Source organism: Zonotrichia leucophrys, chromosome 1 (genome assembly GCF_028769735.1).
Source record: "Zonotrichia leucophrys gambelii isolate GWCS_2022_RI chromosome 1, RI_Zleu_2.0, whole genome shotgun sequence".
Lineage (NCBI taxonomy): Eukaryota > Metazoa > Chordata > Aves > Passeriformes > Passerellidae > Zonotrichia > Zonotrichia leucophrys.
Genome location: NC_088169.1, coordinates 74,590,205 through 74,878,562, shown reverse-complemented (window position 1 = coordinate 74,878,562; position 288,358 = coordinate 74,590,205). Strand labels below are relative to the sequence as shown.

General features: G+C 40.3%; 3 protein-coding genes across 12 annotated transcripts; 1 reads left to right on the top strand and 2 right to left on the bottom strand.

Moving 5' to 3' along the window:
* Nucleotides 1-53,354: 53,354 nt before the first annotated feature.
* Nucleotides 53,355-206,774, bottom strand: GUCY1A2 (guanylate cyclase 1 soluble subunit alpha 2). 6 transcript variants are annotated; one of them, XM_064718252.1, is made up of 8 exons: nt 206,483-206,774; nt 192,204-192,265; nt 191,593-191,714; nt 179,641-180,359; nt 129,804-130,289; nt 112,727-112,870; nt 82,060-82,214; nt 53,355-71,396 (listed from the first exon to the last, which is right to left on the bottom strand). In XM_064718252.1, exons 1-8 carry the CDS (start codon nt 206,735-206,737, stop codon nt 71,189-71,191), a joined length of 2,151 nt encoding a protein of 716 aa, XP_064574322.1. In that variant the 5' UTR covers nt 206,738-206,774; the 3' UTR covers nt 53,355-71,188. The 6 variants fall into 6 exon arrangements, with proteins under 6 accessions (XP_064574322.1, XP_064574329.1, XP_064574351.1 ...); XM_064718259.1 differs by lacking the exon at nt 53,355-71,396 and adding an exon at nt 81,510-81,896; XM_064718281.1 differs by lacking the exons at nt 53,355-71,396; nt 82,060-82,214 and adding an exon at nt 89,087-89,206.
* Nucleotides 206,775-258,230: 51,456 nt separating this feature from the next.
* On the bottom strand, nt 258,231-273,243 carry LOC135457304 (vitelline membrane outer layer protein 1-like). 5 transcript variants are annotated; one of them, XM_064732011.1, is made up of 4 exons: nt 273,177-273,243; nt 271,746-271,827; nt 259,450-259,547; nt 258,231-258,778 (listed from the first exon to the last, which is right to left on the bottom strand). In XM_064732011.1, exons 1-4 carry the CDS (start codon nt 273,179-273,181, stop codon nt 258,493-258,495), a joined length of 471 nt encoding a protein of 156 aa, XP_064588081.1. In that variant the 5' UTR covers nt 273,182-273,243; the 3' UTR covers nt 258,231-258,492. The 5 variants fall into 5 exon arrangements, 4 of the variants coding, with proteins under 4 accessions (XP_064588081.1, XP_064587993.1, XP_064588160.1 ...); XM_064731923.1 differs by lacking the exon at nt 273,177-273,243 and adding an exon at nt 272,517-272,616; XM_064732090.1 differs by lacking the exons at nt 271,746-271,827; nt 273,177-273,243 and adding an exon at nt 260,306-260,420.
* A 6,343-nt stretch (nt 273,244-279,586) lies between these two features.
* On the top strand, nt 279,587-281,247 carry LOC135457244 (vitelline membrane outer layer protein 1-like). Its single transcript, XM_064731732.1, has 3 exons — nt 279,587-279,757; nt 280,303-280,406; nt 280,953-281,247. The coding sequence occupies exons 1-3, from the start codon at nt 279,587-279,589 to the stop codon at nt 281,245-281,247; spliced, it is 570 nt and encodes a 189-aa protein (XP_064587802.1).
* The last annotated feature ends 7,111 nt before the right edge of the window (nt 281,248-288,358 follow it).

Below are 288,358 nucleotides of genomic sequence, written 5' to 3'. Positions count from 1 at the left end.
GCTTAGGAAAGCAAGTGGCTGCTGAGCAACAGGGAACATAGTCCAGTTCATAAACTGGATAAACTATCTCTGGAGAATCAGGGATCTTCAGAGGGAGGATATGGCCACCCAAGACTTGGGCCATAGGGAGTGTCTGGTGCTTCTGAGACTGGGAGTAAGGGTGTCCTACCTGCTAGGAACACACTGTGGTTGAGGAGCTGACTTGCCACCTGCAGCAGCTGCCAGAGGAGGTGAGCAGGTTTAGCTGCATCCAGGAGGATTAACAGGATCTGTACAGAGACCCCAGAGAGGCAAGAGGCTGAACCTGCATTGCACCACAGGAGGGATGGCCAGAAGCTGTAAAGGTTCAGGAGTGGATGACAGAGATGGAGGAGGGTGGAGATATGAGACTTGGAAAGAGAGGAAGGCTTCTACTCCGTGTGCAGACTGGCAAGGACAGATTCAGTGTCCTGGGAAGTGACAGAGAGCCCCTTCAGCATGAGGGCCTCAGATTTGGCCGAACTTGAACCAAGCATTTGCACTAGGAAGAAGCAACAGGTGAGAGTGGTTGGAGATTTCCTTTCAAGGAGGACAGAAATATTCATCTACCATCCACATATATGTGATCTATGGGTGATCATAGATCAACCCAACACAACAAAACCTCTGATCAGCAGAGAAGCTAGAAGTTTGCATGGAAGAATTTTAGAGGAAACAGGCAGCAGTGATGTCTTAGGCACCTAAGCAGGCTAGGGGCTGTGTCTGTAGACTGTCCTGTTGGAATAAGGAATCTGTGTTTTACTGAGGTGAGTTTCATGCAGCTGGTATCCATTTAAACACCCAGCAGCACAGGTCACAGTATGCTGTCCTTCAGATGCCTCTTTCCCATGTGTCATCAAAGTGGTCATGCCTGTGGTGTGGGCTGTGCAGCCACGCTTCCTGGAAGGAGCTGTGGGCTTCTCCAACACACAAATGTAAAGATGTTCTCAGAATCAGAAGGCTATACGCTAAAAGTCGTGTCATGCCCTCTTTCTTGGCTCTCCAATGAACACCAGACAAATCTCACAAAACAGCACAATGTATTTCTTGGATTTTTAGAGCTGAGGAATGTGACTTGGTTATCAGTGCAGCCACAAGCAGAATGTACAAAAGCCCTGGGAACATCTCAGAGAAATTAATTTATCAAGGGAATATTGAAGTCATAACAGCTCCCAAGGGACCACCAGTCAACATTTAAGACTTTATACTGTGATAAGCTGGTAGTGAGGATGGAGTTTAGGCTTTTGCTCTTCCATCCAAAGTGCACAGCCCTTTTAAGCAAAATTGGTCTTCATATATGTCACAGGAGTATTTTCTTTAACTTTCTTTTATAACTTTCCATTCTTTCTTGGAATGGTGCACGTTGCATAGTTTCTCTGTAACCATATTAGCTTTGTTTACTTGAAATTGATAAGGAATATTGCTCAGATGGTTTATCCCTTCCTGGCAAATACCTTTCACAGGATGACACTAAATAGTAAAATCTGATTGATTCCTCTTCTACCCTATCTGGGTAGGGCATTCCTCTCCTAACCTATCCACATTTCTGTGAAGTGACTGGAAAGATCCCCATCATTTTTCCAGGAACCTGGGCTCCTAAAGAGCTGTAAGGAAGGTGAACCACTTTCAGACTTCTCATGTTCTCATAGCTAATGCAGGGACAGATTTCTACAGCTGCTGAACACACTGTGCAGAGTCTGTGAGCCTCGTTGAGTCCATTGCTATTTATAATAGTTGTTGATTATACTCCATTTTTCTCCCTGAAGGTCCCAGAGGACATTGCAAACATCTGGTTGAACAACAATCCCTAGATCAGTGACTGTTTCAATCCAGCTGCAAACAAACTGAGGCATGACAACTGCTTAGTGCTTGGAGGCAGGGAAAAATGGCATCTTTAATGCTCAGACCTGCTGCTGTCTCCTGTGCATTTTGAAAAATCTGCAATATATTTTCCAGGATTCCATATAGCAGATACTTCAGTTGGAAGACCATTTCTTAAAATCAAAGTGTTCATAAATCATAGAAGAATGACTGAAGTCTATCAAGAACCTGAAATAAGGCACCTACACTACGCATGGGCAGTGAATTCATGATTGATTATCTGTTCACCTGTGACATTCTAGTGAGAAAGCACTGACCCTGAAGTATGCACTCAGATGAACCTGCCTCTCCTTGTTGGGGTGGCCTTGTATACACCACTAAAATTCTCATCTTTTACATGGCTCAGGATTCTATCCAGTAACTCCTATATTCATCTTAGAGTCCTTGGTTAAGATCTTACTTTTTGAAAGCTCTCTTGTGCTGCTTTCAAGTTTTCCAGTAACAAAAACCACCCCACCGCAGCTGATGCATTGTCCCAATAATCTATTGCACTGCCTTTACAAGGCATAGTTCATTCTTGCTCTAAATTTGGTTAATGTCTTCCTCCAGCCATGAGTGCACTGAGTATGCAGTTCTGAGACACTGCATTTATGTGCATAAATCTGCTCCAATAATAAACTTTTTTTATCTGGCTTGCTTTATCTAGGGAAGATATTACAAATCTGCTCTTTTTTGTTCTAATTTATAATATGTTCTTGGAGTCCTGGTGTTAAATGAATGTGACACTTTGAAATAAAATCTTTCTTAGATGATGTGATTTTTCTAGATTAACTTGTGTCCATGACTAAAGCTCCTTCCTTTCCTAACATATTTGAACAGATTTATGGCAAGTTTGCTATGTCTTTATAAGTAAACTGAGAAGAGTCTGGCCTTTGTCTCAAGCACATTGCATGACCATGTGTGCTGTTAAATATTTAGCACTCTCCATGGCATGAGTTTGGCTTGAGCAAATTGATCCCCTGCCACCACCCCTCAAAAAAAAAAAAAATCAGGGAATATCGATATTTCAGAAATCTGAGGGTGGGCAGGAGTGGGACGTCCACATTGCATATTTGTTTTCAAAGTTCCTGAGGTGCACTCAGTGAGGCCTCCCTAGCTGGGTGTGCAGTGTCAGCTGTGTGAGGACAGGCAATGCCTTGTTCTTTCATTCGCAGACTGTAAACACAGCTTCAATGGAAGCCTAAGTAGGCATTATGGAAGAAGTCATTAGGAAGAAATTCTTCACTGTGAAGGCACTGGAGGAGGTTGCCCAGAGAAGCCATGGATGGCCCATCCCTGGAAGTGTCCAAGGCCAGGCTGGGTGGGGCTTTGAGCAGCTTGGTCAAGTGGAAGCTGTCCATGCCCATGGTGGGAAGGGTTGAACTAGTGACAGCTAGGGTCCCTTCCAACCCAAATCCTTCTACAGTTCTATGATTATGGCAGATGACAGACGTGTATTAATAAAACTATTAGGTTTGTTCAGAAGGAGGGGGAAGGTCCTGACATCCTCAAGGGGCTGAGTACCTGCAGGCCATCCAGAAGAGCTGGAGAACACTGGCTGGAGCTATTGGATGGCTGGTACAGAGCTGTAGATGCATGGATTATTTGTCCACTGAATGAGCATTTGTCATATGCCTAGAGGACAGCTCCAGCTCCCTCCTGTGTGCTCAGAGTGCCTCACATGCTCTCCGTGGCTGGGGAATCCCAGCTGTGTACGCAGCAGCCACAGGGACGTGTGCGATTCTTGCCGTCTACAATGCGTGTTGACAGGATGAGTCAAAACTCCCATTCTGCTTCAGCACTGTGCTTTACATATAATACCCCATCAGCTGTGTGCAGGAGACATATCCACAGAGGTATGTTGGTGCCTCACCATTTTTAGAAGCCAGACTCCCCCAGTTTCACAGGGAATAGATATCTAAATGCCTTTGTAGTATGAGTAAAAAGGTCTGGAGAGAAAGTGGCTAATATTTTAAAATTCTTCCTACTCTCTCTTTGTTCTTTCTCTCCTTATTTATATTGCATTCTTCTTACATTACACAACATTATTTTTTTCTGAATTTGAATGAGTATATATATTATGTTACTGTTTTATAATATTATTGCTATAGAGATTATTTTGGCAAATGAAATTGTCCCCTACATACCAAGATGAAAATATAGCACATTTTAGAATTCATCTGAGTCAGATCTAATTTCTTGACAAGTTGTATGTTTAAAAAAAAGTTATTTCATAAAAATTAAACATAGTGCTTATTCAATCATCTGCTGCAACCATCTGCTGCTGATATATTATTTTGATTTATCATCCCAAGCCTGGTAGGACCCCATCCTGTCCCCAGGGAAGTCAACTGCAATTTTATTATTCCCTTCACTCAAAGCAGGATAGAATCTTCATTTAACTTACTACCCAAGGTGAATTATAATGTAATCTTCTTTCACTACTCCGTGGTTAAGAGATTATAGATTCTGCAGCAGTGGCATTGTTATACTGGAATTTTTCACAAGTTCTCTTCAAACATAGCATCCCTGTCACAAGCATTTTTGCAATTGCCTGTAGGTTAATCATATCTAAAAATTTACAAGAAAATGTAGCATTTAAGTACAAAGATTTTTGAAGTGTACTGAGTTAAAGCCACTGATCTCCATAAGAGGCTACTTATTTGTCACATCAGCCACCAGATTAATTAGTGTTTCTTGAATAGGTATAGTTGGTTTGCATTACATTCAGTTTCCCTGAAGTATATTATCTTTCCTCTTCTTATATCAAATAAACCAACTACATATAACAGAGTAATAGGAGTTTCTAGCTTCTGCCTTAAAAATTTATCTCTAATGTCCATACAAACTGAAATATTTTCCTTAAATCCTATTATTGCTGGCTGCACTCTAAAATTAGAAATGAAAACCTTGTGCTTGCAAGTGCAACCTGTTCAGATATTTCAGATAAGACACTTCAAGACTAGCTGCTGATTTTCCTGATAAAACAGCAGCAGGATGTTTTCTATTTATAAATTTTTTCAAAAACTCTTATTCTTATGTAGGGATGGTCTTTCTATACAAAGAAGGCTTCTTTTTGAAATAAATGAAGCAACACTTCAACTATCCTTTGTATGTATGAAATACAACCATGTTACACACACACTCCTGCCTGAACAGATGTGATAATTTGATGTCCATATAAACATTTTTATTTTGACAGCTGTACAACATACTTTTCCATGAAGCACAAATATTTGGCATTTCCTGCATTGTGAGACAGCTTTTTTAGGAAACAAGGCACTTTTAATTGCAAATATAGTTTCAGCCATGAATTCTTAACAGCTAGAGGAGCTTGACTATTCACAGAAATATTTATGGAAGTGACCAAGGTTAACTGTGAAGAGGCAACTTTTAAAGCACTGGACCTAGATAAAATCAAAGATAAGTATATTAAAAAATGAACACATTAAAGCATTACTATGCCCCTTAAGATATTAAAAATTACTCAGACATCAGTACTTCGTACCTTCCTACAGCTGGAAAAATGAAGTTGACAGCTCTGTATAAATTAATGGCTATTCAAAAAGTTATTGCAAAGTACACACAGACACTGGTTGTGGTTAATGCTCTGAAGTCTAAGGGTATGTGGCTAAAGCTGATGTGGTGTCAAGTGAAATTCTGTGTATCAACCCTAGGGCAGATAACACTAATAATTGTCATCAGGTGGTTGTGACCAAATTATGGATCTCATCTTGAATGACAGGAGCTGAATTCAGCAGGTTGCATATAGTATTTGTAAAATCCTCAGAAAGAAGATAGCCTAAAACAAAGCAGATGCATCCCAGTTAGGAGAAAGAGAGTCATTATCTACCAGTGTGGTTTGGGGATCCCATGGAACCAGCTCAGTAGCTGCATTTATCATGCTTAATCAGATATTCCATCTGCATTTCCAACTCCCTGACCTCTCCCTGGGCAAACTGTATCTATAAGTGAAGTAATTGAAAATTAAATGAAAAAGAACTCAGATGAAAGTAAAAATCATTATGATTTCTGAGATTGTTGACAAATCCAGACAAAGGTCACTCAGCAAAGGAAGGAGCAACTTTTTCATTCTATACAAGTCTTTGATCCTATGTGGCCTCTGTCTGAAAAAGAGAGTTTTATTTACTTTTCCAAGCAAGCATATTTGTTTTCAAAGTCCCTGAGATGCACTCAGTAAGGCCTCCCTAGATGGGTATGCAGACTTATTAAAAATAAATAAGTCTTTTGAAAACAAACCCAACAAAATCAAAGCAAACCAGCTTGTTCCTCCTACTTAGGAGCCTGCTTCTCATCACTGAATGTAAAGAGAAGACTGATGATTGGAAGTCTCTGGACCCTAAAAGTGAGGCATCTGCATCTTCACAGAGCACAAAATTAAAGTGTGACACTTTCATAGGTTGTTGGAGATGCTACTGTTTAATTAGGTTGGAATTAGAGGTATTATTGGGAGATAATGTATTTTAATGTTCCCTAATACAAAGATACCAATTTCGATTCAGTAAGCCTCTACCCTGAAGTGTCCTGGAAATAGGGAATGCATGCAAGGGTAGTTATGACTCCCTGCATTCCCAAATCTGCATGCTTCCCTGAGCACAAGTTTCTATCCCCTTGAAGCACATTTCTGACAACAGAGGGGAAAGGAAAGTGACTGAGAGAGCATGCGTTTGCCAAGATAAATCATGTTAGACCAACCTGGTTGTCTTCTACAGTAACATGGCTGAGTTTGTGAGCAAGGAGAGAGCAGGGATACCAATCACATCAACCTTGGCAAGAGTTTCAGAAACATCTCCCCCAGTGTTCCAGTATTCATGTTTGGACACCACAGCCAAGATACGTGGGTAACTATATGGGTAAGAAACTGGATAGGCAAGCTAATCAAAAGAAACATAAATACACACTGCAACAAAAGCTAGGGCTGTTTTTATCTAAGAAATAGTGGTTTTTTTCTTCAGGTCTTCCTTTTTTTTTTTCTACTGGGACATGAAGGTGTGTCTGAAGCAGTGTTTTTCTGAGGAGAGGTTGAGGGAGCTGGACTTCTACAGCTTGGAGCTATGGATTTGGGGAGAATTTAACATCAGGCACAGCACCTATGTGGAGACCATGAAGGATATGTAGCTGGGCTCATCCCAGCCGTGCAGGGTGGGAGGAAAAGGGACAGCAGCAGTAACTGAAGCAGGAAAGGCCTGCCCTCAATATAAGGCGAAACTTTTCCCATGAGAGGGCAGTCAGGCAAAGGCACAGGTGTTGCAGCCTTTGTCCTTGGAGGTGAGCAAGCACTGGCTAGGAGGGGCTCTGAGCAGCTTGGACTGGCCCCAGTGCTGAACCAGCTGCAAGCAGGACCAGGGACCTCCTGAGGTCCCTCCCTGCCGGAATTATCCAGTGATCCCATCATCCTCCACTGTTTGACATACAGAGCAAGGCTAAAAGGACTTTTTCTCTGATGTGGCATCACCATTCCACTATTCTTCACTAACAAATTATGAAGAAATACAAGGATAAAGGTATTTTTTTTAAGTATCTTCTTCTCCTCCTTGGTTACCCAATCCATGTATCTTATTCCACATCATTCTACCAAAATGCAGAAAAATATAGCAATGAAATGTATTTTTCATCAATCACTTTTCTAGGCAATCCCAAAACAAAAGTTAGTTGTTGTAATGCGGTTTTCTTACACATCCTGCCAGATGCTTGCTATTTACCCTAAGAAACTGCGTTAATAAGAATATCTATAGAATATTGAGATTTTTTTTATTTCTATCAAGAAAATAATTATATGTATCACTTCCAAACTATTTGAATAGCAACAGGTACACATAAAAGGCCAGAAAAAAGTGTCTGATGGTACCATGCTACCAATGGCTGAGAATTAGATACAAGAAACTCACTCTTCTTCTGATACCTTTACTCAGAAGTTTTAAGCTTTTTGAGATCTCCTTACTCCGTCTTCAAAAAAAACCTAACCAAACAAACAAAAAACCACCAAAAAACAACAACACAGAAAACAAAACAAACAAAAAGCTGAAAGGAAAAATTCTTCAGGCAAGACTGTCACTGACCTGCTGCTTGCTTTAAAAAAACGTAATTAGGATTTAGCAACTGTGAATGAAGAAGGACAGAAAGAATTGAAGCCTCAAATTGCTATTCAAATGTCAAGAAAGGCTGGGTGAATCTGAACTTTGGGCACATTAGGTAAATGAGACCTGGGGGTTGTTTAATTTAGAACGGTGGGAGCTATAATCATTTCTGTGTAAGTGGATGCAACTTCATTTCCATAAATGAAACCAGAGCTGTAGTCTTCCAAATCACCCTCTACATTACAGCCTATGTTATATTAATGTGCTGCTTTTTATTTCCTGTTTTCTCTATGGTCTTGGAGAAATATTTCATTTTTATGGGTGACACACATTTCACCTTATTTTGGCTTTTAAAAGTTGGGCATCTGTCATAAAATGCATTCATTTTATACACAATAGAGATTATAAATTGAGCAACTGTTTTTTTCCTCCTGCAGTGGAATGTAATTGTGGGACTGTTGGGGAGCGACAAGGACTCAAGCAAGATGCTGTGGACACTCCAATCTGACCTCCTTCCACCAGACACTCCCACTACAGCTCTTGGGTGACCTGGCCTCACTGTCAGTTGCTCCCTACATTGATTTTCCAGTTCTCAGCAAGAAAGCTGAGCACTAAAAATTATTTTTTTTTCCAGCTTCTTCTGTGTCTCTGCCCACAGAAGATGTTTGAACAGACTTCTCATCTGTTAAATCCCTTTCCAGATGGATTCTCTTGCTCTTAGTGCCCAAACTCCAGATTTTCCTTTCCAAAAGGGTTATCTTACTCCAGATAGATAGATATCTTACTCACTTTTAGAGATAGGTTTAAATTTCAAAACATCATGGCAATCAGAAGCTTTCACTTCAGCAAAAATCATAGAATTAAAAAATAGTTTGGGTTAGAAGGGAACTTTAAGGTTGTTTAGTCCAACCTTCCTGCCATGAGCACATCTTCAACTAGATCAGGCTATCCTGAGCCCTAGCCAACCTAACCTGGACTATTTCCAGGGATGGGCATCTTAACTGCTCTCTTGGCAACTTTTTCAGGGTTTCATCACCCTCATTGTAAAAAATCTTCTCTCATATGCAAACTAAATCAACTTTCCTTCAGTTTAAAGCCATTGCCCTTTGTCCTGTAGCAACAGGCCCTGCTAAAAGGTCTGTCCCCATCTTTCTTGTAAGTCCCCTTTATATCTATGCTACTCCTAATTTAATGGGAAAACGTTTCTGAAGTGCATCAAAACTGTCACAGAATATAAATATTTACCAGGCCTGATCACTGATCCTTCAGATTTCTCTCCCTTCCCCTGTATCAGATGTTAACAAAGGAGAAAAATTTATGTCCTCCTTTGCCTGCTGAGAACCTGACAGTCCTCAACAGAAGGCAAAGAAACACTGGGGACAATCTGTTGGGAGTCTATTACAGAGTCCCTCATATAAAGAATGAAGTGGATGAAGCTTTTCCATGAGCCACTTGGAGAAGTTTCCCAGTGCCAGGCTCTGTTCCTCAGGGTGGAGTTCAACAACACGGACATCTTCAAGTCAGAAAATGCAGGACTGTGCAAGCAGCACAGGAGGCATCTATTATTTCATTATGCAAATCCCAGAGGGAAGAGTCAGGATAATGGTCTACCTGACCCCTGCTCCTAAGGCAGGGATAGCTGCTGAGCCTCGTGGTAGCCAATGGCACAGCATGAAACTGAACTGGAGAAATGCACTAACATGGCTGAAGACTGGCTTGGAAAAGACACAGAGTTGGTTCCTACCAGCCACTTCAAAGTGGAACCACTTTACCAGGATTCATCAGTGCATGAGATACTCCAAGGCAGTCATGTCACTGGAAATCACTGCATGTTTTCCACCAGCAGGCATTTATCCAGGCTAAGAGGCAGCGGCCTGTCTCTGAGTTAGGTGCAATATTTTTCTCCTTGCTGTGTGAGGCAGCCATGCAGGGGTGCAGTTATTAATGTCACAAACATTTCTCTGAGGCACAGACTGCCTTTCTCTCCATGATTGTACCATCACTAGCCAGATAAGAATATTGTCAGGCACCAGCTTGTTTGCACCTAAGGAACATCAGAGATTTGTGCTACGTATATGTACCATGCCATGTCAAACAGTTATCCCTCTAAAGCCTTTTTAAAAAACATTTTCAAGCATTTTTTTCTTTCATGATATTTTTATAAATCTATATCTAGATAGATATCTAGATATATTTAAAAGCAGTGTACCATTAGGCTATTACCCTTTGTGCATCACAATTTTCTCCTCTTAAGTGTACTTTCACAGTGATTGAAGTTAATGATTGAATCTTCTGCTTTAATTACATGTGTCAGAAGTAATTTATCAACAGAGAAGTAATTAATCTGTGCTTTAATAAGCAATAGCTCATATGATCTGTAAAGGAATTTTTAATCTGCTTTTCTGGCCCTTGGAATTCCCAAGGATATTTTAGAGGAGATTGAGTGAGAACCATATTTTCTTAAGTTATTCATTACAAGTTGGTTTTTTTTAATGTAGCTTATTAAAAGTGGTAATAAATTAAGATATTTGGATAAAACTCAGATATAGATACTTTTTCTCAAAACACACATACACACAAACACAAAAAGTGTTTTAGACTGCTGAACCCCCATCAACTGACAAACTTTTCAGCAGAACAATTTTACCTGCAAAAAAACAAACAATACTGCTTAGTGTTATAGTAATTTTTGTTTGCAGAAGTGAAATAAGAAAGTCATCCCTTCAAATCTGAGATAGCTGTTCCAAGCTATAGGGGAATCTGATTCACTAATAAGGTTAATGATAACATTGCAATGAAGACACAAGGCATTCAAAGAAAGCCAATAAAATGACAAAGTTTAGCAGGATTACAGCTTTGTTTCACCAAAAATAAATAGGGCTTTTGGATTGTAAAATACTAATAAATCAAGTGTCGCTATAACTCACATATGCCTTTAAAATAAATGCCATCCTGCTAGGAAATTCAATAAATTTCTAATAAATTTATTGAATTTTCTAAATTCAATAAATAAATAAGTGCAATGAATATATGAGGGAAAAGTAGTAATCCTCTGCCAGTGAGTAGATGCATTTCTTAGAACAGTGGCCTACTTGTTTGCTTAAACATTTCAGTGTCACCTTAAAATAAAACCTTAGATTTGGCTGAAGGAGTATTTTGACAAAGAATTTCTAACACTCAGCCAAACTATAGAACATACTTTTATATTGGTTGTTTGCTAAAAGCACTTATAAAACATGCCTTCCTTGAAACTGCTTGTCAAAATATGATATTGAAATTAAAAGGACACCCACTCTATGGAAATATATGAAAGAAAGATGATGATGGAAAACAATTTTGGAAACATGCTCTTCAAATTTATGGAATACCCATTTAGATGAAATCAGACATTACAAATGTAGTTGTTCTAATGTCCTCTTAAGTGGGACATTAGCGCATAGAATTCAGCATACTGAGTTCTGGACATAGTTTTTCATGGTATAATAATATCTTTTTTTCTGCGTGATCAGATGACAACGAACTAGTTGATAATTGCTTGCATAACTACTAAACATTTAATGAAGCTTAAGATTAACAGTTATTTACACTGAGATACGGCTGGAAGTAATTCACTGTTTTCCATGCACTAGTCTCATCTTTTAAAAGTGCCAGTCACCAAGCATAAGCAGACATTCCATGCAATTCAGAAAGCAAAACACAGTGAGTAGACAGCAAGTAGTCACTATTTCTACAGAAGTGGAAAAAACCAAAAAATTAAAGGAAATACATCTGTGAATAAGAAAATTAAATATAAAGGAATGACCAGATCGTCCCTCAGAGAAAATTACCGCAGGTGAGAAAGGGGTAAAATCAGATTGCAGTGCAGAAAATGCTGGGGTGCAAATCCAGGCTCAGCAGGGTGGTGAGTTCTGCTGTGAGAGCAGGGTTGACAGCTGTAGGATTTGTCCCATGCATTCCAGCCTATCCTCCTGTTGTGGCAGATCACACCACATTGTGCCTCCTTGTCAAAATATCACCCGATGTTTATAGCAGACACTGTTGTGGCAAACTCCTGTGCACAGTTTGCTGCATAGGCACTCTTGCCTTTTTATTGCGTGCTGCCATGTGTTGTGGCATGCATGGCCCAGGCTGTTCCCTCGTCATGGAGACCACTCTAACCAAGACTGAAGAGTCATGGAAAGCACTTTCACCACATGTGGGGTTTTAAACAGTATTCAGAGATCCACAGCATGCTCAGTTTGGCTTCTAGAACAAGGTGCTTCTTGGGAAAGGACAGAATAAAAATTGTTTCCCTCTGAGGAATCTAACATTGGGATTGTTACTCTCTTCTGCTTTTGCCGGCCAGGCTGTGCCACATGCAGCCACCAAATTTTAGAATAAACAAGTTGATTGTCCTCCACAGCAGAGTTGAAACTGTGTTTTGCACAGACACATCAGTCGTTCCTATTGCTTAAACACTGAGTCTGACTGCCTTCAAAATAAAAGATGGATGTCCAGAGGAAGCATGGTCTGTCAGAAACTTCAATTGATTCCTTCATGATGCAAGGCAGCCTTTGTCTAGCCTGCCCCAGCCCTGTCTGTGCACGCCCTCACACAGATAACAAGGCAGCATTTGACTCTGCGTTTCTCCCAGTTTGTAGACACTGAGGCTGTATGTCTCAAATCCTACCCAACACCCTCATTTGCTCCAGGATTTTCCTTTTCTTGTCACACAGAAGCACTGAAATCAACGACTTCTTGAAGCATTGACAAATATCACCCATTATGAAACCTTGCTGAGAGATCCAAGGATTTCAATGTCCTTTTAAGGTTGTCTTGAAACAACCTTATCTTAATCTAAGGACAGTCCTGGCCAGGGGGGTGAACCACACAATAGCCAGGTTCCTTTGGACACAGATTTTCCTATGATCCTGTCATGACCAGTTTTCCTAGCAGTCCTCAATATCATTTTCATGTGTATTTCTCTGCTGTTTTAGCTTCTTCTCCTCCATGATATTTCACTAGGATTTTCAAAAACATGCACAATATATTTGCCTTCATGGCCTTTTATTGTACCTGGATGGGGTGGAAAGGGAAAGCTCAGAACTCATTTCACTTAAAAATTCAAGCCAAGAGAAATGGCAAAATACCGTGGAAGGCACTGAAACAGAGGATATTTTCTGCTCAAGTTTACACATTTCTAATATTTAATGCTATTCTTCAGTAGTTTAGCTGGACATTTTAATGTGTTCACTGCCTAAATTGGGGAATTATTTAGATGCATGAAGAATGTTGCTGTTCAGCTTGGTGACAGGTGGCAAAAGTACTCTATTATTACACTACCAATAGTATGCTTCAGTTTTTCACACTTATGCACTGAAAAGGAAAGAACACGTAAGATGAAAAACAATATAAAACTTCACATATATTTAAGATAAAACCAACAGTGCTTGGTTAAACTGCCTTTTCCCACTTACTGCCTATGACTTTAGTACCACAAGATTGCAAATTGCTGCTTTGGGAAAAGATGACAAGTCATACTGTCCAGAGATAGACATGGTTAGTTGTTTGCCAGACTTTTTCACATCATCAAGTTATAAACTTTGTTCTCTTTTATGACACATTTTGCTTTTTCACAGAAATGTCATTCAGATCTGTATAAATATATATATATATATATATATACACAAACGGACCATCTTTCAAAAATTTTGTTGATTTTTTCCCTTTATCTCTTTTTCTTTCCACCATATTTTGATGGAGTGCACATCTTCAGCCATCCCCTCTTGATGAAACTATCTGAGATGCTGGAAGGAGGAAAGAGATTGTACTGTCACAGGCAGAGTAAGGATAATGAAAATGGAAAGGGAAGTAGAGGACAAGGGGTGCTGGGATCGTGAATGGAAAGAGAGATTAAGAAGAAATGAAATTTTAAAAATGTCAGGAAAATTGGATTTTAATTGTCAGTTCAGATAAAAATAGGCTTTGGGGCAAAGGCAACTCAAGCAAATAAGTTAGATGGAAAAGGGGTAAAAGTTAAATTTTCTGCCCTGGGAAGAAAGGAAGGAATAGGGCAAGGGAGAAGATTTACCATGTTGAAAATGGGGAGGACAAGTAGAAAAGAATTAGACGAGTAGCTGGAACTTGAGTAAGAATCCTGAGATGGTGGAGGGACCAGGAAACACCTTGGACAGGGGGAAAGGGTAGGGGTGCAGTGGTAGGGGAGCTGCATAGCAAAAGTGATGAGCTGGGAAGAGGTATGGAGGTGAAAAGAGCAATATACTGACAATGTCAGCCAGAAGGGGGGGGATCAAGACTGGCTGACAAGGCAGCAGTAGACATCTGTTTAATTAATGCACATTGCAGTCCTGTCCCTTACACACAGGGTATGTTTGGATATTCTGGATGCTGCTTTTTTTGGTGCCAATGGTCTCACTTGGCTATTTTTTTTTTCATGGTAGTTAAAATTAATTTATAATTTCACATAATTAATGAGAGAAAAAAGATCTGTGGTTTACAAGACACAATGTTTTCTAAAAATAGAAAGAATATAAATAAAGACTATCCCTCTTGCCTAGACATTGTTCTGTAATTCAGAGCTGGTTGCTCTGGTAACTTCCAAATATACTTTTTCCTCCTGAGCTGAGAAATGAGCTGACTTGTAAAGCCACACAGCCAAATAGTTCAAACAGATGGTGAGTGACCTCAGAAAACAGGGAAAGAGAAGGGATTACCAAAATTGTCCCATATTAGGGTAACAGCATCTGTCTTTCAAGGGAAATTTCTGAAATACTTCTTTTACACAATCCACTTAACACTTTTCCTCCTAAGTCTCTTATTTATGTCGGGGAAAAAGGGATCCTTCAACATCTTCAAATGGTCTGATCTCGAACATCTGACACAGTCATATTGCAATTTCTTTGCACAGTACAAACTATGGTTATTTTCACATTTGTGAATAGAAAGTTCTTGGAGAGGAGAGGAGAGGAGAGGAGAGGAGAGGAGAGGAGAGGAGAGGAGAGGAGAGGAGAGGAGAGGAGAGGAGAGGAGAGGAGAGGAGAGGAGAGGAGAGGAGAGGAGAGGAGAGGAGAATTATTTATAAAAATATTTTTGTTTACTGTAATGGAATTGGAAAATTACAAAAAATTACACAATATTTATATGGTACTTACCTATTAAAACTGCAGAAAATGAGAAAAGTATGCATATTCAGCTTTGGAAGACTGTCATGTTTCCCTCATAATTTTGTATTTGGGGTAGAAGTAATTACAGTTAAGTCTAAGACTTCTCCCTTCTATAAAGATTTTATAGGAATAAGAAAAAGTAACAAGATGCTAAATCAAAATTAAGACTTATCTTTGGGTAGGGCAACCACATCATGAAAACTGCAGAGAACTCTGATGGATAGGAAGTTAATTTATACCAGTGTGTGTATGCATATATAGGTACTTGCATATAAATACATACATATTTATAGCTACAACTTATCAGTTCATCCAGAGCCTTGTAATGTGCATGAACTTCTCAGTTTGCACAATCCAAGGATGTGTCCTTTGCCAAGGTTGAATTTTTTCTGTTCTCAGTCACCAGTCTTGGTGATTTTCCTTCTCTTTCTATTCTTCTCTGTCCCCACAGACAGAGTTCAATCTGTGACTGAACACTACTACCCCATGACTATTCAATGTCCTTAGGAGTCTCTTTCAGGGCTTCTGATTTTTCTCTTTTCTGTGTTTAAATAAAGTGTGAGCTTAAACAACTTACAGTGGTCCACTCCAGACATTGGGCAGAATAAATTGGCTGAGTAATTCCATGGACGATCTTACTGTTCTAGAAGTCATTCTGACTTGTCTCCATCCCCAAAAGATCTAAGAGTCTTCCATCCTTGTGTTTAATGTAATCTAAGATTCCATTAACAAGGCTGAAGAACCGTTATAATTGATTGGTACAATTGCCAGTCTGGCAACTGATTCCATTTAATGTTGGAGGAAGTCAGAGATCTCACACCTTGTTAGGTCCCAGCTGTTCCAGTCCTTAGGAAAGCCATGCTTAAACTTCACAAAAGCATCTCTTCTCCTTTCCATTTGGTGACCTGGAGAAGGGCTGAGTTTCTACAGAAAATCCCATCTGTCCCTGTCCAGTGAGATACAGAAAAATATCCTGCTCAAACTGAAAGCCATTTGTTCTTAAAAAACATATGAAGGCATGCTTTTGGCAACTCTGTGATTGTTGTTTCATTTTTCATAAAATTCCATCTTTTGGAGCTTTCTAATTATTTCTGAATAATTAATTTCTGAACATTTAATACCTGGTTCATGATAACAAGCATTTTTAGAATCTTGCATTATGTCAACACAAACTCCAGTGATTTTGCTATATTTGCTGAGGTTTTAGTGACTGAAACTGAAAATACAGAAAAAAAATAGATGAACAGTTTGCTCAACAGGACTTATTTTCTGTAATTCCATGCCTTATTTTCCCCATACAGAAGGTGCAGTTTATTGAAAACCTTATCACAGTTTTTCATTACTTCCATTACTTTGGCAGTAGCTCCAGCTAGCAGAAGAATCAGAGAGTATTTCAGGCTTGTGACTGTGGATGTGAAAGAAATAGCATTGCCCACATCAGACGATTGCAATGGATTAAGCATATTAGATTTAATTTCTCCCATAGTTAATGGCTCAACTGCAATGGAAGCACTATCACAAGCCCTTGTATGAAAATGGACTACACAGCAAGGACTGTGTCAAGTCAAATGAATCTGTTAAATTATTATGAGTTTTTAAGGCCATGGAGAACAAGAGACCACCTGAAATGGCAATTTTACATGAATTGCTCTTGAAACCTGAGAGTAGATGGAAACTGGAAAGATGATAAAGGCTAATTCAGAAAAGCTGGGCACTGATCAATCTTGCTGTACCCATTTACGGTTGTACTGGGTCTGGCTGATATGGACTGTATTTTCCCCAGAGCAGGCCCCCACAGTGCTGTGCACTGGTGCTAGAAAGGTGCTGATAACACACCAAAGTTCTGGCTGCTGCTGAGCAGTGCTGGCACAGCATCAGGGCTGTCTCTGCATCATCCCCCCTCACCAGCACACCTGGGAGGGTCAAGATCTTAGGAGGGGACTGGGAATGCTGACCAGAATGGATTGAAGGGAAATTCTATATCATATGACATCTGTTCAGCAATAACAGCAAGGATAACGGGAGGGTTTGTTATTATATTTCTCTCCTGGAGCAAGCCCTATGTGTACTGAAGCCCCACTTCCAGGGAAGTGGCTGGACATCACAAGCTAATGGGGAGTAGAGGATAAACCTTTTGTTTTCCTCTTTTTCTGCACGCAGCCTTAGCTTTTGCTTTATTAGACTGCCTTTATCTTGACCCATGAAGTAGTTTTTCATTTTATTTTCTCCCTCACCATCCCGCTGAGGAGGTGAGTGATAGAGCAGTGTGGTGAGTACCTGGCATCCTCCAGCCTGGGTCAACCTACCACAACAGCCAAAAGATCAGTAAAGCAGAAAAGAGGAAATTCTTTTTTATAATTTTTCCCAGCCTGTCACTGGATCCTTTTCTTCCTCACCACCAAACCAACACCTCTTCTGTCCCAAGCACTCAAAAGCACACCAGGTATATCCCTACAAGTGGGGGATAGTTATGGCACCTTGATAACCACAAGAATAAAAAGGATGTTCCTTTTAGGAGCATCTGAGGCCCCCTGGATCAGGAGCAGCCTACCAACCTCCAGAAATGTGCAGTACTTTATTTGACCTAGTAAATACTTCCCTGCAGGGAATGACCATTTTATTAATTCTTCCTCACTATAGGGAGTTGCAGTATTTTTCTGGTGTTTACTTAAACCTCAGGCAGCTTATTAACATTCAGCTTTCTGGTATCTGACTTATTATAGCTTTTGAGTTTATTTGCAGGATTTCATTTATGTCTCAAGTATGCATTGGCTATAAAAGTTGAAAAATTGAAAAAATATAATATTGAAAGCACACTCTGTTTTCTTGAAGAATATTACTCTGCCTAGATAGCTGCACAGATTATTGATGGTAAGTAATATTTCCCTTGAAAAGAAGGGAAAAAAGAAGCTTAAAAGAGGAGTGCCTGTTTCTCACCATTGTCTAAATTTCTCCTAGCTTGCAGTCACAGCTGGCATATGTATCTGATGATATTAGATACTATTCACATTTAACTGTCTCACCAGAAATGCTTCAAAGTGATCTGATGGTCTCAGAATGGTAGTTAGTTTACTTCTAGGTTACCCCAGTGGACTCTGAAATACTATGTAACTTTAAGTGTCTGTAGTTTGGATCAAAAGTGTGGTTTGGAGGCAAATAGCTCCATGTGGTGACCTCACGGAACATAAAGGGGTTGTTCTAGATGAAGGTAAACCTGAAGAGGACCCCACTGTGGTGCTCTGGCCAGTGGTGTGCCCTGAACTCAAAGGGTTCTAACTAACAAGATCCAATTAGTCCAGCTGAAACTGCCTTGGGAGTAGAGACTTTGGGTCCTCAAATCTGTTTGTTTCTCCAAATGGTTGCCATTATGCTACACCACTTTATAGCCTCAGTTTGGCATTTGACAACTTCCAGATCCTTAAAAAGCTTGAAGGAATACTCTTCTTGGAAGGGAGGGGAGGAAAAGTTTAAAACCAAGGGGAATAGATTGCCGAGAGAGACTTATTTTAGTTTTGTCGCTTAGGCATTGTCAGGCTCAGTTCTCTAATGGCTAACTCAGTTCTGAGAGGGCACGGAGCAACTCCCATCTCTCTGTGACTGTGTGCTTTGGTGACAGCCATCACTCCTGTCACTGGGAGGCCTAGATGTGCCCTGCCAGGCAGAAGGGTGTCAGCAGTGCACTCGCGCACACCACCCTGTTTGTTTGACTGGGTGCACCACCACAGTGGGACACACAGAGCCTTCAGACACACTGTCAGAAAAACACAGCCTCTAGAGGACATGTGTACATTTCCCACTGACACCAGCATATTAACATTTCACTACAGTCAGCTTGATGGGACACCCAAGTGTGAATGTGCTGTCAGTGGTGATTAACCACATTTTGCAAGTAGGCATTTGGCTTCTTGCTAAATACCAGCAGCAGTTCCACTGAAGAGACTCAAGCACTGCCAATGTTATTGGTGCTGCTCTGATGTCAGTGAGAACAGGTAGCTCACCCTTAAATGGGTTGTATACCCCCAAGGAGTCCTGGAAGGTTTTTGTAGTGTAGTGCAATTTCAGCCCAATGTGACCTAACCATTGCTGTGGGATGTGTGACTCCTCCACAGACAGGGCCAACCTGCTGCACACCTATCCTAGGGAATTATCTTCTCCTTGAAGAGGTTTGTGCTCTTCTCTGGATATTCCTGTTCAGTCTTTGTTGGCAAGAAAAATAATGGTTGTTATGTTGTAAACTGAAAGGTCAATATTCATAAGTGCTGTAAATTATACTGCTGTAAATCAGTCCAAAAGAGTGTCAGATGTGTTTTGATAGAAATTGCATGTTAGAGAAGCAAAATGGCAGGACTGAAGAAAAGGAATTGAGCCAAGTAAGATAAGGGGCTGTTATCCTAGAGAAGATCAGGGTGTAAAGACTACCACATGTATTCAGTGAATTATATGTGTCCTATCCAATCACTTGATTATTAAGAAAAAAATAGGTGATCTTTATTAAGTTAGATCTTTCTCCCATCCAACTTTTCATTGTCTTCTCCTTCAAGGAACAACTTTCAACTAATTAACATACTCCACATAAAATTCCTTATTTACCTCAACTGACCTCACTTTATTCCATATTAATTTTCTAATGTCCTTATAAAGCACATACTGGCTCATATCTACATTGCAATTTAGCATTTTCCTTTACAGAAGAGAATAATAAAATAATTTTTTTACAAAGTGTATTCAAACAGAAGTGTCTGGTATAGGCAGTTTTCCTCTGAAGAGTTTGTTCTGAGATAATATTTATCCCACCCCATCAATAGCATCAAATTAACAGAGACTGTGAGAGCTATTTGTATGTATCTTCCTCATTGCATAGAATAAAGAAAAGAGAACTTGGGGTGTCACGTTAGACTGAAGAGTCAAATCCAAATATTCATCACAGCCTTGCCTTTTTTTCTCTGAATCTTCTGAGTGAGAACAAGTGTACTTTGGAGTGGCTAATTAAAATCTCAGAGCCACATGTGTGCACATTTGGATGTGTCACAGAGAAACTCAGGTGTTGGCACACAGTACCCAGGGTTTCCAGCAACGTTTTTTGGTACTTTGAAGGGAAAAAAATATTCCTCTCTTTAGCACCTCACAACACATATTTAGCTTAGCTCAGTACCCCAGACCTGGCAGCACTGCTTGCCGGTTTCCTCCAATGCAATTCTGTCAAATTCTGGTTAACAGAAAAAGTGAAATCCTGACAAAAAAGCACCAAAAACCTCTGAGTTAATATTTTACAGAATTCATAAATATTATTTCCAACAGTGAGAGCTCATCACAAGATTATTTTATGCACAGGGACAAAGCAGATCTTAATCTATGAGCTTCATTTCCTATGCTAGATGATACAGACTATTTCTCTCTTCAATGTAAACAGGAAAGCTGGACACTACACAGGTTTACAGTTTTTAATAAAGTAAAAATGGAAGGAATATATCTTATTTAAATATTATTACATTTGTTGCATAAATTATATTATACATAGTTAATTCTTGTTAATTAACATTTTTAACTAAAATAGATGTCTATGATTATGTTTAGCTGTACACTTTTAAGAAGGAAAGTTGTTAGTCGTTTGCAAATGCCTTTCCTAAGGATTTCCTGGCTTCAGAAGGCATTTTATCAATGCCAAATGCAACACTGTGCAGGGAATTTCCATACAAAGATTTCTTTGTTGATCTCATTTATATTGGCAAGGGTGTCTTATGTATACAGGGTGTCTTATTTATTGACCTTATCAAGAATCATGACAAGAATTTTATGCTATTGTACTATCCATGTCTGAGAAGTTGGGTTTGCTAATATGCCCACAGGCACGTCAATTTAAACTCATGTAGCGGTTATGCTTCCAAAATTTTCCTGCAAACAAACAAAAAAAGACACAGCATATTTTGTCTCCAGACTGTACAGGCACTTTTGAATCCCAGGCTTCATTAAAGCTGCCCAAAGTCCAGATGATTCTTTCATTTTACCTGTGAAGGGGCAGATAAATGTTTGATCACCTATCTTGACTTGGTATCTTTCCTGTAATTCTGTTAGACAAGCTTACTTTAATGTTTTAACCATGACATATGGACAGAAGGGGATGAATCTTATACTGCCTTTCAATTCCTTTTGACTTTCAGAAACTAGATGAACAAACACAAATGCCTGGTCAGAAAATTCTTCCATGTGAGATGTGACCGAGGACATGGCAGAGGAGTTTGTCATTCCTTTAGTCTGGCAACTGCTTCATCAGGGAGCACCAGAAACCCGGAGATGAGCTGAGCTTTGGGGTTATGTCTGGGATACTTCTGTGCATGAGACTGTGGGCTGTTTGGGTCACCTTTATTTTCATTTCTCGTCATACCTAGCCAGTTCAAGTGGCCACAAATAAAGTTTTCGACCCAGCAGGTGATGAGTGTTATACTGCAGTGTACCAGAGTGGGGAGAAATTGCTCTAAAATTTGCTCTGAAGTTGCCATGGAAACCATCTGCCTCCTATAATCTAGGTTCAGTGTAGCTTTAAAGTACAGCTTTAATTGCCAGATGTCTATATGAGAAACTTCTCAGTGTCAAGAGAAGAACAGAAGAGAAAGAAGAAAAGGCTTATCTACCAGCACCATCTAAATGATAACAGTTCCTGGGTGACTTAAAAGTTTAAGTTGGTGTGTAAACTACCAGGCTCTACTCTTGGATTAGACACTTATCTATTGTTTGACCCGTGCTTTTATCTCCAGCTCACCCGAAAACATTCATGAGCTGGAAGCCTGGAAGGTTCTTTGGCTGCTTTTTAGTCCCTTCCAGGCCAGCAAGGAGCTTTCTGTTTCAAAACACAATAAATGTTCATCGGTTTAGAGTTTCACTTCTGTGAGTTTCACTTCTGCAAGTTTCTGCCTGAATTTGGCAACTGGAGATGACAGGGTAATTTCCACAGTCCCTTCAGTTTCTCTACAGGACAAGTGCAGGGAAATGGAAAAGGACAATCAAAGGAGAGTCATCTCAGGCTCTTCTAATAATCTACAGACTTATTCTAGCTGAAGGGCTGGATCCTTTCAGAAGTACCTATGTTAGCTGTAAAAAAAGCAGGCTTTTAGGAACTCACCAGAAAAGCTGAGAACTGGAAAAGTCAGATTTCTTTTTAGATGGGAGTAAAAGAGAATGCAAAGCCAAAGGCCTGCTTGCTGTTAAAAAACATTTCTTCTGGATGTCTGACCTCGATACCAGTGAATGTGTGAAATAATTTCATGACCCATAAAAGACAGGAGAAAATCCAGACCTAGAATGAGATACAGAAAGCTAGGGCCATGGCTCTGAGCAGAGCCCTAGGGCCGCACTGCACCCTCAGAGAAGCATAGGTCCTGCAATGTTCACTTTCCAGGTATTACATGCCATCTCCTAGCTGTCACATGCTGACCCCTCTGCCCTGGTAATACTGATCAGAATAAGGAAATTGTAATCCGCTCTTTAGCAGACCTGCCTGGCACATTCATAACACTGCGATCCAGGAGGGAAGAAGAATCCATGTGACGAATTTGTCCTATGAAAAACATATCTCTATATGTCAACAGCAGTGAAAAAAAAACCTCACCATATTTAGACTTGTTGTTTATGTATTGGCCCAACAAATATTCAGAGCCTTTTTTTTCCCCTCACCCTTGAATACCTCTATCTCCACATTGTACCTTGTCAGGGCATGAAGTGACTGGCCAAAATGAAATACTACTACTATTCAAGATTCCAACCTTTTATAAATAATGCATTACTCTTTCTATTTTTAGTGGTAGCTAGGAATTTTTAACAACGGCTACTGTACTAGACAAACAAGAGCTACTGTGCTAGACGCCAGGGGAAAAAGGCCACAGTGAGTCCTGCTGTCTATGCTGCTGGAAGGTGGTAAGGTCAGGCAGCAAGAAATAGATATATGCTGGACAGAAGGTGGGAAGACTTGCATGTATCAGTTCCAACACAGAGTACAGAAGACACGTTCTACAAATGTCACACTGCTTTCCTCTAGGAAATCCTGCTCCTTCGCACTGGTGAGTCCCCTCTTTTGGTGGTACCATTTTGCCTGTAGAGTCAAGGAAATGCTAGAAGAAACTGCTTCTTATTTCACAAAATGTGTAGTTGTGATACATCTTCATTCATTAGAAATATGCTGGCTTTCCTCCCTACTTCTATTCCACTCTCCTACACAAATTATTTTCATTTCTGCAGTGTGAAAGTACAAAGTTGACTCCATGCAAGGAAAGGTGCAAGCATTTTGCCACGGCCATTTTTCTGCAAAACTGACAAAAGAAAACAAAGAAATGTAAATGAGCGAGTATATACAGAAATGTCCCCCAAGGCTTCTGATCTCCTTTCCTGAAATCAAAGCAAAAAAGCTTTGCTGATTATTAGAAAAATTGCAGTTTTGATTAAATGAAAACAAAGCCCTAGGCTGGCCAAAAAACTTTAAACAAACCTTGCCAAATCAGTACACACCCTCTGACCTATTATTAGTAATAGCAGTACTATATTAGTAAGCCATGGGAGAAGAGATGAGAAAATTATGCTGTGACTTCAGGGTGGGTCTCTGGGCCTTTATTAATTTGGCATTTCAAATAATTCCACTGTTCTCTATTTCACCTGTTAATTCTCCAGCTGTTTTTTTCCATTGATCCAATTGTTTGGGGTTTTTACTTTCATGGCACTGAACATATGTACAGATATAAAAGGAATACCTGAATAATGGAAGAGTTTTTGAAGTGGGAACAAATTAATCCATTGCCAATGAAAGAGCTGCAAGGGGAAAGAATTCTTCTGCAGAGGTTTAAATTTTAGAATAATTTCTTTCATATTAGGTCCCACTGAAAACAATATTAAATTGAAAACAGAGTAATGGATCTTGTAGAAAGATCTAAGGGGAAAATATAATAGAATTAAGGACAAATTGGTTGGTCCAGTTTTGATGAACACACAGACTTAATGTGATCAGCAAAGATCAGGGGCTTAATTCAGTGCTTTCATTTGAGAATTAGAGAAAAGCTTCAAGCTGCTTTACACACAAGTCAATCCAATCTGCTTATAGGAAAAAGAAGCTATTCCACTATGACCATCTCCCTGAAGGAATGGAAAATGTTTAGAGTATGTGTACATCTCAATCATAAGACTCAAGGAATGGAAAATGAAGATAAGCAATTTACCTGGGTTTAGGTTAGATATGTTAGTTATTTGAGGTGGAAGAAGAGAGGATGAGTAGAAAAGTCTTGTTTCTGCTTCCAAGCCTCTGCTGGAGAGATGAGAGCTCAGTCTCTTGTGGGTGTGTGAGGAGAAGCCACAAAGAGAAGCAGATCTACTGGGCATAGACAATGGCAATTTGCTCCTCAGCTGCTGTTCCTAGCACTGACTGATCATCAAGTCAGGTTTCAATGCTTTCTACTACCAAAAAACCAAGCAAAAAACCAAAAACAAAACAAACAAACAAACCAAAACACAAAAAAACCCCAAAAAACAAAACAAAACAAGTTGTATTCAAGCTATATCACCATACTTAGAATTCAGCACAAACAAACCCAAGCGCTTTCTATTATTAAAAAAAACCAAAACAACCAAAGCAAAAAAAAAAAAAAATCAAAACCCAGCAAACAAAACATAGATGTGCTCCAACAAGTGTTTCCTAATAGACAAGCTCTTCATTAGCTTCCTCCTTATTTCAGTTGCCATTTGTCCAAAATAATCAGCAGAATCTCAGTTTTATTATCACTGACAGAGCAGGCTTTCCTGCCATCTTGTCAGATCACAGGACCATTTTATTGTGGCAACCCTTGAATGGTTTGGGTTGGAAAGGACCTCCAAGACCATTTCGTTCCAATCCCCACTACCATGTGCAAGGGCACCTTCCACTAGACCAAGTTGCTCAGGGCTCCATCCAAACTGGTTTTGGACACTTCCAAGGATGAAGCATCCACAGCTGGTTCAAGACCTGTTCCAGTGTCTTGCCATCCTCACAGTCAGACTGGTTATCCTTGGCAAATCAATGCTGACTGTTCCCAGTATCTCCTTGTCCTCCATGTGCCCAACAGTGCCTTCCAGGAGGAATCACTGTGATTTTCCCACAGACTGAAACAAGGCAGAACAACCTGTAGTTCCTGAGGGTGATCTGTTGGCCATTCCGAATAGGAGTGCAATGTACACTTTCCTCTGGTCATTGCAAACCCTTCTGTAGGTATGATTTTTAGGGATGATAGAGAGCAGACTTGCAAGGATTTTATTCACTCTCTAAGTGTGGAGAGCCTGGTTTAAGCATGGCTTAAAGAAAGAGGCCATGAAGCTATTCAGCAAAGGGAAAAAGCAGCCTTTCCCAGGCTTGATCCTGTAAATAATTAGGTTCTCAGCCACCTTTTATATAAACAACAAGATTCTCAGACCGTTCTGTCCTTGGCTGCTACTGGGAATAGACGGCCAGTCTGAGAATAGATATGAAGGTTTTGAGAACTCTTCATATTATGGTGTGAACACTGATCTTGGTTTCAGTAAACTAACTTCAGGTATTGTAAACAAAAGGAGGACCTGAAGTTTTCTCTACAGCCTATCAGGAGCTCAGATTTTGCAATATGCATGAACTTAATTAACACGGTTATAAAAAGTGATTGAGTGAATAAACGGAGTCAGATGCGAAAAATCAACAACGGTGGTCGCTCCCTCACTTCGATATCTAAGCACCCTTGGATGCAGCCAGAGTCAAATTAACCCATGCAGGCCAAGTCCTTGCAAGCACTCCCAGTGTTCACTTACTGCTGGTCATACCCGTCCTCCCTGAACCCCTTCACAGGAGAACTCAGACAAGCTAAGGGAAAGAAAACAATGAGTGCTTCAGACTTAAAATGTTGGTTAAACATCTCCTGAAAGGATGCCGTGTGCTCCACTCCTGATAGTTGTGAAAACACTCAGGAAATCTTCAGTAAACATCATCTTTTCAAGACAAACAACTTTGCATGACATTAGTTCAGCATACAAATCATATAGATCTCTCAGTGCCTAAGCAGTGAGACTGGCAGGAGAATAAATAATGAATTCGAAAGAAGCATTGCAAGGTGCAGGCACATCTGTCCATATAATCTATTTTCTTAGGCATGCATTTTGTAGCACAACAAAGCAGCGTCAGGGAATCACAGAACAGTTGAAATTGAGAAGTGCTTCTGCAGATGACCCAGTCTAGTCACCCTGGTCAACCTAAGGTCACTTAGAGTAGGATGCTCAGGGCTATGAATGTCCTATGCATTTTGAATGTGTCCAAAGATGGAGACTCCACACCTCTCTGGAAAGCCTGTTCCGCTGTTTGATCACTCAGAGTAAAACAAGGGGGTTTTCTTATGTTTAAATTAAAAGAGATTGAACTATTTTTAGTCTTACTTGATGGGATTCCTGTTAGTTAATTCTAGTCTATGAGAGGTGAATATTGATTAAGATTCATTTGACCTGTGATTGAATAAAGTTAATCTTTCAAAATCCACCTTTTCACCTATTATGAAATGACATAGACAAGTAAATTTAAGCATATAAGACATGAATCCTATCAAAGGTAAATTTTCTTCCATAGCACCAAAGTCAAAAATGAAACAGAAAACAGACTTCTCTGCTTTGAAAAAATGAAACAGACTTCTCTGCTTTGAAAAGAATTATTTCTAGTATTCTTCTTTGCTTTGCTATGCTTTGCTTATCCTGTCTGCTGACAAAAACTGTATTAACGGGATCCATTCCACATAGGAATACAATATCTTATCCCACTCCACTTGTAACCTCTAAACCTGTTAGTTAACTACAGCTACTGTTAAACTGGGAAAGAACCACATGAGATCCCAGAGCCAACAAGCCTTGTGAAAATCAACAAAGAGTTAAAAATTATGAAAAGGAAAGTAGAATTGAATGCTTATCTATTTTGAGAGTTGATATGACCTGACACGAGTACCAGATGGCCAGTCAGTGCACTTGTAATTTCTCTAGCTACAAGAATTGTTTTTTTCTTGCCTTGAAAACATAAAACATACAGGGAACACAGTAGCAAGGGAATGGTTTGGGAGTAGGGGAAGCAAGAGAGATATTGGACATGAGATAATCTAGATAGTTTCATGGGAATTCAGGGAGCACAGAGAACCTGGGGATGCTGCAGAGGGAGCAAATGGGGGATGGATATAAAATATAATCTATTAGAAGTGAGTTTCAGTAGCTCTTAATCCACACAGTACCTCATACAGTCAGGAACTGGAATGCAATTGGACAGCAAATGCCCTAACAGCCAGTTTCTGCCCTCAGTTATAGAGCTATAAAACTAGGATGACACCCCCATTTATTTTGTTCCTAGTTATCACAAGGTGACCCATCTGTTTATATTTTCCAATGCAATGCATAGTGATGGCAAATTGAAATTCCCATTAAATGACAATATTTTGCATATACTTAGCAGCATCTAAGAAACCAAGAGCTTCGCAATGTCATATCCTGACTTGTCAAATAGAAAACTACCATCTGACTAACATTTTAAGTGTCAGAGTTTCTTGGATGACACATTTACCAAGACATAAAATAACTTCAGCCATATGCTTTAAAATACGATAAAAGAGTAAAGAGAACTAAGCATAAGCCAAATCCATGGCTAAAATGATGACAGCCTACCTTTAGGCTCTGAAAAGTCTAACTAATCATTTTCTCAAATGGGTCAGTTTTCAAAAGAGCTGGCAAATCCAAACTACTCCAGATCCTCATGTCTGCAAACTTAATGCAAGGAAAGCAATCTGATTTGGGACCAGAAACCTTTCTTGAGATAATTTGGCAGGTGTTGACACATTCAACCAGAGTGTCACCCCTTTGCTGTTCATCAGGTGAGAAAGAAATTCTTGGATCTTCTACTAGCCCGTGAAGAAAGTGGGAACACATCCAGTGAGAAGTGCATAAGGCAAATTCTGTTCCCTAAATGCCAAAAACTATCTGTTCCATATATACCACAGACTCAGTTGGTCTGTGAGGACGTTATGGAAAAGAGCAAAAGCCTTGCTATTGTCAAAGCCATGTCCACTTTTTTCCCCTCTTGTACTAAGGTGGTAATTTCATTGTAGGAGATGATGGTGTTCCAAGGGGCCAATCTATCCTGTGTCTCCATGATGACTACTCCCTTCCTGTCTTTCATAAGCCTGGAAAGAGTTTCCAGGAATGTTCCAGGATTGAGGAGTGGGTGGACAGTCTGCAGTTCCCAGGATAGTCTTTCTTGCCCTTCTTGAATGTCAGAGTGGTATTCGCTTTCTGCCCATTCCAAAAACCCTCCTGTGATTGCTACAATCTTTCAAAGGTAATTGAGAGCAGCCTCACACTGGCCAGCTCCCACAGCATTTTTTGGTGTATCCCACCAGATCCCAGTAATTCACATATGTTGGATTTGGTTTAAATCTTCCCCAACATAATTTCTTGCTTCAGACTTCCCCACTGATTTCAGGGGTCTGGGATTCCTGAAGGCAAATACTACCTATAAAGGCCAAAGCAAACAAGGCATTGAGTGTCTTGGCATTTTCCATGTGCTGTGGCATCAGGCCTTCTGCTCCTTTCAGCATGAGGCTCACATTTTCCCTCATCTTCCTTTTGCTACTGAGGTACCTGTAGAAACTTGTCTCATAGATCTTCACAGTTTCATTGTCCCTTACAGTTTCACTTCCAGGTGGGCTTGGGCTTTCCTAACTCTGCACTCTTGAACAGTGCCTCTATATCCCTTTTGGGTCAACTCTTCCTGCTTCCAAATCTTTTAAACTTTTTTTTTTGTGTTTGAGTTTTGCCAAGAGACCCCTGCTCATGAGGGCAGAGCTGCTACTGTCTTTGCTTGACTTTGTACACATTGGGATGGAGAGGCTGCATCCAAGTTTCCCAAGACAGACTTGTCTAGCTTGATGCCCACTGTAACATCATTCCCCTCCACCTCTATTTCTTCTGCTAGAGAAGGGCACAGTGATACAATCATTCTTCCCTGTGTTACATGCAGCTGAGCAAAAACCTGAATGCAGGGAGCCACAGTTTCCTAGGCTTTTTGCAACCCAGTCATGTACGATCAGGTTTACTGAGCTCTTTGAAAAACAAATACATAAATCTCACCATGTACTTGTGTAATACCTAGGAAAATGTCCTGGTGTTTCAGGGTAAATCAAATAGCATACTTTAGAATGTTATTTCTGCAGATGTGTAATACAATGTGCTTCTCAGGCATTGGAGCAATAATATCCTTTACAGAGTTCTTCAGATTTTTAAAAGATTGCAATTTTTCTTTTTGTTGTCATGTATTTAAGCATCCTTAAATATCATAGACATGTTGTATCATATTACCAACATTTCACAGTAATACTTGATAAGAAGTCAAAAGAGAAATGTCAGCAGGATGATTATACTTCCATTTTTCACTGTACCAGTGAGGAACAATTACACAGCAACCCAATAGAAAAGAGGTGCTACAATGTGGAGTTGAAAATAAAAGGTGACAGCCTAGGGAAAAAAAACCCAGTACTGTCTTTATGCAGATAGCACCATGAAAATTTCTAGTTCTCTTTAAAAAAAATAAATTAGATATATCATAAATCTGAAAGAGAAAGTTAGATTGATGAGCAAAGTTGGAATTCAAACTGATGGGCTTCTGCTTTTTGGAGAATCAAAGTGAGTCTTGTGGGTAGATGGGGAAAAAAAAGAGACCAAGTGACAGACTAGCAAGGATTAGATTAAAAAGGAAGCAAAAAATGTGACTGAATGCTCTACAACTGGAAAGGAGAACGGATGAAAATAAGAAATGAGCAAGTAAAGACATAATTTATTCACATGTGGAAGAAGAATTCCAGGGGAAGAACAGATGCAAAGCAGGATATTGCTACAAATATACATGGTCCCAGCTTTTAAAAGTATCAAGACAGCAGACTGTTCACATAAATGCAAGTGTAAAGAATTAATAAAATCTTGCAAGTGTGAAAAAATATTTAATATTTGTTCCACTCATCCACTCCCTTTTTTTGTTTGCTTTTGTTCCTTCCTTGGCTTTTCATATATAAATATCTACTTACATCTCAGGTTTATGTAAGTGATAGCTGCTTGAGGCTGGGACTCTTCTCTAAGTTTACAAACAATTCTGAGTACAATAGCCATTCTCTGCCTAGGACTTTCCTCTGCTACTACCTCCTTAGCTTTTGCTCAGAAAAAAATGGTGCACACTGCAGGGAAAAGTGATTTTTAGAGTGATTTATGTCAGCATTGTGTAAATAAATGTCAGACACACTGCAGGTTACCAGATTCAGACAGTGTATCTGAAGATTTAGGCACTTAAATGTAGGTGTCTCTATGAGCTGGAAATTTAACCTTTGCTGGCAGCCAGTGGGGATCTGGCTGGTGCAGATATGAACTCTGGAGAGCCATTTGTCTCCTCTAAAAGCAAACACCTACATTTGCACAGGTAAATAGCTCTCTACACTCCATTGGCTGACTAAATCTCCCTTGATTTTAATGGCAGCTTAAATGCCTGGCTCAGAGGTTAAAGGTGTTAATCAGAGTCTTTGCATTATAATTAGAGGGCAGCAATCATATGTGGCAGAACTGGAAAATCCTCAATTGCTTTGATGGCTTTTCTAAAATAGTCTGGCATTGTGTTATATACCTGTAGATGTCAGAACTTTTATCTAAATCCTACCCTTAAATCCAGAATGCTCAGTACTCTGTTAAAAAAGAATTATTTAAGACTTTCAAAAATAAATCAAAACCACATCTCCAATTCATTGTGGCCAAAACTAGCAGTTTAGACTTCTGGAGAAAGGAATAGAGGAAAGGGAAAATGAACTGTGAAAAAGAAAGACCTTCCTAGATCCAAAGTTATTTTCAGTACTGGTGAGGCAAAAGCATTCTTCTGTGTGGATTTTGGGGGAAGAAGGTGTGTTGATTCTCCAGTTTCATCCATCTTTGTATGTCTCTATTGACTACCTGATATGATGCTGTCAATACTACAAGATTCTAGTACCTGGCACCATTTTGTTGATTAGCCACGGGTTTGATACTCACACAGTTCAAATAGTGCTCAAGAAAATCATGCTTTAGTTAGACACAAAAATCACACACTCTTTAGCTCAGCCACAGATCACTTCAGAAGAATGAATAAAGAAATTCAGAACAGTCCATTTTTACCTTGCTGTAGTGCTTCCTTCCCTCATTGTCATGCAAAGACTGCAGTGAATTTCTTTCAAGTTACTCTGAGTCAACTGGAAGACTTTTTGAAAGCAATCTATGCTTTAAAGAACCTTCAATAAATTGCTGTAATTATTTTTCTAGCTGAAACAATTAGTAAATAATTTCTTTTTTTGTTGTTGGTGCCTTTCATAATTTAAATTATAAACTCATAAGTGCATTGTTAGTTCTTGCAGCTCGTGATTTTTTTTGCCCTGAAAGGGTTAGCGCTCCAGTAGGCACTGCATGTTAACTAGGTGTGAGCAATCGAGAATATGAATTTGTCAAAAAAGAGAATATATGAGAGTGGTGAGCTACAAGTGTTTATGAGTGGTGTAGAAACACAAGGATCTGAGTGTCAGTCTCCCCCCTGGCCCATCACAAACTGGGTGCTGTTTGAGCCAAGCCCAGTCTCACCAGAAGACCTGCTGGTCACTGGGGCATTGTCACAGAGAGCAAAGTGACCAGGCATGAGAATGAAACCCCATGAAGGGATACCACAGCAAGGTGACACGTGGTACATCACAGCTGTGGCACACTGACAGAGGAAATGTTATCTGAGGGAAAGGACCTCTTGGTATGTCAAGTTGAATAGTGTCAAGTTATTTTCACTAACCAGAATGCTTTTCTTCTTTGCAATTCAATACATATCCTAAGAAGATTCAGAAACTATTGCTAATATTTTTTTGAGATACATGATAGGTAGGTAGATGAGGCAGCCACTCATCTCAGAAGCAAGTTTTCATTGAAAGTTAAAGAACCCCAAAAAGTTATCCCTTTACACTCTGAAAAAGCATTTTAAACTCAGTCTTGAAACAAAACTGTAGTGACTCAGCAAATTATTTATTTATTTAAGGTATTTGTTTTAATAAGAAGACAGTGAGATCAAGGTCCAGCTTGCACATCAAAGGTTTGAAAGTCAGTACTTTGGCAGAACTATCTCTGCTCAGAAATAAATCTGCCTACTGTATTTTATGGTTTATTCCATAATAGCCAGTACCAATAAATTAGTCCCTGAAAGGGGTTTCTTTCCTGGTTTCATGAAGCACACTAGAATCATAGAGAATTTCAGAAATATTTAGCCTTGCTGATAGATACTTCTGGATATAAGGATATCCTATATTGAAATTCAAAGGAAATACTTCAGAGAAAATCCCCATTAAGAATTGAATTGCAAGCATAACTGTTATAATGAAAACTCAGTTCAAAGGGTATTTTACTGTTTTACTTTATATGTCTGTCTTCTGTGCTCTTTCAATTGTGGAAGAACTCTCATAAATCAAGAAAAAGCTTTCATGTCATTTGCAAGTAAGACAGAAAAGAATATACTTAGAAACAAAGGGAAAAAAGGCCTCCCAGTTCAACAGATCCATGAGTTTCAAACCACTGGAGTAGTCACTGAGAAGACATCAACATCCAAACCCAAATGGATAAGGTTCCTCACCTCCATGTTACTGAGCCATTGGCATATTTATTTATTTCATTTTCACAGCCTCCTTATCCAGCCTAAGTAAGGCCAATGTCAACACCCAACTTAGCTTGAAGTAACACTTTCAGAGAAAAATCAGGTAAATTAATTAAAAATGCTTCGTTATTAAAGAAAAATTGATTTCTCAGCTGGTGTAGGTGGACCTCTGTCTCCCAATGTCCTTTCCACAGCAGAGGTTTTGCCACTTTCCAAACAATCCAGTCATGTTATTCTGGGGTAACCTCAGTGTCTGGTCAGCTGGAGTTTCCCTCTCAGTAAACCCTCAGCCAAGCAGCCTCACAAGTGTGCAGCTCATGTCTCCAGTGGGTGAGGTACAGCGACAGCAGCTCTGTCTGGTAGCCAACTCAAAAGATTCCAAAAGTATGACTCATTAGTTCCTCCCTCCAATTTTTAGGGGAAAAAAAAATTCCAACTTTTTTGGTTACCTTTCCATATGTAAAAACAAGTATCTTCCAATCCATGCTGGGAACATTTCCACAGGTTTCTTGTTTGGTAGGGAGTCTTAGGAGGAACTCGGAAGTATCTGAAGAGCAAAGAATTACAACAAAATGGGCTGCAACTTCCTTAATACCTATAAAAGAGGTTTTCACTGATTCTCTGCTGTTTACAAGGTTTCCAAGAGAAAATAGGGCATAGTGGGGCACCAGAGAGAGACCAGTTCAGAAGGCATTGGAGGGAGGTGCCCACTGGTACCTGCAGTAACTTCTGACAGGCTCTACCCCTGACCCAAGGAAAAGAGTCTTGAGGGACCACAGAGGGAGCCCCTTGCAGAGCAGTACAGCGCTGATGGACACAGCTTGTTGTGAGGGCCATGCCTCTGGTGGGAAGGCTATCCTTGTCAGCTCCACTCTGGCTGGTGCCTGCTCCTCCGTGGAACTTCTGCCTCATTGTGGAGAACAGGCACGGTGCCACCCAACAGATGGACATGTGTGGTAGGCATGTTGGAAACCTGGTAGGTACAGATCTAAAGCCAGATTTCTCCTCCAAACAGGAAAAACTTGTAGAGCTTCTGCGTGCTTTGTTGCCTGAAGTTGTCTCTACTTTTAGTTCTCCCAGATACTTTCCAGCATGGTGAGAGTGGCTTTTGGTTTCTAGTACAGAAAGATAAATTATGCCTGAGGGTGAGGAAAGAGATTGCGAGGGACGTCTCTGTGCAACAAAATCGATCTCTACAAAATGTAGGGTGTTGAGTTGAAAATGAATGGGTTTAAAGCCCCTCCAGAGGATAAGTATACCTAGAGTGGATAAAAAGATATATTCTTCACATGTGGGAAACGTCTCAATTATCTCCAGATTTCATCCCTGCTGTTATTATACATTCCACAAGTCTCCTTCTTGCTATACAATATGGCAGGAGGCTTGCTCCTCTCAGATTGAATATGATATTAAACAGGATTTTGCTTCTCATGGCTCAGTAGCTGGAATCTAATTTATGCAGTGCACGCAAAAGAGAAAAAATAATGTTATTTTCCAGAGACAACCCAATAAAATCTACACACCAGGTTTTTTTCAATACAAACAGCCATTGCAGGGCAATTCATGTATCTGTTCCACTGTTTAACATTTCACTTAGAAAGATATATTTTTTAGGAAACTAAACTAAACTAAACTAAACTAAACTAAACTAAACTCTTTCCTTCTTTCCTTGTCCTTGCTTTCAGTTTTTCCTCAGCAACTCATAGCAGAGAAAGTGATTTTCCTGTTCATTGCTTACTGCCATCAGCCTTAGCTGTTTTGTTGCTTTTTTACCTCCTTATCTCAGTACCAGTATAACATAGCTGCTTCAAAAGCAATCCCAGTCCTACATGCCTGTTTTGTGTTCAGCTGGAATTCCCTTTTTGTTCTGTTAGCTCTCTGTTCTTCACAGTACATATTGCCTCTTCCTCACAGGATCTCTGTGATTTTATTTCCTCTGCTTTACTCCTCTTCTTTGAAACTGGTCTAATCTAATGTCAGGTTCTCTTGGTGCTGAATAAATTCCGTCAGGCTGCTTTCAAGAGGTTTTGAGGAAACTGATATGAGCAAAAATTGCGGTAGGGAAAGTCAGGACCTCCAAATATTTGGATCCTAAATTGCTGTTTCATATCATTTTAAGGCAAAAGAAATGGAGCCTCTACTTCTAATAAGAGAATCAAGACTCCATGCTCTAATTTTAATATTTGTTACTGAAAGTATGCTTTCAGCTTGGTCAGCTTATCTACATAAATGACAGCAAAACAAAGGCACTCTGCTGTATTCTTTGATCAGCATTTCCAGTTCCCTGACCTGTTCAGTACCTGGAGCTTCTAAACAGTTTGAACATGGTGAGAAAAGCAAAAACAAAACGAACACAAAAAAACCGACAAAAGAAAACCAAACCAACCAAAAACAAACAAACAAAACCCAAACAAACATACAAATACATTAAACCAACCCAAAAACTCAAATAAACAAACACACAAAAACTGTTTTAAAAGGGTACTTACAGAAGGTATTAAAAATCCAAAACTGAGTAGCTGCAAGTGAGTCCAGGAGCAGCCAATTTCAGTGGTGTTTCATCTGCCTGAACAACTAAAGAAAATTTCTTCCATCATTTTTATATTAAAAGAGTCATATCCAGGGTCCTTGGAAGTTAAGTTTCTTTCAGAGTGACTAATGGGCCCAATCATCCAGTCCCTCTGCTTCTCTCATTTGGGTTGGCAATTTCTGGTACAGATGCAACTTCAAAATAGAAATGGCAGCACAGCTGCACATGACACATCAGTGGTGTCAGAAGACAAAGTCCTTTTCCCTCCTGCAGTGTACCCATGATGGAAACATTTCAGAATATCTCTACAGAAAGACCTGTGCTAGCTAACACCAAGCATAGGCATGAAGATGCAAAGTAAAATATAGGGAAGATTATTCCTTTAGTTGTAGAAGAGTGATGATTTTGCATTTGAATATAATAAGTGAACATGTTGAGGGTGAAAAATATTTTCTGTTGGCAAATATGTGTTTGACTGAGGTTACAGAGAGGGCTCTGTGGTGGCCTTGACATTTTTTGGCTACCAGAGCCCCACTCAGTTTCTCCCTTTCCTCATCAGGACATGAAGAGAAAATAGATGAAAAAAAGCTTATGATTAGAGATTACATGAAGAGAAGAAATTCCCTTACTGATTACTGTCATATACAAACAGAATCAGTTTGAGGAAAATAATTTATTTCTATTTAATAACAGGTTATTAGTCCTCCTAGCAGACCTGCTTTAGCATGGGCTCCCTCTCTCCTCGGGGCCACAGGTTCTGCCAGGAGCCTGCTCCAGCACGGCATCCTCCGTGGGAGGATATGGCAGGTGGATATGTGCTCCACAGTTAACCTCCAAGGGGTTAATATCAAAACATTTGCATGATTTCTTCTATAATATATAAAACTGGAGCTTTATGTTCCTAAAATACTGCATAGTACTACTACAAAGCCCCCATAACCGTTTCTATGGAATACTTTATTCTTTTTTTCTTTCGCTCCTTCTTTTAAGGTCTAAATGCAAGACCCTTTGAATGGAGCTACTTTTTGTATGTTGATTGTATGTTTCTCAGAATTTTTGTTTACACTACAGGTGAAGTTTCAAATTTTGAAAAGCTTTACAAATTAAACATGATATTTTCTGGTCTTCTGTATAGTGGGATGGGAGATGGAATGGAGACCAGATACTTTTATAAAAAACTCTTAAATTAATATTTTCTACACGATAATCTGAAAGTGCAGGAGACTGAGATGGAAACCCATTTAACTCCTTTCCCTTTATTCCTTTCTCCATCTGTGAGTTGTATTACTTGTGGGTGAACCCTGTGGGATCTCAGCACCTCAGGACTGAGGTGCCGAGCCACCGAGACCACCCTTGGGGGGCTCGGGAGTCCTGGAATGTTGCCAGAAGTGTCTGGTGGCTGGACTTTGATCCTACACGGGAGACGACACCTGTATGAGGATAGGAGGATTTCACCGGGGTGAATGGTGAAGGGATTAGTTAATTAGAGGGTGAGACACAGGGTTTAAGATTGCTGTACAGGGGGGTTTAGAGAAGTAAGATGGAGGAATTGGGGCGTGTCCTGTCCTTCTTCTTCTTCTTCTTCTCCTCCATCTTCTGTGGTGATGGTGGCACTTTGGGATTGGTCATTACTGAAAGTGCACCGGACAATAAGAATAAAAAGGATTGGGGAAAAATGATAAATATTGTACACGTAACTATGGGTATAAAGATAGGTGACTGTCCGGAGGGCAGGACAGAGTGTGCTCATGGCTGGCTGCTGAGCAGACCTCTGTCGGGCCGAAAGAAAATCTTTTAGATAAACAATTAATAAACATAGAGATCGAAAGAAGAACTGAAGCCTCTTCTCGTCCTTTGATACGCGGGCTGCCCCAAGGCCACTCCAGGCCTTTCCAGGCCCTTCAAACAGCCGAAAACCGGACAGAACCCCAGTGGAAAATAGGAAATTGATGAAGTTGATAGGTCTGCTTACTTGGGAGAAAAAGAATATCCCCAACAAAAGAAAACCAAAAATTGAAATTTCACATTGTGCAAGAAAAAAGCATAATGACAGAACAAGAAGAATGGTCAGAACTCTACCTACAAAATCTGTCCACAAAATATGAAACCTGATAAAGTTATTTATTCTATTCAGAACATGACAATAGGACAAAGAACTTTAGAATGCAAGACAGACTATATAGGCAAGTGAAATGTGAAGCTGGTAAGTACAAAATTCCCCTAAACTATTTGTTCTTCAACAGTTGAATTATACATCTGTTGATTTTGCCACTTGAGGAAATAAATATGTATACCATTACAGGTAAATCACTGGAACGCCTACTTAATGCATCACTGCGACAGAAAAAAGCAAATCATATGTCAGAATGCACACAAAAATGGGCTGAGGAGAATAGTGCAAAACTAATGCAATTATGTTGCTAGTTATACAACCCCAGCCACCATTTCCTGAGAAAAATTGGACAGAATTATGGAGGGCTTGAGAGAAGGGCATAATTATTAAGGATACAGAAAAACACTTAAGGGGAGATTGAAAAGAGTGTAATTGTTTCCTTTAGAAATGAGATTAATAAGAGGAGATGAGAAATAACTATACTAAATAAAAGAATGTGATAGAAAAGATAGATGGAGAATTTCTGTTTCCTCTGTCTTGTGATGCAAGAATATGAAGATATGCTAGCAAATGTGAAAGCTGGCAGAATGAAAACTGATAAAATCCATTTCCTACAGGAGATAATTCTGAGTGTGGTATGAATGCATTGATAGAGGTGCAATTGAGGTCAAAGATTCTGCAAGGTTGAATGAAATTTGAATGGTTACATGAAATAATGCCAGAAAGAATATCAGAAAGAAGATAAAGCCTCAGTTTTCAGACCTAACCAAGTGTCTAACTTCTAGGAACAGGTAGAAGGCTGTCAGTACCAGGCTTCTTTCTGTTTAATATAAACTGCTTTTCTCACTGCTATTAGTAAAATTCCCACAGTATGGCCAATGGAATTTCTCACATCAGTCTATTTTACAGTGTTGTTCCGATTGCATTTTGGGTCTGTTCACAGTAACATGACAGCATTGCAGATGGTGTAAAAGCCTGTCTTCAGAAAACAATTCAGTCATCACATCCATTTTCAAAATCCAGAGATGAGTCATTTCCCTCCCACAGGTAAATGTATTTGTATGAACATCAAGCTCTAAAAACTTGTATGTATGTCCTCACAGTGGGTAAAAAAAATTACAGCAGAGTCCTTCTCTGTATTGATAAAAGGCAGGTTTCAGCCCACCCTTAAACACTCTCCAATTTAGCAAGTGCTCTTCAAGCAAATGTAATTCAAAGTACCCAAATGGATACAGCAGTGACACACAGGACTGTGGCAAAGGCAGTGTAAAAAGTACAGGTTGTTAAGTGGAGGAGTGTGAAAAGTGTTCTTGGAGAGAGCAGGAATGCAGTGGTCAGCCACAGTTCTTAGAAGACCACAGAATCAGAAGATGATTCAATAACTTCCGTAATGATGGAGCAAAATGTGCCACCAGCAAGTTTCTGGTGACACAAAGGTGGGAGAATTTGCTGATATGCCAGAGGGTTTTGCTGTCTTGGAGAGAGACCGCAACAGGCTGGAGGAATGGGGGATCCTTCCCCTTTTATTCAGCACAGGTGAGGCTGTATGTGTAGAACTGGACTTATTGGTGCAAGAGAGATGTGGATGTACTGGAGAGAGTCCAATGAAGGGCCTCTAAGATGATAAAGAAAGTGGAGCATCTGAAATATGGGGAAAGTCTGAGAGAGGTGGGAATGTTCAGCCTGGAGAAGAGAAGGCTCAGGAGGATCTCATCGTTCTGTGTCAGGGTCACCTGCCTTGGAGATACTCCAAATCCATCTGGATATGGTCATGGGCCATTGGCTCTGGGTGGCCCTGCTTGCTCATGGGGGTTGGAGCAAATGACCTCCAGAGGTCCCTTGGACCTCAACCATTCCATGTTTCTGTGGCTTGTTACTGGCTCATGTCCTGCATTACTGCAGCAGACTCTTCCTGCTCTGGAGCATGGCTGGCATTTGGCTTTGATGCATTTCATGGGGATCCCACTGTCCTCTTCCTCTAGGCTGCCCATGACCCTCTGAATAGAAGCCCTGACCTCATGCAAACTGTCTTGTCCCCCAGTTTGGTGATATCAGCAAACTTGATGAGATTTCAACATCTAAAGGAAATAACTACATGGATTCCATTAGTAGCAGCATGTTATCTGTCACTTACTGAGGATCTGTTGTGAATGAGGGGTATCTCCACTTTGCATAAAGCAGGACCTCTCATACTCAGGTAAGGAATCTTAAACCTTGAGAGGTGTCAGTTCATCCTAATTAGCAAACAGACAGCTCTCCATCTACATTCACTCAACAGAAAATAGGAAAAACTCTGAATTAACAAAATTAATCCTCACTTGTGGAGAAATGGTTAATCATTACTGTAGCTAAACCCCATACTTCTGCATTTACAGCTAATTCTGACATGGTCCTGCTCTGTTGATCCCTGAGGCTTCTTTATTTTGTTTGTCCCACAATAGGTATCTCTGTCAAGTTGAGGAATATGTTGGATAGCAAATATCCTTAGTACCACAATGTTTTGAAACTCACACAGATTTCACAGCAGCAAAGATGACTGTCAAGACAAGAACCAGGGATAGAAAAATTCATATATCCTTTTCTGTTGTTTGAGCTGTCAGAAACCTGTGATGCACTTCCAACTCTGGCTCTCCTGGTTAATCTGGTCATTGACTGCCCATAAGTACATCCTTTGTGGGTGGCTTTTCCAAACCTGTGTTCCTGTGCATGCATCTTGCTCAGATGAGGACAAGCACACAGGTTGTCTTCCCACTCCAGGCTGCACCATCAAGCTGTACCTATGCCATACCTGCAGGTGGGAGAGACTGAAAAGGCTGTGCCCGCTGCTTGTGTATAGAACTGATTTTCAATAACCTCATTGTACAGAGAATAGAATGAGAGAAAGGACAAGACAAGCTGCAACATGGTGCTTTGTGTGAAGTAGAGTGGTGGATTTGGCATGTCACCCAAGCAGCAAGAGGGAGTAGGTGAAGGGCACTGTCACTAGACCCTCACACACCTCTCACATTCCCCACTGCCACTGCACCTATGGCACTCACAGCCTCTCCCTGGGTGGTGCATCAAGTGCTGGATTATTTGACCACAAGAGGACTGCTGTATCAAAACACTTGGGCTGGGAGCAATACACAGAAAACCTGTGCACATGCACAAAAGAGCAAGTCAAATACCCAGATCCCAAATTCTAGAATGCAGATTTTCTCTCATCACCTGAAATATCAGTATAACTCACCAAAATGTGCCAGAAGAAAAAAATAAAACACCCAACAGTGTCCATTATTAAAATCTTTTCAATGACTATGTTGCCAACAGTCAGTACCAGTGATTCAAGCTAGGTCACAGACTGATGATTTCAAAGCATCATAGAGTTACAGAATGGTTTGTGTTGGAAGGAACCTTAAACACCATCTAGTTCCATGCTGCTGTGAGCAGGGACACCTTCTTCTAGACCACTTAGCTCAAAGCTGCATCCAACCATTAGCCTTGGGCTATTTGAGAAAAATCACATATTTTTTACCTAGCCAACATAGGAAGGGTCTACTTTTCTGTAATGCTTTTCCTCAGGCTACAGATTTGACCCATGCAGGCAAAAATCACACTTACAGGATACTGATCAGCCACGCTGTTTGAGGTCATCAGGTTAGGTCAGGGAATTGGGGTGAAGTAGTCTATGCTGTTTGGCTAAATAGTATTTTGTCTTAACATGATATTACAGGAATTTTCTTATTGATTGCGATGCCTCTGAAGCAACTGAAATGCAATGGTGACTCGGTAAATAAAAGGCTGACTTGGTAACCAACCTTTTATTTCTCACCAAACCACAAGGAGCTGTGAGAGAAACAGAAGAAAGCTGACAGTAAACTCATAACTTCAAAGAAAAACTTAAAGAAGGATTGGATATCCTTTCTTGAAGACATTAAAACTCATTGAAATTCCCAACAAACTCCACAGCAGGTGTGGATAACCTGGACTAACAGGTGAGAGAGATGTCTCCAGTTCTCCCTCTCAGCAGAGGCAGTGGCAGCACAGCACTATGGGCTGTTGTGGGCTCTTTTTCACAGAAAACACCTGAAAAGCTTCTTCAAATCTATCAGGTTGTCCATACATTAAAATTATGCAGATAAGAAAATTTTCATATTGATTCTCTGCCAATTTTCTCTCTTTCATTTCCTTCTTCTTCCAAATTAAAACCTATATGACTCTGTACTTTTAAATCCTTTAGCATTGTTCCAGCTGGTGAGATTCTAGGACACTGGTGCAGTATGCCAACCTTTATTGCTAATACAGAACTAAACTAAGCCAATTTACACCTGTGGCACAACTGCTAACATCTATGTTACTATTTTCATACATACTCATTTTGTCCATTATGGTCAATCTCCCTTTCTTCAGCTGGAAGGGTGATAAATTTCATAGTAGCAGTCTCCTGGGAGCTGAGCTTATGAATTTCACCCCAACTTTATGAGAAGATACTGTGACATTTAATGTGGGAAGAAAATATAAAGAATTACCATTAATAGTTGGACTTAATAAGGAACTGTCTTCACCATTGCTTAAGAGCCTGTGGGGAAGTAAACCATCCCCTGTTGTTCACCAAGGCTTTTAAATAAGTTATTTTAAGTTTATTACTGTGTTTCTGAGAGATACCAGTTATTTTTATATTTATTTATAATGGTTTCATTTGTTTTCTAAATGTGAAGATAAGGCTTCTGCCATAGTAGTGCAGACAATGATGGAGAATTTTTTTTTTAAAATAGACTGATTTATGGAGATCTCTACATAGGATAATACCCAGAAGGGAAATTGAATGTCTCAGACAGATGACCAATTGCTGTCTGGTTGGTGATGGACTCTGGGAGGATCATTGCAGCAGCACCCATCTCAGGGGGATATTTTTCATATCCAGATGAACCCATGGTCCTACACAACAACACCCACAGAAGCAAGTTCCACTGACACTGATTTTCTTCAACTGTACAAAAGCTTTTCCTATCTCCAGTAGGTACAAAGCACTTTCCTATGTGACCATTCCTGCACCTGCAGAATCAGTTTCTACTGCCCCTACAGGTGCCCTGTTTGTGTTCAGTTTGTCAATTCTGTGGCAGGAATGGCCTCAGGACATCTTTGGCACTGCAGCACTGCCTGTCCATTGTCTGTGCTCAGCAGCAGCTGCCCAGGAGAGCCTGCAGGGCTGCTCAAACTCCCTGGAGAGCAGCTGTCAAAATTGGTCAAATGCTTCCTAGTGAAGCCAGTGGCTCAGCTGAGCACTGTGTCACACATTAGTGCACTGAACCAAACCAGTCCTGTGCCTCCTGGATGCTGGGGAGTCCCCGGAGTCCCCAGGGAACAGTGACTAAGCTCACTGGGTGTGCACGCAGGCAAATCACTGCCATCACTCAACTACTGTGCAAGATCCACTTTCATTGTTTTAATCAGGCTTACAAGTTAAATCTTATAACACTTGCCAGGATAGATATATTTGGTAACCACAACTTCAGAATAAGGACTGAGATTCGTATTTTGAGTCTTTTGTCAGACAGAGCCTACCAAATTTCTGATGCAAAAGAAAATCAAATAAATATTTCACTGTTTTAATGACAATGTAAAGTGCCATTTATTTCCCTGCCTAGTAAAGTGCTGCTTCTTCCCCTTCAATTTTATTTGCCGGGTTTCTTTTGTTATGTAGTTCATGCATAATTTCACACCTGCAAAATTTCTGAAGAGCTAGGATTTTGCTTATCAATTTAAACAATAAAGGCAGACCACTCTGAGAAACATGCAGACAACCATTTCACAGGCTGAACCAAAGGTGCCTGGGCTGCTTATGCCAGTGGAAATTTTAATTTTTGCAGCCAGCAGAGAAGCCTTGTGCTCTTAATATAATGTTAAAATAAAGCAAAGCACAAAGCAAAAATCAAATGTTTAAAACCCCATACTAAGAGGAAGAGTACAAAGACTGTAGTTTGCTACAGAAGCACACACTGTGACCATGTTCTGTGATGAATAACAGGCAGTTTCAAGCAAATGGCTCTTCTAAGAAGTCCTCCAAGAGCAAGTGTAATGTCTTCTCTAGCCAGGTCTGCTCACTCTACAGAGGTGGTGCCCAGTCAGGTTACATCCAAACCTTCCTGATCAAATCCTGCCAAGAAATTCTTCAGGTAGGCAGCCAAAGATATGGGAAGACAAGCTCTCCCTGTGTTTCATGCCAGTGGCAAGTAAGTCCTGGGAGGCACTCAGTGATGCTGGTAGGACACAGATAGTTGTCAGACTGGAGATTGAAAGGAGACAGATCACTAACAGAGAATGATCAGGACAGCCCTGCCATCTCTCTGAAGACTGAATACTACAGAGATAGAAAGGCAGACAGATATGTGCTGTTACCTGTCTTATCAGAAACAAAGATTATGTTGCTTAGAACCAGGCTTTGCTCCAGACTGAATACAGGGTGCATCTGTGTGTCTCAGCTCTGGAAAATGGTGTTGCTGCTGGTCCTTGGTGACAAGGGATCTGAAGAAGGAGAGTTACACTAGGAAGCAGGAAGAAAGGATGCTGCAAAAAGCAGTTATGCTTCCAGAGATTAGCTAACCTGACATTTGTCTAACAGCTTGTTGATATTATGCATTGTGTGCAAGACAGTTTCCAGCTGAGTATGTTTGAAGCAGTGCTGGTTCTCCAAGGGTTTGTGCCATCTCACTGCTTTTACTCCTCCAGATCCAGGGCTACTGCCAAAAGGTGTTAAATATCCAAGCAGCTTTGGACAGAAAAGTGCAGCCTTCATGATACTTTTCTGTCTGTCAATCTTGTAAAGCTGTCTAGACTGTCCCAGGAGAGGGGGTGGAAGTGCAAATCAGATATATGTGCAAACCTAGAAGTGTAAATCAGATTCTATAAGCATGCCTTTTCAACAGGGTGTAGGGAAAAAATTGCCCAACATTCTCAAGATGAAAACCCGAGGACACTCTTGAAGCACTGGTAATAAATTAATCTTTCCTTCTCTGGAATTAAGTGAATGGCCAAAATCCTCTAGGAGCAGCTCTCAACAGCTCCACATCTCTGATACAGTGCAGCTAATAACCTGCTGAAATGGGATCATGACATACCATAGCAGCAGAGCACACCACATGGGCGTGGGTCACAGTGCTGCAAAATAATTTATGTGAGCGGATGCGCTGGCTGGTACCATGGAGGTAATTATGTTTATTATCTGTGAGCCCATGGTGACAGCAAATGTGCCCAGCAGTAGCTGTATCTCACCAACACAGTAGTCACCCACACTGCTAATGTAGTCATGGTCATTTTACGAATTACAACAAGGTAATATCTGCAGAAAGTTATTAAACCTGCTAATGTAACAGTGCCTGGTACATGGTTTTAATATCCACTATTTATTATTTTAGTTCTTTGCAATAAAAAGCCTGAAATATCATTTCCCTTCCAGGGTTTCTGGCTGTGCCTGGGTTTATTCTGGTCCCACAGGGTAGGACAATTAAATGTTCCAGTTTGAACAGCTGACAAACCTGAGTTCTGTACCCTGTCCTGAGACCACAGACTTGCCACATTTTTTGTGTTTGTTTTGTTGTTTTGGTATTTTTTCAAAGATCCAGTGTCATCTTGCAGTTAAGTTGATGCAGAAAATATCCAGCAGAGCTACAGGTCATGTGTTTATACATCTTCTTTCTAGAGAGATTATCTTGAACCTGCAGAGGCCCTTGCTAGTGGCTTTCAATGAAACCTGTGGGTTTTGTGTAAGGCCTTTTCTACTGAGAGAGAAATGAGGTGTGGATGATAAACTATTATATAAATATTTTTTTTATATAAAAGGAAGACCAGACTCAGTGATATGGATTCTCTTGGGCAAGAACCAAAGAGGATGTCAAAGCATGTGCTGTCTTTGGGTTGTGTTCAAATCACCTGCTGCTGCAGCCACCCACCCACCCAGCCAGGGCTGCTGCTCTACCTCCTGGTGATGAGCAAGCAATGAACAGTCAGGGGAAGGAATTGCAAAAAACCCAGATATGTTTCTACGACAGCCAAATTCCCTGCTGGTCTACAGGCAAAGCTAGAGGGAAAAACAAGTCTGTTCTCAAGGCACTAAAATTTCTGACACCTCTTGCTATATGTTAGCAAGTCAATTCGTATTTTGGACCTTATTTTGCTAAAGATAATTTGCCATTAGGCAAATCAATTCTTCGGACAAGGCTTGATGAAATGCTGCACTAAATTCTACAAATTGCATGCAAAGCCTTTAAACCGATTTCCTCCTTGGCACTTCCCAACTTGCAATGCCATTTTGAAAGCAGCCAGTTTTGATGGGAATTCTCTTGTCTTTGTTATCTCTTCACATACAGATGTGGTTTGTTCCTCAGTGCTTTATTGTCCATGAGGGCTCTTGGCATACTACAGCTATATCTTTCACTGGTTGAAGCCATATCTGTTTGAATCTTATTCTCTACTTCTTCTTTTTTCACTTCACCCAAGTAATTCCCCACAATTTTCTCAGTTCCTGGGGATGCCAAGAAATGAATCTTTGTATTTTCACCACAGTGAAAGTGAATTATGTACAGCATTCTTCATAGCAAATGTGCAAAACTGAAAAAAAATGCAGTGATGAGTCATGTTCAGCAAATAATCAGGACACAAACATTTAAATAAAAATAATATATATATTTGATGGGTGTTGGTAGAAAGAAATTTGAAGAAAATTCAGCTCAACTAAATCAGGACCACATAGAGAAAAGCAAAGCTAAATTATGAACAGCAGTTTTCGTTTTGAAATGGCAAATGAAGCTGAATTAAAAAATAATAAGCCTGCACGAAAGATAAAAGCACGTTTCACCAGGAGGACAGCATTCCCTGTCTTTGTGTCATCCTCCCTACCAATTTTCCTCAGTCTGATGAGACTATGGAAAAGTCTTTCTGCAGAATAGGCTTTTCCTCACTTACTGTCTGTACTTGTCCTTTTCACCTGCCTGCTTTCTTAACCTCTGCAGCAGATGCTATTAAAATAGCTCTGAACAGTTCTGTGTACTTTAACTTTGGTTAATTTGAGCCTTCTCTCTTCTTTTTCAGAACTGGGTTGTTTTGGTTTTTTTTTTCCTAGCCTATACATAAATATTTCCTTCCTACCACATTTCTTTTTCTAAGACCATTTTCTTCTAGGTCCATTTCTTCATTTACACCACACCATCTACTGGGGAGTGTGGGGCGGGAGTAGGAATTCACAAGCATGCCTAAAGTGAGTCACTTCACTCAACTATTCACTCCTGAGTGAGATGCCACATTTTTCAAAATTGACTACATTGGAGCCTAATTAAGGAATTAAGTTCCTAAAGGTACAGAGTGACACTGCTGCACACAGATTAAAGGAGAATTGCATTTTAATGGCATTAATTATTTACTAAAGGGAAGAAGATGAGCAGGGTCACTGCTATGAGTCAGACAGAGAAGTTCTCATGAGGCAGTGACCTGGGCAGTGAGCTGAGCTGCCTGCATTCTCTAACAACAGAAGTTGTAAAGAATATCTCGCACTTTTCATGCATGAATAGTAGAGAAATCCACCACAGTATTCTGGCCTCTGAGAAGTAGTTCTTTAATCAAACAAATTCTATAGCATTAGCCATTTATTAGAGAGGAAGGACAGTGGAATGAGAAGTGGCTTTCAGGAAGAAGAGGTTTGGCTTTATCTCAGTGTTTAAGTGACTGCTTTTGTACCCTGGAGGAGCCACGCAGCAGAGAGCTGCCTAGGAGCAGGTGAGCCACCAGGCTGCCTCTGCTCCTCCTGCATTGCTCCTGTTGGTGGCTGGGTACTTTTAAGATTCAACAAGCATTTTCTCTTGCAGGCGTTGTCCTGCAAGGAAGCTGTGCTGTCCTCAGGGATGGAGCTGTCGATCAGTGCTGCCAGGGGCTGCAAAGCCAGAATAGCCTGGTCATCCTTCACCTGTGCTGGGAAAGGCAACGTGGCACCACAGCAACACTTCAGCACAGTGACCCGTGCGACTGAACAGCACCCATCACACAGCCTCCACCAGGAATGCCCCGGGTACAGGAGTACTATGGGAAGGCCTCAGTTGATTTTGGGGGTTCTTAATGGCTTGTAGACAACGAATTTACTGATTAACTAGTCAAGCTTTTATATTATGCTGAAACTAAGTATACCATCCTTCTCTGACTACTATATAATTGCCTCAAGAAAATGCAATTAAGACAATATTGATTTACCACACTCTTCTAGTGTCACAGATCAGTTATGCCACTGACATTTACACAAGCTCCTTTTGACCTGGAGCGCACGGCAAATACTCAGTCAAGTAGTAATCTGTATTACACTTCCTGGATGTAATAATCGGCTATACACAATTAAAATTGATTAGCTCTTGATTTTCCAGAGTATCTGAGAAATTCATAGTTTTTTCTGAGACAGAAAAGAATTTTCCTTGATTCTAATACATAATAAATCTGAACTTAAAGTGAAGAGTAAGCCTTCTTTTCTTCTAACAGTAATCTTCTCCTTACTGCAAGAAAAAATTGTCTTCCTCCCTTGGATGCCACACAGGCATTAAGAATTAATTCTTTTCTCCTTATAAACAACACTATTCAATGTTCAAACTAATTTTAAACTCACGCTTATAGTGAAATTCAAGATTACTGGTATTGCAGTTATTGATGGGTTTTCAGCAGCAGATTTAGATTATATAATGGTCTGCAAAATTATTATTTCATGACTTAAACAGAAGCTCAGCATCCCCTCATAATAGATTTCTGAAGTTTTCTACTGGTGACAGCATCATCTCTTTTCTTCTTTTGCCCTTAACAAGTCCTACCCAGCTTATAGTACATCTTCTTCTACCTTCCATTTTTCCCCAGACTATTTCAGATGGTTTGGTACTCATTTCAATATTTGAGCTCTGTTCTAGATTCTAACTTAACTCTGATTTCATGCATGTCAGGAAGTTCTCTAACTCACACTCCAAGAAACTCCTGGTCAGTTTCCTCTTGGCTGTGCTGTATTTCCAGCAGGCAGATGAGAGGAAGATATGGCTCTCACTCCAAACTAGGCACTCATGCCTCATTTGTCTGTGTTTCTGCTGTTGGACAATCATAGAATCATAGGATATTCACAAGGATCACTGAGTGCCACACAGGACATCCCCAAGAGTCACACCATGTGACTGAGCACATTTTTTAATGCTTCTATGTGTTGGTGGGAGAGCAAGAGAAATTCCAAGTCCATTTGGAGGAAGGACCCATTAAGATCTTGGATATTTAGCACAAGATGGCTTATTAGAATTCTGATAACAAAGTGCTTTGAAATGTAAATGAAAAATCATAATAATTTCTCCGACACTCTGATGTCTTCAGACCTGAAAGGACTGGAAGGGTCAGAAACTGTATATGCATCTGGACACAAAGGGAGGTGAAAAGTGAAGCTAAGCATTTTGTCATATTTCATTATCCAGGACAGCGTTTCCCAAGGCAGGTACCTGAAAGGAAAGCAAGATTGAAGAAAGGAATGTATAACATTCAGTCCTTAAACTGGGAAGTTTTCATAGGCGTATTTGAACAAGGAATTTATATCAGTAACAAGCTGTATGACCTGCCCTGTAATGACTCAGGTGTGTGACCACAGGTCTCTCTCTTACCTGACTCACCACCAGGCCACTGTCACTGTGGAGGGACCATCTGGGGTCTATAAACCCAGAGCTGAGCAGCCCCATCCTGCCTGCCATGGGACTTTGTGACAGGGAATTGCAGATTGCCAGTTACACAATCAGGAGTCCTTTCGGGTGAAGAGCAATACACTCAGCTTCCCATAGTGCGCAAAGTTCTCAATACCATCATTTTCATGTGCAGCATTATAACCTGTCAGCTCCAGACAGACAACTGAAATAAAAGTGGTATTTGTTCTTTCACGCCACCACAGGACAAGCAGTCTAGCTGGATTTGTGCACTGTAGGATTATATTGATTTTTCTGAAAGCAATTACAATAAAGCGTATTATACAAGACATAGCAGCCAGACCAAAGAAGGTCTATTTGCAGAAATAACAATGGGAGGAAAAATGCAAATTATACAATACTATGTCTATTTCCACGGATGTAAAGAGATGTCTTAAGGGACAAATTAAATAAATCATATCACAGTTATGTTTCACTTGCTTGTTAAAGTATTCAGATCATTACATTACCGTGTTAGTAGTATTATTTAACCCTCTTTTAATATATTCTGTCCTATATGCAAAGCTTTGTTTCATCATTTGTGAATGTACTCCACTAAAAGTAATCACATACACTGATAGAAGAATGACCTGTGATCTTTGTCTGGCTAGCTAGTTTTTCCTTCAAGCAGTGTGATGTTTTTATTTAGGAAATAAATTACAAAAACTCAGCACCATGTAATCAATTTAGCTGTCTGAATACATTGCTATTTTATGGCATCTAAGAGGTCAATGTGGCAGTGGTGAATATGGCCCAGGACATTCAAAAGGCCTTCAGCCATGTAGAAGCTACATGGAAAACAAGGTTAATGAGGGCATTTCAAGTGCAGGAGAGATCTGTGTTTAGGAAGAGGAACCAAGATGCCTCGCAGAAAAATCGCTATTTAACTTTCTTGCTCACATTTTTAAGCAAAGTCAGGAGCACAGGCAATGGCTGAAAACCCTTCACCTGTTCATTCCAGCCCCACATAAAACAAGAAAAACTGCTTTAAAGACCACAACCTAGACCTGTCAAGAGTAACACTAGATGGTAACTCAGCCACCTCTATTTCTTGGCTGTTTTATCAAGCTATATCACTTTCTACCTCCTTAGCCTACTGAACAGGAAGAAATGTGAGTATTTTGAACATTTTTGATACCACATTCTCTACCTAAAGACATACAAATATATCAGGCATGCTTTATGTGTATGCCCTTTAAAAGATGCATGGTTTACTCAAAAAGAAACCAGCTAATTAAATAATTATACTTCCCTTGGGCTTTATGTTGCTGCCAGTCACAAAAATACCCTGAATTTGAATAACCAGAGTTACACACAGTATTCCAGATATGATCACATAAGTACCTTATGCAACATCACTGATATCTCCCTGTATCTATCAGAAACAGTTCTCTCTCCTTTTCACATGACATTAGTGGGTATAATCATACACTTCTCCCTCAGTACCCTTCCATCTCTTTTTCTTCTACTGTCACTTCTAAATTACGAGTTTCCAGTTATTACACAAATACCTGCAATTAATCCTGGCAGACATTACTTATCCTTTCAGACTACCTCTATTTTATGTGGTCTGGAGGCTGCTCTATTCTTCCCTTCTTTCATTTGGCTCTTGCTGTGCTGCTAACAGAACAGCTCCCTGTTCTGTGCCATCAACAGATGTAATTTCTTCTCTGCACTAAGATCTTCAATGAAAATACTGAATCAAAGTGGTCCTCAACTTCAGTTTCTGTTCTCCTTAGCCAGTACATCTCACCCCCCATGCCCACAAAACAGAATTAAAGTTTGTGATCTGCTCATACATAAGGGGTGTGCAGACCTACAAGAATAGCTTCTTTATTTGGTATACTTATCAATTTTCCCTCCCTCTGTACTGAAATTAAGGAGGAATGTTACATGTGAGGAAACTTAAGCAGTCCTTTCCACTCAAAGCTGTTACTCAGATTTCATCCTACAAGGTCTGTGCCCCAGGTACTCACGTAGAGTCAACACACAAGAATGTTTTTCCTATCAAGAGGATGACAACTCTCCAAGTCTTTCTTGCAAAACTGATCTTAGCTCATTGCTGAGTATTTTTTTATTGCCTTGGTCCATATTTTTGGGGCTTTTTCCCAGGCATAGGGAAAGTGCTGTGAAAGATCACAGGTAACTTGTTTGTGCTGAGTCATTTCAGCAAAAATTCAAAAACCTTCTTTTCTGATTTGTCTCCCAATGAAAATCACCTCTTTTCCCCCAGACCAGCTTTGATCTCCAGACTGCACATTAGCAGCAAGTTCCCAGTGCATTATGCTACCTCCAGATGCTGGTATGGCTTCCAAATTTCCTTCCCCCCGTTCTTCCCCCAGCCTGCAGATCATCTTGGACTCTCTTCCTCCAGTCTTTCCCATATCAAAATACAAATCCAGGGTTTTTCTTGAAAGCTCCATCTATCCAGCAAATTTTCTGGAAGGATATCCATAGGGAATGGTATGCAAAGAGGAGATAAAAAGGTATTACAAGACCTCTGGCTAGGACACTCTCCCAGATTCCTGCAACAAAGGATTAGTGGCTTTCTGAGCTGACAATAGCATGCAGTTCAACATGTTTGAAATCAGTTGATGAATCTACCCTCCATCAGCTTTTCTAATTGCTTCTATTTTAGTCTTTTAAATGTTCTGTTGGCACTGAGAGCCAGAATTTGATTAAACACTCTGAGGAAAAAAAAAAGTGCTTTCTCTTGCATTACTTGTTTTTAATCTGCTGCCTGTAACCTCATTTAATGCCCTCTAATTCTTCCATTATAAGAAACAGAGAATAATCATTTTCTATTCCTTTTCAACAGAGGATTCAGAGATTTTTATCAGTCATATCTTTTCAAACCTGATAAATTCTTTCCTGTATAATTTCTGGAATATAAACAATAGCTTTCATAAGTGCTGTTGTCCTTGTCTACACAAAGTTTTATTCCTATTATATACTTCTCTCCTGGAATTATCTTTAATGCACATGAGTGTTAAGATGAATGCACTTCTTACATTCCTTGCATTTATACAGTCACATAAAAGGACTTTATTGGAGAAAGTGAAATCTCAAAATGTAGTGTTATATTCATAAGAGACTAACCCTCACGGTAAGTCTCTGATAATTGTCTTTATCATAATTTCCTGGCTAACACACATGATGCTCAAATATGAGGACAAGAACTGACTTCCATATACTGGAGTTATTAAGCTTCCCATCTAAAAATTTCAAAATAATTTTCTGAAGTAATTTTCAAGACAGGAATAGGCAAATTATCAGTCTGCTTCCTAGAAAATATTCACTACGCTTAAAGCCAGCAAAAGCCCTGAAATTTCAGGACAGGTTAGACCTTCCTTAGCTTTAGCTTTAGCATGTAAGAGCGAAGCACATTTAGAACAAAAATGTCAGAATCAACTCCCCAACAACACATAGAATTGATTGAAATGCCATTTTCTCCCAGTAGCACATTCTGAAGAAAAATATTGCAACCAATTCTAGTTAATGGTCTTCTGTAAAAAATAGCAGAGCAGAATGAGTCATTTTCTCACTTGGGGATATAGGAAAGATTAAGAAGGAATGAAAAAGTGGGCAACATGAGCAGCATTTGCCAAGCTCATGGCACTAGAGCATGCCAGCTCCCTTTGTTCCTGCACTGGCAGCAAGGAGCTGGTGCTGGGATTCCTCTGCCATGTCACCTGTTCTCTCACCCTGTTCTCCAGGAAGGAAATCTGATCTGCTCTGTTGCTCTACAGAACCAAGAACTGAACAATCACTGAAATCAGCTGTTGTAGCATCACCCACACCAGACTTTTTTTTTTTCCAACAATCTGTTAAATTTCCTGAGAAGCTCTGCCTCAAAATGCCAGAAGTTCAGTCGAGAACAAAGGCTTTAGTAAGGTTTTAGCATGGTCATGTCCATGAAAACCAAAGATTACATATCAAGGAAAATATGCAAAATGTATTCAAGCATTTAGCATTTTGTTAAAACATATTTTACAGGTTTATTGTTTGAAAATAAATTTGGATTTGGGCTAAAAGGTGAGGTTTGAGGAAAAAAGTTCTTTTTCAGAAATACCTTCACTGACTTCTTGGACTGTTCCCACTGAACTGGATTTTAGTATATTTAAATTCTGCTCTCCATAGGTAAACCATAAACAGAAAAAAAAAAGAAAATATCAATGATTCTTCATGACTTTTAATAGACTTTTGCATGATTTATTGATGTAAATATACTTCAAATAACTGGTTGGACATTAAAGGGCAAATAAAATGTTTTTTCTTTAACAGACATCTTGGAAATGAACAGTATAAATAGAACATAGTCATCACCACTTTATTTTATGTCATTCCAATCTACTATCAATTTCTTTTCATATACAAACTTTTTTGTAGTCTTGAATACCTAAAAAACTTGCATAATGAAACATGTTATTTACACTGTGTATGAGTCACAAATAATTACAAATAAAAAGAATACAAAATGATTAAAATGTATCATTACATGAAAAGCAAGGAAGATATAATAGATGTTCTGATTAACTATAAATGCTTACATATTTGTACATACATTTCTAATCTGAAATTGCTAGATGATATATCTGATGATTTTGATCAGGAATACTAGTTCTTATGCTTGCACTACTGGAGAGGAAGCAATCTTTCCAGACATAATGAGCCACTTAAGAAACATTTATGGAACTGCATAGGATGAAATGTATTCATTTTAAAAAACAAAAATAAAATATTTGACATTGCAAAATATAAGCATTTTCACTCATGCCTTTGAGATACATTGTATATTAAATCAATACTGTATTATGGCATCGCAAATAAATCATAACAGAGCTATATAACATTTTAAAAATAAGCAACTCACATGGCATTTGTATAATAAAATAGGAGATGTACAGTATTATTTACAGTGCAAACCAAGAGAGAATAACCCCAAGAAACTGCAGCAAACGAACTGTTCAAAACATTGATCACAGACCTGATTCATAAAATCTGTAGGCATGTGTGTAGGATGTGTGTAAAACTGGTCCTGGACGTGTGTTGTGAAGGCTTGGGACCACCCCTGGTCAGTCCTGATTCACAAGAACATTCAAAGTTCCTGCCACAAAACCTTGCTGGAAACTGAATTCCACTTGCCAAGACCCAGCAAGTATTTGGGTATTGAGCACTCCAGCAACCAATCTCTACCCAATCTTTTAGTGGTTATTGAAAAGCCAAACACCTCCTGCCCGTGGCAGTATTATAGCTGCTCAGTATGAAATTTACATATGGAAACTGAGATGGAACTCCTATGAGACGGCTGATCAGCACTGACCACTGAATTTGAATGGTTTTAGTTCCACCTCTGGAATGTGAAATTTGATAAATGAGCTCTGCCTCACAATTGCCCTCATTTGTTTCTTTTTTCTTTCCTAATTATTTTCCTATATTTCTAGATAGTTTCCATGACACAAGAGAGAGAAGGTGGTACAAATCATGTACTCCTGCCAACATCTGAAATTCCAATTGCTGCAAATTCCGTTTTCTCAGGATTTGCCATGCTGAACTGCATTGACCATGTGTCTGCATGGCTGAGTTACATGTCAACATGTGTTGTGCCTTTACACATCAGCTCTACAGCATAAGGTGAGCCCACTGAACTTGGAAAGTTGGTCTGCCCCTAGCAATAAACCTAAAATATCCCTACAAAACTTCTCACCTGAGATACAAAATTGTTCTGCACATGTTTAGCATGGCCTTTCATCCAGGATTTCCAGGCATTGAGGAGCCCAAAAAAAGTTACTGACATGGTTGAAGAGATGTCAAAAAATTCCTGACAGGGAAAAAAAAAAGTAGCACAAAAGAGATAAACCATCTTCTCTGTCATAGGAAAGCAAGTCTGCAATGTACTATCAGATGCAGTCGGCACATATGAGAACTCGAGTAATGCAGAGACACAGACCTAAGCTTTTTTCTCCCTTTTTTTTCCCCTCCTTTCCAAGCAATGGGAGAAGAATAATAAATACAGTCTGGGTGGAATCTTGAGCAGCCAACAATGTAAGTGAACTGGTGCATTTCATACTGTGTCATTACAGTGTTCAGAAGAACAAGCTCTGTCAATGATTTCCAGTGAATTAGCTGCCTTGGGGACTACTAAAGTCTGGATGGATTTGGTGTCTGGATTGCATTTGCTACGTAATTTGTACAAAGTCACCAGGTAACTTTTTTGCTTTGGAAATCTTTTGATTGCAAAAGAAAGACAGTGAAGGAAGAAATAAATATTTTATGAGCAGCTGTAATGTGTATAAGCAAATTTTAATGAGGAAAAAAATCAACTCAATTTCTTCTCCATCATATCACTTTTTTTAACCATATACACAAAAATTTCTTGATTTTTCCTAATATTCTGTCTTCTTTGACCACCTCTTCAGTGACTGAACTCTGAAATAAAGGCATCCTGGTCACAATCAGGATCAAAATATTTTTGAGTGAGGTTTCACTGCAGAAACATTTTTATGGACACTGTACTACTATTATGACAAGAATTAACTAAAGTGAGCTACCTACCAGAGGATGCGGTCATATAAAGCAAGAATTGATGTGAATAAAACTTGCATGATTTTTTTTTAAATCCAGATAATTTCTCTACAGTACACTTTCACATATAACTGGAAGCAGAAATTAGAACAGCTTCTGTGAAGATGCCAGTGTTATGGCAAAGGCTTCATCAAATATATCCATTACCAAGACTCAAAAAAATGCAAAACTAAATAAGCAATACAAGAACTTCAGAATTTCCTCAGCTGAACTTCAAAGGATTTTTGTTGTTTTGCTGATCTCTAGTAACTCATAAATGAAATTTTGGATCTATTTATCTTTATGAATCAGGTACTGTGCAAAGGTCATGCACTGAAATAGCCCATTACTTTTCCCTTTCAAATGCATTAATGGGGAATCAGTAGGATGGAGCCCATCACAAGAAAACTAGAAGCATGAGAAAAGAGTATTTGTTGAATAGAAATGTTACTGTCAGTATTTAGACGAGGCAAAACTTTGCTTGGTCCTGTGAAGAATGAGAAAAACCTGTATTTTGATTATAAACACTGATATGAATACTAGCCTAAAACTGGAGGCATTGAAATAGAAGATGTATAGTATATCGTATATTGCTTTTCTTATAGAGTGTACATTATGTTTCTAATATGGTGACAAACAAGCAAAATCTTTTAGGACAAACTAAAAGGACCTCATTGCAACAAACACCATTAATAGCAGGTCACACTATGAAAGCGAGATGTCAAGTCACAGCACAGAGCAGGCACGCTGCTAAAAGATAGTCTGGGCTACTCTGAGAAGGCTGTTTAACCTTCTGCTATCTGTTAACAACATACCTGCATGAGTTTTGTAAAGTTTCTTCTTCTTGTTTGAGGCCTTCAGTGGCTTTGAAAAAAAAGGGGTAAGAAAGGCAAACTGTCCTCAGTTACGCTTTGGAAGAATTGTATCACCAAAGCCTACTCAAAAGGAGGCAAAAAGATTAAAATAAGAAGCATCAAGAGAAGTGGAACAGAACAAGGCTGTTTTGTTTCCTCTAAAGAAGGCCCAGGCTATTGGCACTGTTTGCATTTGCTAGTAAATAGAAGTGGCTTATCAGGAGGAGATTCAGGAAAGGTATTCACTGATCTCTCTAAGCCTGCAAGATTTACAAATAGCATCTGCTTTTCCATTTCCCAGCAACATACAGAGAAAGACCCTTTGCTGTATGCAGGTCTGTGTAAACAGTTAGACACAAAACAGTAATTTTAAGACAAGAAGAATAAACTTTAGATTACATTTTTTTTTTCAGAAGCTCATAGGATCAACAGCTATCAAGACATACATTCTGTTATAGGAAGAGCAGTACAAATGTTAAAGCTTTTAAGACCGTATATATTTCACTGCACACACAATTTTCCCATGGCCTACACATATGGCACATCAAGTTTTTTTACATAGACTCATGGTCCCAAGGAGGGATTAATACTGAATTCTAAATGTGTTATACTGGTGCTGCAGCCCTGAATAACTTGTTCAATGCCACAGCACAGGCCTGGTTAGTACATACATCATGCACTTCAACTGCTCACAGTCAAAGACACAAATGACAGAACCAAATTTACTGTTTTGTTTTTGTTTTTTTTCTTCAAGTAGGTAAGTCTTTGGTTAGTAATAAATTCAGTTGGTTTGGGGAAGCAATCATAACTGAAATAGCAACTTTCAACCAGAGGTACTTACTGGAACTTCCAGACCGCTAAGTCTGGCGAACAAATCCCAATAAAAAAATTGAAATGCAGCATGTGATAGTTTGTATGGAGTCTGCTTCTGTTGGCAGGTGGATTCCTTTGTTGAACAGCTAGTTACAGGACAAGTAATCAGATGCAATTTTGCAATTAATCCCTTGATTTCAGTGTGGGAAGATCCTGGCTTATATGTTTTCTGAGCTTTTCTGTTCATGCCCTCTGACAGCAAAACTCTAACCAGCCCCATCCCCTCCCAATTGATCGCAGGCTGATGTTTCAAAACAATGTTCAGATTTACAGAGTACTAAAATTAATCTCTTAATCATTAAGTTGACAGAAGTCTCTAGGGACACTGCCTTACCTCCTCTGTGTGTTACTAAACTGGAAATACTGTCATTAATTAGATTATCCTTTGTCTGTAAGAAATTTCATACAAACAGATTCAGGTCCACAAACATCTCAGTGCTCTAAACCCTGACAGAACTCTATAATGGCATCCAAGATCATTTTAATGCTAAGCAACCATTGTTGATAGTACAAGGTTTTAATCTTATCAGTGCAGAATGCTTGTACAAGTCTCTTCACATAAGCTCTGTAAGACAACACTAAAATAGTACTACAGAACTACACAAAAAGCATTTGCACCAGGGGATGGACATTTGTCCATTTCCACAGGAGTGCAGGCTTGGAGGTGGTCACTCTTCACATTTTAGGAGGACGAAATACTTTTCTCCAGCATCCAGAACAGAGAAGATTGAAACAAGACAAGCAGCAATTCTCAGCATTCATAAAGCTGAAACTGAAACTGTACTCTACTGAACAGTTCTGTCCCTTTGGTCTGCTCTCAGTAATCGACACACCAGCAATGGTGGTTCATAACCCTTCCTGAAATTCCCACTCCCAGAACTGAGCATCATGAACTCAAGTGAAATCCATCTTCCTACAATTATCCAAGTCATCTTCACAAATGTCTGGCTCTGCTACTACAGATGTATGTGACCACCTTAGACAGGAATTAGCCCTCAGATTTTACTTTGGCAACACAGAAATTAAAGGGAAAAGTTGAAAGATACAACTCTAAGGCAGCAAAGTTAATTGTCCTCTAGCATTCCTTTCAGAGGAAATGAAGATGAGCCTGAATGAATCACCAGTTAAATCACCAATTTCAGCTGGTTGCTGGAAAAATTGTTCAACAAAGTACCAGAAATTACTTTCCATTCACACTTTCTTGAATTTCATTACTCCAGATTAGAAGGGAGAGCCAGAATCACAGTCCCAGACAACTGGAAAACTGTTATCTCTTCTTCTAGGCGAGATACTGCGAAGTTCAATTTGTTCTCAAAGGTTTTGGGAAGAGACTGAACTATGACTTGGTAGGCCCAGGCTGTGAATTTCATGCCAATAATACAAGCTTGTTTTGCAAAAGTTTCTGCTTATTGCAAACTAATCCCACTGAAATATATAAATATAAACCAGCAGATTATTTTTAGTAGCATTCAGTTCCTTCTCTAGGGTTGGCCATAGAGGCAGAGCAAAGTGGCAAAGGGAGTTAAGAGGATTATTTGTGGCTGTGAAATCATTGGTTGGACTCTGCAGGATGGTGATCTGAGAACACCTTAATATTTATGTGTTGCACCTGTGACTTGCACAAACAGAATACACACAGCCTCTTCAAAACACTATGGGATCCTGCAAAGAAGAACTTTAGCAAATTTTAGTGAACTGGGAAAGGTCAAGCTTATATCCAGCAGGAATGTAGTCAGTCCTAGCAGTGGGGCACATCATATTCAGGGGGGAATAAAACCAACAAAAAAAAAAAAAAACCCAGTTACTGTTCTCTTGTAATACTTTGCTGGAAAATACTTGAGTCATTGACCTCTGGGCTTTAAAGAAACTGAAGTTTAAAAAGTAAAGGGATGAAGATGGCCAAGCTTTTCACTGAAGTAAGGATGGATGCTAAAGGTGCATGATTTGGTTTAGAGTAATCCCAAGGGTAGGTGACACTATATCCATAATATCTCAAGACAGCTATCAGACAATGTCCACATATTTGTATTATTTATCTCTAACTACATTTCTGCAAATTTAATCAGTCACATCATGTTCTATAAAATTCAAAGTATGCCATGGAATGCCTAGATAATGTGTAGGACGTGTGATGCAGGTAACTGCTCGTGCTGCTTGTCCTGACATTTCTGTTCCACCACTGAACCTCATCACCATGATAATAATGGGACACACTGAATGCCAGATAAACTGCACTGATGCTAATTAATTCCCAAAATCAAGATTACTCTTGGCCTCTTTTACAATGAGGACTTCTGCAAGAACAAAAATTTGCAAAGAGAACTTCAGCTGATACGATATCCAAAAGACAATGAGCATAAATACTTTAGAAATATTTTTACAGTGATTTGCTTCACTGACATAAGCTATTGTTTATACCCTATACTTGTCAGTGCCTTAGATCTGAAATGCAGAGATTTTATAACAGGTGTGCAGAAAAGACGCATACTACAGGAAGAGTTTGTAAAGAAAGTGGTGAAGGTTATTCCTGAGCTATGCATAGGTCAACTTTTGAATATATAATAAAAATAATTACTTAAGTCATAGTAGAAACAGCACGCAACTCCTGCCAGCCCTGTCTTAGCTGAGTCCCAGCCTGTTCCTTGAAGAATTTTTCACCTTGACTAAACAGGCTGAGGTACTCTGTCTGCAGTGGATTGCTGCTCCTTCAGGGTCATACACAGCATGGTGGAATTGCCCTGCTGCAAAAAATTAGTAATTGAAGAAGAATTAAGAATAAAGAAGTGGTTTGTTTTGTTTAGTTTGTTAAATCCAAGCAAGAAGCAATATGAACTTGCAAAATCATGGCACAGAAGAGAATTCTTTAAAATGCAAATGTTTGAGGCAATGAAAAATAATTACCTCCTTTTTAGTAAAGATTTGCTGAGGTTTGGAAATTTTCTTTCACTATAGCTCTGTTATTAGATTTGGGTTTTGGGAGTTTAGCTTTTATTTTTCAGTTGAATAAATTTAGCAATAAATTATCTTCTCCTCCCTCCTGCGAAGAAGATGGAAATGTCAAGCCAAAAACTTATTTTCGGTATTCAAATAATGGCTTTAACACGACTTTCAGTGCTTAACTTGTGGTACTTAACTTTGGAGGGACTGTGGCCAAACTGATTCAGCAGATAAAACAGAAACTGCAAGCAGATTTAGAAGGTGAATAAGAATTAAGAGTAAACCTTGTCATTCTTCTTCTTTGTGATTTCAATTCTTTGTAATGTAATTTTATGGCTAAATTGATTTCAGTTGACCATTTTGATGCTTTTTCTCCAGATGTTATGATATTTTGATGGACCTTCACCTCTGTCACTGATTTCACCCCTCTCTGGCAAGCTCATAGTGCCTATTTTTAGCTCCATGAGCTACTACTCCAGTTTCTCTGACAACTGCAATTTGTTGGAAGAAATGACTAGTGTTATGTTGTCTCAGAGCTATGAACCCATTTGAGAAATCAGCTTTTTAGCTGACCTTTAAAGCAAGTGAGAATAATGTGTCTGCAATTCCACAGGGTTTGGATTTCATTATCACAGCAGTGTGTATGAGATGGGCTGGCCCTGCTGCACAGCTCTGCCTGTCTGTTTTGTTTTCCTGGTAATTATAGAAACTGTTTACTGTACATGGAAAATCTGCAAGTTTTCTCAGCTCTTGAGGACAATACTATTTCTAATCCTTTTCTCTGGAGAGCAACAGTTCACAGTGTGGAGGAGTACATACTATTGATTCCTCTCAAGAGGAACTTTCCCACGGACCATGACTGCGGTGAAAATCACCACAGATGTCTAAGGATCAGAATGGCAACTGCAAACAGAAGAGAGACGTATGGGGGCAGTGTAGCAGAGGAGCAGCCCTGGTTCTTCCCACTCCTCTCTCGTTCAGAGCCTGACACATGTTCCTGACTCCTGAGAATCTGGGTACTCCAAGGGCATCAAACACAAGTGTGACTCAGAGGTGTCAGATAGAAGCTTTAGTAACTGCGATCAGTGTGAGAGAACATCCAGCCAGCACCTCACCCTCTGCTCTCCTTTCTTTCCCAAGTGACTGCAGACACTGACCTGTATACTATATTGCTGTGCCTGCAATTTTTTTTCAAGAAAACAAAACAGAAAAAAAATTGTTGAGGAAAATTTATATTTCAGTGTTAAAAAAATATACATTTCTGGGATGGATGGATGGATGGATGGATGGATGGATGGATGGATGGATGGATGGATGGATGGATGGATTTATTAAGTAGCTATTTCCAGACAGAATCGAGCAGTAAAGATAATGGTTTGGAGAGAGGGCTCTTGGCTCTGAATATATCAGATAATACACTAGTGCTATCTTAGAGCAAAATTGGGGAGTTAGCAACAATCACAGATTGTTAGTTTTAAACTGAAATTGATGTTCTTATAACTAGAATAAACTCCTAGTCTGACTTCTAAAATCTTATATATTAATAATTTTACTGTCATGTCCCTTTGAATCTCTGGCTGAAGCCAAGCCCTTGCCCCAGTGTTTTTGTCTCCATATGTATTTGATGTTCTATTTTTTACACCTTTTTATTCTTAACAGCAGTGGGATTTATCTCACCTACAGCATGGCAGCTAATCTGAACCAGTCCTCCACAGTGGTCACTGGGGAGGAAAGGGAAGAGCATAGCTAAGGCAGTGGTTTATCTCATCCCTAACACTTTCTCCAGGACTGCTCAATCTTTAAAATGCCAGGACGTCTGCACTGACTGTAGAGGGAACTGACCTGACTAGCTCAGACCAGACATAAGTTTTAGATGCTTAAATGCAGATCAGCTGAATTTCACTCATATTTACAGCAACTCCCCAAATCCTTGGTTCTCTAGAGGACCCCAGTGCAACTTGGGCACAGTGAGACATAAGAATAATAAGGAATATTCTCACATCAAAGACATTAATGTTTGCAACTTAGTGAAGCCCTAATTTTCAGCAAGGCAGTATAAATGTCACGTATTAGGATGGGAGTTTTTTCTAGAATGGGTTTTGTTTAGACTTCAGTAAAGGGCACAATGCTGTCCTGACAGTGAGCATATTTAAAGCTTGGTTTTGGGATGCTCTGTATCTCTAAACAACGGAATTAAATTTTGGCCTTACTCAATATAATCTGCATGATATTTCTGCAGAAGCTACTGGGTAAAATACCACTTCCTTGGAAATTTACTACAGACAACTCTTGGTTGAATGTGCAGAAAACTCAATATATTCCTGTTTCTAAAGGGAAGTGTCAACTGCAGATTATCTCACAGACTTTGTACTTTTTTATTATGATACAACAATATTCCAAGCTTTCTTTCTGTTTAGATATTTATAAACAATATTTACTTACAGAGCAAAGCAGTCTCCTTTTTTAAAAAAAGTGTTAACATTTATCCCTATATACTTTTTAAAAGACATTCTTACTACCACCTCCAAATTTCCAGTTGGCAAAGTATCTCACTTGCCCTGTTTCACATCTAGTGTTGCATTCAGTATTGAAACTCATGGAGGAATTCTTAGTCCTACCTGCAGAAAAGCCAAATAATACAAAACAGCAGGACACTCTTTTCATTTTGCATTTAGGCTTTCTAGATTTTCTTTTACCCCCACAATTTTTCTCTGTAAGTAGAGATTCAACTCTTGCTCAAAATAAAAAACTCCAACATCATGCATTTCTCATGCAATTCCACTAAAACTTTAAGGATTATAGACTCTAAAATTCAACCTTATACCCTCAGAGTTGCTTCCACATAGATAAAAGCTAACATCAGCACCACATCTACATACTACGTACAGCTGCCCTCTCCTACACACAGACTTCACTTTCTTCAGATGCTTCTTATTTATATACTTGCAGGACCTACAAGAAGTTTCCAGAGAAGAATGTTTATACCCTTAAACACTGACAAGCACATGGGAATTAATTTAGAGGGGGGATTTCCAACACACATTTCCAAAACTTATTTAGGCATCCAGAACGTCAGGGTCACTCAGCAAAGATTCAACTTTCAGAAAAATGTTGCATTCAAGCAGAGAAAATGGGATTGAGAACTATTACCCTTAATGTGAATTTAAAAATTACCTGCTTCTTCTTAGGAAATGCAAATAATCTGAACTGAGATGCCAGGCTTTCAGTGTACAGTTTCAGAATTATTTCAATCAATCAGAAGTGCCATAGAAACTTCTAAAATAATTATATCTGTCAGTACCTCCTTTTTCTTTTCCATGTGATCTGTTCTCTCATGCAATGGCTCACATCTAAAAAAATCTCTCCTTGATGTTTATTTATTCCTAAGCTTGTTCTTTTGCAATAAGTTCAGAAACTCTGATATTGATTTAACAGTATGTTCCAATCTCATTAAGAAAGGAAAAAATAATACCTTAGGGATGTACTGGTAATAAACAAATGCTAAAATGGATTAAACAGCATTTGCCCTCTGTGGGTATTAATCGGTTTAAGCATCTATTTACTCTTGTGTATAAAACAGAAACAATCCATTGCATATACCTGCCTGGTTTACTACTCCTATTTATCATTCCTGGGTGTGTCTTACATCTATTACCCCTATTGTTTATCTAGAATGTGAGACTAGTCTTACTTAGTAGACAGTCTTTTAAAATACTTTTTACATCCAAAACTCTTTTCTAATTCTGGTCCATAGTTCTAATTTTGCTCTTAATTATTTAAGTGAGTAGCAACATATACTTTTAAAAAACTAAAAAAAAAACACCACTTAAAAAAATCAAATTATTCCATTACATCCTCCTCTTCTCTGAGGAAGAGGATGGAAGGACCAACCGTACACATCAGGGTGTTATTCTGCCATTTAATGTCCCACTGAAAAGTGGTTTGTTAAGGTGATAGGTGTTGCACAGGAGCCTACACAGAAGAGATTAACATGGCTTTACTTATTGCTTCAAGAATAGTCATTAGAGAGTATTGCTAAGGAATAATTACCTAGAAAACAAGAAGCTCAGTGTGACACCTTCTGCTAATAGAAAGTTAATTTGGGGCCAAAAAATTCACAAAAGCACAAAAAAATGTACGTTAATGATAACCTGGCAGCTATCCCTCTGTTCTTTAGAATCTGTATGTGTTACTACCATCAGGATAAGGCTTACACAAGCATTCTGGCATACAGTTCAGACGAATGGGGCACACAGGTTTTGCCTAACTGGGCTAGGGGCTCAAAGCTCAGAACCTTTTGTAAATCACACTCCTCATGGCATCCCAGAGTTGTGCTGGCAGTGCTGGTATCACATGCAAAGGGTTCAGACACTAGGAGGGATCTGCAGAAGTGCAGTAGCCCGCGTTCGCAACAGTCACCATGGCTACAGTGGTAACACTTCACTTATCTTGGAATATGCTTATCTACCCCTCTGACACTTAGTTCGATTCTAGTTATTCTGGCCAGTGCAAGATGCTGAAAAGCAGCACAACAGAAGATCAGAGACACAGCACTTGGGCTGAAAATAATGTAATTCAGTGGGATCAGTCTCCCTTATCTTGGCCATCTTAAAAAACAGATGTCTAGTCTAAGTTTGCCATCCGCGGTCACTGAGAAATTTAAGCACACTCAAGCATTTAGGCAGCCTCATACTCTTTCTAAAGCAGAGGGAGCAGAGGGGACAAGTGCCTGACAGGAAAAGTGCCTGTCCTCCAGTTTTCAAAAGAAACTTTGATTGTTGGAATGCCAAAGAGGGCCAGACACTGAAGGTGCTGCTGCAGCCAAGGTAATCAGCATGTCCCTCTTGATTCATGTAATTCCACTGCCTCCTTACTAGCCAAGGAAGACACTTGTTTCTCTGAAATCCTCTCTTTTCTTTTTCTCCGAATTAAAACACATTCAGCCTCACTCTGCCTTTGGAAACTAAAATCCCTGGAGCAAACAGCTGGTTTAACATCTGCTTCCACTGATTCTTTTGTTAAGGCTGCCAGCAAAGTTGCCACTTTGCATCACATGTTGTATCGGGCTCTCTAATGTGAACCCTAGCCCAGAGGGAAGCAGACTGAGATGCCTCATGCTGTTTTCAGAGGCCATTTCGTTGCTACAGTGACACAGTGACACTAACCTGGACCACAGACAACTGGAGGTCAACCTTTCTAAGCCACAGGAACAAGCTAGCATCTGCAGAGGTGAATGATCTGTTGCCTGTGACTGAATCGCTGCATTCCTCAGTTTCACTGTCTCTCTTGCTTTCAAGCATGATTAACAGCCAAGCCACAAAAGATCAATCATGTGTATGAGGTTAAACACTTCACAGATTTTTGCTGTAAGCCTGCTCATGCATTGCAAATGAATAACATCGTTAAGGAGTAACTCCTATCTGCACAGATAAATTTGGTGCTTGTGAAAGCTAAAAAACATGCCATGGGCCGTTCATGCAATGACTTCACCCAAATCCACCAGTAGAAACTTGCACTGCATTTTTTTTTCCCTCTCTAAGGATGTGAGTGCCTGCTGTGCCACTGTAGCAGTTTTGTCTCTGCTGCCAGAAGAGTAAGATCAGCCCTTTAACCCCAGTTATTCTTTAGATGTAAGCAGCCATGTCAACAATATATGCTAATTAGAACAACAATAGGGATTATTCACTATGTCACATACAGTGTGCTAAGGGAAGGTAAGTGGAAATCTTTTGGAGAGCAGAACCCTGACAAGAGCAGGACATAGCATGCAAGATGATGGAATTATTAACAGTAGCAGAAGCCAATCAACTCCTACTTGTTGAGTCTACTGCACACTCAGCATCTTTAATTCATCCACAGCCTCTCCTGTCACTGGCACCCTCAATCCTGTACAGCATTATGAATAATGTATTACCTCGAGGGAAAGGAACCAACTGTCTCTGAGTTTGACAAGCTTTTTTTAGCTTCTTGTTTTGTTGCTAATTTAAGCACGCTGCTATTTCCAATACTACACATGCACAATTTTGCAAAAGATCGCCAGAATCCAGAAAGGAAGCCAGAAGCTCTGAGACTGCATTAGGACAGGGAATCAGCTCTCCTCAGTGAGCTCTGTGCACTCAGCAGAGGTGAAATAGTGGCCTCAGACTAGAAGAGGAAAACTCACATGTCCCTGCTGCTGGATTACAGATTCCTTGACAGGACTGTCTGCATGAAGCACGTACATGTGACAGCTTGTGGCACCTCAAGAACCAGAAAGTTGTCCAGCAATTCAGCTTGCCCCAACAACCAATGCAGCTCTCAGACTCATTTGCAATGCAACACAGCAGTTTGAGAACACAGCTTTTTTTTTTTTTTTTCCATTCATTTTTAAATTGCCTGAGAGAAGGATCAATTCAGAGCAAGACATATACAATATGAAACTGGTTATCAGAGTTTACATCTTAGTGCAGTGCTGATACTTTTAAATGCATACAGCATGTCATGGTTTTGCAGTGCTTGCTTTATACAGGAAAAAATGGAAGATGGATGTTAAATCTTGCTGATGGGCTTGGTAGGGAACACTGTAAGCACAAGAGGAGATAGCACTGTGAAATGGCATGTGCACACACATGAACTGCCATGGACTGTTAATGACTCAATCGCAAGCATTTCTTCAAAACAGGCAATTCCCATACAAGATTTCCAAGGTTTTAAGAGCTTTGGTTTTCTGTTTGCAGAGGCGTGTTTCCAGGCTTCAAAACAGACCCAGATCTGAAACAGAATGTGGGAATGAGCAGAGAAGCCAAAACCACAATCACAGTTAATGACTATTGGCTCTCTGAAATTAAAACTGAAATATCCTTTGGGATCTTGCAAGAAAACCATACTTTGAGAGTCCTGGCTTAGTAGCAATTCTCCCATGCAGAGGCTTTTGTCTTTGAATGGCAAATTTTACCAGAGGGATGCAAAACAAAATTTTTCCACCACCATACCACTTCATCACTATTTCCCTTTTGCTCTGAGTTCATGATCTCTATGAACTGCATCACAGAAAGGCCTGTGTGATGGAGAGCTTCAAACAGATGGAAGAATCTGACACGAGATCTGTAAAAAGTGTTCTGGGGAAATGGCTGTGGACTCTCTTTACTTTGGCCTTTGTACAAGCAACTGGCCACAAAGAGATGGATGAACCCAGTAGGGGGATCCTCACATCACCTTCCCTTTGAATTCTACATGCAATACAAAATAGATCTCCTCCTTCTCTTTTCAGAGAGGGTAGATTTGTTCTGCACAGAAACTCAAGACAGCAGATGTGGCTTCTTGCAGCTACGAGAAGAAACACCAGAATGCAAATTCTTACTCAGAGGAGCCAAAGATCCTCTGTTTTATAGGAAGTAAAAAGTTGAAAGAAAATTCCAACTAGAGTATATTATTTCTGTAACCATTTCAGCACCTCTAACCTCTTCACCTCATCATCTCAAGGTACAGAATTCTGGGAACCTTTCTATTTATAAGACAATGCCAGGAAAATAAGAACCTTTTCTCTATCACTAAAAGTAAGCGTTGTTGGAGAAATGTTGAGTCTGACTACCACCTAATTGACATGACAACATCAATCTTGATAATAAGTTCCACTTCACTTTGTAAAGGTGTCCAAAAAAAAATAAGCTTGCAACCGAATATGAAAGGCAGCAGATGCAACTACTAATTTAGAAAGTGCTGAGAGTTTGTTTTACACTTTCCTCACATTGACATAGAAAAATGTCCCCAGAGAGCCCACACTTTTTTCATTAGCATCCCTCATCATAACACAAATAACGTAATACCTAGCATCTGCAGTTCCAGATATGTTAACTTTACATAAGCTTATGAAAAACAAAGACTGTGTATTTTTATACAGTCAGTGTACTCTCATTTGGGGAGCTAGATGATTTATTTGCAAACACTACCAATGGTGGTACCAGTTCCCACACAGATCTCTCTGATTTTAAGTCTCCTTATACAACAAAAAGTCTCTGAGAGGATGAGGATGGTGATACAAACTGGTTTTGATTGCTTCTCCATTTTGCCAGTAAAACTAGCATTTATCCATCATTTGCTATGAAAACGTTTCCATTATCAAGATCAGGTGCAGAATTAACCTAGACATTTCTTACTAACAACTGTAAGAGACAAGATATTGAACTACAAGCTTTTGGTCTAAACCTCAAAATCTGTACTCTTCACATAGGAGTGTGGGTGGGGAGAAGAGAAAAAGAGCTTGACAGATAGGTTGGGACTCTGACATCAGCAACTACTGAACAATGAAGATGTGCCAGAGAAGTCAGACTGAAATCTAAATCTACTAATGACTATTTGAAAAAAAATCACTCTAGGGAACTGAGTAATGACATCAGAACTATGGATTTATTAGCTGGGAAGTGACATTCCTCTTTCAGTGGTGAAACATGAACTTTGATCCATTTCTGATTCTTACACATCTCACTGGTGTTCCCAGGGTAAAAAAATGCATGCTACATCCTGTGTATGTGCAAACTAATGGCTATAGGCTAAAACTTGTGCAGGAAATTCTCAGATCTGTAATTTGGATGGAAATTTCACAATCTCAAATTGAACAGTTTTCTAAAGTAATTTTTTAGATAGACCACAAAACTCCATATGCTGTTTATCAAGGTAGATGAAAAAATAATAACTCTAATCTCAACAATGCTCTAATCCCAATGGAAGAAATCTTTAACATCAGTATCCCACTAGAAAGTGAGGAAATTTGCATTAAAATAGATTTTGGGGCTAATTTCCATGCATCTACCCTCCTTACACAAAGAAGAACTGACCCCTGCACAATAAGTTCAGACATTGTCTGACTGCTGAAGTTGGTGAAGGTTCAAGACAGTCCTTTATCATCCAGAAAGGCTTCATGGAAAAGAATTCTGAAACATTCTCAGCACAGGCTAGCAGTGCCATGCTGACTCACAGGGGCTACTGGTCAAAGGGGAGAAATAGAGAACTGTCATTCCCTGCACAGAAAGATCCAGCTGGACAATCTTGAAATGTAGTGAAATTTATTTACTTATTTTCAAGAGGTGCCTCATGTTGTGACTACTAAATACATAAGCAAACTAATTTCTGTTCTGAATTAGAGAAATGCAGAGTATCTTATGCCTCCTAGTTGCTGCTGAGCCTTATCTTTGATTGAAGTGATTAAAGGCCCACGTGCAGCTAAGCCACTTTGGAACCACGGCACAGATTTTAACTAACAATCTGCAAGCTCACAACAACATCACCCACCCCAGCAGGATCCAAAGGCAGCACACCACACAGGAAAACTGACCACCACTACTTGTGAAAAAGAAAACCTGAGAAATAAAAAATGCCTGAAAATGTTCCAGATACACATCTTGCTTGAACTGGATTAATTGAAGACAATAATACTGTATTAATTTTCAACAGCAAATAATAGGCCTTTTTTTTTTTTTTTTGCTTGTTTGGTTTTGGTTTTGTTTGTTTTTTTGGTTTTGTTTTCTTCCTTTTTTTTTTTATTGTCTTGGACTAACAAAAATCTTGAACTGCCATTTGCATTAAACCTGGAAAAGTACTGCCTTTCCCTTTCTGAGGTTCTTTTGATCTCAGCTAGATAAAGCAGTGGACTTTCAGCCAATCCAACAACAGAGGAAGTTTCCAAATGAACAATCATTATTAACAGAATGGATTTTCAACTATCAATCTGGACTAGGAGAACAAGTCCTATTAAAAAAAAATGTGGAAAACCATCCAGAGATCTTCCAGTGTCTGCTGGAATTCCTCAGAATAAGTTTTCACAAGACCAAAATTTTAGAGAAGTTCAGGGCTTTTACTGAAGATCAGTTTGGCTGATAATTTAGAGGGAAAACAAGAGAACTTTTCTGTTTGTCCATACATTGATCTTCTGAACTTTGTTTACATTGTCCTGGAAGGACTGGACATACAACACTGTAGGACAAATACTGAACGTTATTTTATATAAGAAGACAGTGCTCATCTAAAGCTTTAGCATAAAAACAAGATAAAGTGATTTATCAAAGTGGGGGTTTTATTCTGTAAATATTGATTCTTTTTTTTGTTGCCAAAAAAGTCAAGAAATGCCTTCTTCCCACTTGTATAACAATAAGGTTTGATAGGTAGAATGTATGAAATATACAGTAACTTCTTCTGAAAAGCTATCTAAGCTCACTCAGCTTACAGTATGTGGAATGTAATTATCCAGAAAGTGAAATATGTATAAAAATAGGTAAAATTCCTACAATATTTGTATTGAGTCATAATTCCTCCTGCCAGGAAGGTTACAATAGCTCTACAGTATATGTATGAAATGCTTGTTCATAAAGTTAAAAAACATCATTACCTTACTGAAGAACACATTAAATATAGGAATGCATAATCAGAACTGACTCTCAATTCTGCTTAGCTGGTGCAAATCTACAGAGAACCATCACCCTTTCTGCACAAAACAAGACCAACCTCTAATTTGAGAGTTGGGGTTTTGTTTCGTTGTTTTGTTTGCCATAGAGGGGCCAGACTGAAGTTTATGAAAGAAATTCCTCTGGAAGTGGAAGTACATTGTTTAATATTTTTTCCCTATCTCCTCTTTGTTTACCGACAGCAGTTACCCACCTTTTAAAATGATTATTGCCTGACATTACATGGAGCTTTAACTGCCTGTTCAGAAGAAGGCAGCGAAACACAAAGAACCTCCAACTCCCCTGTCATGACCCAGTTCTGGGCTTGTGCTTTTTTGACAAGTCTTTGATCTGCAGCAGGCCTCATAGGCTGGTCTCCCGGAGGAACATGGTGCCGATGTTGTAAGACACCTTTCTCACTCTGGCAGATGGGATGGAAGGTTTTGGCGGCTTCTGACCACTTCTGACCTCCAGGAAGTAACAGATCCCAGGAATTTCCTTTGGAAAGTTTTCTGGAAGCTCTTCACGGGAACGAGGGATAAAAATAAAATTTTCTTCCTTTTTCAAGAGCCTGGAGAAAAACAAAACACAGGGATATAAAACACTGTAAAACACATTCCAAAAATGCCTCTTTGGAAGAGGTGGATCCTATGTGCAACCTAGTAAAAAACGTGTTTACACTATTACGTAGCATATAAAGAAATTCTAAGTCAGGATCCTCAGCTGATCTATATGAACTTATCATCATTAACTTCAAGGAGCTCTTGACTGAGATCAGCTGAAGGGATGGCTCAAAAAACATTCTCTGAAAATCAGTGTCAGCATTCAGAAAGTAACGTACCAGAAAGAGAACCACATTCATTATGAAGGTTGTCCAGAACACATAATTTGGCTTAATTAAAACACTTTGATCAGTCTGGCAGAAATTAACATTTCAGAGCAATGACGACCACCAGGTTTCCCACTGGAAGGCTGGTATGAAGGTGGCAGTGCTTGGGAGCTCTCCCAGATAAAAGCAGAGAGGTCGGTTTGTGCACTTACACTCAGTAAGTTTTTCATAAATTGGGTTCAAATACAGCAAATCAAACTTCAACAGCAGAACCAAATCTGACACTATTCATCAACAGTACCCACGGGTTTAATCTAGGCTATTTGGTTGGGTCAGATTGGGATCCAGGTTCCCTGGACAGACAAAGCCATCTCCTGGCATGGCTGCTCAGCTGGCACAACACCGCAGAACCCACTATGCTGTCTTCTGCCATTTGCCACCTTAGAAATCTCTGTCTGGTTAGACCTGAAAATTTAGGGCATCTTTATCAAGTATCTTCCCCAGGACTAGCTGGACTGGTAAAATAAAGGAAGTAACTCTAGACATTTTCTTTTTGTTTCCCAAGTAAATTAAGTTAGTCGTATTCAATCCCTTGCAGCATTGAAAAGAGCAGTTTTAAGACAATGGCAAATTCTAAGCACAGTTGGATATATAAAAGCATTCTTCCTGTTTTCCCTCCAACAATATTTATTCTTTCTCTCAATCAATTTGAAGCTCAAAAAAATAATTGGGAAGAATGTTATAAGTTTCCATGGAATTTTGTAATAGGTAGATTATTTAATGCCTGTAAAGTTGATTTGTGGAAAGCAAATGAATGAATGAATCCTCTTGCCAGGAGAATTTTGCAGGATTATCAGTATATGCAATGGCACTTCCTGTATAGAGTATTTTTTCATGAGTTTTTTGCATGAGACAAAAGTGGGTTAGCTCACTTAACATATAAAGGCAATTTCTTTCCAGCTTTTAAGTAATCACTTAGTTATAAATCCAACAAAGTTTGTGCCTTTGGACTTCTGTGGAGAACTTTATCTAGCACATAGTTTGAAAGTCTACATTGTCAATTTTATGATCAAAATACTGAATCTTTTCTAAACTGCATGAATATTTGTGGAGGCCACTACAGAGAAGCTTCTCTTTTAATCTCTGCAATGTTTGCAGTAAATACTTTGTGTGCCCAAACTACAGGCTTAATATACTGAAATAAGTCTTCACAGCTTCCCAAATTAGATTTCTGCATGTAACAGCTGAAATCTTAGAACTTTCTGAGCTAAATCTGTAAGCTCTCACTGTAGCCATTCTTCCCCACACTGACTACTCGCTATGGAGCATCCAGCCTTCCTAAAAATCAGTCGTTTCCTCATCAGAGTCTAACATCAGGTAATTTTAATGACAGTTACACAAATCCAAAACTGTAAAGTATATCTACATTATTTGATTAAGGTCAAGGCCAGGACTAAGATTAGTTGATATTTTATACTATTTCCTCATAGAAAAAAAAGCACAAGATATTAATTACCCATCTTATTTTCACTTGTTTTGTGAATTGTAACTTGGTGACAATTAAATGCTCCAGGACAGATAGACAATTAGTCTTTTAAAGATTCCTCCACTGCTGTGGCTTGTGATAGAATACATCCTGTATTAGACGCTTGAATCAGCCTCTAAACCTCGGAAATTGTCCAGCTGACATTCATTGGGATAACATTTCAGCTCTCAAGAAAGCATGGCAGGAAACCTTTGTTACCAAATGTTAATGGAAGTTACTTATGATTACATTCTATCCTAATTACTTTACACTACTAAGTGTAAAAAAAAAAAAAGAAAGAAAAGAAAAAAGAAAAAAAATCTGGGTCATAGAATAATACTATTAAAAAGATTTTCATCATGATGAAAATGACCTCTTGTTAGCCTTGTCCTAAAGAACAGGTTCTTCAAATTCCTTATATAATATGTTGGTCCTGATACTTGGCTTCCCAATCTGAGAGTAAGATCAAAATTCAGAAACTGCCTCTGATTTCTTACATCTTTTTGTATATACTAAAGAAACAAGTTATCTGCAAATTCTCAGTGCATATCAGCAAATATATTTTTCTGCAAAATCTTCCCTCTTTTAGGCCACCTGTGATGTTAAAAAGAAATCAATAGCAGTTGATGGCCATGGCCATTTCTAAGTTTACTGAATTCCTTTTTATGGGAACAAAGAACCCCAAAAGATCCTTGTGCCAAGCAGGGGAATGAATAATGCACATCCTCAGGGATGTGTGCTGAGCTGCACTGTGGTGGGCTGACCTTGGCTGGACACCAGGTGCTGACCAAGCCACTCTGTCCCATGCAATCCATTTTTTTGCACTTCCTCTCTGGATCAGGAGAAGATCCGGTGTAAAACCTTCTGCTCTGGAACATTTCCTGGGTGCTGGCACCAGTTCAGGTTGGTTGCCTCACCTCACAGACTGCTCTCAGAGCACTCCTTTCTGAACAGGACAGGCTGCCAGTTGTGAAAAGAACAATCTACCCTGAGAGCACAGTCTTCTCCTTCATCTTCAGGAAATTATGCTGCAGCTTTAACTGTATAAAAAAATGTCCCCAGATTGTCCCATATTCCGAGAGCTTAAGCTGAAGTTACACAACCTCCGCAGTTCAGGAATATTCATATAACAACCAGTCTGAAAATATCCCAAAGCATTTATCTTAGCTGTATTTTCTGAATCACTTCTGTGAATTTCCCTGCAGGGCACCATTGCAAAGGATATTTTTATAGTAGGTTTTTCACAGGTTCAGAATTCTGGGTTGCACTCAAGTAATTGGATACACAATTTACAATTCAGAGCTCAAATTGTGAGGGTCAAGGTACTCAGGCATTCCTATAAATTGCCTGGAATTAGGTCTGCCCTCCGCTTGTCTTCTTCAATGATGTTTCAGAGGAGGAAGAATTTCTCAAACAGTGATTTGCAGTTGATTAACTTCGACATTTTCTCCTCCTAACCTGAAATCTTCCAGAGCTTTTAAAATTCTTGTTCTGTCTCTTCCTTGCTGAGAATGCTCATGCTTTCAGACAAAAAGAGAGAGTATCTGAGAATTATCCTATTTTTTTTTCTCTTCTGCTCATTCATTTAAGAAAAAAAGTCAGGATGTCTGTGTGTGAATGAAAATTGGGATCCTACTTAGGGGGAATCTTGAAGAAGCTTTTAAAAGCTGTAGCTCTTTCTTCACATAGATGAAATGATACAGTAATTATATTTCAAACTATCTTGGCAAGAAACAGTCACATCTTCATCACGGTTTCTATATTCAGAAAACCATAGAATCACTGAATATGCTGAGTTGGAAGAGACCCATGATGAATACCAAGTCCAACTCTGGCCCTGCACAGAACCATCCCCAAGCTTCTCACCATAAGCCTGTGTGTGCTGTTCAAACTTCTTGAACTCTCTCAGGCTCGGTGCTGCAATCACTTCCCTGAGGAGCCTGTTCCAGTCCTCAGCCACCCTATGGTGTAGCACCTTTCCCTGATATCCAGACTAAACCTCTCCCAACACAGTTTTGTGCCTTTTTCTTGACTTCAGTCACAAGACTGAGGAGATCAGTGCCTGCCCCTCTGCTTCCCTTCATGAGGAAGTTGCAGACTGCAATGAGGTCTCCCCTCAGTCTCCTCTTCTCCAGGTGAAACAAACTAAGTGACCTCAGCCACTCCTCATACAGATTCCCCTCCAGACCCTTCACTCTCCTTTGGACCCTCTCCCATAGTTTAATGTCTTTTTTATATGGTGGCACCCAGAACTGCCCCCAGCACTGGAGGTGAGGCTGCCCCAGAGCAGAGCAGAGCAGGACAATCCCCTCCCTTGCCCAGCTGGCCATGCTGTGCCTGATGCCCCCACAGCTCCTGGCGGCCAGGGCACTGCTGGCTCATGTCCAGCTTGTCACAGACCAGAACCCCCAGGTCCCAGTCTACACAAGCAGGGTTGCCGGATCCCATGTGCAGAATCTGGCACTTTCCCTTATTAAACTTCATTTGGTTCTTATGGCCTAGCCCTCCAATTTGAAGTAAGAAATGGTGATTGCTCATCTCTCCCATTTGAACTAACAGAGACTTGCTGTTGGAGAATTATTTGTTACAAAGCTCTCTATACTGAGTGCATGGTGCCCATGAAGATTCTTAACTCCCTCCATGCCCACAGTTTTCCCCTCTGTCTCTCAGAGATGTCAGGCTTTTGTATTTTTTACTGGATTGCTGAATCAGAGCACAAAAGCACCCACTCAGAACTAAACTTCAATGTGAACTTTTCTTTAGGAAAATTGGTCTGTATAGACCAAAACTGAACAAAAGTTCTAAGAGAAATAAAATGCTCTACAACAAAGGAAACTATGCACTGCACTCCTAAACACAGTATGCACCATTGGCCAGGTCAATTTTCCATAAATCCTATCTAGCACAGGGAGAGAAACAACAAAAGAAAAAGATTCTTTCTGCCGTAACTCTAAAAGTACTGTAAAACCTTCAGTAAACCTTGTTCACATCTGCCCATTAACTGCTATAATTAGGAAAATCTAATTTTAATGGCTTTCCAAACAGGCTATGAGAAGACTGTCTCCTGTTGGTCTGCTGCTCCCTTCCTCGGTGGCAACAAGTTTCTTCCTTCACCAACCAGGTATCTTCTTGATAACATAAAACAGCTGATTTGTTTCCATATGAATACAGATAATCAATTATTACAGCACTCACTAGAAATTTTGGAAGGCTGCTCTTAAAATACTCTGTATTCGCCATTGTAATGCTAAAAAATCAGTGCACTTGGTTCTAAACTTTAGCAGGTTTGAATTTCTCCCTCAGTTTCTGTGCAGGTTACAAACATAGCGAGAATGGAAAAAAAACCCTGACTACATCTCTACCTAATTAATTTCACATTGCATTTATTATTTTTTAAACTATGGAAGTTAGTGTACTGATGTCCCTTCTTCATACAGGTCAACTGTGGAAAGGTTATGAAAGGGCCAGTCATGATTTTTAATGGAATATATATATATAATGGAATATATATAAACCACATGCAGCTAAGCATGGTGATTGTCCATCTCTGACCTTAAACACTTTTTTCCTCACTCACCTAGGCTAAAAGAATATTGGTTTTCTGCTCTCTGTTTGGGACATCAGAGGCTCAGCGCACAGGTTTGCTACTAAAAGGCCTCAGGCTTTACACTGATGTAACAGTGCTAGCTTCAGGACCTGCCTGGATTTTTGCAGGCCTGAGCTTTTTGTAGTTCCAACAGCTGTGTAGCCAACAGATGACTTTTCCCTAAAGATGTTTTAGCTTTAGATCAGCTGTGTGAAACTGTGGGTAACATACACTGTTAACTACTGAACACGGCTATTCTGTGTTGAGAACCTTGAACAAAAATACAGTGTCACAAAGCACAGCACAGACAGACAACAGAGGCCCAAGGACCAGCATCACAAAACACAATGATCATGGAGGTGCAGCCTCACAGAAGTGGGTGACACTGGGAGCAGAAACCCAAGAAAAACAGTGTGTTTTGACTATGCTTCTAAAATTAGACTAGCAATAATTTTTTGTGCCCGTGAATAGGTTGTATTCCCAGTCTGTCCAAAACTAAACTGTCCATCCACCAACATCTCTTGAAAACATACATGGTGAACTGAACAACATAAAAACAAGCAGTTTTTTTAAAGGATGCTGAGAAATAAAATCTGAAATAAGGCTCTTGAGAGAACAAGCCCATTGCTTTGACCATAGGAGGCAGAAAAATATAGATGTAGAGATAGCTATAACCTGTAGAAGAAATAATACATATAAATAGATATAACTTGTAGGAAAATTAATTTGATAAAAATAAAAATCAATAAGGAGTTTAAAGTAAAGCCTAATTTTAATTTAAAATCACTGTAAAGAGGGAAGTATAGAAATATTTCTTAATTACATAAAACTTTCATACAACTTTCTGTGAAAGAACTATTAAAAACCTACATCAGTTTTAATCAATTTTAAAGGCTGAGGAGCATTTTATGCAGATGAACGTACAATGACCTCACCCAGCTCAATAGTGAGGCACACAGACTCTCCTCAAGATAAAGATGTGGGATACAGGCTGTTCATCTTTGCCTAAGCTCAGGTCCCAGATGCATTGCCCAACATGTGATAATGGAAAGTATCTGTACCCAGCACTGAGTGCCAGAAGCACATTCTACAAAAGAGAAATACACACTGCAAAAGACTAGAGGTAGAAAGAGGAAAAAAAGAATTAATTCTTAAATAGGAGTTACTTGACAAACAGGAGCAACTATGTTTACCTGCTTTTGATAACCTCTTAGAAATCCCAAAGCACTACATTGCAACACTACTAGGAAAAGAAGACAAATGTGGGCATATTATATTAATATCTCATAAAAATAATTTTTAAAGGCTGAAACAAAAAACTAAAAAATATTTTATTTCTTTCCTGTGCTGAAGAGTCGCATAAATCTTACTGTGCTTTCTTTCTGACTATGGAAAATAGGGTAATTCTATTCAATTCAGGATAATAATAAATCAAGTACACTTATTTTCCTATTATTTTCTGTCCATATGTTTATACAGCGACCAGTCTGGGATGCTCAACTTCCTCTCCAGTTTCCACATTTTTCACTGGGAGTTTTACCAATGCTATTCCAGGGATTTAATTTCACAATGCTCAGTGATTCAAAGCAAACGGGGATCTGTGACCCTTGCGTCCAAAGACCTGTCTGAGTCAAGAGAACAGGATATTTCAAACAGAAGTGATGTTTCAGATTCAAAAAATCCAAAGTCCACCTTTGAAAAAGTTGTTGTTTCACACCTAGCAGAGCTCTGCCCAGGCAGGTGTAACTGGAGCAAGATGGCCCCAGGCTCACTGCTGCTGCTTAGCAACAAACATCACACCTTGTACTTATCGTTTTAGACTCTGATTCTTATTTAGGCAGATTACAGGCTTGAAGAGAAGTGTCTGTAACCAATAATAGGTATTCTGAGGTGTGATTATTATTTGAATGCTGATGACACTTTAGGATGCATAATCTTTACTGTAAAATGAAAGCTGGTAAGTAATGGACATGTTTCAAGCTTCTAAAAGTTTGCTTGCTTTATAAAAGTTGAATCACAACTTCCATCAGGGGTGTGATGATAAATGCCAGTAGTTTCATATAATTGAAAATTCTGTTGTTTTCATAATGACTGCAAAATCATCTACTTTGGAAAACACTTATTCTTAGATAATAGAAATATTAACAATAGCAGTATTAACAAAGTGCACAGCAGCAGAGTGTGATCAAATAGAAGAATTTACCAGAATATGAAGTCAAAGAATATAAAGTCAAATACAAATACATTTTCAGTTTGTGATGAATGACTTTATTTCTACACAATAAATATATACTCATACAAATTATATTTAAGAAAAGTTATATATGGATGCATCAGATCACTACTTTTTGATTGGGACACCACCAAGACATTACGTTAAATCTCACAGATCACATTCAGAAACTCTGAATAATTCTTTCCCTTTGAGTGTATTGTAATTGCAGTCTCTTCTGGCCACTGTGTCAACAGTGTAATTTCTTGACTTCTTCCCTGTTTGTTTCCAAGCTTCCAACTATGCCACATAGTTTGAAATCAACTTTTCAAGTTGCCCCATGCACATTAATTTTATCTTTTCACATAATTTCTCAAGCCTGTAATAAAAAATTGTTCCTATCCTGATAATCGCTAATTTTAGCTAACATTTTCAATAAATGCATCTCATTCAAACATATACTTTCTTGCCATTTCTACTTCCTTCACCTGTAAACATGTGTCTAGCCTGTTACTTCCACTGCAAGTTCTCTGAATCAAGCACTGAATTTTTTCAGCACTTTAACAGTAGATTGTTTACTGAGCACAAATTGAAAACACCAATAATTCTGTATTTTCTTCTTCCCTTTTTGAAGCAACAGTCTACACTGGTAACTGTCTGCAAGGTAAGTACAGACATGAGGGTCTTATAAGGTGAAAGTTCAGCAATTGTCAAAAAAATAGTCGTATTCATACTGGATTTCTAGGATTAAAGGGAAGTGAAAAAAAACCAGTTTTGATGCAACCTGAGAGATATGCAGGGTGAGAAGATCTGACTCAAGTTTTGGTGCCTAGGACTTAGTAAGAGCACTCTCCAAGGTGACTAACACTTGACTTGCCATGGTACAAAATGCCCAGTGGCAGCTGGGCAGAGATGAGACATAGGTGAAGAGAAGCCATCTTCTCTGTGCCAGAATGCACTAAGAGTCAGAAAATGGGCAGCACAAACCCACAGATTTCTAACAAGCTCCATACATAGGCCCTCAAACTAACTTCCAGAACAGTCTTTTAATCAGCACTGTGATGAAAAGAAAATGCAGTCACAGAACCACAGAATCAATGGGGTTGGAGAGGACCTTTAAAGCCCTTCTAGTCCAACCCTTTTGCAATGAACAGAAACATCTTCAGCTAGATCAGGCTTTTCAATGGCCACAAATTTGTGTCTCACAGAGGAGGTGCTGTATCACTCATAACCAAATTCAACGCAACTGGCACTGTGCACTGGTACACAGAAGGTGACTCTGGCCCCAGCATGAAGAGAGTTCTGTGCACTACGGGTGCCACAGCTGCTCTCTAGTTATATTTCCATAAAGCTGTTTAGCTCACCAGTTTCTGCTCTCAGGGACACAAACATGAGCAAGCAACACCATAGCCCCAAGTGAAATCAGTCTCCTGAGCCACATTTGTGAAGTGCTAAGATCTCTTTTCTGAAAAAGTACGGACAGAACTTTCAGAGAATCTTGAAAACTATCTGAGGCTGGAGAACAGCATTTTATAAGAACTGATCCTACTCAAGAGAAGTCCAGCTCCCTGTCACAGGGCCTTGGTCACCTTTTGCCAGACCACAAATCACACACGGAAGGCCCTGCTACTGTGTGATTTTTGTAACTGGAGCACAAATGGTAAAAATAATTATGGTGAGTGTTCAAACCAGGTTTTAGAGGCTTCCGTCTATCCCATAGTGGATGACCAAGAGTCAAACATTGTAGAATGCTGGGTATGGATGGTCCCAAAACCAATTTATTTTCAAATGATACCAAGCTCCTAACAGAAATTTCCTATATATTTATTGACTTGTTTTTTATTTAAATGAAAATGTCTTCTGTAAACAATAATAGATTTGATTTGGATAGATTTCGAAAACAATAGGTTGTCTTTCTCTTCCATGTTACCAGACAGATGTATGAATCTATTTCTGTTCACTTTATGATACAAACCCTATACAGTTATTCTACCTCTTGTTTAATTTGTTACACTTGCTTCATTCTCAAAATATGATCTCAAGTCTTGCATTCTCAAAATATGGTCTCAGGTGAATGGACATTTTTCAAAAGAATGTCACTTTATGTACTAGTTTAATTACTTTTAACTTTAATTTCTGACAGATTCACATTTTAGCATAGCAGACACTTCAATACTCAGTTGAAGAAATCCCATTTAAAATTTTTATTTACATGGATAGCTATGGGGGAAAAGATTTGAGATTCTGAATAGGAAAAACGAAAAGAAAGAAAAGTAATATTGTTTGAGCAACTATGTAGAGATTTACCATACAGTCTCAAAACCTTACTTCAGAAAATTACTTCAGATACAGAACACTGGAAGATTGAGATATCCTGCCAAAAAAAGTGAGTGCATCAGCTGTACTCTAAGCAGTAGAAATTCTAATAGTCAAACTGTCAAATCTGAACAATAAGGAACACCTTTTTATTTAGGAGCTGTTCCTCACAACCAGATTTAATCAAGCCTTCTCTCCATTTGCATAATTTCTTCAAAACGCTAGGGATAATGATTTGCCATTTTCAATCTTTTTTCCTACATTATGAGCATGCTTCTATCAAGTGCGTCTTTACAGTGCTAAATAAGAAATTCTGTCTTCAAGAAAGCATTAAATCTCTTTGTAATCTCTTGGCCTTACTGGCAAAATACTGGCATTTGACTTCCTTCTGAGACAATGGGAATGTGCTTTCTTTCATGAAAACTGTGTTTAACAAGTGGAACCCAAATCTCCAGTCAAAAGCTGTAATAGTGCATAAAACTACCTCACTTTGGGAGATATCTCCCACTTCTTCTGTTACATATTTTTAGCAGGAATGGCTGGCTTTTCTGTTGTGCTTCCTTGCCTCCAATGCCTGACTTCTTTGCACATTCTGATACAAACCTGCAAACAGAAGACAGGCATCCCCACACAATGCCTCCTTCCTCTGTCCCGATGCCCTACCAACTTTCTGTTGAGTTCCCTGTGTTGAGGACAGAGCATGTTACAGGAACTGGAAACAGGCTGGAACAAAAACAGTAGGAAAGAAAGGGTGAAGAGGACTTACTGGTACGTGGTGGGACTGACGTTGATGCGGCGTGGGTGACTCCCTGACTCGAACTTGCTCGCCAGGGTGACATTGTTCCCAAAGAGGCAGTAGCGCGGCATTCTCACGCCGACGACGCCGGCCAGCACAGAACCTGAGTGAATGCCTATCCTCATCTGGAAAAACACATGAGATACACGTCAGGCTGCCTCTCCTGGGCCACCAAGGGCTATGTCATTAGCACTCAGCTACAAGCAACCCTTTCAAATAAAGAGTAAACTAAAGAAGAAAGACTGAAGTGGAAAAAAAACCCAGACTCTATTCTATTCTTTTCTTCTAGCTTAGATCAGATGCAGTTAAAAGAAAGAAGAACAAAAAGATTATTATCTTTTCACGAAAACAATTTTCTTCTGTGCACATTTGCTGGGAGACTGTGACAGTCAAAATAGAGATCATGAACAGAATAGGTTGGGATCATCCAGAGCTACTGCAACATCAGCCATCTAATTACACAAATAAATACATTACTGAGCTTATTTTTGCCACCACTTCCAACACAGGCAAGTAATAGCCAGTTTTTCTCAAACTGGCAGGAAGAGTAGTTAAGTTTTATCTCCTCCATATTTTTCTTCCAAACTCTTCAAGGTCTAAGGTCTTTATCACTTTGTCAGACAGAGAGATATTGCAGGGGTAAGAATGCTGAAGACTGAGGCACCAATGATTTTAAAGGTAATTGTACCCTCCTCAAAATAAGGAGGAATAAATCCCCAGCAAATTAAAAAAAACATGTGACTATTTCAGCAATCATTCCCTGTAACTGCCTGAGATCTGGCAATTGCATAGACCTGTACAGCTCAGAGTCACCATCCAAGTTTCCTTCAGAATGAATAATCAGAGATTTATTCTGCACACATTTTAGCTAACAATTGTGTTTGCCAAGAAAATTATTTTTACAGATAGGGAAGTCTTTTTCTCTTGTTAACTTTATAACAGTTGAAAATTAAAAAGAAGATATTTATATCTTCTGAGGATACTCTTGCTTATAGCAACTGGACTGCTGCAAAACTTAAGGTGAAGGAAATAAATAGCAGCTACTAAGAGGGTCTGATGGGGTAAGAATGAATGACTTACCTAACACCGTACTCAATATGGTCCTTTTACTTAATTCACAGTTATTGCACTGTCCTTTTGTCCATCAGTCCCTATTTTTTTAATAAAAAATACATACGGACTCAAATACAAATTTTTTAAAAAAAATCATTTTTACTCCTTTTTTATGTAAAGAAAATGCCAGCATTTGATAACATTGGTGTCCATGAAGTTCTAAGAACATGTGGGACCCCACATTATTTCACTGACTATGGTTCTTCCCACATGTCCAAGACTTCCATCATGCAGCTAAGCACTCTTCTAATTTTGTTCCTCTCGTATATGTCACAGACAATGTGTTCAGAATTATATCTGCTATACAGTAAGCTCCTGCATAATCTAAGGACATGTTCTGCATTTGATACTACTTACAACATTCTCACAGGCAGCCTAAACCCCTCAATCTTCGCAACAAGATTGTTAATTACAGACTAGGTTGTTTGGTTTGTTTGTTCCTCTCTCCTTCTTTTTTCTTTTTTAAATCTGTGAATAAGAATCACTTTAGTGATTCTTTAAGTTAAAAAGTTCACTTGAATCGAACTTTCAAACCTTTACTATGGTTTGGAAGGCAGACACAGAAATCCTTCAAATCCTCTCTTCCATAGGGCTGGGAAGTATCCACTGATTTAGTTTGCCTGCTAACATTTGTGCAAATTCATAAAACTTGGGTTATTTTGGTGATCTTTTAGAGCAATAAGATTTCCTGCTTTTGCTACAACATGCATTTAAACTCCTCTGCTCATTACCAGTGGAAAAAAGTGCTCCTGCAGTCATGAGTTGGGTAAACAGCTGTTCTCCCTGTTGGTGAGGTCAGTACCTGCCCTCAGTGAAAGACTATGAGCAGGAAGTTTTGCTCACACAACAATGAGCATGCTTTCAATAAACAACCTATTTACAATGTCTTGTTCTTGTGAGATGGGAGGTGACGTAGTCACTTTGCACATAATTTTAGGAACAGAGCTAATGAAACTAATTTATTCCATTGATACTCTGCATGTTTATTTAAAAATCACAGATTAACTGTGTGCTGTGACCTCTTCCACAGTACATTCAATCACATGTAAAGGCCAGATTGAAACTGTAAGGAAAAGCATTAGCCTTGTTTTCCTCTAAAAAACACAGGAATAAGAGTATACATTAGAGAGGATGGAAAATATGACAGTAAAAAAACACACTAAGAAAATAAAATTTGCTTTTGCAATATATGCAGTGAAAGCTGAAGTTATTGTTGGTTGTTTTGTTACTTTCATTCTTTCCTTTTCATTGCTTCCTTTTATATGGCCACATAGTCTTTTATTACTCAGTGCTTCAGTGACAGACAAGAGGGTTCTTCTGTACTATCTTAAGAGATTTTTAAAAAACACTTGCTCCAGCAATTGAAAAAGGTAGATACTGTCTCACAAATACAGGTTAAACTGCATAGAGAGAGTCAAAAGCTGAAGTTTTCATTTGGTGGAAGAAAGCTGATGTAGGCTTCCTCAATAAAACTTAGACATAAATTACACTATGAATGGTTCACAATAAAGCTCCACATCTGCTATATTATATAGCTCTCTACAAGAAAAGAGCCTGCAAACACTGCTGCTCTTGCCATAAAGTATTCCTTTGTTGCCTTATTATACCAAGAATAACCATTATATTGGTCCTATAGTACTTTTTAGAGAAATATGTTTACTTAAATGTGTCTTTTCAAGATTTTACTTCGTTTGCAGATTCATTGTTCTGGTCTTTTCCTCACAGAGTTGAAAACTGTTGTGTTAACAGCTTCAGGCTCTTTTTTACAAAGGAAAAAAACAATGTGATCAAATTATTAACAAGAAGGCACTTACTGGGGCACATCAACCTTTCACATTACCCTTGCAGTAAAGAAAATCTGCCTAGACCACACAACTTAGAACAATACCAACAACAGTTACACAAATAAAGTTATAGTTCCCAGGCTATATTGTACATATAGCCCTTATCAGTGGTCTCTCAGAACTGTCACCATTAAATATTAAAAATAGCACAGAAAGTGAAAATGAGGTGACAACACTAGGATGCAATTTTTGTCTATCATAACTGTTTATTCCTTTAAATATACTGTACTACAAATTATACATTTATTAACTGTCTTAAATGGAGCATTTTTAATAAAATGCATGGTTTTCATCTGTACCAACTGTTCCTTTGTATGTCCTTAATTATTTGGCTAAAGATAATAGGGAAGTCTTAGCTGAGCCAAATTCAGATGCATTATGCACACAAATGGAAAGGTGACTTTTTGGAAACTATCACAAAGAGAAGACAGCTGTGAAAAAAAACAACCAGTAAATATCATTCCTCCAAGAGGTAAGGAACAGTGAAGAGACCCACAAAAGCCAAAGACATTTCTAAAGCATTATCCTGGAAGGCACAATGGCAAAATAGACATGAACAGGTGGGGAAAATACTGAGAGACCTGTGAGAGATGTTTTAGATGAAGAGGGACAACTTGAACTGAGTGCAATGAAAAACAAGAAAAAAAGATTAACAGATCTGATCTCTGCCAAGAGCTGTGGTAATAGTGAAGTGGAGAAAAGCTGATGAGTCAGAGGTGTAAAAGAAAAGCATTGACCAATGCAATGTGAGAGGAAAGATGTGGCTATGTGTGAAGCAAAAGAAGCTTCCAAAGCCTGTATTAAGAAAGTAGCAGTATTTGAATATTTCTTACTGGATAAGGCACAAAGAGCAGAAATTTCTAATACCTGAGTGACCAGAAGGATAGTGATTTTGTGTAGCAGAGATAAAGAAGAAGATTAAAAAAGAAAGATGAGAAAGATGAGAAGCACTGGTCACCATCTAAAATGAGCAGTGGAAATGTGCCAGAAGTGGTATCAGTGAGAGCTGATAGTGCAGACTAGACTGCAAGAGGAAAGTCAAGAACAAACAGGAACAAGAATGAACAACACAAAAATATTTGTTCTTTTTCTGAACTGAACATTCTGTTACTGAATTCTTCTGATGTCCCAAATCTTAAAAAAATGTATGTTACTTCTTTACACCTCCTCATTGCCAAAGCATTATTTTCCTCTTTTATATCCAGAAGAACTGGGGGTTTTGCTTTGTTTAGTTTTGTTTCTTTTTTTATCTGCCCTTCAATTTCAATTACTTGCAATTGCCTGAATGCCTTCTTAGGCACGATACTGAAAACTATACTCTTACATCAAAATAAAGCCTATTCCAACTGAGATGAGAGTAAATGCAAAACTGAAAATTCTAAACAACCCATCTAAAATTAACCTTATAGGCAAGTGGCAAAAGTATTTTAATAACAGTAAATGAATGCAGTGGCATGCCTGAAGTAAATTTCATCATTGCTAATTTGCTTCTTAATAGCTTTTTCTGTTAATCAGTACTCTCAAAAAAAAAAAAAAAAAAGAAAAAGAAAATCCAGTCATTTTCATTATGGTCAAAGCTCTTGAGTTTTTTCTCTTTTGAAACCTTTTCGAAAAATGTATTCTCCTTCCTCTTTCCGTATTTATCCACATAATTTTCAAGACAAAAATTAGATGCAAGTGGAAAGACAGTCTGAGAAGTAGCACTTGTCTACCCAATAATGTTTTTGAATACCTCCTCAAATCTAAAATTTTTTGACCAATATATGTTTGCATATTGATAAGCAATGGAATACATTAACCTTATTTCTCTTCAGTCAAAACTGAGACATTGCACTACAAGATTTAAAACAATTCTTTATTAATTAGACCACTGAAAAATCATTCAAACTGTAATGATTTCTGAAAGGAAAATTAAGCAGGTTTCAAATTATTCCTCAAGCTTCATATGTACATGGTGCTGTGCAAAAATATTTGCAATTTTTGGTATGGGCTTACAAATCTATTTTAAAAAGTATAATTCATGTTTATTCAGAAAAAAAGACTAATAGGCAGTAGCATGGAGAATTGCATAAGGGTATGACTGTGAAGAATGATTTTTGAGTTGAAAAGAAAAGGACTGCAAATATTTTTGCACAGCACCATGTACATAAGAAGCCTGAGGAATAATTTAAAACCGGCTTACTTTTCCTTTCAGGAAACATTACAGCTTGAACCATTTTTCTGTGGTGTAATTAATAAAGGGATTATTGAATAAACTGAAGGGAAAAGTAGGAAGAAGAAGACTCTGTGGGTACCTTTCTTTTTGTCTTCCAGTAAAACATGCAAGCAGACTTTCCAACTCACACTAAAGGTAAGTATGCAACCTGTCTTCTGGTAAGCACAAGGTGAAAAAACATGCTCATTTCCAAAGCTCTCTCTCTCTGCAACCAGAAACTTTTATTTCAGGGATTTCCTGAGCCAAAAGAAATTCTTTTTATAGAGAAAAGGTGTTTGACGTTCAGTTCCTCCTCAAATGTGAATTACAGTAACATTTCAGCATGCATTCTTTCTTTGCACCACACGCTGAAAGAAGGGCCTTAATAAACAGTTCTCACACTCTGAAAAACACACTGCCGTGCTAGAAAGAGGAGTCTCAGGTTGTCTCACAGGTTAACTGCATCCAGAAGGACACACAATCCATTTTCTCAGAACTGTCTGCCGTGCACAGACACAGATTAAGGAGAGAGGGCAGGCTGGGAAGTAGGTGACACAGCCTGGAAAACAACCACAGGCAGAAGTGATCCCCCACTCTGCCAACCCGGAGCTTTTCAAGCCGCAATAACGTGACTGACTGACAGATGCTCAAGACTGTGCTAAGCTGAGCAGAGCTCAGGGCTGGCACAAGGCAGTAGCTGCATGAAAAGAGTCCCAGGCACACGGATGGCCCAAGCCAGAAAAGCAATTAAATACAATAGAAAGCATTCTGCTGGATCAGGACTTTTGGTCTCTGCCTCAACAATGTACATTGGTGTCTATACAGTAACATTTCTTAGACAAAAGCACTCCTCACTTTCTGGCCTAATATACTGATTGATACTCTGCCTTTCAGTATGGACCTTCCCCCTTCTGTCCTTTCAGTGTCCTTCAGAAAGGAAAAATTCACCTCTTGCATGATGTCTCAGCTATTAGCCCACGACACAGAGCCAGATTATTTCAAACAGAATCTGCCAAATTCTGTGGGGTGTTTTCTGCTCTAATATTTTCTAGCAGCTTCTACAGCAGCGCTATCTGTAAATCCCAACAAATTCCTTACAGAGGGAGATTTACTTGTAAAATGTCTCAATGTAAAACAGACTCTCCAGAGCTCAGAGGTCTAAAATCAGGGCCCCACACCGGTGAGTCAATGTGCCTTTCTGCTCCTTCAGAGGACTGCAGGTTGATAGGACTGACAGCTATGTCCTGACATATGCTTTAGTGAGTGGGTTATCTGTATTCTTAGATAGATTTATAAATATCACAGTGCCTTTCTGGAAAGGGACATATGACAGTACAGCTCACTACAGAATTGTTGCCAAGGAACAGACCTGCTCAGAGGAAAATTTAGATCACTTGAATTTCACAAGGTGTTCTATAGAACTAAACTACAGGATACATTCCCCCCCACCCCTCCCTCCCATTTGAACATCATTTGGAGAAATAAACACTTAACTTCTTTTCTAATCAGAATTTCCAAGATTTTTTACTCAAAGAATTATTCAACCCATCTGAAGCAAAATACACAGCAAACTATACAAGGACAAAGAAAAATAAGGTCATTAACTAATAAGAGTGAATGCCTTGGGATCAATAAATCCATTTTAAGTAGTTATTGGGTAAGGTAATCATGCGGTTTGTGCAAAAAAGATGCAATTAAATTATAACCAATGTGATGCACTTTGCATATGTACATCCCTGGGCTATGGTCTTGGCATACAGTCACTTCTACTGAATGTGGGAAAAGGAGCTATGAATCATTTCTACATAAAGAAGCCCCAGACTTGAAGGATGAAATTAGTTCTCTCTTCTCCTTGAAGTTCTTCTGCCATGAGCTAAGCTAGCCCTGCTTTGAATAGTGGTTGGATTAGTTAACCTCCAGAGGCTCCTTGCAGCTTCCTTCATTTCACAACTCTGTATTTCATAACCTGTGTTGAAAAATTATACACCTGTGAGTCTCCATCAGCAGTATGAGGTAGAATTAAATGAAGTAAAAACAAAAATGAAGACTCAGACTAGTTTTGGGAGCTCATTAGTTCTAGCATCAAAGGAAAATTTACACTGGGGCAAGCTATTTTTGAGCCAAATGGGATCATGTGAATTCAGTATGGCACTACTCAGTGTCTAGGTTAGAAGAAGATTTGGGTCATCTGTAAGAAAACTTCTGACCTGAAATTATTTACTGGAGGGGGTTTTGAGTGGAGAGGTGGGTGTTAAATGACGTAAATGAGAATTTTCAGAGCTGCTAAACAGAAAAATAAAACCTGTATCCTTCCCCTACAGTTCCAAAGAGAAAACATTAAAGTTAATGTGCCTTTTCATGAGCTGCTTCTCACTCACCAATAAAACATTGCATTTCATTGTTGATGGGGCATTTAATCAAAACCACCTTTTATTGTTTTCTTTAAATAGTAATTTCCACAGCAGGAATTTAATGACTATGTGAACCTGTGTGTTCAGGCACTTAAAAAAGAGCTAATCACTCACACAAGCCCACATAACAGTGGAGGATTTTTCCCAGCCTCCCCACCACTGACACCCAAAAAAGAAAAATATTCATCAGAAAGTTCTCTTTGATCCCTGGTGTAGGAGGACATCTTTGTCTCACAGTGCCATCATATGACATATACTGAATGGATTGGGTGATACTTTAACAAGGATAAATGACACATGCTCAAAATATTTAGGAGAACAAAAAACAAAAAAAAAAGTCTGACCTAAGTGTTTTAACTTCAAGTATCAACATTTGATACTTTTCCTAATTTAGTAATTTAACGTAAATTTCATCTAATTGCAGTGACCTAGAAGTTAGCCAGCCTCATTTAAGTTAGGTTTTTAGACCCCTGATAAACAGGAGGTAAATAACCTCAGGGCTGCAATTCTTCATATTTTAAAATTGGCACACAAGAGAGGCTGAATCACCCACTCCTGAACCTGTCTTAATTCTCCTGGTGGAACAGAGAGGGACATTTAATTTTAAGTTTAACCTGGACACCTCATAAACAGACAGCTGAAGAAAGGTGCGATGAATTCAACTCTCAGCCTGGCAAAGTTGACACACTTTTACCTTTATGTAAAATGAGCTACACTCTTGTGCATAAATCATCAAAAATACTGGTGTTGATGGATGGGACTCCATCAGAAGATCATTCTATTTGTAGAACTGCAGGAATTTCTACAGATGTTTTAATGTAATGGTCTTTGAATCTAGCCTGCAATCTTTGCAATGACCTTTCAATGGCAGAGTCCTGCTTCATCTTTTGACCACAGTACATGTTCTTATACATCAATGAAAGCCAGACTGATCTGCTTTGGGAAGAGCTTGGAACCAATCAACAAGGATCATAGCAGCTTCTAAACAGAACCATTGATCTGTAACAATCTTATATAGTTTTACTACTAGAAGCAACCTTATCTAGCCTCTACAATAATGATGTATCAGGGTCTTCCCAATGGCTCCCACACTATTAATGAAATTAATCATTTAAACCTCTACCACCACAAGGTATGTTGATACTTTTTGCACGAAGAGGAGATACATTTTAAGCCTGTAGTTTCTACTGGATGCACCAGCTTCTTGCAATCAGCACCAAGGCAGATATAATCAAAATAAAAAATTGATAAACTCCCTGCTCCATATGGACACAGTAGATATGATAAAAAAACCCCAAAAAAACAGTGGGTCAGGTTTTAAAAATGTATCTTTTCTTAAGTTGGGAAAAGCAGACAGACTGCTTCCTTCATCACTTCTCAGTCTAACAGTCATTTATGTTGGAAAAGACCTCTCAGATTGTTGAGTCCTACCAACCTTTGGCTGATCACCACCTTGTCGACTAGACCATAGACTAAGTGCCACATCTGGTCATTTCTTGAACAATTTAATTGGCTGTATTGTCTGTTAGACTGAGAAGTGTGTGATTCTGTGACTCTGTGATATAGACAAATACCTCAAAAAAGTCAATTTATGCCCTCTTTTGAAACAGTAAATCAAGGAATGACCACATGAAAGATAAAAGGCTAAGGGAACACCAAGCTTTGTATAAAGACTGTGTAGAATTGCAGGCTTTAATAGCTAAAAAATAGCTTGCTTCTTTGTGAAGAAACTTAAAGCACTGCTACCAACACAGAGACTTGAATACTAAATGCAAATACTAAATGATTACTAAATGTGCAACATTACAACTTGTTCTCATGCTCAAATCAAAAATAAATATAAATCTGCCTTTAAAGTAAAGGAAGTTTCCATATGACAGCTGGGACATACAGATATTTTATACCTTATAGGTTCCAAATGTTTGAACAGTTCACTGTATTAGATAACCATTAGCACCTTACTCTATAATGATAATGCTGCTGTGTTCCTTTGCTTGTTCACCAGTTTGATTTCAAGAACGGCAATTTCTATAGACTCAACACAAGACAATGTAAGATGATGACAGTAATTTTTGCAAAACTTACCCAACTCTTATGCCAGGAGCAAACCTCCACAGCTGGCAGTGGAGATTGCATACAGAGGGAAATGAGGCTCTGTGACTGCACAGATCTATAAACAAGGGACTAAAAGACTTCACCTTGGCTATAATTGGGAAGGGGTTTATTAATACTCCTTATTGCCCTTTGTACTTCACCATCACAAAGCTGCAGATCTTTGCAGGGAAAGTGAATTCCTCCTCAGTGAGCTCAAAATACACATTCACATAAAATGATTTTTCTGAAGTCTTTCAGACAGCAAATCCAGACAGTTGTGAATAACTTCTGCATACAACAAAGGGAATTAGCACAAAGAGAAAGGCAGCTGGTTTGCACTGAACTGAGGATTTTAGCAAATTATCTAAGCATTTAGTGAGTCTCCTGATTCCTGTATAGACAGCATTTCAGCAAGTCAATCAAACTTTCTTAACAGTACAAAACAAATCATAACAAAAGCTAGGATCAGAACTCAAAAGTATTCTGTACAGCTTTGATACCTTCACTGAAAATCTATGTTTAAAAAAGGACTTTTGTAAATAAAATGGTTAATGAAATGAATGAAAAATCACTCTTTTGTATGCAACTCATACAAAATGTAGCATTTTCTATTCCTAGATTTAAGGTGGAAATCTACAAGCAATATCTGATTGTTATTCAACATCAGACATACCATGAATAGGAATGAGATACTATTTCACTTTTTAAATTGCTTCAGAGAAAATTCTTAACTGCACTACAATTTAAAGAAGACGATTCAGGATAAATTTGAATTTCTGGTGTTTTCATGACTAGAAAGACTTTGATCTTATTTTCAAAAAATTAGCAAATGAATGCCTGATGATGTCAAGAATATGATAAAACCCAAACAAAGACTAATTGCTCTCAGATGAAGGTGAATCACTTATGGGAAGGAAAGATTTCAATGTTCAGTCTAATGACTTTCCTTCATTTCATTCAATGATCTCTCCCACTGTGTCTAACACTCATCCCTCTCTCAGAGACATACTGACGAAGAACAAAGCATGGCAACACAGTGGTTTTTGGCTTGTAATTTCTATAAAAAATAGCAATCTTAATGCAATTATTATAATAATTTCTTTTCTGCAGGTTATGCAGTTTGCAATTGAAAAATTTAAACATTAATATGCATAGCCAAGATTATCTCTGCCCATCTTCACCAGCTTTTATTAATTAATTTCTATTTCTATAATCCACAAACATACAGAAAAAAAATTAAAGCATACTTATGCTATTATTTGTGTGAGTAAGACCAGAAAAGAAAGCCAGAGACTTTAAATCTCAATTACCCCTGCATGTTCTTTTGAAAATGTAAGACTAATCTAGTTTGGGAGGCAGTAGAAGATGGTAGCATGGCATATCTATAACTTCCTTGTTTGTCACTGCTCTCCAGCCAACCTTTGATGACACCAACTGGGGGCATTTGGCTCCTGAGGGGCACAGACCCTCAGCCCTGGACTTTGTTTATCCAGCATTCTCATTGCTTGCTTCTTTCCTGCTGTTGCTCCCAACTGATTATGCTTTATTTGAAACATTTCCAGTCAAATTCTTCAACCAAGAAGTAGGCAAAGAATCTCTCTTAGTGCAACCTTTTCCGACAAGTACCTTAGCTCTAAGTCTCATTCTTTACTCCTTTCTTCCCAAATGATGCAAGATGTGTTTTCATTAAAAAGAATTCCTTTATTTTTTTGGTGCCTTGTTCTTTGTCAGTGTGTCTGAGAGGAAGACGACTGTGAATATTATATCATGAAAATTTGATAATTTTTATTTGTATTTAACATGAGTTGAAATTTGTGGATAAATAAAATAAAGTAGATGAAATCTCACTCATAGTTGTGTGTAATAAATAAAATTCAGCATAACCTATTTTTATTTATTGTATTTGTTAATGATCTGCAATAAACAACACACAATGCAAGAAAATGGATCCTGCAAACTGAATGCATCTAGAAATATACTCTGAATTAAATATACACAATTTAAGAGAGAAAGCTGGGAAATTCTGAGTGAAGATCAAAATGAACTTGAGATAGCCTGCAATCTTATCACATGAAAGAAGTAATCTGGGGTTATGAACATCATCTGACACCTATATAATTTTATTTACTTATATTCCTACATAATTCTGGTCAACCTCACTAAGCCTATTAAGTTAAAACCTAGGTACTGTCAACAGCTGTGATTTCTGAAAAGATCAAGAATCTCTTCAGAAAGGATTTAATTAGAGGGAAACTAAAAATCTGTAAATGCTTACAGCTTGGTTAATTATTCCTCAATAGGGGAAGTGTGATAATCATCTACCAGTATGTGCAAGATGTTCATATCAAAGAAGGATGTATAAAAATAATACAATTGAAATGAAGACATAGGTGAATATCCAGCTTATCTAGGCCTATATAGACCGTACCGTATGACAGTGACAAGTTTTTGAGGTAAATGTGCTAAGTGACATCATTTCATTATGGCACTACTGAAACACTGGAAAACACATTGTGAGGATGTTGACTGGAAGATGGACAGGATGTATTAACATATGTGTGGTTTTTTTAACTTTACCATCATACTGCATTGAAGGACACCTAATTAAAAAGTGGTGTTACATTTGAGGGTTTCAAATGACGGCTGCAAAGTCTGTTTTCCTGTCATCCTTAAGAACAGATGGGGTGGGAGAAATATTTTTTAATGTTCTGAAACCACTTAAAAAACCAGAATTTTGAATTTCAGCTCAAAGAGAAATTGTGTACCTTCGTTCACATTGTCTTTAGAATTTTACGAAAACTAAAAAAAATGTAGGCAGCAGCAGTGTTGAACCCATTTTACTCACGCTATAAACTCAGATATTTAACATCCTTTCTGTGACAATCATACGATGATCAATGTCAACAACATACTTTGCAGTAACAAGTACACCCATGAATAGCAAAACAGTGCAAGCTTGACAGAAAACATTTGTATTAGAAAACAGAAGTTTTAGACAGTCATCCTTTCATGATGAACTCTCAGTTCTGTTACTACACTGCAATCATATCTAGTCATGTTATTTTGGCATTGGTCTGCTCCTCATGATCACAGCTAAGCTTCCTGTGGATAACTAACAAAACAAACCCTTTCACAGGAAACACTTTGGCAGCTGTGCATTCAGCCTCCGTGAGAATGACAGGAGGAATCACCTCACTGAAGGGCAGCAACCTCCAAAGTACAACTTAGTGGTTGTGCTTTTAAACCATTCCACGTGGTTTTGAAGCACCTGCCCCAACTGCCCCTATTTACTTTACACTGCTTCACTTCAAAAAATGGTTTGTTCTGCATAAACTAGAACCGTGTTAAAGAAAATTAAAGCAGTAGCTCTTCTCAAGATGTACACCAAAGTTAAGACAAACCTTTACAGGCATATCAGTTTGTAAATCAACTTTGATCTTTCAGATCTGTGGAGGCATTTAGTATGATAGAGACATTTAGTATGAGGAACAAAATCACTTCAAGTAAAAATCTCAAAAACATTAAGTATAGATGGAAAGGCCTCAGCACAAACTCCATTAATCCACCAATCCTTTTCTGTTGCAGTGATCTACTTGAAGAGCTGGCACACTTATTGTGCCATGAGTGACAGTGGCAACAGCAAAACTAACTACTTTCCATTGACTTTTCAAGCCTGTGATCATGAATTTAAAAATTTAGGTGCTAAAATTCTAGTCAGTAACTGACATGCTATAACAATAAATATATTAGCAAGTAAAAAAGTTATGGGTCTCTTAGAAATGTTCTAAGGACTGAAATGTAACTTTTAATTAGAGCGGTAAGGCTCATGAAATTAAGAGATTCACTTACATAAAAATGCTGTAGATGATCCTTGAATGAAATTAGTCAAAACATATTTAAGATTTCTCATTGCAAAAGTGTTTAAATCCCAGAAGCTTCCCACATTAAGGGTTTGGCTTCATATACTTCAAAGCTGTAGCATGTTAAATTCCAATTAATTCATAAAAGGTAGGCAGTGTGTGTACAAAAGATATTTGCAACAAAAGACTGCATTATGGTGTGTCTCAAAGCTCATTATAAAGCAGCTACTACAGTGGACTGTGTCTGATAAATCACCACAATTTTTCTTCATTTAGTGTTACTTAGAAATTGATCTTGGTTTGTAAGCAAATTCAGAGAACCCTAATTTACTTCTAGTAATCCCCATGGGAAAGATGAATAATGTTCAGACTAAATTTTCCACAGACACCATTTCCTATTGTAGAATTGTGGGAAGAGTCATGAAAACTCTTTTCCTTTTCTCTGAAATAAATAAATTAATTTCTACAGAAATAAATAAAAGCTTTCTTCAAATCAAAAACCATCCAAATTCATGCAGCTGAACTTAATAAGCAAATTTGAGCAAACAGAAGCATTAAAGTGTGCGTTTTATTAATGTCTGTCTAAATCACAGAACAATGTATCTCAACAGACATGCAGATTTTTTTACAAATTATGCTTATGTGTGAAGAGCCTGCTAACAAGGAAGTACACTTCCACACTATTCACAAGGAAATGTTGCCAAGCAAACACAAGTTCTTTGTATCTCTAATTTCTGCCACACTGAGAAAGGCTATTTTTAAATTTGAATACCTTTAAAGCTATTACCTGCACTGCACATTTCAGTGAGGCACCCAGACTCCAAACTGTGCTAAGATCAACTTGTTCAGATCTGACCCAATATAGCCACAGAATCACAGCACTGCTGCTGGGTCAGTCCAAGGAGGACTGTCCTGACACAAACCATGGCAGTGCTCAACACCCATAAAACATTGTCAGAACATGGCAAATGAAGAATAATAGCTTTCCAGCCTTCCTTGCTTCCAACAAGCTCTGAGTCTTCTGAGGTAAGAATACATCACCTTCTGCTGAGTTCCACTTTCTGTGATGCCCTCACAAGATTGTTATGGCTGCTTTACCTGGAGCAAACCAGAACAGATAACTCTGATATTTGCCTGTCCCTGAGTTCCAGCATATTTCTGGTCATCTTTCTTTGCAGCAGATTTTTCAAAGCTATGCACTGAGTGGACTCCTCAGATGTTCACGGGACTGAAGGGAGGCTTTGTTGTAACCTTTGTTCAGGCACTAATTGATGGCAGCTTATTTGGCTGCATCTCCTCTTTCCTTGGTCTGCCCTCCTGGCTCTAAGTATGAGGTGATGATAAACCCAACCTCCAGCTCCACAGTAAGAGTCCCTTTTTCCCTCTACGTATCCATGATTTTATTTAAATGAAGCAATTCATTACACAATTAGCATGAATTTTTAAATATTTTTCATAAGAATGGAATCAGTTCTGCTCAACCAGGAGACATCTGGAAAGCCTCCACAAAAATTATTTCTAAAAGTAACAGTTTTGAAAACGTGCCATTTCTGTGGGGGTCACAAGTGGTGCTTCTGACGTCACCTCAGTGCAGTCCTAGAGAGTTTAAAACAGAAGGTAGCATCAAAGCACATGATTTATCTCCCTGCTTTTCCACTCAGTTAGCCCTGCACTGACACCCACAGCTGAGAGCACGCTGCAGCAGATCTGCATTACACAGAGCAGTGTTCAAACCTTGTTACTGAACTCTCACTGACTCAAAAGGTGCCTGGGAAAGGATTTGGGCCAAAGGCAGTGTAGGACAGCAGAGAGCAATGCAAGCTGAGTGGACAGTATGCTGTGGGATGATTAGGATGCCTGGGTTTAAGGAGAACAGCAATTGGGAAGGGAAGAGGGAGCTGTGGATTAAGGCTGTAACACAAGGTAAAACACAGGCCTTCCCCAAGGCATTCATGGCAAGGACAACAATATATGTTCATTCATAATAAGACACAGTGATCCTAAATGCTGTAGCTACCAAATCCTAAAGGCCATTACTAATATGTCTGAGCATAACCACATGGAGCAAAAGAGAATCTCACTTACAGAAAATTACTTAAAAGCAAAATTCAAGGCAAGACAAAATCAATGGGAGAGGAGGAGCATGGAGCAAGGGGACCACTGACAGTCAAGTTTTGGTATGCTAAGCCCAGATTGAAACATGGCAGTAACAGAAAAATATGCACATCTGTTTTTCATGCAACAGTAAGAATTCCAGATGTGTCACAGTATCCATGGGAAAACTGTAATTCCTCCAATGGTACTGGGATATAAAGGTATCAACTTCTGTTAACCCAAACTAATGAGAGACCACAAGTCACACTGTCATTTTGGAACCTTGTCCAACTAAATTGTCAATATGCTCAGGAAGAGGGTACATCTCAATTATTCATAACACTGTCATGAGAGTCTGTGACACATCAGGAGATGGGCTTAGCAATGTTTGCAAGCAGAATGAATCCAAGTGAATGCTTTACAGAGAGGGTTATATGCCCTCTCTCTATGTATTCACATATGCACAGACACACATCCTACTGAGGAAGACACAATTCCAGTTAACATTTGCTCTTTGCTGGTGTTCTTGGAAAGGAAGCAACAGAAAAACTGGTATTACAGGCCTCTGAGAAAATTCCCCATATTCAGTGCTTTCTACAGCCTGTAAACTTGCTATTCAGTTCTTATGCATGCAGATTTGCTGTTCAGAGTTGTTTTTCCTATTGACTTTTTGTTCCTTTTCCATTTCTGTGGAGGAGAGAAGGAATGTATACACAGAAGAATTTTCAGGAAGCCATTAGGGTTCCATATTGCTTTGTGATCTCCAGAACACAAAACTAAAAGCAGTCATCTGGTGCAATTTGGTCATAGCTCCAAACAGAGGCATTTACAGTGTAATTTTTTGGGATTCAGATGCCCACTAAGCATACAAGAGATTCTAAAACATGCATTTATTTCTCACTTTCCAGTTTCTCAAGAACACTTTTTGATTCCTCTTGCAAAACGTTGTTTAAAGCTTAGATTTCATTTTAATATTAGTGTTACGTGGGCTGTGCATTGATGATTCTTGCTATTAGGGTTAGCAAGAAAAACATTCAGTTTCACACACATTGCACTTCTTAAACATCTTTTCTGAGAAACAAAACTGAAATGACAAAACAATGACAGGCTCAAGAACAGCCATTACTCTATTTCGGGCTTAATGGTACTCCCTCATATGGGGAGTGGGATATTTACCTTTTCCTAATGTAAGCCATACAGGCTAAGCTTTGTTTTCCCCACTCCCCTTAAACACTGGCTACTCCTAATAACATTTTCTCTTACCAGAAATCTTAATCTATTTTAAAAACCCATAAAGGAATGCATTTACAATAAATCTTGGTTTAATATGAGCAAAATATTTCACCAAAACCAAATAAAAAAAGAAACCCCAGGTGGCTATTATTACAGAACTGTCAAAACCAGCAACAAGTATGACATATACTTACCTCACAATTCTAGGTGAAGGGAAGTGTAACTCTACACTACCACTACCAGGATGCAATGCTCACTGAAAATCAGTCTAGAAACTCTGGACTGTCTTATAGATTGCTGTTTGTAGAGTGCGGCTCCCTAAATTTGTTAAGACATAACAGGAGAGACAGCTCTACTGTGGGAACAGCCTTCCTCCATTCTGCAAAAGGTACATTTGCAAACAATCCCACTGATTCTGAATGGCTGTTCATTTCTTTTAAATCATCAACAGTCAGACCAAGAAACTTATTCAATGTGTTCACAAGGGAACAACAGATCTTAGCAGAATTAATCTCATCTCCTGTAAACAATAGCCTTCGTGTGTGAACAAGAGTAGGCTTCATTATTTAGCTATTTGCCATTCATTCTCATGCCTCTAAAGCTTTTCTTCTGTCCAGACAGCAGAATATCACATAATTTAGGTATCCAATATACACAATGCAACAAATGGCAAACATCAAGGAAGAGCTCATGAAAAACAAAAAGCCTAAGAATTCTTTGGCAAATGCTCAAAAGTAATGAAAGCTCTGAGAACAGAAGAAGAATGTTATAGTGTCCTCAATATTTTTATGACTAGCAATTTCATAAGCTTCCTATGAGTCAGTTGAGGAGGAAATGGGAATGTATAAACAAACCACAAGGACATGGTCTAGTGGTGGACTTGGCAGTGCTATGATAATGGTTGGACTTGATGATCTTAAAGGTCTTTCCCTACCTAAACAATTCCATAATTCCATTATTCTATTCTATAAAAATCTGTAGGGTAACCACACTGAAATAGATACCATGATCTCAGTCACAGCAAACAGAATTTTTGTAGCTTTTGTTATCTGAGCTATCCTAGCTATTAAATATGTCATTCCTTCAGAAAAAGGAGTTGACATTTAGCTGCAGAGATCTGTGACTAGGAACAGGCAATAAATTAGATAAGAATGTAAGAACAACTGTACTGAATCAGACCAAAAGAGCATCTAGTGCAGTAGTGTGGCCTTGGAAGCAGACATAACAGAGAGCCCAGTATGCAATGGATGGTACCCTGGAGACAAATGGGGTTAAATGAAGGACTCACTGAAGCCTTTGAAGGTTTTTTTTCCTAGTTATGATAGAGAAAATGTTCCAGGGAGTGCTAAACAGGACACAATCATGCTTTTTTCTCATTGAAGTTTAAGAAAAGCGAGACTGTAAATTAGAACATCAAATAATTTTCTAAGAGATGTGAAGTTTTGTGATAAACACATACAGAAATAAACCCCCTAAGTTTGAACTCCATGTCGTCTTTAATTTTACCTTTGAAAAAGTCATTATTCAAAGTGAAAGGAGACTAATATTTTGGAGTTAAAAATAATGAAACAGTCAGTCTGCATCTTACAAAAATACTTTGTCCATGCTAAAATTAGCATGTAATGAAATTAAATTAATTAGTCTTTCAGAGTTTATGTAGGAAAAGGGTCACTAATTTTCATGTTGTCTTGGTGAATATAAGCTAAGAATAGCCACCACGAGCAAATTCTTGAAGACAAATAGACTTGTAACATAGAGAAGAAACTGTTCATTCTTTCTATATTTATATCCCTTTCAGTATCTGTGAACTGAATTGACAGTTTCTCCTCAGAAAATCCAAGTCTGAACAAAGGCAGCTAAATGCAAAAGATTTTCTACTCAAATAAAAGGACCTGAGTTCAGCTCCCAAAGCACTTACATTTACAAATGTATAGTTAGCTAAACCAGGTTTGAAATTATCCATAAACACTGGACCATATCTGATTAAATAAACAGGCATTTTGTCAAAAAGACATCTCAATGAAGCTCTTCTCTAAGTTCAAGCAACCAGTGTGCTATGAGATGATCACATTTTAAAAACATTTTAAGTAAGCAAGATGGGCTGTAAACTGGGAAAGATGAAAAAACATACACAGATGCAAACTGAAATAACAAATAAAATATCAAAGTTCTATAAACAGGGACTATAAATACAAATTTTTGAGTGTACAATCTACTTTAAAGTTTGGATTTTATAGTGGTTCTCATTGTCTTACCTGAAATGCCCCCAGATGCCTGATTTTCAAACCACAAAGCTCAATTATTTTCTGACTATCATAACACCTTGAGATCATAGCATTTATTAAAAAAACTCACAGAAACACTTATTGGAATAACAGGGAAATATATGTGTCATTTCATACTATATATTTGTTGTCACTGTCATAGATCAGTCAAGAAAAAAAAAAGACTTCTTCAATTTAAGGTTTTGTAAAAGTCTGCTTCTTTTAAGTAAAGCATAATGATGTTCCCAAAGGGAACAATAACTCTAATTCTGCAAAGTGTTGTTTGTGGTTTCAGAGTGGGTGCCACTACGCAGAAATGACAGTAGTAAAGCAGTAACAACAGCAGTTAGTTCCTTTCCCAAAGAACTGTATGGCAGTTTAAAAAATCTCCCTATTTTTAGGACTCTTTTTCTTCTGGTAAAGGCTTTTACTAATTTTTTCATCCATTTTTTAAAATGCAGAACAAATGGACCTACTAAAACAAATAAGTTGTCACAGAAAGAAGAACAGGTACTCTAAAGAGAGATGATAGAAAAGACAAATTTTCAGAAAGGCACATAGGGATTTAATTACTCACTTTCCATTTAAATTTTTGTACGAGGTGTCACTATGTCTACAGAAAAGTGAAAATACACACTGTTGTAAAGAACATGTTACATCTCCCAGATGAACATCAAATTTTACCAATGTAAACCTATCATCCCGTTACCTGGGCCAGAATAACTAACGAGCTCAGTCAAGTCTGGATCTGCATGGCTGGCTGGGAGCAGCCTTGCTGGAAGGGATCAGGGGATCCTGGTGGACAAGCTGGCAGGGCCAGCAGTGCCCTGCTGCAGCAGCAAAGGCACGCTGGATCCCGGGCTGCATCCGCAGGGGCATCACTGCACAGATGGAGACGCGATCCTCCCACCCTGCTCAGCCTTTGTCACCGCGCCCAGCACTGGCCCCGCTGCTCAGCAAGGACACAGACAAACTGGAGTGTCCAAGGGAAAAACAAAAAGATGGTCATGAGGCTGGAGAGTCTGTCCTGTGAGGGACGCCTGAAGGAGTGGGGCCTTTCCTCCCTGCAGAAGAGACACCTCCGGGAGGAAACTCATCACAGTATCCCAGTACTTAAAGGGCAGCTACAAATGAGACAGAATGTCACAGAGGACACATGGACATGACAATGGGTGACAGGTACAACTTGCACCAGAAGAGGCTTCATCTCAACATAAGAAATAATTTTTTTTTTACAGTGAGAACAATCAATCTCTGGAACAACATCCCTAGGGATGTGGTGAAGTCCCCATCAGTGGAGGTGTTCAAGCTGTCCTTGGACAGGGTGCTCAATAATGTCATCTGGGCACAAAAAGTTGCACCAGCTGATCTTCTGAAATCCTTTCCAGCCTTAAAGGTTGTTCTATGATTTTGTGGTTTTTGATAACTTTGTTATAATCAGTTTTTGTCATTTTAGATATCAAAATAATGGTGAAAGTATTAGAATATTTGCCAAATGTCAAGAAATATCTTATTCATCTAGGAAAACTATATCTCAGCAATAAAATATCCAGAGCTTTTGCTTTATGGAGATTTTGCAGGAGAGTAAAATGAGATCTCAGAAATACATCTCTTCCCACCTTCCTTCTCAGGGTTGATTCTTTTCCTGGAATGAAGCTCCAAAGCTAGAAAAAAATCAGGTTTTCCTTCAGGATAATGATCACTTTGACGCCTCCAAGTTCTGCCAGGTGGAGAAATGCTTGTACATTCTAATCCACTTTTCCTTATACCACTTTCCCCTTTCTTTTCATTGCTGCAATCAAATAGGTCACATAGTAGGACTGAACATCCTCAGATTATTTGTGCTTTGTTTTCCCCCCTCCTCCATTCAAAACTAATACTTTTGCCTCTCGTCTCCTCTCTCTTTAAATTACTAAAGCAAAACCAAAATCCAATATAAATACGGAGATTTTTATGCTAAAAAAATCTAATTATTAAACATAAAGTTTCTGAAGAGGATTATTTGCATTGAATTACTTTTACCCTAGTTTAGATTTAAATGAGGTATTTGAACAGAAAAGGCTGTCACAAATCCCTTGGAAGTACTGGCATTTTTTTCCAAAACACTCCATGTCTCATATGAAAGGAAGCTGAAATACCATGAAGCATTTAGTTTATGGATTTATTTATGACAGGAAATGCATTCTTCCTTAGGGAACTAAACTATTCTGAAACTGTTGAACAATGTTGCTGAACTTGTCAGCTTCCACCAGAAGGCCAAGTACAATCCTCCAGCATCCACCCCTCATCTGAACTGTTCACTCAAATATAGCACAGTGCAATGACTCACTGTTTAGCTCAGAATAATGACAACAGTTATGCCATAGGGTTTTTTAACTGGTGCTTTAAACTGCAGACTTTGACTTTTCCTCTCTGAACTGTGCATGTTGGAGAGAATGGGAGAAGCCAAGTGCGGCCATTAACAAATGCACTTTCTTCTTCTTAAACTTGCAGAGCAGATGCTGCCAGCTGCTCCTAAAAATGCTTTAGCTGTGGATGGATAAAGGTTAACATTTCTACAGGATTACCCAGTGGGGCTGACAAAGACACTGATTTCCATGAGACAACCCACAGGCAGCTCCTCTGGGACTCAGGGCTAGGCTCTGCTTGTAATCCAGGGTAAGAAAAGAGAAGGACAACCAAGGTGCTCTTCCTTGCAACATGGAAAAGCTTTGTCTATTCCTACAGTGAGATAATCCTCCCAGACAAATTGCACTAAAGGGACAAGAGTACTAATAGGTTATGGAGAGGAGAACAACGCCCTTCAAATGTCTAACAGAAGTGATACAGTATGAAACACTGCAGGCAGCTCAATTTTTTTTTTCTTTTTGTATTTCCAGCTGCACCTTATCCAAAACTACTCATGCAGTAGCAGGCAAGGAAGAGGGGAGAAGGTGTAGATGGGAAAAGGCTCTTTCTTGAATCTTTTTCTCCAGGCTGCATCTGGATGAAAGGAGGAGCTGAGTTAGCATTGTCATCTAGCCCACAGATGCCCACACTGCATTATCCAGGAGGATGTGTTACTTTTGCACACTGTAAGGCTACAGCAGGTATAACACCATCTCTTTCTTCTAGGGGAGGGTCAGGATGAAGTAGATTTGCCCCATTCACTGCCAAAACTTACAATTTATGGCACACTGTGACTCCAGATAAAGAAAACCATTTGGATTAGGTGACGAAACTGTTGGGACCCTTGGAAGAGACAGAAACTGGGTATCGAGTGATTTACTGGTAGTTCTAAAGCAACATATTGTCCAGTTTAGAAAAGAGAATGTACATAACTGAGATTACAACAGCAAATAAATATCATCAGCACTGGACAGAATAGGCTTCCTTATTTTCAAGCAGGCAGACCACAAAGCAGGTGCTGACAGCTCAGTCACTGAAGGGAGAGGCAGATGCTCGAGCTATGCAGCACAGGGCAGCAGCTGGCTGACAGCATCTCAGCAGCTGGAAACAGACACTAAGGGAGCAACCACCTCTACAGCTTTAAAGGGCATGGCATTTGCATCTCTGCATTTCCCTCTGAGGCCTCTGGGATCACCTGTGCCTATTAACCCAGTGAGGCAGCAATTCAAGGCTAGCATTTTCTGGTCATGCTTACTGCATAAAAGCCAATCAAGCACTATTTTTATGCATAGTCTCTGCTGTTTCTCAGTGTATTACTGCTTATATTCTGTGAGTACTTGCAGGTTTGTGTATTTTCATATCACTACTTTTTTCAACTTTTGTGTAATGTTTTTCATCTCTTCTCCATCTCAGGAGATAAGAAAAAATACTCTTCTTGTATAGTGGAAACCAGACCTTCTAATTTTTATTTGACAGGAAACATAATGGAAGAAGAGAACATATATTTAGGACTTAGGAGAAATAAAATTTCAGCTCTCTGCTACCCTAGATTCCCTAGCCCAATTCTTTAAATATTCATTAATCATTTCAAATTTTATATCTCTATTATATATAAACATATAACATCATTGCACAGGCTGGAATTCTAAATTTAGATTTTTGTCTATTCTTCCCTTCATAAAGATGCAACAATATCAACCTTTTGAAATGCTGTATGCAGCACAGATTTAATTATTTATTCACCTGGAGGGTTGCATTTCCATTGTTATTATTGCTTGGTTTTGTCTGAATAAAGAATCAGATACAATACCAAAACCAGAAAATTTCAGCTTCAGCATGGGAGTCCTCCACTGACTGTAACAGTAAAAGCCAGAACATGAAGTTCTGGCAGCTGCAAAAAATGTCCCAACCCAAGCCCAGGAGCAAAACTGTATCATAGGATCTCTTCTATCCCAGATAAATGAGAATGCAGAGGTCTTTTTCCTCATAAAGATTACAAGTTTAATGCTTTACTCTCTTTTAAGTTCTGGGTTTTTTCTCCCCAGGTCATTGTCCCAGTAACTACTGGTAGTTAGCACTATGAAGTGAGTTTTGATCAGTGATTTAACAAAAGCTGGTAGATATGCCTGGTAATTTGATTTTTATCATAAAGTGTTCTCAGCCAAAAAGTGTTTTCTATGGAAAATTCCCAACCAGTTCTACTACTAGCCAGACATCTGGAGTGTTAGTTGGAGGCGTTTGTGTCTGGAATGACTGCTGAACCGTGAGAGATGTCACACCGTGACCTCAAAGCTGGCCCCACAACCCAGCTGCATATCCTGTGCTCCCTGCAGGGATCTAAACCTTGAAATCCTTGCTGGCTTTCCCTGTGCATGTAGTTACAGCACCTAGAGAAGAAATGAAAGTATCTGCTCACTGTGAGGCACCAGGACAAAGCCACAAGCTACGTGCAGCCATCACAGCAAGGTTTAGTTTCCCTTGAGGAACAAGAAACAAGAAACTGAATTACAGAGGCGTTTCCACATGCAGCTAGATCTGCATACTGTGAGTCGAAGAGCTGTGAACATGTAGTAATCACTGTGAACTAATAAACAGTGGGAAAGTTCACAAGGTGCCTGGGTAACTGCCCTGGTTTCTACAAACATGCTTTATCTCTGCCACAGGGCCAAGTAGAGATGGAATGGCACTTGTGCTTCCCACGTGCCAGAGACGAAATGTCAGAGAACACATGGCATGAGAGGAGAATGGCCAGGTCTAATGACAAAACCTCTTCTCAGCTGATGCTCACGTTATTAATTAGCCCCTTGCTTGTCTTTTAGGTCTCTCTCTCCCAGGAGTCATTAAAAAAAGATCTCCATAGCTTTCTAATTTACTCAAATTTGGCTTACACTAGTTGCCAATCCCAATTGCCAATTCCAATATGATGCCTCTGCCTGAGCAGGTGGATCATTATGTTGCGTAGAATCAACTCCTTGTAGCTCTGAAAATCTACCTTTAGCACCTACAGCAGATTTTACCTAAGAACCGAAATGTTTGCCATCTGAAAGAATGAACAACCTTTTGGGAACCTTCCCTCTTCAGCAGACTAAGTGCCAGTCTAATTTTTCAGACCAGATTCTTCATTATAAATCCCACTTTGCTTGCAACATATGCAGTAACACTGTCCTACAATGCATCTAAAATACAACTGTATTTGACAAAGTCACTTCCAAAGAAAAAAAGCTGCAAATAACGGGTGCAGTTTGGGATTTTTAAAGATCATTACTAAAATCATGCAAAAGGAAGCAGTTGAGTGAAACTGACTGTAGGGATGAGGAAAGTGAACTTTCCCTTAGAGCAGTCTAACAAAACTTGCCATTTCCCACATTCCTGGGGAAATGTGCTTCAATCAGCTCCTCTCTTTTTACATTTCCAAAGGCACTGGGCCAAACTGAGGAAGTACAATCATGAACTCTCCCACGTCCAGGGAATCATCACCAGGGCTGACTTTGTCTCACCATCTCCCAAGCATGCTGTAAAGAAAAGGTACCAAGCTTCCCTGATGTGCAGGAATGGACCCCAAAACTTCCATGATGCTCTAATGCTGGTAAACCTGTGAAACTACAAGCTCTTGAACGTCTCTTACTGCAAAGGTTTCTTTGGTGGAACTGTTTCTGATTTTTTTGCCTTTCAACACAAGGATATTTCTAATTTCCAGTTCTGCAGGCTGAAGTAGGATATTCTATACCTTCCAGAGTCTGATGTAGACATTAGGTACAAGGCAAAGTTGCTAGGAGACCACGGATGGAGCAAGGAGCATTGCAGGAACACAGCAGCTTTTCACACAGGGCTGATGAGAATGCCTGCATCAGCACTCAGCCCTTCACAATTTAAACCAGACAACCTTTTGCTGCTTATGTAAAGATGCACTTTAGGATAGAACCATTAAATTGTTATAAAACCAGCACACCACAACCTGAATAATAAGCAAGGAAGGAACTCTGAAAAGGATAACATAGACAACACCTGCTGCCCTCTCTCACTGTTTTTGGGAATGGCCCCTTCACTTAAAAAAATAGAAATCCCATTTATACAAACAAATGTTGGCACTTCTACGTGGGTCCTGGACCCAAGTGGCATATCACTGAAATACAAAGGGAAATACTTAATGAACCAGCAGAAGATGGTATGCACTCTAAAATTCATTGCCCATCTCCATGTTATTTAGGAAAGCGTGTCGCTCACTGTGGCCATAAGCCATTACAATCCACAGAGCCTTTTTGACTCTTCTGTGCCCTTACTCACAAGTCAGAGTTCATGCTAGTTAAAATTTACCACTTGGCAAGCAGAAATTAGAGGTTTATCAAACCTCAGGCTTTCATTGTTTCAGTCACCATGATCACAGGTATTAAAATAGACAACACAAACCGAAACTAATGCAGCTGCATGACTGTAAGGTGATACATCTTAGACATGCTAAACTAATGGTTCTACCCATAAAGCTTTGTCTGTCTCCTGTATATGGAAAGCTGAAGTATGGAAAGTCTGGATCACATCTAAAATTCAAATGGAAAAGCTGTGACAGACCAAAGCTGTGAACCTCTGTTTCAGTTCAGCTCTTTTCAGGGGGATCATCCATCCTGAGAGGTCGTTAACCTGTTCACTCCTGAGGTAGGACTTACCTGACAAATATTAATTCATATATTTCTTTATAAATTAGACACTGCAAGCATTTCAGATGAATACAGACTAAATTTACTCTCTACACTTAAGAGGGAGCCACAGTAACAATTTTAGCCATACCTGTTCACACTGTTAGTGTTTGAAATTAGATGAGGTTAATGCCTACACTGTTTGAGTGCAGCCTACAAATCCAATAATAAAATAGCTTTGGCACATCTGAAGGTTAGAAGCTTCAAGTGATAATAAAGAAACAACTGATCCTAGTACCAGATTATGTGCCATGCAAATGCAAGGTCCCATCTACCTCACCTGAGAAGAAATTAATCACATTGAAGCCAGCATCAGCTAGAAATGTTCTGCACTATTCTGTTTAGAGTATTTCACAAACTAGTCATGAGAAAGTGAGCAAAAAGGTGGGGGCATGTATTTGCTTTGGCTTGGGATTACAGTATTTACAGGTCTAATTCTCATGTTATGATAACATAAATAATTTTAAATATAGATGAAATTTTTCTGCTGTAGCAAAACATCTTGCAATGTGTTTTGAATTGCTGTAGTAGGGCTCAATCATTATGCTTTAGACAAGAACACCTGCACACAATTAATCTAAATAATTGTAGTTAATTTTAGCAGCTTCATGTAAATAGTTTACTTTTCCTCCGAGTTCCCAGTTCTTATCTCTTCATGACCCTATTACATAAACCTTCATATACCACAAAATGAAGCAGATAATTTTCTCTCAGGAAATCTCATTAGAGGAAACTAGGTATGTTCTGTCACAGCAGCCCTTTTGAAAAGAAAAACTGAAAAGAAGGTCTTTCTCTTTCTTTGGGATATACACCACACATTGATTAATTAGGTAAGCTTTGAAGCATAATAAAAAGTTATCCAAGTAATAATATTCTCTAGGAATTCCATATCTGCACTGCAACCTTTAACTGAAGGTCAATGCCCTGGAGAATTCCTCTTACAGTATTATCTCCAGCTATTAAAATTAATATAATTTCACTTTAGCTAAAAAAATAAATGTAGTAAAGTAAAAAGCACATCCTATACTCAAGTAACACTCACTTAAATATAGGAGGCAATTTTAAATCAATATTTTCAGACTAAAGTCATAAAGCGCTACATATAAATAGTTGTACAGAATATAAATCAAAAGACTGCTTCCAAAATAAAATTTTATGCTGAAAGGACAAAAATATATATCAAATTCTATATGCAGTATCTGAAGCAAAAGTCTCTCTCTTGTACTAAGGCCTTAGCTCATTCTAAAGTAACAGGATTTTGCCTCCAGTAGAACTGAGTTTTAAAGAATCACACAGGGACCTGAAGCCTCCTCCCTCACTCACAGGGGAATGATCAGCCCATTTTCTGTTACAAATATTTCTTTCCAAGAGGGCAGGCTGTGTTACAACACTGATGATAGGATTTGTGTGCTGCTGTAATACAGCTCACTCTCTCTTTCTGCAAAATAGCAGTTTCTCATTACCCTTCAAGTGCCAGGCTGCTCACACAGGATTAAGGAGTGCTGGCACAGAGTTCCCATCCTGCTCATGCATTTGTGCTGCCTCTGGCTGTGCTGGAAGTGCCAAATGCTTGAGTAGGTGTGAGCTGCACACCACGGTTCTCTCTCATCAGCATGCTATGAGCTCTGACTCAGAGCAGGGAGCATCATCTGGATAAAAACCAGAGCTGCTTGGTACACCTGGCCACCATCCTGAGGTCCATCATGTGGGTTCTCCGCTTGTTTTCTCTACCTCTGTCAGGCTCAGGACTGAAGGCACTTGAGACAGTGGTTCACATTCAGACTCAGGTGTTTATTGTTATCAGTGAAACAGCTTCCCAACCATGAGTTCTGCAGCCTTTCAAGGCTTAACAAGGCACAAAATGGCTAACTGTCTCTTCTTACAAGGTCATTTAAGACTAAACTATCCAATTAAGAAATGACACCTAAGATGGTTTGCCTTTTCAACCCAATAACTGATCCCTTGAAGCCCACAATGAGGACTTTTCTGTCCAATTACAAAACATCACCCAAACCCATGAAGGAGAAAGAAGAAGAAGGTAAAGCACAACCTGCCTCCACCCTAAAACCTCCATCTAGCTTCATATTTATTACTATGTTTTAAAACCCCAAACTCTAAGTTTTCCACTCTCTGATATTACACACTTCTAACCAACTATACACCCATAATCCCAGTGCTATTAATAAATTTTGGAAGCCTTCTCCACAACCTCAGGTCAAATGCAGTGCTCTCTTGTGGGTCTGTGCCTTTCAGCACAGAAAGTTTAAAATTCTCAGCATCCAGGGTTCCATCCAACACATCACTGCTCACTGCCCACACTAGCATTGCTCTAAGGAACAGATTTTTCATAGTCTAAATGGTTGTACAAATAAGTTATTTTTGTGATCACAACAATGAACACCTTCATATGATAACAGTGTACCCAGATAACAAGCCTCATTTCATCATCTACTAATGCACTTGATAGATGAAAATCTTACCCTATATTCCTGTTTATGTGATATGGTATTTTTTAATTTATTCGTTTACTTTTTTATCCTGACTTTTTGAGACTTGAAGTGTCACTTAATTAGATATTCACTGCTATCACAGGGATGAACATTTCAAGAACCACAAAAAGTAAATCCTTGCATTCTAGTGAATTCCGCCTTGAGATGATAACAAAATACATTCATCCAAGTAATTTAGAAAATACATATATTCCATAAACCTTCACATCAGGCAACCTAAAAGTTAAGTCATGTATTTAAGAGCTGTCCAAGCCTTTAACCACATACACACTTGGGGCCATGATGACTTTCCTGAAAACCTTGTTCGAGTGCTTGACCACATCTCCCTTATATTCAATCTGAACTTTCCCTGATGCTGCTTTAAGACATTTTAATGCACATGGAACATTTGCTAATGGGAATCTGTGGCACAATAGGTCCCTTAATGTTTTTTTTTTTAAGTGAAAAACTGTTGACTAACAAAAATAGGGATCACTCAAGCCAATTTAACATTGTCTGGAAGGCAAAAGTCATGCCAACTGAATTTAGAAATTATGAGTATGTTTTTAATTGTGAGGATCATTGACATAGCCACTAGGAAAAATTATGTATTCCTTGCCACTTGTAGGAGGACTCATGTGACAGAGTGTAGAAGCTCACAGCATAGACATCCACATTTAGGTTAAGCACATAAATCTCCCTTACAGATAACTAAAAAAGCACACATTTTTAGGGAGTGATTCATCTTGTCCTAGAGTAGACAGCTAAACTAGGACAAACTAAAGTAGACTTCTCCAAAAGTCCTTATTGCAGTAGTTTACAGGGTAAAGGTAGCCACATGAGAGGAACCCTAATCTTAATAAACTTTAAAACAAATCAGAATATCCTTCTAGGAAACATAAGCTTTCTTTTTAAGCACAGCTTCCAGATAAGGTACAAAGGCAGCAACATTCTACAATATCACCATCCCTTCTGCCCTGAAATCTATTACACCTAAAACTGAAAACAGAACAGTTAAGAAATTATTATTAACTTCTCAGTACCTCTACTTTCAGTTTAAGTATGATGAACTTTTTTCTTCTGAATTCTAATGGAGGTTTATTATCACTTTTTGAAAATATTTGGTTATTCCCAGCATTTTATTCCATACATATTTCCTCTACAATGTCTTTTTGTTTTTCTTTAACAGGTTTTGTTTTGCAGACAGTGAAAATAAGAGGATTTTTCTGAAAAATAATGTGTGTTAATGAAAACAGTCACAAAAAGTGAGTCTCAGAGTAAAACATACACCTTCAAAATTTCCCTACAATTGAAGCAATGACTCAAAAGAAAGTGAAAATATGAAGAGGCTATGGAAGACAGCTCTCCCAGCACATACCAGTGTAGTTAGCACACGTAACTGCCTTTAATTATTGGAAAAGCAAATAAAATCAATCAAAAATATATATTTTAGTAGGATTAAATTAATACCTGCTTGAAATAGTTTTATATAAAAACTGAAAATGCTATGTCTTCTGGTATTTTCAGTCTTATTATAATGCTTATTTTGTGTTCAATGAATGTTCACATGAAGTTTTAATAGAATTTTCTTCAAGATGCACAGTCCAACATATTTTTTCAGAATGGTATTCTTTTGAATATGATGGTATAGGACAAAAAGAAGCAGGACAATAGAGGAGCTTGAAAATGTTACAAAAGGACATCTGTTTTTTCCTCCACTGTAACAAAGTAGGGAACGGAAATGGCATAGCATGGGAAGGAAGCACATTAACAGTGAGAAAGAGCAGGCAGTCCACAGATTCTTCTTCCATGCAGGCTTACATCAATTTGGAGAAGGGGCCTGTGGCCCATCAGAGCTGCAGACATAGTGATGCAAGTGTAAACTCTCTGGCACAGAACACAACAAAATGAATCAGATCTGTGTATCACTGACTAGCTGAGAGTAAAGAGCAAAGGGGTTACCTTAATTGGGCTTCCATCTGGAGTAAGAACCTCTTCTGAAAGCTCCATCATCTTCAGTGCCATCAGGGCAATGGCTTTGGCATGACTAAGGCTTTTCTTATGGAGCCCTGCTGCAACGCAGTACGCATCACCTATTGTTTCCACCTGCAGCAATCAGACAAACCCGGAGTTACGGTGTGATAATGAGAGGGGAACCCTGCCATTAGGGCTGCAATCAAACAGTTGCTTAAAACATGTGAGCAAAACACCCATAAATAAGCAATGAGATAAAAGAGCATAATTACCTGAGTCTGCAAACAGGTACGGTGAAAACCCAACAAGCAACAGCACAGTGTTTTATCACCTAATAACCAAAGAAGATTGTCTAGAATAGTGTATGGCATCGGCTGAGATATGACAACATTCTCCCACAGCAGTAACACAGAAAATTGCATTTTCCTAAATGAGAAATCACTTGCTGCTTCATTTTATACTATCCTGGCTGAGTTTGCTGTTGGGTAAGAGTAGCGCCACATAATTATAACTCATAATTAGTATTTGATATGCTAGAAAATTATAACAGGAAGAGAATTATAAAAAGCAAAACATCACCATAAAAAACAGTGAAGACTATCTAACTTCTCATTAGAGGGTAGCTCTTCCTGGTATAATTTATGAAGAGATGCTATTGCTACAGACTTTTGCCTGCACATTTGTCCCTTATTTTCAAATAAGAATTGATGTCTCTCTCTACCATGCAGGTTGTTTTACTCTGCATTCCCTACCTTCAGCCACGAAGTTCAGCAGACAGAGCCCGCTGGTTTCTTCAGGCAGGCCTCACTGCTCTCTTATCCTGATTTGCTTTAAAAAGAGCTGGCCCCCAGGAGGAAGTGGGAGCAAAATTAATTGCAGCAGCCCTCTGGCTCTGGATAAAGGCAGCCTGAGAAACACTGCAGCCCTCTAGGCCTGCAGCTTTATTTACAGCATTGTGTTTTGCAGTCTGTTTGCTCACACATCTGTAACATTCTCACACAAAATCCATTAACATGAGCCCAAGCAGACCTCAAGGATTAGTTTAGTTTTTGTGACATAACTAATCTGGCTTTCATTCTGCACACAACACTACAGGAATGCCAGAAAATGCTTCAGCAAAGACTAGGGTAAGAAGAAAGCAAGGAGTGAGAAAGCATTTATTCGGAGAATAAATATAGCTGATTCATCTTTCTGCAGAGAATCTACAAAGTAGTAGGCCTGGATCTTCTCAGATTAGTCTCCTGTGATAAACTGGTAAACTGGAAACAGTATCTCAATATAAATAATACCTGAAATAGTAAGCATCACATGTAAATGTACTGCTGTCTGCCTGTTTGCCATATCTCAGGATGACTGTCCACAAGCAGCAGACACTACCAAAGCCCTGCAGTTTAGGAGTTTATTTTTCCAAAGATAAATGGGTGGGCAAGAATATATCCATGGCTGGTGAAAAATGTAGAAACTGGGCAAAAAGACAAACAAGCACAGTGAGAAGTATCAGAAGTTAAAAAGACAGTCTCAAAGAAATAGATGTTTAAAAATACTCTAATTTGGAAGGAAGCATTAGCAGAAATCTATTGTCATTCTTTAAAATCATGAATAAACATCAGTAGGAATAGACTCAAAGAGCTTACTACAGAAAGAGCTGAGTCTGTGATGTCAAATACAAAAATTAAATAAAAATTCTGCTCCTTGTTGAATGTCCCAATTTCAGAACTGCTTTTCCACTAAAGTTGGTTGCATAGATGTGGGATCATATACTGTTCCTGCAGTGTTCAGACAAAGCTACTTATTTTGTTAGCTTCTTCCCCCTTGGAAATTTCCATAGCTGTAATTTAACAGCTAAATTCCACACACTGAATGTACTGTTCTACCAGAAAAATGGGACTGAAGCTGCCTCATATTCATCTTTATACAAAAATAAAAACTGTAATAATGCCATTACTCTTTAAAGTGCTTGTCCCTATGGAGTTCATCCAACAGCAATACTGGAGAAGTAGGGGAAGGACTACGACACCTTAGACTGACCTGGTAGGTCAAACTGGGTGTGATGAGCACTGACAGGTCTGTCTGATGATTTATCATTCTGTAACCCTGTTTTCAGTCACTTCTAGGGTCTTCCTCTACTAAGCATTTAAACTGAAATTTTCATTACGAGTACCTCCAAGAAACTTTAACCTTGGTTCCATCCTTCTTCAAAACCAGATTTGACAAATCTTCCCAAAGTTCCAGGAGTTCTTGTAATTCAGATTGTCCATGGCATTTGCATTTGGTCCACTTGTATGGAGTCATAAAATTATTGAATGCTTTTGGTTGGGACACTTCAAGATTATCTAGTTTCAACTCCCCTGCCATGGACAGAGACACCTTCCACTAGACCAGGTTGCTCAGAGCCCCATCCAACCTGGCCTTGAGCACTTCCAGGGATGGGGCACCCACAGCTCCTCTGGGCAATCTGTTTCAGTGTCTCAACACCTTCATTGTGAAGAATTTCTTCCTTATATCAAATACTGTCACTTTTGGTTCACAACCAATACTGTTGTCTTGTAACAGTAGGCCTTGGTAAAATGTCTCTCTCCATCTTTCTTGTAAGCCCCATTTATACATCAAAGGTCACAACAAGATCTTTTCTTTTCTGGGCAGAACAGCACAACTCTCTCAGCCTGTCTTCACAGGAGAGGCGCTCTAGCCCTCTGGTCATTTTTGTGGCCCTCCTCTGGACTGCCTCCAAGACATCCATGTCCCTTTTTTGCTTAGGGCACCAGAGCTGGATGCAGCACTGCAGGTGGGGTCTCACCAGAGCAGAGCAGGAATCACCTGCCTTGACCTGCTGACCACATTTTCTTTTGATGTATCACAGAGTATGGTTGGCTGTCTTTGGCTGCAAGTATACACTGCCAGCTCATGTCTAAGTTTTTATCTACCAATATTCCCAAGTCCTTCTTCAGAGGGATGGTCTAAATCCATTCATCCACCAGTCTGTACAAATACCGGAGATTGCCCTGAGCCAGATGCAGAACCTTCACTTGGCCTAGCTGAGCTTCACAAGGGTATATGAGGACATTAAAATAGAGACTGTAAGAGTGATACATCACAGTTCAGAATTTCACGCTGGGCCCTTGAGTGGGTCAGATGCACACAGGGAAGAAGGGAATTTCTCTTGTCTCAGCTGAGGAGTAGCAAAGGACTAGAAATACAAAGTACTGCTCATAGCTTGCTCCAAAGTATTGCCTGGGTAGATCATGAAACTGTGCACACCACAGAGCAACCTACTCTATAAATATGCAATGCCAATAGGATAAAAAGAAAAGGCAGGCACTACTCAAAGTGTCTAAAAATTGCTGCACTCAGATTCATTTGATGCACTTTGAGATGATGATATACAGCAATAAAAGTCCAGAGAAAATCTCTACCATGTGATAAACTAGATTCTGAGTTTTTGACTTTGTAATGTGACTTTTAAGATGCATTAGTAGTAGTATATTCGATTTTTATATTCTTCCTAGATACATATGCAGGAAAAGATATCTTGCTTTCAATCATTTAAGACTGGAATGCCTTATGCTCCTTCTTTAAAAAAGTATTAATATTCTTCTGAATATTAAAGCCGTTTTTGCAGATGACTGACAGTTTACCATTAATAAGAATTGGGGTTGGGTGTTTGTTTTTTTGTTTTTTTTTTTTTTAATTAACCTATAGTTTTTTACTGCTCCTAGTAGTTCTAGCTACACACTGATTGCCTGGACAACTGTTACCAACTTTTCATCCCTTTTCACCGATTTACACTTACCATAACCAGGTTCAATGGAGTTTTCATTAACTGGGAATTAATACACAGTATCATAAAAAAGAAGGTGAACTTGGATTTCAAGAAAAAGACCAGTTTCTAAAAACTGCATAACAGAATTTTCATTCTTAACTAGCAAATGAAGAATCCAGGAAACTTTGCAGCTACTTACACCGCTATACAAAAGCCTCCTCTAAAGCCTTCTTTAACTCTCAAGTCACTGGAACTGTCCAAATGTTTTCCAGTCAGGCCCTCAAAAAATCTTATATTAAAATTAATAATTAGTTGAAGTGCTGTGTACTCTACAGTTCAGGAAAACTTTCCAGACTGGTCTCTCAACACTGCTGAATACTGAAGAGTGATAATGCATCCAATTGCAGCAGGAAGCAAACATCTCCTGCTTTCAAGAAGTCATTTTCTATATAGCCAGCTTCTGTTAGTCATCAGTAGATACTGTATGCCTGCTTTAGATGTGAACAGCAATTTTTACAGAGGGGGAACCCTATAGTAATTGTCTTACAGTCACTTACCCTTAATTCATAACCATTTGAGATGGAATGTGATTTGCAGATCAATTCAGTAGCACAGAAGTCAAAATGTAATTCCTCTAATTCTAAAGTGCCAGAGAAAAGAGATTAACAACCTGATCCCTGGGCAGCTCCAACAGGTCTCTTCCAACTATCAGTAGCTAAAACTTATGCTGTCTTTTCTTATTAAACAGAGAAACTGGAAGTTTTAGCCAAATGATGTTCATGCATATAAAGTCAGGGTGTTGTTTCAGGGACAGTTTTTAAGGGAAAATGTGGCGCAGTGATGTAACATCCCTGCTTTGCATCCTTCATCCTGAATTCATGAATATGCACCAGCCATTAACTTTCTGAACTTCTAGAGGTAACAAAAAAAATGAAGTGTCACACTTCATTTCACAGAGTGTCATACATGGGGCAGAGATACCATTTTTTTAAGCGAGACCTGAAATAGCAGGCTGAAGATTTTTCACCTAAAATACTCACGAATTCAAACATTCAATTCTAATGAGTCCCACTCAGAACCTTTTTCAAAGCACAGCTTGGAAATAAACATAAAAAATGTAATTGCACAGGTCACTCTGAGGCAATTCTAATCTGAAATTTCTACTGCAATCAGAAATATTAAATACATTGAAAGAAGTAGCTGGAGGGAGAACAGGCTGTAGTTTTAGTCCTGTCTCTCTCATCAGGTTTCCTGTGAAAACCTAATACATAATTTGTATTAGAACTATTACAATGGAGTACTCACTACTATTTTTTCAGGTAAGAGACATAAATAAGTCTGAGTGCAGTTTGTGTGTTTTTAATGGGTTAAATTATACTGATATCAATCAGGCTTCTTTGTTTACAATCAAAATGAAATACATACCAAAAATGGGTCTGAAAATTCAAAAGTTTCTGTCTTTTTTCAGGAAGAAAACCTACCTTTAACAGCATGTCTTTTGTAGATCCTTCACCTTCCTCTGAAGGGTACTTATGTACTATTGTTTTCATCTCTAAAATACTCAGAGGGCTGCCTACAGATTTATTATCTCACTCGTAAGGGTTGTAATATCTAGTACCCATTTAACCTAAAATAATTTATGTCACTCTCCTTTATAGCCTAATGGTGTTTTTTTAAAAAATAAATTGGAAATAAAAAGTGAGACTGCTTTCCAGTTCAGGATAAAGAACCACAGGATATTCCTGCTACACACAGATGACCAGAATATAGGATTACTTTGGAAAGCAAATATGTAAGAATTTAATATCAAATGTTTGTTAAAGGTTTCTCTTCATTGAAAAAAGGGTCATGTTTGAGGAAAAATATATTATACATTTATATATATACATCTATGTGTAATCTATATAAGTGTATCATACACATAAAGTTTAGATAGAATAACCAGACTTAGATATTCTTTAGCCATGTCTTGATTTCTTACCCTTCTTTTTATAGAGTAACAGATGTTTCTTCCAATTGAATTGAGTTTCCATATGCATCAAATCTCGCTTGTGGTCTCCCCCCTTTCTGCTATTTTAATCACCAGAAATATTTATTTCTGCTTAAGTAAGTATGTGTTCATAATCACTGTAATTTTAAGTTGGCAAGGAAACTTGGAATATTAAACAATTTTTCTATGCTCCACACCCTGTTTACAGACACAGTGTACAAAGTATATGCTATGTTTAGCTGGAGAGAAGATCATTACTAAATTGTTTCTTATCACATATGAGTAATCTGCCAATAGCCTGAAACTATCCTACTGCTGGGAGATATAGTCTATAAAACTTTATTTTGTAAAACTGAAATAATAACAAACAGCAGTTGCAATTATATCAGTTTCCTCTTAAAGAGCTTGAAAGTGAGGAAAACAGAAATAATGAACAGGGAAAGGGGTAATGCTTTAGCTAATTGCAGTTTAATGCTCTTCTGTTCATCACTGAACTATTCTCTCTGAGAAAACTAACTTTTCTAGTTTGTGGTCCTTTTTTAACCTGCACTGAAGAGCATTATTCTCCACCTTAACCTGCCTCTCCTTCTGCCTGTTTCCTATGCATCTTTACCTTCTCCCACAAAAATACAGACACGCTGTTCTCAGCGCATAAAATGTTTACTGAGCAGTTAACACTTTTCAAAACATAGTATATTTAAAAAAAAATCTAGAATTTTAAAATATATCTGTTTTTTATAAGAAAATCTGTGGGGTGTTTTTCCTGATAATAACATTATTTGCACCTGCATCAACCTACAGTTGATACCAAACAGGGGAGACAGGTCAATTGTCAATTTGCTCTAGGGCTGGGCTGTCATCCTGAGTGACTTTAACAGGCAGGATGAAGCTTATGAAATTCAGTAAGGACATGTGCAAAGTCCTGTCCCTGGGAAAGAATTTCTCTGGAACTGATACAGCCAACTTCCTGAAGAGTGGCTCTTTGGGAGAGACCCCAGGGGTCTTGCTGGGCAGTAAATGTCACATGGGCCGGGAGCCAGTCCTGGAAGCAAAGAGGGCCAACGACATTCTGGATGTATGAACAGAGGCCAGGGAAGTGCTAATCAGCCCTCACTCAGCACTTGTTAGATACCACATCCACTCTGGGGGGTCCTCAGTGCAAGGCAGAGATTGATAAACTGGATCCAACTCTTTGGGGCCAGCAAGATGGGGGCTGGAGCACCTGGGAAAACGGGCTGGGAGAGCTGAGCTTGTCCAGACTGCAGCAGACATGGTTTCATGGCACTTGAGGGGATACAAGTGGGCCTTCCACAGCGGTGGAGGGTGAGAGAGCAAGAGAAAAAATGAAATCAGCATCCTTATGAATTAGGAAACAGGGAAACCTGTGAAACTTACTGACAAAAAGGTCTTACTCAGATAAAAAGAAGCTTTTTAAAGCAATCAAGCATCTACAGACAGTGAAGATTTCCACAGATACTTCAGCAAACATGGGGATAAGGAACATAATCTTTTTATTTTAGGTGGTAAATCTCAAAATGAAAATACTATAAAGAAATTTGCTGTATGAGCCTGACATTTCATAAGTAGCTCACAAAGCATCTTTTATTTCTTCAAGCAACCACATTCAGTACAAGTGCAGACCATTATAATGCACTATTTTGGCAGATTCTAAGATAATCCAAGCTATAACTATATGGTATTCCCTGTTCTCAAATACATCCATTAATTGTGTTACTAATTGTTTCAGTGGGACTGAGCAATGACGAGGTGTTTTGACAACAATCATCACATTCATTCATATAATGTATAGAAATTCAGGCTTTGAATTAATCACTTAAGTATTCTAAGGGACCCTACTGAGAGACAACAGAATATCTATGCCAGTGGTGATGGGAGTTACTCCAGTGGCACTGTAACAAAAATCAAGGAAGGCAGGAAGAAATAACTTGAGTGGATACTGATTGTATGAGAGAAATCAAAATGCAGAAAAAATTCCTTTAGCCCAGTTAAAATACACTCTATGCATTAACTATAACATGGCATCAAACTATAACATTATTAAATAACCATAAAACACATGAAAAGTAGATGGCACTAGCAGAAAGAAGCAGTATTTCAGCTGCAGCTGCATCTTACAGACCGTAAACTGCCAAGATGTAGCAGCTGTAATCTACACAGGTGAGATTCAGTTCACCTAACCAGAAATATGTCTAATGTAGCAATTTGAATATGAGCTATTCCCTCGCAATTCTCTTCATAATCAATGAAGCCAATGGGAACTCTTGCAGTTACCGGACCTGTGCTAAGAACCTCCTTCATAAACAAAAGTCTAACACTTAAAAACATTCACACTTACCCTATAAAATCAAACATTCCTGTGTTGACTGTGAGAACAAGCCTAATTATTAATTCTACGCTAAAAGTAGCATATTTTCACCTCTACCTCAGAACTGTAAAAAAGGAAGAATTAGCAAGACTATGTGAAGAGGCAGAAGGGCAGATTGAACCTCTGAAGGTCACAGAGGCAGGTCAATTTTAAAAGGAGGACATGGCAAGTTCTGCAAAATCAAACAGTCCTTTAGGAAAGCTGATCTCTAGATTGTCAGAGGAACCAGTGGAAAAACCTTCTACACTCCAGAGATCAGTTTCCTTTCCAGTCTTCGATATTAATCCAGAAAAGCATTTATTAGAGGTATAAACCTTAAGTGATTCTTATGATGACCTTAACAGCAAAATCAAAGCCTTCTAGCATATTATTTTGATTTGAAGACCTGGATTGCGTTTCTTAATGAGCAAAGTCAAAGTTCTATTTGTACTCCTCAGCCTAGACTTACTGGAGCACATCTTAGCTTCCTGCACACCCAGGCTGCACTTCCATGGCAGCATATAAATATTAAAGGCGATGGTTTTATAAGTTTCATCCCAGCATGAGGCCAAAATTCAGGATATGAATGACCACTGGAAATTATCAGGGCCTACAGTAAAGACCTATACTTTCACACAATATTCATTATCCTGTTTATCCATATTTCATTCCATCTGCAAGACTGAACTACACAGTACCTCAAAACTATGTACTTCTTCTATGAAAGCTGAAATGTCTTCCTTCTAAAGGAATTCAGTCAAATTCAGCTTCAAGATGAAATTCTTGCAAGTCTGACTGTAAAGGAAACCTTTGAAGTTATTAGTATCTCCCAGTGGCTTTTCTTTCATCTGTTTTCTGCCCTAAGTTGTACCGCAGGAGAATACAGAAAAGGCTGTGGTATGTGGCAACATGGTGCTTCAGACTTTTCATTTGGGCTTCATTATTCCTGTCCATGACTTCTAGTCCAGCAGCAAACAGGACAGATTTTAACTGGTATGGGACAAAAACTGAAGAAAATGGAGATTCTGTCCTTTTTTTGTTTTGAGTCAGCAATCTCAGCACTCATCTCAGGAACAATTTATTTGATATTCATATTCTACCTCAAGATGTCATTGACATCTCCCATATTTCCTTCTACCCAAATCATTCTCACAGTATCTCTGCAGATCAGTCATAACCTTACAATGTTCTAATTCATGATGGAGCTCACATTACCAAGTGTCAGTCATACAAAAATGAAGCTTTAATTCAGTATACTCATCTATACTCTTTCTATAGTAACTGAAGAAAAAAATGAATTTTCAAGGCATGACGCATTCCATCCTGAATTCTGTAAATCTCTTTTTTTCCCATTTACTACAGCAGGATGCACATGTGTGTGTCTTTGCTTAATTGCATGCATCCATGCCCAGACTGTCATTTGATATGCAAGACCCCTCCCATGCTGTCACCAGCATGCTTTTCTGGGCATTGCCTGAAAAACAGGTTTATGTGGGCCACAGGCTTAGTTTGTGAGACTCCCAGAAGACTGTAGGGGAGCTCTGTGCCTTTGACAGTGCAGCACAGTGGGCATGTTCCTGCACAGCATACCCCAAGCCAGGAGAAGGAGACTGCATGAGTGTGCTGACTGCTAGTGCCACGATACCATTGCTCAGCACAACAGCAAGATCCCGCTTAGCTCAGAAAGCCCTGGGTCTGGCCATGCATATTTTGGCATGCAGGTCAGGGGATGTTATTAATCACTAAGCGCAGGGAGACCAGATGTGAAGTATTTTGGGCAGCTTATGGTACAAAGACATGAACAAGTCATTTAATCTAAAACACAGATTCTAAGGAAAGAAATAACAAATAAACATGCCGGAGGGAAACCAGATAAGGTTATTTCCCTGTGACATTAAGTATGTGTGCTCTTTCTCCGGAGGTGGTGTAAGTGCAGTTCAGAAAAGCCTCCTCTGAGCTTGGACTAGGTATTCTTGATCCTGAGGTAGGTCTAGATCCACATTTCTATCTACATTGCAATGAGTGAATACTGTCCTTTTTCAAATGAAACAAAATCTATTTGGTTTTGTGCTGTTTCTGAATACAAATTAAAGCCTAATTCTGTTTACATTTTCAAGTTTTCTCTAAATTTTTTCTACTGCAAAGATTTGTCAGCAAAGCTTTGAAACAGTTGAATTTTGCAACGCTGCTTAAGCTTAACAATATTCTTCAGCATACAGCACTATTTATAGATTTCCAAATCTCTGGTATATTATAAAAAACTTTCTGCTTTGAAAAGGATTATAAAGTTTTCAAGATAGGATCTGAGAACACAATTGCTTTCAAAGAATGTCCTTCAGTTTTTACTTAGTGTTTCACTCTCTTAGTTTCTGTCTCTAATGTTTTTAAAATCAATTCCTAGGCAGTGAAATCTTGTGCCCAAGTTTCAAGGTAACTTTGCAACACTTTTATGACATGACATTTCGCTTTTGGAAATACTTCAGGAAAACTCCTCCTGTGTGAGAAGGGAGGGATTACAGGCATCCACCTATGAAGTTCAGAACTCTGTTATTCTTGTAAAGCTCATTTTTCAAAAGAAGTGACTTCCTATAAAACCAAGCTGCTTTCCCAGGAGCCTAATTAAGAAGCAATTGCTCTTACCAGGCCTGAGGGCATCTTATTTTTAGTGAATTTAATGATGTTACACACTGGCAAGTTCAGGAGCATTTTGCAGGAAGAGCTGTGTTTGAACTCTTTCTAAAGCACCTACTTAGCAGTCTTAAGCACAGATCTTTCAGTATGCAATATATGGAGAAACTCTTTCATCTACACTGTAATTCAGAGTGCTACTTCCTTTAGAGAAGAAAAAAGGCAAACAGTACTTGCCATGTAGAATTACTACCTAGTATCTTAAAAGAGGGGTTTTTTTCAGTAGTTAAAGGAGTCATGCCAGAAGACTTGCGGTCTACGTGACACCAGCATCAGGTCTGCACACAACAGCCACGGAATACAAAATTCATAGTGTATAAATGATTTCTCTCTTCTGCAGGCAAATATGAAACTGCAAAAATCAGACCAATTATCTCTGATGAACAGAAAACTTCCTGGCTGGCATTCTGCCTATTGCAATATCAAAGTGCAGAACTATTAACAAAACAAGAAAATATTAAAATAATTATGTACGACCCAAGACACACATTTCAGTTTAATGTGATTGTCCTTCTCTCAGTGTAAGTGTGGTCTTAATTTGCCAGAGGTATCTCCAGTATTTAAACTCCTAGTGAACCAGAACACCCTCCTCAAGGTTATGCAGGCTTTAATTTATGTGTCCTGAAATTCCTATGTCATCCAGTTTCTATAAACTTACTTAAGTATCCTCCATGTTAATTTAAATAATTTAATAAATTAAGGTACAGTTATGAAAGCTATTTGCATGAATGAAAATGTTGCATCTTGGTACATGATAGTCCAGCCAGAGTGCTAAAAAATGAAAAGGGCCAAAGCAGATGGAAAGTGAAATTAATTTTCTCCAGTCCCTCAGAGGTACTAAAATTTAGAAGGTGGAAAAACTGGACAGAATAAAACAAAGGACATAGCATCAGGGACATAGCATCTGTGTGCTGCAAGAGGGAATGCCCTTGGCCATGCCTCCTGTCTGGCCGCAGTATGTGGGCTGGCTCCTCAGTTTGGAGCAGGGAGGACACCTTTCTCGGTCCTATTCAAGTTAAAGCTTATAGCCAGGCTTCACATACAAACTGAGGACTTGGAAAGTGCTCACAGGACCTGTAAGCTGGACACAGACTCTAAGGCTCCTATGCAACTTGAGAGAAATGGACCAGGGCAGTTACAAACAAAAGTGTGCATTCCAGATGAGAGAAAAGTGAAAGGAGAGAGACCAAAAAAAGAAAAAAAAGAGAAGGAACTATATACAAGTATGGTATTAGTGAAGAAGTAGAGAAGTAGTTGTATACAGAAACAGAAGTCCTAGGCTCTTTAGAGGATTCTTGGGTGATGTATTGCAGGAGAACATGCACAGATGTTTTAGTGCTTTGTGCAGGGCTGTGTGTTTATAAAGCAAAGAATAACTCTTCTGGAGCCTGAGTGTCTGTTTGCTTCATTTGCAGATCTCCCTGAAGACAGAAAGTGTAAATCGTCCACAAGGCTGGAGAAAAATATATGCTTAAAGGAATGGGAAGTCTTAAAATATTCTTGAGTTCTTGGGTGGTGTTACACCAGATCTGCAGGGAAAATCTGTGGAACATTTTGTGTTTCTTTTTTTTTTTTTCCCTTAGGGTTTTTCTTCCCCTTAACCCAAGAACACTTCTGAGTTCCCCAAAGAGAGAGCTGCCCTGGCTTTGCTCTAACTTCATACTGGAGTGAGACATGCCAGCGTGCCAGCAAGTCCAGGTACAGACAAAGACTGCAAGGAGGAGAAAGTGTCAGAGCCAGCTCAGAGACAGGAGAAAAAAGGTTCAGGAACCCTTCATGGTGGGACCCAAACAGAGCAGTGTGCTGAAGACAGCTCTACCAGGCTGGGTGGACTTCAGGGAAAGCGAGCTTCTGGGCTATGGAATCTCTTTCTGTTGCCCATTTTCATCTATTACACATTCAAAACCCACTGACTTTAAGCTATCAGGAAGAAGCAACACCTAGTACACTGCTAATCCTCAGAACTGCACCATTCAATTTTTATAAAAAGGTATCTTGTAATATTTTATGTGTTCTGTATTGCTCATGTAAGAGTATCACTACCATTTTATATAACTTAATTGCATTTCCTGACTTTTGCAGATGCCTAAGCTGAAGTTTAGAATTTTAAAACTTTTCAAAATGGCCATGTATTTGCACAGAACTTAAGAGATTAAAGCTGGATGGAAAGATGGCAACAATAGTGGCCACAGATTTTACATGAAAACTTGGAGACTAAGTTTTTTTACTTATGAAACATAAAGCATGGAAAACTTCAGAATAATCTGAAGCTCATGACTCTGCTTACTGAAGTATTCTTTAGTCATTATAGCACTGATAGTAAGGTTGAGAACATTTATTTGAGTACAAGTATGTACAACTACTTGTATTTGAGTACAAGATGTATTAGTTCTCAAGAGGGAACAGTCATGGCACTGAGAGTGTACTGGTATTTTCTGTAAAATGCGTACAGATTTCTGCAACTTAAACTACCAGTACAGAAATGCAAAGTTATATTCTTAGAAAATGGGAGCTTAAAATTATATTTCAAATAAAAAACATTTTTACATATAAACATTTTTCAAAACTGGTATCAGTCTTGGAATGACTGCAGGTAAGTCATTCCCATCATTTTTTTAGTCTTGGGTCTTTACAATGGGCAAACATTAAGGCTGTATATAGTGTTAGGCATATAAAATCAGAAAATAAAGATAAGCAACATACTAAGTGTATCATGTTGCCAGGAATAAAAACTCATGGAAGCTGGATGTGGTACTGCTCAGAGAGAGTGCCAGTTCTGCCAAATAATGAAACCAAAAAGAATGCAGGAATCCACACAGCACAGTGGTGGATTCTACTACAAAATGAATGTATGTAATTATACTGTCTCATATAAATAATCAATAAACTTTCAATTAAAATCTTTACGATTAAGATGTATAGCAAAAAATTCTGGCAGCTGACCACAGATCATTTTCAAAAAACATTTAGGACTCTCTGCTTAGACAAGGAAAGTGGGACTTAGGACTTCAGAGAAAGTGAAGTATAGCATCAGAGAAAATCTATTATGTCTTCAAGGACAAATTCTGCTCTGTTTAGAGAAAGGACAAAGAAACTAAAACCTACAGGATCAGGCCTGGTTCTGCTCTGTTTGGCTTGACACTACCCAGCCATGCAGCCAAAAAAACATGCACAATAAATGCTGCCTTTAAATAAATGCTGCCTTTACACAGTTAAAGGGTGCAAGAGGGAAATGCTTCAGAAAGGAAACTGAGGGGGACAGAGCTGAGAAAGTAAGCCTACAAAGGCAGAAGGACTCAACAAGAAACAAATATTGTAAATGAGCCAATGTCAAATACATACTACATGAAGGAGAAACAGAAGCTGTGGGAATCTTAAGCAGGGAAGATTTCAGACTGCAGGGTTAAGTCTAAATGCCAGAAGACATGGCTGCAGCATATCTAAAGAGCTTGTTTGATAAAGAGATGGCTTAACTGAAGCACCATTTCCCAGTCCTTGGCTGATAAACAACAGGAACTCAGAGGCAGAGAAAAACAGGTCAAAAGAGGCCAACAAGTACATATTTTACCCAAAGCCACAGCTTTCAAAATGTACTGAGAAATCTCTCCCATGACTTCTGCTCCTGGAGTCCATGCTTTTACTTGCATGTCCACAAACACCAGCTTGCCAAGCATCTGCAGCTACACTGACCTGGACTGCACTCTCTGCTTGACTTTTTCTCCCACTCCTCAACCTCAAGCCAAATAAACTAGCTCTGATAGTCAGCAGCCCCAGATTCCAAATGCATCACCAGGTCTCAGCTCTTTCACGTCATTGTTCTTCTATGATTATCATGAGCATGTCCCTCCTAATATTTTCACCAAGGCTATATGTCAGCAGATTTTTTCCCAAGTTTCTAAAACACAGATTCTTCTAGATTGCTAAAACTGCCACCCAGGCTCATAGCACTGTGCATCTCAATTACAGCAATGCTCCTCCTCAGCCTGGACAAATGTAATCTGTCATCATTGCTATCCATTCAAAATGCTGCTGTGAAATTCATCTTCTGAGCCCATCATCTGTCTGTGTCATTCTCACCTGTGCCTCCATCCATTGGATAAGCTTTCCCTACCTCATCAGTTATAGCTACTTACTTCGATTTCCAGGAAATTTCAAAGTCTAACTCATCACCCTTCAGCTCTCTCCAAGCATTTTCAGTCTGTATCCAAGAGCTTATTATGCTTGCCCTCTATGTTTGATTAGTTAAATGTGAGAATCTTTGTTCTTTCTGCGCCATATTTCTCTATAAACATCCCCGGATGAACAGCATGAGACAAATGAAAATACTACGTTCATTGCCAGATTAGAAGCAGTGAGGTTCTGAACACAAAATTCTGTAACTGTAAAGCTGGGTAAATAATTTACAGCATGGAATTTATTTATCGTATTTTACTTAATTTTCTGTTTATAAAATGTTGCATTTGGTATTCAGATGTGTCCACTAAATAATCTTTGCAAATTATTCTTGCCATGCTGCTTAAAAACAACCAAATTTAAAAATGTATGTATTTAGGTCACATGATAAATTTCTGTACCCTAGTTACACAAATATATCTTTGAGGTGGCCTGGGTACAAGTAGTGGTGATTAAGTATCTAAAATTCACTACCTGACAATAACTTATAAAATCATAATTGTTGTGGTGGTGATTATTCCTATGCATAAATATTCCTTCTTAGTGTTCTCAGAGGACTCAACCAACCTTCTTTGCAGTAAGATCATAGAGTTTTGCATACTTTATATCCTATTCCCATGAAGCTGTCATTTTCAACAAAGGATATTCTGAATGCTTCAAAACAGCTGAAATGAATCACCTGGGAACACAGTGAGTGAACACACAGCATGTGAAGCAGGGTCACCAGGTACCCTCCTGACTCTGGGTTAGAAGTTCCTCCAGTCCTCTTCCTGATGCTGGGTCATAATCCAGTGCAGCAACATTAGATTAATACACACTGAGATCACACTCACCATCTTTTCTGACAGCACCACCACAACAGTTTTCAAATTAGGGCTGGTACCTTCCACTGCATTCATGTCCCAAGATGGCCTTTGGCTTCTGAGCATTAGGAAAACAAACCCCTAAACCAGGAGCCCAAAACTTCTTTACAGTGTACTTGTTTACTCTGGTAAACTGCCCGACCAACCTTTAGCTATACCATTTTCAGTTTTATCTGTGGTACATGCTGTAGCTTTTCAGCCATGATTATTATTTGGATGGGTAGTAATTATTTTTCAATTCTTTTTAAAGTGCATTAAAGGCTAGAAATGAAAGGAGCAGGACATTTTTGAGACCTTTTTCTCTACAGCCTATCAACAAATACTATATTAAATAGTTTGAAAACTGTTAGTTTGCAAACCTCAGGCATGTAATAAAGTCAATATATAATTTTACAACCACATCTCTTTTCTCTTGTGCATTAACATATAAAAAGAGACTTGCTCTATTTCTTCTCTCACAATATTAAAGGCATTCCATATACAAAACAGTCTGTAGGTTTCACAGGATAATTACACTGCTAATATCTTCAGTGCATTTATTAAATTCTACCTCCCCCTTTTTTTCTCTCAAATACACACTGGACACCAAATCCATTTAAGAGAAGTGGAGATGAGCTCTCTAAGAGTTCTCTAATGGGACCAGCATGTGTGAAATTTCCTTTGGAGCATGGCACAGCAGCACCATGTCCCATTCATTACGTTTACTATGCATAGACATCTGCTGTCCTCTTCCTGTTTTTCAGTGGAAGTTGAAGTTCCTTATAATAACTTTTTTTAGTGAATGGTCTGCTCCTTATGGAAAATTTTAGTTCTTTCAAGGGAAAGATAAATGCCTAAACCCTAAACCATTCAAGTTGAAAGTGAGTGCCTCCTAGGAGCTGAAGCCTGAGTTAGGATTCATCACTGTGCACTTCTTCACTGTTAGAATGCTGTGGCTGATGTGTCATCTAAAGAAAACCAGGCTACAACACAGGAGATGTGTATTTCTACAAGAAAATGGGAATATAAGGCCAATATTCCCATGGGAGTATCATGATGACCATTTTATATTCAAGCATTTGAGTTTCAACGGTCATATTTCAGATCTGGGTTTTTTTACACATAAAACAAAAATACTGCCTCTATATTTTTCTGAGGAAGGTCTGCAATTCATGAAGAAAGCTACTGGGATTTTTTTCTGCCCTCATTTCAGTTATGTTTTGCTAGGTTAGGACTTGAGCTGTTACCTTGTAGATGTCAAGGAATCCACACTGGTGGTCGAAGCGCGTGTAGAGCTCGTTGAGCATGCTGATGACCTGCATGGGCGTGCACTGGGCACAGATGGCAGTGAAGCCAACAATGTCCGAGAAGAGCATGGTCACATCATCAAACTTCCTGGCCTGAACCTGCTGCCCCTGCCACAACTGCTGAGCCACCTCTTCAGGGAAAATAGAAATAAGGAGATCTACTGTTTTCTTTTTCTCCTCTTCCAGGGCTTGGTGTGTACATTCGAGTGTTGCCTTCAGCTTATCCATTCGTTTTTTCAAGCCATCCTGTGCCTTTGCTTGCTCCCCAACCAGTATGACATCACGAGTAGCATCATGGATAGGTATGTCCGAAAGATGGAGGCCTCGGCCCATCAGCTCATCCAGCTTGTCCACACAGGGGGATCCCAGAAACAATATAGAGTTTGATTCTGGCACATGAATCATTTGTCCTTTAATTTCCATCACCTGTAAAACAAAAAGAAAGAGTTTAGACAAGGGGAAAAATCAACTTATAGATGCGGATCCTCATTCTACTTTCTCTGTCTTTTCAGCTAAAACAATTAACTGTAGCCTTTTGCACAGAAGCCTTTTGCACTCACCCACTCAAGTAATGAGACTCACAGTCTGCTCGCCAAACTGAGTCAGAAAATAACCTAAATTGACACAAAAGTATTCCCAAATCAGATGTTGGATTTTGTTTGTACCCAATTAAATAAGAAAGCAATTATATGTATTCTCAGAGTGCCATCTAAATAATGCTCCTGGATGTACCTGGACTTACAAGCAAATTTCTGAGTTGTTCTTTCTCTGTTACTTAGCTATAAATTACAAAAAGCAAAAGAAGGGAAGAGAAATTGCAACTGTCTGAAAGCAGGTTAGTGAAATGAAGTGCCTTCTGTTCTTTTTCAGCAAAATATCTAATACAAGTCAATTGTGGCCATTTTATAGAGGAATCAGATAAAAATAGATGTGAAAAACAGCTCTATAAAATAACAAATGGCATGGAAATATCGTACTAGTCCTCCTGTTTCCTGTTTTCCTTCTCATACATGCAGACTCAGTTAGAATCTACAGATTTCTTGGTAACAGAGCTTCATCCAATTTGTATTTGTGGGATAGCAGAAGGTACAGTAGGGAAGGAGCATCAGGTGGTTCATCACACTGGTTGATAGCTTTTGCATTAGCCTGTTAGATGTCTAGATGTTTTGAGCACTGTCCAAGGGTGGATATCACTGAGGCCGTGGATTGTCACCTCTTGCTCCATGATGGCAGTCAAGCACAAAACCGCCAGACTGAAATGGACACTGAAAACTAAATTAAATCAGACAAACTGTATCTCTTTGTAAAAACAGCTTGCCATAGCCTCTGTCATGAAAAACAACTCCATTAATGTTTCCATTCCAGGACGGCACAAAGACCAGGGTAATAGTGTGCAAGGTGATCTAGAAATACCCACAGACCTTACCCTGAGGATCTCACAGTCAATACAGGCACAACACACAAACCTTGTGCACCTAAGCAGTGTTAGGCACCATAATGCCTTGTATGTGTGTTTTCTATTCCACATAATATCTTAAAATGAAAAGGCCTCCTCCGGTCACCATTTCTTTCATCATGTAGCCATTTGCTTGCTGTCACATTATTCACTTATCATTTAATCCTCCTTCCATCCTGCCAAGCAAAATGGAAAACCTCCATCAGGGAATCCAGAGGTGTCTATAATAATGATGTGATTTAAGAGTCCAGTGGTCTGAAAGCTCCTGCTGAGGTGACAGGTAATCCTACATGGTACTTCCATGTCAGGGGAGATTTAAGGAAGCACCTCTTTCTATCAGTTGTTTTTACGTAAGGTTTACATAATATTTTTATACATAATGCTGTCATTGTAAACTCTATGGCAACATGAGAACTGAGCCTATCCTGTCCCTATTGCCCTCTGCCTTCTCTGCTAGCAACCTAACATTCAGCTCCTGATGTCAGCCAGGGAACTCAGCAAGTGAAAATAATAAATGCAAGTCATTAAAATTGTCAAATTTTCTAATTTATTTTCCTGCACACCTACTAATATTTACATTCCTAAGCCTTGCTTCCTCAGCTTCACTCCGGGACATTCATCTCAGTGAGAAAGCCAGTCAGCTAACTGCATGAGCTGATTTAATGCTCCATGGCAAAGTGTTCTTTTTCTACTTTTGAAACATGGCTCCCTGGGAAATAGGATGCTTTCTGCATGCATGCAGCCTCATGCTTCCAAAAGGGCACATGCAAAATTGTTTTAACTCCGAAGTACAAGTTGCCAAATATGAAATACATGGTACAGCATTTCTAAATTCTCTTCCTATTTTGTTCCCCTGTGCCGGAGAGTTTTCTGTTTGTTGATTTTCACTCTTGTGCAAAATAAAAGTATCTCATATTGCCTCTTCCATCACTTCCTCACTTGAATCTTCCATCTCCAGGTGAAAACAGGGTGTTTTCAGCTCAGGAGGATAGAGAGAGTGTGACCACAGAGCCTGGCTGAGCCAGCCTAGCCTGGGCTTGAGCTGCATGTCAGCAAGGCAAGGCACCTGGCTTGGAGGTGTGTTTCTCCTGTTAACCTGCTGCGAGACTAGAAGAAAATCAATGCATCCCCCTGTGCTCCCACTTTGCCTCTGTCAATTTGAGGTGTTAAACTCTTTGATGTGATCACTGTCTGTGTTAATATATTGTGCCAACTTTCCCTGGGTGGACTTTTCTCAGGAAACACTGACTGTGTAAATAATGTACGAAACAGGCACTCTGCTCTGCTTCTGGGTAACCTCAGGCAAATTATCAATCCTGACTTCTTATGTGGCCTTTCAGCACAGCAGGAACAATGCTATTGACCACCCTGTAAGACACTTGGAAACTTATGTGTGAAAAGCAATAAAAGACACACCATCCTGTAAAATGCCGAACTAATAATAACCAAGTGAGCTGCCCCCTCTTCAACAAGGTTGTTTCCAGAGCATTCTGAGAAATTTCTGCAAAGATATTCTCAGTACAAAACTGATTAGCTTCCTAAAACTGTCAAAGGTTCAGTGATATTTCAGTGATATTAGGGGATATTTCAGCTTTATCCCCTAAATTATCACATATTCTGTTTAACAGGAATCGTTGATGTTTCCTATCACTTCTTTCATGTTACATTAGTGACTTTGTCGTCCTGCTCTCTCTTGATGACTGATGAATGTTTTAGAAAATAGCCTGCCAGTCTCTTCAAGCTGCCAAATCAGGGAACAGGACAGCAGAAAAAAAAACTGCCCCAGATTTCCTGGGGCAAAACACTAAGGTCTTGTAAAGAACAACAGTAGAGAAGAGTTAAGACTGCATCACTCTTACCAGCTTTTGCAAAGCCCTTTTCTTCCCAAAGAAGTTTCAGAGATGAAACAGACATTTTCTAGCAGACTTCAGTCTGCAACTGTGATCCAGCAGGACCTCTATCTATTTTCTTTGATTTTTCGTGCTTCTTATATTCTTCATTTTTATCTAAAAATATAGCTGATCTTACAGGATATCAGGTTTGCCTGAAGCTCGCCATAGTAAGTCACACTTCTGGGCACCTCCCCAAAGCTGGACAGCTTTACACCTGGACCATAAGCCTACAGGCAAGCAGGATGGCATCATCCATCTTCCTTGTAAGCAGGGAAAGATAGAAACATTTCTGTCATCAGTTTTATTTCATTACTGCTACATTTCATTGCCTTCCTGTCTCTTTAATTATATTCTCACTGAATAAAATGAGACTAATTCTACCATTTTCAGAGGACATTCCACTGATTTACAGTGGTGCAAGAGAACATTTTGAAAAGAGCAATTATATATATCATATTTTACAGTCTTACGTTGCAGTGAAATGAGAGCGCAGCCTAAGGAGCTCTGGGATGAAAAACAAAAACCTTGTCACTGAAAGAAAGGGAGCAAATGGTTCCTGATTCCAGGGTACTCTTTCAGTGTCTCTCCCCAAAAACCCAGCTCAGAAATACTGACAGATTCTAAAGGTGCTTTTTGGGAACATGGAGAGCCTCCCACTGAGCAGCGCACCACCAGCTCCTTCATTAGGTACACAATATCCAACCCTCTGCACAACCTCTGCATACTCTGGATGCAAGCCACCCCAGGAACAAAAAGCTTATGAATCAAATGCCAAATCCACTGCCTAATTTTTAAGGAAAAGCACAGGGAAAAGTTTCATGGGTTGCACTGAGGGATGACACTACTCCGTACAAAGATGTGTGTTTCGGAATAGTGATTGAGAGATGGTGTACACATCTCCTCAAAAAGATTAAGGAAATACAGGATGGTATCCCTGAGAAATAACTGGGGGATTAAAAAGGATTTTCTTTGGCCAGACCTTTTCTGCAGCCTCTGAAATCCACAAATTTCAATGGAGCTGCTCCTTTGATTTTGATCAGTGCATAAACCCTCCCAAACTGTGATTATACTCTTCTCTTTTTTTAGTTTTATTAATTGGGATTAGGTTAGAAACTTACAGTGCTAGGCCACACTTTCATACAGAGTTGCACATCCATGCTTGATTTCATACAATGGACAAGTTCAGTAAGAGAAAACAAAGCTGCTTCTTTATCAAGCTCATAGTTATTTAGAGGATTGAAAGACTGCGGCAAAATCAGCTTGAACCTGAACACTATCACCATCATAATTTCCAGGTACAAAGAGTTTAGGGTGACTTTCAGAAAGGAGGTCCAGCTGCTAACCTAAATTTTAAAACAAGTGAACTTCTCTGAATATCCTACAGGACACATGGCAGTGCCTCAGGAACATTTACAGCAAGGTATTTCATAACATCTGAGGAGTTAGAGGCTTAGCGGATTTTGTGAACACGGGACAAAACAGTACAGTTACAACAGTACACTTGCAGAAAGAAATGCAATTACTTTCTTGCTATGTTTCCATGACACGTCTAGAAGGGCTGAAAGTATAACAGACAACACTGGAATTAAAAATAAAAAAAAAAGTCTTAAATTGGAAAAATGGGCTAAAGCTGGAATTCAAAGTAAGGGCAATAAATATATTTAGATAGAAATAAATGCAAAAAGTAAAGGCAGGCTAATTGTTCCTGAGAAGATGGCCGAGAGTGCACAGAGTGGAACAAATGAATGTAAGCCAACATGGCATGCTGCCATGTAGAAATAATACACTATAGAGGACTACGTAAACAAAAAATACAGTTTGCAAAACACCAGAAGTTATCCTTATACTGTGACCACCAATTTTCAGACCCCAGAAGGGCAAATCTGTCCCTTTGAAAGTATAACAAAAAGGTGGATTGATTGGAGAGTCTGGTGAAAAGCAATGAAGGTAATGGAAGGTCTAAAAAAATATGACCTACAAAAAAAATTTGAGAACATTTGATGGTTTGCCCCAAAGAAGAAAAATATAAGTGTGGGCATATGAAAAAACCACTTTGTGCCAATGTAAAGAGGTCAAACACAAATCCTGTGGCAAAAGCTTTGAAGGAAAGGCCCTGGTGATCCTGGTGGACAACAAATTGAACATGGTCCATCAAAGACTAGAAGTACTCTGGGCTCTGGAAGGAGGAGTGCTGCAGCTGGTGGAGGGAAGTGATCCTTCCCTTCTGCTCAGAACTGGTGAGGCCACACCTGGAGTCCTGTGTCCAGTTCTGGGATCCACAGTACAGGAGACACATGGACATGCTGGACAGCATCCAGAAAAGTTCAACAAAGATGACAGGAACCTGGGACATTCTTCCCTATGAAGAAAGGCTGAGAGAGCTGGGACTGTTTAACCGGGAGATGAGAAGGCTCAGGATGATCTTATCCATGTACATAAATACTCGAAGGGATCAGGGATGACAGAGCAAGATCTTTCCAGTGGTGCCCAGGACCAGAGGCCATAGACACAAACTAGCCAAAGGAGGCTCCCTCTGAAACAGCAGAGAACACTTGTTTTATACACCAAGCAGTGCTACAGGTTCCCTGCAGAGATTGAAGATAGTCAAAAGCCACATGGATGTGGTCCTGGGAAACTGACTCTAGGTGGCTCTGCTTGAGCAGGTTGAACCAGATGACCTCCAGTGGTTCCTTCCAACCTTGGTCTATGAAATGAACAAAAACTAAAAAGCTCAAATTGGAAAAAAATAGTTTAATGTGGGATGTTCTTGTATTCATAGGGAGAGTGAGAAAGGAAACATCATTGGTGAGGAGTTGGATTATGGAGAGAAGTTGGATTGTGCATTTGATTTGTGAGACCTGTCAAAGGTGATCAATCTGTCTGGATTGCAGAGGAATGAACCAGTGACTTAACAGAAATTTAGGTGGAAACAGGACGGGGAGACATAGTAGGGTATCATTTTGTATTCAAATAAAAACTACACAAGTTAATTCTGGGATAATTAATGTAGTGTCAGTGTGGAATTCATTGCTTCAGTCAGTTTATGACTCTTTCTACAGGCAACAACAGAAACAGGTGCTTCTGGAATAAAAGTTGCATGATCTATGTGACACATCTAAGTCATGGTCAAATGAGTCATGCCCCATGTGTAGACATACTTACATTTCTCTGCTGTGAACGGAGCACAAGGCTTGGACATACATGCCTCTACTGGTTAAGTCTACCTCCTATCAGAATAAACTTAATTCATAGGAGTGAATGTACTGCTGTGCATTGAAAGGTACCTAAATGCCAATATGTTAAGCACATTAAGGGAAATATGAGTTCTCAATTGTTCTAACAAATTTCTATTTTAAATGCTCCAAAACTCAATTCAGTAAAATGAAGGCTTGGTAAGCCTGTAAAATTAGTGCTGCTCTGTGGCTGGCTGACCACCAGATAGGCAAAGCGTGACTTTGACCCTTAAGACAGAGAAAGAAACAGCTATTAAAACCTCTCCAATACTCCTGCTCTGCTTGTAGAGTGGGGTAAGTCAGAGCCACAGCCAGCAGAACTAGCTGTGGAGAAAGATTCATAAAAATAAGAAAAAAATCTTATTCTAATGAAACCCTGATTTGCTATTTTTTCTGTAGACAAAAATAACAAAATATCATCTTCCATTACACCCATGTTTTATCTAAAAAGAGAAATACATATCATCTCCACAGAAATGAAAAATAACTTTTCAGTCGATGCCTGATACAATTGAATAAACTAGATAAGGTTTGCTCAGCACAACTCAGGATGTGCTTGGCTTCTTGTGAAATTGCAACTCTCAGCATTTGCTTACAAGTTTGTATTTCCAGCTCACTGCATTGTCAAAAGAATATTATTCCACACAGCAGCAAAGTGACTGTAAAAAATTTCTCACTATTTATAGCAAACCCTGGAGTGTTTCATAACATGCAACAGCCTTCAGAGCAAAGGGACCAAATGTAAGATTTTCTGTATGTCATAGATACCTCATAAACCCAGACTGGCAGCAAAATATTGTACCTTTAAGAAATCCAAAATTTTGGTGGGAATACATTCATTTTCTATAATGTAAAAGAGAGAGAAAGTGATAATGAAAGAAATATTGATATCTTTCAGTTGTAAACTTGGACTTCTAAAATAACTTCTTGGTATGAGAAAAGCAAGTGTGGCAGATAAAAGCAAACAAGTTAGTGTTAGATAGGATCTGCCCCACAAGAAACACAGGTATGCATGACATATCAAAAGCATGGAGCCACCTGCAAGGACATGTGAAAGGGGGAAAGGAAAAAAGGTAAAGGAGATGACTCTATCCTTAACACATTAGTCTGCCAAACCAACTAGAGAAACAAAAGGCAACAGTGGATTCCACTTGAAACAGGTCAAGACGATTTACAGTTTATCTTTTCCTGCTTCAAGACACAGAAATTGCTTTTAAGAAGGTACTCCTGCTACATGAATAAGTGCAAGATAAATCTAGCCCTGTGGAATAAAAACAATGGGAAAAGAATTTCTTTAAAGGATCATGTATCTACACAAGACAGCAAAGAGTCAGAATTCAACCCTATGTGCTCCTTGGTCAGCTTCCCTTACAGGGGAGTGGGTGAACTCAACAGGACAGACAGGCAGAACATGGCATGGGCAACACCACAAGAAGAAACTCACCAGTGTTCCCAAGAGAATTTCAAAATCCCTTTGAATATCAACACACCGAGAACAGACTGAAGGTTTTTTCCATGAATAAATAACTTCATCTACTTAAACACAACCTGTGTGAGTCCCAAAGGCACCACTGGCCTGACAGTCTCTGTCCAGCTTCCAGGACACCCCTGGCCCTGCCCAGGGCCCTGCACTCCACACCAGCTCCCTGGGCTGTCAGTCCTGCCTCAGCCATGCTCTCACAGCCCTGCCCTGCCCTCCCTGGCCATGGGCCCATCCAAGGGCCCGAGTTCCAGCCCAATATCAGTCTTTCCCCATCCCCAACCCCAGGGAGGTCCCAGTGCTGGTGCTGGGCTGCTCTCACATTCCCAGTCTGTGTGTCTGGGACAAGTCCTGGCTGCCAGGTGCTGCCCCTCCAGCCTGCAGACTCCCACAGCTCCTGGCACACTGAGTACCCTGAGAGCATCCAGAAAACATTTTACCTGAAACACCTATCAACCAATTAGCATCTGGACAATGGTCTTGGCCATACGGTTTAGTTTTAGGTAGTCCTGTGAGAAGCAGGGAGTAGGACTTGAGGAACCTTATGGGTCCCTTTCAACTCAAGATATTCTATGTTTTTGTGGTTTTCATTTTAGTGCAAAATTTATTTAATTCCCTAAGATTGTTTTCAGGTTGCACGCACCTTGATTAGCATGCTAGAGTTTTACATTTCAACAATACATGTCTCTCTATTAAAAGCCAGGATACTCTGTGCAGATATTCAGCTGCCCATCTTAGTCCAACAACTCAGAGCTAAAAATATGCAGTATCAGTGTTTAAAAAGTCTGCTTTGGTCAGGAGCAGAGGAGTGGAAACAATTTTCAGAGACACGTTCATTTGTTTAGAATTACAGAATCCTAGAATAGCTTAGGCCGGAAGGGGCAGTAAAGATCATCAAGTTCCAATCCCCACCACCACCACAGGCAGGGACATCTTCCTCTACACCATCTTATTCAGGGCCCCTTCCAGCCGGGCCTTGGGGAATTCCAGGGCCGGGGCATCCACAGCCACTCTGGGCAACAAGCTCAAAATCTGTGAACTGTGAAAGTGATGGTAGCAATAACATGCTCCAAGCCACACATTTGCAATAATTTCCTATTTCAACCAAAGCAAAATGCATTTTTGTACTTATGATCCCACCACAGTTTAATTACAACAGATCAATCAAAGTAGAAGGGGAAATTCCCATATTTAATATTCTCTATGAAAGATATTAATTTCCAATTAATTTTTGTTAAACACCTGGTTTAAAAAATTAATAAATGTTATATATATTTACATAATCAAATCTCTAATTATCTCATGCCTGGGAAAACCTTTATAACTGACAAATATTATGTGTCAGCTTGTTAAAGACAGATATTTTTTATTTATTTCTATCAATGTCAACCAAGCAAAATTATGGAGGAATGTGTCAGTACACGGAAGGGAGTGTGGATGTTGCCATTTTCCACAGTGTTGTTACTTTCTGAATTAGTTCTTACTGTCTTCAGCCCAAGATTTGTGCGGGTGCATGAGTCTTTCCCCTAATCCTTCCCCTAGTACTCTTCACCTCCTATCAAGAGCTTCTCCTCTGAACGAGATCTGTCCCAGCTGCCTGAGATGTCCTACCAGCAGGAAGTACTCTTACTTATGTGATATTTCTTGCTAAGTGCTTATCTTTCTCAGATTCAGGCTCACTTGTTTCTTTGTGGAAATTGGTTCTTCGCAAAAGGCAGTGAAATGGTTAAATAAGTGCATATGTTTATTCATGAAAACAGTAGGCAAGGAGCAGCAGAAGCAGCATTCCCCTTTGATCTGTGAGAACAGATATATATAGCAACCATTAGGAGATATCACATTTCACCACCAACCTAGGTATTTTAAAATTCCTGTGATTAAAAGATCTCTTAGCCCATGCACTAGCTAGCCTGCAGAATTTTTCAACTTTAGGACTTTCAGAATCTGACTCTTTCCCTAATTCATCTTAAGTATATAAATCTGCTCGAAACTCCTGCCAGCACCACACCAAGGAAGCTGATGAGAATTGGAATCCTCTGTTGGTATTTTTACTTTGCTTTGATTTTTATTACCCCATATATCAAGTACTTTTGCAGCTTTGACAAAAGGCTTTATCATTAGAATTTGATATTGGGATTAATCAATTCTGCTCTCCTGGCGCAGTATAAATTTTCAGAACATGAGGAGAAGAAATTTCTTCTTTTCCCAGTCCAATAATTCTTAAGTTAGTTAAAATAAGAAGAACCCATTCTACCTCTCACTGTAGTCACTGTAAATATATCAAGCTGATTTTAGTGAGAACTGCACCAGGCCTTTAAAATTATATTTTCTCTGTATTTCTTAAAAAGGTTGAATTTCTTTTAGAGTGTTCAACATAATCCACCACATCATTAAGAGACCTTTCATGCATAACCTGCTGTAAGTAGCATATTTGAGAGGTACCAGTAAAAGACAGTCTCCTTGTGGAGTCTCTTACATGCTGCATTAATGAATTTGGGAAGAATGCATTGGCCTGGTTTAGTAGCCTCAGGTTAGGGGTGTCATTTTCCACAAAGCACTTATTTTACAACACATCAAGAAATGAAAGCAAATGAAAACATTAAAATGCCTTTGATTTAACTATAAATAGGACATAGTGTGAGAAGGAACAGTCAGATGCAATGAATATTCACATTTCTGTGCACATTAAAATATCTGTTTAGCTTAAATTTTCTTCACTACATCTAACTGACTTTTCCTTGATATGGTAGTAAAGAAAACGAAAAAAAAATGTTGAAGGTGATATTTTGAAACCAAAGCACAATCATTCTCTATTGCCTTGACTTTTCTAGCATAAATTGAAGAATGCATTTAAGCAAGTTGCTACTCCCCACTGCTGCATGGGAGCCACCAAAGCCTGGAGGGAGTGTGGTGGGATGGGGCAAGTGTGAGTGTGGATGGAATTGGGAGACCCAGCCTTTACAGCAAAGAAGGACAACAGAAGTGACCAGTTTAAAAATACTGAGAACTGCTGTCTCATGAAGCTCCCCACTCAGCTTGCAGATTCCTGCCCCTGGACAGCCTAGGGGAGCTTTGCACAGCTTCTCAGGACTGTCTGTGTTGGGCAGATCACAGCCAGCCAGCCCCAGAAATGGCAGGGCTGCCCCAGCAGTGCTCTGCCTCAGCTGAAGCACCCTGACGAGGAGCAGAAAATATTTGCTCAGGCACAGCACAATGCTAACACAGCCACCTTGCTGCTGGAACATGGCCAGCTCACCCAGGACAGGCTGAGAGGCTGTCAGTGTTAGTGGAGCTAATGAAAAGCTGTCTGTACACACATCCACAGGATCAACCCTAACCAATTCATAACTAATGCAAATACTGACCTGCAGCTAATCTGGAGATGGGAATTCCTTAAAGAGCAGAACATTTGATGAGCCTTCCCATTTTCAGCATTTTGACTCCAACAATTCTTTTGAGAATTAAAGCCTTTAAGCCTAAAATCTGTATTTCAAAAGTCAGTTTTAAGATCTTTCAAAATTTCACACTTCAGATATTTACTCCCTTTGCAAGAGTCAGAAGGAGGAGAAGAGGCCGGGAATTGAAGAGTGGTTAAGCCCAAGAAGAAGCAGCAGGGAAGGTTTTAAGATTTGGTTATACTTATCATTATCCTACTCTGATTTGATTAGTAATAAATTAAACTAATTTCCCCAAGTCAAGTCTGTTTTGGCCCTGGCAGTAATTGATGAGTGATCTCTCCCTGTCTCCTCATCTTGACCCACAACTTTCTCTCCCCTGTGCAGCTGAGGAGGGGGCCCTGCCTAAAGTCTCCCATGAAAATGGTCTTATGAGAAGAGCCAAAAACAAAACATTCTCTTTGTGGAAATTAGTCCACCTTATTTTCTTCAGGTTTTACCTGTAAATCTTCATCCTTTTCAGCTAAAACTGTGGACTAAGTTTTATTGAGCATCTGTAATACATGTGACTTCAGTAGCTGATCTGCATTTTAATTTATTTGGGTTTACATGGCCTGTCATTGACTCCTGTACTTCATTTACAAGGACAGGCTCTCATAAATGCTCTCTTCCTTCTGCACAAGTCAGGATCTACTTGTATTCAACAAGCAGTAAGAACTGGTGTAATCACAGTGCTGTCATATCCTATAACATGTAGATTTTTCCCACACATTTACACTGGAAATCCTCTATTCTCTGAATATTAGCAGTTTACATTTTCACAAACACAAAATCAAGGGATCTCTCCCTAGTTTTCATATATAACTTGCAATATTTGGCTAGACATGGTGTCCTCCAGAATGCTTAATTTTTGTAATTGCATTATTTTTCATAAAATTTTAATAAAGTATTAACACTACAGAGAACAATTAAAAGAATATTAAGTGTTATTGCATTATCAGGCTGATGATTCTATGAAATAAAACACTGGTTGATGTATTGAGAATACAGAATATTGGACTTCTCAAGTGTAATCATATGATTTTTTATAAAGTTAAAATAAATTAAACTAATTCTCTCAAATACTGTGTTCTTGCACAATATTCCATAATAATAATAATAATTTTTTTAAAAGACAGTAAAATTTAGCAGTCCTTAATCACACTGCCACAGTCTTGATTTAAATCAATGGCATTATACACAGATCAGTTGATTCCTTAAAAATAAAAAACTATTCTTATATCTGTCGAGGAAGTAAGAGAAAATGATGATGATTACCAAGCTTCAGGTAAGAAGAAATGACACAGAAAAGCAGACTGATGATTGCCTATTTCTCTGCTAAGAGACAAATTTTCTCTAAAGATGGTATGAGATCTTTTGTTTAAACAAATTTTCCAATTGCTTTCAAAACACATGGCTCTCCAGAAGGGATGCTCTTAAGCTGGAGCAATGAAAAGGCATAGTCTGAAATCATTTGGAATTAATGGAGAGGCTGTTTTTGACAGCAGCACACTCCAGGACACAGGGTTACAAATAAGTGGAAAATCCCTCCTTTCTCAAATGATCAAAATAGGTTCACCTTTTATTGCAGCACACAAACATTCTAGCTTATATCTGTCAGTACATACAAGTGTATGTTGTATCAGTGGAAATAAATTGAAAGTCTGGCACAAACAACTCTCTGATGACATTTGTGATTTATCAGTCATAGCTAAACAGTGTAACTAGCCATTTTCCCCAATTTCTTCCCACACATGTTTGTGAAAGGAAATAACACCCTTTGCTCAACAGGCAAGAAAATAAGATATTGTTTATGAAAAGTCATTATGATGTATTAGTGAGTTGTGAAAAGATGGAAGAATTAAACTTCTTTCTTTCCGTTCTGCTTTGGTTAATGGCCCCTCAGTCAATTGAAAACACCATTGTATTTCATACACAATAACCTAACTGAAGTATGTTAAAGGATCACAGATTACCAAGGCATTTTCATTGCTTTGAAGCCCCCAGAGTAAAAATCTTGACACAGTGAAATAAATGGATAAACAGCCAACTTGACTACGTAGACATCTCCACTGCAGCTTTGTCCCATGCTCTGAAATTAAACAGTATTTGAACATGGATGACCATATATATAAAATATATTCTCTAGTGATTGCAAAGTTTCACAACATTTTAATGCTCATATTTCAAAAGAGCAGATAATGATTGAAGTCAGGAGAAAAAATTAAATCAAAGCTCATTCTAGAAAAGCTTTCCAGACATCAGTTTCCATATGTTGTCTTGCTCACTTCACATCACCACATGCCTAAAATCTGCAAAGATCAGTCAAATCTCAGTTTCATGTGTGTAAATCAACAACATCAGGAAAACTGTCTCTGACTCACACAAAAAAAATTACAACATTTGCTGTCTCACAGTGCCTTAACATTTAATCTGTTTTATCAGGACATTCTCATTATAGAACTTAAAATTTCTGATTTTGTATTAAAATCAGATCACACAGTAAATGAAACATTTTGGATAAGCAAGATTTTTCCAAATGTTTTAGTTTCTAACAGAATAAATCTTCCAGAAATAAACCTAGCAGTAAAATTAATCAGTGAAACAACCTGCAATTTTTTTTTCTTCTGGAGTGAGACTTCAAACTGGCAATATATCTGAGGAATGTATATTAAACATTACTGTTTTTCCTAGTTGGTGACAGTTTCATATGCAGAGCTGTTGCAGGCACACAGTTCCAGTGAAGCTGACTTTAGCAAGCTCTTCAGCCACCCTCAAAAACAGTCCCTCCCTAAAGTAAGATTGGGAGATGTACTCTTAATAGCTACAGAAGACACTGACAGTAGCTGATCAAAAACACTCTAGCAAAAATATATTTTTGTGTCAGGAAATAAAAATTCAAGGAAAGAGACCTATTTCACAGGTATACATTACTTAAGCCAAATGATAAAACAAAATATATATGTATCCATCAAATTCGAAACTCCTCAATCCTACAATGACTAAATAAAGTGATTAAATATAGAAGTTATGGTTTTATTGAAACAGGCACTTTCGATCAAAAAAGATGGTAAGGTTGCATAACTTGTAGGAATATCTCTTACTATAAACAGATGAAAAAATTATATTTTCAGATATATCAAATACTATCAGATTTGGGACAAGAAGAATAGAAAAATCTCTGTCCTGATACAACCCAGCAGATGTCTAAAAATCCATTTCAGATGAATAGTGGGCATACCTTTCCACTGAATATTCGTTATCAAACCTAGCTGGCATTCCGCTAACAGAGACTGATTCCTTTGCTTAGGCTAAGTAATGCCAAAGTGATTTCCCCCTCTTTGTCTTCATTTTGACTTCTGTACACCTCCCCAGGTAACATCAGAGCATATTTTTCTTAGTTAGACCCGCAAACACGACATGCTGTGTTTTCTCACGCTGATGCAGCTGTGCTATTACTCTCATTAAACAACCAATTCCATGAACAGCCTGTATTTGGCAAACAGCATCAGCTTCACACATTTCCTGATTAGCCAGGCTCAATTCCTTGCACAGAAGTAATGATTTACCTATGCTTATTCATACATTAGCCTTGGAATAGAAGGGGTTCTTTTCACAAGGAAGTTAATAATGTACTTTTTCCTGGCACTGTGATAACACTGCAATTACAGCACTAGATTTGCTGTGTTAGTCTAATCTCTGGTCCTCTATTCTCCTGCCCTCTGCCTGCTGTTGACCAGCAGTAGACAGAACGACCAGGGCTGCTGATGTACTTTGTGCCCAGGAGACATGGCTGCTTTTATGGGGGCTTTTCAAGTGATTTTGGGCTTTTGTTTGATTTGCTGTTATGGGGCTTTTTTTCCCTGAGAGCTATCTTAAAGAAGCCTATGCAGCTGCTGCTTGAGGTGGGGAGGAAGAGAACAGGATTCCAAACTGACCTAGCTACAAAGCCAAATAGCCCCACATGGGATGCTAACAAAAAAGTCACCATGGGAGCTCAGAGTCAGCAAAAGCAGAACTTCTCTCCCATTTTAGCAGCTTTGCTGTGAGAAGTTCTAGGCTTTGTTCCAACACAGCCAATTTCTGGTGTTCTGTAATCTGTTTTTTACTTAGCCACTAATTATTTTCTCTTTCTTATAAATAGAGACAGAAAACTCTTTGATGGGACGACTGGCATTAGTCTTTGTTCTACAGTGGGAGTGAAAAGTTTTAATGTCTCCAGAGAATGTGGTTTCATCTCTTTGCTTACTGAATTTTCCAGGTGATCGAGGGCAAATTTTCAAGCATCTTCTCTCTCATCATACTTACTGGTAATCAACAACAATCTGCCATTTGCATATTTCTGGAAAAAACATCTTTAATCTGGAAAGGGAGCTTGCTTTTCTAACACAGTTAGACATCATACTTGTCTCTAGCCTATTTCAATACTTGTTCTCCTTCTTCCACATCATACAAAATAAATGGTAGCTCTTAAACCTAACAAAATAAGACTAAGAACTAAGTAAGAACACAAGGCTATTTATTGTAATCTCTTAAAATCTGATTTTAACATTGATTTTTTTTTTCCTTTTTCCTCTTCTTTATTTCTTCTCCTTAGTAAACTCTGTCTTTTGTCATAAGCTTTGGCTAGTGATTTCAGGAAACATCATGTTCTCATTTTCAGGAGTACAAATGTAAAATAATTCCCACTGCAGTAATCCAGCTTATTCAAAATGTGCAGCAATACAATAAAGCAGTACTTGATTTACAGCTGCTTCCACAAATTGACAGTTTACTGGCATCAAACTTGATGCTTTTTCATTTCTTCATGCAAAAGCCAGAACAAACAGCTTTTTTTCATAGGTGTCCATTTGATTTTCCTAAGTCATTTTTCATGTTAAGTAGTCCAATAAATATACATCTGTTTGAGAACTCCAACATTTTACAGGTTTCTGCTACTTCTTTCTAATTCCAACTACAGAACATAAAAAGTCCCTTAATTGGATGTATCAGAAACTAAAAACACACAAGATCTGCTGAATCTATTGTATGTCTAGCCAGAGATTCTGTTTTGATTTACTCTAAATAAGCCCCTTCTGTCTCTAAAAGAATACAAGCTTCTAAAAGAAAGGTGGTTATATATACTAGGGAAAAAAAAAAACTAAAAAAAAAAAAAAAAACCCACAGACAAACAAATTAACAAAGTGAGGAAATTATCAAAATTCTCACAAGCTTCTGCCAACCAAGATTTGAATATTTAAGAGAAATAAAATGATGGGATGAAAAATACCTTTCAAATAGCACCCCCATCACACCTGCATGTCTTAGTTCTCATATCCACTTTTTTTTAACATTGCCAAACACAACTGAGATGCAACATTACCCACAGTGTTGTCCCTTTAGTGGATTCAGGCTGTCTCGAAGCTATAACTTTTTTTATGATGGAACAGACTGTGATGTAGTGTTACATAAGTAAATGTTCATAATAAGGTATATGAATGCAAACAATAGAAATGAAGTTTGCTTCATCCTTCCTCTTCCTCCACCCACTCATAAAGGGTGCAGACACAGCCTTATTGATTTACAAAAAAGAAGAAAAACTTAGCAGAACATATTACTATAGTAAGTATATTGAGAGTAAATATTTTTGTATTTCGAATTCTATAAACTGCAATGTAATTTGGGGTCAGTAGCATTCATTTTCAGCAGGTATGAGTGTTTGTTTTATTCTGTTTTGTATGGATCTCTACAAAGGAAAGAGCATATATTGTCTTTAAAAGAAATCAAAGTAAAAAATTATTCAATACAACAGAAGTTTCATCCTCATACAGCCAGGAGTCACTCCTTTCAATCTTGAATGATTCAAAACTATATTTAATTTGTTTTCCTTATCTTGCAGCATAATTCCTCCTTTTCTGGTACCTATGCAACACCAAGTGTAAACAGACACACTACTAAAATGTAGTTTCTGACGCACATGTACTACCACATAACAAATCTAAACTTGGCTTGATTTGTATTGGCTTGATCTTTTCTTGCCGTGTCTTTGCGCATCTTCCTAAAGCAGCCTCAGTAATTACTGACATCACGTGGAACAATTATGGACATTGAATCAAAACAAAAGGCAGCAGATTGCAATAATTTTAGATGGTAATGAATCTAACATTAGATTATCAGAACCCTAATGAGAACCAAGGTGGTTTGAAATGGCATGCTCGAGTCAGAATTTAATTTTGTATTCCTTCTGTAAAGATGAATAATTTAAACTTTCTGAATGTGTTATAATCTCTAAATGACATAGTGTAATGGCTCTTGCCTCACAAACAACATATCAGACAGGACATACATACAAATTTATGTTGCATGAATTCTTGTAACACATACACAAGTGCAAAAGAGATAGTTAAAATATATATACACATATAGAAATCTGCCAAAACATAAAGGAAGTACCAAACACATAAATCAATGACCCTTTTAGCTATTTTTTATATCAGAACTTATAAGAACAAAATTATCTTTTTTCCCTCTTTTATTGCTTGAACATATTCCAGATTTCTAAGCACAATCTAAGCATGGTCCCTGCTGGTTTGGAAAAACTGCAGCAAAAATAAATATGTCAAAGGCCATATAAAAATCCATGCCAAAGAAATCTTGGCTCTAAAATATAATAACTCAGATTGCCTAAGAACTCCCAGATTATCAAAGCAACCACTCAAAACTGTTTTTCCACAAAGTTAAACAATATAAGGCTCCTTCTAAGATTTTGTATTAAGGCTCTCCCATCTGTCTGGAAAAGACCCTCTCCTTCCTGTTTTCTAATAGTTATATTAGAGAACATTTTTTATCTCAAGTATAACTTTTTCAAGCTAAAAGCCAATTCTCAATGAAGCTATGAGCATGTGAGTTTTGTCAGATTTTGTTGCTATCTTCATAGTCTTCTCTTTCCTTAACTTTGAATTGACTAACACTCAAATTATGTGTTTTCTGATATTCTATCCATAGCACCTTGTGGGTGCTATAAACAATAAGCAGCACCTTGTGCACTTCCTGCTTTCGGATCCAACCCTTCAAACAGTTACAAATCTGTCAGCGACTTCTAGGAAAGTTGAACAACACAAAATGAGCAATGGATAATGATACATGTCACTTTGTTGCTATTTTAAAATCTCAGGATGAAAGATTAAAAGCCCCAGCCAAATAAAAACTCTCTTTTTTTTTCGCAAGATACTGTACATTCATATCAGTTAGACCCTATGATATATTCCATCTGTTTCCATACTGAAAAAGGAATCAATACTGGGAAAGTCTTATTGACAGCACCAATTATATAGTACATTGACTCACTAACAAGAAGCATGAATCCAACTGAGATAAATCCTTTTCTCACTTATACTGATCTCTACAAAAATAAGCCCATTGAATCAATGTAGTTAGACCAGATTTACAGCACGGTGAGTGAAAGCAGAACTCTTTGCTGTCTTGGATGAGTGAAAGAGGATTTGGCAGGAGAAGAGAAACAATCATGAAGCAAATTCCAACTTTCCTCTTACTGAAGAAGTCTCCCTGACTTCCACAGAAATAGGATCAAGCCAGCGTTTAAGCTTGATCAAATTGCTCTTTTTTTTAATCTAGCAATTATTGTCATGTTGTCGAGGAAAAAAGCCAGCTATTAAAAGATTATAAATGTTTGAAGGATAATTATAAAATACAATCTCTGGAGCCATATAAAAGAACTAGTTATATTTTCTTAAAATAAGTCTCTTAAAAAAAAAGGCTAATGAAGAAAAAGAACTGCTGAAATAAAATTTAAAAAGCCTTTTCTGTAGGATGCTAATATTTTTTGATATTTTTTCCTTTTGACCAAACTCTGCACGTAAATTTGTACTTGGCAGATATAATAAAGCAAAAATAAGAATTTATATCATTACTGTGAGCCAACCATGTCCAATTTCACACTAGTTGTCATCCAGCAACATGTGCCTCTTAAATTAAAGAAATGAAGTTAGTTTGGCATACCCTCTAGCATACCTTTCTGTCATAGGCAATGATGAAGCCATCTACTCCATTAGTCAAGAGGTTTGAAAATCCAGAGACTTGTAGTCTCTCTAGACTTAAAAATCCAAGCACTTGTAGTTCAAACTGAATAGCCAAATTAAGGAGCTAAAATGCATGACAACATGAAGAATGTCTTCCAGTAGCCTGCCATTGCAGACCAGAGTGCATGAAGGGTCTACATTAAAGTGTACCTTCTGATTTTATTGCAAACTCCCCTAGTTGTTTTGTTGTTACTGATTTACAGAACTAAACCAGGAGGCTGTTTTTTATCAACACACATTTTCCCTCCTTTCTTCAAAATGTGCAGCTTGAGAAGAGAGCTACACAAAATTGTTATCTCTGTTATCTCAATTACTACTTCCTGGCTGGCCAGAAGGAACCAAGAAGAAGCTCTAAAAAGAAAGGATTTAGACAACTTAAGCAGCGCTGCAGCAGCCTTTCTGCACAAGTGCTAAACAGTGCAAGGCCTCACATCGCAGTGTGGGACACGTGGGTTCCCGGAGCATCTCCCTGCTGACCCTAAACCAGATGCAGGGCTCTGTGCCCATGCCCAGAGGTGCCCCAGCAGAGTCTACAGCAGCCAGACCCCTGCTTGGCTCTCTTTCCAGACCAGGCCTGTGATTTCAGTCCTCTCCAGCAGCTAGGAGCAGGTCAGGGCTGGCAGAGCTCACTTTGCTATCTCCTGGCATGTGCTGCCTGCCCACTCCCATGAGACACCTGCTGGCACTGCTCCTGTGCCGGCCGAGGAAACCTTCCATGGGTCTGGGATACACCACAACACAGGGAGGTTTGGGCCATGCATGGGTCAGGCAATGATACTCTGCTTCTGAATTCACTAATGAACCAGTTAGCATGATCCTGGGTGTGAGGTAAATAAAACAAACTGAATAAATGTGCCTCTTCCTAGCTGACACGTCTAATTCTTCATGTGATTCAGTCTGTGACGACTCCCAGGCATGTCACTATTTTTCTCCTTTTAGTCCTACCTAATTTTAAAATTAATTTCCTCAGAGGTAATCAGGACAATTCATCAAACTGGACTGCTAAAAAGGAAAATTAAAAACTTCGGATAACTCTGCTTTTATGGTACATTTAACAAATGTATTCCAGTTTTCTCCTCCAGAAGAAATCTGATATTTCTACAGAAAACAATAACCTCTGCTACTCATATGAAGCCTAAATGGCTTTGTAATGGCATTATTGCAAAAATATATTTTTTTAAATGTCACCATCATTAGGATTTGCTCTGAAAGTGAAGTATGCTGCAAATTCGTGTCTAATTCCAGTTGCTCTTCACAGAAAATGAAACATGCTGGGCAGACAGTTTCCAAACATGCAACATTATTTGATTATGTCACTAATAACTAAGATTGACTAGGAATTTAAGCTTATCATTTGCTACTCATAACAAAAATTGTATTATCTTTTCTGCAGGAAATAATTTAAACATGTTCTGATCTGCCCAGTTGAGGAAAGATTCAATACACCTCCTTTCTGTCCCATATACATCTTTTGACAGGAACTAGCATTATTTGTGGTCAAACCCTTGAAATCTGGTGTATTTTTGGCAGTTTATCTCTTTTCAAAGAACCATTTCAAGCATATTCCAACCTTCAAGAATGCACTTAAATTGTTAAATCTAACTGGGCTACTGATGGGTAGCAGTACTTTACTAAAATCAATACTAGATTGAGAGAAAGCCAACTGAAGTTAATGAATGGATGTTCTTCTATTAGAAAGCATGTTTAAAGATCCAGCATGTTTTAAAAATTTCTAAAAAGCTCAACATTTTATCAAACAATCACAGAATCATTAAGTTTGGAATAGATCTCCAAGATCATGAAGTCCATTGGTTGAATTAGGACACAAATGTGTTAGAAAGGGAACATACATCATCTAATTTTAAAGGAATGGTAATGTTATTTTATCAAAACATAGACTTATCATGGAATAAATACTCTCTTAAAACACTAAACTGCTGACAACCAGACAAAAAAAAAGATGTAACAAAAGATGTAGATAAGATTCAGAATCTTGCACTGCAACTGTGCTGCTGTGCAGAAGACTTTGTAAACTTACAACTTAGAAAATGTGGAACAAACTAACAGAAAAGAATTTTCTTTGAAAAAAACCCAAACCACAAAAAAGACCAAAACAACACAAAAGAAAACCAGCTACTATCCACTAATAGTGAATGGAAAAGGACACTTCTATAGTCATGAATATGACAAATCCCTGCTAACTACTCATTCAAATGCATGGTGAGCCGTCATCATCACGAGGTGTTATTTTATGATACAATCATGTGTCTTACCATTTCACAGTGGAGCATCACTGCTTTTGGCATTGCTAATTGTATGAATTTGCGGGTTATACTCAAATAACATTTTCTACATTGAATAAGCATAGTGCAACAAAGCATAAAATGTATGTATTAAATTTACTGGCTGATATATTTCCATTAATAGCATTTGACGTGTTCTGTGATATTGCTCTTGGCTTCCTATTGCTGCTCCAAAAGAGCACAGGTCTCCCACACTTCCACCAGCCCTACAAGACCTTCTTGTGTGCTGTAGGGCATCTCAGGCACACAGTTAATTCAGAGTAGAAAACTGAATTGAGCCCCAGGTATCTGTTTTCCTGTGCACTGCCTGGGCAGATGTGCGTGTCTCAAGAAGGTAACTGAAAAGCCTGTATGTTTAGCAGACAGACAGACTGTCTAGAACAGTAATAGAACAATGGTAAATCTGAGATTTAAGATTTTTCCTATTTGTAGATACTCCAACGAGTTGTTTTCAGGATGCAAAACTATCTACTCAAAGGTCTTCTTTAAAGATCAGGGTTCATTTGAACTAACTAGCTGCAACTTTCAAATTCCCCTTGGAGGCTGCACAGAAAAGAATGAATAGTTTATGTAGGTCATACCACAATACTTATGATTGAAACACTTAATTGTTTCAGTAAATTTGTAGATTCAGATGCTGCTTATCTGCTATAGTGTTTTAATTTCGATCAAGATCTCATTTCAGAAGCAAAGCCTGGCAGAGCAGGCTTAGAGCGCAGACTGTTTCCTAGGAGTTTCCCTTCTGAACTCCACATTCCAAAGGGCAGCCAGCCCACAGGACCAGATGAGAGCCCATCCACAGTAAAACCCACAGAAATACACATAATGTCAGTGCTGAGTAGTCAACAGTTGCTGTTTTGCCCTCCAGGTCTGTTCCTAGCACTCAACAATGCTTGCTAGTGTAGATACAGTCAGCTGTCATGACTATGTTTATATCAAGTAAAATTCTTGAATAATTTTGGGAGCTAATTGCATGTAGGCTAATCTGTCTAACATGCCCTTTCTGACATGCAGTTCAGGCCTCTTGCATTATGCTTGTTCAAATTTATGCCAACTTCCTAGCATATGTATGTAAAGCTAAACTTGGAAACCAGCTATGAAATTGTCATGACCCCAATTCCTCCTTGCCTAGAAACTCAAGCAGTCGTCTTGCAAATAGTAAATGAATGCAGCACACTCCCGACAGACTGAATGTCACTTCACCCAGGTTTAAATGTCCATGAACCCGAGATCAGCCACAGCAGAAGATCAGGCCCCGAGTCATTTCTGTTTCTCAAATAACCACACTGCCAGTTGCCACTAGCAGGTGCTGCTTATCTATCACAAATATGTAACTGCTTCAGAAAACATTACATTTCTGTGGTGATCCTGGATTTCTATTTGTTTTACTACCTAAGACTACACATAGGATTTTCAAAACCATCTAAAGTGCTTTGGAGTCATATTAAGTTTCAGTGTGGTCTTTATTCTCAACAGCTACTGAAAATGCTATTGCATTTGCTATTGCCATTGCACTTAAAGTTTGGTCTTACCTCAGCTATCAATTTGTCACACCCATGTCATGTGGTTGCAAATAATAAACTGAGTTGGTATTATGTCCTCAAAGCCAGCTGGCTCTGCAATTCCTGAATCACAATAAAATCCATTATAAAACTGATATTCAATATTTAATATGTCAGCCCTTTAGCAAGGCATTGAGACACAGAAAAGTATTTTTCCAGCCCACATACAGGTATATTTTACAGTAAACATAAAGTATCTAAGTTTCTTTAAATTATTTATAGAACAGAATTTACATTATTGACAGTCCATCATCAGTCTCATATGCTTTTTTGGCATAGTTATGAAGTCTCAGACTTAAAGCAAGACAGTGTCACCATGCATTTCACTAAAGCAAAGTGAATATAAAATGTTCATTGCATTTTGCATACACTTTTCTATCCCTTTCATTAGCTTGCTTCAGAGGTCATTACAGATCTGCCACTTGATTTTGCAGAGCTCCCTGTGGGAGACAATCCCATCACATAGTTAATATTCCTAAATGTATGAATTGCCATTTTTGAGCACATGCTGCACGTCAGTTCCACCTGCTGCAGCCCTACAGGAGACCCAGGCAAGCTTAGACATGATAAGGCTTCTTGCCACCATCATATCAACAGCAAGGTAGGTCCAGATGGTAGGCAGCTTTCCAAATCACTCAGGAGAGTTTCTTTACCTTCTCACACTTCTATTTGTGGAAGAAGCAATGAAATTACAGGTCAACCACACCAACGCATGCTGTTCATATATAAAACATATAAAACTCTTCACTAAGGAGACCAAGGACATTTTCATGGAGGTAAGATGATGCCCTTATCATAATTCTCCTCACTAAGAGGATGCTAAGAAGCTCTGATTAAGGAGGAGTAGTCTGAGAAAGATGTCAAAAGAGCTGGTACCAGAAAAAAATGGGTTTAATCACCACATAGTCACAGCCACCAGCCTGGGAAGGTACTGAGTAAGGGGGTCTGTAATCTCTTATGACACCAGCGTTCAGCTGAGTTCAGAAGACATTGCATTGTTTTCTTCCTGTTTTCCTAGCAGCTCAGTCAGCTAAAAAGCTTTATGCTTGACTATGTGAACTGTAGGCAAGTAGAACATTTGCTCAGTCCTAACTAGTTTGTTCATCATGAAATTACTGAAATAAAACTATTTCACACCTTGATACACATACAAGAATGCAAATAGGACAGTTTTTCCACAGTATTTCATTCTGAAGAATTGAATCCTAATGAAAGAAACACTCTGCAAAAGGTGAGAGCATGTACAACACTTAGAAGCTCGTGGCAAAGGCTTTCATAAGAAGATGGAAAGAAAATACATCCATTGGGTTAGCTGGTATTCTGTCATGTCAGAGACAGGGTAAGGGAAGGAATGGGGAACACAGAGTGACCAGGTTTTTCAGAGGAGGTATGTTAAGATGATGATATTTAAAGAAATTGCATTTGGTTTTTCCTCAATTATCTAAAAACCACCAAAAACCTCCCACAGCGATATTGGGATGGCAAAACTTAAGAGTTAACAACTATAAAGTCAGCAGCCAGAAAGGCTGGAGGGGATCTGTAATAACGACATTAAAGGTACTGAGCTTTAAGTTTAATGATCCTGTCATAATGAATGAGAAAGGCAACATTCAGTGAAAGAAGAGAGAGAGTTAAAAGCAGGATAGGGAATATTCTTTTTAATTAACACTGAAAAAATAACCTTGTTCAACTATTGGAAATATTCGTCCAAGCAAAGGATTTTTTAACCACTAGAAGTACATTTAGTACTTTACATGGGTCATAAAACATCCCAAGTTAATCCATAAAAGACTGCCTTCACACTTCACACTAGACAGAAAGTCAGAAAAAATTCCCCACCAAATAAGTTAGTGTGCATTCTTCCTTCTAACTGCCTCCAGTTAAATCCTGCCAGTCACTGAGAGAGACAACATCCTGGGTTAAATCAGCCAGTAATGGTACAGACAAATTATTCAGAAATACACATCTTGCTGTTCTTCATACCATTATATTCTCCCGAAAAATGGTAATGCAAGCTGAAAATACAAACGCCTGGTAATCTTTATGTCCCAGTAACTCAGGCATCTTCAGGCATCTTCCTGGTAGAAGAGATTTAAGGCAATTTTGACATTAACCTCACTGGAAGGGGAGGAATCCCAGGAACCTCATAGTGGTTCAAGACTGCCAGGAATATTGATCTCACAACTACAGAGACTTGTGTGATAGCTGCCTAATTCAAAGGGGCCCAAAGGACCCAACTCAAACCCCACAATATTACTTAGCATCAGACGACACACTTATTGCCCCTGGGTTTTGGGTATTTCCTAAAATCCACAATCCTACAAGTAAAGAGCAATAGAGATGGAGTCATCATCACCTCTGGCCTCTGTTTATTTGTCTTTTTTTCTCTTCAGTATCATCTTCTAACCCATGTTTCCTATCCCAGAGAGACACAAAGCTCAGAGCACTGACAAAGCCACCCTTGGCTCAGGCATGGGGGTCACTGAGTATCTTCAGAGAATCCAGGAATCTCAGTGAATACATTACAAACACACGACACATGCATACCTATGATGTTTTGTGGCTGCTGAGGGTTCTTTAAGAGGTAGAGTGTGGGGGTTGAGTGAAGACTTTTTAGTATAAATGTTCACAGGTAATCAAGTTGCCAACACATAATGTCCTGTGTCCTTACACTGTGGAGAAAGTGTTTTTCTTTTAAACCTAACTTTAGCAGATGGCAAAGGCCATCATCTATTTTATTAATTACACCTGTAATGAGCTGTTGACTGTCATGAGCTAAAACCAACTAATATTTTCAAATGCATTACTCTTCACATGCTGAGAAGGTTAAAAAACAGTGACTAAAACCTGCTCTATCTGCATCATAAGCATATTATGACCCTGTTTTACTACTAAAGGTGACAAACATTTCCCATTAACAGATCTCATTTTCCATTGCTCATAAATTTGTCATATTTGAACCATTCAGGCTGAAATTTTCCATTTCCAGCATCTCCCTCAGGTTGTCATGACATTAGAGAATTTGCACCAAAATGGTTTCCACCATCAAAAAAAAACCCCACCAAACAAACAGAAAGTCCTCATGGTTAAAGCAAATCAATCCTAATGCAGTAGGAAATAACAACCCTTACATTGGTGATTTCCAGTACTTTTGCACATAATAGCATGAATTTAGAATTTACCATCTGTATCAGGCATGTGGTTATGCCATTGTGTCAGCTCATCCAAATTAACAGATGCAGAGACCCTTTAAAAACAGGTTTATCAGACAGCTGGTAGCACATTTCATCAGATATATGGCCTGTGTTGCTATTGTCTGGACAGACAATTCCAGACCACAGATACTATGTGCACTGCTGGGTGCAAACACAGGAACTGAGTGTGAAGAGATGGCTCAGAACATACTACAATTACCCACTCTTCTGGAACAAAACAAAAAAAAAAAGGAAACAAAAAAAAAGAAAAATTAGAAAACCAAAAACCAAACAAAAAGATAAAACACATAGATATATTGATATAGATCGAGAGAGAGATGGAAAGAGAGCTAGATGTATGGATAGATAAGATAAAATCTGCCTTTTCCCAAGAATGTATTTTCAGGCATATTTCTCACTCTTTGGGGGCACAGTTATCTTGTATTTGCTCAACAGTAAGTTACTGAGCTATTTTTCTTACACTGCAGAAACACTATTCATATTTTTGGTAGTTAGCAATGCAAAGCTCTAGCTTTCCAATTTCTACCATATCACAAAAAAAAAACCACTCAGACCTGAGCAATTTATTGACAATCTTTATAAGCAAAAATCCCCAAGACTTACTAGAAGTACAAAGATAAAAATTGAGACTGTTAATCATATTACTGAAGATGCAGTAAGGACCTATGTGACTTTCAAGCTTTTAACTCCAATTTGCAAAGACAGATTAATAGACTTTACAGCAAAGATCCTGCTGAAAATGCCAAATCAATGACAATCTTATGACAATCTTTCAGAATTTTGAAAACTCTGCAGTATTTCTGGAGAAGATTTCCCCTATGCTCACTTCTGAATCATGGAAATAATAAAAAATATCAGAATTCCACTGATTGCATAAATAAAGACTACCTTGCCAGAATATTTTGCTTTAAAAATAGTAATTGAAAAGAAAATTTAAAATCTCAAATTGGGATAAATACAGCAAAGGTGAACTATTCCATGCAAGAAAGCAAAGTATCCTGTAATAATTCCCAGGGCTACGGCATATTTGTATTTAACAAGCTATAGGCAGACAAAACTGGCATGTTGCTGGAGGAATATTCACAAAATGTATACAAAGTCACAGAAACACTAGATTTGGAACCAAGTCAGGAATAGGAATGGCTACAGTAAAAATACACCATGAAGAAAGCAGCTGTAATCTACTATACCCTGTGCTGCAGGGCATGCTTTTACTTCACAATAATTCTAAAGTATCACACTCAGCAAAAGCTATCCAAGCTCCTTTGCATCTCCCAAAGGGTGTGCAGGTGAACTGTTAGGTTGGCTTGGTGCATGCCCTGTAAACAATACCAGTGCCCTTATGGAAACATTCCCATGAAGCTGATCCTGAACATCTTGCAGCTGATCCATGCACCTTTTTACTGTGGTCTCTAAAGTAACATAAATATGCATGAGTGCAACATTCACAAACATGAAGCCATTCACAGAAATTGTAATAAAGCCTTTGAAGCACTTTAAAAGTCAAGAGCGTGGCCATGTCCTGGAGGGTGCCCTTTGCATTAGAGATGTCAGGCGTTGCAGGCAGAGAGCAATTATGAAAGTAAGTTCTACAGAGGTGAAGAAATATAGGCAAAGCCACAGAGAGTGAATAAGAACTGAAAGTTCACGCGTACTGCTATTTAATTAAGAACCTCTATGAATAAAAAATGCTACTGAAAATGCTCTGTAGAAAAAAATACCAAAAAGGTTAATTTAGCTTTGTAATAAAAGCAGTGTGGATGGGATGTCATGATGCCACCTTTTCTCCTGAAGGCAAAGATGACAGAGGGCAATGCAAGGCACACAGAGAGGTATTTAGCCGTGTCACCATAGGAACCGTTTTGCAGAAGTGTGTAGGAGCAAAAGAGCTTGAGTGATGGAAGCATTTAGTGATGGGGGAAAAAAACCAACCAACCAGTAACAAAGTCCCAAAATGTAAGATCAGCTACAATGTACTGTGGCTGGAAGACAGCTGAATCTGTGTGGTGCCTGAGTAAATCAAGATTAGAATAGAAACCTGGTTCAATTCAATGCAAAGACGCTGCAGATGCAGAGTGAAATATGCAGTAACCACAGAAGGGAATTTTAAAGCAATCCAGAGAAGTATAAGATGAGAAAAAAATACATATCTTCCACACATGGCAGTGGAAGCAAGCTGTGTTTCCTTGGAAACACCAAAACAAAAGTTATGTGACATTCAGTCAGCAGTATTTCCTGAGACAGAATTAGGAGCTGCATTAAAAGTTTGACCTTAGTATTACGTACATTTTATGTAAACCAGAGTAATTGCTCTGAAATGAGTAGAATAGTTCTGGTACAAAATTAGGAATTTGTTTTTCAAATATGGAGTTAGTTTTATTCACAAAGATTTGGTTTCATTATTATTTGAAAATGGGTCTACTCCGATTCTTACATTTTCCTGATCATTTGTGACACAAATCCTATGTGGGGTTTTCAGCACACATTCAAAGCACATCAAATCAAATATTTTTGGTTCTCAGCCACCCTGAATGTCATAAATGTAAGATGGCAGGGCAAAATGTTTAAGCTAATTCTTATTAATAAAAAGCCCTATGTATGGAACATGGCTTTCAAAAAACACAGCATCTGGAGAACCAACATAATCATCACACAATTAAAATAAAGTACCTAGAAATGCAAACTCATGCAGTGAGCATCAGCTTTCCACACATGCCACCTCAAAGCTTTACAGGTCAAACCTCAGAGCGTTCCACAGGCTTACTGGGTTGAGATAGAAGAGCATTATAAGCTAAGCTATGATTAAGCTGAAGAGGAGCAAGAACATGAAGAACATGACTGTTTGCACTGGTCTCATACGTCACCTGAGAGTCTTTCACATTAATGAAATCTTCCTCTGCCTAAGGCATGGTCATCTATATTGTGCATCTTGTAAGAAGCCATCAGGACATAGATTACTGTGTCTTAGCAGTACCTTCAACACTCTGCACAACAATAAATACACACAAGATAACAACAAATACATTTAAACAGGAAGAGAATGACTCCAATCATCAGGGGAGTAACATATTGGAACATTCTTGTAAGTAGAAGAACTGGCGAAAAAATAAAATCTGAACAATTTAAAATAGCACTTGTTCATTTTATGAAAAATTTAGCTGCAATCACAGGAAACTGTAGCCTTTAGGGTCCTAAAAATGTGCACTTACTGGGATTACAATGAAAAACAGTCAACACAATAAAAATTTGGTTTAGTAAAGTCAGAAGAACTGGAAAAACCCCAAAAAGAATTGTTACAGAGGATGAAATGGAAAATGGAACTACCTAGAATATTGAAAAAGGAGTAAATTACAGACTGGTGTATTAGGAAGACTAGACAGAGGTATTAAAACAGTTGAATATAGCTAAAACAATGAAGAAATTAGCTGAACATAACTACAATTCTTTAGATAGTTTACTTACCTAATAGCTGTGAGCAATTAATTTATTCTTTCCAAATTATGGCCTTGTTAATTAAAAATGGGACAAATGCCCATTTTACTAGACAGAACTTATCTGAAACATAACTAATGTCTCTAATATGTCCCATCAGTCTCTTATTTGCTACAGAGTGACTCTAAGCCAAAACTCTAGACTTGAAAAGGAAGCATTCTTTGTTATGAATTTTTAAAAGAGTTGGTTTGATTTCTTTTTTTAAAGAGAAATATAATGACATTACCAAACATTAAATACAACCTAAGTAATAAAGATTTCCATAGAAAGATTACGGTGTGTTTTACCTCCTAGAAGCGAGGTAAAACATTTATTAAATTAACTGATTTATTAAAAGCAAAGTAGTACTCTAAAAATGTGAAGTGATAAGGAAGAAAACAGAGATTTTTAAAAATTTTTTCAAGGCTGTAAAGCCCCCTAAGATGAGGTTGTGAGGGAGTCATAACTAGTCTTATAAAAGAAGATTCAAATGCAGTTGAGGGTGTGGTGAAATGAAATCAGAATAGGCACGTTCAGCAGAGCAGTATCACCCTCACAGCCCTCCCCAGAGGGAGCCACCTCACTGAGCACCCAGGAACGCTGCTTCCTGACCCAGCCGCCTAGAAACAGCTTGCGTGCCTATTATTTACAAACTTTGGGATGTGCCTATAAATTATAAATTTTGTTATGTTGACATAAATTCTGAAGAACAAAGTTGATTAATTAGACATTCCTTGATTCTGTGGTTTTATCAGTTAAGTTTATTTTTTAACATTTTAGTGTGCCTAGGAAACTAATTGATTCGACTGGTACTTGGTTGTCCTATATTACAGACAAAAAAGATGATCCTGCCTCAAACAGTATGAAGTCCATATTAAGTTTGAGAGGTTTTGTTCTCTGTCAGTTATGAAGGTCAAACTTTTATCTTAAATTCCATTTCTTCCTTTGTACTCTCTTTGAAATGGATAGTGCTTCATGCAGTCATTAATTATCACTCATAAATATTCTTTATTTCATTAAAGCAATTAAAATTGAACAAACAATTAAAGGATAGATTTTGGTTGCAGCACTGCATACTTATTGTGCTAATAGCCACAAAGCAGAATTTTTTTGTGTGCCTCAAAGACTCAACTTCACCATGAAAACAACACAGACCTACCTCAGGAGGAGTACATGGGGGCTATATCCCTTTCCATAAATCCTGGAAGGACTTAGAATTAGCCCAGACCCTTTGCATCCTCAGTGTAACCTGAAATTTAAACCACCTAATCCATTAAAAGAAAAGGTATTTCTTTTTCCTTGTCTCCTTCATCCCCATAAAAAGATATTATATTCTAAGAAAACTCCAACATCCAATCTAAATGTGCTATTGTGTTAATTGTTGCATACTGGTGATATGTGATAATAGTTTTATACCGCAGAAGTGGTAAATCTAAACAGCAGTATATGTAGACAGTGGATTCTAAGCTAAATTTTAAAAGGGGCAGGAAAAATCAAGATGCACACATGTGTCCCTCCATGTATTTAGTGCCTCAGAGCAGAGCAAGAGCACGGCATGGCACACAGGCTGCTGTGCTGACCAGGGCTCCAGATGCCCTTTCTGGCTCTAAAGGCTCGCCCTTGCACACAGACCTCCAAATGCAGAATACGGAGGCTGTTTTTGCTTGGTTTCAAAAGACAGTCAACTTTAATAATAACTTTATAATGGCTCTGTTGAGTTCTCTATTGCTTTTTCTCCTGACAGATTCAGCTCTAAAGACTCTGAAGAGCTGCCATTGCTACCCTGACTGTCCAGAACGTGTCCTGCACTGCCATGTCTTCCTTAGGCTGAAGCACTTTTCTCTTTCTTACTGCTTTAGGCTTGTGCTTCCCAGCATTCTAGCATTCTCTTACAACAGCTTTTTACCTGATACTCATTTGATATTAAATCTTTCTTATTAAAAAAAAAACTTGGTTTAATATGGTATAATTTTTTTAGATATTCTTAAGGGCTTTTAATTGGAAGAGCTTTCTGCTGTCTGTGCAGATGGATTCGGCTCAAGTTTGTTGACTGGGTCTGAGAACAAACTATAAATGGTTTGGACTGTGAAAATGATATTAGGACTGCTGGTTGGCCTTGTATCAACACATAGCATGGCTTATCATGCGATGTTGTATTTAGCCAACAACATTTCATACCAAAACAAAGAAAACATTTTGTTCTTATTGGATATTTGAAATGGCCAAAATGGCCAAATACATCAACTCTCTCGAATCCCAGTATCATATTTATTACTATAGCTTATCTCTCCTGTGAAAGAGTCCATTAATAAACAAATAATATTTCGACAGTCACATCATAACTGAAAAAAGCCACAGAAAATGTCAAATGTTATAACTACACTCTAGTCATCAAGTTATATGAGAAAAACTTAGACCTTTAAAAATATTTTTCTCTGTTCCTCTGTCCCTTCCTACTTCCAGCACTGAGAACTTCTTTTAGTTAAAGAGACAGTGAAACTTCTAAGTTACATAGTACAATGAGGTGGTTTGTGGCAGACCAGCCTCTTTATGGACATAAGGAATGGAAAAGAAAGTATTTCACATTAAAACAGCTCATCACGCCTGCTGCCTTACAGAACAAGGAGCCTGGGTGCTGAGCTTCATGAGTGAGCCCAAAAGCACAGGGCTTTTCTCCCTTCAGTCCTGGAGCAGATGGCAAGATTGCCAGATGCATAAAAAGGATTCAGAACTTTCTTTTCATACAAACTGTATTTGTTCATTTGTTGGTTCAGATTTGGAGACAGAGCTGTAATAGCTCCACTCTATTTAGTCCTGTGCAGTGTCTAATGTACACAGACTCTTACTGATTTACACAGAATGCTGTACAGACTTTGAACACCTAATTTTACAAGAAAATCACACACTAACTGGACTATCCATGATTCAAGACCTCTGTATTCTCAAAAATAAGAGAGAAAAAAAATTTATAACTATAACTAAAAGCTACTTAGTAAAAGCATTAGGGGAATTTCCCAGCCAGTACCAGTATCATCCCAAACCAGCGATGCCAAATAAGTAATGAGGGCAATTCAAGGGCAATTCTAGCCCTCATGGATGCTTCCTCCAATGCCTACTGTCCTGAACAAAAATCTAAATTACTGAGAGGTAATACTATCTTCCATCTAAAAAGACTTTCAATGCAGTGCATATCAAATTGCTTTCTGTGTCCTGCATGAATAGGAAATAAATAAGATTTTATTTGGTAAGAGGGAGGAAGGAACTGTTCCATCTAACACTGATAGGCAAACTCTTCAAAAGAAAATTTTGCAAATGCCTGACAGGACACAGGTACACTACACACTGTTGCAATGTGAACTCCTAAAATCTATGTTCACTTTTCATCTCTGATTGTTATTCCCAATACAAGCATGTGTAAATAATGATATATATGGCCTCAATACTGTTTTCCCAGAAGGTGCACTGTGTTAAAAGGTACACCTTGGGATCAGCTAAAGCCCACGGTATAAAAAAGGATTACCCACATAATGCTTTTCTGAATGGAGACATGAATACATGCCATATTTTAAATCAATGAAGGTACAATTTTGAAATATTATGTTATTAACACATTCAGAAGTAAGAAAATTCTGAATTTTTAAATATCAACAGTGGTATAGCCAAAATATGTGCTGGTGATTTTACTCATGTGTTCCTATTTACTTAGCAGAAATCTTTAAATGGAAAATGAAAACTCTTCAATGAGAAATGGATAAAAAAAAGAAATTGAGCAAACTGGTACTCTTAAAAGTAAGTACATTGATGGATTGTCAACTACATCAAATTGCATAAGTAAAAAGATATTTCTTCACCTCTTCTTTTTAGACACCAATGTCAAGCAGATAAGAAAGGCTGGTATAGAACTGTTCATTTTCTCTTAAACAAAATGCAAGGTAACAGAAAATCAGACTTTGTGACTTACAATTTGATTTTAGTTGTACAGCATGGTGGTCTGTAATTCCAACAAAAGGGTACTTGAAGGAATATATTTTTGTTTGTTTTCATCTTAGCTAAAATCCTGCCTGTGTCTTTTTTAGTAATTTGAACAAATCCTGTTGAATTCAGTGGAGACAGGACATTTCTTCCAACAATGATCAGCACTTCTAAGTTCTTCTGCACCAAGGTCATGTGCAATGCAACGTCAAGTGCAAGACTCTCTCTGGCTGTCTCAGGTTGTTGTTTGCCTGTGTAAGAACTAATGTTTTTCCTACAGCTTTTTAGCTTTTTTTCCAGCTCCCTGTTTTGCAAAAATATTTCTGTAACAAACTTATGAGCAGTAAATGGGTCCCAGTAACTAGGGCACTCAGGTAAACTTTTCAAGATGTTTCTGACCCCAGTTTAAAACAAACCTTCCACTCCCACTCCTCTGGGAGAGGTTATTTTAAATCTAGATCACTTTCATGAACAAGAACAGAGAGTTATATTATTAGGTTCTTCTCACAGATCTGCAGTAGCAGATTGACAAATACCCTTTACTGATACATTTCTTCAGAGGGAATAAACCTATAAATTAAATACATTTCTTAGTCTTAATTCTGCTAATGGGAAGATGGATTTACTCATGGCCTTTATAATCTGCTGTGGGATATCAGTCCTGTTCAGCAGAATGCCTTATTTCTGTTAATTTTCTCTAACTCAAGTGGGAAAGCACCAGGCAGCCTTTTGGTAGATGACTACATACAAATACAAATGCTTCAGGAATTATGCAGGAAAAGATCTGTTAAGCTTGAACACCCAAGACTTTTTTTTTGTGATTCACACATCACTTCTTTCAAAGAAACAAGCCTCATGCTTTTTAATCTATGCAGGGATCAAAAACTATCTCTTTTTTTCTAATTCTGCAACACATTATCAAACACTGATCATCTGTACAACCTTCACTTCAGCAGACACAATTCAGAAACACATGCAGATTCTCTAAAAATGCTAATAACTCTTCAGCCTGTTAGAAAATGGAATCTGTTTTTCCTTTACATGTAATCCCTCTGCTTCTCCAGTCATGTGCGAAAGCTCTGCTTGAGCAGCAGCCACTATCACTGCCTGCACAACCCACCAGATAAAGCAATTAACAGGGGGAAGTTTAAGGCCATCTCTGATCTGGCAACTGGCTATTTCTGTCATGAATTTGAATATTGCACAGCTGGGAAAAGTGTTACAAAGAAGCCTCCTCTCAGGAAAGGACCCTCAGCAGGAAAATACTCCGGCATCTGCTTAAAGAAGACTCCTGAGTATCGGCTCCTGTGAAGACTATTCAAGGGCGTCAAAATTTGTAGTGGTGTTTCCATTACTTTGGATCACTCACTGGCACAATTATTTTCAAATAACAGGGCTATCAGAGCTAAAGGGTTGAGGCTTCCCACCAGGCAAGGACCTGGAAACCCTGAAGAACCTCTTTGTTCAAGGAGAAGCATATTGCACATGTAAGCCTTGCCCACAGACAGGGGACAACGATTCCCTCTGCTCCAAGCTGCTCATGAAACACAGATAAACTGAAGGGAGTAACAGAAAAAGGGATTAGAAGGTAGTCAAACAGAGAGGTAAATGTCCCAAAATACTTTTTCAAAAACATCCACTCTTCACAGCAAGTGAAGAGCGAGGGTCCTGGTTTAGAGAGCTGGTCCTGCACAGTGGAGAGCATGAAAATGAGTGAAAGGGTCAGAGAAGAAGACAGATATGCTCTTTGCTTTGCATATTGTCAGCTCATTTAACTACTAATTGATATAGTTAATGTGCAACATAATTTTAAAACACATTATTCTTCATCACAGCTCTTTCTCTTGACAGGAAGTAGTGTTAGCTGTCTGCTAAACCAGAATTCAACTGCTCTGACTCAGTGATGCTCACCTGCAAGGAGACTGGGATGGGCTGAATGGAATCAAAGGGTACCTGTAACAATTTCAAAAAGCAACAGCACTTCAGCAGGACTCAGGCATGCAGCAAAGATCCTCAGTCAGCTGAGATATGGAAGAATCCTAAGGTGTGAAATGGAGCTTCCAGCTGAGAAACAAGAGCTCATCCAGATGTACAACATCCCTTCCTCAACAGAATCGGTCTGGAGGCAGATGCACTTCTGTAAGATCATTAGCTCCTAAGCAGCCCCTCACACTCTGGGAAATCCATGCCCAGGGACCTCCTGAGGCTGCTTTCCCAGTGATACTGATTAGGCTGCTGACCTGCTCTTGGGGAAGGCTGCAGCAGTGCTCAGTCAGCAACCACTGGCATCAGCATGGCTGGGGCATCACACAACACACTACCAGCCATGACCTGGCTCCTCATTCACTGGCCACATGACACCAGTGCAGAGGTGGACGGAGCTCACCCACAGATTCCATCACAATACCACAGGGTGTATTTTAGAGCTCTTTGTGTGCCCACTATACTCCTGGCCAGCCCTGCCAATGGCGAGTTCCGTGTGCTGGAGCAATGGGATAACACGTCCTTCCAAGTTTCACCCAGCAAGACTATTCCCACAGAGGTGCCACCTTTGAGTGAAGATTCAATGCCAAGAGCCTTGCAGATAGGGTATTTCGTAGAGAACATTTTTATCTGTGCAACAAAAAAGCCAACAGATGAAGTTTTTCATTTCATCATCTCAAACACCTCACTCAGGTGTTGCTTCCCCTTAGCAGACTGCATGTTAATTCCTTGTATATTATGAATTTGCAAAATAACTCCTGCTTATTAAAGTATATTAAGATATTTCCATGAAAACATCTTAAAACAGTATCTTGGATCTGCCCTATTTTCTTAGATATTCTTTGGTCAAATTCCACTTGACTTCACATGTAATTTATATCCTTACCTAGTAATCAATCAGAGCAACATTTTCCAACATCACTGCAAGATCTCTTAGTGAAAGAAGCCTTTGGTTTAGCCTACAAAAGCCATTTGTAGCTTAAAACAAATCCAGAAATAAACATTTGGGTGGGTGATCAAACAGTTCTTTCACCTCAATTTTGTAGAGCTGTACTTTGGCATACATGCAAAACAACATGTTAGTCACTTCTGATTATTAATTGGTGATTCTTTGGACATTTCCCATAATTAATGCTACAATCTCTACTTTTACAGTGACTATAGAAAGAAGTCTTAAAATGTCAATCAAATTAACACATTCAAAAATACAAAGCTTATACAATATTTTAAGTCACAATTTGTTGAATAGAAAATTCTTTTTTTAGACAAAAAGGCTTTTTTCTAAAAAAGAAAAGAGGAGGATTATTTATGATTGCATCTCTCTTAAAATAAAAAATCAGCAATACAGTATTGACGATGTTAACGACTCCTATTTAGAAACAAAAGTCTAGTTCCCAGAACATGCCATATGGATCACTTCTGTTACCAAAAGTCTCGTACTCAAGGCATTTGTAGGAGCAGTCACCAAATGTATTTTCTGCACTTCATCATCATCAACAACAACATCATCATCATCATCAAAAGTCTTGGGTTGGAAGGAGCCCTAAAGATCATCCAATTATCTGCCATGGACAGGGACACCTTCACTAGACCAAGTTGCTCAGAGCCCCATCCAACCTGGCTAGGGATGGAGCATCCACAGCTTCCCTGGGAAACCTGTGCCCCACTACCCTCACAGGAATGAACACCTATTCTAAACCTATTCTCTTTTTATTTCAAAGCCTTGTCCTATCTCGACATGCCCCTGTAAAAAGTCCCTCTCCACCTCTTTTGTAATCCCCTTTAGGTATTGGAAGGTGTTATAAGGTCTCCCTGGAGCCTTCTCTGTTTCAGGCTGAACATCCCCAGCTCTCTCAATGCCAAATGCGACTTTTCTTTTCTTCTCCTTACTCAAAATAAATACCTTCTTCCAAAGCAATCCTGTTGCAATTGGGCTAATGATAACTAGTAAGGCAAATCAAGATGTGACATCTTACTTACCCTGAGCAAAGGTACCAGATTTTGGTCCCATAGTAGCAGCACAATAAACTTAGTTTAGAACTATAATTTAATTTCAGTTATCAGTTAGGGGTCAGGAGGTCCTGACCACAGCCACTGGTACTTCTCTTTGGTTTTATGCTGTCATTTTTATATTCTTTGTTTTTACCCAACTGCACACCTGACTACACCAACACTCACAGAACACCCTACTAAAAAAATGTGTAATTTCTGGACAGTGCAAACAGGGGGTTGCTAGGATGATCCTTCAAGTCCTGCTAGTCCAGTGTGGCACCCTGGTGTGTTCAACACATTCCATGAGCCCCAATATAATTATATAACACCATGGGAAAAAAACAGAATTGGAGCAGTAAGTCAGTTATTTTTAAATACTGTTTATGTATTTGTTAGTGTTATTCCCATGTCCTTGGAATTCTCTGTGGAGTTCCCCATCACCCAAAATGGTTCCAACAGCCTTTCAGGACCCTCTGATGCTGCTGAACATAGCTAGGAAACCTCTCAGAGGTCTCTGCATTTTTGGCTGACAGAAAATATTCTCTGTTATTTTATGCTCCTATTCCCAGGAAAAAATGCCAGAAACTGAATGTTCAAGACACAGAATAGAAGTTATCTAATAACTGAATTTGAAGCCTTCCTGAGCAAAGAGGAAATAGACTGAATCAGCAGTCCTCTGAGATGAGTGAGAAAATTTGATGCTCTTTTAATGATATATTCCATGCTTCTTTCACATGGAAATTAAACAACACTGCTTGTCTGCACGGTGCTCACATCACTGCTTTAGACAATATTTTTATAGCAATTTTTCCTTTATAATGAAAAACTAAATACAATTCAGTGAAGCTGAAAAATCAAAGTTCTTTCAATATGAAGTATCTCCTTTAATACCTGCCAAGCACTGGTATTTTTCCCCTTGGGTCTCAGTGGAGCTGGAATTAACACAGCCTCATCTGTTCTTTTCTTGGTAGTTCTCCTTTACTGGCAGTAAACGAACTCTGAGAATACAGGAGCTCTTCATTACTTTTGCCTGACTTCTACCAGGTGCAATGACCATGGAGGCAGAATCTACTTCCACAGGGGAGTCATCCAAAAGCCTGCACAGCAAAGGACTCTGAGCTTGCCATAGCAAGCACAGCCAAAACAATCCCCAGGCTCTGTTAATCCATTCAAACATTTCCTCTGCTGGGTGCCTTTAAGGTAACCAAGCAGAAAATACCAATAGTTTTATTCAAAAAAAAGTATAACAATTCTATTAAGTGAAACACTTAAAATATAATTAATTTAGCATTCACTGGAAAGTGTTACACTAATACAAGAAATCAGCCTGTGCTCTATTGTATGAAATCAGTTTTAATACCATCCCTTTCTAAGCAAGCTGGTCCTGATAAGGAGAAGCTACCTGGCAACTGAAATAATACAACACTCCTCCTGGGGAGGAGGGTGGGATCAAAAGGAGAATTTAAGCTGCCAAGACCCCTAACACCAGTGGAAGGAGGGAACATGAGTGCATCCCCTGATCCACACCTGGTGCCCATCCTGCAGCCCATGTCTCACCATCACTGAACTTCCCTGCTCAAACTGAGCCAGAACAGCACCACGTGCCAAGGTGCTGAGAGGCCCTACCTTGACTTAAGACCCTAGAATCGACCAGAGTTTTTTGAACAATAACTTATAACTATTGTCAAACGTGATTCATATCTCTTTCAAAGACTAAGCCTTCACAGCATTAAGTTGCTGTGCTGTAATATAGCAATGCTTAAGATCAGCGCAAATAAGTCTCCAGCAGATAATAAGCAAAAATTTCACAATAGAGCTATAAAACGCAAGTAGTAAGCAAGTAAGACAAAAAAATAAAAGTTTCTAAATCAACAGAGAGGGGGAATTGCTGGGATTCATAAAGTTAGAGGGTTTTGAGAAAATGGTTGAAAAGAGCAAGCCTCAGGCAGAAGTTTTGTTAGCATTGCACATACAGCAAAAAAGTTTTCTAAGCAGCAGAGCAGACGTGACAAATAACAATAGACCTCTGTAGAACTGGCTTATGGATTGCAACAAGGCTATTTAATGTATATCTTTAGAAGGTTAGTATGAATAGATCTCTGTTCTCTATTTCTTATGAATTAGTCTTTGTTTTAACTACCATTACATGTGTTTCCTATGATTAGATAGAATTCTTATCAATATGTGTTGCTCTATGTGTGACTGGCTGAAATCTAGGCCGAGACAGTTTTATGCTATGCTGTAATGTAACACCTCCTTAGCATTTCCTGTAGATCAGCGAGCTGTTAACATCCTGTCTCCATTGTCCTAACAATGTACTGAGACTGATGTGCTGAATAAATGGCTCATGTCACTGGTCCAAATTGCCCCGTTTCCGTTCATGACTGTATATAGTTTGCCAGCGGCACTACCCCAGCACAGACAGAACAAAAACCAACTCTGCCCCATTTTACTTTCTTCTCCTAGCCATGGGGCATGACTTCACTGCTGTTTTGGGACAGGCATATCTCCCTTCAACAGCCAAGAATGAGGACTTTGAAGTTATCTCAATTTTGAGTATCTCTGTCCATTAAAATACCTGTTTAAGAAATTGATTTATTAATAGACTGTTTGCAAATTTCGGGTCATTCTTCATATTCTTCCAAACACATCACAGGACAAACATTTTTATGCTCTAAGCTTTTATTTTATGAATTTTCAAAGGCAGTTATCTTTGCAACCTGTCAATGTAAGTGGTTTTTTTAAACACTTCAATATTATTATCTGTACTGTCTCAAGCAGGATCCTTTTGACCTGCATCTTCATCAGAACAGACATTTTTAAAGCTACCAGTTCAACATTTGAGGAGAGAAGTACAAGACTGAAGTACTGAGACAGGACATGATCAGATCCTACCAACTCCAGTGCTGAGAGAAATCTACTACAGCCACTCCACTGGAATATTCCTATGAAGATTCTGTCAGATAGACACAGAAAATAATAGCTGAAATTGTTTTTATGAAGATCACATAATAACTACATAACAGCCCTTTCTAAGAAAGGGAAAAAAGGATTAAAGTGCCAAAGAAAAAGAAAGGTAATTGGAAAATGAAAATGAAATACGTTTTCATTCCCATGATGGTTGCATAAATGCTACTCTTCCAGTGAGCCCACAGCAGAATGAGAATCATTATAGAAAAAGCTTCTGTCTAATGTGAACAAAAAGATTGATTTCTGTTCTTACAAAGAAAGAAAGAAAAACAGTAAACCCTAATACATAAAACTCACAAGGCAGAGAAAAATTACATTATTCAAAATGTTGAAAATGACATTTCAATATCCTTCATCCAGGACCAAATTTTAAAATGTTTACATCTTTCTGAGGTGTCGAAGTACCAAATGTTTATTAATTGTTTGCAATCCACAAAGAGGAATTTTATTTTTTTTTAAGAGGAAAATTATGTGTTAGGAATATCTTTCATGCCTGTCCTGTGTCTGTGGAAAAAGAACATTTATTTCTTTTCTCAGATACACAGTCCTTACTTATAAAAGCCAAAGGTTAGTGACAGGAACAAATAGTATAAATATTATTTTGTGGGTTAAGTTGTTTCACTCTCTTTAATCAGGACAATATGAGGGAGGTACTATATGCTTTTTTAAAGGAAAGGTATTTTAGATGTTCCAGCTGGAGACAACGTGAACATATAGGGTTGTAAAAGGCATATTCAAAAAAATGAAAAATGAAACAACCTACAAAATTTGGGGAATCCTCACAACAGCACATTACAAATATCTAAAATATCTTTTTTTTTTTTTTTTTGTGATTGTTTAGCACAGGCGGAAGAACTTGGGCTCATCCCTGTGTTCCCTCTAAGCATACATAAGTTAAATAAACCTCTGTGGTTTATGCAACTTCTATATCTAATATATCGCTTAGTGAGATAACTTCTGCCTCAGCATGCCCTAAAAACCCTCAAGGGGCAAAGGAATATTCCCAGAGGAGCAAATCCAGTTACCCAGCCACTGGGTCTGCCTGGCTGGTATATACACTTGAACTGTGACTGTCCTCAACATAGTAAAGAGTTGAAAGGAAAGGCTCATCCTTTCTGACTGAGTGCTCTGGCCTCCTCAGCCATTTCATCACTGCAGAACACAAATGAAACAAAGATTAGCACCACTGGCATGGGCCACCTGCCTGACCTCAGGTGATCGGCTGCTACTGACACTGTCAGTCTCTTGGAAGACCTTGGAGTAGAGCAGGGTGAATATCACACATCCTTGGCAAGAGTAAAGGCAGCAAAATGTTATCTAGTCAAACTTATCTCCAGTACTGCTCAGAGACAGCAGAAATACCTGGCTGGGTATCAGCAAATCAACATCTGCTTTGGAGTCCTGACTTTTGCAAATCACTCTTATCTTGCTCTTTCATACTAATTATTCCTAAGGCAAAACCAGCTAAGTGTTATTTCCTAGTAGTATTCCCCTTGATTAGAGTTTTATGACCTCCACAGTCTACAATGTCTGATTCAGCTACATTCCCAGAATATAAATAGCTCCAATGCAGGTACAAGTCTCAGGCAAGGTAAATTTCTTTTAACTGCCTATTCCACCTGGGTCCATGGCCCCACAAAACATCAGCAAAGCTTTTGTTTCATACACAGTCTCACAGCTTCAGAGCTTTGCTTCCATGGAGATAAAGCATGAAAAATTCACAACAAGATGCATGTCCAGTGAGCATGAATAAATTAATATTTAGAGTCAAACCATGCTGTCAACTATAATTTAAATTCAAAAGACTAGATATTTATGAGACATGTTTGGAGGAAACAAGCTAAGTAGTCAAAAACTGGTCCAAAACTATTAAGCTACACTCAAAACCAGACAGGAAGGGAATCCCATGGTCCCAATTTGAGGTTTGAAGACAAAATTTAAGGTGGAGGGAGAAAGTGATAAGCTTCCTCTTTTGAGTGGTCTCTTTGGCCATGCAGGACAGTTCTGCAAGTGACCTGGGGTAACTCAGGCTTGCTTTCAGGCACGGAGCATGCTCCAGGAGTTGGGCTGGCAGGAGGTTTGGCAATTGCTGGGTAGAAGTGGCCTTACAACGCAAAGCAGACAATGCAAGTAGTGCCACACTTGCATTCACTGCTCCTCAGAGCAATAAATCCAATGTTTATGCTCAGAGGCACACCCAGGTGTTCTCACAGGCTCTGCCTTCCCACCCATGCACTTGGGAGAGCTCCTGCACAAAGCCCACTCAATCCACAGGGAGACACTCCAGCTTTCCCCCTTCTTTCTAAGTCCATTCAGCCTCTGCAGAGAGACACATCCATAAAACCGTAGCCTGACTTCATGCATTGTCACGTTGCAAGCACCAGGACAGGAAGGAGCAAGGCAAAGAGTGACTGGATGCATCTGCTTTCTTCATTCAATCACCCCAAGGAAAAGGGCTTTTCACTGACATCACACCCATTCAGATCAGATGCATGAAAAGCCCAGTCATTTAGGAACTCAAACAAGCAAATGAGGAAAAGCATGAAAATGTATTTTGAATAACCAACAATTAATTTTAGTCAGTGGAACAAAGAAGTAGGAAAAAAAACCATTCCTGAAAATCAAACTGAGTTGTGTCTAAGTATTCCCATCATGTAATGCAAAAATTCATGAAATGCATTTTGTTCCAGTTATGACATAGTGTAGTTTAGTAACCCATGCAAAAGTCTTGCAGCAAAAGGAGATATATGGACATTTTCATGTCCAACCAGCTTCCTTATCAAAACATTATACAAATCATAAGAAAGAAGAGTTTACATGGAGTCACATTGTTTTAACAACCACTTAACTTGACAAAACAATTTCCAAACAGCATCTTTGTTTTTCAGCTAATGTAAATGAGAAGGATGTATTTTAACTTTAGATTGCTAAACTTTTTCAGTCCTATCACTGAAAACACTTTCAAAATGGCATTTTTATTGGCCTGTCCTAAAGTAGAATTACTAACAATTCTGGGCCAATTTCACAATGTTATTAAAGTTCTCCAATGCACAACTGTTGGTGAGATAAGAAAGTCATGTCATCTATTGTTTCTCATAACCCACCACAATCTCTAGAAGCAGTCAAACCAGCCAACCCAATTCATCTTGAAAACCATCAAAGTCCATACACATTTTGACAAACAAATGGGTGGGATAATAGCATTATCAGAAACAGAAGACAAAAATTTGATTCCAAGAGCTCCACGAGCCTGCAAAGCAACAGGAGCTTAGTGTCAAAAGCTGACTGACTGTGAATAAATCAGCTCTAGGAAATAAAAAAATAGAATTCCTAGATCATGAGTGACATATGTCCCTTATGCCGGAATGACTTTCAGGCCATTTCATTTTAATTTTATTAGGAGAAGAGGAAAAACAGTTTACAGAGCAAAAGAAAAATATGAGATTGTGTACAGTGGGTTTTAAATTAATCTGCCAGTGTCAGGACTGCTTGTCTCATTCAGTTGGTCCAGACTAAAAATACAGAAGGAGATAAAGAATTGACTCTCAATATAAAAAGGGGGACAGCATCCTTCCAGCACTTAAAAAGCACTACTTTTTTACAGTTTCCAGTGATCAACAAACACACTTGGGAAAACACACCAGGAAAGTGCTTTGCTGAAGCAAGGGGCAAGCAGGCTTTTTTGCCAGCTGTTTTACTCCATGTTGAATGTGCACACCTGGCTGAGAGTTGCCAGAGGGGTCTCACATTCACAGCTGCGAATAAACAGTAGACTTATGTCCACAGGATGCCACAGAAGCTGACAATATGAACTTCTCCACGTTCAAAAGGTGCTAGAGAAAATTATGGAGGCTTGGTACTGAGGGGGCTATCCCCTGCCACATCCTGGATACCACTGCAAGAGGATGTGCTTTCCTCCCCGGAGAGCTAAAAGTGAGGGGAGTGTTTCATAGAGAGGAACACTGCAGGCTTGAACTTTGTCTTACCTATTTCACAGAGGGTTGTCTCTCGGTCACTGTGAGAGTCAGCGCGCTGGTGTGGATTGACTTTTCATCATTGAATCACTGAATTGTTGAGTTGGAAGGGACCCACAAGGATCATCAAAATCCAACTCCTGGCCCTGCACAGGACAGTCCCAACAGTCACACCATGTGCCCAAGAGTGTTGTACGAGGCTGGTGCTGTGACCACTCCTGGGAAAGCTGTTCCAGTGCCCAACCATACTCTGGGTGAAGAACCTTTTCCCAAGATCCAACCTAAACCTCCCCTGAAAGAGTTTCAATCCATTCATAAATCTAATTATATGTGGTATTTGGAATTTCTGCCAATATAAAAATTTCCGAGGCTCATTTTTGTCAAACCCAGTGTTTCATATTTTAAGCATATTATAATTTGTAAGATGAACTTTTTTTCCCTAATAAAAGTATTTTATGTCTAAAATTACAGAAAAAAAAATTTTACTCACGTATATAAATAAAAGTAATTTTTTGCCAGAAGACATTTTGCTGAACTGTTAACTGGGAAAGAAACTGTTAACTATGCTTTCAATAAAATCTTCAAAACAAATACATTCCATCAGAAAAAAAAGTGTCTGGGCATCTCCAGTAATGCAGTTTAAGGTGCCAGCTTTATTCTCAGATAATTTCTCAAGTGCCCAGAGGCCTAAGTCAAAGGCCAGTGAGTATCCTTAAAAAACTGATGTATTTCAAATGTGGAAAAGGCCTGTTAGTTTGAGCTGAAGAGCAGCACTACAAGGAAAATACGGATGCACAGCATATGGCAGGGAACCTGAAACCCAGTTTCAGAAATGTGGGCCCATGATGAACTGGTGGGCACCAAAAGTGCTGGCAGGGGTCCTCCTGCCAATCCATGGTCCAGGAGGGCTGGGTCTGGATGGAGGTCTTGGGGACAGTGGGTCCCTGACAGGGCAGCCCCATCTCCTCTCAATCTGCCAAGCACTGATGGCTCACAAGGGGCACGTGAGGAGAACGTGCCAGAAGAGTGAAAGCAGTGCCAGAAACACAATTCCTTGTGTTCCCATTCAGCTAAAAATTGAAGCAGCTCCAAGCACCTCAGTGTACTGTCAAGGAGACGAGTATTTATATCATGTCACAGATGGCCTTGTTCATCACTACAGTCTGAAAATGGCTGCACTCAGGATGTACCTGTGGAAGCTCCCAGCCCCAGTCTGGGCAGGCAATGGTGGGGGACACCAACCTGCCCTGCATGCACAACTCACTGCTGGGGGGGTTCTCAGCCCCCTCCCATGCCAGCACCTCCACCTCAGTGGATAGGCTTGACATGGGTTTCAGAACACTCCATCACAAGAGTTCAGACTCAGCCCTCTTGATTTAGTTTCTTATCCCACATGTGACTCCACTAACATTCACTGAACTTCTGCGCAGTACAGTTGTACTAACCATGCATGAAGTTGTAAGAGATCGATCTCAAATGGTTAAATTTATTGTGACAATAAATTTATTTTTTATTGTTGCAATAAATTATTGCTCCCATAGAGAAGTGTAGAATGAGTTTCCTTAGAGAGGTTTAACAGCAAACATTGTCTTGATATGTTGGGACAATATCCAAAATTTGGAAAATCTAACTGGATGCGAGTGAAGGTCCCTGATTGAAAACACAAACACACAGGAAACCAAAAACTAGAGTGAAATGTGAAAAGCAACAGAATGTTTATATAAGAAGTAGCAGCAACAGGGCCCTTCAACATCTGGGTAGTACCATACCATAGGAAAAAAAGCCAATAACAAGCATTTAGCTGCATGGGAAAACAGGAAACATGGTGTTGGAAATCATGTTTAAAGCTAGGTATCTATGTTCTTCAGGTGGAGAGTCCTTTTTTTTTTCTGCTTGGTCCCTAAAACAATGGGATCCTGTAAATGCTCTGAGCTCCAAGGAACAGGTGGTGACATACCAAATTAACAAAATTCTGCTGAGATATTAATGCATGAGCTGAGGTTGTGCTTCTGCAAAGGTGCAACACAGCTCTGCAGGAAGTGCTCCCTATCACCCAGACCTCACAGGACTTATACCAGAAACTTAGGATAGTATTATTTATTCCAATTATTCAAACACCAGTAAACTGAAACACACAAATGAGTCCTTAAATAAACTGGACAAGACCTCAACACCCTGAAAGCTAGGACAGGTGTTTTGGTTTTTTTTTTTTATTTTGCTTGTAGGTGTTTAGTTAGGGAAAGATCATGGTTTGTGACTTACTTTCATCTGAACACAGAGCTGGTGTCAGGACTAAATGAAAACTGTTTTCTGATTCTGTCTTTCTCACTGCTAGTCTGAAAAAAATGTATGATTTATGCATTGAAATGAAAATAAACATCTTTTGAAGAGAGGGTGGAACAGCATCTGTTCATTGCAAAGCCTTTGAGTTTTTGGTTTTTTTAATGCAATAAGACATCTGAACAGGTTCAACACTGTAGCAGAGCTGTCTGCTGCCATTGAAGGTAACCAAGCCTGAAAAGCATCAGTTATTGCAGAGTCAGATTTATTTATTATTTTTTAAAGATAAATAGCTCTAAGTGGGATGTGATTCCACCATGAACTGAAGAGAGGTGTGAGGCAGAGAAATAGGGAAATGTCTAAGTCAGTTACTGGCAACTTTTAAGCAGGGTCATGCTTACAGCTCCTGATCTACCTGCCTAATATTCAACTTCTAAACAAGTGCTGGCAAACTGAAAAGAATTCCAAAATGAGTGACATGAGCTATGGGAAAATAATACAGCATGCAGTTCCCAAGGCCCAGTCTACTTTTTTTATCCATAAAGGACTTTTATGGATAATGAGATGACATAAACTGTATTGCTATGTCCCTCCTCTCAAAATCTATGTAAGCAAGTCAACCATAGCCTATGAATCTGTGCAACTTTTTTTTAAAAAGCAAATATCTAGCAAAATGCATCATATGCTGAGCTTTTTTTAACTATTCACAAGCAAAAAAATTTTGGAAGTGCTTATCAAAGGGTGAGACAGAAGAAAATACCTGTTCAGATAATCTGTTTCCAAATTAATTCCCATGCCTTTAGTACAACAGCTCCCCTGCACCTCACCATCACCCTTTTGCCTCTAATTCACACCTCCCTCTTCAAGACACAATTTTTCTCCCAGCTGCTGGCAGGCAAAGGATGTCCTGTGCTGCCATCCCCTTCCACCTGCTTTCCTGGTGTTGGTACTGCCTAATCTAAAATCCTGCTTCCAACCAGGCCCACTCCTGCCACTTCTCCTGAGAGCAAGCCACAGCCATATGAAATCTGTCCAGGTAAGAGAGTATTTTGTGTGTTTAACTTAAACAGGGGAAAAGGCTTTGAAAGTCTCCTTCCTCCACCTAAACCTTCTTCTTCTTCAGAGTGATTTACAGCAGATTCATGAAGAGCAGAAGACAGTCAAAGGGCTGTGACTGTCCTGGGAGAGGGGAAGGGTTCTGAGAGGGAGAGGTGCATTCTGCCAGAAGCGTCGTGAAACCAGACTCTTCCAAAGGAGAAACAAGTGTGTCATAAGGTAGCTCAGAGCCAAGTCCTCCACTCCTTTCACACCTCATTTCCTTCTTGTAATTAAAGGCTAGGGTGACGCTGAGGACTGGTTCTGAAAAATAAACTCCCTTTTGGTTTCAAGAAGGTTGAATGACATCAGCTAATACAAAATGAAAAGCACCAGTTTGTTTCTCTTGGGGGAACATTAATTCCAGAGGAAAATGCAGCAGGCATGGGCTTTTGGGTGCCAAAGTATAGTGCCAAAGAGGAGCTGGAAATACTGCTGCTGTAAGAAGTAACTATATTTTGAATTATCATAGAATCATAGAACCATAGCATGGTTTGGGTTGGAAGGGACATTAAAGATCATCCAGTTCCACTTTGGGCAGCAGTATTTCCAGGGCACCCACACACAGACTTTCAAGCCTTTAAGCAAGTTTTAATTAAGTACAAGTACTTTGGTGCATAAAACCCAGAACCCTACTTCACACCAAAAAACTTCCCTGTAATTCCAGGATAGGCATTGAGACAAATTCCATGCAACCATTGGAGAACTCCACACTAAAGACATGTTCTCAGTCTACTCAGCTGAATGCACTGAACTCAACACAGGGCTCGCTGGTTAAGGTAGCTCTCTCCTAAAACATGGAGGAAAGATGCAGTGTGGGAGGACAAGTGACTGTTTGAATGACTGGAACACAATAAAACTGGCTTCAGTGACACTCAGTACCACTTACAGCCCTGGTTTTCTTGAGTGCAGGGTGAGAGGTAAGAAGAAACCTATAGGAAAGCAGTATTCCAAAAGAGGGAAATAAGATACAGTAAGGTAGCAATGAGAAACTGGCTATGAGAAACTTTCAGAATAAATACTTCAAGCTAGGCTCTAGTAAATTGCTTAAAAACTGTTCTTATCATAATATAGCTGGAGTGAAATTAAGGATAAAATACGGGTATTTTGTAAAATTCCTTACCCTTTTATTCAAACTGTAGTATTCAACCCCACTGTGCAGAATTTTCTGAATGGAAATGTCATGATTTGCTACAACTTCACAGACAAAGCTTATAAATAATCTAAGAAAATATTCACTTGGCTGGGGAATATCACTTAGCCCCTGTTTGCAAGGCATGAGTGGGCTTTCCAGAGTACACAGGACTTGAGCTGCCTTTCTCTGAGCAAAAAATCCTCTCCCATCACACACATCTAAGCACATCCACTTCCAAATTAATATTCTTACCTTATCTTTACTTTCAGAATCAGAATCCTCAAGTTTGGTCCGGATGACAAAGGGTGTAGATAACCTCAGGAGAACTCGTTCAAATGTGGCACTGATTTTAGGAGAGACTATGTCAAAGCACTCTTGGAATTTCAGCGTTTTATGAGTGTCACATCTCAGCTGCTTCCTAAGACCTTCTCCAAGCTGGAGAACCAGCATGTTTGGATCAAACATCAGGTGAAAGGGGAAAGCTCTGCAGAAGGTGCTGATACTAATCCTCAGGTCTAAGGGGGACTGGGAAGTTCCTGGTGGAAGTGCTTTTGTGGTATTTGCATTTTCATGTTCTTTGATAAGGAAAGTCAAACAACTGCAGTTACCTGGGTTTGTCCCCTCTGAACACAACTTATCGTTTGTGACCTGTTCTACTTCCACTTCCAAGCGGTAAATCTTCTTTGCTGCTGCTTTTATCATTCCTGTCATTGCAAATCCCACAATCTGATGCGGGTGAAAATAATGAAGCATGAGATTGCCTTCAGGGAGTTCTTTGCATAGGAAAGAAGGAGATTCCAGGGTGGCCTGTCTTCCAAATGAAGTTCTAATATGCTCCAGCAAAGCATCAAAGCCATTGAAGAAGTCTTGAAGGGTCCCACCTACAGCTCGAAGCACTCTCTCATTCTCCTCAAAGCAGATATTGAAGAATTCCTCCCCAAACTTCTCTTGCATTTCCTCAAACTTCAGACCTATAGGACAATGAGACACTGATATCAACAAAATAGCATTGCTACTATGTCACATTTTCCCTTTTTGCCTCTATTTGCCCAGGATTTTTCCAAAACAGTGAGAGCAGCTTTTTCACTAGATGTCAATCTATAGGTTTCTGTGGTGGTTGGCAGTAACCCTAGAAACCATTTTTTTTTAAGTCCTCATTGTTTCAGCTTGCTGTCTCAACCAGTTATTAGAGGGCCTGTTTCCTTTTCCTCACTGTTACAAAATTAACCAGGTGTTTGTACTGTTTTAAGATGTAACAGAATAAAAGGAAGTATATATCAGCTGTCTGAGAATTACAAATATCCAGAGTTTTCAAAGGAAATTAATCTGGGAATTAACAACATAGTTTCTTCACTACATTGAAATCATACAGAATTACCTGTCAGCCAACTAGTGAAACACCTTAAAATTTCTCTTGAATTTGAACAGAAATGAAGAGCAGTTATTTCTTTCCTGAGAGCACAACAGGCCCTTTATTTTAATGTGTATTCAGCATGCTTTATAATACTGGTAATATCCCAGTGGATCACTGAACTTCTCATTGTTTAGACTGCTTCTAGGCCTTCAATTGGGGAAAAACAGAGTGATTAGTGACTTTTATACCTGAGGTATAACAGGTCATGTTGTTTGCTGACAATAACCTTTTATAAACTCAAGGCAGTGTCTGAACTACCTATGTACACAGGCATAGTTAATACAAACAATATTCACGAAGGATTTCAGGGTTTCCCAGCTTTACAGTCTGCAATGATGTATGATTAATAGCCAATTAAAATGCATAAAATTACATATATAAATATGACAACATAAGAACATGACAAAGCATATTTTATAAAAGAAGTAAAAGCTATAATTTGGGAAAGTTCATTCAAATGCCATTACTCATAAAGAAATTTGGTCACTAAACTAGGTTATTACAAAAATATTCCCAGGATCTTTTATGACCACAGATGGTCAGCTCCGCAGCTAAGCCAAAAGAAAGTACCTCTGGTACACAATGCCCCCTAATATCCTGACTCAGAAGACTGTGTGCCAACTCCTGACTCATTACCATTACGCCTGCATAACATGGTATTGTAACATCTTACCAAAAAATACTCACTATAGTCCAAAAAGAATTAAATTATAACCCATACCAATAATGTCATAACTGGATATTAATAGCAAATAGCTAAGAAATCATCATATTCATATGTATACACAAACAGATAATCATACTTTTAAACATCATTGTATAGTGAGCAACATTAGAAGTCTGTGTGTAAAAGTGAGCAGTCTAGCAGGGACACCCAAGGCTGTAAGACTGCAGAGGGGAACAGAACACCACCAGAAACCCCTGGGCTATTGATACAAATGGCCAAATACATCCCACAAAGCCACGCAGAAGACAGCACAGGTGAAGTGCCTTTCATATGTACTGTACAAATACAGTGCAGCAGCTGCCCTGGAGCCACTGACTGCAAATGAGGTTTGCAGAACTGATCACTCCTGGACTCTGCTGCTACACATGCAAGCCTCACCTCATTATCACTGCTGGGAACTCTATCTCAGTGTTTGGCCTGAGGTTTTGCTGATTGTCTTAGATTGGTCTTGTTGTCCATCCTGGAGAACTGGCTGTTCAGTCTGGATGCAACATACTGACTCCAAGCAACAAGAATTATACCTGGCTTGAGGACGTCCCACTACTTTTAAGAACATTTCAGCTTTGAATTGAGTTACACAAAGTACCAGCAGAAAATCAGATCAGCTCCAATAGAAAAATGGATATGACCAAACTCAACCAAACTGCTGGTCTATGTTAGTCATGAATTTTCTCTACAAGAACAGACACTATGATATACTAAGGAAATTAAACTAAGTTAAGCAACCTTCAGAACCAAAAATCATAATGTTCCTTTCAAGGAAGCTTCTTCCTTAGCTTTACCAACAAGACAATAATTTTTGCATGAAGCATGATGTTTATCTTTGAATTAAAAATATTAATTTAATAAATTCCTTGTTACACAAACACACAGATTAATTTTTTCTGTATTTCTCTGCAAAGCTATTGGCTCCAGTGATGTCTTTGTGTAAAGTTGCACAAAATAGTCAATATGTATTTTTACTGAATTATTTCTGCCTCTCTTATTGAAAAAAATGATGAACAGATGCTCACCTATATATACAGTACATAATTCTGTACATACTTCAGTATAACCTTTTTACTTGCTACCATATAAATGATCCTAACCTTTTGCAAATCTTTTGTAGATTTTCTCCCTACCCATATTTCTACACATACCTGTTGTGGTTTAAGCCCAGCTGGCAAGTAAACACCACAGAGACAATTGCTCAGCCCTCCACTCCAGTGGAATGGGGAGGAGAATTAGAAGTAAAACTTGTAGATTGAGATAAGAACAGTTCAATAATTGAAACAAAATGAAAATATAATAATAATAATAGTAATAGTAGTAGTAGTAATAATAATAATAATAATAATAATAATAATAATAATAATAAAAGAAAAAATAAAAACCCACACAGTAAGACAAGCAATGCCCAATGCAATTGCTCACCACCAGTGCCAGTCCCTGTCCTCGTTCAGGTCACTCCCCCAGTTTATAAACTGGGCGTGACATTCTAATGGTGTGGAATGTCCCTTTGGCCAGTTTGGGTCTCAGCCGTGCTCCCTCCCAGCTTTCTTGTGCCCTTCCTCATTGGCAGAGCATGAGACACAAAAAAACGTCCTAGGCTTAGGATAAACACTACTTAGCAACAACCAAAACATGAGTATGTTATCAACATTATTCTCATACTGAATCCAAAACACAGCAAAGTACCAGCTACTGAGGAGAAATGAACTCTATCCCAGATAAATCCAGGACAATACCAGACTGGGAGATAGTTTTATTACAAGTAGAAAAACCTTCATGCTAAAAAAAAAAATCTCAGAACTCATTGTGTCTACAGTGCACACTTTATTACATTTAGAGACTTCCATGGGCTAGTTGTTATCTTTAAATATTACATTCAGTATGATTTCCAATTTCAACATATATGGTATTTCCTGTTTTTTGATTTTATGCTGAGAAAATACAAAACAAATTCAAATTATCTTCTTATAACCTTCAGATTATGCATCTACATAAAAAGTCCAATCTTTTCAAACTCATCTCACATTCAATTGTTGAACAATTGTTTTTCTGTTTGATTTTGCCCTGGACTAATTCAGACTGAATATGGCATTGAAAATGTGAGTCAACTTCTGTTCATCAAAACTGATAATTTGCTATTCCATTCTGAAAAGCCAGCATCTCCATTCTTTCTTTTTCACTGTGAACCTCTAAGCAAAATTTTCATTCAGCTTCCCAGGAAAAAAAATATATATTTGATATCTGTAGGACAGTCCAGCACTTCCAAATGCAGAGGCCACTGAACTCCCATTATCACCTCATGTATGACCCCAACACAGCTTCCTAATGAGCACTGGCTTGCAATTAACACAGCGGAAAATTCTTCCCTGGTTTCACCAAGACACTCCACTGAGTGGTGGCAATACAAAATAAACCAAAAATCATCTCAACACTCTCTGCTGCTCCCCAACTGAAGTAACTCATTATTTTGAGCTTCTGCTCTTTACAAACCTTCTACTAATATAGTGAATGAAGTCCTAAAAATGCATTAATCTCAAATTGTTTTCCTCCTGGAGAGGGATCTACTGTGTCCCTTCGATACCAGGAGGACAAATCACATCTTAACTTTAACGTTTTTTTATTAGTAGTTTATTTTTTTTGTTTTTCCTTACAATGTTACTTTTATTTTAGTCCATATTGGAGAGAAATTAAATATGCACATTGGAAATTGAGGCAAAGCAACCACAGAATGAAAATATTGCTACAGACCTCCACTAAAAAGCACTTTTGGATATGTGAAAAATTATTATCCTTTGAAATTGTGTCTCAAAGACATTAAGAGAAGGGATCCTATATTTGCTATCCAGATCCAAAATTACCAAAGTCTTTAAGCACAGGTTCAAAGTACAAATTAAGTATTTCACTGAACTGGAGCAGAAATAGATGACTTCATCCTATAATAACATACTAGCAAAAGATTTTCACTTTCTTTTCAGCAGTTAATGTAAACCGAAAACACACTACAAAATGTCAAGGAATTAATGCACTATTTTTAAGTATTTTGTACATTATGAAGTGCAGAAATTACGTAAGATTCTGTTCCCATAAAGAAAATTGCAAATCATAGGCTCTTGAGAAGCAATCAGAAGATAAAAAACCTAATGTGATAAAAAACTATTATGTGATGTGATAAAAAAAATCAATGTAATTCATTAACTGGTGCAGCATGCAGAAGCAGTCACAAGCCATCCAGTTTTTCCTAAAAGTAAATAATGAAGACAATGGCTGCAGAGTGGCCAGCATCTGACTCATTTGGCATTGAAAAATACTTTTTTTTTTTTCTGAGATACCATTCAGAATCTGTAAATATCAAACCTTAAGGGGTTGGAACAATTAAATATGCAATTCCAGACCTCATACTGTGAAGAGAAGCAGAATTTGCCACCCTCAGTTATAGCAAGTGTCTCTTAAATGTTTTTGGATTATCAAATTTTTGGCATCAGTAACATCTTTTCCTTAAACAGACCTGTGGACAGAAAGACAGGTGGCAGCTCAGAATTTTAAAGAATTATTTCAGATGGTAGGGAAAGCAACATTTAGTCTCTGAATAAAAAAGGTTTTCTTGTGTACAGACTAATGCTGAAGGTACAGTAGATGAATCATTTGGCTTGTAAGTGAACCTAGTACCAGTACCTAATTACTGTATAACTGACTTAGATTTTACTTCATTATTATTGTGTATTTATATCATCCTGGGAATCCATATGGCATTTGTATATTACCTTTTTGGTGCTTTTTATATAAATACAGTAACACCATTTTATGCTTTTACATGTGGTTGTGACACAACTGAAAAATCTATACAACACCTCTCTTACAGTGACATGCAGGGTCTGCATATCTTTCACAGAATATAAATGAGAACTACTGTTAAAAAAAGAACTCCTGACACTTGTTCACCTATAATATTTCTTTTATCCCCTTTTAATGAGGTGGTTTCTTTCCTTGTCCTTTGACCAGTGATAGAAATACCACTGTAATTACTGCCTCTTGCTGAGGAGCTGATCGCCAGTTCTTAACACAAATACAAAAGATTCTGCTCAAAATTGTTGACAGAGGAAGCTCACATGAGATATTAAGAACAGACAGTGGAAGAGGGTTTTGCCCCCATACAGTGCTCTCAGTAGCAGCCAATTATGAAGCAAAGCCAAGCCATGTGAAGCAAGACTATCATGATTTTATGTCCCCCACCACCACCTGGGAGGCTTACTTCTTATATTTGCACAGGGCTCATTAAATGAAAACTGCAGTCATTAGATTGGTAGTTCCTAAAAATTAGGCAGAGCAGGTTTGTTTCATGCTAACTCTAAAGATTAAACAGCAATAAGGATTTTTTTTATTTGCTTTTCTTTCATTAAAGTAAATATACATGTCTTTGAATTAACACAGGGAGCAGAACTGCACTTCCTGGAACAAATAAAATTGCAATGAAATCTAAAAGCTCTTCCCATGAAATGCAAAATTATCTCTCATAACTCCTCACATATATAAAGGGCTCAACTCATCTGACTAAATATAGAAATCTAATGTTCCTTGCGTCTTCATAAGGCATCCAAGACATCTAAAAAAGAACCAATATCTGCCAAGATGAGGGACCTAAGGGAGACCTACACATTTCTGAAGGTTTGACAGAGGCCACAAGGTACCTCACAGCACCTCAGATAATGACAACACCTACATTCAGTCAATGAATCATGGCCAGAAAATGTTCTTTATAAATAGACTTCCACAAGATGCTATTGTACATCATAATTCCAAACCGCTCATTATCTGCTGGAAGTTCATCTGCTTTCTAACAATAAATAGTTCTGATTTGAGGAGAGTGGGATGTCTAAGGCCATTTGGTATAAACATTTGTCCTTTTCTAATTGAGATGTACTCATCTCAGTTTCAAAATCACATGAATTATGTGCTTTTTGTATAGATTACTTTTGTGTTGCCAGTGCACTGTAACATCTGCTAAATAACAGGAGCCCTGTGAGTATAGCTGAGACCCCCCAGGATAAAGTATTATTAGAATCCATTAGTATTGCCAATCCTCTGGGCCATGTAACATTTCCTTTTACGCCATTTGTAAACCAACAACTTTAATTATAAATCAAGCTGTGTATCCTAAATTAGTTGCATCCTAATGACTAGCTGCAGCTCTTAGTGCAAAGGGAAGTGATAAAAATTTATACAGTTTCAATATCTAAGCATTTACGGTTCTCAGACACCTCCCAAGCAGTCAGTCTACCAAAACTTTGTTTGCCTTTCCCAAACACTACACTTGGTCTAAGGTGGTTAGGAGGTAGGCTAAGATGTGTCCTGGCACCTCCTTTTCAATTATTTCCTGCCTTTTCAAATACAGTATTTCTCATCAGTTATTTAATACTTACCAGAATGATTCCAAATATATTCCTCTTTAACAAGAGAGGATCACAGAAGCATAGAATATTCTGAGTTGGAAGGGACCTAAAAGGATCATTAAAATCCAATTTCTGGCCCTGCACAAGACGTCCCCAAGAATCACACCATATACCTGAGAACACTGTTCAAGCACTTCTTGAATTCTGTGACCACTTCCCAAGTGCTCAGCAGTGGAGCAATAAAAATTGAACAGCTTCACCTCAGTGAAGCTCTCAGCCACCCTCCGGGTGATTAACCTTTTCCTAATATTCAGACTAAACTTGCCCTGACACAGCTTCATGCCATTGTCTCATATAAGAGCTAAGATTTTCTTAGTTTCATAAAGGAAACATAGATATTTAACTCTGACAAATGTACAGAGAACAAATGACTTTTATGGAATTATGCCCTTTGTACTAAATGAAGGATCAGCCCTGCAAGATATATTTAGTCATGAAGTGATCTGCCCTATATAAAGCAGCCTGCAGCACATGTTCTCTTTGGTAGTGACAAGCAAATGTCACCCAGAGCAAGAACTCTCTAAAACCTTACACTAACAATGGATTCCACCTCCTCCTCGGTGACTTGGGGAAGCTGAATCCAGAAACACAATTTATCTCCTTGACAGGACAGGGCTCTGGGCCAGGATTCCATACATCTTATCACCAGGGTATTAGGGAATCCCTGGGGAATTGCCACTGCACCATATCATCCTCCAAACAGAAGATGCCCAGATAGATAGACAGACAAGCAAATTCTTCACGCCACTCTCTGAAGCAAAATCTAAAGAAAGAGCATTATTATCCCACAAGATACAAATGCCTAATAGGAAAAATTCTTGAAATACACTTGAGTCCACATGCAGAGCTGACTTAGCCATTGATATGTGCTGTGCATTTTTTAAGCCGAATTTTTATGAGAAAAAAAAAAATTCTGTTGTATAAATTATTTGCTTGAATTAAAAAAATTGAGGAGAATTTTTTCTGTGCCTTAAGCAATGGAAAGTCAGACAGGAAAAATAACTTCTCCAGGCCTTTCTCCTGAAACCATGACCTGATACAAGTGTATTTGTAACTTCAGACTGTGTGACCAAGTGTAGTTTATAGAGTTTATCTAACATGGTGGTGCAGTACATGCAATTTATATACTGCAGTTTAAAATACACAGATGGGCTTTCAAAGAGAACACTTCTTCCATGTCATCAGAGACTGGGTGTGAACAGTTACTGCTGCTTTACAGATTTTGCACAACAGCTCTTTTTATACGACTTTATGAATTTAGGTTACTTTTCCTTAGTTTTACTATCAAAGTGAGGACAGATTACACAGTTCCTCAACAAGATGCAAAGAGGCTCCAAAGGAAATACCAATGCCATTTAAAAGACAGATAACTGCCTTAATGAAGCTCCCTTTCTTTTTTTCCCTGTGAAGGACTGAAGAGTGAAAAATAGTTCACATTCACAAAGGCTACACTAATTGTTTGCAGTATCTGAAAAGAGTGTTTAGATGAGGTGAGGTGAAGGTTGTACAGTTTTTATCTGACTTGTGCATTTGGGATGTGAGAAATATCATGTGATATATTGGAAGTACTGAGTGGGGTTCAAAAAAGGAAAATCGAGCATTTCTCTACTGCTTTGTACAACTCAGTAGCACAGACCTTCTTTGAATATCTGCCAAAGAAATAAAGAGGAAGTTTTCATCCATAATTTCCTGTTACCAAATTTTTAATTTGCAGCTACATGAAGGTCTTCTGCTTTATTCTGGAAGCATTTAAGTAAAAATGCACACTCTAATCTTACATGAAATCAAATTATTTTAAATCATGAGGACAAAAGCAGTCCCAAACGAGATTTGCTGTCATTGTTCAAAATGCTGAATATACAAAGGGTATGAAAATGTCTTTACTTCAAGAAGGTTGAAATCTGAATAGCACTGACATGTGGTTTAAAGGATTACAAAAATCCTGTTATCTCCATTATACAGATGGGAAATTGAGGCACAGAAAGAATAAAAACTTGCCCAAGGTCAAGTAAGGAATCTCTTGAGATACAACTTTTCTCTCTAACATACCTCAGTATAAGTTTATAGTCACCTAAGAAAGAAATGTGGTAGTAATCCACATAACATACTTCATCATGGACATCTTTCTCTTATCATTTATTTCTAAAATAGGTTCAAACCAACACTGTCAATCTCCTCTGAACACAGTTTAGTGGTGTACTTGGCAGTGCTGCACTAACAATTGGACTTGATGATCTTAAAGGTCTTTTCAACCTAAAGGACTCTCCGTTTCTACAGGCTTATGAAGGACACTGTAAAAGTATGCGTGCACTAATTAATGAAAGCTGAGTCCATCATGAAGCTGTCTGGACTATTTTTGAAAGGATGGAAAGTTAAATAAAATACTCCAGCCTCAGAAGCCGTCCTTGTAAAGGAAAACAGTGGGACTGATCTGGTACCACACACAGTTTACAGCATGTGAATCTGATGGACATGGGTTCCTTCCATTACAGTGGTTTAAAGCAGGGAGACTTCTACTGATGTCTAGACTTGTAGCAGAGCAACTCAGCAAGGAGACAAGGAGAACCAGGTCCTTGCACTGCAGGAAGATGGTGACACACTTTAGTGCTGACGTGACAGGAGGAAAATTGCAGCATTCATACATGATAGATCACATGCACCGAGCTGAGTGAACAGCTTGCAGTCAGCACTTCCCGGTGAGCAGCGCAAGCACCAGGACCGCAGTGTGAAGCATCTGCTCAGAGTCCTCCAAGCTTACCAGAGATCTCTGCACTCTTCTGATGAATAAGGAATGCCAAATGACTTTTTTAGAGGTGGTTAGGAGACTGGAAGAGGTGAATTATGTTGGCAGTATCTAAGGTCAGAGAGCAGGAAGATGCTTCCAAGCATCTTTAAGGAAACATTTTCTTCCAGCCCTAGACAGCAAGTGTCTCTTACTGCTCATATAAATGAACTAAGAGCCAGATTTGGTTCAACAGTTTCTCTAGCCTTCATCACAGTCAGATTCATGCTTGCCTCCTGTCTCAGCAATGCCACTTGCTCCAGGTACACACCCCAGTGGTTACATCCCTCTTTCACAGAGGCCAATCTTACCAGACCTTATTCAACAAGAAAATAATTGTGTATGTGAGAATTAATTACACAGCCTCCATTAATTTTTTCCCTGTTGTGACAGGAGCTACAATTAAAATAAAGAAGTTGGGTTTACTGTTCATTCCCTTATGTTCTTATCCCAGATAGGGAGAAGGATTGCTTTTAAATTATCACAGTGTTTTGCTCATACTGAAGTGGGTTTTTTTGCTAAGAACTCTTTCTTTAAGAGGCAGACTTGTCCAAGAAAAAGTCTCTGCAACCTAATTTTCAACAAAGCCCACTTTAATAGTTCCCCAACATGGTAATGCTTAGATGTTATCCCTATACTGTGGTCCCAATCTGCCCCTAATAAACATGCATTTTGAGGATACCACTGAAGAAACAGGTTGCACATTACTCAGCCATGCTGAGGTACTGGGACTGACATACTGCTTTAAAAGCACTATGAAGGTGAAAAACTATTCATAACTGTTTCGTATAACTCATATTTCGTGTCATGGTGAAACAAGTACTGAATGTCTAGTCTAGCTTTTTATAATATTAATATGCACCTGATAACAAGAAAAGTCTCAGCTTTGCATGAGTCCTGCCTTATCACTCATAGCATCTGTTTTAGAGAACTAGCATGCAAGTATTTTAGAATTTAAAAAAAAAACAAAAGGTAAATAGCACTGGACACATTTAGAATTTGATTTGTTCTCAATTCTCTCCATGACCACACATGCAAAATACAAAACACCACCTCTTTCTAGCAGCAGCTAAAGGCACATAGAACATCCCTAACAGCATTTTACAGAATAAGGCACTGGATAGCAAAAAAAAAAAAAAAAGACAAAACATTTTGAATGGCAGTGAAACACAGTCATCCCTAAACTAGATCATGTTTGCTGTTTCACAGAGCACACCAAGTCTGCTTAACAGTTTGCAGTAAGAAAGACAGATACATAATGCATTTCCTCCAAAAGTATTTTAAGTCAGCAGTATACAATGGTAAAGATCACAATGTGAGCAGACTATCACCTCTGACATGGAAAGTTAAAACTTATCTTTAATTATCATACGCAGTCAGATTTCAGTGTTGTGCCTCTTGCTGAAGAAAATCTAAGTTTCCAGAATGTTTTATGTCTCAGGTACACCCTGCTGCTGTTTCTCAGGCCCTCTATCCACCAGGCCCACAGATGATAAAAGTGACTGCTGTTCTGCAGAACCCCTTTAAAAACCCTAAAAATAATTCTAAGGCCTGCAAAGAAGCAAGTCCACTTGCCAAAAGCCTTTGAAACTTCTCAAATCACTGGGTATTGCACAATACACATTCACTGCCTCCACTGACAATCACGTCTGGATTGTCTTAAAAGTTCAAAATGTATGTAGAAAAGGAAACAAATGTAGTAACAGTGCACTGGTATGTTGCTGCCTATATTCTAAATTTCTGTGGTTAGACCAAAAATTTCCTGTTTCATTGCTGGCATTAGGATGGTCAGTAAAATTTCCTTGTAACTAAAGGAAACAAATTCCCTTGAAAAAACACATACCAAGCACATTAGCCGTACACTGGAGAATTCCTGAGACATCTTCAGTTTCTTCATTGCCAGAGCAGTCTGTATAGGAGCATCTGTTTGATATATTGTGAAAATTCTTCTCTGCATCTCTGTAACTACAGGAAAAAGAAAAGTTATAACAACTCCTTATACAAATGCAAAGTCAACAAAAATCTTTCAGAAGTGGAGGCAAAGGATTGAGGATTAATTGCCCAATGATGGGCAATTTCAAGATTCAGCTGGACAGAGTGCTGAGCCATCTTGTCTAGACGATGCTTCTGTCATGAAAGGTTGGACTAGATGAGCTTTGAGGTCCCTTGCCAACCTGATATTCTATGACTGAAAAAGAAGTTGCCATTCTCTTTTTATAAGAAACATTCCAGTTCATTAAGCAGTCGCCATCGGATGGGATTGTACAGAAGCAGGATTGAACAGCAGTTTACCATTTACATCCAGGTTATGTACTGCTATTCCAAAGAATCTCTAAGAATTTGAGAGAAAAAGTTAAAAATTAAATTAAAAAGCTTATCATGGAATGCTGTGAATTGGAAAACACAGAGCAAAGCATTACCATGCACCTTTCCCCACCTCACATTAACACTTACCCAATAACTTGATGCTCAAAGTACTGCAGTGTCTTTTGAAGAGTCTGCCGAATGGTCTGAGGCTACAGAAGAATAATTTTAAAAATTGTGAGATTAGGGAATTGGAGCACAGTTCAATTAACAGATCTTTTCACACACTATTTTTCTTCAGTTTTACTCCTCTTTATCTTCTACCTGCCATATGCCCATCGCAACAACAGATATTAAATATTATTATTCATTCCTTGTATCTTACTTCACCATTTAAATAGGAAGAATTTTACAATGTGGCATAATTAATACTGCTTATAAGGCTAGTTGCACATAACAAAGGAGCCACTTCACTCTCAAAAACAGCTCTCAAAAACTATCACCCACCAACTATCTCAGTAATTTAAAATAATTAATTTGAAATAGTCTGCAAGAAAATGCCATTATTTTGTGATGAAAGTATCACCAGGAAAAGGCATTGAATTTTTAAACTCTATATGCTCCCTAGAGCATTTTCTAATAAAGAATATTATAAAGATGCAGTTTATTTTGGCTTATTTTCCTACAAGCTATAACTCTTCAGTCATCTTTCAGATTACCAGGAAATTCAAGTTCATCAGAAGAAAATCATGGCATGCTTCAAGCACTTCTATGCTATTTCACTTTAATAGGTGTTCACCAAACTACACGGGTATATAATTGTCTTTATTTGCATTATTACCACTACTACAGAGTTCACCAAAATACTTATGTATACAAATGTTTATTTTCTTACTATTACTGCTGCTGAGGCTGCTATTATTTGAATGAATTCATGAGAGATCTTTTGGCAAATAAAGGACATGTGATATCCATGTAATTTTCTCTCTTGAATTTTCCAAGTCACTTACAACAAAATGTTATTCCTCAGAAATTACTAGCTTGTATCAAATCCGAGGTTCTTCACCTGTCTATTTTGACCTGGTGCCAGAATTCAGACAGAGATACACAAATGAGAGTTGTAAGCTTTTCTTCTGTATCAAAAGCACACATGGACATTTTAATCAGACTCACAACACGCACTGAAATTTTAGAGATGTTTGGTCTTTTGCTGCCTTTTGGAATAGATTTCTAATTGTTTTAGAAAGTAATAGTCAAAATGCCCCTTAATTAGAGGAATCTCATTCTAAAACCACAATGACCTTTGAAAGTCTCAAATTCTGCTTACTGACCTACAGATTCAGCAGTTCAAGAGCTGAGCTTTCCACCTTGCTCATACTCTTCCTCATGAGTTTCCAGGAGTCATCTGTCCTAATGACAGCAGGAAGAAAAAACTGTATACCAGGCTACACTAGGTTTGTACGACTGCAAAAAATTTATTTTCTATTACCAAACTGTAAGAAAGTGCCTACACTTTTGTATTAAAAAATTAAATTAATTAAATTGTAAAAATTAAAATTTAAATGTATGCACTCAAAAAGAGCATAAGAGGGCTTATAGGAAAGATGGGGACAAGCTTCTTGTCAGGACCTGTTGCAGTAGGACAAGGGCAATGTTTTAGAACTAGAAGAGGATGGAATTAGACTAGATATGAGAAAGAAGATATTTATAGCAACGGTGGTGAAACAGATTGTCCAGGAAAGTGGTAGGTGACCCATTCTGGGCTGAAGATGCCCCTGCTCATTCTAGGGAGGCTGGACAAAAGGTCCCTTCCAACCCAAACTATTCTGTGATCCCATTAACAAAAAAAAAAACCAACCAAAAAAAAAAAAAAAAAACAACAAAAAAAACCACCTCACCATAGATGGAAACCTTGGAAAAGGTTTTTCTTGTTAACTATCAGGTAATCACTTTACATCTCTGTGGGAACTAACTAACTACCTGTGCCAAAAGGCTTTAAAAGTTGCGTGTTCTCTTGTAAAACACGATGGAAACACCATATGAGTGAAACCATCACATATCAAAAAAAATCTCCTTCTCAGTGGTACAGCACATCTTGAAGTCTTCAGGCCTAATGGGCTGCAAACATATTTAATGGCATGTTCTCACTGAGACTCAGAAGCTTTCCTCTGCTCAGAAGGTAGAAAAATCCACTCTTTACATCTAGAAGAGATGTATTTTCTCACAGCCGCAACAAAGCAAAGCAGAATTTCTTTAAGCAAAGAAGTGAGAGCTGTCATTTCCCATCTCTGTGGAGCATTTCCCTCAGCCCCACTCCCTACACATAAAATATCAGTATTCCACCAGCAACTCCTCTGACATGAAATAGGGAATAATAGAAATGTTTGATTGCTAAATTAAATCTCCATTCTGGTTGTCCCAAAGTGCTTTTACAGCAAGAATATGGAATGCAGCAATGCTTGCTATCACGGCAGAGAGGAAGAAAAACAACTTCTTGTCTGCTCAAGAAGTTTTGCAGCTTAGAACACCTGAGCAATCGTCCACAGATTGTCTTTGTGCTTCTCATGCCTGGATACATACTGCACTCCTTAACCAGGGAAAATTCATTTTGACTACCTCAAGATTTGACAATACAAGCAATCTCCTAGTCCTGAACTTATTTCAATGGTAAACGCCTCTTCTCCTGCAGTGCTGAATGGAAAAAAAAAAAATCCCATGTTAACTCTCTCTCCTGAAAGCTAAATCAGTTTCCTAGCTGTTGTCAGACAATCCTAAACGACCTCATGAACTCATCACTTTTCACCAGTAACTCCTATCGAATCTTAGAAATTTAATACAGACAAAACCAGGATTTACTATTAAAACATGGGTCATAAACAGAGCTCGATGCAATGCGCTCAGAGCCAGAATGGAAACCGATCCAAGGAGTCACAAAGTCTTTCTTCATCTCAGACAAGAATTATGATGGCATGTTGCTGTGCATCGTTAGAGTGTCACTATGCTCACCATCTCAGTTTGCTGTATTTCATCACTGGTGAATGTCATTTTGCTACAAATGTAATTCTGTAACCAGGGCCATGTCTAAACAAAACAGTGAGAAGAGATATGACACCTGTTTGCCTACAAGGGCAGTTTGGGGCACTGCTTCTTCCACTACTGATAATGCCTTGCTCATGAGACAGAGAATGAGCAGGAAAACATCTCCACCTCTTTTCTTTTTCTTTTTTTTTAATTCAGTAACAAGAATGGATGGAGGCAAAATAGCTAAACCTTCTCCCAGCAGCATAGCACACATGACCTCTCCGAGAAACAGAGTTCCATCACTCAAGGAGGTAAAAGACAGCCTTTAACCATCCACCTCCTCCACTGTTATGCCATTTAGGTGTTCAGTACCAGTAATTTACTGAAGATATTGTAAAGTTTCATAGCTACTTAAAATTATAGGATTTAATGTAAATATAAGCCAGGGACAATTACCTAAACAATTATATGTCAACAATTCCTTTTGATTATGATGATTAACTAATATTTGTATGCATCACAAGAGGAGTAGTCACATCTGTTCATGTGCCTAAGGACAAATCAAAGCAAAACAAATTCTTGTTATTCCTAACTGTAAATTAATCCAAGGATTGCCATACCAGATCATATCCAAGCTCCATATGGTACGATGACATGTAAGGTATAAGGAAACACTGGAGATACTCAGATTGATCTCTTGCGTGGCAAAGAATAGAGGACTTCGCTAAAATAACTCTGAATTCAGATATCAGGCCATGGCTAACCCTAATGTGTCAGAATAATTTGTAAAAAATTACTGAATCAATGAGTCATATAGGTTTGAAAGAACGTCTGGAGGTCTCCTAGACCATCATCCTCCTCAAAGTAATTTGAGTTAAAACTGGTTGCTCAGGTCATTCTTCAGACAAGTTTTGAGCTTCTCCAAGGATGGCGATCTCACAACCTCTCTGGGAAACCTGTGCCAGTGTCTGAACACCCTCATGACATCTCATTTCTGTCCATAATTCTGATTTTAAACTCCCATCTTTTTTGCCTCTCATCCTTCCTCCATTCTGTACCGCCAAGGAAAGCCTGGCTCCATCTTCCCTACATACTCTGCTCAGTTTAGCTGTAGACTGCATCTTTCTGCTCACCCTTTTCTTCAGAGAATGAACCCCTTTCCCCAATAAGCATAATTTAAAGCCGCCTTCACAAGGTTGTGCAGCCAATTAGAGATGACCTCAGCTCACTTTGTCAGATTCTTGCTCAGCAGTCCTTGCTCCTCAGAGCATCCCCCATGTCCCTGGAGATCACAGCTTGGCTAACAACACCACCATCACTGCCTGCTAGATGTGCCTGCACCAGCCAGAGCCTTCTCCCCTCCACCAGCAGGACTGAGGAGACCCCAGCTGGGCACCTGCACCTTTCACCCCTGCACTCAGAGCTGTGTGGTCACTCCTGACTCCTCGAGGTCTTCCCTGGCTGCATCATGGGTGCCCACATGGATGAGCAGCAGCGGTGCTCATAGTCCAGGAGACAAACAAGCTCTGGCAGCCTCTTTGCAAGGCTCATGTGTGAGCTCTTGGCAAGCAGCAAACCTCCTGTGACAGCACAGCAGGCTGGCACACAATGGCTTCTGTCTCCTCAGGAGAGAGCTTCTGATACCTACCTCACCCTCCTCTTCTGGAACCTTCTAAGGGTTGAGGCTCTGCTGGATCTGCTGGCCCATCTGAAGGGAGGGAGGTCATCTCTCCCACCTCTTCACAGGGCACTTTACCTTCTCTGTACCTGATGAATCACAGGTGGAACAGGGGCCTTAGTTATGCTGTCAGCAGTAACCAACCTCCAGCCCTCGCCATCTTGAAAGTTTCCACCCTTGACTCTCAAAGCTTATCTCTATTTTTCTCTCCTTCCTTTCAACATGGAGCTCAGGTTCTTGGCTCTGCAGGGCCTCTGGAAAGATCTGTCCATCCTCCCTCATTATCTACAACAGCTCTTTCCCCCTGGCACCTCACTGCTCCCTGACCACAGTGCCTGGCCTTTGGCACCACCAGGCTGCAAGGCCAGCGGTGGCAGCCCTGCCACAACAGCTACTGTCACTCTGCCGGCCACCATTGGTTACAAGATGCACTCCTAGAGAAATGTGCCCTTCCTGCTGGATCTCATCCTGCTCCCCAGTAGTGCAAAACTTGTTCAAGTCCTGAAGATAGAGGAGTAATAGTTCCTCAAAAACTCCTTCTATAACTAACTGGAGAAAATCTTTATGAAGACATTTGTCTACATGAACTTGAAATATTCCTGGTTTTTAAAGTCAGACAACTTCTCTTGCAGAAAGGATTCTAGTTTAAACTGTGGGGCATTTTTTCTTTTTTTTGAGTTCAGTTTTCTTTTCCTGCAGCATCATTGCCTCAGTTTTCAAGGCAAAGGGGAAAAAATTTCCCCTTCAACTGAATCCCTTCTTACCGCATCCCTTCTTACAAATGTATTTCCTAAGGCAATCAAACATAAACTTTCCAATCTTCTCAGAATACAGAGATTTCAGCCTATTCTCTAGCCATTTTCTGTTGCCTCTGAAATGTCTTTCATTTGATTGCAACACCTTTGGAAATAAACGGTAGGGCTCATCTGCCCAACTGCAGGCACCCACAGTGATTCATTTAATCCTCTGGTTGGCATCTAATACGTGCCTGAGGACTCAGTCTTTATAAATACCCATTTCTTTCTTTTGTCTAGAAGAGACATTGATTGATTGCTACAGACTTCGACATCTTAAAATGTTTAGGTAAGGACAGACAAACCCCACACTGAGGTGACAGAACTGCACACAGTATCCCAGATGATTCAGTCTCAATTTACATAAATGCAGTTTCAAATTCTCCATGACATTCCTTTTGCATCCTAAGACACCCAGATGGAATTAGGGAAGAAAGGGGCTGTACAGAACACTGCCAAGAGAGCAGCCAGGTACACAGACAGTTCCTCCTTAGCCCTAACAAAGTTTCAAATATTTTTTCCTCAGAAAAGCTAAGTGGCTCCTAGCTGAGCTTCACAAAGGCTTCAGCAGTCATGCTGTTAAAACCTGAGTGCTTAAAATTTTAAACATGGAAACTGAAGCACTGAAGAGCATAACAGGCTCTGCTAGAAATCACTTTGCTTCTATCAGAATTTCTTCAAGTATGTCCATTGGGTCAGGGGGCCCTCCCACAGTGTTGTGCCCTGGGGAGTTGCAAAGTCCTTCCCAGAGGAATCTGCACCCCTGCATGCAGGAGAGCCTGTGTACTTCCGCCAGATCAGCACTGTGACACTGAAAGTTTTAAATGCTTCAAATTTCAAGTGTTCAATCATAAACTCAGCAGATGTGTATGATTTTAGTCACCAGATTCACTGCTGGTGATCATTCATTAATGAAAAACATTTCCTTTTTCATATTTCAAAACCAATTTTAGTCAGGCCTTTGTGCTTAGGTGACTGCAGATCTCTAAGCACACACGAGCAGGTGTGCATCTGGCCCATCCGAAAGAAGATAAATGGCAAAACAGTCATTTTCAGTCTGCGTATTTTTAATATTTACCCCATGATCATGTAAGCAGTGAAAAACTGTTCCCTCCCTGTCCTTCTGGTCTGCAAAATATTGAATTAAAGAGGTTGTAAACAAAGAATCAAGGCTCCAGTTGAAGACAAACATTTATCAACACTCCCAAGTGCCAGGAGTGGAGAGATAAGCACTGAAATTGCTGCAGCTAGGGAAAAGCAGAACTGAAAAATAAAAGGAAGGCTCCTTTGGCATCCAGCAATGTTCTGATGATGCAGAAAGGAAGAAAACTCCCTAGCAGGTCCTGCACAGCCAGCACTCTCCCTGTCCCATTCCAATAGCTGAAGAATGGAATGATAGGGAACAGAAATCAGAAATGGAGAAACAGTTTCACAACATAAGCAATCATCTGAAATTTTAAAAAAAGAAATAATATTTAAGGGTTTAATAGTGTTTTTGATAATATAACCAGGAAAAAAAAAAAAGGTCAGCTCTCTAGATTCTGAACATTTTAAGTTGCACCTATTTTTTTAACTGCTTCTATTTCAGCTAAAAAATATATCTTCTTCATGAAGACCAGGTTCCCAATTCCAGATAAAAGCACCCCCTGCTTGCAGACCTCCATGACTAGCGGCAGATTCAGTATCAAGAGAGGAAGATGCATAATCCCCAGGAGGGGACTGTCTGGGGATCCAGGGCAGGGTGAGTGACAGCTGGAGGCAAACAAGCTGCCTGCAACAGCTCAGGATGATCCAGACCGGACCATGCGAGGGGGCAGCGCCCGAGCTCAGCGCGACTGGCAAGCAAACCTGAGACATTTCTGCTCCTCAGTTCATACAAACTGGGGTCCTCTTCACAGAGAAATGCTGGTGCACATCAGAGAATTGCCTTAATTTAATAACCAGCATTGAGATTAAGAATTTTGCCCAATACTATTTCATGGCAACAATGCAAACACTGTGAAGAAATAAAGCAGAGCTAAATAATGACTAGAAATTGTAAGTTCTGCATCCCAGCTGCCTTTCAGCTAGAAGAACCACAGATATTAGGGATGGAAATTGCCTATTAGATCATCTAGCCTAACTCCTTGACAGTGAAGGATAAATATCTCAGGGTACTATCCACTATAACACCAGCTGCAATCACTTTGTTAATCTCTGAATTTCAGCCTGAAATGGACAGAAAAACTGTTCTGTGCTGCAGAGAGAACGTGCTCAGTAAGATTATAACAGATGATCTATTGCTAATGCTACCTGTTCATCTTTTAATGCAACTGATCTCTACTACATAAAATCATCAGTGCCACTCCAGCAGACTGATAGGAAATGAAAAGCCTTATAGGTTGGTCCTTTTAAAGGATTTTTTTTCTGCTGAGATAGAAGAAGAACCAATTTCCCCAGCGTAACTGGACCTAATTTCATATGCAGCTCTGCATAGGTATTTATCTCTTTGAAACCTATGGACAAACCCCAGATGTTTTTAATCTTCATTCTGAAACTTCGTTTGAGAGCTCGCAAAGCGACACATACAGAAAAATCTGGATACAAGACAGAATAACTTCTTTTACTCAGAGCACTTCCTAGCAGCCTTTAACATTAGCACAAGAGGTAGAAAGCAAGAGAAGGCTTTCCTCTGTATTAACATTTTGCATTTTATCAGAGCACAGCCAACTGCTGTGAGGTGGTAAATGGCTCTGCTCAAACAGTTTCAAATGAAGGACATTCATGCTCATTGTGATGCAGCCATGAGGGCTCACTGCTTTTGTACGGGAATTTATTAATGATCGTGACATTCTCTTTTCCCTTACACCTTCCTCTATTTGCACCTGCACACTCTGGCCAGGGGAGAGGCAGAGAAGGGCAAAGCAATTTAGATTAGTTTTGTGGGATCACCAGTAGTGCTGGCCATGCTCTGCTCTGCCAGCCAGCAGGTCTGATCTGCCCGTGGGCAAAGCCTATTCCCCAGCAGGGATATGCTCACTGCTTCCAGGCAGCAAACTTGTCTGCAACCTGTGACTGCTTCCGAGACACATTTTCTCCAAGCACTGAAGGGAAGTTAAGATTCAGCCTGGAACAGCACAAATATTAAGAAAGCCAATATTACCATGACTGGTCTAAGCATTACATGTCTAATACTTAAACTCACACTCAATAAAATTTCATCAAGGTCAATACAATGCTGCAGGCCCTTGGCCAGATGATTTTTTCAGTATTTTATTTGCTGAAGCTAAATTTTCTTGGCATCACATGTTAAACTGCTGAACAAGAAAAACAACTAAAACCCACTGTGATGCTCATATTGATGATATTTTCCTGAATGTTCCTGTTTAAGACATCACAGCTCCATTTCAGGCTGATGATGAAATAACAGATTGACTGACTACAGACTGCTTGTGTGACCTTCTGTATAACTGACTTTTGTCTATGTTGAGTTAAAAGATACTCAGCAAAAGTCTGGTTTTATTATACTTTCCAAAAAATCATTCTGTTTGCCTGCTGAAATGAGAAATTAAAAATTTCCCATAGAATGTGCCTCTCTTCACCATTTTCATACTTCACACCCACATTCTTGAGAAGGATGTTACTCATGTAAGAAGCTCATCCAGCCTGGGCTACTAAGTGAATAAGATCATCACAGCACTGATATGGGTATCATTTGACATTACCTTATTTCATTCAGAAAGACAGGCAGAGGTCATTTCTACAACAGCAGAGCTTAGCTAAACACAACGTGTTAATCTAAGTGATAGGGAGCTCAGAATACTTGTGCAAATTTTTTTCCAAAATCTTATGCAAAAATCAATTTGCTACCTCTCCTACTAGTGGCAGCAGCTTGTTAAGGGGGTAGAAGTAAAAAGCAAGTAAAAGGAGTAGTACTCATGGACACTAAGTGGTAGAGGTTTATGATGGAGCCACGTTTGATATAAGCTGCTACAATGCAACTTCTCTGCCAAAACCCCACCTCCGCTCACTGGAGGATTCACTTGCAATTAAGCAATCTGAAGTTACAGTAGTTCTGTGACATAAGTCATAGCCTACACACCAACATAAATGACTGCTTTTACATTCACTTTTCTTCCACTGGCAGGGAAAGGGCTGCATTCAGAAAGCCAGTTCTTAAATTCAAACTATTTGGCGGCAGCCAGTAGTAGCTTCCTAAATAACACAGAAAAAAAAAAATAGGGTTCTTACATTAATGTGTTTTGAACTGGGCATTTAAAGAATAGCAGAAATAATTCTAAGTGAACAGAAAAGTATAACAGAAGTGATTTTCACTTAACAGTTTTGCAAGCAATGCGTTACATTGGCCTTTCAGAAAATAAAATCAAATGCTTTAGTCAGTTTAATGCTGTGTTGTGCTGTAATTTGTGTTTCAGAAAGATCAGTGCAGTGCTCAGGGGTACACAGATTCCTCTGAATGCACACCCAGTCACTCTCAGCTCCTTTAGGGACAGCCTATGCCTCTTAGATGGGAGCAGAATATTTGACTTTTCAAATCAGTGACAAATTATGTTTTTCTGATTTAGATTCTATTTTCAGCCTGGTATTGGATACAAGTCAAAATAAAACTGGAGCAAAAGTAAAATTGCTGCAAGGAACTAGAATTCAGCCACATACTAAACTGCACTTTTAAAGACTCAAGCTATGTCAACTGGTGCCAGGATACTGTTCTCCTATAGTAGAGCTTCTAAGGGAAGAAAAATTTTTTTTAATAATGAATATCATATAGCATCATGTTCTCTACTTATAATTAATCAAAATGTATGTCTTTGTGGGTGTAAAATCCATCCTTTAAAACGGAATTCAATAACAAAGCTGGAATCAAAAGGAGAATGTATCATTAAATTTGCTTGTGATGTGCATATAATTACCAAGTTACTTCTTTAAAACATGGTCAATAAATCAATGTCCCTATTAAGTTCCCAACATTTTATTATTTATCTCCAATAAAATGAACCCAGCCTGGTGACAAGGGCAGCTGTTTGTTTTGGGAGCAGCTGGATCTGGCTCCGGATTTCTCTGATCAGAGTGCATAACCAAAGACCATTAGACAGCGGTTCAGATGAAGGAGGACAGAGGGACATCTGTATTCTGTCAGGAACATGATTTAGGAACATGTTAGAACGGATAGGAGCTGCCTTCACAATTACTCAGCGCTGTGGGAACATCACAGGGATCAAAGGCTGTGAGAGGGCAGGGACGGTCATGGGGCAATCTGCAGGGAGCACTGCTGCCAGGACCTCGTGAGCCAACGGAGCCACAAGAGCTGTGTGCACAGCCTGGGGTTTATTGCACTGGGCAGCAAAGTTTGGTCCCACCAGCCATCATCGTCACACCCAGGTGCTGAGCACAGCTCCCCGGCCCCACAGAAGCCTTGCCTCCACCCTTCTGATGCCAGGGCACTTGGCTACACAGCAAACTGGTACTGGGGGAGGCAGCAGGGCAGCAGCTTGGTGAGATGTTCAGCACATGCACAGTTAGTTTGCTGAGTGAAGCTGAGACAAAAGAGCTGCCTCTCCTTGCATTGTTGCTGCTCTGCCTCCCTGCCTGTGCACCCTGCTTCCCCAGCACAGCTTACTCACAAATGCCAGCGGTGGGATGTAGATGGACGTCTCACCACACACTTTCCCCAAAATACAGAGCTCTTTTGGTGGGACGTGAGCCCTATCATCCTTCTAGTTCTGGGGCTCAGAAAAGAGGGGGCTTGCAGTGAGCACATTCCAGACAAACAGTAGCAATCCTTCACCCATCCAGGCATGTCAGGAAAGTTTACAAACCCACAGGAACATAAAATGAACCCATGCCGAAAGAGGGATCAGGTCCCTACATCCTCTAGTGTAACTACTGCAGGAAAAAAAATCTCCAATAGACAATATAAGAGAAAAGGTGGAATATCGTGCCTGTTGGAAAATGCTAGAAGCTGTTGTCTGGGAGCAAGGGGAATGGGGTAGATTCAATGCTGCAACACAGTAAGGCTCACTTTTTGATATTTTTCCACAGTTCCACAAAAAGTAATGTTTGTGCAAAGTCATACTCAGCTAAAATTGAGACCAAGAATACAAGTGATAAAAAAATGCAGTAACTTGTTTTCACTGTATTTTAGTGTAATATATCTTGAATATCTCATTACTGCATTTCTTTGTACATAATCTCGTACAATTGATAGTACAGCTGTACTAACTCATGAATTAATTGCACAGAAGAAACATTTCATACACATTTTTGCACAACCACTCCCAGCATGAAGCCTTCTTGCTGCTCTGCCCTACAGACACCCCCCTTGGGTGCCCAAAGCTCTTTTTCCCCTTGGATGTTCCTTCCTATTCTGTTCAATGCTCTCCACATCCCCAGAGCAGCTCTCAGTAGCTCCTGCTACTACTTAGAACTCTCTGCATGGTACAGTAATATTAAATACACACACACCGAATTTTTCTTCAGTGAAAACACAAAACAATGTTTCACTGAGTATTCAATCCTAGTCACTGCTGAAGGAAAGCACAAAAATCTACAGCTAAGTATAAACATCAGGAACCTGTAGCATCCTTCAACTTTGAAAGTTGGAATGAGGACAAAGAACTGCTGCATTCACGTCTGAAGAGACAACATTAAACCTTGCAGGCTAGATATAAACATCTGTATGCACACAGATATGTTTATATACTTATCAAAGACCCCTATCTATAGCAGAATGGAATGAAGATCTGTCTGCATCTACAAAAAAGTATTAGAGCTTTTTATTTAGAAAGAACATCTGCCAGTGCTCCCTTCAGACTTGCCTTCTAATTTAACAAACAACATAAATGAATCCTATTAAATCAAAGTGGGGTTTTTTTACTTCCAATAAAAGTTATTCCTGATTTATATCAGTAGATGTGAAAAAATAATCCGATCCAAAGTGTTAGACATATGGCAACTTGACTTGTTGCATGAAGGCATATATTCAGTACTACACAGCTCAGTAAGAAAGCACCAAAATAACAAAGCATCTGAACAGTGGTTTCTCTGGGTGAGAAATAAAAAGGCAGGGGACTTGGTTCTTTCCCTAAACCAAGACTAGGACAAGAAGACTTCTTTGACTTAATGACATTAATTTATGCCAAAATGAGTAAGATGGGAATGAAGCTGTAGTTAGGATGCCAAGATAAAAAGGGAAATTTTAAGTAATGTATATAACATTAAAATTCTTAAATAACCTATTTTTTAGCAACAAGGGTTGCTATAATTACCTCCCATGGAAACCACGAATGCTGCTGCTTGGGACATCAAAACCATGTTAGATGAAATTTTTGCATTCTTAAACAAAATTTCTCTGCGAGCAGGGAAGAAAGAGGACTTGGATCTATCAGAGTTTTATTAATGTCTTAATTAAAGGAATGTGTTTATTTTGAAAACAAATTCAACAACTTATATGTAAAACTGTAATTGTCTCTTATAGCAACATAACACAGGAAATAACAGTCAAAGCTTAGAAAACAAATACTAAGGTTATCTCAAAATGCTGCGCTGAACTACTTCTGAATACTTCAAATATTTGGGGTAACATATGCTCTAATTATACCATTGCATTGCTATTAAATTAAATAGCTCCTCTCTTTTTTTAATATACTAAAACAAGACAGGTCACCTGAAATATCATCTATTAATATCAGCATTACAAGACCAGATTCCCAGTGGAGAGGGAAAAAAAAAATCAATGGGAAAGGAAAGTCTTAACTGCAGCTGGATGACTATTAGCTGTTTAATGCACTAAAACTTCTCCCATTAAACACCCTGTCTACTCCTGTCCAGCACTTGAACTCCAAACAGAAAAGAGTATATTAAAACCAATGCAAACTGAGAGCTGATGGTGATGAGACTCATAAGGAATTTCCAGAGCTGCCTAGTAATATGAAAAAAGATGATCTGATGCCACAAAAGCAGATACAGCTGCCCTGCACATTACGACTACTTGTTGCCATTTATGTTTCATGTTTTAATACATTAAACTATCTCAGAGCCCAAACAAATATTCAGTTGCAGCTGAAATTTCAGGAGGAAATTTCAGCAGTGATCACAGACGTATGTACAGGAGCATAGCGCAATCATAGCAAAAAGGCTGGAGAAAAACCTTCTTTTTTACGCTAATCTACGAGAACTCCTGACACACTGATTTCAGTCTTACAAAATTATACTAGCATATGTTACAGGCTCTACCTGAATTCGCTCCTGATGTTAACAGCGTACAGACAATGAGTCCCTGACTCTCAACTACAGGTGCAGCTATCTAGGCAATCATTAAGTCGTGGATTTCAGTCAGCTTTAAAGAAACTGACCTGTCAGTAATGTGTGTGCATCCAGGAGGCACAGGGAAATCTGTTGCTGAAATATTTCCGAACACATAGCCGGAACTTTGTTTTGTTTTACCCTGTTCAGTACAGAGAAGCCCTACAAATGTAAGAAGTTCACATCCCCTCACTATTCAGGAACAATGTGCACGCCATGCATCATACAGATATAACTTTTTATATAATAAAAAAATAAGAAAAAAACCGGTCGCTAGTACCAGTGATAAGCACTTTATTACTCTATTTTCATTCAGAGAGGGACTCGGCAGAAACGCTAAACCCAGCCCAAGCGGCAGCTGCGCCTAAGCGTGACTCCCGACCCGACTTCCAGCACCGGGCTGCCGGGAGCTGCACTCCCGCAGGTCTGCGTGGCTGGCAGCCGGCAGCCGGAGCGGGCACGGAGAGGCAGCGGGTTCCAGCGCGCTCCAGTGGGCTCCAGCGACCCGGCGGGACCACCCGGGAGGGGGGCGCGGGCTCCGCCGCCTCTCTCCCGACAGGGACCCGAGCCCCGGGGCAGTGCCGGGCGCGGGCGGGGGCGGGGACCGGGCACGGGGCACTCATTCACTCACTCACCGCGGGGGCCGTCAGCCGGCGGATGCTCTCGCCCAGCGAGTCCAGGTTGACCCGCCGGCGGCGCGGAGCGCGGCGCGCCCCGGCGCTGGCCGCGGCGGCGGCGGCGAAGGGGATGTCAGCGGGGCCGGGGGGGCTGCGGCTGCCGTTCCAGCAGAGGCGGGACAGGGGACACTCGCCCTCCTCCTCGGGGCTCGTCTCCGGGCAGTCCGAGCCCAGCGAGCTGAAGGACTCTGACGAGATCTTGCGGCGGGACATGGTGCCGCGGGCGGGCCGGGCGCGGGGCGGCGGCGGGCTCAACGCGGGGCGGCGGGCAGCCGCGGCGGGCAGCGCCGAGCCGGGCGGGCGCGGGGGCGGCCGCCTCGCATGGCCGCGGGTGCCCCTGGGCGGGCGGGAGGCAGCGGCGGAGCCGCCGCGCCGGGGCCGGCGCAGACCGCGGCGCTGCCCCGCTCCGCGGCTCTCCGCGCCGGGCCGGGAGCGCGGGTGCCGCGCCGCGCCGGGAGCCTTTAAAGCGGTGGCGGCGGCGACCGCGGTGGCTGCTGCCCTCCTCTGCCTCGGCCGCCCGCCCCGCTCTCCCCTCCCCCGGCTCCCTCGCTGCTCCGCGGGGATCACGTGTTGTTTGGAGCCCTTTCCCCCTCCTCCTCCTCCTCCACCTCCTCCCGCCTCCCCCGCCCCGCTCGCCGCCTGTCGCGCTCGGCCCCGCTCCCCGCTGCCCCGCGCCGCGGAGATGCCCCCGGCGGGGCGGGTCGAGGGCAGGGCTGAGGGCAGGGCCGGCGCGCAGCCGCTGCCGGTGCCGGGAGGGCGGCAAGGCGCTCCTCTCTGCGCTTTGGAGCTCTGGAGCTGGGCTGGGGAAAGCGGGGAGGTGGCCCGGTACCCGCGCACGGCTCCGCGGGGAGCGGCGGTGCCAGCGCGGAGAATGGGGACGATCCCGGGGCCCTCCCGTGGCTGCCGCCCCGCTGCCGCCGCCTCCAGTCCCGCCGCGGTGCTGGACAGCTCCCTGGCAGCTCCAGCGGCCGGGAAAGCCGGTGCGCGCTCCCTGCCCGCCCTCCCCGCCTGCGAACTTTTGAAATTACAATAGGGAAGCTGAAGCTTAAAAAATAAATCATTTTAAAAACTGAGGAGACAGGATGCCGGCCATCAGCTTTCAGAATAAAAAGCTGTCGTCTTTGTGCAAGCACTCCTCCCTTTAGCACTGTAGGTTGTGTCCAAAACTGCAAAAAAACTAAATTCATTCCCACGCTACAGCCCTGGCAATGGGAGAAAGCGTTGGGCTAAGAGAGATGACCGAAGCAGAGGAGCTTCGATCCCGTATGGCACACAAGGTGTCTTCTTCCCAACTTTCCCAACCCATGCTATCAGTTTAAAGACACCTTTTGAGATTCTTTACAATAGTGATAACCTCGTGTAGTTCTCCTCAGCAAAAATGCTCCAAGGAAATGTGATCTCAGCTGAAGTGGTTCGTCCTACCATCAATGAAGACAGCTTGTCATTATTTTCCCTTTGTTCAAAAAAACCCTTATTTTAAAAGGAAATTATTTTAAGGGAGTTTTTACTCTACCTTTTCACTGTACTATGACATGTTTTACAACCTTATCCTTTTAAATGTCTGAATGCAGCCTAAACAAGGACTTACTGAAGAAACGAGGGAGATTTCCACAGGTGTGAAGGAGCTTTTGAGCATGGCCCCAGGCAGCACAAGCCGATGTCTGTTCTCAGAGGGGGCACAGGTATATGCCTGAACATGCTGCTTTTAACTGGAGCACAACAACCAGGACATTGCTTTCAGTGTGTCATTCTTGTTTCCCTTGACTCCCATAGTGTCTTTTCTTTTTCTTTTTTTTAATAGAAATAGATATGGAGTCTGATGATTGAAGCCTGTGGCTTGAAAGGATGTCCTGTAAAGCCAGAGTGTTCCATAGTACCTTCTGTTTCCATGGGAAATGTTACACTTGGGATGCACAGACTTTTTTTTTTTTTGCAGTCCTGGTGATTCCCTCAGCAGCCCTAGGACATGAATCAGGCATGACTTCGCATTCAAGTAATTCACACATGAATCTTCAGATCTGTTGTCCTTCTCTGTGTTTCCTTTTCACAGATTCTTTGAGATCAGCTGCACAAGCCCTTGCTGGCCTGCAGGCCAAGCTCCCACCATTGCAGGGACTCAGGAACTAAGGGGTCTGAAAGGTGCTCTTTGGTGCTAAGCATCACCCTTAGCACAGGGTGCTCTGTGTTAAGATGTTAACATCCTTCACATGCTCCAGTTTCCATTAAATTTACTTCCTTCTCACAGACCATTTCATACAGTCCTCAGTGAAGTAAAATACCACTGGTTTCCTGGCTGATGCAGTGACAGTGACAACTGTGTAAGAGCCACATGGTTTAGCACAGAAAATGCAAATACATATTTATAAGTTCTAAACTGCAAAAATACCAAAGTGTCAACTGGTTCCATGTGCAGCACTTCAGCTGTAGGGTAAGCAACTTGCTTGGAGGCATTTTGCATTTTATTCAGCACTAAGGAAGAGGGTTTCAACATGACAAAAATTACGCCTTTTAGGTCTTCAGTTTTCTTTTTTTCTTGAAGTTTAAAGGAGCACTTCCCCATGCAACTTATTGGTAGCATTTGACAGTGCTTGAGTTACCTTTGCAGCTTTAAAAATTACTTTCCTAATGCTCCTCATGGCCATATTCCTATTATGTCTATAATATAGTGATCCTGAAGTGGAAAAGAAAATTCTCTGCCTCAGTGACTATTCCTGAGGTCAGGACATCATAACCAAATGTACTTGTACCAAACCAACTCTTTTGAAGAACATGAAGGACATTTTCCTTCAATGTCTAGATAGTGAAGTTCACAACTCAGCAAAAAAAATGCCATTAGGTTCTTCAAGTATATTTTTCTTCAGATGAAGCAGACCTTTGAGTAAACCCAGACCATGTTGGCTAGTCTGATTAGATACAACCTTTAAAGCTTGTGAAATTAAGCCTCATACCTGCCCAATACAGTTACTAAAGATATCAGTAGTGTGCATACTGCAACTCTGTTTGGGATTCATGATATGAAGTGCACAGAGCTGAATAGAGCAACCAGCTGGAAAAATACCAAATACCATCATAAGTTGTCTCTAGCTAAATAGAAATAGACAGCAGAAGATTCAAGATGATGCAGATCCCAGAGGTGAGTCTGGTGAGCAAACAAGTCATTCAGTCCCCAGTTAATTATTCTCATTTCATTTTTCTTGATCCAGACGCAGCCTTGGCAAAAGCTAAATACCACAGGGGTTGCTTCATCTGGCAGTCAAATGCCTTTGAGAGCCCATAGACATAGACATTTACAGCATATAAGAGAACAAATATTCTTCTTTTATACATGTCTCATCAGCCCCAACCTGTAGCTGGCACATTATTGGGTGAATAGCAGAATGTCTGTAAAATGAATAAGGTTCACTAAAAGAATGCCAATGCAACTTTTCTCTCATACTACAACAGAGTGTGATGTATGTGTCTCACATTACAGACACTTCGGAAAAAAATTTTACTACTTTTAATTCTTTTACAATTTCTAATGCATAATTACTCCTCTCATTAGACAGCTGGCTGAACATGATCCAGAGTGTGCCCAGGTGGCCCAGAAGGCCGATGGCATCCTGGCCTGGCCCAGCCAGGTGTGGCCAGCAGGAGCAGGGTAGTGACCATCCCCCTGTACCCAGCACTGCTGAGGCCACAGCTCCAATCCTGTGCTCAGTTCTGGGCCCCTCAGTGCCAGAGAGACATTGAGGGGCTGGAGCGTGTCCAGGGAAGGGCAGCGGAGCTGGGGACGGGTCTGGAGCACAAGTGCTGTGAGGGGCAGCTGAGGGAGCTGGGGGTGCTCAGCCTGGAGAAAAGGAGGCTCAGGGGGACCTCAGCACTCTCTGCAGCTGCCTGACAGGAGGGTGCAGCCAGGTGGGGTCGGCCTTTTCTGCCAGGTAACAAGTGACAGGACAGGAGGAAACTGCCTCAAGTTGTGCCAGGAGAGATCCAGGCTGGACATCAGGAAGATTGGTTTTCCACAGAAAGGGGGTTAAGTATTGGATTGGAGGTGATGGAATAGTGCTGGGGTTTAGTTGACAAGGTTATGATCAGTCAAAGGTCAGACTTAATGATCTTAGAGGTCTGTCCCAACATAAATGATTCTGCGTCTCTGTGATTCTAAGGAAAAGATTATTAAAATCACAAATTTTTTCTTATTTTGTATCTATTTTCACATTTTTGTCTTAGTGCTAATGAGCAAAATTCACAAAATTGACTTCAGTCCTGACAGAAAATACATGGTCTTTAATTTCCATTATTTAGAGTGTGTTAGTTTATTGTTAATTATTCATGATTTTTTATTTATTTGCTATTAACTATGCATTTCTCATCAGACATATGCTGGAGTTTTGATATTATTTTTATTCACAAATGCTGTTTTTCTACAGCTCACACAGCCTTGGAAGATTAAAATAACAAAAACAACTCCATCATAGTGCATTGCATTGTCCTATCTGCCTTTGTTGAGAAAATGTTGGCTGTAAAGCTGCTAAAAGAAAGTATTTTAACTAATCCCTCTATTAGTTGCACATATCACATATATCATATATATAGTTCATATCATTTCACCTATTACATTATAATAATAGGTGAAATCGGCTTTTTATAATAATATTTTTTATAGTACTGCTGAACCTATAAGTACTTAATTTTCCTTTAATAGAAAAGATTGTTGTCATGGGATCAATGTGTCCCCACAGAGAAAGTAAACACCTGTTTTGCAAAGCATTTCTGAAGCAGCAGGAGACTGTTATCCTGTGACAACATTGTGTTACAGTTACTTTATTGCAGTCGGGCAAAATGAATGATGTGCAGCGAATTTATTCTTCTTTCACTTTCTGCCAAACCTTCCTGTTCTTTATCCAATGACTTCCATCTGGAGTAGTGCCTGGAAGGATGGCTGGGGCGTTCTGCCATTCGTCATTAATGATCTGTTGAATTACAGCTGGCTTGAAGAACAAATCAATTCTATATTTCAACTACTCAGAAATATAGTTTATGTGCAAAGTGCAGCAAATTCACATTGGTCTACGTTGTTGTTCTAGTCATCAGATTATGTTAGAGTCCAGCATGTTACTGAAGCAGTAATGAATCTGTTTTACACTGCAAGATGACATATTGTGTAATGAAAGCAGAAGAATCAGTGTCCTAATGCTCATAAAATATCTTTAATCTGTGACCCTCAGCACACTATTAGGACTTCTTTCTTGTGGATGAGAAAAGCAACCAAAGCACTGGTGACATACCACAAGAGTCACATCACCTAGCAGATCAATAGCAGAATCAGGAATTCCTTGTTGCCTAATCCAACTTCAAGACAACTTTATTCAGGATCAATTGGCTGGAAACATGAATGGACAGCATCAGATCCATTTGTAAATTTAGGGATTTCACTATACTGACTTGCCAAAATAGGACCAAAAATAGATGTCAGGGCTGTGAAAAGAGCTAAGGTATATTGACATCATCAATATTTCACATACCAAAAAAAAAAAAGGTGAAGGAAATGCCTGATGGAGTGAGAAAAATAAGAATGTCCAAATAGCACAAATAGCAGTGCTTTGACCCAGATTAGTAGGTCAAACTGAGATTGCAAATCTCAGGGAGAAGTGATGGCATAAAATTGTAACTAATTGTTTAGAATGAACACTCAGCTGGCTAAACATTCAGACCTAAAAACTTACAAACTGCAAAATAAAAACTGTAGCTCAGAACTCAGAATCTCCTATTTCCATTCCATTGCACAGAAAGGCAGATGTTCTGAATTCAGCACTTGGTGAGGTAAACTTTTCTTGATCAGCGTTTTCTTGATCAGCGTAATCACAAAGTACTGACCAGGTTTGACTAGGTTTGAACCTGCGCAGTTTTGTGGGCCAGCAGTGCTGCACAGCATCTGGGAAGGGACGAGCCTGCAGCAGAGCTGGTGTGAGGAGGTGTAAGGAGGCTTTCTGCAGCAGCTCAGCAGGACCTGGCTGGGAGCAGGACCAGAGGAGTCCAAGCCCAGAGTGTCATACTGCAGCTCCTTTTCTCTTCTCTGGGCAAGCTGGTTCTCGCCACAAACACTGCACGCACTTGTTACTTCTCAAACTGACACTTTCCACCAGATATTTTCCTTTTTAAAAGTTCCAAAATGTAAATTATTGCCACCTATGTGGCAATACCACCTTACTAACTGGTCTTAAGATTAATTCACACTGACATCTTGTCTGATTAGATTACCTTTTTCAATTTTATCTTAATGACAGGAAATCCCACTATATTTTACCCAGACTTGTTGGAAAGTGAAGCTTTCTGTTATATAAGGACTGGGAAGATTTTCTCTTGGAAACTTCTTTGAATTCTTTTATTTATCCCAAAGACTTGCTTCCATGAAGGCCAAAAAGGAATAGAGAGGTATTACTTTTATATAGTTTCAGCAACAGGAGAGGGAGAGAAAGAACATGCTTGTAGATGTAGATGATAATAAACCATTAAGATAGTGTCTGAGTAAATGAAAAATTATCTACCAAGTCTACCTACAGGATATTATTCACAAACAGTGAGTCAGCCAAAATGCTGACCAAATGAAAGATCCTACTGAGCATCCCGATAAAATCTACTGTAATAAAATCTACTATATTTCTCCAAGAGGTGGCAAAGGATCTTGTTGTGAAAGCAACTTCTTCAAGCAGTGAAATGTAATGTGTATGGCTGCTTACAATGGCTGTCCCAGCGTCTTTCATCACGTGTACCTTCAACATGAACTTCAGTCTGTCTCTGCCTAGTAGTGCATAGCACTTTTATGTACTTAATAGTGTTCAGATCCCTTTCCCTTCTAATGTTCAGCTGTCTAACCTGCTGTGGATACTTGTGTTAAAACATTCCTAATATTCTAGAGAAATATTTGAAAGCATTGCAAAATATGGTGACTAAATTTTTAGCACTTGAAACTTAATTGATCATTTAACCTCATTCTTCACTTTCACTTGGCTCCTTAAAACAAGGCTACAGGCAAAAATAAAGTATTTTCGTGTCAAATTAGTTTTAGTAAAGGAACACAATTTTCAGATATGAGTGCCTCTGCTGCTCAGATTCAACAAGTTTTTGTGCTCTTTGCAAAACAGACAGTCAGTCCCCAGAGGAATGTTTCTATGCAGAGATTAGTGTGAATACTAATAGGGAAGTTCTGCACTAGGAGTTTTTAAATAAATGTGTTTTGTAATGGTGACATAACTAGAAACATAAATGTGTGTGTGTGTGTATAATTTCTGCTTCACAATCTGATTTGGAATCTTTATAAATGTTCTGTTCAGGGGGAGTGGAAGGAGATGAAGAAACAAAAGATGGAAAATATAGGAAAGAAAGACTAATCTTTTTCTCTATGGAAGACTCTTAGTGGACTCTCAAGCTCTCTTTCATATCAACATATTTTATGCAAGAAACGGTCAAAAAAAGGTAGGCTACTTTGAGGGGATCACACTCCTTGGGAAGGGGCAGGGGGTGGGGGGAGTTGCAATGTGCTTGGCGTAACATGAATGTTTCACTTTTGCAGCGTGTTTCATTCAAAACTTCTCAAAATTACTTGCAAACAATTACAAAGCAAATACGTGATGTAAATAAGCTCAAACAAAGAATGGTTTCAGTGGGGAGTTGAGAGCAGTGTAGGCCAAATCCTATAGTTTTCATCCCTGCTGATATAGGCTGAGGTGGTCAGCACCTTGTAGAAATCCTCAAGACTTCTTTGAATACAGCTCTGGGTGAATCAATCTCAAAATCTTTTACAGGAAAAACAAATCCACAAGCAAGGCACATACTGACATAATGGGAATTTGGCTGCTTGTAGCAGTGCAGAAATAAATTGTATCTACCAACATTTGCTGCTAGTAGAGTAATGTTGAAAAAACCTTTTCTCTGTGGATAGATAAATATGAAATTATTTTTACAGAAAAGTACCATTAAAATCCTGAAAGAATGTAACATTTTGCTAGTAAGACCAATAAGTAAACCATATTTTTGGAATATTTCTTCTAAAAAAGACAAAAAAATCTTAGCTCTCTCTGCAGTGGTGCAGCCAAGTGCCTGGTTTGTAAAGAGAGTGCTGTAGTTCAGGTCACTGCTATGGTTTTCTATACAATCAGTTTTTCCCTTTATTCTTCAATAATAAGATTCAGCTAAAGCTAAACTCCAGATGCTTCTGCAAAGCAATGAGAATTTGATTCCAGAGAGGTGAAAGTGCTAATGCAGTTGGTTCAAACTATTTTTAGTACTAATCTGTGCACAATACCAAGTTTCTGCAAAGTATCTTGTCCTGTTTTTTACCATGAAGTAAAATGTACTCCTGCTGTACAATCTCAAATTGATGTCATGGTTTTTCCCTCATGCCCTCATGTTTTATCTTCAAGTGTCATCTTTTCCATCCCCTGACAACAGTTTAATGCTTCACATGACTCAACATGAATAAGGTGTCAAAAAAGTTAAAGAGCAATTGTTTTGTTGGTTGGGCACAAAGGCAACACAAAGCAAATGCTCTGCAGCAGAAAGAAGCAGCTTAACATTAAAACATCCATACTACCTCAAATGCCAAACACTTCCCTGGATTTTAAGAAGCATCTTGAACTCCTTGCAGGTGAAAACTCAGAGGAAGTGCACAGCATTAGAGTGTTAGCCCATTCAATTCATCATATAGCAGAATTTTAAATTTTTTAGAAATGAATTTTAAGATAATTTTAATTAATTAAAAATTAATTTTTAAATTTAATTTTTACTTGCTACAAAAGCATTAAAATTACTTAATGCAGACAAGATTTGAAAATGAAAGAGTCAGATTCAAAAAATTATAGAGACATGAAAAAGAAGCACGGAATTATTCTGACTGGTATGAAAACCAAGAATTTGAAGAATAGTACAACAGTAAGTTCCTAACTAAACAACTTCTTTGAGCAAGTCTGAGAAGAAGAAACAGAAAGCACAGTGCTACTGTCTGTGGTAGCTTACCCCTTCTCCACAGCTGCCAGTAATTCTTAAATATTTTATGTTTCAAAATTATTTGTTCTCGTCTTCCTTCCCATCTTCTCCTGTCCTATTCTGTTCACTGTTATTTATATTAAAAAATACAGCTCATTAAATATTAAAAACAGTAACATTTTGGTTCAAGCAGACTTGTGTAAGTGTAAAGATATATAAAACACAAGCAAAAACTCTTATTAGTAAGGTAAGTGCACCTGTTACAATCAAGCAGAGCAATTTCATCATAACCTCCACACTTGAGACATAGCTGGGAAGAGAAGGATTTTCAGGGTAATTGGATTTTAAATAGTGTGAAAGGTCTGTACTGAGCAAAGCCTCATCTCTGGTAGATCAGAAATATAAGTGTGAGAGACAGGCAGAGAGGCAGGTTTGATGTTGCAAAGGACAAATTAGAAACGGATAGGTAAAGTACTCATCTATACTTTATCAAAGAAAAAGTTCCACCAATTTAAACTTGTAAATCTTGAGTCAACTTCTCTTTTCCTCTTCAAATTTTATTCAAAGATTCCAGTTCTGGCTTTCCATGAAACAAGAAGCCACTCCAAGGAAATCTCTATTTCCTGTTGACAACCCATTATCTTCTATGAGCCTAACCAGAAGCTGAGTATCTGTCAATAATTCCACATTAAAAAACGTAGCAATGTAAAATTAATTTTGCTAGCAAACTCTGGAACAGAAATGAGTTCACTGTAAACTTCAAGCAACTTTGCAACTCGTCCTTAATTTTCTTTAACTTTAAAGAGAGGTTATAAAGGGCTGCAACATTTGTATTCTTAATTTCTTCTTCTGAAATACTTTGGGTTCCTTTACTGTTGATGAGAGAGCAATGTGCATAATGTGTGTGTATGACTCTGCATCAAAGACAACACAAATAATAGAGCTTTATTATTTTAGAGGACTGGAATTTATGAAGTTTGAGTGCTTTTTTTCCAGCTTAGAAAACAAAGATGACTAACAGGAAGAAAATCAGGCACTACAGGGATCAACTGAACCATAGACATAAAAGAAACAGAATTTTGTAAAGATGAAGTAATAAATCTTTTTATGCTAGGTTTTGCATAATTTGGTTGGAAATGAGAAAAGCAGCAAGCCACTATGCTTGCAGGAAAAAAATCAGAGGCAGAAATAGTCATCTTCTGTCCTGGAGAAGTGAGTAGAGTTAGTGGAGAGAGAAGATCCCACTCCAAAAATATCAGGGGGCACCACAGCCCTGGGCATCATAGCCCAGGGCTGGGAATGCAGTTTGGAGCCAGGACTGGGTGGGACAGGTAGAGCTGTCCCTGCTTTCATGGGCTGCTGGGGTGCAAGCACACCAATGCCAGCCCCAGCACCCATTACTCCTACTGGCATACTACCTTAAAAGTCTTCATAATATTATAAGGAATTGTATTCATTATTTCATTTAACACAATTTCAGGGAACAAGAAAGGACTAGAAACTGCTGCAGGGAAAAGGAAGAGATACAGAAAGACAACAAAGAGAAAAGAGAAACAGAAAATGAAAATATGAAAGGCAGGGACAAAAGGAGCAAAAAAAGAGCAGTCCTTGGTGTGATTACATTGCCCCAAAACTGCCCATTACTATAACATTAGGGCCTGAGCCAAGAATAAGTAAAGAAAAAATCTAAAGATCCACTAATTCATTTGGCCAAAAGCAAAAACCTGCAATGTTTTACCCTTCAGCTAGTGCTCTTTACAGTCAATGCACAGAAATAGGCACTTGGGGGGGGTGGGGGGACGATCATTTCGTCCTAAAATAGATGGCCACAAATAGGTCAAGTGAATCACTTCTTGAAAATACCTACTTCTCTCAATTGACTCTGAAAGGAACCCAGGGTGACTTATACCAGAGACATCTGTAATTGTATGAGATGATCCTACTCCCCAGCCACAATACAAAGAAAAGGTGCTTCACTTCATCTTTACATGCATCTTTCATAAAGACAGGGGAAGTTCCTTATTGCAGCTCACAGACTGGATTTTTGTTCCCTCCATCAAATAGATTTTAATAAGTATGTTTATTAGGTAATACAAAATTATATTTTCTGCACTAACATACTAAATAAGAACCTGAAAAAATTAGTATAATGCCTCCAAAAAGGTTAAATAGCATTACAAATATAACTACCCAACCCTCCACACAAAAGGAGTTCAATTCAAGCACTACAAACACACACAGAATTGTTGTGATTGGTATTGAGAGAAGATAAGATTTGGGATCTTAATAGATCTGGAGGTACTTCCTGTGTGACAGAAACCCTACCTACAAGTCAAATACATTTTAGGGCCAGATGTGCTGCATGGTTGTGCCATATCCACTGTCATCTTCCTGCGCTGCAGAGCTGCTTGAGTAAGACTCAGGCACAGAGAGTCATGGGAAAGTCATAATGGTGGGTGAACTCAGCAACTGGCCCCTGCCAGGGAGGTCACTTCTTTAGTGCTGCCATACCTAAGGGGTCTGTCTCTTGCAGCATTCAGATGACCACAGCCCATTGACTCCAAGCCCTAGGGCACAGATATCTCAGCTTTCCCCAAGTGTCAGCTGTGGGCAAACTCTGTAAGAGCAAGATTGCTCTTGAACAATGACAGCGTGAAGAACAAATTACGGCCATTATATCTGGGTCAGAAAGAAATCAGATTGACTTGCACACTGTAGGATTGGGGTGTAAAAAATATTCTGCTGATGTTTGTCGAATTTTGAAGACAAAGGTCAGTTTTTAACTTCATAAATTCCTGCAGCAATGGCAGAATTTTAATTTGTCCTAGCCAGCTGAGATTTCCTGGAAGAACAGGAGGTACAGTTCACATGTGCCAAAATCCTGTGGGATTTTCCTCCATCCCTCAGTCAGGCAGATAACATGTTTTAGTCTCCAAGGAGTACTCAGGTGTAAAATGGTAACTCCTTGTGCAGAAAAGTGCTCCAAAATTCAAATGATAGCATGCTTGTGGATATTTATGCCTGGCAGAGACCTGACAGACCTTAATCATATGGAAAATGTGGATACTGTGATTTATGATGGCCTTTCTGGTTGGCAGTTCCTCTCAGTGTTGAATTGCACACCCCCATCTGGCACAGCAAAAATTGCCATCATCTGTTTGTCTCTGGGAGAGTGTCCCTTGCCTTTGTGACTGACAGCGCAGAATAACAATGAAACAAACACCTAAAACAGATTGATCTGGCTTTTGCCTGCAGCAGTTAAAAAGCCAGCAGAGAGCTGTGAGCTCAGCAGCAGCACAGTGAATCACAGAGAAGCTCCCTGCCACTGAGGAGAGATGTGGTTTTTCCTCCTTTGTGCTTGGCTGCTTTTTGCACAGCAGCTTTCACCTGTATCTGGGTTTTGTCACAAAACTACTGAGAAAAAAAATCCAAACAGTGACCAAGAGAAAACAGAAAACTATGCTGGCAATGAGCTAAGGGAAATGTACTAATACTGAGGGAAGCATTAATAGCAAGGGAGACACCATGCAGATCACAATCAGATCACAATCAGACACCATGCAGATCACAATGTCATGCTTTTGAGAAAGAGGATGCCAGGTGAAAGCAGATGTCCTCTGCATGCAGTAAATCCAATTGAGTGTGAAAAGTCCCCAGGTAGCCTTTAACAATTCACTGCCTTGCTGTAAACATCTGAAACACTCTTTGCCAGGGTATGAGACCAATGTGAAGTGGTCACAGCCCCACCACAGTCTGGGTCAGCCCTGCTGGCCAATGCACATGAGCTGCCATTCATTACAATCTGGTTTCACTCTCTGCTGGGGGAATTCTTCTTCCCTGGACAAAAATTGATGAAATATTCTTTCTACCCTGGTTTTCCCTTCTCGCTGTTCCTTTTTTCTTCCTCTAATCTTCATAGTTGGCCCACCTCAGGATACCCTATGCTCATTTTCTGTCTCTCTTGCGCCTGTGTGCAGTTTTGGGCACCACAATACAAAAAAGATATTAAGCCATTAGAGGGTATAGAAAGGATGATTAAAGGTTTGGAGGGGAAGCCTTATGAGGAGCTGTTGAGGTCACTTGGCTTGCTCAGCCTGGAGAAGAGGACTGGCTGAGGAGAGACCTCATTGCAGTCTGCAACTCCCTCACCAGGGTAAGAAGAGGGGCAGGCACTGATCTCTGCTCTGTGGTGACAGTGACAGGACCTGAGGGAACGGCCTGAAGCTGTGTCAGGGGAGGTTTAGGTTGGTTACTGGGGAAAGGTTCCCTCATCCAGAAAGGGGATGAGCACTGGATCAGGCTCCCCAGGGAAGTGGTCACAGGACCAGCCTGACAGAGTTCAAGGAGCATTTGGAAAACATTCTCAGGCACCTGTGTGAGTTTCTTCCAGGAGGCCTTCACATGGAAAACACATTTTGTGAGCACGTGGCAGCAGGCACCCAAGCCCCAGCATTCACCTCTCACTCTCATTTTCCTTTCATGGGCTCCACAGCCATGGACTAGTCTCCAGAATAACACTTTTCTCTGTCTCTTGGGTGTGTTAATGCCACAAGAGACAAAGAAAATATGTTACTTGGCTTCTTTGCTGACATATAAACAAAATATGGATGACATCAAGGGGGATATTCTTCATCAGCTGTGGGAGAAGCCCACCATGGTGCACAGGGCTGTGCCTGGCATGAATTGTGGTACCAGTGAGGAAATTGCTCTGCAGCCAATCCAGCCAGCAGTAGCACTTTATAAAGCAAGTGTTGGGTCAGGAGGTGGTTGGAGAGAGGAGCAAAGAAGGCACAGATCATGGTGGAGGTGTGACAAGGGTTACCTGATCACACAGACAGGCTGGCTCTGGCTCTTCAAGTTAATTAATGAGACCAGATTAGAAGGCAAATACTATGGATTTCAAAGTGGAGGTATCTACCAACTAACTGCTAGCCACATATGACCAAAGTATTGTTAATTTGAGCACTAAGGAAGAAAAACTCCTAAACTGAAATCTTCCATCTGGAAACCTCCCTGAGACCTTTGCTTGATATAGCAATAGTATTTTTTATTCTGATTTTCAAGGAAGATGGTATAGAAATTGTTGTCCAGAGAAGCTGGGGATACCCTATCCTTGGCAATGTCCAAGGGTCATTGAGAAACCTGCTCTAGTGGAAGGTGTCCCTGCCCATGGCAGAAGGGGGGTTGGAACTGAATTATCTTTTTGGTTCCTTCCAATCCAAACCATTTCACGATGTTGTGATGTGGTATAGCAGTGTTCTATGATGTTGTGATGTACTATTTCAGTGTCTGTGTGGGGGTGTGAACCTCCCTGGGCCTCCCTGTGACACCTGACCCCCATGGCCAATATTAGACCACTGCTCAGTGACTCTGATGGCCTCCTCACTAGAGACCTTCCCTGCTCTCCTGATGTGCAGAAGGATCAGCAGAGCTTGATTGATTTCTTTATCAGAGATGGACAGAGCAGGTTTGAAAGGGAGAGTCCCTTCAGTAAAGATAACCTACTACTGTGGAGAATCTTCTGTAAGTGAGATCTGGCTCGGCCTAAATGCACAAACTCTCCAACTAAAGCTGAAGAGGTTTGCTCGCAACTTCATTCTGAAAACATAATGCTAATGTCATAAAAAGTTATCTTCCCAAGCTGCTGCTTTTCCTCTTGATTGCCCTGAGTTTGTTCACGCTTTGAATGCATAAAGGTTCCTGAAAATAGAATACGCATACCATTTTCAAATTAATCTCCAAACTCCAGTTAGCTTTAACTTCCAGTCGAATTATTGATCAGTGCTATTCTACTTTACAGTTTAAAAAAGTCCTCATCCCTCATTCATGTCATTGCAACTTATGATGATGTTCTCCATAAGAAATTTAATGCATCTAAATGTGAATGGAAAAATGGCCTTCCCAGAAAAATCCAAGTGTATTTGTTAAGAATCACTCTTACTCCGTTCTTAAAAATTATTACATGCCTCACATGCAAATCATTTCTATCCTCTTCAGTAAATTAAACATCTCTACACTAATAAAAATCAACATAACAAGAATGATGGAGGCTGCTGAAGAGGAACACATAAGATATACTGGACTCCTTTCTCACCCCAGCTGAAGCAAAGTAAACTTGGAGCACTCCTGTTGGAACCAGTGGGTTAGACTGGCATGACTGGGCAGCCTCTGCAGTCCACAGGCTTCCCCTGTCTGTGTCTGCACACATTTTGCAGGCAAGGGATAGTGAGCACTGTCAGACTTTGCTCTGCCAGCCTCATGCTCTGTTATTCATCTCCTGCAGCTCAGAGTAATGCTGAAGGAGCTCTCAGGAGACACATTGCTCACAGTCAGGGGATGAAGGGCTGTCAGCCAAACCAGCATCCTTAAAGAACTGTAGGATTCAATATCTAGATCAGGCTTTGTGTTTGCAGCCAGTAATTCACCTGCCTGCTCTTGGAATTCCTGCAAACCCAAGGATAGGTAGCCGTGCATGACTTGAGCAAGGTTCTTCTCTAGTGGGTCTGTGTTGGATTTCTCACAGACACAAAGTGAAACTCCAGCTGCAGTAGCTGCAGTTAAGTGGTTGCATAAATTTGGACTATTTTCAGAACCCCATTCAATATTTTTACAACTCTTCACACTTTTACACACATACAGACATACATATGCAGCCACTATCCACTTCAGAGGATTTAATAGTGGCTTTTTGTCTTGGGTACTGGCAAGATAATGACTATAATAATATAGAAATACCAATATAATTATAGCACAAAAAATACAGATCTCTGCAGGCTTTCTTTTTGTCAAACTTTCTTACAACCTTGCATGCTTTATTTGTGTTAAATGAGAACTTAATTAGTAATCAGAATGCTAGTTCTTTCTTTTGAGTTTTACACCTCTGATATAAAATATTTTAATACTCTTCTTTTCCTTCTTTTCAGCATGCTAAATGAGGCATTGAAAATTCAACTTTCTACTTCATAGCTCTTTCTTTAAAATATCCGGAGAAGACTATAATTATTTAAATTTTAATTTATAAGTATTTAAACTATTCAGAATTAAAAGAACTCAACCCTAATTAATCATATTTTGACTAACATAATACTTTAAAAGGTCATTTTTGTTGTCTGGGCTTAATCAGATTTAGTGGTAATTTGGGATGAGGGAATGGCTTTCTGTAAGGATCAAGTTTAAGGAGAACAAGCAGCTGAGGAAAGGCAAAAGTAATGCTTTGCAGTCACCAATAAGCCTTGTGTTAGTCAGATGCTCAGCAAGGTGGGCTCAGCCCACCAGACGCAGGGCATCTGTCACAAAACCTGCAGGCCATTCCCATGCAAACCCAGAAATAAAGGACCACAGTAAATAATAGTGCCAGTGTGCCTTGACCCAACGTGGGCAGCTGCTCACAGGCTGGAAATCACAGTGTGCTCATGCCTAAATTAGGGTAGAAATGTGTTCTAATATTTTAAACTTTTGCCGTACTCCTTCCTTAGTCATCCATGCTGGAATGAGGTGACAGAGCTCGCCGCAGCTAAGCAATTCACTTGGACTACACATTTGTTCAGAGAGGAGGATTAGGGCTCTTTTAAGTGTAATTTTAACAACTTATTCTCCTGCATTGCCAAGCCATGGGTGCCACCATACCTGTGTGGAGAGTGGGTAGACCCCATGGTTGCAGCAAGGCAAGAAATGTCTAGCTCTAGTTAGGGACCAAAACAGGCTCTGTAGGGAGACACCAGGGTCTCCATCAGGGAAGATTTTTAAGAGTAGGCTGAAAGTCCAGAAGCCAGGCAAGGTTTTAGGCACAGCAAGACACACTCACTGGGGCAGGAGCCAGGAGAGATGACTTCTTAGCTTTCCTTAGAGCAGTATTTTTTCCTGAATATGTCACAATGCTGGTGCTGCACAGAAAACATGAGTGGTATTGCACTGGGTCTTACACTTTGGCCACAACAACCCCCTGCAGCACTGCAGGGTGGGACAGAGTGGCTGGATAGAGCCTGTGACTGTCCTCAGTACACAAACTTCTCCATGAAGGTTTGATCAAAGCTTGATGAAAATCAAGTCACACAAGAAACTTGTTATTAATGAATGCTTCTGGTGGCTCCACGGTGAAAAATAATTTGAAAATATCACCAGCTCAGGGGTATTTGCAGGTGCAGTAAGTTTGGATAGACCCTGGTTATTCTCACAAGCCAGGAAGAAGACTGTGTGTGCAGTGGGAGAAGGGATACAGTCAGGGATTTGGGGGAAGCTGTAGATGTGTCAGCCCTCCAGACTGGCAGTCATGGAGATAACTGTTATGGGACACAATTGGTCATTTCTCTCAGATCTTTGCATCTCACTGGACAACCTCACACCCACCTTTCTCACATTTACTAAGTTAACACATTAATGTAAGTTTTCATTACTGGATTCCTCTGATATGCAAATTGCCTTGTTTAGTCCTTTTCTTTGGAAGACATTCAGTCCTTTCCTTAGGGCAATTGTATTGAAACCATTAATCCCTACTGATCTACAGCCATCCAGCCCATCTCCTCCTGCCTTCCCTTGGAAAGCAGAGGCATTGCCACCCTCCTGTCTGTAAGACTCACATTTCCCTCTATCCTCACTCCAGCATTGACACTGCTCACTGATAACCCACCTTGCACGCAGGCACAGCCATCACCAGTGATTCCCCAAGGCAAACACCCCTCTGTCAGACCAGTGAAAACCCAAGACTTTTTGTGAGAAATGATGTGAAAGACTAAGCAGTCTGTCCTGTGCTGTTCTTGTCCTCATATGGTTAAATCCCTGATAAAAATAAATCATATTGCTCCTGAAGCTGACAAATGATTAATAGTCACTTCACCAGTGTTCATCACCGTGGTATTTTGAGAGAAATAATGAAAATTCTCCATTAGTTTAAGTGTTAGGGTTTCTCTAATGGAATCTGAGGAGCCATTGGTCAACTCATTTTCAGCAAAGTTCTTTTCAAAGAAACCCACAAAAGAAAAACTGAAGGCAAATAAAAGGAGCCCATTAATCACTAATAGCAGCTCCTGTCATTGTTTTTAAGTCTAGTTTGGCATTCCTGATTACAGTCTTCTAACATTATCTATGAGTTTGTGGAATCCTTAACTTTGGGGAAAGGGAGGAAAGGAGGAGAGGCTATCAGTAAGTTACTTACCAAAATTGTGCTTTTTGGTTTTATCAATATGATTATTTAATAAGAATATCTTTACTATCTTTACACTGCTAAGGGTGGTGAGGCACTGGAACAAGTTGCCCAGAAAACTTGTGATGCCCTACCCCTGGGAATGCTCAAGGCCAGGTTGGATGGGTGGATGGGGCAATCTGGTCTAGTGTCCTCACCCATGACAGAGGAGTTAGAACTAGATGATCTTTAAGGTCCCTCCCAACCCAAATGATTCTATGATTCCATGAATTATATTTAAACTGATGTGCAGTGTGAGTATAGTGGAATTTCTTCACATTTCCCTCACTCTCTCTCTTCTCCAGGAGAAGGAAGATGTTTTGGAAATATCCATATTTTGTACATGGCATTTTAAAATAAAAATGTAATTGAGCACTTGTTGAAATTCAGCAATAAAGAAGAAAAAAAACTTAAAACTTTTTATAATCCCTTTTCTTTCCCAAACACCCTGACATTTCAGGGCCTTTGATATCTAAAATACACAGGAAGTTTGGGATATAATCATCTGAATACCGCATTACTGATCTCTTTTTTATTGTCTGAGATTAGCACCAGACTTCTTCCTTTATGAACTATGAGAAACAGCTGTGCTGAGAATCAGCTTTCTGAGGACAGATATTATGGAATGTTCAACCACAGATGTTACAGGATGTTTTGTCTTGTGTATAGACATATCCCTCGAAAACAGGGTGAATACAAATCATCATTCCCTTTCCGTCATCTGAGTGCCCAGTGTACGAAGTTTAGTGAGTTTTATATTCTCATTTGTTCTCTGGCCTCAGAGTATTTGGGTTCTGACATAGATTGGAACAGTTTCAACGAGACAGATGAGAAAAATCCACCCCAGTCCTGACATGTCTTAAAGATGTGGCTGGCCTTCACTGCAACAGTATTCTGGCTCAAACAGAAAGGAGACTTGATCCCAGACTTCCTCACTCAGAGCTATGGCTATCCTTGTCAAGTGAGGACACTCCATCTTTAAAAGATATATGATTGATTAGAATTTCTAAATTTTATTTCCATGACTCCAGAGCATCATGGGACTTCACCTAGGACTGAAAGAATGCCTGGTCTTTGCACCACGGAGCTCTCAGTTTATATTCCTTTGTCACACATTTACCCAGCTACTGGGTTAATAATAAGTACCCAATCACTGGATAAATCACAAAGACAACTTAGTTTAAAAAAAGTATAATTTATGACTCCTTCTATGTTAATGATCTGACTATTCAGCAACAAAGCCATCCTCACTTTCATGCTCCAAGGTTTTGTTCCAATTAGGCTGCAGAGCTTTCTTACAGAGGGGTACACTTCTGCAGGGGAGCAATGCAAAGTAATTTCCACAACTGAGCTGCTGGTTTGCTACTTAGAGCACCTATCTCATGGTAAGATAGTATCTCTGAAAGAGGCATGAAAAAAAAGGTAGGGCTGAAAGAAGCATCACAAAGTACATTTAAACCTGTAATATCTTCCAGTGACTGAATGGCTGCTCATATTATTCAGGCTGGCAAGCAACATTTCCATTTTCCAGTATCTATACCCCATTTATCATTTTCACTCAGCACTATGCCATAAATCTAAAGAGCATCAAAAGCTAAAGGGCAAACATGAGAAAAGATATACAACTTCAGTCTACTTTATAGCAATAAAAGGGTATTTTAAATTCAGTTTTTCCTCTTGTATTTTGATTTTACACCTTGTCATACATTAAGTCAAGTACTTCAACTGCAAGAAACTCATCTTGGCCTTTATTATGACAAAGATCACACATAAAAGGTGCAAGAATTTTTAACCCAGTAGAAATGCAGCTTGTAGCTACTCACAGAGGGGCTGAAAAAGTCCTCTCTCAGTTATTTGCTCTTTCTTTCCTATTTCATGAATTTTCAGCCCAGTTTGTACAAATATGTACTTCAGAAAGTGGGATGCTAGTTACGGGAGCTCTTCCTTCTCTCTGCTGTCTACTGAATACAACACATGTTCCCAGTAATTTGAACATATCATCCCTTACCAGCACAGCATGAGTCGAGGAATGTGATTTCTCTTTCCTTAGGGACCAGTAAGATTCCCCAAACGGAACAGAATGACAGTCAGACTGATAACACCTACTCTGTTCCACCTGTTTTAAATAATTTCCCACTCAAGTACTACTCTCAGTGGGGAATCATACGCCGATTAATTCACTGCTAGAGCTTCCACAATCACTTTTAAGATTTTCTCCAACTCTAAAGCTTGGTGTAGCAGGAGCGCTCATACTCTTGTATACTACGATTTCACATACTGCTGTTTTCAATTATTCCTCTTTAGATGCAATTTGTTTTCCCAGGGTTTTCCCGTCATACACACCAGAGGCAGGCAAATGTCTTTGGGACAGGTACCCAGGACTCCAATACAAGAAGACTAACTCCAAGATGTGGTATGCACCAAGGGAGAGCAAATAAAGATAAACCAGAGCTTACCTCTTTCCCAGCACCTGGCCTGACCTGGAGCAAGAAGCAATTACTGTTGTCACACCATACTTACAGCTCATAATTGCTGTGCAATTACCTGTGTGTGTGTAAGTTTTCACTGAAAACAGTCATTGTGAGAACAGGTCTGAAACTGAAATCATTCTCTAACATGCATCACCCTATCTCTTTCCCACTTGATACAAAAATAACTGGTCACATAAGGGATTAATATGCATTTCCTTTTGGTGATGCCACTGGGTTTCTCAAACTCAGTTGATGAATCTCTGTATTTCTCACAGTGACCTTCAATTCTGCAAGCATAAATTAACACAAGAGGAATCCAGAGGAGTATGGAGTCCAAATTTCCCCATATTGTTCAGTTTACTTGTCTTCATTTATATATATATATATATATTAACCTTAAAGAAAGGAAGACATTCCAAAAGGTCTCTTCATCTCAATATATTATTTGAATAGCTCTCTTTATAACAGCTTTCATTTTGTGCCAATGACAGGTCTCACTCCTTCAAGGTATAGGCTGGTGCCTGAAGCTTTTGTCATGAATGTCCTTTAGACTGTAGCTACTGTAGCTCTAGAATGCAGCTCTCCAGGTGCACATATCATCTCTTTACACATATTGCTACACATAATCTTGTCCTACACGTAGGAGTCCATTCATAAAAAGTGCATTTTCATTTTTGGAAACAGGTGTATTAATCACATTTCTTTTTTTTTAAATAAAAATATCCTTCAATATGAAAACTAGATTCCACAATTTCAGGCCTAATAAGTTACATGTTTTCCTATGTCATTCAATGTCCACACATCTCTCTCAGGGGTCATGTTTTTCTTAATGTTTCAGATCTTTCTTCCTTCCACTTGAAATTGAGTTCAATTTTATTCTGCATTCCAGAGTAGGAATATCCTCATCACAGGCTAGATTAAAGGGAGATGCTTAAAAATACCCTGTTGCACTGTGCAATTGCCCACTTGAAAATCTTTGGTAATTTAACACTTAAAGTTTGTGAAACTTCTGTTTCGCAATTTCTTCCTAACGTTAAATGAAATTGAGAGAAAGGAGTGAGAGGCAATCCAATTCATCATCCAGTGGACGTGCTGATTCTGTAGGTGGCACTATGAACCAATGCTTGCACACAGCCTTGGTTACAGTGCCGCCCCTCACAAGAGATGCGCAGCCGAGGTCCTGACAACTTCGAGGGTGTCAACAGCCTCAGAGCACTTGCTGCAGGAAGAAAGTTGTTTACACAAGTGTGTTGTCCAAAGAGCATCAGCCAATATCCACTGGCAGACATCCAAGGGAGTCCAAGCCTCTTGTTCATCTTCTATTGGGTGACCATGACCTCTCTCACGTTTTCCTCAGAGCTACATCTGACAGGAAGAAAACATAACTCACACCACTTCCATTCACTTTTTACATTGTGCAGATACTAACAAAGGAGGAATTCTAAACATACAAATGTAGAAATAACATTAGATAGTACAGAAAATAAATTTATGTGGCACCTTCTGGTCTTTTTGCTATATCTGGATTAGAGACTTAGAGTATACTCTCTTTCCTTGGAGAACGTCAAGAACAGAGCTTTTGCAGAATACAAGGTTTCCAATTTCTTTGAGAGTGCTGCTTTTATAACTTCTGTGTCAAAAAGAAGAGATGTGTAGGAAACATCAGAGGTTACTGGGGCATCTGTCTGAAATAGTTCTGGAAAAAAAAGACAAGAAAGCCTGTGCAGTATGAAAAAGCTGAGATTGCTGGGGAACATTGCCCATTCTTATGCTGGTTACTTTTCCGTGTAGTTTTTTTAAATTGATTGTTAATTTATTTATTATTAGCAGCTTGTTAATGGATGACACTGAAGCATAAGAGAATTATGCCTGTGTAGAAAAAGGAACTTGTATTCTGTAGGGATTTTGAAGCAAAGTCATATATGTATAGCAAATTAACCTGGCTTGTATAAAACAAGCAGATATTTGGTGACCAAGCTTGCCAATGGGAATGTACGAGGGCATCATTTGGCCAGATCTTGCCTTTTGCAGAGTGAAAGTTAGCACTCATGTGCAAATCAAGGATGTTACAGCAGTCAGTCCTGTTACAGGTAAATGAAGAAAAGCGAATGTTGTACCAAACACAGCCTCAGCTGCCTTTGGTGCTTGTTTCCTAAAGGAGGATTGAAGGCATATTGAGGAAGAGTCAGAAATATAGTCACACGTATTTCACTGAAAACTGTCACAAAGATTAAAAATTGCTGTCATTCCTCCTCAGCAAGACAAGCTTCAAAGAAAGAGACAAAGGACTGGTGTGAGCTAGATGCTTAAAACACACTGGGCTTTATACACAGAGCACTTAAGTTACCAAAACTGAGGAAATTTTCAATTCTTGGCATTTTGCATGGTAGTATTTTCAGGGGATGCTGTGTGTTCTCAGTGGGGTGCCTCACACAGAGGGAAGTCCGCAGAAGATGGCAGGAGTATTCTTGCACCTGGCTGCGACCAGTAGAGAAAAGCTAATGAAATTTGGAGACTGACCATTAAAGAGACCCTACATTTTGGGGGGGTGGGGGTGAAAGTCATGGTTATATAATAAACATATAATTTATATAATTTGCTAAGAATTGGGTTTTCACTAACAAGTCACTAATTGACTCTTTTGGTAGGGGACGAGTCACTTGATGAGGGGTATTCAACAAATGGTAGCTGAGCAGGAGAGAAGAGCTGGGGGATCCACTTTTGCAGAAATGAGGTTATTTCCTTTGTGGAAACAGCAAAGGAGGAAGGAGATGGGGCACAGGACACATGCTGAGGAGGAAGCCATCTGCAGAAATGCACGGAATTCCCCAGAGGACTCATGAAAGAGGAGGGAAATGAGGCATTGAATTGTGTACACACATTCTATAGCTGAGCCACAATCTGTACAACTCTGAGCTGAAAGCAAGACCAGCTTTTTGAAAGAGTCCACAAAGCTTGGGCACAGTTTGCTCTTATGAATCTGACCCTGGAGACTAAATTGTAAATTCCATCTGCTTGTGGTAGAATTTATTGGGGAAAAATGGTATTTAAACATTTGGCAATCTGGACACAGCTTCGGTGCAGGTGGTCTGGGGCTGCTGGGCTGCAAACCTTCATCTCTTGAGAAGGAGAGGGGCAAAGACCCTGTTCTGGGCAGAGAAACCAAAAAGGAGCAAACAAACCATGATCCATTCAAATGAGGAAATACTAAGGGAATATGGATCCAGCCTACTGTAACCCAAATGCAGCAGCTGAGGAAGATTTCCCCAGGAAAAATCGTTTTTCACCACCAAAAATTAAATGTTCATAATGAATCTGGGCCTTATCTTAGAAGTTTTGTGAAGCAATTCAAAAAATCTATTTCTTCCGAGTCACTTTTAGCCAGCTGATCATCTGTGATGTGTACCCATGGATTTTTGGACTGTGTGATGGACCATGTGAAGCCAAACATGCTCTGCATGACACAAGGGGAAGGAGAAGAGTGAATATTGACTTATGCATACAAAACAAGCAAATATTCTTCAAGAATAGATTTTCTTACTTTCATAAAATGTACAAAGGACATACACATATGTTCTTTTATAGCATGCTACAGCTATTTATTATATTTCATGGAAGGTTATAAAGACCTAACAGCTGGGACCTACATTTCTTTGTCTGCAAAAATACAATAAAACCACCCACAATTATTGATCTGTTCAATGCAACTTTAGATTAAATAAAAGTACAAAAACTTCCACTCTAAGCCAGATCAAAGTGGGACCTTCTGGTCCCACTAACTTGACAGAAATAGCAATACACTTTCAATAGCCTTTATATACTCTTCTGACTTCTATTAGGAGCTGAAGAATTTCTCTTCTGGATGACAGGTGATAACAGAAGTTTTGTCTTTGCTTTCAATGAGAATTGTTAACTAAATGCTTTCATTTTGGACTAAAAAAAAAAAAAAACAATGCTGAAGACAGGTATCTCTTTACTTGGAATTACTTTGATTTTTATTTAGTTCTGCTCCTGGGTGCACTTAGGAAATTATCAGGAGTGAGGAGCCAGACAGAACATGGTGAGATGGATATTCCAGAATTACAAGACATGAAATAAAACATGGAAATTTCTGTTATGATTTTCTGTTAGAAGTGTTCTTAAAAATGTTCTGTATCAGTGACTGTTTTCTTCTCATGTATCATATTCTGCAGATCATTAAATGTCCAGTTGTACTGCTTGGAAAGTAAAGGCAGTGCTCAAGAATATCTAAACTTCCCCCTCCAAAGAGGAAAACAGCACAAAACTTGCAGGAACTAAATAGATTTTACTTCAAGTCAGTCAAATCCTTATAAGCAATCCCATTTACAAGAGACATGTTTTCACCTGGGTTTGGTAACCAGCCCCAGTGCCCATTCACAGTTGTAGGTAATAGTGCAGGCTGCTTTGAACTAATTAATTCAATGCAGACTCATTTTAGATTTTCATTGAGAAGACCTTGGCTGAGTCAGAAATGTGTATAACACTAGAAAATGCTTCCAAAAGAGAGACAGGTAACCAGTGTTTTATGGTGATATTGATATTAACTGCCTAGATTTAAAAAAATAATCATAGAACTGTTGCACAGCACCCAAAGAAAAGGCCTTCCTATTGAACTTCTCATAATTCAAAAAATTTGCACCCACAGATGATACCTGCTGTATTTACATCCTGTGATCTGGGAATCGAGTTTGCATTATCTTTGTTTCCTTTTTTCGTTAAATACAGCTCCTAAACCTCAGAGCTCTGTTACATTACACAATCAAATTATAAAACAAAGCTATTTTAAGCAAAAGGCACACAACACAAAGGTTCATCTTTCAGGGTTTGCTGTGACCTGACTTAGCCTTCTATCCAAATGGATAGAATGTGTTTATGAGACATGCCAGTGTGCACAGTATTATACTTTAATGCATGAATGCTTGACTTCTGTGTGCTGTTGGCTATTATTTATTCAGTCATGTGTCCTTCCATTTTCCTGATTGGAGCAGTTGCCTGTTTTTCAACAAAAAGATCAAAGAAGGCATTTCAAACCCAAGAACTGTGGCCAAAATTTTGTACCTTTACAGCATTGAAGTACCTTCTTCCCAAAGTGATGCTGATGCCCACAAGAGAAAAATTTAGTGTTAGATTTGCAATTATATTTATCATTAATTAGGGATTTATTATCACTAAATGTTGTATTAAGTGAGAAAATGCTTACTATTTGGTGAATTTAATTTAATATCGACAATGAAATGTTCTCCATTTAAAAATAAAATCTTCTTTAAGAAAGCATAATTGGCACTCACTGTGTGCATATCAGGTCCTTCAGTACCACATTTTTTTGGGGTGTGATAAACATGAGATCTTGATTCCAGCTGTATGATAGGGCTTAAATAGCACCTCTGGCCACCCAGCTAAGGATTTCAAACCTGGACTAGCCTCCTGAGATTCAAATGTTAAGGTCTGATCTGGAACAAATTGCAGTTTATTGCCTTTCTAAGTTTATTGTATCTAAGGGAGCCTGAGATGCCTCTTCTGAACGACACTTCTGCTCCCAAGTTGTTGTCTTTCTGCTGGGTCACAACACTGCCTCCTTCCTTGTTTTTATGCTGAAGGTGGTAGAAAAGGCTGATGATCAGAGCAATCACCCAGGGAGGGGGAGACACAGATTTCAGTCCTCCTCAAGCTGGATGAGTTGGGAATGATCGTCCTCTTGTCAAGGGAATGCCGAAACCGCTGGGATAGCACCAGGGCTCCCACAAAATCATTTCTCACTCCTCTCGATGGCTCTGACCTTCCAGCAGTGAGGGTACATTTGAGGAATCAGGAAGCAAATGAACAACGAGGAGCCTTTGTAGCCCACTGATGAAAATAGAGAACACACAGAGAAATCCAGATTTCAAGGTCTGATCCTTCAGAGGTTGATCTGGCTTTACCTTAAACTACAGCAACTGAAACTCAAAATGAAGTGTTGGGAACAGTCAAACATCAAGCTCTGTATCTAGAGCAAGAGATGCAGCATCCATGGTTTTTAAAACACCAGGGACAAGGGGTCAAAATGGACAAGCCTGAGAACTGTGAGGTCTCACTGGGGATGGCAGGAGCAGCTCAATGAAGCAGGCAGTGTCTGGCAGCTCAGATCATTCCTGTTTACAGAAATTGTTACTGGAATAAATTGCTCAACTCAAGGATCTGACCAAAAAGCTGAGATTTTTTAAAATATTAAATTAAAATTATTTGAGGACTATGGAAAATACCTCATAAGGCTAAAGCACTCATGGTTGCTTTACCAAAGAGGAAGCTGGAGGGTGACCAGACTGCAGACACATTCAATACCACATTTCTTCTTCATCTTGCAGAGAAAAAAACTAGTTGCAGCAGCTAGAAACTGAAGTCAGATGTATTTAAATTAGAAATAAGGCATGCAACTGTGAGAACAAAGATGGTTAACCAACAGAACACATGACCATGGAAAATGGCATGTTCTCTCCCACTTTGTAGTGTCACATGAAGGCTGGATGGCTTCTTTGAACACTATGTGTGGCAAAAGACAAGTCCTACTGTGATCAAACACAAACTGCTGGGTGCAAAGCAGAATGAGGAGTCCTGTGGTTTGCAGGAGGTTGGATGATATATCAGTAGCACCTCTCGAACAGCAACTCCTGCTGAGCGTAGATGTTGATAAAGGTGTGTAAGGAGATTTTCTCCAGGTTCTTCCTGATCTAAGAGCACACAGCACTGTGCCCTGCTGCTGTGGTCAGGCTTTCAACATAGGAAAATCGGGATGCAGTTGTGCTCTCCCACCCCTGCCCCTGACAAGTAGTTTGGGTGCAGCCCAAGCAAATGCCAGCACCCAGCAGTGTGCAGGGCCATGACACAGTGAATTTGCAGCACATCTCAGGAGCTCCAGCCCTGTTTAATTTTGTGTTTAATTACACCTCTTTGAAACAAGAAAAGGGAAACCAAGCAGGTTTCTACATAGGGAATGAGGGGTCCTGTGGAATATTAATTTCTACATTTTCTTGGTCAGCTTTCATGTGGAAATGTCCTTTCTGTGAGGAGTGGCACTGTAAGTCTGTCTGGATACCTGTTGGCTAGTCAGAGTAGATGGGCTGACAGCAGGGAGAAGTGGTGCCCAAAAGAGGTAACATGGCATGGTGGCTGCACTCCTCCCCAATCTCAGTCCTCTTTCTTTATAAAGGCTGTGCTGTCACAGACAGAATGATGCCAACAGCTCTTGGGGTTGAGGAGAAGAGACTCTGGCAGCACACACCCCATCTGCCCCTAATCAAAAGGACATGGACAATCCATCCTTGTAGGCACCTCTGGGACAAGTTGTCATGCAGCTAGACCCTGGAACAAGTGTTTCAGGACTATTGCACATCCTCACAGTGACATCAAAACTGGTGACAGAAAACAAGAAACAGAAAAGGAAGATCCCACCTGGGTGTCTTCACAGCAAGAGCAGGAGAAAGGAGATGCTTAGCCATGGCTGTCATGTACAATATAAGTTCTCCTTTGAGTATTCATAACATTATCTTTGGTCCCCATGAACTAAAAGCAATTAGTACATGCCGCAGTTGTTAAAATATAATAGAAGCAATCCATATGGGATATGCTGGCTTCTACAGTGGTTCTGCTGCTTCTTAGCAAGCAGGAAGAAATAATTCATGATTATAATATTTACACCCCACTTTACAGTCTGTCTTAATGCAGGCTCCCAGAACCATAAAAAATCCTCAAGGCTCTCAAGACAAAACTTCATATCATTGCTCTAATTTGCCTTGTTGAGAAATATAATGATGTGTCAACACACTAAAAAAAAAATGTAATGCCTGCATTGCATAAAAGAGAGCTACTTAGTGTCACTATCCACAGGGTTTTATGAGTAGTTTGAAGAGACAACTTTGCATCCATGTTGGCAGCTGGTAGTCAAAGTTACGTTCATGCTTAGTCTCAGGGGCACATTTTCATCCCACGCTGTACTGGATTAATGCAGGTAATGCAGACAGAGAGTATGATGGAAATAATCTACAGCACATACAGTCAGTTTGCAAAGAAAGGAAAGTATTTCTTCCTCCTTGCTCAGGAAAGAAACTAGCACAGCAAGCTGATATGGGCTTCATCCTGTGCAGGCTGTGCCTTGCCGGGGCACTGTGCTGTGGTGGCTGCAGTGTCACCTCCGGTGAGGAGCACACAGGGAGGATGGAAAGCTGTCAGCCAGCTGGGGGTCTCTAGCAGGGCACGGCCCACTGCCCTTCAGCACACACACAGGCTTCATCTTAGGCAGGGAAGGGGTATGGGCAACTTCTCACTTGTTGCAGGTAACAACAGCTGGAAGTAGGTCACCAGGTAAATGAGAACAACTTATGATAAGGCTCAAGTAGCAGGTACAGTACAGGCTACCCACGGTCTCAGTCAGGTCAGGCTCAAGGCAATGAGAGCACTATGGAATCAAAAGCACCTTCTCAGTGGGAAAAGAGGAATAGCAACCACTCTGTCTAAATCTTTATAGATCTTTGAACTTTCAGATTATGATATTCTCCCAAGTGGGGCATGCAAAGAGAGTTTGATACGTTTAGACCCATCAATTTGGAGTGAAGCCAAGTGATCCAACATGTAGAAGTCTCTTGCTGGATCTGAAACTACCAGCTTGAGTCCCACACGAGAAGGGAGCCATTCTAGTGAAGTCTTGGACAGTCTCACAGATTTCTGTGCTCTGCATTACATGTGCCTCACAACAACTGAAAACATGGTGACTGACATCCAGATGGGACATGCCAGTGACCTCACACACGGCCTGTGAGTGCAGCCATAGCTGGCATGGACGTTTTCTCACTGGAACTGGGCAGCCAGGAGGGCCAACCCTGTCCTGGGGGCATCAGGCACAGCATGGCCAGCTGGGCAAGGGAGGGGATTGTCCTGCTCTGCTCTGCTCTGGGGCAGCCTCACCTCCAGGGCTGGGGGCAGTTCTGGCTGCCATAATGTAAAAAAAGACATTGAACTATGGGAGAGTGTCCAAAGGAGGGCAATGAGGATGGTGAAGGGCCTTGAGAGGAAGCCTTATGAGGAGCTGCTGAGTATCGGGGCAACAGGGTAGCTATAGATCCAATGGTGTCAGGAACACACGTCTTAAGAGAGGAACCCACTTGCCGCGGCAAAAAGTCCAAATATGGACAACACTGGACAAATCTAGACCAGCTTTTTTTATTGTTAGCACATCAGTCTCAGAGCATTGTTACAATGGAATTAGATGTTAACAGCTTGCTGGCCTACCGGGAAATGACACAGAAGGTGGGGTAAAACGGAATGACATAAAATCGTCTCAGTTTAGATTTCAGCCAATCACACAAAAACAAGACATATTGACAAGCTTTCTATCCAACCTTATAAAACATACGTAATGGTAGTTAAAACAAAGACTATTTCATAAGAAACAAAGAACAGAGTTCTATTCACGGTAACCTTCTAAAGATATACATTAAATAAACTTGTTGCCATGCTAAAGCTTTATAGATTCCAACAGCTGAGGTCACTTTTTCTGTTCAGCCTGGAGAGGAGGAGACTGAGGAGAGACCTCCTGGCAGGCTGCAGCTTCCTCATGGTGGGAGAGGAGGGGCAGCCACTGATGTCTTCACTTTCATGACCAGTGACAGGACCTGAGGGAATGGCCTCAGACTGTGTCAGGGAAGGCGTAGATTAGACATCAGGAGAAGGTTCTTCACCCAGAAAGGGGATGAGCACAGGAGCAGGCTCCCCAGGGAAGTGGTCACAGCACCAAGTTCAAGGAACATTTGGACAGTGTGCTCAGGCACTGGGTGTGAGATGGGTGCTCCTGTGCAGGGCCAGAAGTTGGACTTGGGGGATACTGATGGGTCCTGTCCAGCTCAGCATGTTCTGTGGTTCTGTGAACTCAGAGAGGGATGTTTCACACTTCCCACTCCCAGTGGTCCTGCAGTTCAGAGGGGCTGACAGCCACCAAGCCCTCTCACAACAGGCTTTATTCCAGGATGTCACCAGATGAGTCACAGCTGTAATTCTGTCTGCTCTGCCACCTCTGACTTGCAGGGGTAAGAGCACAGATGACCTGCAGGTCTATAGAATCGCTCCCAACCAACACTTTCCAACTGATCTCTGAGAAGGAGATATAATTTGGGGGGTAGATTAATCATGCTGCAGCAGGATAGAAAGGAGCTTTTCTCCGCTGGCAAAGACAGACCTCCTCACCAACTCAAGTAGTTCCCAGATACAGGGAACTAAAACAGAGCTAAAATTTTCTGGTTCTAATGTGTGCTGAAATTATTATGGCTGATAGATTACAGTTGTCATCTAATTTATTCTGGATTTTAGTAGTGAGGTTTTTCTTTGGAGAGTTCAACCAGTCCACTATGATGGAGAAATTAACATGACTGAGATAAGTCCATGCTCAGCAGCCCTTCGGTTCTTAATCAGTAAAAGCAAAGCTCTCCCAGAATAATTTCATTTCCTCAAAATGTCATTTGTCAGTATTATTCTCCTGCCTTTCTATCCTGTAATCAATCAAATTGGTCACCTGCCCTTGATGACTGCTCTGTCCTTGGCTCAGGTGGTGAGGCTCGATGCCTTTACTGCATCCCTCACACCAAAGCAGCTTCAAAAGTCAAATAGGCAACCCCTCTCCTGACTGTGCTTTGTGACACCTCATTTACTGATTTGCCTTGCAGGAACTGTACCTATTTCTGTGGCTAGGCTTGGTTTTTTTCCAGTCTAATGGCTGAGACTGCTTTTTGCCCTGGTGATAAACACCCTGTAAATAGGAAATAGAAGCATTTGCCCTCTTGAGATTGGAAAGAGAGGTCATATCAGCTTGACAGGTTCTAACAAATGGTCTCAGAAAAGATGCTAGCTAGAAATTAGTTTCCATTTCTACTGACCAGTGTGAATTTCCAAGTGCTAAGCTCTTCTAAGCAGCCTCCATACACTTGGCGATAGCTTAAGCCATTCAGTTCCCTCTGAGTATCAATTTTTTCACCCTGAAATATTTCTGTTCTGCACAAACCTGTTATCCAGAAGCTGTTCCATACAAAGTTTTTATTCTTACTTACAAACATTGAATTTCAGAATAAGTTACAGAAATATTTAAATCAGGAAGAAGAACTTTATATAACTGCAAATGTCTCCCTTGACATTTTTCCCTATTTTCAGATTTCTTTTTCCTCCTTGCTCTTTCTAAGACAAGAGTTTTCACATCTGTATCTCAGCAAGTTTGTGGGCTGTGCTAGTACAATAAAGAATTTTTTTCCCCCTCAAACTGTAGCAGGCAGGAAAGAAAACATTGTCAAGAGCTACAGACCCCCAAGGAGGTTTAAGTACCACTGCGGGTAAATTGGCCTGAAGAAATGTATTGAGAAGCAAAGGCAGTGCCTAAATACCATTTTATTTGTTCATTGCTCATTTGAATAACATCAGCATAAACATCCCTCTGACGTGAGCCTTTTCTCCCTTCTGGGAGGTTGAGGGGGGTCTGGGAGAGGCAGGAGGGAGCACAGTGCTGCTTTGCACTGTGCAGCATTCAGGCACACCACGGGACCCTTCCCTCTCACACAGTGTGCAGCAAAAAATAGCACCGTGATTACCCCAGGGGAGTGAACAAGAGAGAGCTGCCCCAGCCGGGCTTTGAAAATGTGTATCCCCCACAATGGGCTTGTGGGAATCTCACAGCACAAACAGCTCAAATGGCACTTGTGGGTCCTGGTGAGAGTGAGCCACGTGGAGTCTTTTCCTGAAGAGATTGCTGGGACTGAGCATGCAGCAGGAGAGCATTTGCTAGGCACAGAGCTGGGCTGCCACAGCATGCCTGATGCTCATGTCCACCAAAGGCTTTACAGGTGGATATAAGAAGAAAATGGATTTGGAATGATTTCACCTCTCTCTGAACCCAGCATGTTCAGCTATGTCCCTGAAGTTTCACACCCATCTTTTCCACCAAATTCCATGGCACAAAGAATCTCTTTGTTCCTAGAAAAGTTGTTATCATGTAGGGGGTAAAACCTAATACATCTGCACTCATTCTTCTCTGCTGCTAGCAGCAGCAATCATCTCCCACTGTTGCCTTTTCAATTCTTCTCATTCTAGGTGCAAAAGGAATCCAAGCCTGCAAGACAGCAAAAGTGTCCCTAAAGGGTTTGAGTGCTTCCATTACTCATCCAACTGATCTAGATAGATATTTTTGTATATTTATTCAACAGAAGAAACCACTTTGTGTCATTCAGCTGTGAGGATTCTCTTTGCTACTTGTTCAAATCACATGTTCAAACAAGAACTTCCTCCCATATAGCCAGATTCTTATGATTTCACCCTGTGAAGAAGTCATAATCCTTTGTTACAGTGGCTGTACCTTACTTCTACCTTACTTTCTGCTCAATTTTAAGTAAAAGCAACCTTCAGTACACCTCAGAGGAGTAAAAGGTGACTGCACTGCTCTAGGAAGAAAAGGCATGGCACAGACTCCTGCTCAGAGTGGGGTCTTTACTGCAGCATGCATTTGACTCTGGAAATTAAGGGCAGGTTCTGGGCAAAATTTGAGGAATGAACAATTTACCAAAGATTCTTTTCAGAAAAGAGGCTGCTTTTGTTTTGTGCAAATCATCATCGCCCCTCAGCATAATAATTATAAGATCAATAATGTCACAGAAGCCAGCAATGGGTAATGTTCACACTGCAGTCTGTCAAATGCTCTTAAGGTGCATCCCCACCAGTGCTGCAGCTCAGATCAAGAATGCACACTGCAGCCAGCCACACACTTTTTCTGCACACCATAAAGTGTGTCTCAGGGGATACAAATGGGATCCTTTCATATTAGGGTAGCTTATTTAGCTAGAGGGCCATGCCTGTCCCTCCCCACCACTGTCAGCACCAAAAGGACCAACACTGAAAGCAACACTGGTGTCCATAAATGTCCTTAGCCTGCTGACAGGAGCAAGGAATTGGGACCACAATTGTGTTTCTGGCCCACAGTTACTGGGATCAAAGTGTGCTCCAGTAAGCATAGGGAGGGATAGGACTGTCCTTTGTCCTTGACATGGCCACAGTAGGGAAAGGTCTCTAAGGCTACTAACCTGTCCAAAATGCTGTGTCTGTATTAGGAGAGACAAATCTCACCTTCTTCCTCTGTCCTTGAGTTGCAGGAACAGACTGGCTCTCATACAGACACTGAGAACTGGACCAGATCATTTCCATCGTTCATGGCCAGGCGCGTGCAAAGAGCAGAGGACAACTTGACTCTAAGAGTCAGGCATACCTAGGAAAAACACGTTTCTCTGGAAAAGGCAGAGGGTCTGATAGACAGAGACAACCTCAGCCATGGAACCAGTGCAGCTGGGGGTGCTCAGGGCCCCTGAAAGCCTGGGGCTCCCTGCATCACAGGATGGATACTGCCTGTGACTCAGGTGTTGTCTGGCAAGGGATAGGAGGCACCTGGCTGCAGGCCAGCAGTAACCATGTGAGCAGGAGGCTTCTGGCAGGAACAGGCTTCAAGACAGGAATAGGCTGCTGACAGAAACAGGCTTCAAGACAATCCAGAGAAGTTCTTTTGAGTGGAAAGGGCAGATTGATTCAGCAGTATTGAAAACCATGTGCATCCCGGTGAATGTAAGTCAGCACAGAAGCTGTGAGCTGGGCTCTGTCTGCCTCCAGTCATTAAATGAAATAGGCTTGATTTTAAAAAACAGCAGTATGGTGCAGCAGAAACCTTGGGCTGCTGGGCAGGAGGGCTCTTTGTGTTACTTTGAGCCTCTGAGTCAGACAGAGGTGCATCCTGGGAAAATCCCTTATTGTTCTGTATTGCTTAGGATGACATGTTTAAATAGCAGAAAATGAAGTGGGTTTCATTTAAAGAAAACTGTGAGCATCTGCCACAAATCCTCCCAGCAATACAGCACCACTCAGCAATGGCAAATTTACCCCTGGATGTACTGGAGCAATTTTTTCCACTTTCCAATTATTTCCCTTTCAGATGTGTCACTGCTGTCTGTGGTCACCTGTCCCTCTGCAGATGGCACCCACAAGGTGTGTCAGGCTTCCCTCCTGAATGCAGGACCATGCTGTGACAGTCTGGGGCAGCTGGAGGGGCTGCCACCAGCCAGGCTGCCTGCACAGGGACAGGGCAGAGCATCTCTGCTGCCATGGAGAGCTGTGACACAGCTGCATGTGTCACTCACTTGTTTGTCACCTAGTGCAAAAGGCTGTCACATACTTGTCCCAAGGTCACCGGTGTCCCACTCCACCTGATGCTTCTCATCAGAGGAGAGAGCTGAGGAATTCTGCTGTGATTAATAACCTTATCTATCCCCTTGAGCTTATTTTTTCCCTCCATTTTTAATTTTATGTTCTGCTTACCAGCTGCTCTTGCTCATTAAAAAAACAAACCCTCTCTCATTCTCATTAGCACCATATGTCTGCTGGTTATTTGAGAAATGAACACAAAATATATTTAAAGGATTAGTCAAATCATGATAGGCAAAAAGACTGAAAGGCAAAAAGCTAAGGAGATGCTGTTAGACTCTGCCTTCTTGCTGCTTCTTGCTGTCCCCAGCTAAACCAAATAAAACACCCCAGCACAATCCTGCCTCCCTGCTCCACCAGTGCCTGCACAGCCACAAGGAAGCTACAGCCATGTCTCTGGCTCTCATTTAATCCCCAACAGAGGGGTTTTTTTCTCCTCTCTCCTTCTTCAGGGAAGTTACCAGTGACCCAAAACCAGCTTTCAAATAGAGCCAAGAACTAGTGGAGACAGTTGTTTCTAAAACTTGCAAAATTTCTCAGGGATGCTCTGAAGCATTCAGAAACCTGTGCAGCACAAAACACAGCTGGCTGCTGTTCTCTGCTTCCCCCCTTAAAGCCTTCAGCACGTGCTGTCTGAAGCACTCTTCTCCTGAAATCTCTCTATCACTCCACAACCAAACATATTTATTTAATTTAAACTGTGAACGCAGATAATCACTTTTCTTTGAGGCATAATAAGGCAAAAGGTCTAACCTATATGTCACTCTCCAAGAGCTTCTGTCATGCAACAAATCCCACTCCAGTATTTATAAATTCAGTCTGCATCCTGATACCCTGATTGGTAAAGAAGAATATAAACAGCCGAGAATTTGGCTTGTCTTAACGCCTCCGCACTTCTTCTGAGAGTGTGACATCTCATCTGATGTGCATTACCTCCAGCAACACACGATCCCTTGGCAAAATGAACGTGTCCAGATTTCTTAGACAATCTATTACCATCAGACCCAGAAGCAGCAGAGCTGCTGAGTGACGCTTTTACAGCGCTGGCATTGACATTCTTTGCTGAATGCAGACCTGCAAATGGCTGCACTCACAGCAATGAAAACCTGTATGCTTATGTATAGATTCACAGAAAAATCTTAATATACCTAACTATATATTTCCTCTGGCAATTTAATCTGTAATATGAGCAGCATTACCAATGAGGATCCTTTGTTTTTTTGTTTATTGTTTTTCCATAGGAAAAAAAATAGCAAGCGATTATTAGCCTGAGAAGAGACTTCCTGCCCAGAGGATACAGGGAACAGTAATGGCTCTAACTGGATCTTCTGAAACAGAAAATATTGTTTATAGTAATAACAAAAAACTTGCAGTTTCTCCTAAGAGGCTGAGCCTATGTTGGAGGTGGATTATTTTCATTTTTCCCTAAAGCACACCTGGAAAAAACTGAACCATATGAGTCACTGAAGATAATGCATGAAAATTTTGAAAAGGAAGGAAAAAAATCCAATTCTTCTGATCACTCAGTCAGCGTGCTGCACAGAGGACTTCTTACAATCCATTACAGGAAATTCATGTAGTAGATGGATGGTAATAGTTTAGGGGACTCGACAAAAGCAGTATGGTAGAAATAGCTTGCAGTGGGTGCTGCATGATTAATACAATGTTCATACTGGCCATGGGGGAAATTTTAATATCTGGGTTTAATGGTTTAAAGCATCAAATCTTCCTAAGGTTCACATAAAAAATATTTAATAGCTGGCTTGATTGATGTGAGGGAAAACTCTAAGTGCAATTTAATTATATTCAAAATATTTCAGACCATGTATTTAATTTCTTAGATGTATGATTTTTTCTTTATTGTTCCTATTACTCTCTACAAGGTTTCACTAACCCTGCTTCAATTCCAGAGTGGAGACCTCTGACTTCTGCAGCTGACAGTGGGTGCCAGACCCACGCAAATATAGGGAAGCTGCACCAGGCTCTCCTCGGCACTGCACCAGGGCCAGGTTTGCCTGGAGTGGGTCCAGGGGGCAAGAAGCACCCCAGGACTGTGCTGCACATCCAATCACCCACCCCTGCTCCTGACTTCCTACTGATCCTGGGGCTCTGTGCATCCTGGGGAGCCAAACTCACCTGAACATCAAGCTCACCAGCCCGAAACCCAGCATCACCCATGGCTCCAGTAGAGCTCTGTGGGTGCTCTGGACTAAGAATTTCATCATGGGCAGAAAGGCCATGTATACTTTACCTTCTTGATCTTGGTCTTGATCTTTATAAAAGGATTGTTGCTTGTAAGAAGGAAAGCAATGCTATGTGTTGATGGTTGATAGTTTTTTAAAAATAAGTCTATTTGGGGACTGAATTTTGGAGATTGTAATTTGATCTGTTTTGGGAAAACTGATAGTTTGAAGAATGTATTGACTAATTGCAGCATCAAGAACAGAAGTAGTTGACTTATGGCTCTCAGTACCAAGAGATCTGTCTGCACTCTGTTGCTAACTAAAATGCATCTGTTGGTTCCTCCATGGCCAAACTGTGATGAAAAGAGAGTACATTTTCAGTTTTTTCTTTCTCAAATCAGAATTTCAGGCCCAGATTCTCGAGGGTGTCTAAGAATTACTAACTGGATCGCAGGGGACAAAGAGTCTGTGGTTTTGTATATCTGGGACTCAACATTTTTTGAGCAGTTATCAATTATCCCTTCCCTTCCCTTCCCTTCCCTTCCCTTCCCTTCCCTTCCCTTCCCTTCCCTTCCCTTCCCTTCCCTTCCCTTCCCTTCCCTTCCCTTCCCTTCCCTTCCCTTCCCTTCCCTTCCCTTCCCTTCCCTTCCCTTCCCTTCCCTTCCCTTCCCTTCCCTTCCCTTCCCTTCCCTTCCCTTCCCTTCCCTTCCCTTTTGGCACAACTGTTTTATTCTCCCAGAACAAAACCCTGCACCATGGTGCATTTCCAGACACTCACAGTTTAGACAAATTTTTCCTTTACCCATCTTTGAAAAATGAAGGGCACTTGGGATGAAATTGGCAATGAAAGGCACTGAGTGTACCAAACCAGTATAAATCTGATATTAGAACAAAGATTGAATACCACTGTTACCATGTGTCAACAGATTTATAGGAGTTTGTAAATTAAGCTGGTGTAGCTGTAATTATGGAAAGAACTCTTCTGCCTTTTTAAAATGCTCTTTCAAATTGACATGAGCCCTGCCAAAAATAACATTATTGAACACAAATAGTGCATTTTCCAGGGGTTGCTGTGCTCAGAGGCAGTTTGGGGTCTATTCTAAAAAGCTGCCCACTTCTCAGGAGGGAAGGGTAAGAACTTAGCAAGGATTTCTGCTGAGATTTTTGCACAATTGCAAACACCCAGGCAAGACCGCAAGGTGCTGTTATGATTCCATGTGTAGGACACTGATGGAAGGAGAGCATTAGCATGTGAAGCCATTCCTTCACAATGTAAACGAAGAGCAGAGTGCCTCTTGGTATCCATACTAATAGATCAGCTCAGCATAACACTGCCAGTTTGTTTTCTGTACTGGCTGGCCACCAAAAATACGTTTATTATTTTCTTAATGAAAACAGACAAAAATAGCTTCTCTTGAGAGAAAGACAGACCACTTCAAAAGGGGTTGTTCATTACTACCCTGCAAATTTTAATATTTCTTTCATATGCTAAAATTATTGCATTTATCTTGTTAGTGTGAAAATTAAGGCAAGCACTAAATCCATGTCTGAATGCACAGATGTGTGTTTTTGCACAGGTGATTTAATCCCTTTCCTGGATGTGGTATTGCAGAGGAACCTGTGGCATAAAGCTGAAACTAGTTCATTCTGCTAGGGCAGAGGTTAGTGCTGTGGTGAATCTCAGAATGCAAATGTAAGGTCTCGGATTCTCCTGTGCCGTTCCTGTAAATCCGTGATGACCTCCCTTGCAGTGCACAGGCAAGGACGTGCCTTGTCTTTATGCAGCAGAGATCTCAGCACAGAGAGTCTCTGGGTCAGGGACAGCAGGAGATTGATTTCAGCCTGCCTCTGATTAGGCTGCCCTATTTTCTGCATCTTCCTCTCAAACCACTCCTTGGTATTTGTGGTGCAAGGCTTACTGGCACATAATGGTTAATTTTAAAGGAAAATGGTAGCTCTGGCAGCAAATCATCCTTCTGGAAAACTGACCATTCCATCTATTGACACCTTAGTGGTACTAATTTAATTTAATAAATAGATTTTGCATTTCTGTAGCTCCCATAGGTGTCTAGCTCAGTGCAGCAGCAGGCAGTACTCCCAACCAGCCTTTCTGCACGTGCAGAATTGATGCACGCATTGATGACTGCAGCAAGATGAAATGAGATCCCACTCCTTTTATTCACTGATCCAGAGTTTAAGTCCTTTTGGAAATAGTGGGTTCCCTCACCTCACCAGGGATGTCACAGTTCCTACAGGATATTCTTGTTCTCCTCCTCAAGCCCTGGCAATCTGTGTTCAGTCAGTCTTCCAGAGGAATATCCTGCTGATGTTGGGAGTCCTCCAGAGGTGGAGACCCTGTTCTTTCCCTGTCTGCCTGCTCTAACAGCTCTTCATGTCAAGTTCATATCAGCACCTTATTTTTTCCTACTCAAATTTTCCATCTTGAGCATCCAGCTACTGTAACTCATCCAACCTTCCTCTGCCCTGAGCTTAACGAGCCATTTACTAACTGATGTTTTCTTCCTTTCCAGGTCACAATCAAACAATGTTTCAATTTTATTTCCAGCAGTCTGAACATCCCAAAACCTTTGAAGCTCACACATTTCAGCATTTCCTCTATATATTACATCCCTTTTTTGGGTGCTTTCTGTGTTTTCAGCAGCCTTTCTGCATCCTTTATAAAGCCTCTGCTTTAGACTGCAGCATTTCCCTCCCCAAAAGCACATTCAGAAACTGGAAGGACTGCAGAAGATCCTGGCTCAGATGACTACCACCCTCATAGTGAAGAATTTCTTCCTAGCATCTAATCTAAACCTGCCCTCTTTCATTTTAAAATCATTGCTTGTTGTCCTCTCACTACATGCCCTTGTAAAGAGTTCCTTTCCAGCTTTCTCGTAAGATTTTGCTATATTTGTGCAGTTAAGTTCTTTGAGCCAAATATTTAACTTCAGATGAGTGCAATTGTTTACTTAGATAAATTGAAGTTTGAGCTGTTAAAGGACACATATTCCTACATGCTATTACAATTCCTGGGCAGGATGTCTGGTAGAACACCAACAACAGAGGAGCAGGGCTGTGAAACACGGACAGTATTCCCAAAGGTTTTGGTTGCTCCACATCTTCACCTTTGATATGGGGGCCATGCCTTGATATCTGATCTGTGGCAGGGATTTTCCTGCTGGCCTCGGTGTGCAGGGAAGTCTGAGCAGGGCAGATCACAGAAAGTGCGAAGAGCAAAGGTGAAGAGCAGCAGTCCTGCAGTAGGACAGGAGAGGAGAGCACCAGTGTGCTTCAGCAGCCAGAGCTGTCTGGAGGAGCAGGAGAGGGGCTGGGACACGGCTGTACACTCAGTGGAGACCAACAGCAGATACCCAGTGTTAATGCAGATCTCCCTTGCTAGCATTTTTGGCTGGGATGGCCAGAAGAGAAGATGGATCGTCATGTAAGGGAGAAAGAGGTGAAAAGTGAAGCATGGAAAGAGTACCCAGTGTACTAATGACAGGTAGGTGACAGTGCATTTTGCGGAGCAGGGCTTAGAGCACAGTCTATAAAATCCTTGCCTAGTGCTTATCGAGCCTCATCACATCCAAATCACATATTTCCATACAATTTGTGTTCCTTCAACCTTTTTCCTGCAGCCCCATCTAACAGACCCATTTCACATCAGTATCCTTCTGCAGAAGGGCTCTGTACTGACAGACAGCCATAGCAATCTGCAGCACATCATCCCTGATGGGAGTCCCCTGCTGAACCTACACACAGTGTGGTAGTACACAGTGTAACATACACAACTCAGGAGAAACTGCTGCAGCACTTCCCTAGCTATTGTCCAGCTGGTGAGCCCAGCAGGATGGCTGCTGCAGGGGTCATGCACCTTGTGCATGGTCAGTGTCTGTGACAGCACATGGAAAGTGCTATCAGCTAAAACACAGCAAATCACTTCAAGACAGGTCAGGGATTTTGAAGAACACTGTTTGCACATCCTCTTTCATGACCCCCCAGCCCTAGCTGGAAGCACAACAGAGAGGAATCTCACTCTGGGCTGGAAGTTTGATGTTTGCTGCTTTTCTTCTGTCCCATTAGACAGCCAGTGTTTGCACACTGACAAGGCAGCTCACAGGTCACAAGTGTTCTCCATAGTCAGAGTCACTGCTGGCAAATGGATCAATTCACCAGGGGACAGCTGTGCCATCAGGGATCCAATGCTCCTCTCCTCAAAATGCCACTTTGTGGGGGTGAAGGCAACAACCTGGCAGGGCCAAGATGTCACAGAGATGCTCCTGCAGGCAAGGCAGGTTTTCAGGAGGTTTCTTGCCCTTCCCAGCAACGTGTTCTCCTCCTTCCCTGCAACAGCATGCAGGAGACTTCTTCCTTTGGAAACCTTTTGCTGTACCTTGGTGAGTTGAGATGAATCTTATGGCCTCAGTGCTCCACTGGGTGACTAATGGCTGAAGTGCTGCCTGTGTTGGCACACAGCCATCATCTACATGATTCAGGATTCCAAGAGACAGAGTAAAGAGGGTGCAGGGTGAGTGACCACATGGATGGCATATCTCCATCTCCAGTGATAGATAAATTATTCCTTTTCTGGAAGTGCTTAAAAGGATTGGGAATACATGAACCAGTACTTCTTTTGAAGATCACCTGGAGGTGATTCTCAGGGTCCACAAGAAAAGAATGCTGTAGGAAGCTTTTGATACGCTCATGGTGATGGAAAGAGTTCATGGAAAGAGCTCTACTTCTCCTCAGTAGAAGTCCAGAAAAAGTATCCAGGCTTTAAAGCATCCCCAAATCAAGCTCTAACCCAAACTGGTCCTTGGCTCACAGGCATTTAGCAAAGAGGCACTTGGTGCCAAATCAAAATTTGGCCATAAAACCAGTACTCACTTCAGACTGCAACTTCACAGTAAATAGTCATCTAAGCTGTTGTTATGTGGCTCTAAACAGCTCTTTCACAAGATGTTGGATTCCTAGGGGCCTTTGTTGTTTTATCTAAGCAGAAATTGGACTTTTTTGTGGTTAATGTTGCTACAAAGAAGGAAGGTATGCATCCTTAGCACTCTGGAAGTTCTTGCTATGTTAGGTGTGCCCCAGTGTGTCTGGGGTCTTTAAGGAAGCTGACAAGTGCTGCAGGCAATGGCTGGTCTGTTTTGTCATAGGGACAGTGAGCTTTCCTCCTAAAGTGGACCAAGGTTTTCCCTTGTTGCTCCACTCCTTTCACATCTGAAAATCCGACTAGGACTCCTCAGCAGATCTGGAATGTCTCTGCAATGCTATGTCTTGGGAGAGCTGATGGCATTGCCTCACCTCAGATAAAATTGTGGTCTTTGGCCATTTGGATTAGCCAAAGCATGAGATCTGACTTGCAGCTTACCTGATTAATAGCTTTATCTTCATAGGTAGCTCTAAAACTTGAAAGGGAAACATTGGCATTTGCATGCCTCTGGTCTTTAGTAAGGATTTAACTTCTGCTTGTGGAGTTTTGTGATGTTTTTTCCTTTCTCTCACAATCCCAGGAGGTGGCATGCATTTGCAATAATGCTAGAGAAGCGCTTTCTATCCTATTGAGCTCTCTGTTCCTTGTTCAGTTGGGGTACATATCCTACATGACATGGCTCCTCTTATTTCCTGGTCTCTAGCAGAAATTGGGAGAAAGGTTCATAAGAACATATCTCAGAGACCCACTTTTCATTAGACACATCACAAAGCCATCAAATCCCATGGCTGTGGCCTGCATTTGCCTGCATCCAGAGGTGGTGCTGTCAGGCAGTGCCATTCCTAGCTGGTGCATCCATCCCAGCACAGCAGAGACCTGGCTGTGCATCACTGTCAGTGCTGACATCAAGGACACAGCTTCCAGGGAGAATGGAATCAGGACACTTGCCATGTTATTGTATGAAATAACGCTCTAATTAAATTACTTCATTGTATTACTGTTCTTTATTCATCTCATGAAGCTTAGTCCCTCAAAGGACAATTATAATGCAGACTGCACACTATAAATATCTATGCAAAAAGACCACAGGTCTCTTTGGGAAGAGGAGTTTAAACTATAATTGCCTATTCACTCCTGGTTTTCCTGCAGCTTTTATGCCATAATTTCTTCCACTGATTTCTTGGCCATCATCAAAGACACTGCCTCACTACCCACCATTGCCTGTCCATGTTTTTCCTGTATTGATTGACTCTAGGCTATTTGAGAACAGGATGGTTTCTCACAGTGGGAACACACATAACACATCTAACAGTGCTACCCACTGATACCTGCAGCTCAGGGACATGCATCCTGATTAGCTTCTTCTTCAGAAAGCCCAGTGCAAAGGAGCAGAAGCAGAGCAGCAGGCAGCTCGTTGGAAGTGACAAACACCACTTCAGAGGCTCACACTGCTCCAGAGTACGGATCAGGCTCAACCAGCCTGGGCTCCTATCCCAACAGAACCTCTGGTCTCACCCACTGAGGTCCTGCACAGGTGGTGAAGGAGCCTTCCTCCTGCTGCAATAGCTCACAAGCATCGAATGGGTCCCACGACAGGAATCCCCATCCTCTATTTGTTCAGGGATTGCTCTTTGCCATCCCTCCCTCCATGCAACACAGGGCTTGGGGTCTCGCCTCAAGGGACAGCTTCCCTTCCTCCTACCTGATGCTGTGTAGTGGGTCCAGCTCTTCCATCAGTCCCTTCACCTGGAGGTCCAACAATTTGACTGGAACATAACCCTGGCAGAGATTGTAGATCATCCTTGTAGAGTTCCCAACAAGCTCCTAGGATACCCTGGCCTTGCCAGAGCAAATCTGTACCAACTGCCAACCTGCCTGGAACTTTCTAAAATTAAACTATCTTGAACTACAGTTTAAATTAATTGACTAAAAAAAAAAAAAGTTTCAGGAAGTAACTCTTGGAGATAAGTATGGGGACATGAAACAATAGCTCATCTCACAGCTGTTTCTCAAGACAGTGTTTGTGTCCCTTCTCAAGCCCCACTCACTCCCATTTTGCAGAGTCCTCATGAGCTGGGTGTCACCCCCAGGGTGAAGCAGGACAGCTCTAACAAGGGCTGCTCACCCCGTCCTTCTCTCCCCATGCCAGGAGCATGGAAGGCACAGCCCTTGTCCCTGCCTGTCTGCTCTGCCCCAAGGAAAGCATGCAGGACAGACAGTGAACCGGGGAGGGATTTTGCCTCATGGAAGCAGAGTCCCCAGAGCAGCTGCCATTCCTTGGGTCTCCACCAGCCAGCCCTGCTTTAGCCCAGCTGGGAAGGCACTGAGTTCACTGACAGGGATGTAATGAGAGCTGACAACTGCTCTGTGCTCCCACACAAAGTGGAGATGATGCAGAGTCTGGGAATTTTGTGTCCAGCCCTCGCTACCCGCCTGGCTCCTGGCTGTGGACGAGGCCATCTGCTTTGCAGCAGGGACTGCGTGCACAGAGAGCCCCAGAGTCTGGGGGGCTGTGAACAAGCCATCACTTGCCATTAATACCCATTGGTCATCCACAGCCAGCAGCCCTGAACCAGCTCCTTGGAAGATTTTTCTTTCTCTGCCTGGATTGTGTAACCTAACTACAAGCTGAAAGAGCTGCATTTTACCCTTTAAACAGAGAACAAACAGGGTTAGGTTACTGCTAAACATCAGACCTGTTTCCATAACAGAAGCAGAAGACAAGGACATTGTCACTGATGGACTATAAATGACAGGTGTCCATATTCACTCAGGTAAGTTCCACCTGAGGGCACTGCAGTTCATAAATCTGTCATTCATAATAAATAATTCTAGCAAGCAAATTCAGCTCAACACCTGCCGCTGTTTAAGTGTTGAAAGTGACAAAACTATCCGTGCACCTGCATTAAACTTCTGTTCAGCTGCTTAAATGAATTGCAGCAGCACTGTATATTTAAACTTCAAAAAAATAAATAACTTCATACAGTGTTAATTAGATGAATCATTATTGTTTTGTCCAGATTTTATTTCAACTTGCTCTGCTCGCATTCTTGAAGACACTAAAGGAGCAGGCAGGGTTAAACACAGATCTGTAAGAAGTCATCCTCCTAGTGAATTAGCAGAATCATTAAGGTTGGAAAAGACCTCAAAGATCCTCAAGTCCAGCCTTTGACCAAACACCAAATAGCCACAGCACTAAATGCCAGATCCAGTCATTTCTTAAGCACTTCCAGGGTTGGTGACTCCACCACCTCCCTGGGGAGCCTCTTCCAGTGCCTGACCACCCTTTGGAAAAAAATTCTTCCTGAACATCCCCCGGCACAACTTGAGGACATTTCCTCTTGTCCTGTCCCTGGCTGCCTGGAAGAAATGGCTGATCCCTACTTGGCTGCAACCTCCTTTCAGAGAGCAATAAGTTCCCTCCTGAGCCTCCTTTTCTCCAAGCTAAAGGAAGTCTTCCGCCATGACCTAGGGGTCCTAAACTGCTAAGAGAAGTGGGGTGAAACTGCACAAGAGGAAATAGACTGTAAGGGGGAAATCCTTCCCAGAGAATCCCTGCTGCATGCTGGCAGCCCCAGCTATGAAGGAGAACATTTAAAACTCATTATGAAGAACACTTGAAAATGTACAGCTGAAAGCAATACAGGCCTGGGGAAGAGATCCTCAGCATAATTATTGTTTTCTGTTCTCGTGGGTTTTGCACTCACCAACATGCTTTGGGAAGCACAATTAAGGTCTTTCCCACCTATAGCTCAGTTCTGTAAGGTTTCTCTAGAGCTTTTTAAAACTGAACTTGCAGGGAAATGGGATTCCAGAAAATGTCTGAATGCTGCAAGGCAATTCTGCTGTGTGGGATTTAAACTTATTTTGCCCCATGTGAGAAACCTGACTGGGTGACAACTGTGGCATTCTTTTTGTCAGCATAAAAAATGATTTGACTGTTCACTGTGTATTTTCCAGGTCTGTGAAAGCTTTTGGGGATTATGCTGGAGGAAAGATTTAGTTATGTTTCTATGGGAACCATAACACTTATATAAAAGCCTGCTTAACAAGCAAGAGAGTGACACTGTATCTCATTCAAGGTGAGCCACCTCTGAGGTAACCCATTGATAAACTTCCAGCTGGGTTTTAAAGCCCAGGAGGACACCAGTGGATTTCTTACACCTCTAATAGGAGTGAGACTCAGCAGGTACTGCTGGATAACTACTTAGCACCGCAGCATGGGTGTTATAATCGCACATGGAAAGTTGCAGTCATTTGGTTGGACTTGAAAGGAAATTTTTCATCAGGTTGTTTATACAGTAATGATTCCTAAGTTTATGTCTTTCTTACTTCTCCCCTACTTCAGAGATGTGCAACTTCACTAGCATGACCCAGAGGAGAAACACAGTTATGTTTTTTCCATAAACACTGATGTGTTCCCAGATATTTGTTTGAAAAAACCTGGACATAGAAGTAATATTTTCTTCATTAGGTAATACTTTTTCTGAGATGAAAGTGTCCTTTAAAAGTAGAAAAGCTTTGTCCCCTTGACACTGCTCTTGCCAGCAAGCACGCAGAAGTTGCTGTCACAGTGAAGTACAAACAATGTAGCTAGAAGGAGACAAAATTTATTTTTGTGTTTTCTCCTCAGAAAAGAACATGTTCAAATCAACTTTTAGAATCTATTTCATGTTTTCAATTGACAGCACTTCTAGCCATGTTGTGGATTCTATAGCAATAAACTCGAATTACTAAATGTGGTCTTATTTGATAAGAGGCAAAAGCTGAGACAGAAAGTTGCTTTTTAAATTACTTTTGGTTATCTCACTATAAAAAGTTCACTGACATAAAAATTGGTACAAGGATTGAAGGCCATTCTAGGCACAACATCAGATTGGGGAATTAATCTTTTAATCTACTTTTACTACTTGCAAAAGTGAAATTAGTTAAATTATTTTTGAATGCATGAAGAGACCCCTTTAGGGTAAGAGTGGCCCTTTCTGGATTTCAGTGAAGCAGTGATGTACAGTTCTGTCCATGGGCTTCTAAGTCATTCATGGACAGCAGCAGAATGCTCCCCCTGAGAAAGAGAACAGCAGAAACACAAAGGGGATGTCTTGGGCCTCTTCAGGACTGATCCTGAAATGACTCCCACAGTAACTTGACCTCTCATACTGTCCTGTCCCCTCTGAAAATGTTCTTTTTCACAAACTGAATTAATAAACTCCTGCACGTGTTCCTGTGGCACTGTCACTTTTTCCCTTTTCAACACAGCACTGCAGAGGTCATTGATGTCCATTTTGCTGGTTTATGTTCATTAAGAAGTGCATCAAACTGCTACTACCCCATTGCTACTGTTGAACTGGTTTTGAGTGATCAAAAAGAAATCTCTGTTGGGATTTCAGAAAAGCCTCTCTGTTGGAGAGGCCCAGGTGCTAGTGGAGCCAAATGTCACCCAGATAGGTGGCCTGTGCCAAAGCCACCAAGCCTTAGCAAGGAGTGCAGAATCAGTCTGTGTTGGAAGGGGTTATGAGGTGACTGATGTTTACCCAGTTTTGCTCCAGTAGAACATGGAAAGTTCAGGAAAAATACACCAAATGCAAAAGTCTCTAAGAAAGATTCTACATTATCTGCCCAGGAGCAATATGTTTTCCATATTAAATAAATAAATAAATAAATATATTCCATATATTTCCATATATCTGGTGTTGATGCCTTGCTGCTAATCGCGTTTATGCATTGCCAGACAGCTCATGCGTTCCCCCAGCTCTCACTGAGCCAGCTACTCCTTCTTCCTACCAGGACAACAACTTCCAGCACTACTTTCTGTAGCCTGGACTGCCTTGGGAAGGCTCCCTTTCTAGAGAGATGAAGACAGAGCAGGCAGGTACAAGCCACACAACAGCTCCTCAGACAAAAAGTAAGGGTTCAAGCCCAATACCATATATATTCAGTCCTGCAGGACCAAGGCATGCCCACAGTGTTGTGGGGAGAATGGAAGCCAGAATTCAATCCTTCATGAATCACCTCTCCAGAGTCCTGACACTTCTCTTTTCATGATCCATGGGTTAATGTTCTTTCCTCCTCACATTCTGTAAAAACATTTCCAAGTAGTGATACTCAGAAAATTCAAAACCAGGTGGTTTTAGTTGTTTCTTCATTGGCATTCACACTAGTTAATGAGGGTTGATTTTATGGGGCTGGAAAACTTGCTAACTATGACAGGTTGAGCATGAGCTGCATGATGCCTTCATCTTGTATAGTATTAACAATGAAATGCAGCTAAAGCATCTTCAGGTGTTTCCCCTGCATCTCACAAAAATTAACAAGCCTCAGAGCCTTAAGCCTCAGAGCATTTTTGATTTATGGAATCTCTATTTTCCTTGTGCAACAGGAACAATATGGCCATGAAGGCTAGGATTTCTATGGTCATCTTTCTCAGAGGCAGACTCAAAGCTTGGTTCAGTGGAGCACCACTAACAGCAGGTCTGGTCTTGGTCTGATTCAGTCCTATTCAATAGAATTGGCTTTTAAAATTCACTTTGGGAAAGCTCCAGGTCTGCTGCTTCTGCCAGTCTCCCTGGGAGCTGTACCATGTATGCATGGATCAGTGGAAAACTCCTTCTTGCCATCCCCAAGCCTACTCATGCTCCAGATCCAAAATTGCCACGTTATCAGTCGATTCAGGGATAAGTCTTGCTTGGTCCGTGGTGTTGCCACTAGTCCACCAATATTCCACAGGGACTATGTGTTAGTTCTTTAGCAACATATTCCTGACTTGTAGATGTGCCAGAGACACACAGTCACTTTCTTGAGTCATGCAGATGTAGCCACTCACAGATTCCAGCCATGCACATTTTCAGCCACACCAGCTCCAGCACACTTAGATGATGATTTTATACCTTCATTTCTGGTATAAGAGTGATTTCTCCACTCTGAGTGAAGTAAATGCCTGAGATCTACTTTCTAGTTTGTGTATGATCCATGTTTTGCAAGTGGACCATCAGAGGAGATCCAGCTGGTTCATCAATATTCAGATGATAAAAAAATAGCCATTCAAATTTCAAGTTGCTGATAAGTACATGAGAAATTATGTGAGGAGAAGATGGTATTCTGTTTTCCAAACATTTTTTGGAACAGCTCTCATTTGGAGTGTGTATTCACACTCCATTAGGAAGCTGTGTCACACCTGGCACAACAGGAAAGCATAGAAGGTCAGTTTTGCTGGCGCTGTGAATAATTCTTCCCACAGCGAAACCTCAAAATTTAACTGAATCATTCATTTGCAAAGAAAGAGCAGATGATCAGAGTCTTCCAGCCTGAATTACCCTCTGGAGAAGAAATGCACAATATGAAGCTCCAGCTTTCCGTCATCTACATTTACATGTGCATACACATATATAAGAATGCTTCTTGAACAAGTCACTCAAAAGAAATGCCATTCCTTCTTTCAAGCACTTCAGCTCAGTGGCATTGGTCATTCCAAAAATTAACTCTCGTGGAAATTTTCTCTATATGGAGATGATGAACTACCTGGCCCCTTTTCCCTCACATAATTGGCTGCACAAATGACACAGGTTCGCTCACTATATCTTTCCAAAAACCATGACTTACTCACATGCTAAAACAAAAGCACTTGGAATGTCCTGTTGCCAGACTTGCTGGTGACACTGATCCCAGGGTGTTGTAGTACTAATACTTGATGGTTTGTGCTTGTCCAACGTGCTCTGGTGGAAGGTGACCAGCAGTTGGCCCCCTAAGACTTCTGTGAAGTGCATGGAGCTGCCTCTGCCTCAGCAAGGGGATTCCCAAGCTTTGGAAGATGATACAGATAATTGTATCACCACGATTTCTGCTCACTTTCATCAAATTAAGCCTGTTTTGCTTAGATCAGTGCAGCTATTTTTACTTTTATGTCCCCCAAATATTGCCTCACTAATTTTGCCTCACTAATTACACTGGATGTCAGCCTGCAAGCTGAAATTATTCCTGTTTCACAGGAAAATGAAAGCCAAGCAACTAGATGCAAACTAAAATATGTACTCTTGTGGGGCTTGAAAATAGTAATTTTGGAAGTTAGGATATGGTGTGAACACTGCTAACTCCGGTTAACTCTGATAGCATCAGAATTTAGTTTTAGTTTAGGTTGGTTCCCCTTGTTAAAAAGAGGTTGTGATTTTGTGGTTGTTTTTGTTGTTTTTTTTTTTTTTTTGGCAGCGGGGGGGAGAGTTTGTTTTGCTTTTTTTTGGCTAATTGCTAGAGCTGAGGGATTTACATGTTTAGAGAGAGCTGAATATATGATAAATAAGGATTTTTTCAGAAACTGCTAAATTGAGATGGAAGCTACAAAACAGTTCCTTGAAGCTAATAATCAGTATTTCAAGTGATGACTGGGTTGGTTTTACAAAGTAAGCATTTCTTTAATAAAGCATTTGCACACTTAAAATGTCTGCAATCAAGAGGAAGAGAGAAAGCATTTAAAGGATCATTTAGAAATACCAAATGTTAAGAAATAAGTCAAATCCTGAGATTAAACAAATTTGAACTATGAAAATTTGCAGCAGGAGGTCTGATTAGAAAATTTCATATTAATTTTTTTTAAATAAAATCATTCAAATGCAAGAATTTTTCTGAGATTCTTCTTGCACTATGGAAGCTTTGCTGAAATGCTCCAGTGGAAGGAAATACAGTTATTATTGAAGTACTTTTTGAGGTAAGCAACAGTAAGAAAAATTTGCGTGCCTGAAGAGCCAGAGTGGAGATGGCTGCCATGTGTGTGCTGAGGAGAGGCTGTGAACTGGCAGAAGGAACCTCCACCATCAGCTCTGAGCTGCTCCACGTGGCTGCGGTCCTAGACACAACATCCCACAGCCCAACCCCAGCAGTCACCTGGTAAATGCCAACACCATGCCCCTACCTTTTTTTCAAGCACACAAAGATGCATAATGCATTGCTTCAAGGAAAAGCAACAGCTACACTTCCTAGGAGGTGCCCAGAGAGGCAGCAAGTCTTCTCAACCTCTTGCCAGAGAGGCTTGGTGTCTTGACTGAGCATGATAATGATCTCCAAACATTCTTTTTCCCTGAACTGAGAGTACATTCTTTACATCTAGCATATCAGGACAAGGTAATAACTTTCAGCTTAACCAGGAAATTGAAGCATAAAAAATGGATGAATGACATAGAGTTTATTTTTAGTTTGGATTCTCCCCCATTCTATTTAAAGCGTGAAGCCCAGAGGCAACAAACAAAATCCAAGTCCACGAGAATGTTTTGCACTAGCAGCCAGGTGAGCCAGCCAAGCACACTGCAAAGCAGCAGCTCAGGAGGCCTGGGGAGCTGCGACCCACCAGGTGGTTCAGTGCCACACAGAGGAATGCACAGTGCAAACACACTTTCTAGCCATGTTTCCTAGGGCAGGAGATCAGGCAGGAGCTAACAGATTGCTTGCAAAAAACATGTACAAATCTTGAGGCAATTCAAGCTAGGAGTGAGAAATGACAGCAAACCTTTGATGCTTCTCATGAGCCCACCCAAACTTCTGTTTCATCCTGCTTGTCTCTCATTACTCATTTTGGCTTTGGTCAGAAGCTTCAAATGCACTCAAATACCCATTCTTCCCTGTTTGTCATATCAACAGATCAAGTATTACTTCAAATAAGGGAAAAATGGGCAGATCAAACCTCAAAGAAACTGGCCAGTCAGAGAAAAAGAAAGTTGGGAAATCTGTCAGCTCTGAGCAGTTGCTAGAAACTGAGCATTTTCACAGCAACATACCAGCAGTGCATGATGCAATGATTTGGCTATGCTAACTTAGCAGTGGCTGTAAAAGACATCATCACCTGAGGCATTGGCCAGAACAGCAAGATGCAAGCAGTCAAAACATCATGGACACGTCCCAGGATAAAGCTAGAGCAAAGCCTTACTGTCACTTCACTTGCTGTGGGATATGGGATGTGTGGGCAGTGAGGAACCGGGAGCAAGTGCTCATTTGCAGCAGAAGAACTTCACATCATTGAGTGCTGTGTCATCCTGAAGTCCCTGTGGGGGGTCTACCTTGGTCTGGAGACCACATATCTTGCAACTGTTGGTCCATGGGCCAAAGCTGCCCCACGAGAGTCCATCACCAACCAGCACAGCTTCGTCTGAGCATCTCAACTGGATGTTGTTGGCTGCTGTGTCATCACCTGCTCCTTGGGACTTCTCTGTTCTCAGTGAAAAGGAGATCAGGTAGCCTCCAGGGCAAACTTGGAAGCTGGTCCAGGAGCCCCACCTGACAAAAAGCAAATGGAAAAATGTCTGGGTTCTGTGAGCTGCTGGGAAATGCTCCTTCTGCTTGTCATGCTGCTCAGAAGCTTAATACTTCTCTGACACAGCATCCTGCTGCAGTCTGGGGCCCCTTACTTTCTAATTTTGTTTTCCATGCCTTCCAAAGATGTACTTTTCATTGATATCTCATCAGAAAAACACCAGGAAACCTGAGATATTTATGGTTCTGGTGGAAATTCCAAAGGCAGTCTGAGCATAGGTTTTATGATGCATCCCTGACATGTGTGACAGGTACACAGCAGGCAGCCAGGAGAGCAGCCAGAGGTGCAGCACTGTTCCCTGCAGGCTTGGACCTGGCAGTTTCCAAATGCATGCTTAGAAACCCTTCCAAAGAAAGACTCTGACCCTGGTGTTCACAGTGCTCTGCAGGAAATCCAAGGGCAAACAAAAAGTAGTAAAGTTAAGTTACTTTAACTTAAGTTAAAGTTATTAAACCCTGTTTAAAAACCCTCAAAATTAATGAAAAACAAACCCTAACCACTTGTTTTAATTCACTACACTACAGCACTATGAATACAGCAAGTCAGAGAGAAGAGACCCCTGCAAATTGTCACAGCCATGGGTGGTTTGTGAGCTGGGGATGACAAACAGGAGAGAAACCACAGTGTCACTTACTCCCCCACCAAGGACTCGATGGTGATTGAGTCATCCTGACAATGCAGGCGTATGCCATTCAGAGCCGTGTCATCACTTCCAAACTGGTCAGGCTCCACCTGCAATGGAAGTCACACAGGGACAGAGGTCAAGGCAAGGGGAAAAGGACCCAGGAAAAGTCCTTTACATACCTGTTGTAAACAGTCCCACCTCCTTTCTGTAATGGGAAAGAGAAAATGTCTTGGGAAGCACATTGGAAAAGACAGCTGTCACTGGGAAACCACTTAACCCTTGTAACATGTTCTTTGTGTTTTCTAATTACTTCTGACCCAACAGGTAAGGCAGAGTCTCAGGAGAGACACTGGTGGTAGATGCCTCTCTCCCAGAATCCAGATTTTCTCACTCACATGACTTCTCCCTGAAACATTGGTGTAGCTACAGTGGCAACACTTGCCAGAAGATTCATAGCTTTATGTACAGAGCATCATACTCAAGAAGAGGAAAAATCTGCAGAAAATCCTTAGGGACAGGGAGGGTAGGGAATGGAGAGAATTTTACCTTCAGTGCAAATCCATTTGCATAGCCATGGTGGCAGAACTGCTGGCTGCCCCACTTGCCCCAGTGGCCCCCGTTGGGCACAGAGAGGACAGAGGTGTAACCACGCACCCCTGAGCCTGGGGGGCACAGGAGGAGCAGGATGAGGGTGGCTGGCATGAGGAGCTTCATCTCTCGTGCTCTGCATGTGCTGGAGGTAAGCTGGTGTATGGCCTGGGGAATTTATACCCTCCCAAGGCTGCTTGCCTTTCCGTAGCAGCCCATTGACAAACACCACTGGAACAATAGCTTCCACCCAGGCAGTGGCACAGCACTTGCTGACCTGCTCACAGTTCCATGAGGAGATCCTCTGGGAGCTCAGCAGCTGACATGCAGCAGATCCTGTGGCCATAGGTGCATCCACCACCACTGAAGGGCTTTGGGAACACCTGTGTGCTCCCTACTGTAGAAGCTTAATATTGATTTCTGCTTCTGGCTATGCAGATATTTGGCCATGGGAATGTTTATCTTCTGAGAGTAACTGCCATAACCATTTTACCTCTTGCTATTTGGCAAGGAAGTTCAGACTAGACCAAGAAATATAAGGGATGTGGCCTGGAACAAGAATAAGCAAACTCAAGGCCTGTGACTCCCAAAACCTTCTGCTGAATAGGATTCCTGGGAATCTCAACAAATTAGGTAATTTATGGTTTTAATCTCCTTCTTTTCAACAGCCTTTTTCATCTCAAAAACCCTGTATGCTTTGCTTTTGCAGCAAGCTTAGCCAAAGTCAGATATGCTGGGACGCCCACAGTGATTCTCAGGGCTAAGTGCCACTGGGGAAAATTAGAAAGGTGAAAAGGTGACACTGAGCCTGAGGGCACCATCTTTGAGGATGTCACGATGCAGAGAGAGGGGAGTTCAAAACCCTGGAGCTGCTATTCCCTTAACACAGAGTTAACCAGTGCTTCAGAGGGCCCTTGGCTGGTCTTGCAGCATCTGGCAGAAGCTTTCACTCAGGTCAATAGGCAAAGCAGAGAGAATACATTTCAGAAAAAATATCTTGATCCTCAGGATGTTAAAGCAAGATGAGGTGCCAAACCTTGAACTAACAGAAGATGAAGAATTTCCCTCTTCTAAGTTTCTCTTCCAATCCCTTTTCTGCTCCATCTGTTTCTGTCCCACTAAAGGACGATGCTGCTTTTCCCATTCTTGACTCTGCATTCCTCTTACACATGTCAGCCGTCTGTACAGGTGGCAATATATGAAAATTAAGATGATGGGAAGTTGGACGATCCTTTTAGTGAAAGGCACTGAAAGAGCGCAGTACGTGATGAAAGCACAACCCGTTTTCCTTTTTAAACCAGAACTTTCGTTTTACTTCTCCAAAGGGATGTCAAAGTCCAGAGGAGATGTGTTTTCTCCCACAAGGACTGTGCAATCACATCTGGCAAACCAGGTGTGTTTGTTTAGGCAGGGTCACACAGTGGCAGCTGAGGACACTCAGACCTGCCCTTGGCAGCAAATGGATGGAAAGGAGCAGAAGGAGTCAGAAGGAAATGGCTGGGACCTGGCTGGGAAATGGCTACAAAAGGAGCAGGATTCCCTCCCATTTCTCCTTTGCTGGCCCTAAACCACCACCCTTGATCACTTCACCTCTAGCAGCAGTGATGCAGGTCCACAGCCTGGCAGGGCCCATCTTTGCCCCTCAGACTCTGCTCAAATCATAAGATTCCTGCCTTTTCCCATTGCCAGAGGAGGATCCTGGGGCACAGTGAGCCCACAGTGTGCAGGGGAGCAGGACAAGGCAGGAGGTGAGACTGCCTTCCTTCAGGAATTTGGCCATGAGAAATGATTCCTGTGCAGAATTCACTGGTCCAGGAGAAAACTCAAGCCCAAGAAGAGAGCTATTGGAGAACTATTATCCAGGATCTGGGAAGGATCATTTTTCCATTTATAACCAAACAGCTAGTGACCTGGGCTGCCAAATGTGAGATGCCTTGGACTTGATTTCACAGAAGATGGCTTAGACAGCACTTAACACGTGCAGAGCAGACACTGATTTTGCTACCACTGAACAGTGCCAATTTTGCTTGGGTGCCTCAGCCAGTTTCCAAAGATCAGCTTACACAGACTACCAAAATCAAAAAAAGCCTACAATGGTGAGATCCAGATCTCTTACTGACACACTCACCCTGCTTTCTTGATCCCTCTCCTGTATTTTAATATCCTTGAAAATGTCACAACAGTTTTAAAGAAAATTGGAAAACTGATGAATTTGATTAATGAAACATGACTACAGCAAAATGATGATGATACAGGGTATTTCATCCTTTCATTATTCATCCAGCTTAATACAATTATTTTTGCAGGCAGAGGAGCATAAAAATTTTGCCACTACTTTTCAGCTTTCATAAAAACTTCTATTTTTTTCATAAACAGATTGACATAATACTAATCAGCATATTGATTTTATAAAATTATTATTGTGATGTTATGACACATTTAAAATCTATATGGAACATGGGAAAAAATTATCTATAATGTACAGAAACATATACCATACATTATTTGCTTATTTTATGATTTTATTGAAAAAAATATATATTAGCTACTCTTGAAAATTCATTAATTTCTGATTTTTACACCTGAAAAAAACACACACTTAACAATACAAACTTAGTTTGGCAGTGCTGTGTTGTCTTTCTCATATTCTCAGTTTCTCATATTCATGTAAACCTGCTGCTGCACAAAGGATGGAGATCATTTGAGATGTTGGACTCTTTTGAGTGAGCTGTAGGAAGGGTTGAAGGCAGAAAGTACCCAGGAACTCCAAATGGGAGGGGAAGTAAACAGTATTCCCTAAAAGAGAAGTCAATAAATACAGGGTGATGGTTTTCACTGAATGACTGTGTGCTTCTGCGTGCTCTAGGCCATTTTACACCCCTCCCACACTGCTACCAAGGCACTGGTTGCCACCCATCAGCTCTCAGGAGCCACATTCCTCATCATCTCTAATGCCAAAGCTGACCATTGCAACTGGGTAGAAATCCACTGTAAATCCCACAGCCTGGCTCTGCCAACCCTTCCTCACCTGCAGCTTGGGATGCAGATAAGACACTCCACAGCCAACTGCATCCTGCAAAAGACACACTATCTCATGGAAATGGTACACCAGCAAACCCAGGAATCACACCCAGTGCCAAAAAAACATAAAAGGGCAATAAATAATCTATTCTCTTCCATATAAATATGAATTAGCAAAGGGTTGCATTATTTAGAAAGAAGAGGTGAGATTCTGAAGGAACACAGACATCAGTGCAGATGTCTCCATCTGAAATAATTGCAGTGGGCTCCCTTCATAGCTGCTGAGAGACAACATGATGGCAATAGAGAGGAGCAGATATCTTCACATGAACCTCTCCCTGAAATCATCTGTTCATCACCACTGACTACAGTGAAGCATGATTCCATCTGAACTATTCTTATAACCTCAGAGTCTGTTTAGGATTTTGCAGGCTAAAAATGGTAGTGCTGGATGAGAAATAGTTTTCAGTAATATGGATAAATGTTTAAGAGAAAATGAGTAATCAAATTATGTGCTATCTGGTCCTCATTTTCACATTTGCTAAATTGACTCAGATTAATAGGAAATTGAATGGCAGGAAAAAATATAAGTGAGAGATCTCAGAAATGAGACAAGAGCTGGGGTTTTCTAGATGTGTGAGCAGAGAGAGAAGATTTAAAGTAAATAACATAAGCATAGCCATTTCTCAGATAAAAGGGGAGACAATTTCACAGTAGTGAAATGATGGGATGTAAAGATGACCTACATGTAGAGGTAGTGCTCCCCTTGTTGTGAGGTTATTTTCAGGTGGTTTCCCACTTGCCCACAACCCCCAGCTTTCGTATAAAACTTTACCTTGAAAATGTAGACAGTCATCTACTAAGCTGAGCATACATTATTGTTTTTAAAGCAGCAATTACAGTCCATAAATTTAATAAGCAAACTGTCTATTCTACTGTACAATAAAATAAATAAAAATATCAGCAATTTTCGAGCTAGAATTGCCTCCTGTGGGACACGGCTTGATATGTGTTTTTACAGGCTTTCAATATTTTTTACTATTAATTCAAATGGCTAATTAACGAAAAACCCCACAAAGAAATGGAGAGGCAGACCCTCCTGCAGTGCAAATTTACTGACAGCCAGAGACCAAATGCCAATTTACACCCACTGCAAGTCTTCAACTAAAGATCGCTTCACCTATGAAAACTTTAGCAACTTATTCCGAAAATTCATTGGGAAAAGTTCTCAGGAAATCTATCCTTAACCACAGCCACAGGGCTGTTCCACCCCCTTGAAACTGAGGCTCAAGAATGCCGAGAAAAAAAACAGATTAAGGTCTACTGAGGGCTGGGGGAGGGAGAGGAGGGAGGAAAGGAAAGGAAAGGAAAGAAGGGAAAGGGAAAGGGAAAGGGAAAGGAAAAGGAAAAGGAAAAGGAAAAGGAAAAGGAAAAGGAAAAGGAAAAGGAAAAGGAAAAGGAAAAGGAAAAGGAAAAGGAAAAGGAAAAGGAAAAAGGAAAAGGAAAAAGGAAAAGGAAAAAGGGAAAGGAAAAAAGGGAAAGGAAAAAAGGGAAAGGGGAAGGAAAAGGAAAAGGAAAAGGAAAAGGAAAAGGAAAAGGAAAAGGAAAAGGAAAAGGAAAAGGAAAAGGAAAAGGAAAAGGAAAAGGAAAAGGAAAAGGAAAAGGAAAAGGAAAAGGAAAAGGAAAAGGAAAAGGAAAAGGAAAAGGAAAAGGAGAAAGAGAGAAAGACAGAGAGAGAAAGAGAGAGAGAGAGAAAGAAAGAAAGAGAGAAAGAGAGAAAGAAAAAGAAAAAGAGAGAGAGAAAGAAAGAGAGAAAGAGAGAAAGAAAAAGAAAAAGAGAGAGAGAAAGAAAGAGAGAGAGAAAGAAAGAAAGAAAGAAAGAAAGAAAGAAAGAAAGAAAGAAAGAAAGAAAGAAAGAAAGAAAGAAAGAAAGAAAGAAAGAAAGAGCAAAAAGCTCTGAAAATAAAGTTGATATTTGTAGATTATTTTGATAAGTACCAGACCATTCAAAGCTCCCTTTATTTTTTAAATAAAGGAATTTATTAACATAGCCTGAACACAGGTGAAGGGGAGGATGAAAAGAAAGAGGGCATGCCTTTCTTTGACTTCAAAATGTATAAAAATGTTTAATATATGTAAATATATTTTCCCTATATCAACATTTTTTATCTCCTAGGGCAATTCAGATGTTGTTTGAAAATACTTCAGCCATCACTCTAAGCTGCATGCTGATAAACAGCAAATTTCATCCTGATCTATGCCCCGAGCAAGGCAACATGATGCTGTAGACTATGCCTCCTGTTTTGACAAAAAAGTCTTGAGGCCATTACTCGTGGAGGAGTCCGTATTCCTCCAGGAAATCCAAACATGGAATTACAATCCTCCTCCAGTCCAGAGCAAGGTAGAAAGAAACGATGGTCATTGGGAACTACCATGTGCAATTACTGCTGGTCACTGCAGTGTGAATGTTTGCACTTTGGGAAAGGACTCAAGCAAGAGTCTTTTGTCTCCCACAAGAACTCTTCACAGACAGTCATGCTGATCCAGAGAATTTACTGTGGAACAGACCCTGTTGTCTATAGTCAGCTACCCACCTCTGGAATTCATGCTGCAAAGCCTTTAAGCACTGCATTAATGTTCTGGACTTCATTCATATTCCTAAAGCTCACCAAGTGTTAAGTTTTGCTTCACTTGATCTTGCAGCGCCTTAAAAGCTCAGATCTTCAATTATCAGCCTTCAAATCAAGGTCCCAGAGCCCTCAATACTGACCAGTGAAGGGATGACTGGGGAGGCAGCCCTGGTCCTGCCACAGCTTCAGCAGCTTTGCTGAGGAGATGCTCTGGGGTCTCTGTCAGGAACAGATGAATAAGGGGGAAACACTGGTTAGGCACACATTAACCCAAGATATCCCATACGTGGGAGCAGTTTGGAGTGGAAACATGAAGGCTAGTCCCACTGAGTAACGAACAGGTATTTCTGCTGTGGTTTTGAACCGGCTGCATGCTTGACTTCAGTTCCTGCAAACACACTGATCCAGACCCACATCCCTCACCCAACTTCCATCACGGCTGTCAAGAGCAAGAATTGGTCACAACCTATGAACAATGGTAGCTGTTTGGGGCACAATCCATTTATCATTTACACCCTGCTAAAACCTTGATCTAGAAAGGTCCTGCTTGCTTGGTGAGTTTCCATAGTGCTCTTTAGTGAGGTATCCAAGGATTCCACCAACATCACTTTCCCTTGTGAAACAAGGGAGTGACATTTCTGCATGCAATAGTCCAGGCACCGAGGTGCACAGACTGAAGACAAAAGCACCCATTTACTCTGAGTGCTAGATTTCTTTTACTATATTTCAAAATTTTGAGTATTACATTGGATATAATAATTCAAGGCAAAGATACAACTGCTTGTAGAAAATGCTGGTCTAAACTTGAGACCACAGTGCCTCATTGCAAACAATTCAGACAACAATCAATGATGAGGAATTCATTTACAAGTAAGTGAAATAATCGACCTTGAACCACCAAGGGGGTCATGACAGAGATGCCCAAGGCAGCATTCATCATCAGGACACAGGTTTAGGTGCCCAAGCCCTGTCTTGGTGACCCAGACTGACCATATCTAGACCCTGACTCCCTGCACCTGATCCTGGTGCTGAGATCCAGTCCCCTTTGCAAGGTTTGCTGCTTTGTCCCCTGCCCAAAGCCTTGGAAAGGAAAAAGGAGCAATTATCCCAGTATGATTAAAAGTATAGCATTAAATGGGGCATATGTGCCACATCCCACTAGCTCATGCTGTCATGGGTGATGTTGAGGGTTGCAGAGAGCAGGATAGTCCTGAAGAGGTAGAAAGGATGCTGGAGAGGCAGAGAGAGGAGGCAGAGCTCTCTGTCCTGGCACTGAGGTGCTGAACACAGTCCAAGCAAGGAGAGGCCAGAACAGCCATAGGTAGAAGGCAAGGGAGACACTGTCAGTCCAGGAGAGAGTATCATTCACATGCCTGCAGTGCACTGTGGGACACAGGGCCCTCTCCCACCTCTTCCCCCAGCCTTGTGAATTCATGGAAGCCCACCTGGAGAAGGCAGTATTGGCTGGGAAAGTGGGACCAAAGTGCTTGCTAGGTAAGGGGAAACTTCTCTTCCAAAGGCTTACTGTAGCTCCCCTACCTCCTTACATGGGGTGCTGGCTTGCAGCCAACTGTTGGGGAGGGAAAAAATGCTATGGAAGAGATGTTGGACACGAGGGAATCCTGTATCCTAGAAAAAACAATGGTTTTCCTCACCCCATCTCCTACTTCCTGTTCCATGTATGCCTATTTTTTTCCACGCTCCCCATGAGTGATTTCTGGTCCCTCTGTATTTAATTTGGGAATTGCTGAAGCTATACTGCCTGTGTACAGCTCAGGTAGATTTCAGGAACAGGGGAGGCTGTGTGTCTCCTTTCTGTCCAGCATGAAGGCAGGTGAAGGTGTGCAGCAGCAATACTCCTCCCGTGCTCAGGGCTGGAGTTCACCTAGCAGGGATGGAATAACCATTCAATTAATGCAATTGCTGCCAAGACTCATCTGCAGAGGTGAAAAATTTTTTTGTTGCATTCAATGTTCATGCCAATTAGAGATGACAAAGGAATGTGGAGAGGGAATTCATATGATGGATACACTGCCAGACTTCACATTGTTCCAAAAACACCTGTTGCTGAAATTTTGACATTTTACAACATTGCAAAAGTCTTCTTCTAAGAGAGGCCTGAAGCACAAGTTGAACAGAAGAGTACATAGCTCAAGTTTCAACACAAGCCTTTCCAATGGGGCAAAGCTACAACCCACTGAAAATCATTGGAAAGGAACCTGGTCAGGACAGCTGTCATTCCTCCCCTCCACAGTTTCCTCTGAATCCTCTACTGCTTCTGAAAGACTCAAATGATTTATTTATACAATTAATTCTTTTTTTTCAGAAGCCACTTTCCTTCATCCATACCCACTGTAACTTGCACTGAATCCAGCTGATTTGTATCACTCTCCTCCTAGCTGAGCCAATGGGCACAAGGTTCCTGATCCCTTCCTCTCCAGAGTCACTTGAGAGCAGAGGTAAGCCCCACACTCATGGGAGTGGGCAGACTCTGAACAGGCTTGAAATTTCTGTGGCATTATCCATGAAAGTCACCTGTCCTGACAACTTCTCACAGGGAACATGGGTGCATGTAATGACACCTCATCTTTATGCAACTTTGTAAATTTATATGCATGTAATAAGAAAGGGTTAAATCCTTTAGCAAGTTTAATATTGTTTGGTCCCCACCACAGCCTACCACTGCAGCTGATCTGTAGAGGGCCTTGCCCACATGCAGGTCTCCTACAGGAAGCTCACCCAGCTCTTTCTTTCTCTTTGCTGCCACAGGCAGGTTTTCAGACAGCCACAAGAGTTTTTTGGAAGACTCGTGATGGCCATGCTGGGCTCTGCTTTTTTACCTCGCTGCTCCAAAGAATCTGCCTAAATGCACTTGGCAGTCATGCTGGTTTTGACATGTCCTTGAAAACCTGACACTGCTGTGTCCATCTCTTCTCCCAGTGCTCATTCCTCATAACATCATGGACAGGGGAGAGACCTTCACATTGAGCACAAGGGCCAATGGAACACCAGGTGGTCTCTGCCACCTTGAGGAAGGGCCTCAGGAATAGCAGAGGGAGAGGAGAAAGCAGGCAGCTTCTTTTTACTCTTTTTATGGCATCACCTGCAGGTCAAAGCCCTTTCTCAGTGGTTCTCTTCACTACTCCAGGTTTGTGTGGGCTGCACTCAAACAGCAGGTCTGGGTGTCCCTGGCTGCTGGTGTGTCACCCTGCCTGAGCAAACACACCTGGTCCTCCAGCTTCTCTCTGGGGCTCTTGCTTGCTTTCTTATTTCAGGGGGAAAAAAGTGCGTGCCTTCATGAAAAAATTCCCTCTCTCTGCTATTGGAAAATTTCCCTCTCTATGCTATGGGCCCTTCTCTTTTGCACCCAGATAAAACTCTGTGACTTCTTATTTCCTTCACGTGAGGAAAATCCAGCTGTACACTGCTTGCAGGGAAACTGTGCTTGCCCTGCCTCTAAGAGCTGCCTGTGTGCAACGCTCCAGGTTTCGCAAGCACAGAAGCATTCCTTGGCAGAGGTTTTGTCCACCAAGTACTTAATCCTCTGTTCATCTGAGGTTACCCCAGGTTCCATCCCTCTCTTCAGCCCACAGGGCTCCCCCTTAGGGCTGCCAGGCAGTGGAGGGAGCAGAGGGAAGCTGCTGATGGAGAGCGCTGCTCTGGAGCTGCCCACCCTTCCAGGCCCCGGTGTCAGTGACAGCCAGGACAGGTCACTGCTGACCTGCTCAGCTCGGCCAAGCTGCGCTGCCACCAGGCCAGAGCTCACAGACACCAGCACACCCAAGGTTTGGTCTCCTTTTCTCCTGCTGCTCACAGGGAGCAGGAGCACAAAGCACATTTTTGTCATCCCTGCTCCTAAGGATGAGACCCTTGGGCAACCAGGGGAAATCCCCACTATCACTTCATTGGACTTGTACTACAGGTAAAAGCCTCCTTTGCTGCCAGGAGTGTTTTATGCCAGATACCCACATGTCTTTAAATCCCTCTGAAAACCCTCCTTGATCTCAGAACATGATTTTCTACTGTACCACCACCTGCAGTGACTGCAGCAGTCCACAGTTCCTAGGCTACATGCCAAAAATATCTCATATCTAGGTTTCCCTCAGAATGTCCAGTTTTTCAGTGATTTTATGCAGCTGGAATATGGATTTCTTCCCTTTCTGGAAAATTTATGGACATTTCTCAAGAAAATCTTTCACAAAAATGCCCTAGAGGTCAGCCTCTGTTTCCCTCATCTTCACCATTTCCTCCAAGTAGGATTGCACTCAGTCTTGGAAGGGCTTTGAACACTACAAATGGTATCTTCACACTTCACTTGAGTAACACCTGCTTTGGGGACTTTCCTCAGTGCTTTGGTCATTTTGTCCCTTTTTCACCCACAGTCAGGTGGCTCATAGAAAAGCAAAGTTTCTTGAAATTCTGGTCCAACCAGCTTGGCCACAGTAGCTTCACCACTGATGTTGATGTCTTTTTTATTTTAACTGTATCCCTACATGAGATGCAATTACAGAAATTAAAAAACAAACAAAAAAGAAATTTCAAAAAAATACCAGGACAATTTTACCTCCAAACTGGGTCAAGTCTCTGTGGAAAAACATTCCATTAACAGCATGAGTCTCTTCTGTGGCCACATCTGCACAATTTTATCATGCAATTAGACCTTGGCTCTGGCCAGTGAGTGATCTATTAGCTAAAAGTACCTCAGACAAAAGGAAGCCTTTGTGCATAAATTAATGCAAATCAAGCCTGGGTTCTTCCCTCCCATGATGCTGGGAGCTGTTATGTTCTGTGCTGCTGCAAGAAATGAACACTCTGCTCTAGCCTGGGGACAACAAGCCCATCAGAGGGGAGACAAGGGCAAGGCAGAAGACAAGATCCAGGACTTCAGCTTTAAAGCCTGGATGAGAAAGAAATACTCAGCAAACAGCCAACTTTGTGGCTTGGTATTGAAACCACACCAACCATGGTGTGTCCACCTGAGCATCACCCGGAGGTATCACAGAATTCAAATGCTAGCCAGTAAAAAGGCCTTCTTAGAACATCAGGAAATGAACATGCCTTGACAAAACAAATCAGGGATGGCTCAAATCTCCTGATCAGCACAGCAAAATCCAGCTCCAAGACCCCAACAAGCCCCAGGTGGAATACACTGCACCTTTGCAGAGGAGAGCAGTGTTGATGGGTCTCAGATGCTGCAAGGGCTCTGGCTGCTCCTGGTGCATTGGAGATCTGCTGTCCCTGCTCCACCACAGCAGGTTTTCACTGCTGCTACACCAGGGGGACACAGACTGGAAAGGTTTCCTGGTCCCACAAAACTATTGCAAAAAAGTGAACACATCCCAAAGCACACAGTGGAAGTCCTGTTCCCTAAATCATTCCCTGAAGTAGGTAGCCCAAGCCTGGCAATAGGAGCAAAGCTCAAATGGGATTGGTTTTTTAGGTCTGGGTCTTTTTGAGAGGGAGATTTTACTCAAGTAAACCCCTGCTTCTACTCTCCTTTTCCCTGTTTGACCCACAAATGTCCTTTCACCTCCCCATCCCTTCACTGAAAAAGAGCTGGTGCCAGTCTGAGGGGGTGTTTCCTAACCACAACCCAAGCCAGACCTGTGCCAGTGCTCAGGCAGGCTCACTTGGGCTCACCCAGCTCCATGAACAATGCTGTAGCTGGAGGAAAGTGCCAGTAACCCAGAAAACTGGCTCCATGGTATTCCTTTCATGTCAGGGCTAGGCAGGATTTATTTCTTTGTTTTCTTCAGTGCTGCTTGGGGGATATTTACCCTTTGCTAGGCTCACATTGCTGATCAGGAAAAGGACTCCCCAGGCAGAAGGAATTTGATGTCCCACAGTTTCTTATCTGCAGCTCTAGTCCAGCTTGTATTAATAAAGGTTGAAGATTATTTAGGACTTCCAGTCTGCTGGCCAGTTGCAGAGGGCATGGGAAATTCAGGATGGACTTACAGTAAAGCATTATACATGCAATAATATGTGATTTAACAGATATTTTCATATACTTAATCTAATAAACACAGCATATGCTGTAATGTATATGTGGCCCTGCTTACTTACATTCTCCTTTAACAGTTTGTGTAAACAGATCCCAGCTGGTCCACTGCTTTCACTCATTTCTCGATGTTTTCCCAATTTTATCCTGGAAATACAGAGAAAATAAACACTTTGTAATGGTGTTTCTGGCAGCAGCCTTCCCCCATTTACTGGTGTGAAGCTCCTGCAGTCTCCTGTCACTTGGCATTTCACACTCCCCTCTCTGAGGCACCGACGGAGGCTCGGGTTCCTGGGAGCACCCCAGTGGTGCAGAGCCTGGCAGCTGAGCAAGGCCCCAGGGAAAGCTGCTCCCAGCAAGCCTACAGGCAAGGGTGACATGATCCTGCACGGCTGAGGGGGAGAATTGGCATCCCACTCCCACCCCTGTGCCTTCCCTCTCACCTGCAGCAGCCAACACCTCAGGCTGGGCCAATCCCTCACCCTGTGGTGCACCCTGGGCCGTGCCCACGAGAGCTGCACTGCTCTCCGTCAGGCTGTGCCCACTGGGTGCCCAGCAGCCCCAGGACAAGCTGCGTGCCCAGTGAGTCTCCAGAGCAGAGACCAGCTCCTGGGGGCTCTGCCACAGCTCAGCAGCTGAAAGTCAGGATGGGCTCCTGGCTTGCAGAATTAGTTGTTTGATCAGAGCAAACTGGAGCACTGCTACTCCAAAGCTATCACTGCACACTGGGCACCACTAATGCATTTCTGCTCAAACTTTCCCAAAAAATCCTGCAGGGATAATCTTGCAGCCTCCCTAGGCTTAATTATTGTTACTAAGGATACTCCTTGGCCAACCTTAGCCTGCTGCAGTACTCATCCATTAGTCTTTGTTTCAGGCAGAGTCCAGACCATTCCATTCCACTGTACAGCAGTATTATGCACTGTTGCAGGTTCTTATGCTGTCCTCTCCCACAGCAGCTGTGAGCTGTTTGCAGTGCCTGGGGACTTGTTAAGCTCCCTGCAGAGCCCAGGTGACTGCACTCCTACTGTGATATGGTTTCTAAGTCCTTGGAGCAATGCCTACCTCCCCAGCCTAGTCCCTGCATCCCCCCCTTGAACAGGAGTCCTACACAGCCACCAGCCTCCCCCCTGGTCCCTTGCAGCTGCCACCCAGCCTGGCTCTACATGGCATGGAGGGAGCCCAGTGAGGGAGAAGACAGAAAATCCTGGGGTAGGCTTTCTCCCCTGGGCTCCCTGCGTTGTCCTTCCCACACGCTCCCAGGGCAGCAGTGGCTGCAGACCCTGACAGAAGGGTTGTTCCCAGAACCCCTCTCCCACAGCCCAGTCACACAGTCCCAGCTCTCATGCTCGTTATGCACAGATCAGGTTTTCCAGACTACTGATGGGTTTTGTTGGACTCTATCCAGCCAGGCCATGTCCTGCTGGAATTCAGTGCCCTCAGTGGAGCAGAGCAGCCCCGCTGGGGGGCCCACACTTGCTGAGAAGAAAACTCACTCCATTTGTCTCCTAGGCTGTAATTTGGTTCACATTTCTGAGCATGGAGACCACCTGACACGCTGACTCATGCATTGCCTCTGATCCTTTATGACCCAGACCCTGCTCTGCAGAGTGATGTCAGTGCAGGTGCTTTAATTCCTGCAGCTGCTTCTTTCTGCAGAAGGTGGGAGCTCACCCCTGTCCCTAGAACAGAATCGCATCTTATTTTTCTCAAACTATTTCTCCAATTTGACAAGACAATTTGTCAAGCTCAAGCTGTGTCTCCCTAAGTACTTGCAGCCTGTTCCAGCTTGCTGTGGCCTGCAAAGTTAATAAGCTTGTTATTTATTTTAGAGACCACCATTAATAATGGCCGTGCCTGGCATTTCCCTGCTCATGAATTTCTTCCCAGAGGCCACCCTGCTCATTCTTCATGAAACTTTTCTGTGGAAATTGGATTTGGTCAGGCAAGAGAGAGGAGAAAACAAAGCTAAACTCAGATTATTACTCATTTCCCATCTGAGGGGAGAAAAGGTAACACATAATGCATGTCATCTGCTTCATTTAGCAGTCAGAGCCATAGCAAGTCACAAATGTGTGTCCCTGTGGTGTGGGTGTGTCACACAGCCACCAAATTGAGACCACCTGCCATGTGCCAGTGTGTCCCAGAGAGGAGCTGAGAGATGAAGAGGATGGTGCATGCAGTGCCTGGGGCAAAGATAATCAATGGGCCTGGGGCATCACCAAAGCAGGGCACTGCTGGAGGCAGGGCTCAAAAGGCAGAAGCCATGGCACCATAAAAAGGGCCATACAACAAGAAAAGCCCTCTGGCTGCACCTTTGCTTGGCCAGCTGAGGATGTAACTTAGGAGCAGTCTTTGTGTTTCTCCTGTAACTCAAAAGGGCTGCCCAGCTCTCCCAGGGCCTCACAATCACTGCCAGCTTTCCTGTCCTGCTGGGCACGGAGCAGGGGCTGTCCCCCCTGACAGCCACTCAGATGGCACAGGGGCAGCCAGCAGCAGTGACCACAGGGGCTCTATTACCCTCTGGTGCTGCAGTAGAAGTTCTCTCATTCCCAAAGCCAGGACCTACCCAGTGACTGCTCTTTCTGTAGGACCAAGATGAACTGTTCATGTGCAAACCTTCTGCTGGCTGTGCTCCTGTGTGCTCAGGGAAATGGAGCCCAGCCGCACAGCCCTGGCCCTGCTGTGCCCACAGAGGCTCCAAAGGGGCTGCTCCTCCTTGGCTCTACCAAGGGATCTGCAATGACAGTAAAGAACCTTTCTCCTCTCCCATGATCTACCTTCTGCCCTTGTACTTTCAATATCTTGTCTCACAAGGGCAATTCATTTGTGCTTGAGGTATTGTTCTTATGAGCTGTCCTAGGTTTTTTTCTTCCTCTCTGTTTGCAATCAGCAAATGGGCCCTTGGAGTATAACAGCTACAAGATTATCTGAAACTCAGGTTTTAGACTGGAGGGATATTATTAAAGAAGAATTTTGAGACTTTGAAGACAAGAGTAATGGGGATTTAACTATTCAAATATCCAAAACTCCCAGACAACACAGAAAATACCAGCAGGAAATGCAAAGGAAGAGCTCAAAAGGATAAATCTGTGTGGTTTAGGAAAGAGAAGGGATGAGATAATGTCTGGAAATTGATTAAAGTAGAGAAGTGACTCTGTAAACTGTGAGGAAGAGCATAAATCAGGCAAGAAATGTGTTCAGAATTAACTCAGAGGACAAGTCCAAAGAAGAACGTGGCTGTCACAGTTATGGCAGTAACACTGCCATATATCTAGTTTCACACCAGTGCAGTCCCAAACAACATCTCAGCAGACATGGCTTTTCCACAGAAACTGAGAGTCCTGCTCAAAGGAGGGACAACTTAAAGATGGAGATTCTGAAGGTCACATCAGTCAAGTTTTGAAGATTATTTTCCCCACCAAAAAAAATCTTTTGTCAAATTTGTTTATTTTCAGTCTTCAAAGTGAGCAAGAGCTGGCAGCAGTACATCATGCCAGGAGAGCTATGGCTTTGCTTGGAATGAAACACCAACAAAACTTTGCCAGTGATAAAGTTCCCAGGGCTCACCACCTGGAAGGAATTTCTTGGCAGATTTCATACACAAAGAGAAGCACCTAATTCTCAGTTAATTTTAATTCACTTTTGCATATCTACTCCCCAACCCCCCCGTCCTCACTTCAGATCTTCAAAAACTCTCCTGGCAATCTCTCCAGGCTGACTGTGGGGCACCATCAGAGCTGCAGGATGCCCCTCTCTCTGTACCTCAGGGCTGAGACAATGCTGTTGCCAGGTCCTCAGGAGTGCTCTGAGTAGCTCCTGGCTCTCAGTTCCCCTTGCTCACTGAAAAACCACAGATACAGACCCTGTACAGGGTCCTTCTCCATTCTTCCCACCAAAAGGCAGCCTCCCAAGGAAACCCATGGGCGTGTAGCCTGACTGACAGCAGGAGCAGCCTGAAGGTTGTGATGCTGGAAGTACAGGACCAGGAAACCCAAGGAATTAACTTTTGCTTGGGAAAGGGTAAAAGAAAATTGTCAGTGTTATACCACAAGGTAAAGGAGGCTGCAGGAGACAGTGAGTGCTAATATTGCAGCCAGATGGAAAAAATAGAAGTAACACATCTGGTGGTAGATTGCATGTAAAAAAATGGCAGACAAAAAGCACTTTGGAGAACAAATGGCAAAGGGAATAAATGCAATTAATGTTTCTTCACATCAAAGATTCAGGACCTTGTCAGGAAATCTGTAGGGCCAACTGATATTATAAAACATCACAGCAGATGCGGCCATTTTAAAATTATTTATTTGCTCAGTACTCCTAGTGGAAGAAACTTCGTCTTCAAATAGCTCCAGCCATTCTCGGGGGTTAGGGTTCTTAAGAAAGATTAGGTAGAAATCAAAATTACTTCAGAAGAGAGATTTAAAAAGTCACACTGTGAATAGCAATGAATGACTAAGACTGATAATAAGTACTCAGGAGATCTGTGTCTCTAAACTGGAAGAGCTAAGATCACAGCAGTGATGGATGTGTCATTTAAAATTACTGGAAAGTTAAACAGGGGCAAACATGAGGTCAATTTTAAAACTTTGCTCCAAAGGTGATGGGAGTAACTATAGAAACAGGATGACCCCCGTGGCAGGGAGGAATGATTGGGAAGACTCCGTCTTATCAGAAGGCTAATTAATTACTTTATTACACTATATTATTCTATACTACATTACTTTATATCTAAACTGAATCTGCCAAGCACTCAGCTCTGCACACAACTGCACAGAATCCCATGACTGTCAGCTGACAGTCCCCACACACAAACACACACACTTGGCCCTGAGAACCAAGGAAACAAAACACCACCACTTTGGGTAAACAATCTCCATATTTTATTCTACTCTTGCAAAAACACAGGCACAGAAAATGAGATAAGAATTGTGTTTTCTGTCTCTGATGTTCAGGGAATGTGGAACCCAGAAATATTCTTGGGGAGAATTGTGCCTTGCTTTCCTCTGTGAAGAGAAATGTGGCGACAAGTAACTACAGGCCTCTTATTCCAGCTTAGATGCTACAGTGGGATCAGCCAGTCTGTGCTGCATCTGTGAGCTGTGGCAGTCTTTGTTGGGAAACCGCAGGGGTGGCTTCTGTGAGAAGATGCCAATGGCTGCACCCATGTCAGCCAGAGCCAGTGCCAGCCAGCCCCAGGACACATTCACCAGAGCTGAGCCCATCAGCGATGCTGGGGCTGAATATGAAACATATTTCAGGAAGGGTAAAAATCCTGCACAGCAGCTGCAGAGAGGAGTAAGAACATGTGAGAGGAGCAGCCCTGCTGACACGGAGGGCAGGGCAGGGGAAGGGCAGGAGGTGCTCAGGACGCTGGAGCCGAGATTCCCCCGCAGCCTGAGGCGCAGCCCATGGGGAAGCAGCTGAGCACCTGCAGCCCATGGAGGACCAAAGGGAGCAGAGACCTTTTGAGGCACTGCATCTGCTTTTAAACTGACATGACAGCCACAGGAGTACTGTGTCAGTCAGCTTCAAAGGCTGACTGATGCCCTTGGCAGCACTGAAGAATTCTTGATACTAGGTCTTTTATCAAAGAACTATCTTTAGTTTATAGATGTGGGAAGAGTTTAACCGGTTTTATCTCCAATGACATTACACAGGCCATTGCAAGAATGTTTTCAGCCCACACACAATGTAAAATGGTTGTTTCTCACCACCATCTAAGAATGTTTATGTTCTAGAGAAGGTCAGCTGAGAACACAGCTCCTGGAGAGCCCCACCATCATATAAATGGGCAGTAAATGACAAAATACCTTCTGCCCTAGGGAAAGGGGGATTCACCTAACCTGTACTTACCTATCTACAATGTATATGTGTACATGCAGTGTCAATAAGGCTACTGTAGGCACTTCATTCTTTAATCTTGATGTTTTGGCTGTGTGATTACCTCTTACTGTTGTGCTGATTTTCTGATTCTTTTGAGTGCCTGCACTATTTCCAAACAATTTTCTCTTAATTGTAACTCTGCTCTTTTTTGTCATAGGGTGGAGGACTTTAGCTGTCAAAAAAAAAAAAAAAAGATATTTCCTCTTGGTTTATATGCTTGCAAAATTACACAGCTGATCTTCACTCTGCTCTGGCCATCATGTCTTCAGTTGCTGAGTCTAACAAACACTATCCTGGCCTTCCAATAACTTGATCAAAAGAAGAAAGGACGTGTCACATATGACCCTACCACTAGCTGCCATAGCTTACCAGCAGAGAAGTTGCCAGACTCCCTGAGTTCAAACTCCAGCTTTCCAAAGTTACATAATTAAAAACCCACCCATCCTAGGCTTGCAAGCTGGTACTTTTCCTGCCTGATTAGCAAACTGCAGGTTAACTGAAAAAGAAGCAGTGGGTGAAGAGCAAGAGCTTCCCCAGATAATAAGCTGTTAATTAGCAGGGATGTTAGAGGCATCACTGGATGCACAGGGAAGTTCAGTGTATCAGCAGATCTACCCAAAAGTACTCATTGTTCCTGCACTCCAGCAGCACAAACTCAGCTGCTGATACTGATCCCATCATTTTTATTTCAGTCCATTCCTTCCTCCTAGAGCTGAGAAAGATTTCTGTAGGGAAAGAGGTGAGAGAGGAGGGGACGGAAAGTTTTTGACCCGCGAAGAATCCTCACTCTTGAAGAGTTAAAAATTAATGAGAGACAGGAGAGGAAATATAAGGCTGAGATTAGTTCCTTGTTTGTTTTCTTGCTTCCCACCGTGAAGTTATAGAAATGCAGCCAGTGTTCACTTTCTCCCACAGGCAGTTAATTACTTGTGTGAATAGTTTTCACTGCTTCCTGCTGCAATATCCCAGAACCACTGACCCAGTGGCACTGTCTCTACCATCTCCTCCCCACACAGCCAAAAGGAATAACAAAAATCAGCTTAGCAGGGTCTTTTTGCAACCAGGATCTCTCTTCTGCCACCTGCAGTGGCAGGACAGCTCAGACTGTTAGAGAGGAAACAGGAGAAGATGTGTGAAAGCAGAAGACAGAGAAAACAAGCCCCGTCAATAAGTGGGACTCCAACAGAGAAAGATTCAGCTCTGTGAATATAACTACAAACTGTAAAACATCTCTATTTTTTTTTTTTGTGTCAGTCATCTTGGAGTTTCCTTCTCCACCTAGTTTCCCTTCACTGCTTTCTTTAAGATTTATGTACAGTTGTAGGTATCTCTGACGCTGCTCAACCCTAACTTTCCATATATCCCAAAAGCCTTATCATGGTTAATGGAGAGGGCTGATAATATCACTTATTCACAGCTCTTCACTGGACACAACACCTGGCTCTTGCTTGTGGGTGCAGCCACTCTTACGAAGAAACCCAGTCAACCCCTCCAGCTTAGAAAATTCTATGCCACCAGGCATGGCAAGATATCCATAAGCTACCCATTCTCCTGAGCAGGACCCTGATCACACTGCCCTTCATTTGTGTTTCTTTTCTTTCTGACACGTTCCTGCTGCCTATGAAATACAATAACACAGAAAGACATCTCTGTCTTCATTGGCTCCTGTTGGGAGCTGTCAGTACCTGAGGTCCTTTACAATTCCACCCAAGGCGTAACATCAGAGCAACATTCCTCCTTTCCCTGCACTAAGGGGCTCTTACAGAAGCAGGCTTCGGTAATTGAAGCTGGCATAACTTTCCTTCCTTTGCATCCTCGAGTTTTCAGAGCCCTGCAGTCCCCCATGCAGGGCAGCCCAGGAGGCCTCCCCAGAGAGGGCAGGCCGGCAGCAGGAGCAGTACATAGCAACCAGGAGCGCTCTCCGGGAGCTTTGCTGGCACTCCCCACTCTCCTGGCCAATAAATTGCCCTGAGCCAGCCCCTCCATGTAGCGAGGCAGGGAGCTGAGCCGCTTCCCTGCGATGCCGCTGCTCGTCCCAGCCATCCTCTGCCTGCTGGGCTCCTGCTGCCCCCGGGGCGCAGAGGCTCGGCACTATGGGTCTGTCCTCACCGTGCCAAACGGAGGCCCCTGGGGCTCCTGGGGACACGAGCAGTTCTGCCCCAAAGGCCACGCAAAGGGATTTGCACTGAAGGTAAGCTTTGACTGCTTCTTCAGCGTGGGGAGCAAAACCTGCTGTGAGGCAATGTTATTTTGTTCTGATCGCAGCAGGGCTGGCTACAGCACTCTGTCCCAGCACAGCAGTTTGTGCTGTATCTGCAGCATGCAGGCTTCTCAGCAAGAAAGTTCTAGCACAGAGAATCTCTCCAGGCTCCTGCCAGTAGGTGATTCCTTAGCAGAGGGGTCTCGTGGGTAAGAAAATTCCTGAGGTTGGTACAGCCTGTTCCCAGGGGCAAGTGCCACCTGCCAGCACGCCTGCTCTGGGTATCACAGCACGGGGTGGGAGGGTGGGCATGGCCTGGGACAGCAGCCACCAAGCACTCCTGTTTCCAGAGTGCCTGCTCCGCTGCTTGGAGAAGAACAGAGGTGGGCAACAGCAAAGTGGGCTTCCTGAGAAATGTCATGGAACTGCCTCACAGCCCTGCCCAGCTGCACTGATGTTCTTACTCTGTCCCCAAAGCCTCCTGCCATCCCTCTTTTGAAAGGGTGACCTCTCCCTTTTTCTTCCCCTTTTCCAAGGTGCAGCCCTTCCAGGGATTTTGGCTGTTTGGTGATGACACGGCTCTGAACGGCGTCCGCCTGCACTGCACGGATGGCACGGTCATCGAGTCATCCGTGGGGGGGTGAGCAGCCTTCACTCCCTCATCCTCCTCCCGGGCAGCAGCTCCTGGGCAGCTTGAAGGGAAACCAGTGCAATGGTTTCTCCACAGACAGCCACACCCCCTGTGAAAGTGGCTCAGCATCCCTCTTGAGGAGGTGGGCGAGTTCCCCTTGGCCACAAAGTGTGAAGCTTTCAGGGCAAAGGTCTGGTCCCAGGGAAAGGAACAGTGCTTTGCAAAATGAAAGAAAGATCAGAAATTACAGATCTTAAAGCAATACTTTCTACTTTTCCTCAAATGCTTACTTTGGAAAGCACATTGAGTAGCAGGGATATAGCAAGCACCTGAAATTGCCAAGGGGTTCTGCAGGAACAGGGCAGACTGGAGCAGGTGGTGGTTGGGCATCCAGGGATGATGGGGAGGGAGAGTGAAGCAGGTGCTCCCAGAAACCTGCCAGCCCCATGTACGTCCCTTGCCCCAGGACTGCCAGGATCCTGGGCAGGTTGTAACGCTGACTGCAGCACAGCAGAGGCTGGGCAGGCCTCAATCAGTTGTTTTTCCCTCTGGCAGGTGGGGAAACTGGACGGAGGCCCAGCTCTGCTCCAGCAACAAGCTGGTGTCGTTCTCGCTGCGCGTGGAGCGGTGGCGGTACCTGCGGGACAACACGGCCGTCAACAACGTGAGGTTCGCCTGCTCCGACGGCACCGACCTGGAGGGCTGGGGGCTTTCTGGGGGGCACTTCGGCCCATGGAGCAGCAACTGCACCTCTGGGGCCATCTGTGGGCTCCAAACAAAGGTGGAGAAACCCCAGGGGAAGTGGGATGACACAGCTCTCAATGACATGAGAGTGTTCTGCTGTGAGTAAGCCTAGCTCCCCACCCTATGCCAGCATCTACAAAGCTAATGCACAGCATTAAACCTTGAATCTGTCCTTGCACCAAGAGAAGTGTACTTTTTTTCTGTATTATTATGTCAAGGATAGCCAGGTCCCATGGCTACAGCACTTCATAACAAGGGTCTTTGTAATTATTGTGATTTAGCTTGGTAACAAATTTATAACCTACAAAATTCCTGTGAGGGAGCACAGGGGATTCCCACACCTGTTGGTAAGGCAGGAGGTGGGACTGTAAGGGCTGAACATTGAAGTAGAACAGGGATCATCTGCCCTGACAGAAACTGTGGTTTCAAGGGAGGGGAAGGGAAACTTTTCATCCTATTTCCATTATAATGCTTAGGATATGCAGGGATCACTATCAGACATCCATCCATCCATCCATCCATCCATCCATCCATCCATCCATCCATCCATCCATCCATCCATCCACACATGAGTTCAAATATACCATGCAGCTTGTGAGTCCAGCTCCATGCCTCTCCTTCCAGCCTTCTCAGCACGTCTCCAGGTGCCCCATGCAGAAGAGGCCCTCCAAGGATTTTTGTTTCAAAGGCTAGAGTACTTCACATGTGTTGCGGTCAGAAATGTAACATTGCACAGGTATTTTTCCTGAATCCACCACCATCTCCTTCAGCATCCTAACCTCCTACTCAACTCTTCTCTGGAGTTCATATTTTGTGTTTCTTCCTGGGGCTGTAGGCAGTTCCTTGAGGGTGAGGACATAACAAGTATGGGGCAGGGATTAGCTCCAAACCCAGCTCTCACAGGGCATTATGCAGGAACTGGTTGGTGGAGAACAGCATTATGGTGCACATGTGCAGGAAGGACTCAAGGAAGAAAGGAACAAACAGCAAGGATTGGGAGAGTTCCAGAGAGAATTGCAAATATTTCAGCAAACACTTTCCTCTGTCCCAGGAGCTCAAAGAGGAGGCAGAAATCTGAGGAAGACGTAGGAGGGAAGGAGAATATCCTCAGCTCTGTAAAGGTCATAGACTTTGCCCATGATCATGTATTTGAAATTTGTTTGCTGCAGTATTCTCTCTGATAAGAAAGTCTTGCTCAGGAAGACTGTGAATGCTCCTTAGTACCACCTGTGAACCAAGGCTTAATCCCTGCTGGGATCCCAGATGTTACAGAGGTTTCTGAAGCATCAACTATACTATCAACTGCCCTTATGCATCCAAAGAGACTTCTTGTCACTTGGCATGCAGCTAGGAAAAGCCTTACAAGAGGTACATTTACAAGTATATTTAACCCTTTCTGCCAAGTTTTTGAAAACAGGTTTGAAAGTCCAAGCAGTTATATTTTTGTTGCTAGTTTGGTCAGTTTCCACATGCTTTGCTTATTCCACACCTAACTGGTAAGCACCACAGAGCCACCTATTACATCAGGGGGGTACCAGATTTAAAATCAAAATAGAAACACTGAATACGTGATCTGACAACAAGGTCACACATCCTCATGGATGATTTCCAATTTTAAGAGATAAAGGCACTCTGGAGACAGTTCCATTTTTGTTACAGGAATCTCTCTCTACAATTGGATATAAAAGGAAAATGCACAACTCAGCTTTTCTTCTGGAAAAAAGGTTCCCCTAGGGCACTTTGAAATACACTGAGACAAAAAGGTGGAATTCTTGTCATGAATGTCTCGAGGGTTTTTATGTTATCTTTGCACAATTATATCACTTTCATATTACTCATTATTCATTCACTTAAGCAAGTTGCTGTACACAGCACTTTACATGGCATTAAACATGAAAGAGTTTCTGTCAACAGGGAGGTTCCTGCAAGAAGCCACTCTTTAAAGTCATTTCATGGTCTTCCCACTCAGGTCTTAGCCCTCCCCATCATAACAAAAACATTTGACTGGGCTGAATCCAAATGCCCTGGCAGATCCTCTTGAGTAATAAATATCCCATTTTTCAGGCAGAGGATACCTAAAAGTGAAATGCTGCAAGAGATATCCCTGTCCATTACTCCTTCAAATTCAATATTTGGCTAATACCAGATTTTCTGCTGTGTGTGTCACTAGTCTGCAGCAGTGAACCTCAAGGTTTGTCACAGCCCACCACAAAGTGGCAAGGCTCATGTCAAGCACTCCTTTCCTGTGCACTCACACCAGTATGTGACCACTCTTCTCTCAGGAAAACCTGAATGGAATACCAGATGGAAATCCAGGGCTCTTCCATAATCATCTTGCTTCTCGTGCAATTACTCACCTGATGCACCAGCAAGAGCTGGTTGGGATGTTTAATCTTACATCCCTCACTACACTGATGTTTTGCCTTTAGGCATCTGTGGTGGAAAACAGCCAGCAGCACCCACTTTTCCCCAGGCACCAGGCAGAACATGCACAGTGCTCAAAATTGCATGTAAAGATATTCACAGCCACACTTCCTCAAAAGGCACAGGTGATGTGCAGCAGCAGCTGGTAATGAAGTAACACCAGTTACTCACATATGGATGGATTTGAGCATCTGGGGGGTGAGGAATAGCAATAAAATAACTCCCAGGGCTCACCTCTTACACATTTTGTTGGATATGGGCAGGGATGGTGGGCTTGTTCTACCCAAAACAACAGCTTTCCTCCTCAGAAATTCCTTGTCCAATATGGACTGATTCAGCCAGAGAAGTGCCAATGGAGATTCACTACAGTAAAGAAGGATATCAGGGGATATCCTCGGGCTAAAATCTTTGGTAAGGGGGCAGGCAGTAAAGACAATTCAATGATGTAATTTACACTCCAGTGAGTGAAATACAAACCATGAGAGTCTTCCCACAGCTCAGACATGCACCCAACAGGAGCATTCCTGTGATGATACTGGCATGTTGGCCTTAAGCAGATGGCTGATAGCCCCTGTTCTATCAGAGGGGCTCTGTCTCACTTTTACTGTCTGTTCTGGTGGCAGACTTCATACATAAAAACCACAGCAATGGACCAGGGCTCCTGTGGCATTTGGCATTTGTGCAGCCAGGGAGCAGAGGGAAGGTCCACGCTCTAATCTTTGCTGCAGCTCAAGCACACACATCAGCAGGCATCCTCTTCACCTGCCAAGTGAGGTGACAGTGCATTTCTTAGAAGCCACAGTCCTGTCCCCCAGCTGTCACAACACCTGCAGCACCCTTCCTGGAGTGAGAGAATGAGTGTGAGTAATGAAATAGAGAAGGATGAAAAACACCTTGGACATCTTCCTGATGTTTCTCCCAAGAGCACTGAAAGAAGACACAGAATATTTGGATTGTCCCCGTTCTCACTGCAAGGTTTGCCCTGGTGCATTAGCAGCCTTTGGACATTGCTGTCACATGACACAGCTGAAATAATGAATACTAAACCTGGGAAAAAGCAGTATTCAAAGCTTTGAAAAATGTTTATGTCACACATCAGGAACTCACCTCTAGGCACTGAGCATTTCAAACACACTACCTCTGGAACAGGTCAGCCCCAAAAGTCTCCTGGGAAGTTTGTTTCTTCCCTAAAAGCAGCAAGGGTTGGACTCCCCTCTAAACTGCATATGAAATGTTGTAGTCTAGAAGATCTCTGGTGCTTATCAGCATTCTCATACTCTGAGAGCACCACATTCCCTTCAGAAAAACTGCAAAGGTTGAACTTGGCTCCACACTGAGCAAATGTCCCCAAAGTTCAGAACTCTTCCAAGCCAGCTTATTTCCTCTAGAACATCTTTAATGAAGTACATATTTATATTGTCCTTGAAGTAGAAATACTGAATCTGATTTTATCTCTTATTTTTTATTTTAGTAGGAGATTTGGTTTTGCTTCCACAAGTGTGTCTTTGACCTGTAATAAAATCTGTACAGAAGTAATGGCTAATTCTGAACAAGTAAGTAACAATTCCAGTAAATCCAAGGAAGGGTACATCCCTCTGACCTTCCTGTGCCCTTTTCAGTAACAAACATGTACTTTGAGCAAAAGAACAAATTTTCTTGTGCTGTGGTTCTGCAGGGCTATAGCAGAGTGCTGCCTATACCCACATAATTAGAAGGAAGGTTAATGAATTGCTGAAGCACATGTTTCCAGTGGATAATTCAGACAGAAAGCATGTTTAGGTGGCCTAGCAGTTTATTAAATGAGATTGTAATGGACACTATGCTCTTTGCAAGTGTCATTTCAAAATAAATTGGTGTAACACTTTACCTCTGGAAAGTGCATTAGTAAAAGACGGGCTATAATCTCTACTGATGCAAACCATTGTCAGCTGTCATTTCTTTGGTATTAATGTTTTTCCCTTTTTTCTTTTCTATCCCTTGATATTTTATATCTTCTCTTTGCTTTTTTAGCAAAAAATAGCATTCATCCTCAGCCATGAGCTCAGATAGACAATTTCTAACACTTACTGCTCTATTGGAGATTTCCTTCTTCTGCTCAGCTTCACCACAGTGTTTGCAGAGAGTATCTTAATAGTAGGGGAAAAAAATTCTCCTCTCATTCTTCTTCTCTCTAGAATTACTTTCAACTATAGTAAAAAAAATAGAATATTGATTATATGAACAGCACCATTTGCTGTTCTCATGGTGCTTACAAGTCTCACATCTGGTTTTACCAGAACAATTTCATCATCTTGCTAATATCTGTGCCTTGTATTTGTACCCTTGTACTGCATCTATCAGAGTCTCATTATGCAGGTAATTTTTGCCATTCCATCACAATGGTCTGGCAAAAAACAACTACTATCTAAGCACCCAATTGCCCTTCTTCTCTAAATATTGCTTGTCTGCTTATACAGCTTTATCTAAATGCACCTCTGTCATCTGTAATAAGGTAACAGGTCTAAAAAGTACTTAGTGTCATTTTGTGTCTTCCACTTTGGTACAGAACCCATTTTAAACCTAAACCGATGCCTTTATTACAGATCTTTCTTTCTGCTCCTTGTAGCACTTTCAGATGCCATGTCCCAGCACCTGCAACAGTGAGAAAGAACATAAAACCATTCCAGTGTTAGTGTCATTTTCTTGGGCTGAAAAGTCATAAAATGGCAGAATACCAGGTTGGAAAGGGACCTCAAAGAGCACCAAGATGGCCCAGCACCCTGTCCAACTCAAGATCTACAGTTGGGAAGGAAACGTTTATCCTGCTATCCATAAATGTCAGTTTTCCCCAACTTCTTTCATCAGTTTGGGCCTCATTTTCTTTGGGCTTTAAGCTGTTTGGGCCAAGCATAATCTTATTTTGTACATAGGATGTCTACTGTAAGCGGACATCTAGACCCTGCAACAAAGGGTTTGACTCCTTCCCCAAGGCTTTCATGCAAACTCAGATAATGCCAAGAGGAAGAAATGTTGTGTCTCAGGAGAACCTGCCTTTGACTAAAGAATCTGCATATTTTTCTACTCCTGGATAATTCTTCTAAGAAAATTAGGCAACATCTTGAAGGTTGAACATTAAGTTGATGCAAATTTCAATAAGTGAGTTGGAAGTCTCTCAAAAAATACAAGATTAATAATGGTAGAGAGAGACAAAGACCACAAAATTTGCTGTAGAGCAGCCATTACAGTGTCATATGTCTCCAGCATTAATTTTCATACAAAGTGAGTAATATACTTTTAGTCAGGCCCAACAGCTACAAAAACCTGAGTCATTCCTTCGCACAGGAGGAACAAATTTTGTTAGGGGTCAAATTGTGTTGAGGTTCCTCAATAGAAAAGCATAATTAATAAGTACAAGTCCTGGTTGGGTGATGGTCCTGACAGCACAGAAAAAGCAAATCAAGAGCCAGTATTATCCCTGGACTTGCCAGGAAATCTTTATTGCTGAGCTGCAGCTCATGTGTTCAGAAACCCATACCAGTTTGGTTCAAAGGCTGGTAGAAAAGTCATTTCAAGCTCCTCAGATTGAATGTGTTTCAGTTATTTCTTCCTATATCCTTAATTTAAGCATCTAAAGAAATTTCTTTTAGTAGTTTCACAAAGAATGACTGGCCGAATGAAGATTTTTTAAAAGAAAATCAGATTTGATTTTCTTTCAGAAAAACACATTAAAGGAAGCTAGAGCAAATCCCCTGCCAGGGAAGTGCAGACTTTTTTGTACCTAACCACTCCGTTGAAATCACTAATTAATGGGAAAAATGTATTTCAGAGGCACTGTGATCTGTAGGTCCAGATTAATTAGGATAAACTTTAATTATTCACTGGTAATACATGCCACCTTTGAAACCATAATCATCAAAAGTGGGTGCTTGCAAGCTCAGCAACTACCCCCAACACATTTCTTTCTTCTTGTACTAAGGCAGCAAGTAAATGTAGTGCTATTCCAGTTTTCTCTGCAAGGCCTAAAGCCACCTCAGTTAGGCAGACTGGTTCCCAGAAGCACACACTGAAGAGGAGAGAGGACTTTGCAGAATACTTCTCCCCCACGTTAGAAGAGATGACTCAGACCTCTTGAAAACTCTTTTGTCTCTCCCAATTTTCATATTGATTGGGGTGAAAACAAGAGGGAAAATATTTGCTCCAAGCTTCTTCTCTCAATTGCTCTTCCAATGTTTTGTTTTCCTCATTATTTTCAAACCCCATTTTGGTACTTTCTCCAAGCACCCTCAGCACCCTCACCCAGCATATTTTCAGGGCCAGCAGAGTTCCTCCTTCGTCCCCTCTGATCAACTTTGCCAGCATGCCTGGAGCAGCTTCCCTTTTTGTGCCTTTCTCTTTTGGGATTAGCTTCTCTTCATTTTGTCAGGACTTCGAAGCACAGAAGCATTATCACCACCAGTGCCATTAATCAAGGCTCTGCCACAGGTAGGAGCAGTCTGGAAAACAAGGGTATTTTATTAGCAAATTTCAGATAAAAGCTGGACATCAGTCAGCTGGATAACTACAATTCCTTCTGGCATCCAAATTACAGAGTAAAACAGCATCATTTTCAAGTCTGTGTCCAGCAGCACTGTGGGAAGTGCATAATGATGGAACATGAACCTGGAAGTGGTCATTTTCTTTATGTGGCTCAGCCTGTACCACCACATAAATCACCAGTTTCTCCCATAAATCTTACCGTTTTCTTGTTTAACTTTCTTGGCAGGTACAGCAGTTCCCTCTGAATTTTCTAGTCATTTTCTCTTCAGCTCTGAGTC

Excerpts from the sequence above, each read along its gene's own strand:
- GUCY1A2 (XM_064718252.1), bottom strand. The coding sequence starts at position 206,737 with ATGTCCCGCCGCAAGATCTCGTCAGAGTCCTTCAGCTCGCTGGGCTCG. Across the intron at positions 130,290-179,640 it reads ATTCTGAAAGTAAAGATAAG|GTGATGGAAATTAAAGGACA; the intron begins GTAAGAATATTA and ends TTTGTTTTACAG. Across the intron at positions 112,871-129,803 it reads GATTCCTTGACATCTACAAG|GTGGAAACAATAGGTGATGC; the intron begins GTAACAGCTCAA and ends TGATTGCTGCAG.
- LOC135457304 (XM_064731858.1), bottom strand. The coding sequence starts at position 260,154 with ATGAAGCTCCTCATGCCAGCCACCCTCATCCTGCTCCTCCTGTGCCCC. Across the intron at positions 259,548-259,986 it reads CAAATGGATTTGCACTGAAG|GTGGAGCCTGACCAGTTTGG; the intron begins GTAAAATTCTCT and ends CTTCCATTGCAG. Across the intron at positions 258,779-259,449 it reads ATCGAGTCCTTGGTGGGGGA|GTGGGGCTCCTGGACCAGCT; the intron begins GTAAGTGACACT and ends GCTTTTTGTCAG.
- LOC135457244 (XM_064731732.1), top strand. The coding sequence starts at position 279,587 with ATGCCGCTGCTCGTCCCAGCCATCCTCTGCCTGCTGGGCTCCTGCTGC. Across the intron at positions 279,758-280,302 it reads CAAAGGGATTTGCACTGAAG|GTGCAGCCCTTCCAGGGATT; the intron begins GTAAGCTTTGAC and ends CCCTTTTCCAAG. Across the intron at positions 280,407-280,952 it reads ATCGAGTCATCCGTGGGGGG|GTGGGGAAACTGGACGGAGG; the intron begins GTGAGCAGCCTT and ends TCCCTCTGGCAG.